The following is a 288,358-nucleotide window of genomic DNA, read 5'->3' on the forward strand; positions in this document are numbered from 1 at the left end:
TGTCCACCATTTGTTTGTACGGTATGAGTTTATCATCCTTGGTCTGATATTCATCTGTTGCTTATCGAATGACCAGTTGGAATTCGTGTTAGGTCTCGGAGACAAATGAGAGGGGGGGTGAATCAGTTGTCAACTAATTTCAAACCAAAAACAACTTAACCAATTTAATGCTTAATATCGGTAAACCAGTTAAGTATTCCAGTAGATAGTGTTAATAGTTAATAGCTATACCGATAAAGATTAATGTATAAAACATAAACATAAAGTCATCCACAACACATGACACCAATATTTGTACGTGGAAACCCTGTAAGGGGAAAAACCATGGTGGGAAACCTTACCCATAATCAGATGATACTACTGCAGATAGTAAGTGTACATAAATGGGGTCTGCACATGCAGAAAGGCCAACAGCCTAGAGCTCAATACTCAATCATAAAATGGGAGTCACACTGACTGCAGTTGGATGGTTAAATCCAATAAGAATGTACTGCACAAAATAGCATCTTCATATGCTAGATTCAGTACCGGTGTAATGATGATATGCTTTCACAAAAACCTAGCTTCACCTTCGTATGATGTCTTCGTGTATAGCTCTGCTTAATCTTGCATATACCTTCACACAATTCTTTTTCGCATTCCACATTCGATCTTACAAATAAGATCTTACATTTATACCATAACCTAAGACCAATTTTAGTAGGTCGGCTCTACAAGATATTACAATAAAAACATTTTAAAAACAATATAATATCCGATGCAATAACTGATTGAACATGTCGGCTTAATGCATTTACAACAATAATTAATCATTTCCTTAGCGTGCCATGCTGATCTGGAAAAGATAAACCTGTCGGTGTAACCCTAGGTAACCCTAGACCTATTTGCCGGTAAAAGCAAATATGCAAATATGAATATACCAATGAACAAAACTCTAGGACAAGATGTCCAAACGATGTCCTCGATATTACCAAGTGTCTTCCACATAATTTTGAGTGCTGGTGATCATTATATCCTGCTGGTGAACCATATACATGTAACTGTGCAATAGTTACTTGCTTGCCGGTGAATGCTGCTGGATCTCCAAAGTGCTAGTGTTTTAGTAGGTGTTGACATCAATGACAAAACCATACCAAAATACCAACAATCTCCCCCTTTGGTATTGATGGCAACACAAGATGGAAAAACCATCAAAGTGCCAAAACAGAAATGCCAAATACCAATAACCAACAATCTCCAAAAAGATTATAACCAAAAATTAGAGAGTAATAATCTCTCCTAAACAACAATCTCTCCCCTTGGGAGCAACATCTATTTTCCAAAGTTTCCATACGAATCTCTCTAAAGGATAATGTGTTTTTCCATAGATATCTCTCCCCCTTTGACATCAAATGCCAAAGTTACAATAATACCAAGTTCATATACAAAATACCAACTACTCCCCCTGAGAAGTAGCTTCCTCATCAAAGACCAGAGTAAAAGTTTTGTCTTTTAATTCTATCGGTTGATGACAATCATCAACTGTCTAAGTCTCTACCGGTGGTGGTATGAATCCAAGCTGATATTCAAAAGTCTCCTTAGGCAAAGGTTTTGTGAAAATATCTGCAAGCTGTTCTTTAGTGTTCACATAAACCAGTTTTATCTCCTTTTCTTCAACTTTTTCCCTTAGAAAATTCAGTTTGATAGAAACATGTTTTGTTTTAGAATGTAGTACTAGATTCTTAGATATATCAATTGTTGTAGTGTTATCACAATATATGGTAATAGGTTCCTTACATTTTACCTTTATGTCTTTCAACATTTTCTTAAGCCATAGTACCTGTGTACAGTTAGTTGCGGCTACAACATATTTTGATTCTGCTGTTGATAAAGATGTACAACTCTATTTCTTACTCAACCAAGAAACTAATCTCTTTCCAGGATTTTCTGTACTGGAAAATCCTTTTTACTGTTGATTCATGATTTTCTCTAGGATTACTTTGAAATATTGAAACAATACATACTGCATTCATAATATCAAGTTTGGTTTGTGTCAAATACAGTAAACCTCCTATCATAGATTTGTATCTAGTTGATTAACAGGTGTAGATTCATCCCTTTGAGATAATTTGTCATTTGTAGTCATAGGCGTGCTTACCGGTTTAGAGTTCTCCATCCCAAATTTCTTTAGTAACTCTTTTAAGTATTTGGATTGACTCAAGAATATACCTTTGTTAGTTTGTGAAATCTGTAATCCTAAAAAGAATTTTATTTCTCCAATCATAGACATTTCAAATTCTTGCTACATTTTAGTAGAAAATTCCTTACATAAACCATCTTCTCCTCCAAAGATTATATCATCAAAAAATACTTCTATAATCAAGATGTCATCATTAGTTATTTTGTAATATAAATTGTTGTCTACATTTCCTTTAGTAAAACCAATCTTTAAAAGATACTTTTCCAATCTTGCATACCAAGCTCTTGGGGCTTGTTTCAGTCCATACAGAGCTTTCCTTAACCTGCAAACCATATCATTGTCATCTGTCAAAGAAAATCCATCAGGTTGTTCAATGTATACTTCCTCTTCAAGATCTCCATTCAAAAATGCAAATTTAATATCCATTTGATAAACTTTGTAGTTCTTGTGTGCTGCAAAAGCCAAGAATAATCTGACTGCCTCAATTCTAGTTACCGGTGCAAAGGTTTCATTGCAATCAACTCCTTCTTTCTAAGAATATCCCTTACATAATAGTCTTGCTTTATTTCTAACAACTTTACCATCTTCATTAAGTTTATTTCTGAATACCCATTTGGTTCCAATTACATTTTTATCTTTAGGCTGGGGAACTAATGTCCAAGTGTTATTTTTCTCAATTTGTTCTAATTCTTCTTTCATAGCTTTAATCCAAGATTTATCTTCACATGCCTCATTAACAAATGATGGTTCTATTTGAGAAATAATACATACCTCTTCATTTGCTAATCTTCCTCTTGTCATAACTCCTTTAAATTTATTTCCAATAATCTGATCTTCAGAATGATTCAATCTTACATATCGGGGTGTCTTTGTTTGCCGTTGTTCTGCAGTTATTGTGGAATCCTTAGATGGTACCGGGGTAACTGGATCTTAATTCTATACCAGTGGATTTGGTGTAGGTTCATTTGTCACAATTTCTATTGCCGGTTTAGAGTTTATATACCTTGAAGTTCCTCTGAATTGTTCATCAATCTTTACATTTGTACTCTCAACAATTTTCTGCAATCTCTTGTTAAAACATCTATATGCCTTGCTCTTAGATGAATAACCAAGAAATATTCCTTCATCACTTCTAGGATCAAATTTGCCAATATACTCTTCTCTTCTAATATAACATTTACTTCCAAAAATTTTGAAATATTTAAGAGTAGGAGTATTACCAAACCATAGTTCATGAGGGGTCTTACTGGTTTCACCTTTGATGTGAACTTTGTTGAATGTATAGACCACTGTGCTGACTGCTTCTCTCCAGTACACATGGTAAATTTGCTTATGATAACATACTTCTTGCTGCATCCAAGATAGTTCTGTTTTTCCTTTCAAAAACTCCATTTTGCTGTGGTGTCCGAGGTGCTGATAGCTATCTTCTGATTCCATTCACTTCACAGAATGTATTAAAGTCCTCAGGTGTGAATTCTCCTCCTTGATCTGATCTTAAACATTTGATTTTCTTACCGGTTTCATTTTCAACCATTGCTTTGAATAGTTTGATCTTTCCAAGTGCTTTTGATTTTTCTCTGAGAAAAGTAACCCAACACATTCTAGAATAGTCATCAATGATTAGCATGAAATATCTATCACCTTGTAAGCTTTTAGTTCTAGCTAGACCACATAAATCAGTGTGAATCAAATCAAGAGCATTATTGGATTTTTCTGGAATACTTTTGAAACTAGCTCTAACTTGTTTTCCAAATTGACATTCCTTACATATTGTGTTCTGAGGTTTGAGAATTTTAGGTAGATCTCTAACTGCCTTAGAAATGCTGATCTTTACCATGCAATCAAAGTTTACATGACAGAGTCTCTTATGCCATAACCAACTTTCATCTATATGTGCAATCAAGCATGTCTTTTCACTATTATTCAAATGAAAGATATTACCTCTAGTCTGATTATCGGTTGCAATTTCCAAACTAGTTCTATGCATGATTTTGCATTTTCCATTTTTAAATTGTAACTGAAATCCTTTCTCAACTAGTTGACCAACACTTAAAAGATTATGCTTCAATCCTTCAACATAGTAGACATTGTCAGTGTTATGCTTACCATCAAGAGATATTGTACCCTTACCTTTGATTGAATAGGCTTTGTCATCTCCAAATCTTACTAAACCTCCATTGTATTCTTGAAAGTTCAAGAATTTACCTTTGTCTCCTGTCATATGATGTGAGCATCCCAAGCAATGATCCATTCATCCTTTACTTCAACTTTAGTTGCTAGGGTTTGTTCTACCAGTTGAACAGTAGGTGTCGGTTGATCTTCTGTTATAGCAAAAAAAAACCCATCCATTGTCTGTTGGATCCTCATCAGAATCATCAGTCACACCTTCATAAGCAATGTAACAAGATTTGTCTTTGTTCTTCTTGAATCTGTATCTCTGATATTTAGGATTAGGTAGGTATGTCCTTCTAGCTTCTTCTCTTAGTCTAGCATGTCTATCAGGGCATCTCGAAGCCATATGACCAATCTTATTGCAGTTAAAACATTTAAAGGGTGCTTTACCTTCATACTTACTTCCAATTGGACCTTTAGGCATTTTCCTTGCAAATAGTGCTTCAAGTTCTTCAAGTTCTTCAAGTTCTTCATTTTCTTTCCTGCTTTCTTCAAGTTCTCTTGCATAAAAGGCTTTCCAATCAGATTTGTCAAATGATGGAGCCGATGATGTTGATGCTTTAAAGGCTAAATCTATCTTTATAGTAGCAACAAGACCAAATTCTTGAATTTCAAAAGCTAAAAGTTTCCCAATGATGTATCCCTAGTTACTGATGTATTAGGCATTGTTCTTAACTCATTTATAGTAGTAACCTTCATTTTATATGCCGGTGGCAATCCTCTTAAGATTTTTGAAACAATTTCATCCTCACTTAAGGTTCCTCCACAACATTTAATACCCAAAACAATTTCATTTACTCTTTCCATAAAAGCAGAAATCCTTTCATCTTCTTCCATTTTCAGATGTTCATACCTGACCCAAAAGCTTTCAAGTTTTGCAATTTTGACTGTGGAATCTCCTTCATTCAGTGTTTCCAAATAATCCCAAATAGCTTTAGCAGTAGACCTATTTGATAATCCCATGATTTGTTGTTCTGATAATGCACTCAAAAGTGCTTCTCTTGCTTTGCAATCATTTTCCTCATCTTTAGCCAAGGTAGTTGGATTGGGCTGACCAAATACAACAGCAGTGTAACCTTTCTTTGTAACTTCCCAAATGTCTTTGCCAATGCAATTTAGATGTGTCTCTTCTGATCCTCCATATGCCATAGTTGGTTCCATCAAGTTTAGGACTATCCTTCCTGAAATAATTAGTAGACATTGGATCTCCTCAAGTTGTTAAACTTCTACAAAAGAGGACTAAGTTCTGATACCAATTGTTAGGTCTTGGAGACAACTGAGAGGGGGAGGGGTGAATCAGTTGTCAACTAATTTCAAACCAAAAACAACTTAACCAACTTAATGCTTAATACCGGTAAACCAGTTAGGTATGCCTGTAGATAATGTTAATAGTTAATAGCTATACTGGTAAAGATTAATGCATAAAACATAAACACAAAGTCATTCACAACATATGACACCAATATTTGTATATGAAAACCCTGTAAGGGGAAAAACCATGGTGGGAAACCTTACCCACAATCAGATGATACTATTGTAGATAGTAAGTGTACATAAATGGGTTCTGCACATGCAGAAAGGCCAACAGTCTAGAGCTCACTGCTCAATCACAAAATGAGAGTCACACTGACTATAGTTGGATGGTTAAATCCAATAAGAATGTACTGCACAAAATAGCATCTTCATATGCTGGATTCAGTACTGGTGTAATGCTGATATGCTTTCACAAAAACCTAGCTTCACCTTCAAATGATGTCTTCGTGTATAGCTCTGCTTAATCTTGCATATACCTTCACACAATTCTTTTTCGCACTTCACATTCGATCTTACAAATAAGATCTTACATTTATACCATAACCTAAGACCAATTTTAGTAGGTCGGCTCTACAAGATATTACAATAAAATCATTTTACACACAGTATAATATCCGATGCAATAACTGATTTAACATGTCATCTTAATGCATTTACAACAATAATTAATCATTTCCTTAGCATGCCATGCTGATTTGGAAAAGATAAACATGCCGGTTTAACCCTAGGTAACCCTAGACCTATTTGCCGGTAAAAGAAAATATGCAAATATGAATATACCAATGAACAAAACTCCAGGACAAGATGTCCAAATGATGTCTTTGACATTACCAAGTGTCTTCCACATAATTCCATGTGCCAGTGATCATTATATCTTGCCGGTGAACCATATACCAGTAACTGTGCAATAGTTGCTTGCTGATGAATGCTGTTGGATCTCCAAAGTGCTAGTGTTTTAGTAGGTGTTTACATCAATGACAAAACCATACCAAAATACCAAGAAGTCGCCATATACTTGTTCTTGTAACTTCCATTGTACAGCCAGTCAGAGTCCTATGATCAAGGCCTCATACTCAGCTATGTTGTTTGTGCATGAAAAAGTGAGCCTGTAAGACTTTGGGATGCTGTCACCTTGAGGTGTGATATACAGAATGCCTACCCTCGAGCCATGTCTAGTGTATGAACCATCAAAGTATAGTTTCCAAGGTTGTGCTGCTGTGATCATGAATATCTCTTCGTCTGGAAAATTTGAAATGAGAGGATGATCGCCTATGAGGGGAGCATCGACCAATTGATCTACAATAACTCGACCCTTGATAGCCTTACGGTCCACATACTCGATGTCAAATTCACTTATAATCATCACCCACTTGGCCAAGCGGCCTGTCAATGCTTCTTTGCTGAGTAAGTACTTTACTGGATCGATCTTTGCAATGAGTTGTACTTTATGTTTCAACAGATAGTGCCTTAGTTTAGTGGCTGCCAAGATTATTGCTAGGCAAGCTCACTCAATAGGTGTGTAACTGAGTTCATAGCCAACCAGTGTGCGAGAGATGTAGTAAACAACACATTCTTTCCCTTCTGCATTGTGTTGTGCCAATAGTACACCCAATGCTGTATTTGTTGCTGAAATATAGAGCAATAGAGGTCTACTCGGATATGGTGGGATCAAAAATGGTGTATTCATGAGATATTCTTTAAGCATCTGGCATCCCATTGAAAGCGGATGTTCTTGTGTAATAAGTGTGTAAATGAGTGACACTTATCTGCCAGTTGTGCAATGAATCTTCAGATGGATTGTAGCCGCCCTTGTAATGTCCTTAGCTAACTGATGTTCTTCAGAGGTGGCATGTCCATGATTGCTTTGACCTTGGCAGGGTCGAACTCAATACCTTTGCTTGAGACAATGTATCCTAGAAGCTTCCCGGAGGTTACTCCAAAGACACATTTCTTTGGGTTGAGTCGAACATGATACTGTTCAAGTCTGTTAAATATTTTCTCTAATATTTCCATATGACCTTCTCTTGTTAGTGATTTTGCCAGTAAGTCATCAACATAATCTTCTATTATAGTATGCATCATGTCATGAAAGATGGTGGTCATTACTCTTTGATAGGTCGCTCTTGCATTATTTAGACTGAAAGGCATTACATTCCAATAGTATGTTCCCCATGGACATGTGAAGGCCATCTTATGTTGATCCTCTGGTGCGATCTTTATCTAGTTGTCCCCTAAAAATCCATCCATGAGTGAAAGAATGGCATGTCCTGCTGTTAGGTCCACTATTATGTCGATGTTTGGTAGGGGGAAGTCATCTTTAGGACATGCTTTGTTTAGATCTTTGAAGTCAGTATAGATACAGATGCCCCCATTTGGTTTGCCAACAGGTACAATATTGGATATCCACTCTGCATATCAATTGGTCTAATAAAATCAACATCCAAGAGTTTCTTAAGTTTTGCTTTGATGAGTACTTCAATCTGAGGGTGCATCTTGCAAAGTTTCTGTTTGATAGGCTTGGCATGACTAAATCAGGATCAAGCCTAGGCATGTCTTCATATGACCATGTAAAGTTGATCTGGTGCTTCTGAAAGAATTTGACAAACTTAGGTTGTTCCTCTGGAGTTAAAAGAGATGCCAGATGTATGAGGTGAGGAGTTTCAGGAGTCCCCACGTTGTATTCTTTGGTTTCCTTGATGATAATCATTGATCATTCCCGCCATGTACTAGAGAGGAGAATTTCAACCCTTTCATCCTCTGGCACCTCAGAGAGGTTTTCACCATTGGATACACTCTTTCTTTTTACTTTTGTGGGATCAAATAGTGCCATAGTGTGGTTTTCACTGGAAGATGCATGTTTTATTGTTATATTTTTGTAGTTAAAAGGTTTGGCATCCACCTTGAAGTATGTTGCGCTATTAAGTTCAATGGCGAATCCAGCTTTGTGATCCCCACTTGGTATGTTATCCCGTAGTTCCAAAAAGTCAATGATCGCCTCATCATTTTGGAAGTGGTCAAGGCATGGGGGATTTAGTTGGTTCCATTCGATGAGTTCATGATGGATGATGGGCATTACCTCATTAATTAGGTTAAGTTCGTTAGATATGTCAGTGAGGGTTAAGACGTTGTGGTGAAGGTCATTGATGGTACTCTCCTTGTCAAAATCAGGCGTAGGATGTGACGTAGGATCTATGGAAGAAGTTTCTAGTTCAAGAATTCAAGAGGTCTTTATCTGTGCTTTTCTATAAATAGGAATGTCTTTGAGAGGTGGAGGTAATGATGTGTCTTCCTCCTCTGAAGTATTAAGCTGGACAAAATCAAATTCCCACTCATGTGAGTCAGTCTCTGAGTCACTTTCCAGTATCCGATTACTATACCATATTGGGATATCCTTTGAGTTAAACATTGTAGGTGTGATCGGTTGATGTACCATTGTAGATGAAACGATCAGTGCTGTAGGAAGAATTATGGGAATTAATGAATCCGATATAGGGAGTATTGGTAGTGTTAAATCTGCTGCTTCTGCTGGAATTGTTAGTGTTGTTGATAATGTTGGGGATTCTGATATTGCTAATGGTGTTGTTGATGCGATTGCTGTGGTTGATGGGTTTGTTGGTTTGATTGGTGAGATGATTGGTGTTGTGGATGGTTTTGTTGGGAGTTTTAGCCTCAATGGGGCAGTTGGTGTGGTTTTTGGTGATGCTGATATAATCAAAGGTGACCTCTTTGTAGTAGGTTGATATAGAGGTTTTCTAGGTTTTCCTTTGAATTTGAGTTTAGGAAGGATCTCCCTTTGAAATCCTAAGCCTGTGTTATCTTTGGGCTTTAACTCCAGATGCAACAACTCATGTCTTCCTTGCTTGCAAGGTCCCAAAGCACTCTGACCATCATAACCCATTCTTTGCATAATGAGAAGGCCTTTTCCATACTGATTAGTGGGAAGTTTAGCTTGTGGAATGTCCGTGGTGATGGGATTTTATAGATCCATTCTGCTAAGTCCTCATCTCTAGTTTCTTCTTCTTGACTCTTTCCAAGGATGAACAACGTCAAAGTACATGCTGGCTTGACCAATGGCATTTGAAGTAACTGTTGAGGTTTGCCATGTGCTCTAGGAGAAGTGGGCATTTGTCCAACACAAAAGAGTTGGTTGAGATTGTATTCCCTAGGACCTTCTTCTGCTATTCTCATCTTGATCTTCTCTTGCTTGGGTATACTGGAGTTTGAACTAGAAAGAGAGGCTGGACTTATGTATGATGTGGATGAGATGGCTTCTCTATTGTTGGGAACGATAATATCTGGTTGATGACTTATATTGTGATAATATGCAAAGGGGTTTGCATCTCCCAAGATTGTAATTTCTACACCTTTATGCAGGAACTTGATACACTGATGGTAGGTGGATGGAACGGCTTGCATGGAGTGTATCCAAGGTCTCCCTAACAATAAATTGTATGGTAGAGGAAGGTCCAGAACTTGATAGATGATGTGTTTCACCACTGGGCCTACTCGGATTGGTAGCACAACAACTCCTTTGGATAAATGCTCTGCATCATCATAGGCTTTGATTGTGATCTTCTTGCGGGGATCCACTGATTCAATTGCATATCCCAAAGTTGTGACTAATTGTAGTGTAGAGATATTCAAGCTTGCTCCATTATCAATCAAGACTCACTTGATCCTATGTTGGTTGATAAACCATTCAATATGGAGTGAGGCATTGTGAGGTTGCTGGAAGGATGAGTTGTCACGTTCAGAGAAAGTGAGACAAGGTGATGATCTTAGGTTTCCAACCATGACTTGGAACTGATCCGTATTTATGTTTGCAGGGACTAACGCCTCTTGGAGAGCTTGATCCAAGATTGTTTTATGAGATGGGGATAGGTGCAATAGCTCTAAGATAGATATCAGTGTGGGCATTTTGTCTAACTGTTCCACAAAGTTATATTGCTTTGGAATAGATGGGGTGTGTTGTGGAGTTGCTTTTATGGTAATCTTTCTGTGACGTGTAACAACATTGCGTATAATCAGTGATATATGTGTTTCTCCCTGAAGTGGAAGGACCCCTTTGATCTTGGGATAGAAGTGGATTTTTGAACATAAGATGATCATTGTTTGTTGTTTTTGGGTCATATCCTTCGATTTCAATTTCACCTTGGTCAAGAAGATCCTGAATAAGATCTTTCAATCTATGACAATTGCTTGTCTTATGCCCTTTCCCTTGATGGAAATCGCAATGTTCAGTATCCCTCCACCATGAAGGTTTGACTTGAGGTTCATAATTTGATGTTTTGGGTAAGGTCACCAGATTTTGAGAAACCAACTCACGTAACACTATTTTGATGGGTTCCCCTAAGGGAGTGTATGTTCATTTTGGTTTAAAATTTTGTTGATGTTGTCTGGGTTCCTCTTGAGAGACATTGCATCCTTGATTTGGAGGAGAAACTATGTTATTCTTGGGTGGGGGGTTCTATCCTGCAAATCGAACCATAGGTTGTGCACTTTTGATAGTTCTTGCATCCACAACCCCATCATTGATGACGTTTTTGTTTTTGTTCCAGAAGTTAGGCTTGTCACTATTGAAGCATGGGTGAGGGCCATCCTTTGGTTCATTATATATTTTGATAAGCCCTTTTTTGATGAGATCTCGTTCACATTTTAAACCTTTTATGATCATGTCATTAAAAGAGTCTGTGTCATTGACGTCTAGGTGAAATTCTATTTCATCATTTAAGTTAGAAATAAATATTTCCACTAGTTCTTGTTCAGGTAACTGAAGAGAACGTCTTCTAGACATTTGACATCATCATTGTAGAAAGATTGAAAATAGCTCACCTAGTTTTTGTTTAGTGTTACATAGATCAACCATTGTGATATCACGTTCAATGTTGTGTGAGTAACATGCCAGGAACTTCTGGATGAGTTCTTCAAATGTCCTAATGCCACCTGGTTGTCGAGAAAACCATGATGTGGTTGTTCCTCCCAAGCTTTGGGGAAAGAGTCGCATTAGGTAGGTGTCCTTGTATGCCACTTCGAGGCAAGATGAATGGAATTCTCTAACATGATCACGAGGATCTCCTTTTCCTCTATACTTTTCAAACTTGGGTGTTTCAAACCCTTGTGGAAAAGGTGGCATATGAAGATTCCTATCAAAGGGATAGGGACAAATTTCATTGAGTGAAAATTGATTAGTTTTCAAACCACTGTGAAGTTATTGGGCGAGATTTTTGACTTGTTGCCGCAACATGTCTATTTCATTTGGAGGAGGAGGAGGTGGGGGATTACCTTGATGAAGGTTATATCTGATGTGATCTCAACCTCTTTCATCCTCATTGTGACTTTGGAGTTCTGATTCTTGCCTTAGTTGTGCAACATCAAAGTCAGAGGGTAGTTTAGCCCCCTCTTGAGCAAGTCATAAAAGTGAGCATCGACATTGCTCCCGAGTATTTCATTGAAAAGTCTATTAAAGAGAGGGTTGTGTTGTGCCCTTTCTATTTTCCTCCTCTTCCTCTTCAATTTCTTGTTGTCTAGACTTGGACCTGGTATGAGCCATTTTTTTTATAAGTTTTTGTTGAAGTTTGATGAAAATGATGATGAGTTGGTGATGAAATGAAATATTGATGTTTGGCGATATGTTTTGCATATAGATCCCTAGCACTAAAGGTGGATGTTACCAAAATTCTTCCTTGAATTTTTTGTTGTGTTTGATTGACAATTTTTGACGTGATAAGGTTTAGAGAGATCTGAGATGTGTTACAGACCCCACTACCTAGTAATGAGAGGATGCGCTCATAGACTAGTTTTAACCTGCATAGAAATACCTCTTAGGATGAGTTTATCCTAGATGTAGAGACACTCTAAAAGTGATATATTCTGTTTGATTCAAGCAATATCAAAATAGAACTTAGGATAAAAACCTCTTGATGTTTTGAGAGTTGAAATGGATTTGATGATGTGTGAATGTGGAGATGGATGAGATGTGAACTTCAACAGAAACTTTGTGTTATAAAAGGAACAAACTCTTCCTCTTCTTGTTCAGGGGTTGGTGGTTCTACCCTAGCTGAGTTATATGTGACACAAATATTTGGAAAGAAGGTAGGATTGATCTTGCCTCCCTTATTTTGATGATAACTCAAAGCTCTATATTGAGTAAAAGCTCCGCGGTTTAATGATTCTTGATCAAACTTGTTTGATTTCCCTTGAAGGTATAGACACATGTGATGTAAAAAAGCTCTATGAGAGACAGAGATTTGTCTATTAAGATAGAAGAATTTCCTCCTTTTGATAAAATCCTTTGAGCTTAATGGTCTTTTCTTTGAGTTGATATGTTGCTGAAGATTCTTCTTTCTCAAGATGTGAAGAATGGTCATATAGTTTGATACTTTTTGTTGTTGCTCTTTGTCTTTGATCTTTTGTGTTTTTGAAAATGTTTGTGTTGGATGAATACTTGTTTTGATTTGGGTTTATGATGTTTATTTGACAAGAAAACAAAGTAAGCACACAAACACAAGAATGTTGCCTCAAAAGGCACAAGTAAGTATGGGTCTAGATCAACCTAATCTTTTGAACTTTTTATGACCCTTTTCTTCAAATGTATTTTAGGTGTTTTTCCAAATCCTGAAGTTGGCTCAATTTGCATTGGTCTTGACTCAAAAATGAAAACACTTCAAACACTCCTTATCCCTAAGGTCAAATGGTCAGTTGTGATAATTTCAGTCCACATCTTGATATTTCTTCTCCTTTGGTACTACATACGTTATGAATCCCGCTGTGGCAGGTAAGGATGTGATATACTAAGTCTTGCATGAGCATAACAAATAGATGATCCCTATGATGGGGGAGTCACCACTTTTATCGGGCTACAAGTAACCTTTCAAAAAGATATGTTTCTACTCAAGGAAATATGTATGGTGAGTATCTTGGGAGCAAAACCTTCTATGCTCTTGCACTAAATTTATCACAAATATCCTCAATCAATAGAATGGGTGGGCTACTACTTAAAAGTGTTTAGTAATTTTTGATGTTTTTGGCTACAAGTTCATTATGTAGTGACTCACTTAAGAGCCTTGTAACTTGTGGTGGGGCCCATTTGTCCTTTCGACAAGTTACACTTTAAGAAAAACTATACCCAAGGCTACAAGTTTTGCTCTCACCTGATTTCTATAGCGGCTCGAAGGATTTACCATGCGAGGTCATTCCCAAGAGTGATGTGTCTCTTGGCAGATCTCTCTTAAAAAGATAAAATTTGAGTGTTACTAACACTTTTCTCTTGCACCTAGGACCATGAAAGCCAAGGGAGAGGATAGTGTGTGTTAGAAGTAGGACCACTTGACAAACTCTTTTGCACAAGTGTACCAAACACAAAATACACTTGTTCTTTTTAACTTGTCATTGCAATGATGTTCTATCTAATTGGAGATGTTACTCCAATCAACCATGATGTTCTTTTTAACTTCAAAGGCAATATGTTTGAGTAAACTAGGAATTTGAAATGCTGGTCAACTGAAATTGAAACACATATGCATGAAGTAAATCATTTTACAAAATGAGACAAGTTGATTGTTCTTTTTACCTGGACAAAATTGAAGTGTTGATTGTGAATTTTTTTAAGTTTGATGCAAGAAATGAGATTTGTCTTGTCTTGTTTTAAGCACCAAAATAGAGTGTATCCTAACTTGCAAGAAATAAAGTTTGTTTGTAAGTTTTAGAGCACCAAAAAATGAAGTGAATCCTAACTTGCAAAGAAATGAAATTTGCTTGTAAGTTTTAGAGCACCAAAATGAAGTGTTTTGGATTTTAAGCAAAAAAAAAGGGGTAGTTTTAAAACCTGCACATGAAGCGAAAAGTTGGTAAAATTCGAACATATGGTGGGCTTCCACAAGCATAAGAAAAAATATTTTATCGGTTACATGGCCTTTTTTACAATGTTCTGTTACAATAGCGCTACTCTGTGTGAAAACAGAAGCACTACTTAACACAAACGCGCTAAAGCAAAAACAACAACGCTAAAAAAGAAAATTTATGCAACAATACACAAGTGCCAATTTTAAAACAAAAGTGCTAACTAATGAACAATAGTGCTAGAATATTAACAAAAGCGCTAATTTTTGGACAATAGCGCTATTGTAAAAATAAAAGCGCTAGAAGACCAAAAACAATAGCCCTAAAGCGCGAACAAAAGCGCCGAAGTGCGACCTATGTGTCAAGCTAAATGGTCAAAAAGTTAGTTTGTTTTAAAAAAATTGTTGTTGGATTCATGTCGGGTTCACCAAATGATGCTCTGCAAAAAGGAGATTGTAAGGATGAAAAAACACAAACAACAAGCATTAGTGTTAGCAAATCAGAATTTAAACAATAGCCTAATCAAGTATATCAAGAGAGATACTAAATAAGAAATGGAAAGCATGCAAAGACACAAGAAGTAAACTAAATTCCTCCAAATGCTGACCAAAATGTTCATAGTGGCTCCTCTCTTGTTCCTCTCCTCTCCAAGTTCCCAAATGAGTGTAGCTCTCAGTAGCTTTTTGCACTATTTTTGGATGTCTTATGGAGATTCAAGATTATGAAATAAAAAGCTCATGAAATGCAAACATGAAAAAACTAGAAATGAGATTATGGTCTAATCTAGTGTTGATTTTAGTCCAAAAGAGTAAATGTAAATGCTTATGCTAAATGCTCTCTAAAATTCACTATAGGTTAAATGCATACAAGTTTTCAGGATCTGGATATTGAAGAAATGAGCTCTATTTATAGGAAAAATGGAGCAATGGATGGTTGAGATTGAGTAATTTCAACAAGGGTCAAGATTGAATGATATTTAATCCATGTGAGGACTTTCAACCCAATCCTAGGATGACAAGTGTCAACATGAGAGGGGTTGAGAGGAGAGGGAAGAAGCATTAAATGCTTGACATGACCCGAGGGTTAACTTGGGAGTTAAGGTTAAGGCTAGGTTGAGTGAATAAATTCATTATCCAAAGAATAATGCTTTTATCCAATGGATAAACTCTTGTGCAAAGGTTAAAGGGATAACCATGGTCAAAGCAATAAATGCTTGAGGAGACACATGGGTCACATGAGGGTTGAGTTTAGGGGTCAAAGTCCCTAACCATGGGTGCAAGTGGATTTAACTATAAATGGTTATGTAAGAGCCATTAATGGTCATGCAAGAGCCATTAGTGGTTTGGAAGATTTTAGAGGTTGTCTTGTTGAACACACAAAGCATTTAATGCTTTTCAAAGACTTTGAAGTCTTTGAGAAGTGACTCCAAGTTGCTTAGGAATGTGACAATATTTAGGGGATGGATTAGGCTAATTAGAAAGGGGTTTAGAAGAATTTAGAAGGGGATTAGGATTACAAGTGGATTTGGTGGGTGAGGGAAAAATAGGATTTTTATTGAAATAAAATTCATTTATTTCAATAAATAGGTGCAAGTTGCATTTTTAGGAGAATGCAAGTGGGGGGATTTTAATGATTTAAATACATGTTTTATTTAATTTATTTGAAAGAGGAAAGGGGTATTAAATTAAATAAATAAGATTTATTCATTTAATTGATTTGTGAATTTGGTTTAATGAATTAATTAAAATAAATTGAATAATTTATTTAATTAATAGAAGGATATTTGAAGATGAATTAATTAAATGTTAATTTAATTAACTGATGGATAGTGGGTTTTTAATTAAATAAATAGCAAATATTCATTTAATTAAACTGGACAGATTTATATGACTACACTTCTAATTCACATTTCTTCATCATCTTACTAATTATTCCAATTTCAATTCTATCATCATTTAATCATTTAAACCATTTTCTAATGTTAATTAAATATTTGTTATTTCATTAATTGTGATTATTAATCCTTCAATTTAAATAATCTTTATTATTTTAAATAAATTCTATTTCTATTTCTTTATTCAATTAATCATTAATCCTTTTCTAAATATTAATTAAATATTTATTATTTAATTAATTGTTATTTTAATCCTTTAATTTAAATAATCTTTATTATTTAATTAAATTCAATTTCTAAATAATTAAATGATTTTTTAAAATAATTTAATTAACTAATTCATATTTCTTCCAATTTTATTTAATTCCATTAATTCTTCAAATTCAAATTCTTCTATATTCTTCAAATTTCAAATACATGTGCATAATTCAAAAATCAAATTGAAAATCAAAGTCAAGTTCTGAATATATTCAAATAACAAATTGAATTTAAAATAAATTCAATATTTGAAATAAATCTCATGCAAAGATTAAATTGAAAAGCAAAGTCAAAGTGCAAGCATATGCTAAATTAATTATCTTTCAAGTTCCTATTTTTATCTTTCACTTTGTTTTTTCCCAAAAAGCTCTCAATCAGCTTTCAATCAGTTAACTATTTCATCCTCTTTATTTCCTCCAATCCCCCTTTTTCATCTTTCAATCAACTTTTTTCTCAAGCAGTTAACTCATTTATCTATTCAATATCCAGTTCCACCTCCAAATTAGTAGTTCAACTATCAATCAGCATGTGAGCTCACCTAAGTTCCATCTCTTGATCATTATGTTCCACCTCTCAATAAATCTCACCCAATAATCTATAAATTGAGCATTCAATCTCCATTTTCAACAATCACGAACTTTGAATCTTTGTGTCATTTGTAGGTTGCCAGTGCGATATCTGAGAGCCATCATACCACAAAGAGGAGAAGAACAATGAAAGCTACATGTAGTCATAGAACATGGAGATTTTATTGAATATATTACATTCCTATTGTTTGATTGTATCATTTCATTGGTTTTGTTTAAAATTCTTTGATTAGATAGGGATTCGTGATTTCCCTTTGTTTCTAGTTGAATTAAATGATGAATTTTAGCATACTAATTTTGGTGAACCTGACGTGAATCAAGAGCTAATTAACCTTCTCTATTTTTTGTGTGATTGTTTTAGGTTGTACGGATTTTTCATTTTTTCACAGGTTTTGTATGGATTGCTAAGCAGATTCAATAATCACGCAATTACGTTTACAGAATCACACAAACACATAGACAAGATCATGCAATTGATAACACAGGGTCACACATTCATATGAAACCCATCACACAATCGTCTTTATCTTATCATGCAATCGACCAAGTATTGTTACGCATTAGACGCAAATATTTATGCGTCCTATTTGTCTTAGTTTTCTGATTTTCTGTCCTCTGTCTATCTTAATTTTGTATGAAATTTGTTAAATCTAATTATTGTTTACCCTTATTTCATGCTTTAATTATGACATCTTATGGCATGTAACGTACAATTTAAGATTTCGAGTGCAAGGAGGATAAAGGAACAAAGGAGGCAAGCTAGACGTTATTAACAAATCCTAAAGGCAGAAAAGAAGATACAAGATCTAGAGGACCAACCAGCCATTGATAGATACAACAACCTAGTTCTCTCATATAGAGTGAAATATTATTTGCTTAATATAGAATGGACGATGAGAGATCTTTCTAGGGCATTATAGTCTATTTTGCAGGTTCGAGATCAAATTTAGTCTTTTTATTTTTATTTTTTGATTGGTCTGTCTGTCATTTACGCATTTGCCTAGATATGTTCACGCAATCGCTTTGTCAGTATACCGCATGCACTTTATCAAAATTACACAATCATTTTTCCAGAATCACGCAATCGCCAACACAGAATCACACATTCGCTTAGGTATAATCACGCATTCTCTTAGGTAGAATCACGCATTCTGTGATTCTATGTTAGTGATTGCGTGATTTTGGAAAAGCGAATGTGTAATTATAGTCCTCATTTACATCCTCATTATCATCCTCATATACATCCTTAGAATAAGTCCTTGTATAATCTTCATTATCATCCTCATATACGTCCTTAGAATAAGTCCTTGCATAGTCCTCATTTACGTCCTCATTGTCATCATCATTTATGTCCTTATAATTTTTGCATAATTCCTTGCATTGTCTTCATAATTAGTCCTTATTAGACCTCATATACGTCTGTCTTAGTCCATCATCATTTGCATAATCATCCTAGAAAGTCATAGCATGTGTCCTAATGGGTCTCCCAGGTTATGGTTTGCTCCCCTTTGAGCAACCTAATCTAGTGCCAAACGACGGTCAACGAGAAATCATTGAAGGCTTTGATAGCTTGGCTTGGAAATTAAAGACAAGTGCACCTCAATACATAGGAGTCGAGTATGAGCTAGATAGAGACTATACAATTTCCCGTAGAATTGATAGAGAAATTGCTGCAGAACTTTTGAGAGAAGAACTTGAAAAACTTGTATTGCAAAAATCTCAAAGTACTCAACAAGTCCCGCATCCTAATCCCCAATAGAGAGTCTATTCTAGTGTTGCATATTCCACATTTGGGTATAGAGTCTTGCATTATCATCATCTTGCATTAGATTCTAAAGAATCCTCATCTAGAAGTCTTAAATGCTCATCACAAGGTCACAAAAGACAAAAAGTAAAATGGACCCAAACAACGACCCGTCAGTTAATCCAACTTGGAACATGGACATATCAAGTAGTTAATGGTCAAATCCTCATGCAATGCCTACAATACATGAGCTACAACAAAATTTAACACATGAAGAGATTAAGTCAGCTCAACAAGACCCACATGTCCTTATGATTCTAGATGCTCTTATACACAATGACAGGGACATATATCTCTTGTTGTTATTGCAAAATTGTGCCAAAATAACCTAAAGATTTTGATGTCACAACAATCTTACCACCAAGAACTACTTTAGGTCCAAATAGCAGTCAGATACCACATGTAACACAAACACAAGTGATGACATCAAGTTTCTCTCAGAATGCACCAATATCATCTATACAAACAAATGTCATTTCAAACATGAGTTCTCAAGCAAGTGCATCATCCTCAACAATAAACATTAGTGCACAAACGTAGGCTATCATAGCCTCTCAAACTACACCAGTAATGTCAAGTGTTTGGGCACCAATTCAAACACAAATTTCTCATATAACAAGTGCGACTCAACCTTTGGTTTCCTATTCCATAGGATCTACCTACAATCATCAAAATAGAAACCCAGGTTTCGCTAATACAATGAGTACAATCTAGTCAAAAAGGGTTTGCATTTTGCTTATTTCATAGTACCTAGCGGAACTCATAACACGAAGAATTATAATTATGGTACCTTTCAATGAACTCCTAGTTATATTACCAAGAATACTTTTGTGGGAAATATACATGCACAAAGTGTACCACTGACTCAAACAAGTATTTTGACCCAACAAGTACAAAATCTGCAACAACAGATGACAACTATGCAAACCCATAATGATAAAAAGAGCTATACAATGCAAGACTTACATCCTTATCCTTTTGATCACACATTACATATGCTGCCTTTCCCACAATATTTTGAAACACAAAAAATTGATAGATACCAAGGGAAAGGTGATCCTAGAGATCACACCAAAGAATTTTTTACTGCATGTATAGAGGTTGCAACTGAACACACTTATCTAATGAGATTGTTTCCAAAAAGTCTCAGAGGTTCAACTTTGGAGTGGTTTTCACATCTCCCACCAACAATCACATCATGGGGTGAATTAGCTGAACATTTCATTGCTAACTTCTTGCATAACATTGAAACCCTAGTTACATTAATGGACCTATGTACCGCAAAATAATATGAGAATGAAACATTTGCGTCTTTCATACAAATATGCACATCTCTCTATAGAAGGTGCAAGCCTATTATTCCTGAAATTGACCAAGTTGACATGTTTACAGAAAACTTAATCCCTAAAATTAAGTACCCAATACAAATGCAATGTTTGACCACATTTAAACAAATCACTGAAAAAGACTTAAAGTGCGAGAAAGGACTAGTAGAACAAGGTATCATAAAATATGGGAATAACTACAACAATGATAAATCTATGTTTTGGTTAAGAAAAAAGAATGTGACCAATGATGGTGTTGTAGATGCCTGTACAGTGAACAAAACTCAATTGAGTTTGTCTTTACAAGGCCCAAGTCAATCATTTAGTCCACATATAGAGAATAACACAATATCGACCAATGCAAATGTTGCACAAACTACCAACACAAAATTACCAAGGGTAAATGCTCCAAAAAAGAATTAAACACCTCTAGGGGAGCCTATTGAATCAGTGTTAAAAAAGTTAATACAGATAAATATGATCACTTTGACATAAGTTAGAGTATATGAACCAGGTCCTTTCAAACCTACATGGTGGAATGATAACGATTTCTGTGACTATCATCGTACAAAAGGTCACAAAATTGCAAGTTGCTATAAATTGAAAAACTTAATATAAGACATGATAGATCAAGGTGACATCATAATTGACACCAACAAAACTTCAACAAATGCGAATCACACCATATTTAAGGATCCATTTGTCAAACATGATAAAGGGAAGGCATCCACATCAGGAACACAAGACAACACAACAAACTACACAAAAGTCTCGTATGACTATACTATCCTTGCTATTAGCTTAGGAGATGTAGTAAAGGGTGATTTACAACAAGAACTTGATGATGATGAGCAACATCAAGTGACTTATGAATATGATAACCAAATTTGCATGATGTCAGAAGCACCAAAATATGATGAAGACAAGAATCTCTGTCTTATGGACTGGGGGCAAGAAGAACTGCTTTATTTAGGATGGTTTGAAGATGAACTTATAGCACAAATCATGGATATCAGATTTGCACATAATAACTATAGGATGGGATATGAAATGAACCTTGATAAGACAACATATGTTGCAAATAGGTCCCTCACAAGAGATAATAAAGTGGCTAAAATCACATAAATCCAAGAGACAGAGACTGTGCAATAGTTACTCGCAGATTAAAAGTAACTTTACAAGGAGTACCAACCAACCCACCACCAATAGTAGGGACCTATAATGTGGTTGAGAAAATCAAGAAACCCTCAACCCAGATATCACTCTTTGAACTATTACGTATATCACGAAATCACAAAGCGATCTTGGATAAAGCACTTCAAGATTTAGTAGTTGATAAAGATATAGATGAAAGTGCTTTCCAAACCATGGTGGGGAATTTAGCTAATGGTACCTGTATTTATTTCACAGAACAAGATGTTCCCAATGATAGACTTCTCCATAATGACCTGCTACATCTAGAAGCTTACATACATAAGAATAGGGTCAAGAGAGTACTTGTAGATGAAGGAGATGGTCTTAACACCTATACACTAAATCTGGTCAAGGCATTGGGCTATTATGAGATTTACATTGACCCTTCACAAAGAATAAACATCAAAGAATATGATGATGAAGAGTGCCCTTCAAAAGGTACAATTACACTACTAGTACAGATAGGACCTATCACAATAGAGGTTACTTTTCAAGTGTTGGATAGAGAACTAGGGTACAACATGTTATTGGGCTGCCCATAGATTCATGCCATGCAGGTCATGCCTTCAACATTCCACCAATGTGTTAAATTTACACACAATGGAATTGAAAGAACCATAAAGAGTGATCCAAATCCATTCCAACACTGTAATCACTTAAAGGCAAGTGTAGATAACCAGGTACCTATTAATCAAGCAAAATCCCTCACTACACAAATAGAGTCATTAACAATTCATAAATACAAAAGTATACACCTACAACATCTTCTTTACAGATTAAGGATGTTGGTTGTGGGGAATAGTCCATTTCAAGTGCCTTGAATGGAAAACAATTATCTCTTGCTCCTAGGTCTTTTGGGAAGCCTCATAACATAGTAATGAAACAAGATAAAGGAAAAGAAATAGTAAGATACTCAGATTCATGCTCTTTCATTAGGTGGTGAGACTTACAAGAAGAATCTCTGAATGAAGATGTCAATCACTGGATATACAGAGAAGAAGATGACATGACAATACCTAGGTTACCTTTAGAATAATATGGCAATGGTTTCAGGATTCTACAAAAACATGGGTATGATGGTACCACAAGCTTGGGACTACAGAAGCAAGGAAGATTAGATCCTATTTTACCGAATGCAAACCCAAAGAATCAAGGGTTAGGATATAAACATGTACCAAATATAAAAAAAGCAAGACAACATACACTATATATACTGAACAAACCAAGGCCATCATCAGAGTACATACCTCAAAGTTAGTTATCAACACGAGTATTTACCTCTTCATTTTAGAGAAGCAAGAAAGCACCAACATCTCCTAGTATGGAATCCGATGGTGAAGATATGAGACAATTTCTACAAGAACCTAGCATAGAGTCACCCAACAATACAATATCTGAAACATCCACACAAGCAAATATGGTAACAAACATAGGCTTAGCACCAACAAATGAGCCTAACCCTTGGTTGTTGTCAATACTTTTGCCAAGGGAAACAACTTAAGCTCCACCCAATGAGTCAGATGAAGAAAGACTACAATGACTTATACTAGGTTTAAGAAGGGTATCCACCACACAAAGGAGGTCCACAAATTTACAACAAACTCAGTTACAAGAGAAAGAGGAGATAAGTGATACAACCTCAGAAAGTGAAATGTACATAGAAAGTGTGACAAATTCTCACGACTATAAATTCCTATCTGATCATGATGTAAACCCACAAGAAATAGACACGACAGAGGACCATAAATCACCTATTGATGATGAAAATATATCAGGTCACCCAAATAACTAGGTATGCATGTTATCAAAATATTTTACAATAGAAGGAAGCAATGACTTACCCCTTATACACACATTTGATTGATTGGGGATGAGAAGTAAAACCAACTCTAGATTGGTTTGAGAATGATGAAGGTATTGTAGAATTCATTGGTGTTAGAGAAGGAATTCTACAAGGTGATCATAAGGTAGGATTTGTTGTAGACTTGGATAGAACAACATACTTTGGAGAGGCAAGTACCTCTGTGACAAAAGATACAGATGAAAGTGATCGCAATGGCAAGAGTGAGTTAGACAACCTCCTTATTGAAAAAGAGAATTCAACATTACTTATGGAAGAGATTGAAGAAATCAATATAGTAGAAGGAGAAGTTGTACATAACATTCACTTGGCAAAATCATTAAACCAGGAAGAAAAGGAAAAGTTCATACAATTTTTCAAACAATGTCCAATAAATTTTGCTTGGTCCTATATAGATATGTTAGGCCTAGATCCAGAATTGGTGTTACATCAGTTACCATTGGTACTAGGAATTAAACTGTACACACAAAAGCTAAGAAAGATGCATCCACACATTGCATTACTAGTTAAAATAGAACTCCAAAAGCTTCTGGATGTAGGCTTCATTAGACCTATTCACTATGCAGAGTTGATATCTAATTTGGTACCTATGAATAAGCCCATTGGGGGCATAAGAATCTGTATAGACTTTCAAGATCTAAACAAAGCATGTCCTAAGGATGATTTCCCATTACCTAACATAGACATGATAGATGACTTAACTACTAGGAATGGAATTCTTTCATTAATGGATGGTTTCTCAGGATATAACTAGATCAAGATTGCACTAGAAGATCAACACAAGATGACATTTACCTATCCATGGGGAACATACTACTAGAATATCATGCCATTTGGTCTTAACAATGCAGGAGCAACATATCAAAGGGCTATGAAAAAATTATCTCAAGACATGATCCAAAATATCATGGAAGACTATGTGGATAATCTACTAGATAAATCACAGATAAGAGAGGGTCACCTTGAAGTCCTTGCAAAGATATTTGATCAATTGGATCAATACAATGTCAGATCAAACCCCAAAAAGTGTGTGTTTGGTGTAACAACAGGCAAACTTTTAGGCTTTATCATTTCTAACAGAAGAATTGAGATAGATCCAACAAAGGTCAAAGCAATCATGGATATGCAACCTCCATCAACACTCAAGCAATTAAGAGGGTTACAAGGGAGATTATAGTCTATAAGAAAGTTCATAGCACATTTAGCAGATAAATGTCATCCATTTCAGTATTTACTCAGAAAAGGATTCACCTTCAGATGGACAGAATGGTGCCAAGAAGATTTTCAAGCTTTAAAGGATTATCTTTTGAATAATCTAGTATTAGTTCCACCTACTTAGGGAAAGCCCCTATTACTATATATATCAACAACAAACTCATCTTTGGGAGCCCTGTTGGCACAACATGATGATCAAGGAAAGGAAAGAGCAATCTACTATATAAGTAGAACCCTAATTGGATATGAGCTTAATTACACTCCTATAGAATGAGCATGTCTAACAGTGATCTTCGCATCTCAGAAACATAGACATTATATGCTGAGTCACAAAGTCAAACTCATAGTATGCTTTGATCCACTCAAATATTTGTTAAGCAGAGCAACATTAACTAGAATATTGGCCAAGTGGGCCATGATTTTAAGTGAGTTTGATATAGAGTATGTGGATAGAAAAGAAATCAAAGGGCAGATTATAGTAGATCAGTTAGTAGTGGCCCCCTTGCAAGACAATCACCCATGACTAATAGACTTTCCTAATGAATCGGTGTTTACATTGACAACATCCACCAGGTAGAAATTATACTTTGATGGATCCTATACAAATCATGGAGCTAGAGCTAGGATTCTTTTCATCACCCCTCAAGGTGATTCTATCTCTAAGTCATTCAAAATCAATTTTCCTTGTACAAACATTATAACTGAATATGAAGCTCTCATCATAGGACTTTGTACCGCTATACAATGGAGGATAAAAGAATTATAAGTCTATGGTGACTCACAAAAGATTGTAAATCAAGTGAATCATAACTATAACACAAAAGATGATAAACTGATTCCTTATAAACAAATGGTAGAAGATTACAAAGAACACTTTAGTAACATCACTTTTGAGCAGATTCCAAGGGCATAGAACAAGACAACTAATGCCATGGCTATAGTAGGGTCTCTACTAAATATGCCTAATAATGAAACTCAGTTTGAATTTATTGTCGAACAAATGATGGTACCAAAATATGAGATTCCTTCATTAGAATATGTTGGCATTTTTGATGATTATGTTGTGATTGTCATTGATGGACACACACTTGCTATGAGATCACTTTTTAAATGTATGAATTATGCTCAACCGGTATTTGTTCCAAACCAGTATTATGTTGTAGTCTTAAGACTATTGGTGTTTTGCAAAAAGTGTTTACCGATCTCAAGCGGTATGAAGATCTCAAGCGACATGATGACCTCAAGATGTTCAAGGATCTCAAGCAGAACGTAGAAAAGGAACTAAGAGAAGCAGTTATTATTTTCCTAGTCTTCATTTTTGTCAAACCAGTAATCTATTTAATAGTTAAACCAATATTACTTTGAGTTATCAACCGGTAATTGGTAAAGTTGTATAAACCGATAATACTCTGTGATGAGTTACCAACCGGTATATTTTTGTGATGAGTTACCATCCACCGACACTTTGATGGTGATTTTGTGTCATGTTACCAAATGTGTCTAGATACAATGAACCTAGGAACTTGCAATGTAATCCTATTGGACCGACATGAAATCAGATTCCTTTTAAGGACATCATGTCTAGGGTTTTAGTGTGTGTAGCTGTTAGGGTTTTTGGTGGTTGATGAGTTCTTGTGTGTGTGATCTTAACATAGAAGATCAAGGTCTATGTGCTGTAACAGAGTGTTGATTTACTGAAGACTGAAGTAATGCTGAAATGCATTAGCAATGAGCTACCATTGATCTAATCAAGTAGACTGTGCCATTTGCTAGATCATTCACTTGTTGATTACTCACATCTTTGACAAGTCAAAAACCCTTAACCGAGTAGGCCCAGAAAAGCCTTTGTAAATCCTCTAACAAGGTGATTCACATCTATGGATCTAAAATCCTCTCACAAGGTAGTCTTTAATCGGACTTATCTCCTGGCAGAGATTGAGATTCCTAACAGAATCTATTTTGGTAAAGAACATTGTATGACCTTAACTCGTCTGACCTTAACTGGTCTGGTTACTATTCTGCAGATAGTTACTTGTGAGTTTCATCTCACTGTGGTTTTTCCCATTTGGGTTTCCAAATCAAAATCTCTTGTGTTATGGTGATTGTACTTCTGTGGGTGAATTCCTTACTTGCTATTTGGTTTGCATTTGTATTAACCGGTTTGTTTGTTAAACTGTTATACCAGTTTACTGCTAGACTATTAAAGTGTTTGAGTTCAATATTTTTTGGTATACTAATTCACCCCCCCCCTCTTAGTATTCATCAATTGGTATCAGAGCCAACCTTTCTATAAGTCTAACCACTTGGAAAGAGATATGGGAGAATACACTGTGAGGGAACTTACTCATCGGCTCACTCAGACTGAGCAAGCCTATGATGAACTTGAAGTCAACTATAAGGCCTCTCAGGCAAAAAGAAGAGAGCATGCTGAAAAAATGATGGAGCTAACTGAAAACAGTTCTTCTGATGAAGCGGACATGGAAGCCCTAGTTCAAGAAATTGAAAAATTGAATGAGTCCAATGCCAACCTAAGAAGGTAACTTGAAGGACTAACTATCAGAATGTGTCAAGAGCTTGAGAACCGAAGGAAAGCTGAAGTTCTGGTAAAAGACAAAGATCATGAGATCTCTAAGCTGAAGCAAGAGATTAGTGCACTTACCTCTCATCTTCATGAAAATAAAATGGAAAAGGAAGAAATGCAAGGTGAACTACACATGGCTGTTTCTGAGAATGCAACCTTAAAGGAATCCAATGCTGCTATTACCAAAGAAATTACTGAGTCAAACGAAATACTTGCCAAATTCAATAAGAGCACTGTCAAGCCAGGGTAGAATCTTGAATCAACTAAACTAGTAAAGAATACCAATGGACTTGGTTTCTCTGATTATGAGGAAGGTGAGACCTCTGGAACAAAAGATGGAGCATCAAAGAAACAACCGACACCAAAGGATAAAGGTAAGAAAAAGTTCAAACCTGTTTTCTTTAATTATCTCAAGGAAGGACACACTACTAATGTATGTAGAAGTAAGACTTACAATAATTTCCTTATTTTCTAAATGATAAGCCTAGACCAAATAGATTCAATGGTAATTGTTATGCATGCAACAAGTTTGGGCATAGATCATTTGAATGCAAGTATGTCATGCACAACACTGGAAGGTATCCTCAAAGGAGTCAAAGAGTTTTTTTTGAACCCTTTGAGAATCGGAACCCAAACCGGTTTAATACCTACAATCATTAGTCTGGAAGCAATGGCTATCAAGTGGCAACTAGATGGAGAGCAACCTGTTTGATCTGTCATGGTAGTGGTCACACTGTTGCAACATGCAAAAGGAAGAATAGAAACATGAACAATGGACCTTGGAGAGCACCTAGAATGATTTGCTTATAGGAGTTGAGAAAATACAACACCATAGGAGCCCAAATGATCTCTGCAAGCTGAAAAACCTATTACAAGGAGAAGCAAGGAAGCAAATTCAGAAAAAAACAAATACATAGAGAATATGCTCAAAAAGAGAGAGCCCAACATTCATAAAAATATGTAATGTGATTCTTACAATGAAAAGAAAGAACTCAACCTTTAATATGTTAAGAAACCCTAAAAGGGATAACCTAGGTTTGCACATAATAATTAATTAAAATAATTAATTATATGCACCTAAAGTTAGCTTAAGTGTAAAAGAGATAAAGGGAACTTAAATAATTAAACAAATATTGTTTAATTAATTAAGTAAATACCTGAATACTCTAACACCCCCACTTAAGCTAGACTTAGGGAGAAGCTAAAACCTAGAATAGCTACTGAAAGCAATAAAGATGGGTCCCGACAACAAGGCCTAATCAGGTACCCAAATACAATGAAATCTCTATGAATAGGAGAAATAGAGAAAACCACATGGGAACAAAACTCTACTCCAAAAAGAGATGAAAAATAATACCACTGAAGCATGATGAACCTGCAAACTCTGTCGAAGAATAACTGCTGGTCTAGAGAACCTCCACTGAAATAGAACATGACCAGGTAGAGAAGACTGTAATCTGTATGAGTGCCCTCAAATGACACTACTCAAATCAGAAGGCAAACAAGGCAAACAACTAAAATCAAAGATACAGATGGCATGAAAACACCAAAGCTTGAAGAGCTGATCAATCAAACCACAAAAGCATTAGAACCAACAGGACAAACCTCCCCATAATGCTGAAGAGGGAGAGGGACAAGAACACTGAAAAGAACAACCAAAAAGAACTGCATGACGAAGAACCAGGAATATCAAAGGTGCTGACAAAAGTACATGGTGTCATGGAAGGAACACTCACTTGACACACATCATGAGGTGAATGTCATGGAAGGAACACTCACTAGATAAAGGAAGATGGCAAACAACAGGCAAACATCAACCTCCTCATGGCACTTTATAAGTAGTGCATGTACAACAAGACACACGATGTGCAAGATCCCAAGTAAACAATGCATGATGGCACTTTATCTTAGTGAGTTTGCATAAATACAATGCTACAATGATGATAAGTCTAGAAATAGAAACGAGAACTAAAATAGAGACATCCTACTCAGAGAAGAGATCCCAGGACCTAAAACAACCACGGTATCCACCAGAGTGCTGAAAAGAAAAAACTGAATAAAAGATGTATGGAGAATAATCTGGAAATAAAACTCATATATGTGGAAATTACACAACACATGCTTTCCAAAAATATAAACTTTTCAAAAAACGGAGGTCGGATGCTCATTCTATGGTTCCCGGAGTGCAAAAATAAAACCTCACTTTGACTAGAAAAAAACATAGTCAAATAGAAAAATTGGAAAAAATTACTAACACCATGAGGTCAGGCTCAGAACCAGCTTTCCGACGCCTATTTGTTTTCAAAAAAATGACTCCGTATACCCAAGATAGAGCCAAAAAACCAAACCCCCCCTGAAAGAGGCAAAAAAGAGAGTCTGGTGGCTGGGCGGTGCTCCGGTGGCTAGTGGGTGGCACTTTAGTGGCTAGTGGGTTGCGGCCTGCTGGTGGTTCGGTGGTTGGAAGGAGCTTTGGTGGCAGCGAGTCTGGGTTGGGCGGCGGCGGGCGGAGCCGCTAGGCGACCGGTGGTTGCAGGGAGGAGGCCGCATGTAGCGGAGCCATGGTTGGGCGTGGGCGGTGCAGGAAGTGGGGTCTAGGCCATGTGGTGTAGCTTTGGTGGCAGGGGCTGCAGGGAGGCGGGTCTGTCAAGAAGAAGTGGCCGTCGGGTGCAGGCGGCCGACAGGAGCAGTAGGGCCGTCGGAGGGGGCCAGAGGTAACTGTGGGCGGGGGCCGGGATGAGCTACCGGGGGTCGAAAGGAGATGGAGGCTGCCGAGGCTGGCAGGTGGCTGAATTGACAGGCCCGGTCACCATACGACGGCCGAATTGTCAGCTCGGTATCCTGCGGAAAGCACAATCCCCAAAATTTTCCAAAAAACAAATTTGTTTTAAAAAATCTTGCTTTTAGATTTTTTGGATTAAAAAATCTAAATCCGGCCTACATGCCGTAAAAAGGAAATTTTAAATTTTTTTTTTCTCGATTCACGTGCCAAGGCCATATGCCCTGGATCTGAGAAAAAATACTTCTAGAGGCTTAGGAACCAAAATAGGTCAAATTTTATATGACCATAGGGGTTTTCGAGCCTTCTGAGCATGATGGTGAGGTTTGTTTAGGCCCAAAGTGCTCAGAAAAAAGCCTATACCTAGGTGCATAAAAAACATTTTGAAACCCTAGATCTACTTCCAATGCAAAAATTCTCAAAACAAGAATAGGTAGCTGCAGATTTGAAGCTCTGATACCATATAGGAGTTGAGAAAATACAACACCACAGGAGCCCAAATGATCTCTGCAAGCTGAAAAACTTGTTACAAGGAGAAGCAAGGAAGCAAATGCAAAAAAAATAAATACACAGAGAATATGCTCAAAAAGAGAGCCCAATATTCATAAAAATATGTAATGTGATTCTTACAATGAAAAGAAAGAACTCAACCTTTAATAAGTCAAGAAACCCTAAAAGGGAAAACCTAGGTTTGCACATAATAATTAATTAAAATAATTAATTATATGCACCTAAAGTTAGTTTAAGTGTAAAAGAGATAAAGGGAACTTAAATAATTAAACAAATATTGTTTAATTAATCAAGTAAATACCCGAATACTCTAACATTGCTATCATTGCAACAAACCAGGTCATACAACAAGATTCTGTAGAACAAGAAAGAATATATCGGATGATATATCAGTCACCCTGGAAGGAAAGATTGATGTTGAAACTGTTCAAGCAGATATGAAGAAAACTTGGAAGAAGAAGCCAAAAGAAGTGATTCAAGAAGAACTGGTTTCTGCACCTAGTGAGGAAGTCATTGAACTAGAAAACTAAGCATCAGAAAAGCTTAGGGGGAGCAAACGGTGAAATGCTTCGAACCCCCGGTTTACACCGGTAAAAGACCTTAACTGGTATGTGATACCTGTCAACTGGCAGAAGATCAGAAACGGTGAAATGCTTCGAACCCCCGGTTTACACCGGTAAAAGACCTTAACCAGTATGTGATACCTGTCAACTGGCAGAAGATCGAAAATGGTAAAAGGCAAATTAGGGTTTACACCCTAATAGTGGAGCATTTATTATGGTAGGTGGAGAACTTGTTTAAAAGGATTTTTCAAGTCATTTTTCACTTATCAGTTCTCGAGCGAAGAATTTTTTAAGCACTGGGCGACAAAAAGCGATTTGGATTGCGATTCGAAGAATTTTCAAAACCTTGAAGAAGAATCAGAAGCTAATATCAATCGGTCTTGTGTAGAACTCAAAGTGGTATTTCAGCAACCAAAGGAGTGTGTGGTGAAGTATAATTTGCAAGCCCTAAATTTTGATTTACGAAGGTATATTTCAAATTTCTCTGTTTATCATGGCTTCCGCATCACACTCTAGCTCTAGTGCACCCATTGATTGAGTAGACTTCATTCAATGAAAGATAAAATATAATGCCCTATCTCAAATACCCATTGGTGTTATAGTGGAGGAAGGCATTTCCAATTACATTGACTATAATATTGAAGACTTAGGATCTCTTGTAATCCATTCCCAGTTGAGATTGTTCTGCAAGAAGGACAAGAAGATTAAACCAAAATTTAGTATCCTAGAAAAGAAGAAGCTTCACAATGCAATCTATTTCCTTGAAGAGTTTTCAGATGATCACATCCACATAATTCTGAGTAGAGTGCATGGTGATAAAATGTACTTAGAGTGGACACATGACATCACACCAGAAGTGATTCATGCCGTCACTGGTTTCTGTAACATCGGTGAAGTGCCAACCCTAAGGAAGATCAGCAAGATGGAAATGACCAAGCTCACCGGTTCTGTGAGTGACCATTTGGGGAATCACCATCAATCCCATCAAGGATGATCTAGTCAAATATGCCTGCATGGGAATAGGTTACCGAACATTTTATGCTAGCAGGATCAACTCTGTCTCTGCTACAGAGGTAAATGTTGCCTACAGGATGATCATGGAAGATGCATCATTTGATTTATGCACCTGTATGCAAAGGCAACTTCTAGTGAACCTGAAGTCGATTAAACGGAATAATACCTTGAGATTTAAGTTTGGACAACTATTGGTTGGGTTGTTCTTCTACTTCCAAGGTTGCTTCCCAGGAGTCGAAGATATTCAGTGGTCTATCGACCAATCGGTTACAAAGCAAATCAAGGAAAACCTTCAAGCGGTTGGAACCGGTTATCCAAAAATTCTGAACAAATACTTTGATGAATTCAGACACAAAAGCAGCCAAAGAGTGATAATATCAGGTGACATTGTCAAGAAATGTGAAGATGACATCTGCTTCACCATCAAAGTTGATGAGTGCATAATGGAGGCGGTTGAGCCTAGACAGGAAGAAGTGGAACTGATGGGATATGAGGTAATGTATGACATGCTAGATGGGTATACCTCTACCCTACTCACCTTGCCCCTTGATCCAAAGGCAAAGAGAACCAACACCTATTTGGAAAGGGTTACACCGGTTGAAGAATCGTTAGTAAAGAAGGGAAGGGTAGTGCCTTCAGTATTGGCACCGGTTATCGCCGCAAGTCCCAAAGTGACCAAGCGGTCACCAGCAAAGAAGAAACTGGAAGCTGCTCCTACCAAAGTCTTTGAGAGAAAGCAGAAGACAAAAGACAACACACCAGACTTCAGAGGACACTGTGTCTGAAGAACAGCCTAAGAAGACTAGGCAAATGAGGAAAAAGACAAAGAATGAATCGGCAACATCTGCACCAGTAAATATTGATATTTTCTCCTACAAACCTTTGACACATTGTCAAACAACTATTAAGAATATTAGAAGAAAAGTGCTTGGTGATTTGAAAGAGTACTTTGATGATTTTAATGATGATGAAAAGAAAGAAGTTGAATAGGAAGTCATTAATTATTTATGTATTAATGACCGGTGGCCATCAGAAATTAAATCTAAGACACTTGATTCTTTATATAATTCTTTAGATAACAAATGGCACATTGCCATAGAGAAGGAACAGGAAATAAGAGAGGAAGTATTTGCACAATACTTTCCTGATGTGCCTAAAACAAAACTTTATGAAGTGGTGGAAAGATATAAGGGCCTCTTCTTCATGAGAAGAAGGAGACTCCTGTTGCTAGAAGGAAAAGTCCTGGAAGTGGTAAAAGATACCCACTCCCTTGCTCAATCCACTCTAAAGTTGCACCAAGTGGCAGAAGCCAAAAGGAAAGCTGAGCAAGAATTGGAAATCAAGCAACCAGATGAAGTGTATGACAGTGAAGGAGTACGAGTCACTGATCAAGTGGAACCCATTGATGTTTATGTCTTGAACAGTGAAGATGTTACTCCAAGTACACCAACTGAAGCGTCAGGACAAGAAAAACAGGCAGAGGAAGAGAAGAAGCAACAGGAAGAAGGAAAGAAGAAACAAGTAGATGAAGAGACAAAGATAAAAGAAGAAGAAAAGAGGAAAAAGGAAGAGGATAGGAGGAAAGAAGAGGAAAATAAGAGACAAGAGAAGGAAGCGGAAAAGAAACAAAAGGAAGAAGAAAAGAGACAAGAGGAAGAGAAAAAGAAGAACGAAGCAGAGAAGGAAGAAGAAAAGAAATAGGTAGAGAAGAAGAGAAAGGAAGAGGAGAAGAGGAAGAAAGAAGAGAAGAAGAAGAAGAAGGATGAGGACGAAGTGAAGCGGAAAGAAGAAGAAGAGAAAAGAAAAATAGAGGAAGAGGAGAAAAATAAGGTAGAATAAGACAAGCTAAGAGTGAATGAGAAGGAGGAAGTGGTGTAGAGCACTCAAGTGGAGACTCCAAAGGCAACCAGTAGTCAAGCCAAACTGGCTAACATTACTAGTCCCATTGATCTCCAATCTGCAAATGAATCGGAGCTGCTACAAAGTATTAAGCTTGCTCAAGAATGCCTGGAGGTGATAAGGAGGAAGAAGGAGCAAGACGTGATCTAAGCTACGATGGACACTCTTACTAGTTTGATACCTGGTACCAACCTCCCTAGTACTGATTCCTCTCTGGCTTAGTTGAAACTCTTATGCATAGTTGTGGAGGACCAGATACAAAGCCTGGAAGAGGTTGCTGAAGCGAATGCCAAGAAGGAGCATCAAAAGGCTTTGAACACTGCCTTAGTGAAAAAGTTACATGAGCTCTGGTCCGATCTGCAGAAGGCACAAAAGGACATCAGAGATGTAATGGATGAGGGGAAATTATACTCAGTAAGATATGTCAACCCCATCTATTCTATGATGATGTGCTTTCCTAGAAAGACAAAGTGCAAACTGATTTGCAGACATTCATAAGCACCTTCAAGACACCATATGATTCCTTTACCACTTATGGGAAAACCGTTCACCGGTTTCAACTTCAGGCTGCAAGAATTGATTTGGAGATTAGCAACCAGACCAAGGATTTGTAGGAACTACAACTAGTTCTACTACCAAGACTGCAAATACTTCAGAAGTGCTATCTCAATCTGGATGCCTTGATGGTTACTCAAGAGATGAGTACCTTGGATGCCATGGAGGAACAAGTATCCCAGATGCAAACAGAGAGTGAGGTTTCTACCTCATTGCTTGAGTCATGGTCCTTATCCATGAAGCAATTTATGCAGGACTTTAAATCTATTTTTGACAAGTTTCACTCTTTATTGTCATAAACATTTATTTAGCTAATAGAAATAGGGGTTATTCAGTTGTATTTTGTCATCGTTGGTAAAGGGGGAGAAGTATTCTGGTATACTGGTATTTAAAATTTTGATGCATGCTATGTATACTCTCATGTTTATCTCTGTAAGTAAGTAGTATACATTGTATTTTCTACAAAGGGATAGTGTATATGCTTAGGAGGAGTATTTTTTATTATGGCATATTATTTTTGTAAAACACTTAGATGTCAAAATTTGTCCTAAGTGTTGCCATCAATGCCAAAGGGGGAGATTGTTGGCATTTTTTATGATTATGTTGTGATTGTCATTGATGGACACACACTTGCTATGAGATCACTTTTTAAATGTATGAATTATGCTCAACCAATATTTGTTCCAAACTGGTATTATGTTGTAGTCTTTAGACTATCGGTGTTTTGCAGAAAGTGTTTACCGATCTCAAGCGGCATGAAGATCTCAAGCAGCATGATGACCTCAAGCGGTTCGAGGATCTCAAGAGGAACGTAACAAAGGAACTAAGAGTGACAGTTATCATTTTCCCAGTCTTCATTTTTGTCAAACTGGTAATCTATTTAATAGTTAAACCGGTATTACTCTGATTTATCAACTGGTAATCGGTAAAGTTGTATAAAACGATAATACTCTGTGATGAGTTACCAACCGGTATATTTTTGTGATGAGTTACCATCCATTGACACTTTGACAGTGATTTTGTGTCATGCTACCAAATGTGTCTAGATATAATGAACCTAGGAACTTGCAATGTAATCCTATTGGATCAACATGAAATCAGATTCCTTTTAAGGACATCATGTCTAGGGTTTTAGTGTGTGTAGCTGTTAGGATTTTTGGTGGTTGATGAGTTCTTGTATGTGTGATCTTAACATAGAAGATCAAGGTCTGTGTGCTGTAACAAAGTGTGGATTTACTGAAGACTGAAGTAATGCTGAAATGCATTAGCAATGAGCTACCATGAATCTAATCAAGCAGACTATGGCATTTGCTAGATCATTCACTTGTTGATTACTCACATCTTTGACAAGTCAGAAACCCTTAACCGGGTACGCCCAGAAAAGCCTTTGTAAATCCTCTAACAAGGTGATTCACATCTGTGGATCTAAAATCCTCTCACAAGGTAGTCTTTAATCAGACTTATCTCCTAACAAAGATTGAGATTCCTAACAAGATCTGTTTTGGTAAAGAACATTGTATGACCTTAACCAGTCTGACCTTAACTGGTCTGGTTACTATTCTATAGATAGTTACTTGTGAGTTTCATCTCACTTTGGTTATTCCCATTTGGGTTTCCACATCAAAATCTCTTGTGTTATGGTGATTGTGCTTCTATGGGTGAATGTCTTTCTTGCTGTTTGGTTTGCATTTGTGTTAACTAGTTTGTTTGTTAAACTATTATACTGGTTTACCACTAGACTGTTAAAGTGTTTGAGTTTAGTATTTTTTGGTATACTAATTCAACCCCCCTCTTAGTATTCATCAGAATATGTATGTGTAATTGTGGGTCATGAGTCCCCATGGTATAATGAGATATATGCATACTTACATACTTAGTATATGTCTCTTGATTTGTCTAGAAATCAAAAGAAAAATCTCATTCATCAAGCATCCAGACACACTATTATTGCTGACACATTGTATAGAAAGGGCCTTGATGGAAGACTTCTCTGATGTTTTGATGTAGAAGAAGCAAAACATGCCCTAAAAGAGGTACATGATGGAATTTGTGGGGTACATCAAAGTGGCCTACCACTATCAAAGAAATTATTAAGAACTGGATACTATTGGCTAACTATGGAAAAGTATGCCAATAAATATGTACAAAAATGTATACAATGTTAAATACATGGAGACCTTATTCATGCACCAACACAATATCTACAACCTATCACATCACCTTGACCATTTTCACAATGGGGATTAGATCTTGTTGGTAAAGTTAATCCTTCTTCTTCCAACGAACACAAATTCATCTTAACGACTACTGAGTATTTTACTAAATGGGTAGAGGCAATCCCTCTTACATACACCACTGGTAAGAAAATAGTGAAATTCATGCTTAATTACATTATTTGTTGATATGGGATTCCAGTGTGCATAGTAACCGATAATGGACGTCCATTCAAGAATCAAGAAATGAGAGAATTGTATGAATGCTTTCAAATACAATAGATATCTGCAACACCATATTATCTGCAAAGCAATGGACAAGCAGAGGAAACAAACAAGACAATATTAAAGATCTTAAAAAAAGTTGTCACTGATGCAGGATGGGACTGACATCTCCAGTTAAATCCCGCTCTTTGGGCTAATAGAATGGGGGTACATACAGCTACAGGAGCAACATCATATTCATTGGGCTATGGTACAAAACCAATATTTCCTATTGAAATAGAATTAACATCTTTAAGAGTCTCCTTAAAATATATAATATTAGAGGAAGACTATCGGGTTGCAAGATTACAAGAGCTTGAAATGCTCGATGAAAAGAGACAAACTGCTTTAGATCATTTGCAAGGTTACCAAAATAAACTGAGAAGGAGTTACAATAAATGAGTATGCCCAAGGAATTTTAAAGTGGGAGATCTAGTTCTCAAGGAGAACCAAAGGAACCTACCAGAACATGAAAAGCTAGGGAAGTTTGAACCTAATTGGTTAGGTCCTTTTATCATAACAAGGGTTATAGGAAATGGAGTATACAATTTGGCGACCATGGAGGGAGATCCACTCCCTAGCCCTATGAACAAAATGCACCTTAAACGATATTATATCTAAGGGCTGGGTTAGTTTAGGTTTTACTTTCCGCATTGCATCTCATTTTATTCCAAGCATTGCATCACATATAGTTTCTTTTTCAAATGCACCGCATTCACAAAATTCCTACATTTGCATATAGCAACATCAATAAAACAAGACAACTGTCCAAGTTTTTCATTTGTTTGCATTCAAGAGAAACAAGGGTCATCTCCTTTCTTAGATATTCAAACATGAAGTCTTTGAGGTCCTAAGGTCATTCATTTTCAACATCACCCTGTGTCGACACTTTACTTATGGTTGGGTAGTGATTTCACTATTTGAGACTTGTTAACCCAAAATCTATCAATTGCTATATCTCAAACACATTAACCAAATCTCTAATTCATTCGAGACACCTAGTTGATCATATGACTAGTGAAAAATTTAGAGTTCTACTTTTGCATCGATGTAATTATCACACCCAAGTAGGTTTCATTACTTACAAGTCAAGGCAAGAAAATAAAAAAGAAAAAGTGTTATGCCAAATATTCATCTCAAGGCAAAAGAGCAATGATATATAACTGAAATATCACACATACAAGTGAAACAAAAGGATTGATTATGGGAACATGCGAGTAACTCCATCAGGGCTATGAACACCTGCTGACAATGGAGCAATATTTGAGAAATTACAGTCTATAACCTCGTCGGAGCTCTAAAAGCTTACTAACAATGAGGCTTTATTTGGGATACTTTTGAAGTTATAATAATCCATGTACCTAGTCATATAGGATGTTAAGAATCTTTAGTGAATACAAGAGCCAAAATTAACTCATTTGCACATACATGGGCAAAAGAAGATCAAAGTTTCAAGAACTAATAGGGAAGTTTTTCATGTCTCCATTTATAAATCCCAGTCAATAAGTGTGTTAATTTGGATGTTCCAAGGAACCTTAAGGATTTATTGACTTCTTATCTATTAAATGTTTTGTACCTCCAATTAAATTGGTGTATTACAAAATGCTAAATAAACACAACCGTCCTTGTTCGAATAGGAAATGCATCTTCATCATGCATATTGCATTAACATAGGTCATGTCAAAATTTCATTGTCTCCACATGCATTATGTAGATCACCATGTCATAAAAGGTCTGCATACTAGAAGCATAGCTGAAAAAATCACAAAAATCATATAAAGTCCTACAAAAATACCAAAATCATTGAAAAACATTCAAATATGATCCTAAAAAAATACCTAAAACATTCAAATATGATCCTGAAAAAAAAATCCTAAAAAATCAAATAAAGTCCTGAAAAATCAATAAAAAACATTCAAATATCAATCTACAAAATCCAAAAAACAATAAAAAATCAATAAAAAAACTTGCAATAAAATGTCTTACGAAAAAAAAACACCCTAGCAGATATCCAAAAAATACTTCGCACAAAGTTAACAAAGGATACAACTATCCAGTCAAACATCTACAATCAACTGATCAAACTGTCTTATCAATCATATCAATATCCATATCAAGTGATTATTATCTTGTCTTAAACAGAGATGGATACACTCGAAAATAAGATAGGTTAGTCTTAAACAAGGTCTAAAACTTTATGAGATCAGACATTATCAACTATCACATCAAGCAACTAAGAACGAAGACACAAGGTCAGTATAGCTGTTGAATTTTGTCTGGGTTAGTCTTTATCTTTTATCATTTGGCGACAGATTGTGTTCCTAAGCTACTCAAGGATGTCAACAAGTGACTAAAGGAGCCGTGATGGGCATTATCTTTTTCTTTGTTTTCTATTTGTGGTGTGAACCAATGAAGTTCTAGGGAAATTACTATAGTGGGTGTCTGTGATAGGAGCATTCAACTTGTGAATGCCACACATACATTGACCACTAGTGTATTTCCTAGAATGGAGGGTTTCACTCCTTGTCTGCTACGTGTTTGTTTTTTCAATGAGATATCTTTACATCTTGGTTCCTTATACCCTGATGTGCTAAGCTCCATTGTTCCATAATAAGGATCAGTGATGAATATATATTGCACAATAAATAATGACACAGGTTTGTGAATCAATCATTCTCATTTCATCTCATTTGATTATTGCTAGTTTGCTGATTATTTTCTCATCATCTCATTCTAAATCATTTTCTATCATCTAACATAATTCTTTCATCAACGTCTTCTTGCTTTTATCTTACTAATATTTCTTCAAGGAACATCTAAGTTAAAGGGGTAAAAATTGTTGGCATTGCACACTCCAATGAGATTTGAAGGTGATTGAAGGTGTTGTCATTGATGGCAACCTTGCAACATTGTGAAAACTGACAGGCACAACCATTGACAGGCACATGCACCAACACTGGCACCGACAGACACTTCATTGGCAATGACAACAATGTTCACTGACATCCTAGCTGACAGGAACAACTTTTTGTATTTAATTGTAATATCTTTTGTAAAGCCGACATGACATATTGTAATAGACTAATATAAGTATGAGATCTTGTAAATCATTTTGTGATTAGATAGATGGATGTAGAAGTGATAAGCAAATATTAAGGTAGATTTTGTATAAGGGTTTATGGTTATAGTATGAGATTAAACCGATACTAAACCTAGCATAGCAGATGCTGAATTATAGAAGTACATTATATTGGATTGTCATAATCCATTTTGTAACTCAGTGAGATTTACTTTTGTAATTGAGCAGTGAGCTCTAGGCAGTTGGCCTTCCTGCATGTGCAGGACCCTCTTGTAAGTAATCTCCATTCATTGGCCAGTGAGTTAATATTGTGGGTCACAAATCCTACCGAGGTTTTTCCCACACCAGGTTTCCTTGTTAAACATCTTGTGTTATGGTGTGATTTCTATGTTGTCTTTATTATTCCTATTTATTGCATTAATTCTTGTTTACCGGTACATTGTTTTGAAATGCAAATTACTTAATAAGGTCAAATATTCTGTTAACTGATTAGATATTGATTCACCCCCCTTCTCAGTATCTTTGGGACTATCATTAATCCTAACAATTGGTATCAGAGCCTGGTCCTCTATTTTCAAAAGTCTAACAACTTGAGGAAGATTCTGACACTAGTAAAGATGGAGAATTTAAGAAAGAAATTAGAAGGAGTTCTTGTGGACTATGATGTAGAAAAGTTGAATAATATCAAACTTGAAGATGATCTGAGGGCTGCACAGGAATTCATTCAAGGACTTCAAGATAATCTCACTATTGCTAGAAACAAGAGAAAAGAACTTCATGAGAGAATGCAAAGCAATGATGATGAAAAGGAAACTCTTAATGAGATTTTAAGCAAGATGAGACAAGAAAACATGACCTTGAGGAATGAAATGCAAGACATGACAATGAGATTTTATAAAGACATTGAAGATAGAAAGAAGAATGAAGATGACTTGACTAGGAGACTCAATGATGCTGGAAATGAAAATCCAAGACTCAGTCATGAAAATGATATGTTGAAGACATATCTAACTCACATGGAACATGATAAAACTGAACTTATGAGATAGAAGGGAATTTTGGAAAATGAGTTGGCTACTGAAAATCAACACAAAGAGAAATTCAAGAAAAGTTCAGAAGAACTTGATGGTATGCTGAAAAGTTAGAAACCTAATGGAGACACTAATGGACTTGGATTTGAAGTTGGTGAAAGTTTTGGTACTGCAAACAATCATGATCACAGTAAACCGGTAAGACAACATAATGCCTACAAATTTAATGGGAAATGCTTTAATTGTAACAAGTATGGTCATAGAGAAAATCAGTGTAGATCTAGAAACAATTAGAACACTAATGCACCCACTGGTCAATGTTCCAAATGCAACAAAATTAGTCATAATTCAGAAAACTGCAGAATGAATGCAAGATGTTATGTTTGTGGAAGATTTGGGCACTTATCTAATCAATGCAGAACACAAACCAACATAGGATATGGAAAGGCTATTCAGAAAAAAACAATGTGACTTGTTATGCTTGTAACAAGATTGGACATATTGCAAAATTTTGTAGAAGCAAGACTTCACTGACAAACAATAAAGGACCCAGTTTGAAAGGCAAACAGAAGGTTGATGAGGTAAAGCAAGAATTTTCAAGACAATGGATTAGAAAGACAAATCAGAATATTGATGAGACTATTCCTTCACCAGTAGAATAGAGTATTACTCCATCGGCAGGAGACTCTTCATCTAACTAAAAGATAACCCTTGGGGGGTACTGCAACAAGTTGAAAATCATGCAAGTTTACCCTCAGTTGATGGTGAGAAGATGGACTTCTTCTCTACCGGCAGATGTGTTAAGTTTCACTTAACTAATGAGCATTTATTGTGGTTGTTGGAAGAAAAGACATTATAAATCTTTGATTTTCCCTCTTTTTCAATTTACCAAGCATTCAAACTTTCAGAGAGCGCAAAAATCTAAGTGAAGGAATCCTTAGCAAGAAGTGAAGCAAGTTCTTTCAAGCATTCAAACCTATCAGGAAAATTAAGGTATTTATCAACGGCTTCCTCCTCTGCTCCAGAATTTATTACAAACCCTACTGTTGTGGAAGTAGTTAAATGCCCTAGGATCGTTTTCAAGATTATCCTCGAGATAGCGAAACAAGATGATACCCTAGGAGCTTTTTCAAAAATTCCAAAAGGTGTTGCATATGCAGAGGACCCTAGAATCTATATTCATTGCCATATTGAGGAATTAGGTTCAAAGGAAATATTGAAAATGTATAAAAATGTTATCTATGATGAAAGTGGAAATGTGAAATCCGAACATAAGGTTATTGAAACTTTAGGTTTTGTGGAAATCCTTGACATCCCGAATTTTCCTAAGGAGGTAGTAAGGATTGTGCTTAGCAGAGTTCATGGTGAATTCTTTTGGCTAGACTTTGTTTGTAAAATCACTAAGTAAGAAGTTAGGGTTGTGACTGGCTTACCCTCCACTGGTAGCAGGCTCCTAATAACACAGTAATGACACTAACATGAGCAACATATGACAACAGATCCCTGAGAGTGAATGATGTAAAAGATGTGAATGTTATATTCATAAGTATGATTTTAGGTTACAAAACCACACATGCAAACCAACTCAACTCTGTTTCCAGTCTTTGTATTAAAAGTGCATATGATATGGTCAACAATGATGCAAAGATAGATGTATGTGAGTGGTTGAAGGATGAGTTAATAGATAATCTGAAAAATATCAAAGGAGACAAGAAAGGTACTTTTCGTTCTGGCAATCTCTTGGTATTTTTGATGTTGTATCTCACAAAAGAGGTTCTCGGTATTGGTAAGAAAGACTTTGGTTATGATATATCGGTAGGCAAACAATAGTTATTAATCTTCATCAGTATGGGGACATATAAGGATAACAATATATATATATATATATATATATATATATATATATATATAAGGACATACAAGAGAGAGATTACCACAAAGTATTGTAGATAAATATGAGAAGGAAATATGTTTTGTAATCAAGAAGGATGAAATCTGGATGGAGGTAGTTCTTTCTAGAACTATATGGGCAATAGAAATGCGATATGAGGTAGATGTAAATATCATTAAAACTTATGCCAAATCCCTATTAGAAGCCCCTAGAGAACCGGAAGGAAAGGTTTTTGGAAATGCACAAAAAATAGAAAGTGATGTACAAACATTGAAACAAAGAAAGAGAAGAGAAAAATACATAAGAAGTGCATCTAAACAAGTTAAGGAAATAAAAGAAAATGTCATGAATATCACTGGTATAAAAGAAAGTGACTTAGAAGGATTACAACCAGAAGCTCATCTCTCACCGGCTGGTACATCATCAGATAGTGAATTCTTTGTGAATTCAAACGAGTAGATAGGAAGAGAAAACCCTCACCGATATCCTCTCCTCCTCCAGAGAAAACAAGAACACCAAGGCAGAAGCAACAAGCAGTGAGACCATCGGCAAAGAAGTTGACACCAAAGAAGAAAAAGCAGCAATAGGTTATACCACCATTGGACAACTTACTGAATGAAATAATTGATGATGACAACTTATCCAATGTGAGCAAATTATATGATACATTCTCTAACGAAGAGAAAGAAAGTATAGAGGATAGCATCATCCTACATCTTAACATATATAAGAAAGTGTTAATAGAAGTTGTAGATGATTTGTCTAGTGAATTGTATAGGAACTTAGATGCTAAGAGGTTAGCAATTATGGAGCTAGATAAGGAAATTAAAATTGAGAAACTTCTAAGTGTACATCCGGTCAAATCTGTTGAAGAAATTGATGAATTGATTAGTGAAGCAAATATAACAGTTTTTGCAAGTGGACACTGTCATGTGAGCCTAATGGCTAGCAGGGTTAATGAAATTTCAGAAGAAACAACTGACAAATGGGACATCTTCTTTATCGAGAAAGAAAAAAAAGAAGAACTAAAAAGATCTAAAACTTTCAAAGTCTATCATAAGGACAAAGACAAGGGGAAAGGCAAGGTAGGTGGACTACCAAACATTAAAGTTGTAGACGCATAAAAATGACCATATTCCTAAATGAATATTTTATGTTCATTTCCCTATTTAATTAAATCCAATTTAATTAAATTATTCACATTCTTCTATTTTATTAAGTAAATTGCTCGATTTATTTAAATAAAATTCACTATACCATTTAATGAATAAATCATTTTATTCAATTAAATCCCCCTAGCCACTTTTAATTAAATTCAAATTTAATTAAATAGTTATCCTAAATTGAATAAATCATATTTATTTAATTTCTCCAAATTGCAACCAAATTGAATGAAAATCAAATAATTCAATTAAATCCTATTATCCCCTCATCCACTTGCAAAATCCCAAACCCCTTCCTAACCCCTTCTAGAATCTTCTAATCGATTCTAATTAACCTAACCCTCCTCTAAACTTTGTCACATCCCTAAGCAAAGGGAGGTCACTTCTCAAATGGCCCAAAGTCTTGGATAACCATTGAAGGTTTTCAACCTTCAACCACCAAAAACCCTAAAGTCTTTGAAAACCATTGAAGGCTTCCAACCTTCAACCACTTAATCCACAAAGTCTCCAATAACCATTAATGGTTATTTCAAACCCTCCCACATGGTTAAAACATTTGTTTTGACTCAACCTCTATCCAACCCAAGGGTCTCATCAGGTCATTAATGCTTTGACCATGATTATCTCTTAATCATTTGCACAAAGGTTTATCCTTGGATTAGATCCTAATTCATTGGGTAAACCTAACTTAGACTTGACCCTTAGCCTTTAGATAACCATGAGGTCTCCTCAGGCCTTTAATGCCTCCAACCTCTTCTTTCAACCCAATCCTGTGTTGACACTTGTCATCATTTCATTGGTGCCAATTGTGCACATGGATCCCCAACTTTCAAACCTGGCCCTTGATTAAACCTTTCAATCTTGACCATCCATTGCCCTGTTTGTGATATAAATAGAGCTCTCATTCCTCCATTCTTAACAATCATCTTTCAAATTTGAAGCATCACACTTATGCTCAAATTGTTTCAAGCTTTCATTTTATATATGCTCTTCATTTAGCCTCTTTTAGATCAAAATTAATCATGAACATGCATGCTAAAGTAGTTTATTTATCATTTTAGCTCAATCATAGATTAAATATATCATGCTAGGATAATCTCCATACTAACTTCGTCATCTTATCATTTAGTTTGTTGCACTTCTAGCATCTCATCTAGCTTATAACACATCTCATACTAAGATCAGTTAAAATCTCTCTCGTTCTCATATTTGCCATCCCTAAACCATTTTGCTCAGTAATCTGAGAGCAAATCATTGGTTTGAGGGACATTGTGAGATAGAGAACCATGGGACCCTCCTTGGGAAGCTGAGTAACACTACGTTACTCCATAGCTTGCATCAAGAAGTCCTGTGTGTGTGTGTGTGGATTGATATTTATCATAATTTTTCACATATTTAGTTTTATTAATCCATTTTTCCCACATACATTTCTGGCGCCCACCGTGGGGCACGCACCCCAATAACCTATCGTTTATTGAATTTGAAGACATTTGCAGGTACGCGGGAAACTAGAATTGGCGCGTCTAAGAAACATTTTAGCGCATCCGCCTAACAGTTTAGCGCTTCTAGCCTACTGTTTAGCGCGTGGGCTTCCTGTCTTAGCGCGTTCAAACTGTTCCTTAGCGCATAACACTATTGATAAATTTTCCTGTAGGTGTCGACGCCGCCGAAACACAAATCAGCGCGTCCACCTGACAGATTAGTGCATGGACCCAAAGTTTTAGCGCTTCAACTCCATATTCTAGCGCGTGTAAACAGACAGTTAGCGCATTGATATTCAACATTTCCCGACAACAGACCGTGGAAAAACCAAACCACAGATCAGCGCGTCCACCTTAAAGATTAGCGCATCGACCCAAAGTTTTAGCACTTATACTCCATCTTCCAGCGCATCTCAACAGACAGTTAGCGCATTGAAATTCAAAATTTCCCGAATAACAGACCGCGGGAAAACCAAACCATAAATTAGCGCGTTTGAACCACAGAGTAGCGCGTATGGGAAACAGAATAGCGCACGGAAACGAAACAGTAGTGCATCCGAAGAGTATTGTAGCGCGTACAGTTTGTTTTGTAGCGCATCCCAAACAAAACCAACAAAAAGATTTTGTAACCGAATGAAAAAATTTTAGACTTGTGGAAGTCCCCCGAAACAAACTGTGTGGGAGAAAAAGTGACACTAAGCAAACATGCCCTAATCTCACCTTCAATCACACATTTGTGGAATACGAAAGAGCCTAGAGGTATCACACAATTGGCTACTTCTTCTTGTGGAAGAGAGAGCCACGGGCTACCTATTAGGATTTCTATTCCTTTGTTGTAATTGAAAGATGAAATGATGCAAGTTCAATCCCTAACCCCAAAGTGCAAGTATGAACTAATGACAAGATTGTAGAATTGAACTTTAATAATGGAAAGCTGTAAACACAAGGACAAAACAAGAATGTAAATGCGTACCTGGTGTTAAAATATGAGTGAAAATGTTTGGGACGGGGGCGTGGGCGCCACTGTCCTGATTCTGCTCCTGAAACTGCTGTTTTTGCAACCTGAAAAGCTGTCAGAAAGTTGTTGAAAGTTGTTGTCTGATAGAAGGACCAGGGTGCCCAGCGCCCCTATCCCAGGGACCAGGGCGCCCAACGCCCCTATCCTGGCAGGACCAGGGCGCCCCACGCCCCTGTCCTGGTCTTTTTCTTTGAGATTTGGTGTATTGTTTGGTCTCCGTCTGCTTCTTCCAGATCTGCAACCTGCGGTGTCGTCCGAGTCCCGAAACCTGCACTTATATCTGAAAAGGTGTTTGGGCGGCTATATAGGGTTTCGCCTTAGTCAAACCCCCGCTTCAGTGATTTCCACCTCCACGAAAAGCCAAGTTGTATTGTAAAATGTATTGTGTGTGCAGACCTAGTGTGTGTGCAAGGTCCTTAAATGCAAGAAAGCAAACTAGAGCAACCTAGAAAGTAAACCCTAATTGCTTGTAAATGATAATGTAAATGCTCTAAATCAAGATGCAAAGTGATCTAAAGAATGAATAAAGGATATATTGAAGCTTATGCAAAGACATGAAAACAACATGAAATCATACCCAACCCTCAAGGGAGGAGTACAAGCCAATCTTCAGTCGGTAATCTCCTATTGTTCTTCAATGTCTTCCAAGCCCTAAATGGATGAATGAAATTGATAAATGCTTGATAGAAGGGTGTTGAATGTTGTTGAAGTCTTCAAAGATCTGCTCTTTCGCTGCATAGAAGGTCCCTGAAAGCCAAAAATCGGATCCCTTCAAATGAGGAAAGAGAGCTTTTATGTATGAAACCCTAGGTCGTAAATTCGTATTTTGGCCGACCTAGAGATTGAATATCCCGCCAATTTCTTGGGGTTAAGCTTTATTTTATGATTGGATCGTGCTCCCAAAATTTCGGGAAAAATGTCCAGGACCATGTGCACCGGGCGCCACGGTCCCGACAACTTTTCACCAAATTTTCAGGGCCGTCGGATATGATGATTTTAGAGAGAATCCCGAAGTTACAGGTGATTTCGAGATGTTTTGACCCCCGAAATCAAGCCCCCAAGTTCAAAATAGGACCTAATCAGGGTTTTTGATTAAATGATGTATAGGAGGAATAAAATGAAAGGGGCACACTTTAATGAAAGGGCCCAACTTTATGATGTGGGAGATGATGAAATAGGACCTTAGACCTAATTAATTTAATTAATTAAGCGCTAAGGGGAAATGCAATGCAAAATGCAAAATGCGCCAAGGCAGGTGCTAAACTAGGTGTGAAATTGTACCACCCTAGCAAGTGCGTACAATTTACGACGCTACATTTAGCCCCCACTTTAGCAGTCATATGAACACTACGTGAATATGCAAGCTAAAGTACAGAAAAGTAAACATTATTTGAAAAAGGATATATCCATAAGTCTGTCGAACGAAGCCCCCAGCAGTATCTGCAGTACACAGTTAGGAACCACAACCTACAAAACCATATGTTAGATCACAAAATCACCTAATGCTTACTAAGGAAGGTGATGAAAATTCGAGGGTAGCTATATGCCCCCCCCTGTTTCGGCTTGCTAATTTTAGTGAGTTGAAACAGGGTATCATGTTTACCACTTCGAATTGTTAAAGAATATTGATGACAAATGCTCACAAGAAGATTGGATATGAGATCAAAAGCTAATGGAGAATCATTTGGTAAGAAAGAGGAATAAATCTCAATTCCAACACAACAAAGAGTGTGAGGATATCTTGTAGTATGTGTAAAGGAGATCCTTAGAGGAGAAGAGATATTTGTACAAAAGATGCCTATCCCCAAGAGGAATTGTCTTAGACAAATATAACATCTTCTAGAATAAGACAAAGAAGAGAATAAGAATGCAATACTTCCTTCTTTTGCGAGGTGAAAGTGATTCTTAATGAAGGATGACACTCTTTTTAACCCAATTGGGAGAGTGAATTCATTATGGATGTATTTTACCAAGTGCAAAAGAGGTTGTAGTCAAGGATTTACACCTCTTGTAAGAGAAAATCCTTGAACAAACAACAACAAATGCATACAAGGAATAACATCAAGTAATAAAGTTCACACCATCCACAAAATAGGAAAAAGTGGATCCTTAGATAAAAATAAGGAAAGATCATTGCCTCAATGAGAAGGACTTACACAATCTTCTAGGGAGAGATTTGGACATAAGCAAAAGAAGAGATGTATGAAATCACTCTTGTCCCCATAGGAACAAGAAAATTAGGCTATTATTTTGCTTCAAAAAAAAATATGATTGCACTTGAAATTGTACCATCATGAATGACAATGAGCCCCCAGTAAATGAGCTACCAATGTCACATAATGATGAGCAACATAATAGCCATTAATGTTATTTAAAGACATGATAGACTAAATGAGGTATTTGAATATGACATGCTAAATGCTCAACTATAAGTGAGATCAAAAACATGTATAAAGTGATAAAAATTGAAGAAGGACAGTTACGAGAAATCTTAGAAGAAAGATGAGAGTAATTTATTAGAGCCTTATCCCTGGAGGAAAGGACTTTGTGATGAATAGGAGATAAAGATTCATAAGTGGATTTAGAAATTTGAGGGGAGTCATAAAGAGATTTGTTCATTGCCAAGATTTCCTTATGAGGGGAATGAGAGTTGATAGAAGTAGAAGATGATTTAGTTGAAGTGAGATCACCATCACTACTAAATATAGCATTCACATTGGGAGATGGTCTTTTAGATGCTTTGGTACGTTTGCAGGGATTATAGCCGAGTCCAAAGGCATAATTCTGAAAATTAGTCTCTAGAGGAACTTTTATCCCTTGTTCATGAGCACCACAACCATTTCCATGATACCCATGCTTAGCAAAAATGCGAAAACCACGACCATAACGATCAGCCATTTCAGGAAGAGAGGGTGGTTTTTCATAAGACAAAGAATCAAACTCTTCATAATTAGAGGTGTGAGGAGAAGAAGTTTGAGAAGCGGCCACAAAATTATTGCTCATAGGTTCAAGTAAGACTGATTGATCTCTAGTTTCTTCCTTCTTTTTACCTTTAAGATCTCTAGGAGGAACCCTATACTCACCTAAAAAGGTGGGATTAAAGTCAAGGGATCCCCAATCATCTTCTGCGAGAACCTTCTCAAGATCAAAAGCCTTTTCATGTGTAAACTCAAGTCGAGAAGGATCTTCTTCAGGAGCTTTAGACTTATCCAAAGAATTTTGATTATTAGAGGGTGATGATTCATCCATAGGTATCTTGTTTAACGAGTCATTACTAGAAGAGGAAGGCTTAGAAGAACTCCCTTTGGAAGTAGATGTTTGCAAACAAGCTTGAAAATTAGTATCACCTATCAAGGTATATGTCTTATTGTTATAAATGAATTTAACTTGTCTATGCAATGTAGAGGGGACAGCTTGCATACCGTGAATCCAAGGTCTCCCTAATAACAAGTTGTATGTTAGATTTCCCGACATAACATGGATAGGAGTAGGCAAAGTAACAGGTCCCACTGTGATGGGTAAGGTGATAATACCTAATGAAGACTTAGCCACATTATCAAAGCCTCGAATGGGACGAGAGTCAGGCTCAATAAGGGATGTATCCACATTCATCTTATGCAATAGATTAATGCTACATACATTAAGGCTAGAGCCATTATCTACTAGTGTTCATCTTATAGCCGTGTCATTTATGATAACCACAATCATCAAGGGATCATATTGTTGTTGAATTTCACTAGTAGGCAACTCATCTTGGGTAAACACAATTTGAGCTTTAGGATTCATCACAGAGTTAACTAAAGATGCTATATTACTAGATGTATTCGGTGGAGAAACATTCAAATCTTTCAAGGCATCTTGTAACATTCCATGATGAGCGGAAGAAGCTTGGATCAAATCCCAAAGGGATATCTTGGCAGGAGTAGTTTTAAGTTGTTCTATGAGATCATATTCCTTACTAAGCATTTGTGAAATACGAGGAGCTTGCAGAAGAATTGGTTGAGAAGGAGGAAGTGAAGTTGGGCTAACTAGAGGAGGATTAGGTTGCCTATTATTTCTAGTGTTATAGGTATGAGCAACCGCATGATAACTCTCTCTAGTTAATTGCTTATCATACTCATAAGGGCTCTTAGAGGAATAACCTCCTTGCACAGTAATAATAGGTTTCTTAGGAGTGCAAAAAGAATCATTAGCATAACCACCTTGAACCACTAAGATAGGCTTATTTAAAGGTTGAGAATTTTGAGAAGGACAAGCACCTTGGACAGTGAAGAGAGGTTTGTTAGGTGTCTCATTCACATGTATCAAATTGATTGAGGATGGTTTAGAGGAATGAACAAAAGTGTTGGAAGAATGATTGATAGTCTTCTCTTGCACTAAAATCTCATCATGGATTAAATCAATTTTAGGAGAGAGACAAGGGGTAGGCATTGATGTTCTAGTAGGTAGAGTAATACTAGGAAAGGTCATATCATCCTCTATCATCAAATGACCTACATGGGGAATAAACTCTCTAGGAGAAGGATCAACATTACTCTCTAAAGTCTCACTTTTGAGAGGGAGATCTTTGAAAGAGATGTTAACCATCTTGCTTTGAACTAGGGTATCCTTATGAGTAGAACCAAGTTGAGGAGAGGGAGATGCTTTTTTAGAGGGAGAATAATTGATATTCAAGGAAGGTGAGAAACTATCAAGGGAGAGAGAATAATCTACACCTTCTTCTAATGGTTCATCCCAAATAGTGAAGTTGTTGAAAGGAATGTTTGAAGTATTGTCAATTTTGGGAGAGGAGATAACATTGTTTATTATTTCCTCATCCTTAGAAGGGAGAGCATCAATAGATGTGTTAAACTCATCCTCTTTCCTCAAAATATGATCTTTAGGGGAGAGAGAATTAAGGAAATTGCTTATTATTTCATCTTCTTTCTCTAAGGGATGCTTATGGGTAAGACAAACTTTAGGAGAAGGGTAAGCATTTATCATTAATTCATCATCTCTAGTGGGAATTTTGTTGGAAAAGGAAATGCCATCACTAGCAAATGTAGGGATAATGTCATCTTCTTGCACAAAAGGATCCTCATGAAGGGAGTGTTTTTTAGGAGGAACATGAACATATTTCTCCAAAGATTCATGCTTAGGAAGGAGATCTTTGAAAGAAGTGTTCATAACCTCTTGTTGCACTAACATGCCCCCATTGGAAGGACCAACTTTAGGAGAAAATAAGTCAATGTCCATCAATACCTTTTCACTTAGAGAGGCATCATGTAGGGAAGGTGAAGTAACATTAAGAAAGGTGTTTATGATATCATTCTCTTCCTCTAGGATAGCTAAATAGGAAGGGCACATTTTAGGAGAGTTGTTAAGATCACTCTTAAAGTCTTCATCTTTAAAGCATGGGAGAGTCTCAAAGGGATTGTTAGCAACTCTTTTAGGCACTAAAATGTTGTTATAGATGGAGGGAGGTTCTTTAGGAGAAGGAAAAATTGAAACAAGGGAAGCTAACCCATTATCACATCTATGAAATGAATGCATCATGACAACAATTTTCCTCTTTCAAATGATAACACATGCAAAATAGAAGGAAATGTTTAATTTTAACCAATGCAAGCACTTAGAATGTAGATTTAGAAAATGAAATTTATGATTCAAATGAGTTCCTAAATCAGATTTAAAATTATTGATCCAATTAAGCTATCCACAAGTTCAACTTTGAATTGAAAAATTAGGGTTTTAGCAAAAATTTCCTCTAGATTTTTGAATCTTGCAAGAAATTGAAACTTGTAAATACAAATTTGAATTTGAAAACACTCAAATTTGAAAACATAAATCAGAATTAGAGAAGATTGGAGTTTCACGTCGGGTTCACCAAAATGTGTGGGATAAAAAGTGACACTAAGCAAACATGCCCTAATCTCACCTTCAATCACACATTTGTGGAATACGAAAGAGCCTAGAGGTATCACACAATTGGCTACTTCTTCTTGTGGAAGAGAGAGCCACGGGATACCTATTAGGATTTCTATTCCTTTGTTGTAATTGAAAGATGAAATGATGCAAGTTCAATCCCTAACCCCAAAGTGCAAGTATGAACTAATGACAAGATTGTAGAATTGAACTTTAATAATGGAAAGCTGTAAACACAAGGACAAAACAAGAATGTAAATGCATACCTGGTGTTAAAATATGAGTGAAAATGTTTGGGACGGGGGCGTGGGCGCCACTGTCCTGATTCTGCTCCTGAAACTGCTGTTTTTGCAACCTGAAAAGCTGTCAGAAAGTTGCTGAAAGTTGCTGTCTGACAGAAGGACCAGGGTGCCCAGCGCCCCTGTCCTGGCAGGACCAGGGCGCCCCACGCCCCTGTCCTGATCTTTTGCTTTGAGATTTGGTGTATTGTTTGGTCTCCGTCTGCTTCTTCCGGATCTGCAACCTGCGGCGTCGTCCGAGTCCCGAAACCTGCACTTATATCTGAAAAGGTGTTTGGGCGGCTATATAGGGTTTTGCCTTAGTCAAACCCCCGCTTCGGTGATTTCCACCTCCACGAATAGCCAAGTTGTATTGTAAAATGTATTGTGTGTGCAGACCTAGTGTGTGTGCAAGGTCCTTAAATGCAAGAAAGCAAACTAGAGCAACCTAGAAAGTAAACCCTAATTGCTTGTAAATGATAATGTAAATGCTCTAAATCAAGATGCAAAGTGATCTAAAGCATGAATAAAGGATATATTGAAGCTTATGCAAAGACATGAAAACAACATGAAATCATACCCAACCCTCAAGGGAGGAGTACAAGCCAATCTTCAGTCGGTAATCTCCTATTGTTCTTCAATGTCTTCCAAGCCCTAAATGGATTAATGAAATTAATAAATGCTTGATAGAAGGATGTTGAATGTTGTTGAAGTCTTCAAAGATCTGCTCTTTCGCTGCATAGAAGGTCCCTGAAAGCCAAAAATCGGATCCCTTCAAATGAGGAAAGAGAGCTTTTATGTATGAAACCCTAGGTCGTAAATTCATATTTTGGCCGACCTAGAGATTGAATATCCCGCCAATTTCTTGGGGTTAAGCTTTATTTTATGATTGGATCGTGCTCCCAAAATTTCGAGAAAAATGTCCGGGACCATTTGCACTGGGCGCCACGATCCTGACAACTTTTCACCAAATTTTCAGGGCCGTCGGATATGATGATTTTAGAGAGAATCCCGAAGTTACAGGTGATTTCGAGATGTTTTGACCCCCGAAATCAAGCCCCCAAGTTCAAAATAGGACCTAATCAGGGTTTTTGATTAAATGATGTATAGGAGGAATAAAATGAAAGGGGCACACTTTAATGAAAGGGCCCAACTTTATGATGTGGGAGATGATGAAATAGGACCTTAGACCTAATTAATTTAATTAATTAAGCGCTAAGGGGAAATGCAATGCAAAATGCAAAATGCGCCAAGGCGGGTGCTAAACTAGGTGTGAAATTGTACCACCCTAGCAAGTGCGTACAATTTACGACGCTACACAAACTAACAAATTTCTTTCTATTTGCAGGATTTTTAACAAGTTTCTTGCAGGAAAAGCGAGGAGATTTGTTTTTACAAGCAAAACGTTTTTCCTTTTGTTGACCTCAAAAATCAAAATTTGCTTTGTTGACGATCTATTTTCCATAGATTAGATAATTATTGCTATAAAGGGTTAAAAAGAACACCATGCTTGTTGGAGCAACATCTTCAATTAGAAGTTAGCAAATTATTGTCTTGAGGGTTAAAACAAACAAACTTATTTGCTGTGTATCGAAAGTGGAAGGTATATGCTCTCCCCTTAACTGGGTGACCAAAAAGCCACACCACTCTTATGCTTTCAGTGTTTCAAGCAATAAATCCTTTAGCAGGCCTGCCTTCCCGAGGAGTTGCACTCAACTCTTAAAGCCGTTTATGGCCGGTGTGAAGGGAACGACCTAAGTGGGGAACGACTTTGACGCCAAGAATTCCAACCCACTATAATCAAATGTGGAAAGTGACGAAAGTCCTTTTCAACGGTTGCGCGCAGCGATTAGCCTTCCCCCAGTATCCTTGAGATACGTAAAGCCTTTGTTCTAAAGGTTGGGAAGCCTCCTGAGGGAGTTTATCACTGACGGCCGAACGGGAAGCCTGATTAAGAACCTTAGCATTAGAAACTTTGAGCTGAGTCAGTATCCAAACATTTGTAACATCATAGTGCAAGGGTGGGGAAGAATCCGCCCACAAGATTACTCACCATATATCTCCCAAGATAACTACTCAACTGTGAAGCAATTCACTTTGGGTTAACTTCTGGCAAAAGGCAAAAAAACGGGCGCCCTCTAGGGGGTGACACGGCTGTTTGAGCTGACGGAGTATCGAGACTAGTGAGCTATGATGTTGCTTATGACCCTTGAATAAAGAGTCTTTCTGAAGTGTTTATCTTGTATACAACCTGTTAAAACATTGGGGATTTGAACACATCCTCGACAGAACATACACTTTATGTTAGATTAAGTGAAATGATTGTATTTTGTGTGCCGTGCTTACATTTTGTATTTCAGAAAATCATCCATCCTACTTAAAAATTCTCTCAACAAAAATCAAAAACATCACAAAGACACCAAAAGGAAAAATCAGGGCAGTTTAGCGCGTAGGAACAACATATTAGCGCGTCAAACAGTTATTTTAGCGCATCTGCAGAACAAAATAGCGCGTACCACAAAAACAGTAGCGTTTCAACTGAAAAGCAAAACAGAAACCAATCTTTTAGCGCGTGAAAAACATATTCTAGCGCATGTTAGGAATCTTTTAGCGCATTAACAGAAACATATAGCGCGTGAAAGCCACAGTGTAGCGCGTGAAAGTCACAGTGTAGCGTGTGATTTTCCAGAAAAACTTCGCAGCAAATTTCAAAACAGCCTATTTTAGCGCGTAGAACAAATAGCTTAGCGCGTCGAATTCCTGTTTTAGCGCATTAGCCAAACCAGTCAGCACGTGGAAAATACAGTCTAGCGCGTGCATATTTCACAGTCAACAAAACAAAATTTTCCAGAATCAATGTTTTAGCACGTAACCAGGGGCAGAGTAGCGCGTGGGTAAATAGTTTTAGCGCATTGAGAAAATTTACTAGCGCATTGAACACTTGTTTTAGCGCGTGGGAAAAAGGAGAAAAACAGAGAGTTGAAAAACCAAAAATTTTGAAAATTTCGAAATATTTTAAAACACAGTTTTTCATCAAAACACGTCTTTTATCAAACCCGAGTGACAAAAACAAGCCATAAAACTATTTGTCAAGTCCAATTTGTGTCAAACAAGGTTGTCCAAATCCAAAAACGAATCGAGCAATATAGGACGTCTTTCCTATCATAATCCGGAAACTTTTCATCATCAGTATCAATTCAATCCGTTAAACATCTTACGGATTTTATCTCAAAAACACTTGTCTAGAAATTTTCCAAATTGTCAAATCCAGTTTCCAGAGTGGGAAACTCTTATCCATATCATTTGACACGCTTTATCGTGAAGGGGCAGCTAAACCTTCATCTTGATAAAGTAAGATTTGAAATTTTCAAAACAAGAATCAACTGAATCCAAAACAAATCAAAGGAAATCATTGATCACTCATGCATGACTAATCCCCTCATTCTGAAAAGAAAGAACCTCTATCGCAACATCACGTTGAAGAAACAGCAACCGAGCTTTTCCAAATTCATCAAGAGAAATAAATTTTTATACATCAATCGTCAACTCTTCAAATCCCATCGGGTATTTCTTCATCACGTCAAACGTTATATCCAAAACAAATCCAGCGAATTTGACAAAGAACCCCTGAAAACAAGAGCATACTATCAAAAGTCTGCTTTTAATCAAAAGATAAACCGCGGAGGAAAGATCAATCTAGCATTCCTACCTGACGAGTGCATCACATATAACACATCTAGACCAGAACCACCAACGCCAGAGCATAACATCAACGAGGACTTTGTTCCTTTCATCACTGAAAGTTTCTATTGAAATGCCTGTCACTCGCTCTCAACGAAACAAACAAAGCAAAACACCCGCGGAATCAAGTATGAATCGCAGATTATCAAATCCTTTTGAAGTTCCATCATCAGAAGATCCTGAAATTACTGACGCAATTCTTCAGGAATGCCAAGAAAATCCTTCATTCCAAAAACTCATCGAAAAACTCATGGAAAATGACAAAGAAAAATATCTACTTATGCTTACAAGCAAAGGTGTCAAACTTCCTGAAGATTTTGATGCAAACGTCTTTCAAACAGAATCTCAACAATACACATATCAAGAACAACAAAGGGAAGAAGAGACTCGCATACCTGAACAACATATTCCAGAACAACATATACCAGAAATGTGAGTACCTGTATTTGAAACCCCAGAGCAACGCATACCATTTACTGCACCTTTTCAGTTGAGAACAAATACGAGGGAAGAACTCTTCCCTCGGCAAGATAATGCGCCCTTGGTTGCTCTTACTCAACAAATGCAAATGTTGCAAAGACAAATACACGATATGCAACAAGGGACAACAGTGCGGTACTCTATAAACGAAATCTGTCCTTATCCATTTGACAGAAGCTTAAACATGATACCTTTTCCTCCAAACTCAGACATTCCCAAATTTGATAAATATGATGGGAAAGGTGATCCTCGAGATCATGTTCGAGAATTTTGCACTATGAGTCTTGAATTTGCTCATAATGACACTTATCTGATGCGGTTATTCCCAAGAAGCCTAGGAGGACAAACAATGGAATGGTTATCCAAGATTACACCACCTGTTAGATCATTTGACGAATTGGTTAACAAGTTCATCACCCATTATTCTTACAACATCCAACATGCCATAACCATGTTAGATATCTGCAACACCAAACAAAAGAACAATGAAACCTTCATGTTATTCCTTCAACGTTGGCGACGCATGGTATCAAGGTATCCTCGAGATATTCCTGAAAAAGAGAAAATGGACACTTCATTGATAATTTGAATGGTGAAATGAGTTACAGACTCAAACTTCAATGCATACCATCTTTTGACAAATTAATCAAAAATGGCATCCAAGTAGAGGAAGCTTGTGTCAAAAAGGGAACACTCAAGTTCTACAAAGAAGGAACAAACTCATCAAACTACAATAACCAAAACAATACCAATCTAGACAAAACTCGATTTTGGACTCGAAACAAAAATGAAGGCAACAATGAATCATATGATCCTAAATCTAAACAGCCAGTGCTTGCCTTATCAGGAAATACTCAAAATACAAAAAATCCTAAAAATACTATTCCCAGTACTAATACATATGCTCAAGGACAACTCAATACCAACAATGCCAACGATAATCAAAACAAAAACCTAAATCCAGGGCCTAACAAAAATTCACGCAACAACACCAACAATTTCCATAAGCGTATCTTCACACCATTGGGCTAATCATTAGAGTCCGCATTCAGAGAGCTGTTAGCAAACAAGGTTCTTTCTTTACCTCCAATCAACGATTATGAACCCCCAATCAAACCACCTTGGTGGAATGATTCACACTATTGTGATTTTCATCGAAACAAAGGTCATAGAACAAACGAATGCATGAGATTGAAACACATAATCCAAGACATGATTGATCGAGGTGACTTAACGGTGGATGGTCTCAAAACAAATAATGATCACGAAGCCTTCAAAGATCCTCTTCCAAATTATAACAAAGATGGAACATCCACTTCAAATGATACCCGCGGAGCTCGTATTAATCACATCTACAACAACACAATCAATCACATATCAGCCGATGACCATCAAGTCAATGTTATAACCATTCGAGATAAACGTGATCATGAATCTGTCAATGTAACAACCCGGACTCAGAAATATGTCTTGAAGGGACATACTGCACCTCCAACTACCACACCAAAGATCCAATACGACTTAGTTAATCAACTGCGTAAGACTCCGGCTCAGATATCTATCCTGGAATTGTTGAAACTATCTCCAAGACACAAAGACATATTGGAGCAAGCACTCTTAGAAACAAATGTACCTCAAAATCTGGACACAGACAGATTTCAAGCTATGGTGGCCCACATGACAGAGTCTCATAACCTCACCTTCTCAAAGCATGATAATACTTCATTGAGTCATCCGCATAATACTCCTCTACATATTGAAGTCATTGTTTGCAAACACTGTGTCAAAAGAGTCTTAATAGATGGAGGAGCCGGACTTAATATATGTACTTTAAAGCTTATCCGTGCACTAGGTTTCTCAGAAGAATCTATTGATCCTTGTAAAAAGATTACCATAAAAGCATATGATGATGAGGAAAGGTCCTCTAAAGGAACAGTGATATTGCCTATTCAGGTAGGACCAGTGCAAAAAGATACTATATGTCAAGTTTTAGATATTGATCTCACCTACAATATCTTATTAGGCCGACCCTAGATACATGAAATGCAAGCAGTACCTTCTACATACCACCAGTGTGTCAAGTTTCCTCATGATGGACAGGAAATCTCCATATCAGCTGATCACAATCCATTTCAACATTGCAATGCAATGGGGGCAGCCCAAGACAGTTTGGTTCCTTATAATAGAGAAAAGCAGCAGTCTCCAACATCTGATCCACCAACCGTAAAATCCAACTCCTTATGGGGAGATTTCAAACAGAAAATGCAAATCAAAGACCAAGGCATGGGCGAATACTCTATGGAGCCTTTGTGTTTGACCAGATTGCCAACATCACCTAGATCGCATGGTTTACCTACTCTATCAGCACATCTGGCAACTCAGCCCATAACTAAATTTGATGGTACCTTCATCCAATTGGGGACTCTAGCACATGAATCAGAAGATAAAGATGTTCTTAACTGGCTATACAAAGATGAAGAAGAAGCTAATAGAGTGGCCGCTCTAGACATTGTTCTACCAACACACCTGTATGTAAAAGGCTACTTGATCATGAAACAAATGGGATATGGCAGTAAAGGACCTATTGGGAAACGCCAAGAAGGAGTCACTGAACCTATAGATCTTCCTTCACAACCTAGTAGAAATAAAGCAGGATTAGGTTCTAAATTCACTTTCCTATTGAAAAGGCCGCCTCATACAAATGCAAAACCTCAATGGAAAGAAAAGAAGAAATACAAAGAAGAATCATGGCAAGAAGCCCTCTTTGAATCAGCAGAAACAATCCGTAAGGCAAGAGAACGTCAAGATCAGAGGATACATCAGGGAAAGCTTTTGAATCATAAGAAGGCCATATCTGTAGCAGTGGCTCATATTCACACACCAGTGGCTCAAGAACCAATCCTATCATCACAAGCACCCATCATTCCTCCTCGAGGAAGCACAATCTATGAACAAATCCAGAATGTAGAAGATGGATCAGATACAGAATCAACACAGAATGTCAAAATAGTATCTATCATCAAGGATTTATTTTCGCCATACAACATACCTGTCTACAACACAGATAGAATTTGGGATGATGACTATGAGACAGATTCAAATGAATATGAATGGGGTACCTGTTCAGATACTACTACAAATATCCCAGATGATACTGATTTCATATCCATTTCTCAAGAAGAACATAACGCAGAAGATAGACCTCTCGAATTTGGACCACAACATATCTATGATGTTCAGGAAAGCGAACAGAAATATTACGAACAAGTCTATGTAGAAGATGATACCATCGAAGACCTCGATAAAACCCTAAACTTCTTTAAAAACAAGACCCATCACGATGATAACTCTATTCTAACACTTACAGTAGCTGAACTTGACCCGCCCAATGATTCCTTACCACTTGTCTTCCCTGATCTCATCGACTGGACTGAACCTGAGACTCATGATATCCCAATTTTTCCAAATGATGAATCTATTATCCACTACCTATGTACCGTAAATCCCAAAACAGGCTCTGCTAGTGAACCACATAACGACGTTTGTTCTTCAGGGAGTGCCAAGTCTCTCAGTCGCAAAAATGAATTAAATAATGAATCTAATGCTGAAAACCAGTCAATGGCAGCAATGGATCCCAAAAAAGTAAAAATAAAGGACGTATCGGAAGGTGAAAACCTTTTTAAGGCACCTAACGATGGGAGACTTGACACTCTTCCTGAGCACTTTCATGAGCGATCGCCCATATTGATTGAGCCCACTCAATCAATCAACATTGGTACCACTGAAGCAGCCAGAAACATTCACCTTGCAGAATCTCTGACAGAGGAGGAAAGATCAGCATTCATCATCTTCTTTAAAGGACAGCAAATTAACTTTGCCTGGTCATATGCTGATATGCCTGGAGTGGATCCACACCTAATCATGCATCACTTGTCCATCTTTGTGGGGGTCAAGCCAGTCAAGCAGAAACTACGAAAGATGAATCCACAGATAGCACTCATGGTCAAAACGGAATTAAAGAAATTATTAGATGTCGGATTCATCCGACCTATTGACTATGCAGAATGGATTTCTAACATTGTTCCAGTCTCAAAACCAGATGGTAGTATCAGAATATGCACCGACTTCAGAGATGTCAATAAAGCTTGCCCAAAGGATGACTTTCCTCTGCCAAGTATCGATATAATTGTAGATCTCACAGCAGGCCATGCAATGCTCTCATTAATGGACGGTTTCTCAGGCTATAATCAAATCAAAATAGCTCCTAAAGATCAAGACAAAACAACATTCACCTGTCCTTGGGGAACTTACTGTTGGAATGTTATGCCTTTTGGCTTAAAGAATGCCGGAGCCACTTATCAAAGAGCAATGACAACAATATTCCATGATATGATGCACACATTTATGGAAGACTATGTGGACGATTTACTAGCAAAATCTTTCACCAGAGCTGAACATCTTGGCATCCTAACAAAGATCTTTTATCGATTGCAGAAATTCAAAGTCTGACTCAACCCTAAGAAGTGTGTCTTCGGGGTTACATTAGGCAAGTTACTAGGTTACATCGTCTCAGCTAAAGGTATTGAAGTTGATCCAGCAAAGGTACAAGCCATCATGGATATGCCACCACCAAAGAATATCAGTCAACTTCGATCTCTCCAAGGGCGACTTCAATCAATCAGGCGATTCATCGCTCAACTAGCAGACAAAAGTCTGCCATTTAACCACTTGCTACACAAAAATGTGCCATTCAAATGGGAGACCAAATGTGCCGAATCTTTTTACCAAATTAAACAGTACCTGATGAATCCACCAGTCCTAGTACCACCAATTGCAGGAAAGCCTCTTATATTGTATATATCAACGATAGATGTTTCACTGGGGGCATTATTGGCACAAGAAGATCAACAAGGAAAAGAACGCGCCATATATTACATCAGTAGAACATTGAATGGCTATGAGCTCAATTATACATTCATTGAAAAGGCTTGCCTAACAGTTGTTTTTGCATCTCAAAAATTCCGACATTATAGCTAGCACACACTATCAAGCTAGTAGCCAAAATTGATCCTCTCAAGTATCTACTCAGCAAGGCAGCTCTCACAGGCCGATTGGCTAAATGGGTTATGATTCTCAGTGAATTTGACATCCACTACACAGAAAGATGAGCCATCAAAGGACAAGCAATTGCAGATCAGTTGGCTGAAGCACCGCTACCAGGAAAACAAACCATGGACATTGACTTTCCAGACAGGGACGTTTTTGCTCTCTCCTCCAAACAATGGACCCTATACTTTGATGGATCCTATACACAACATGGTTCAGGGGCCAGCATTCTATTCATCACCCCTGAAGGACACACTATGCCGAGATCATACAGGCTTATGTTTCCCTGTACAAATAATATGGCTGAATATGAAGCATTGGTCATAGGCATCAAAATGGCTGTCGAATGGAAAATCACAGAATTAAGGGTCTATGGAGACTCACAATTAGTCATCAATCAGATCAACAACAACTATCAGACAAAAGATGATAAGTTACTACCCTACAAACGGATGGTGGATGACTTCAAGCGGTATTTTGTGCACATCACCTTTGCACAAATACCAAGGTTAAATAACAAAGCAGCCGATGCAATGGCTACGATCGCTTCATTACTACAAATTCCAGAACAACAGAGTCGTTATGAGTTCCTGGTAGAGCAACTGTTCTCCCCCGCCTATGACCACTCTGAATCCCATGTTATATATGCCTTAACCGGTTCAGATTCTCCGTTATATGGACCAATATACGACTACCTCAAGCATAATATCTTACCCATTGACCAATCCTGTAACCAAAAACATAACTTTATCCGATAAGCTGCCCGTTACACCCTTACCACTGATACCTTATATCGTCGAGGTCTAGATGGTACTCTTCTTCGTTGTCTTGATCGTAATGATTCTGATTCAGCTTTACACGAACTTCACGAAGGTATTTGTGGCACACATTCGAGTGGCACTACTCTTGCTAAAAAGCTTCTCCGCATGGGATACTACTGGCCTACAATGGAGAAAGATTCATATCACTTTGCCAAGAAATGTCCTAAATGCCAGATCCATGGCAATCTGATACATGCACCAGCACAGGAACTGCAGCCCTTTACAACATCATGGCCCTTTTGTCAGTGGGGATTGGATCTGGTAGGCAAAATACATCCTTCATCTTCAAATGGACACAAGTTCATTATAACTGCCACAGAATACTTTACCAAATGGATTGAAGCAGTTCCCATGACCACAGTGACTGGGAAACAAATTGCCTCGTTTATCCTAAATTATCTGATCTACAGATATGGTATTCCAAGTTCAATCGTCACAGATAATGGATGACCTTTCAAAAACCAAGATGTGCAGGAACTATGTGAAAAATTCAAAATTCAGCATAGGTTTTCTACACCATACTATCCACAAGGAAATGGTCAGGCAGAAGCATCTAACAAAACGATCCTAAAAATCCTCAAGAAAACGGTGAATGATGCAGGCAAAGATTGGCACGTACAACTCAATCTAGCACTTTGGGCCTACAGGACCAGCATTCGCACGCCTACAGGGGCAACACCATATTCCTTAGTATATGGATCAGAGGCTATTTTACCCTTGGAGGTAGAAATTCCATCTCTTAGAGTCTCTTTGAAAGGTTTGATTCCAGATGAAGAGTATCGAGTCAACCGACTGCAAGAATTGGAACTATTAGATGAAAGACGCCAACATGCTTATACTCATCTCAAAGCCTATCAGCAACGCATGTGCAGGAGCTACAATCATAAGGTCATTCCTCGTAACTTCAAGGTTGGTGATCTAGTCTTAAAAGAAAATCCAAGAAACCAGCAAGATAGAGAAAAGAAAGGGAAATTTGAACCTAACTGGTTGGGTCCCTATGTCATCATTTCAGTCTATGGATCAGGTGCCTATCAGCTAACAAATTCTGAAGGAGATGTGCTTGATGATCCAACTAACAACATTCATCTAAAGAAGTACTATACTTAAGGTAGCCTAGTGCGCGGAAAACGCCAAAAACAAAAAAAATAAAAAAATAACAAATCCAGAAAAAGTCAAAATACAAAGTACAATAAAAACAAATGGTGAAAACCTGGTAAACAGGCGCCCTTGTGAAAGGCCGGTTCCTTTATCTATATCCATGTCAGTTTATTCATCAAAACACTATCGGCCATTTCCCGACACTTATCATCTATCCATCCAGGACATACTTAGCGTAGTCACTATCCTGAGTTATCCATCTGTATCTATTCTCTTATCATATTTCACCATGGCTTGGAAATCACTATACATAATCATATCCAGACGAACACTCATCTAGGGGCATTAAACTGTTCAAAAACTTGCAAACATTCAAAGACATTCCAACTATTGTAAAACCTCCGACACAGGACATCCAACAAACACACTTCATCGCAAACAATCAAAACACGAACAATACACAAGAAACTTAAAGATGGATGATTTTCTGAAGTACTAAAATGTTGCATTATCGCATTAAAGTCTTGATTATTTTGCATGTTGAACTTTTTAAATAAATTGGAATCTTCTCCTTATCTCATCAAAAGCTTCAAAGCCAGAGATCATGAGGAACTTCCAACATTTTCTTAGTCTTCTGTCTAGGAGGCGATCACTTATACTGTGTGGATATTTGCCTCGAGACGTGATCCATATCACTGAAGGCTTGATTCCATTTCACGCATATAAATGATCTAATCTTGTATGTTTACGCAACACGCACTCAGGTCGTCCTGGTTTAATTATACCTTGACGCTTGTGCTATCTTGCAAAATTAAAAATCATGTAAATTTTACTCAGGTCATTATGGTTCAATTATACCATTATGCTTGTATAAATTTTCAACATATCCTAAACAAATCAATGCTCAATGATGATATTTACAAAGAAAGCAAATAAATGGTTCTATCGGATGGCAAATACAGAATGAGAGATGATCCAAAAACAATTAGTTGCATATCATTTTACAATTAGTTGCATAACATTTTACGATTAGTTGCATATCATTTTACAATTAGTCGCACATCATTTTACGCTATTATCCCATATCATTATTACATCATTATTACATCATTTCATATTACATCTCATAGCATATTAAACCACCATCTCATTTTCAAGATATATCTCATAGCATATAAAAACATACATCCTGCATAACACATTACATTATATATGTAAGCATTACATCATCATATGAAATGAAGTAGCACACATAAAATGCATCCATAAACACATCACATCGATCAAAAATGGTGCTCCGTATATAAATATCTCTCAAAAAATGATCAAAATCTACAAAATGTGTCTCAGCCATATGTCCAGTACAAAGAAAGCAAAAATCCAAAAATACAATGGAGACCATGTCTCTCAAGTGTGACTATCCCCTGATGGAGATGGTCTCGCTCCGGATGCACCTGCCCCTGGATCTCCAGGAGGATCCTGCCTAGCTCCAGATACACTCGCCCCCGAATCTGCAGGAGGGTCCTGTCTCGCTGGCCCTGTCACTCCTCGGCTCTCCGATCGTGTCCCGGCAGTTCGAGATCGACTCGATCTCGACTGTGCAAAACTCGCTACACATCGCTCTCTGAGTACTGCATCCTCATAATGCCACCGATAATACTCAACCTCCTGTACCCTCCAGGTCAGCTCTCTCAGGGTGTCTCTCAAGGGACCACCCACCGCTTCTCTCTGTACGGTCGCTAGGGCCTCCTCTGCTCGGCCCTGTCGCTCCATCTCGGTATCTCTCTCAGTGGTCAACTGAGATATCTGCCGCTGATACGTCAAAATCTGTGCCTGCAGCTGCTGCACAGTAATCTATAGGGTCCGGATCTGTGCATCCTCTACATGACCCGGCACTCGAACCCGCAGTGGTCCCTGTGCTGGAGGAACCCCTCCCACTCGGCCTGTCCTGGGTACAGGAGGTGGGAGTATATCTATCCTCCTCCTCTGTACTGGTCTCCCCACCTCCTCCTCTCCTCCCACTGCAGCCAGCACCTCCGTCACTCTACCCTCTCCCCCGGCCCCAATGGCCAATCCTCCTCTCCCCCTCTCAATCCTGCCCTGTCATACTGCCCTCTGCACACCTCTACCTCTCCTCCTCCCTCTATCTCCTCCATCTCCTCCATCATCCCCATCAACTCCCCCGTCTCCCTCCTCTCCCTCTGAATCGAATACCGGTCTCATCTCCTCTGGATCTGAGATCCTAGCCACGGCCCGAGCAGTAAACAAACGAGTGAACTCCTCTGTCATCCCGGCATCCTGTATCTCCGGGGCATAATCCCAGACCTGTCCAGCCAACCCGGTAAACTCCTCAATGGTCACAGCACTGTCAATGGTCGGCCCCCAATCGGCCACATCCTGCTACCGCCGTGCGTATAAGCACGCCCCCTGTGGAATCCCCTGCTGTCTCCCGAACTGCCTCAAAACTCGGGTAACCAAAAACCGCTCTATCATGAATGGAGTCCTCCCGATCAGATACCTCATCATAAAAACGAAAGGCATCTCCATCCCATCCTCTGCCCACACCTCACAGTCTGTATACGGTCTCGAGGTGACCGTATCTATATCGTCGAACACCCTCCTCCAGTGCTCTAGTTTGCCCAGCTTACGCTGGACAACTAGGCCTCTATAACCATAAGCATAAGCCGCCCCTACGGGCCTATCCCTGTCTGCCAGTGGCCTCGCTGCTGGAATGTGCTCCTAGCACCATACCTGTAAAAGGGTCACCCCTGCTGATAAACTCCCATATCCGAGGTATACCACCTCATGCAGGCTCCTGTAGAGGTGGGCCAGCATCGCTAACCCCCATGCAAATCTTCGGCCCTGTGTGACCATTTGCTCCAGAACCAGCCCCCATCCCACTGAAAATCCCTTTGACCTGCGATCAGGACAAAGGAATCCTCCAATAAATCCTGCCAATACAGATGGCAGCGGTGCATAATCCAGATCCAGGAACTCCTGCCACGGGATCTCATAACCACAGACACTCTCATCATGAAAAATCCAGCGCAGTGCCTCTGTGCCGCCCTCCTTGGTCTGCTCATAGGGCAATATGGCTCCTACCACAGGAATGCGCAGAATGCGATAGCAGTCCTCTGGCGTCACGGTCATCTCTCCCATAGCAAAATGGAAGGTGTTCGTATCACTGTGCCACCTCTCCGCCAAAGCTGTCAATAGTCCCCGGTTCACAGTGAACCGTGACATATCCAGAAGTGAGGTCAATCCGCATCGCTCAATAATGTCCAAGTCTGCCTGTGACAGACGCGGTATCAATGTCCATGGTCTCGGGAATCTCTCCCTCGACTGCACAATGCCCAATCGCTCTTGTCAACAAACAAAACATATCCAATATCAGATTCCACATCAACAAAAAGATATCAAAATAAAACTTACATAAAAAACATGCAACAAATTTGCTCATCTACATCAAGTTCAAAAACCTATCATTTCATATCAACTTGTAAAACAACTCAAGTTCTCAAAAACCATATCAAAACTTGTAAAACAACTCAAGTACCACAATCACAAACTTGTAAAACAACTCAAGTTTCCCACCCATATCAGCTTGTAAAACAACTCAAGTTTCCAACCCATATCGGCTTGTAAAACAACTCAGGCTTTCATACACATTTGAACTTAAAAACAGATAACACAAATAAATCATGTTCTGATCAACACAAACAGCTTGATATCTATACATAACTTGAAAACATTCACATCAAAACAAGTTATACAAATACTCATATTGGATACGTACATCAAAAATACGACAGGCACGCAAAAACACAACTTTTCCAATTCGGCCAAAACACAAATTTTTCATGCATGCGCTAAAACAGACCTTAAATGCGCTAAAACAAACCCATGCGCTAGGCTGCTTGTCCTACGCGCTAACCTATCTGCCTTATGTGCTAGATTCTATATATGCGCTACCCTTTTCTGCCCATGCGCTACCTAATTTGGCCTATGCACTAGACTTTGTCTACGCGCTAATATTTTCCTTTCATGCGCTACCCAAACTAACCTATGCTCTAGACTGACTCTACGCGCTAATCTATTCTCCCTAAGCGCTCCTCTTTTCATCCTATGCGCTAGGTTTACCCTACGCGCTAAACCCCTTTGCCTAAGCGCTACCCTTTCAGCCCTATGCGCTAGATTTACCCTACGCGCTAAACCCCTTTGCCTAAGCGCTACCCTTTCAGCCCTATGCGCTAGATTTACCCTACGCGCTAAACTCCCTGTTTCATGCGAACTTCTGTGACTCCTATGCGCTAGGTTAGTCCTACGCGCTACCCTGTTCCTCCAAAGCGCTACTAAATGCATTAGCTGCGCTATTCTACGTGGACGCGCTAACCCAGATCGCCTATGCGCTAACAAAATACTTTCGGATGCAACCTATCAATTGACTTCTATGCGCTACTGTTTACTTCGTATGCGCTATTTTACGTCCTAGATGCGCTAAAACGATTTGTCCGACTTTGAAAATTCAAAAAACACCTAAAAACGACAAAATAAAAAATCAAAAAGGGGTCAAAAACGTTGACTTACTGGTGGTCCATGCGCGGCTGGTCTCCGGTACCTCCGAACGCGCTCGAAACGGTGTCTGTGATACGGAATAGGCATTTTCTTTCCAGAGAAAATTCTCTTTTCTTCAAAGTCAACAAGCACAAATGAATTCAAATCAAGCCCTTTTCCCCTTTTATAGGAGGAAAATGAAATTAGGGTTAACTAACTGGGCCTGTAATACGGTCGCGGTCTCCCCTATACCAAAACATTTGTAATTTATTGGGAGATGAATCAATTTACACACTAACTACACACATGAAATCCTACACATCATACGAACGTCATCAATTTAAAACAGAAATTTTCCAAACAAAAAAATATTGATTCATCTCCCGAGGGGGCATCACATCAAACATCGAATCTGGGGCATCACATCAAATCTGGGGCACGACTGGCAAATCAAAAGAGCGACACAAAAATTGCATTTGATCATAAAAACACAAAAACACATCATTTTCTTTGAATTAACATGTGCACACACGTCACTTCAAAGAGGGGCAAAATGTAGACGCATAAAAATGACCATATTCCTAAATGAATATTTTATGTTCATTTCCCTATTTAATTAAATCCAATTTAATTAAATTATTCACATTCTTCTATTTTATTAAGTAAATTGCTCGATTTATTTAAATAAAATTCACTATACCATTTAATGAATAAATCATTTTATTCAATTAAATCCCCCTAGCCACTTTTAATTAAATTCAAATTTAATTAAATAGTTATCCTAAATTGAATAAATCATATTTATTTAATTTCTCCAAATTGCAACCAAATTGAATGAAAATCAAATAATTCAATTAAATCCTATTATCCCCTCATCCACTTGCAAAATCCCAAACCTCTTCCTAACCCCTTCTAGAATCTTCTAATTGATTCTAATTAACCTAACCCTCCTCTAAACTTTGTCACATCCCTAAGCAAAGGGAGGTCACTTCTCAAATGGCCCAAAGTCTTGGATAACCATTGAAGGTTTTCAACCTTCAACCACCAAAAACCCTAAAGTCTTTGAAAACCATTGAAGGCTTCCAACCTTCAACCACTTAATCCACAAAGTCTCCAATAACCATTAATGGTTATTTCAAACCCTCCCACATGGTTAAAACATTTGTTTTGACTCAACCTCTATCCAACCCAAGGGTCTCATCAGGTCATTAATGCTTTGACCATGATTATCTCTTAATCATTTGCACAAAGGTTTATCCTTGGATTAGATCCTAATTCATTGGGTAAACCTAACTTAGACTTGACCCTTAGCCTTTAGATAACCATGAGGTCTCCTCAGGCCTTTAATGCCTCCAACCTCTTCTTTCAACCCAATCCTGTGTTGACACTTGTCATCATTTCATTGGTGCCAATTGTGCACATGGATCCCCAACTTTCAAACCTGGCCCTTGATTAAACCTTTCAATCTTGACCATCCATTGCCCTGTTTGTGATATAAATAGAGCTCTCATTCCTCCATTCTTAACAATCATCTTTCAAATTTGAAGCATCACACTTATGCTCAAATTGTTTCAAGCTTTCATTTTATATATGCTCTTCATTTAGCCTCTTTTAGATCAAAATTAATCATGAACATGCATGCTAAAGTAGTTTATTTATCATTTTAGCTCAATCATAGATTAAATATATCATGCTAGGATAATCTCCATACTAACTTCGTCATCTTATCATTTAGTTTGTTGCACTTCTAGCATCTCATCTAGCTTATAACACATCTCATACTAAGATCAGTTAAAATCTCTCTCGTTCTCATATTTGCCATCCCTAAACCATTTTGCTCAGTAATCTGAGAGCAAATCATTGGTTTGAGGGACATTGTGAGATAGAGAACCATGGGACCCTCCTTGGGAAGTTGAGTAACACTACGTTACTCCATAGCTTGCATCAAGAAGTCCTGTGTGTGTGTGTGGATTGATATTTATCATAATTTTTCACATATTTAGTTTTATTAATCCATTTTTCCCACATACAAAAGTAACTGATAACCTACCACCACCTTTGGTTACTCCATCAGTACAGATTGATAGTACACCGGCTACTAAGAATGTGGATACACCACATGAGGATACAAACCCTGAGTCTAAAATTTTGTACACTATGAACATAGACACTCAGGAGGTTAACATTGTAGTTGATAAGGAAAGCTTAGAGAAAAAGAGAGATGTTGCTACTAAACAACCGATAGATAATATTGAGGTTGGAACACAGGCAAAACACATTGAGATTGGGATACAAACAGAGAAAATTGAGCATTCAGAGGAACCCTTGGTTAGTGAAATGGTTACTGACAATACATATGAAAGCATTAAGAAACCTACAGAGACAGTAACTCAGATGCCGACAACTAAGAATAAAGAAAAACCAATAGAGATACCGGTAGTAGAGAACATAGTGAAACAAGTAGAGAAACCGACAATTTTTAGGGACACATTGAGATAGTGAAACCGATAATCACAAAGAAACCAAAACCTTTGCTAGTGGAAATGCAAACACAGACTGACCCACCAGAGGTCGAGACAAGAAAAGCAGTTACTCCCACTAGAAGCACTGAGATTGTAAAGGTAGTTGGACAAACATCCAATACTTCATTGATAGAATTTGTTGGCATTTTTGATGTTTATGTTGTGATTGTCATTGATGGACATACACTTGCATTGAGATCTCCTTTATATGTATGAGTTAGAGCACAACCGATATTTGTTCCAACCGGTATATTGTATAATAGTCTTTAGACTATCAGTGTTTTGCAGAATGTGTTTTTTGGTCTGAAGCGGCATGTTGACCCCAAGCGGTTCGTGGATCCCAAGTGGTACGAGGGATTAAAGGGGCATAACACATTTTTACCACCCTTCATTTTTGTTAAACCGACAACCGACATTTTATATGAACTGGTAATACTCTATGATGAGTTACCAACCGGAATTTTGTGATGGGTTACCATCCATCGATTGTTTGATGGTGTCGACACCTAAATGATGCTTTTTGTGTCATGGTACCAAGTATGTCCAGGTTCATTGAACCTAGGAAATTGTTATGTAATCCTATTGGACTGACATGAAATCAGATTCCTTTATAAGGACATCATGTCTAGGGTTTTAGGTTGTTGATGTGGTTGTAGCAAAAGTTTATGTTGTTGCTAGGGTTTAAGGTGGTTGAGGAGTTGGAGAGAATATGAATGTGTATAAGACCGAAGTAATGCTGGAGTGAATTAGGAACGAGCTATCAAGGATCTAACCGAGCAGTCTGTGCTACTAGATAGATCAAACACTTGTTGATTACTCATATCTTTGACAAGTCTGTAGCCCTTAACCGGGTAGGCCCAAAAGCCTTTTGTAAATCCTCTAACAAGGTGGTTCACATCTATGGATCTAAAATCCTCTAGCAAGGTAGTCTTTAATCAGACTTATCTCTTAACATAGATTGAGATTCCTAATAGGATATGTTCTGGTAAAGAACATTGTAAGACCTTAACCGGTCTGGTTCCTATTCTGTAGATAGTTACTTGTGAGTTCCATCTCATCGTGGTTTTTCCCATTTGGGTTTCCACGTCAAAATATCTTGTGTTATGGTGTTTTTTCTTTTGTGGGTGAATGCATTATTAGCTATTTGGTTTGCACGTGTGTTAACCAGTTTGTCTGCTAAACTATTTTACTGGTTTACTATTAGTCTTGCAAAGTGTTTAAGTGCATAGATTTTTGGCATACTAATTCACCCCCCCTCTTAGTATTCATCAATTGGTATCATATCTTACCTTTCTATAAGTTTAACCACTTAGAAAGAGATATGGGGGAATACTCTATAAGGGAACTTACACATCGGCTCACACAGTCTGAGCAAGCCTATGATGATCTTATGGTCAAATAGCAGGCATCTCAAGCAAAAAGGAGAGAACATGCTGAAAAGTTGATGGAGCTATCTGAAAATAGTTCTTCAGATGAAGCAGACATGGAAGCCCTAATTGCAGAAGTAAATAAGTTAAATGAATCAAACTCCAACCTGAGAAAGGAGTTGGAAGGACTAACTATCCGGATGTGTCAAGAGCTTGAGAACCGGAGGAAAGCTGAAGATTTGGTGAAAGAAAGAGATCATGAGATCTCCAAGTTGAAACAAGAGATCAGTGCCCTAACTGCTCAACTCCATGCAAACAAAGTGGAAAAGGAAGTTATGCAGGGAGAACTAAACATTGCCATCTTTGAGAATGAAAATCTATTGGAAACAAATGCCGCTATTTCCAAAGAACTCTCTGAATCAAAGGAAATACTTGCTAAGTTCAACAAGAGTACTGTCAAGCTAGAGCAAAAGCTTGAATCTACCAAACCGGTCAAGAATACCAATGGAATTGGTTATTCCGGTCATGAGGAAGGTGAGACCTCTGGTACAAATGCTGGAACATCAAAGAAACAACCAACATCAAAGGATAAAGGTAAGCAAAATTTTAAACCTGTTTGCTTTAACTATCTTAAAGAAGGACAAACTGCAAATGTGTGTAGGAGTAAGGCTTACAACAATTTTCCTTATTTCCTAAATGATAAGGCTAGATCCTACAAATTAAATGGTAACTATTATGCATGCAACAAGTATAGGCATAGAGCATCTGAAACAGGTTAGTTATGAACAACATTGATAGATATCCTCAGAGGACCCAAGGAGATGGTCCTGAACCTTTTGTGAACTGGAATCACAACTGGTTTAATGCCTTCAATCATTAGCAAAGAAGCGGTGGCTATCAAGCGGCAACCGGATGGAGAGAAAACTGTATGGTCTATCATTTGTCATGATCACACTGCTGCAACATGCAAAAGGAAGAATGGAAACATGAACAATGGACCTTGGAGAGCACCTGGATTGGTCTGCTATCACTGCAACAAACTGGGTCACATTGCCAAATTCTGTAGATCAAGAAAGAACGTATCTGATGATATATCGGCCACTCCAGAAGGAAACATTGATGTTGACACTATTCAAGCGGACATGAACAAAACCTGGAAGAAGAAACCAATGGTGTTACAAGAGGAACCAGTTTCTGCACCTAGTGTGGAAATCATGGAACTAACAAACTAAGCTTCAAAAATTCTTAGGGGGAGAAAATGGTGAAATGTTTTGAACCCTGATTTACACCGGTAAAAGACCTTAACTGGTATGTGATACCTGTCATTTTGCAGAAGATCAAAAATGGTAAAAAGGCAAATTAGGGTTTACGGCCTAATGGAGGAGCATTAATGATGGTAGGTGAGGAATATGCTTAAAAGCATTTTTCACATCATTTCTCACTATCAGTTTTTGAGTGAAGAAAAGTTTTTCAAAGAGCAGAGCGACGAAAAGGCAATTTGAGCTGAGATTTTGAGAAATTAAGAAATCGCGAAGGAGATTCAAATTCAAACTGCAAACGGTCAAGTGGAGAACACAAAGTGGTTATTCAACAACTGATGGAGTGTGAAGTGAAGGAGAATCTGCAAGCCCTAAATTCACGTGTTTCAAAAGGTATTTCTTGAGTTCTTAAAATTTCTATCATGGCTTTCGCATCTCATACCAGTTCTAGTGCATCTGTCGAGTCTGCAAGTTTTATTCAATGAAAGTCTAAGTATAATGCCCTATCACAAGTTTTGGCTGGTGTGATAGTAGAAGAGGGAATTTCTGACTACATAGATTGTAAGATTGAAGACCTAGGGTCTCTAGCTATCCACTCCCAGTTAGGTTTATTTTGTGGAAAGGATAAGAAGATCAAATCGGAGTATAATATTTTGGAGAAGAAGAAGCTCCACAATGCTGTTTACTTCCTGGAGGATTTCAAAGAGGATCATATAAGGATCATTTTGAGTAGAGTCCATGGTGACAAGATGTACCTAGAGAGAACACATGATATCACACTACAGGCAATTCATGCAGTCACCAGTTTCTACAACACAGGGGGAAGTGCCAGCCCTAAGGACGGTAAGCAAAACTAAAATGTCCAAGCTCACCGGTTTAGTGAGCAACTCACGAGGCATGAGAGTCAATTCTATCAAGCTACCAGACATTCTTTGCCAGCAAAATTAACTTTGTATCTGCTCCAGCGATAAATGCCGCTTACTGGATGATAAAGGAGGATGCATCATTTGACCTATGCACTGGTATGTAGAGATAACTCCTGTTGAATCTGAAGTCAATCAAACAGGATAATGTACTAAGGTTCAAGTTTGGACAACTACTGGTTGGGTTGTTCTTCTATTTCCAAGGCTACTTTCCAAGAGTAGGAGATGTCTAGTGGTCTGCTGACCAACCGGTGACCAAGCAAATCAAGGAAATCATTCAAGCAATTGGAAACGATTACCCTGATGTTCTGAACAAGTATTTTGATGAGTTCAGATAGAAAATGAGCCAAAGAATGAGGATACCAGGTGACATCATCAAGAAATGTGAAGATGATATCTTTTTCACCATCCAAGTGGATAAATGCATAATGGAGGCTTTTGAGCCCAGACAGGAATAAGTGGAGCCAATGGGCTATGAGGTGATGTACGATATGCTGGAAGGGTATGCCTCTACCCTTATTGCCTTACCTCTTGATGAAAAGAGGACCAGAATCTATCTAGAAAGGGTTACACCAGTCGAGGAACCCTCTGCAAAGAAAGGAAAAGAACTTGCAGTGAAGAAGGCAAAGGCAGTGTCTGTAGCATCAACACCGGTTACAATAGCAAGTCCAAAAGTGACCAAACGGTCATCGACCAAGAAGAAACTGGAAGCAGCACCGACTAAAGTCTTCAAGAGGAAAAGGAAGACAAAAAGCAATACACCGGACTCAGAGGAAACTATGTCTGAGGAGCAGCCCAAGAAGGTGAGACAGACAAGAAAGAAGACAAAGAATGAACCGACATCATCTGCACCGGTAAATATTGACATCTCCTCCTATAAACCTTTGACACGTTGTCAAAGAACAATAAAGAATATTAGGAGAAAATTGCTACATGATTTAATTGAGTATTTTCATGACTTTAATGATGATGAAAAGGAAGCGGTCGAAAAGGAAATAATTCAGTATTTATGTGTTAATGACCAGTCGCCTTCAAAAATTAGATCTGAAACACCGAATTCTTTGTATAAGTCCTTAGACAATAAATGGCGCATTGCCATAGAGCAGGAACAACAAATGGGAGAAAAAGTTTTTGCTGAACATTTTCCTGATGTATCAAATTCAGAACTGTTCGATGTAATGAACAAATATAAAGGTCTTTTCTTCATGAGAAGAAGAAGACTCTTGTTACTGGAAGGGAAGGGTAAGGAAGTGCTCAAGGATACACACACTTGTTCTCTAGAAGCTCTGAAGATGCATTGAGTGGCTGAAGCAAACTGGCAAGCTGAGAAAGAACTAGTTATATCCAAACGGGATGAAGTACTTGATGATGAAGGAAATCCGGTTGATGAACCGGTTGACACTATTGATGTTGATGCCCTAGACGTAGAAGATGTTACTTAGGAAACACCATCTGAGGCAACAGGATAGGAGCAACAGGCTGAATAGGTTGATAAGCAAGTCGAGGACATACAAGAAGTGGCAAAGGAATAGGCTAAGCAGAGGAAAAAGGATGAAGAAGAGAAGAAGAAAAATGATGAAGAAGAGAAGAGGAAAAAGGATGAAGAATAGAAGAAGAAGAAATATGAAGAGGATAAGAAGAACGATGAAGAAGAGAAAAAGAAGCAAGAAGATGAAAAGAAAAAGAAAGAAGAAGAAGACAAGGAAGAGGAGAAGAGGAAGGAAGCAGAGATGAAGAAGAAGGAAGAGGAAGAAAAAGAAGAGGAGAAGAGGAGAGAAGCAGAGAAAAGGAAGAAGGAAGAGGAGGACAAAGAAGAGGAGAAAAGGAAGAAGGAAGAGGAGAAAAGGAAAGAAGCAGAGAAGAAAAAAGCAGAGGAGGATAAGGAAATGGAGAAGAGTAGAGAAGCAGAGAAGAAGAAAATGGAAGAGGACAAGGTAGGAGAAGCCGAGAAGAGCACCCAGATGGAGACTCCGAAGGCAACCAGGAGTCAAGCCGAACCAGCTGATCTCACCAGTCCTATCGATCTCCAATCTATAAGTGAAATGAAGCTAATGCAGAGCATCAAGGTTGCTCAAGAGTGCCTTGAAATTATTCGAAGGAAGAAGGAGCAGGATGTAATTCAAGTGGTTGTGGACACTCTTATTGGTTTGATACCTGGTACAAATCTTCACAACACCAATTCATCACTACCTAAACTTAAGCTCCTATGCATAGCAGTGGATGATCAAGTGCAGAGCCTAGAAGAGGCAGCAGAGGCAAATGTCAAGAAGGAGCATCAAAAAGCTCTTAATATAGCTTTGGTGAAGAAGTTGAATGAGCTCCGGTCTGAATTGCAAAAAGACCAAAAGGATATAAGGGACGCTCTAGATGAGGGGAATCTGCTACTCAGCAAGATCTTTCAACCCCATCTATTCTATGATGATGTGCTAGCTCAGAAGAAAAAGCTTCAAATAGACTTGCAGTCCTACATGAGCACATTCAAGCCACCTTATAATTCCTTTACAACTTATGGGCAAACTGTTCATTGGTTTCACATCCAGTCAGCAAAAATGGAGCAAGAGATCAGCACTCAGTCTAGAGATTTGTAAGAGCTACAACTGGTTCTACTCCCATGATTGCAAATTCTTCAAAAGTGCTATCTGAACCTGGATGCCTTAACAGTTACATAGGAGATGAGCACAATTGATGCAATGGAAGAACAGGTCTCCCAGATGCAGACAGACAAGGAAGTAGCCACCTCCCTACTTGAGTCCTAGTCTTTATCGATGAAACAATTCTTGCAGGACTTTAAATCTATTTTTGACAAGTATTATTCCTTATTGTCATAAACTTTTATTATTTTAATATCAAATGAAAACAGGGTTGTTCAGTTGTACTTTGTCATTGTTGGCAAAGGGGGAGAAGAATTCTATTTGGGAAAAGTATCTGGTAATCAAAATTTTGATATGTGCTCTGAATATCTCAATGTTTATGCTCTATATGCAAAAGTGTTATACATTGTATTGTTGAAGGGATAGTGTATATGCTTAGGGGGAGCAATTTTGCTAATGGCATGATTTTGTTGTAAAACACTTAGATGTCAAAATTTTATTTTCCTAAGTGTTGCCATCAATGCCAAAGGGGGAGATTGTTGGCATTTTTGATGTTTATGTTATGATTGTCATTGATGGACACACACTTGCATCAAGATCTCCTTTATATGTATGAGTTAGAGCACAACTGATATTTGTTCCAACCGGTATGTTGTATAATAGTCTTTAGACTATTGGTGTTTTGTAGAATGTGTTTCCCGATCTGAAGCGGCATGTTAACCCCAAGCGGTTCATGGATCCCAAGCAGTATGAGGGATTAAATGACATAACACATTTTTACCAGTCTTCATTTTTGTCAAACCGACAATCGGCATTTTATATGAACCGGTAATACTCTGTGATGACTTACCAACCGACATTTTGTGATGAGTTACCATCCACCGATTGTTTGACGATGCCGACACCTAAACGGTGCTTTTTGTGTTGTGGTACCAAGTATGTCCAGGTTCATTGAACCTAGGAAATTGTTATGTAATCCTATTAGACCGACATGAAATCAGATTCCTTTATAAGGACATCATGTCTAGGGTTTTAGGTTGTTGATGTTGTTGTAGCAAAAGTTTATGTTGTTGCTAGGGTTTAAGGTGGTTGAAGAGTTGGAGAGAATATGAATGTGTATAAGACTGAAGTAATGCTAGAGTGCATTAGGAACGAGCTATCAAGGATCTAACTAAGTAGTCTGTGCTACTAGCTAGATCAAACACTTGTTGATTACTCACATCTTTGACAAGTCTATAGCCCTTAACCGGGTAGGCCCAAAAGCCTTTTGTAAATCCTCTAACAAGGTGGTTCACATCTATGGATCTAAAATCCTCTAGCAAGGTAGTCTTTAATCGGACTTATCTCATAACAGAGATTGAGATTCCTAACAGGATCTGTTCTGGTAAAGAACATTGTAAGACCTTAACCAGTTTGGTTCATATTCTGTAGATAGTTACTTGTGAGTTCCATCTCATCGTGGTTTTTCCCATTTGGGTTTCCACATCAAAATCTCTTGTGTTATGGTGTTTTTGCTTCTGTGGATGAATGCATCATTATCTATTTGGTTTGCATGTGTGTTAACCGGTTTGTCTGCTAAACTATTTCACCAGTTTACTATTAGTCTTGCAAAGTGTTTAAGTGCAGATATTTTTGGCATACTAGTTCACCCCCCCTCTTAATATTCATCAGAATTTAGACCCATCAATTGACTGAAGTACTTTTGGATTCAATAAAGAAAATAACAGACTGTAATGCATTGGCCTATAAGGAAATTGATGACACAATTCCTATTTTAAAGTTGATTGCACCCAAATGCAATGTAGATAATAAGTATTCTTTGAGTCAGCTAGACACATTTTCTAAATATATTACTGGCAGTATACTGACTGTTGATCAAATAAATGAAGAAACATTGAAGGAGAAAATGGAAAAAGAAAAATAGAAATTCTTTGAGGAAATAATAAATAAGTGCATGGAACATATTGATACTCTTTTACCAGCACTGAGCACAACAATTATGGAGTTTAAAGAACTATACAGAGATACTTGCAAGACAAATCTGTTGACAGTGGATATTGACGAAGAAATCAACAAAGTTCAAAAGGAAATTAATGACATAGCTGATAATATCATTGATTCATCTAAACCTATATCAGTTATTGAACAGGAAATTGTTGGATTTGAAGAAAAATTGGAGAAGAAAGAGAAAGAGAAGGAAAGGATAAAGGCAAAAGCTAGAGAGCTAAACTGCAAACTCAGTCCTAAGTTGGATAATCTTATCTCTCTGTGGAAAAAAATCTCTGAGGCACTAATTCAAGGTCAAAAGACACTGGAGGAACATATGCATCATCTCATGGGTACAATTCAGAGAATTGAGGTAGCTATGAAGGATAGTAACAGGTTTATTTAGAGCTTGAATTTGGTCTTAGCAGATTTATTCTAGATTGTAACCAACTAGTTATAAATTTCAAGCTTAAAACTGTACTCATTTGAAAATTTTGACAACCTTTGTCATTGGTGTCAAAGGGGTAGTAGTAGGAAAAAGAAAAATGGTCATCAAAGGAGATCATCTGCTCAGGGGGAGCACACATTTTTGGTAAAATTTTGGACTTCATTTTTGGATACAGTTTTTGTATTTTTCTCATGAGTGTTTCCATCAATGCCAAAGGGGGAGATTGTTGGCATTGCACACTCCAATGAGAATTGAAGGTGATTGAAGGTGTTTTCATTGATGGAAACCTTGGAGGATTGTGGAAACTGATAGGCACAACCACCGATAGGCACAGGTACTGGCACCGACATCGGTAGACACTTCACTGATAATGACAATAATGTTCACCGACATCCCAACCGACAGGAACAAATTTTTGTATTTAATTGTAATATCTTTTGTAAAGCCGACATGGCAAATTGTAATAGACTCATATAAGTATGAGATCTTGTAAATCATTTTGTGATGAGATAGATGGATGTAGAAGTGATAAGCGAATATTAAGGCAAAATTTGTGTAAAGGTTTATGGTTATAGTGTGAGCTTAAACTGGTACTGAACCTGGCACAGAAGATGTTGAATTATAGAAGTACATTATATTGGATTCCCATAATCCATTTTGTAAGTCAGTGAGACTTCCTTTTGTAATTGAGCAGTGAGCTCTAGGTAGTTGGCCTTCTTGCATGTGCAGGCCCCTCTTGTAAGTAATATCCATTCATTGGCCAGTGAGTGAATATTGTGGGTTACAAATCTCATCGAGATTTTTCCCACACCAGGTTTCCTCATTAAACATCTTGTGTTATGGTGTGCTTTCTATGTTGTATTTACTGTTCTTATTTACTGCATTAATTCTTTTTTACCGGTACATTATTTTGGAATGCAAATTACATAATAAGGTCAAATATTCTGTTTACCAGTTAGATATTGATTCACCCTCCTCTCAGTATATTTGGGACTATCATTAATCATAACAAAAACAATATTATGACATTATCATACAAAACCAGGTTGCATCCATATAGTTTAAGTTACATTCATATAGTTTATTTGCCTTCATATAGTTTAACCTTGCATTAAACTAATCATCACATCACAAACCATATAGAAATCATTGCATTCATCAGAAATCATTCATAAATCATATAGACATGCATCACATAATGCATAGAATCATACATCATACATGAAACATAAAGCATAATAGATTGCCGCCAAAAAAATGCATATCATATATATAACTTAAAAATGGTAATGTGTCAATACAATAATCATAAAACAAGCCCAAAGGCTTAGATAACATGATCTCAAGATATCTACCCATACTGCCCCTATCTCCAAGTGGATCCTACCTACTAGATCCTGCCCCAGGATGTCAAGGTGGACCCATAACACCACCACTACTAGTCGTCTGTGTGGAAGTCCTACTAGAACTAGAATGAACTCTAACCTCACTAAAGATCAGATCTCTCTGCCCCTCGAGTACAACATCATGACAGAGATGTTGATAATAAAAATCCTCATGTGTAGCGTAGTAGAGTCTATCAGAATGCCTATGTGCATCTGTACTCGAAGAAAAATACTAGTCATAAGAGGCCTGAAGCATCTGCATTATCTCTCTCCCTCTGGAGACGATCCCTCTCTTCCTCCCATGCACCATAGTCTCGGTGGAATGAATCCCGCTCTGCACCTTGTTGCTGCCTAAATCTGACAACCTCATCCTCTAGGCTCTGAATCCGCTACGGATCATCATCATCTCTATGTCCACCCCCTTTGCTACAGGTGCATCCTCCAACTTTGACATATCATCGTCATCCCCATCCTCTTTTCTCAATGACTCTAAGGAATCATCATCATCTCCACTTCTCATAGACTCGGTGTCTCCACTGATGCCTACATCCTCCTCCCCCCCCATCAAATCCTCTACTCCCCTCTCCCCCTCCACCATCCTCTCCCCCATATCAATCCTCAATCGCTATCTCAATGGCATATCTACTGAGTTGTGATCGAAATAGTTAGACCAGTCAGTGGAATAGCCCTATGTCTGGCCCATCATGCATCATACTCAGGAGTAGTCCCTGGATCTGCTGTACTTGCACTCCAACCCCACTGTAATTCTTGAAGAGCATCAAACCCGGAAGCAACCACATGTGGCTGTATACATGCACCCCAATCAGAAACCTCATGAGAAACATGAGAAAAGTAAGCTGTAACAACATGTGTCACGTATATCTCCCCAAACTATCTGAGTACTCATCTTGGAAGGTACATCTCAATAATCCTCTGCGTCTCCACAGTCCTCCCAATGAGATATCTCTATTGTCTATAGAATAGAAAGTGTTAGAGTGTCATTTGCCCAACTGGGGCAATCCAAATAAGGTCTCCAAATCAAATGCTGCAAGATGTCAAGCTGATGTCTTCAGTACAAGGTGTTACCCAAACCGTTGTGTCTAATCCTAGGTGTATATCTGTACACATATGGCTCCTTAGGCTATAAGTCAACATGAATAACTTGCCTCGAGATAAAAATGTGCTCCCAAGCCTAGGTCTGGAGCAATGTCACACCATAGCTGATCGATTTGTATCCCAAGTAAACAATGATGTGCATCTGATAATAAACCATGGCTAAGAGACAAGGACCCCAAGAATATACTTGACGATGAACAATTATATCATGGAGCACTCTACCCCATCTAACTAGAAAGCCATGACCTCGTCTTTCAGGAATAAGCAAACCACCTATGATACTACACAATACTATAGCAAGATCATCATAGTCCAATTGAGCCCACGAGATATCATAATGACCACTCATCTGTAAGTTCTTCTCCTCACATTCAAAAAGGGCACATAGTCTAGTGACGCTATCATCGTGATCATATATAACTCTCACACCATGGATGGGAATATGTAGTATATGCCAAACATACTCTAAAGTAATGGATGCCTCACCAGTGGCAAGATGGAAAGTACATGTCTCAGAATGGCACCGCTCCACTAACATAGTGATCAAGGCCTTGTTGGCCATAATCTCTAGCAAATGTAACACATGATACAATCCTAGATGATGGATATGAGCAATTTCCTCATCAGGTAACTTGACTCGAAGATCAAGACCACCGAGTCTACTCTATCGGTATTATAACACTCCAATATTCTCCTACACAGAGATGATATTGAAAATGTCAGGTATCAAATGACACGATAAAAAATGATCATACACATGACAAAAAACTTCAATTTACAACAGATGTGTAATGTTTAACACTTGTGTGTTGCATTTAACACTAATGTGTTACATTTAATGCTTATGCATGGCATTTAACATGTATGTGTGAATATATGAGCTAATGTGTAAATAGATAAATGCATGCATGACAACTACAAACTATGCATAACACTTACACTCTTGCGGTACACTTATGACTAATGCGTAATAGTTAAGGCGTATGCATGAAAAATGACATGCGATTGCTCTATTTTCTGCCTATTTTTGCGATTGGAAAATTTGACAAAAATAGGCCAAAAATAGAGAAAAAGTACTTGTGTTGTCTGATAAGAACATACTCGCTCAGACAAGTGCAATCATGCCCTATAGCCAGCCATGATGATCAAATACTCGCAGGAAAGTAAAAGACTCACAATGATTTCCAAGAACTCAAGACAATGCAAATAAGCAAATGAAATGACAAAATCACTATTTATAGCTCACAATTAGGGTTTTTCTAACTTTGACGGTTGTAGACCCCGTGAACTTCAATGAACTTTTTTCAACTTCAATGATTACTCACTATAATGATATCAAAAATATGGTCTCAATTATCGAATTTTTTGACTACTTTTTCTGACCACTTTTTTTGAGGGGGCATATTTACACCCTAAGCGTCGTCGGGGCATTACTGGGGCATAATTTTTTTCATTTTCTTCGAAACAAAGTCATTCTGACATTGTCTCAAAGAGGGGTAAATGTAGACACCTAAAAATGTCTCATTGATCATGTATTAATTATTCGTCTAATTGATTAAATAATTCTTTAATTATTTAATTAAGTTAATTAATCTTATTCTTCTAATTCATATTTCTTCATCATCTTACTAATTATTCTAATTTCAGTTCTATCATCATTTAATCATTTAAACCATTTTCTAATGTTAATTAAATATTTGTTATTTAATTAACTGTGATTATTAATCCTTCAATTTAAATAATCTTTATTTTTAAATAAATTCTATTTTTATTTCTCTATTCAATTAATCATTAACCCTTTCCTAAATATTAATTATTTAATTAATTGTGATTTTAATCCTTTAATTTAAATAATCTTTATTATTTAATTAAATTCAATTTCTAAATAATTAAATAATTTGTTTAAATTATTTAATTAACTAATTCATATTTCTTCTAAATTTCATTTAATTCCAAATCCCCAAATTTCGATTTCATTTAATTTCATTAATTCTTCAAATTCAAATTCTTCTATATTCTTCCAATTTCAAATACATGTGCATGATTCAAAAATAAAATTGAAAATCAAAGTCAAGTTCTAAATATATTCAAATAAAAAATTGAATTTAAAATAAATTCAATATTGGAATTAAATCTCATGCAAAGATTAAATTGAAAAGCAAAGTTAAAGTGCAAGCATATGCTAAATTAATTATCTTTCCAATTACTATTTTTATCTTCCACTTTGCTTTTTTCCCAAAAGCTCTCAATCAACTTTCAATCAATTAACTATTTCATCCTCTTTATTTCCTCCGATCCCCGTTTTTCATCCTTCAATTATCTTTTTTCTGAATTAGTTAACTCATTTATCTATTCAATCTATTATGTTCCACCTCCAAATTAGCAGTTCAACTATCAATCAACATGTGAGCTCACCTGAGTTCCACCTCTTGATCATTCTGTTCCACCTCTCAATCAATCTCACCCAATAATCTATAAATTGAACATTCAATCTTCATTTTCAACAATCACAAACTTTGAATCTTTGTGTCATTTGCAGGTCACCAACGCGATATCTGAGAGCCATCATACCACAAAGAGGAGAAGAACAATGGAAGCTACATGCAGTCATGAAATAGGGAGATTTTATTGAATATTTTACATTCCTATTGTTTAATTGTATCATTTCATTGGTTTTTTTTAGAATTCTTTGATTAGATAGGGATTTTTGATTTTCCTTTGTTTCTAGTTGAATTAAATGATGATTTTAGCATACACATACAATACATGAATGTTTATAGAAAAATCTTGATAGAGCTATCCTCTATGATTCCGAAGGGATCATATGATATTTTGGATGCTAGGAGGCATATATCCAATTTGGAAGATGAAAGAATAAAGGAATATGTATTAGTGAATTTGAGTTCTGTAATTTCTAAAGCTGAAGTTAATAGATTGTTCAATATTGCTAAGGAAAGATTCAAAAGCAAGAAGAGAGTCAATAAAATCATACTCGGTAAAATAGATGAAGTGACCAAAGAGACCAAAGCAATTCTGAGACAATTTTTGATAGAGCACAGATATGATGTTAATCTGACACAAGATGACATCCAATGGGAATAGCAGTCACAAGATACATCCATTCTGGAAGTGCATACAAAGGTTCCCAATGTACATAAAGATCAATCTATTGAGAAAACCATTTCGACAGAACAAACCAATGTGCATGTAGCTGATGTTGATCAAAATGTTGATAACTCTGATGAGATGAACAAGGTCCTCTGGTTATAGAAGTTGATTCAGTGAAAGTAGACGAGGAGATTGAAAAAAGTAGATGAAGAAAAGGGTGAAGATGGTGTAGGAGATGCAAGTGCATAGGCGACAAAAAAGGAGAAAGGAGAAGAGAAGGGTGATTAGGCTTTGGTGATAGTGGCAAGAGACACTGTATCTAACAAAGGTAAACAAGTTGTCATGGACTTTGATGACTTTTGTCAAGGACCCATTGACCTTAGTTCACTATCTCCTATTCAAGAATTGAAGATAGCAACTCTTGTACAAGCTAAAGCCAGTGAGGAACTGCTCAAGTCCCACACTGCAGACAAAGAGTTGATAACATTGATGGGAATTGTATTTGAGAAATTTTTGCCATCCTTTAAATGAGACACAACTAATACTCCCTCTGATAAGCTTAGAAGTATGTTGAATGATGTAGATTCTCATTTTGTGTCTTTGGAGAATGCAACATATGCTAGAGTTTTGAATCAATTTAATGCTATTAGATTGAAAACATTTTTGAAGATGATTGAGGGAGATAGGGTAAGATTGATATCTGCTATGAAGAACATTCAAGATGCATTAGATGAAGGTGGTCAAATGTACAAATCATGTTTGATTTTGCCAAATTTTACTATGGACATTGACAAGAAAATAAGATAATGTGAAGGCTAGTTAGCTAGCATATCTTCCATATCCCATTACACCTTCTGCAAGATTCATTGATGAGTAGTATGCAAGATGCAAAGGATTCTCTGAATAAGAGTGTACTGACATATAGAAGAGGAGTTGAGATGCACGACTATCTATTCAGTGGTATGATCAGTATTTTGGAGAGTCTAAAGAAGGCTTGGGATAACCACTTGTTGTCCCTAAGGATAATTTTTGTAGATATTTTCAAGTTTTTGTAAGCAACTGCATATATTCATGTATATAGATTTTGGCGGATTCCTATCTTTGGCATCACTGTCAAAGGGAGAGAGAGAAAAGTGAAAAATGGTGCAAATCCTCAAGGGGAGCTTGTTGAGTTTGTAAAGTTTTGAATATTTTTAAAGTCTTGGAGTTTTTCTAGTCTTGAGTGTATAGTTCATTTTTTACAGTGTTTCCATCAATGCCAAAGGGGGAGATTGTTGGCAAGAGACATTGTTCTGGCGAAGATTAATGCTTAGGAGTTGTCATTGATGGTAACTCAGTTCAAAAATCATATCCGATGAACATGAAGATTTGATTTACCGGAAGTTGCATTGTTTATTAGGCATAAGTCTGGAAGGTGGAATATAGTAACCGGTAGAACATGAGCTCATTGTACATATCTTGATTTTGGTTGTAGTGATATTGGTAGATGATTCAAGGTTTGAGGAAGATTATTCTTTAATCTTGATATTTGGTGTTGATTCATGAGTGAGATTGAAGGTTCGGTATTTGGTAATTCAAGTAGAACAGAGCTATTTTGGTGTAACGCGTGCTACAGAATCTTTGGGTAGATTTTAGTGTTTAGTTTCATGTTAGAGAATATTTGGCCGACTTGTGTGAATCTTTTTATCATTTTGTTTAGGTCTACATATGGATTTGTGAACAGATTGAGCCGACTCATTGGTTACACATTTCATGTTGCGTGTTATGCAATTTTTGGAAGCCGACATAAGAATTGATTTGTTTTATTGATGCGGATATATATGTGTAGCATCCTAAAATTGCACCACTTGCAATTTTGACTGCATTTTGGGGCTTCAGCTTACTAGTCTCATCCCAATTCTTGATCAAGACTTGTTTATGGCCCTGTTATGCAACTAATCTTCATTTTTCACATTACATCTTGCATGACCACTTTGATCCTGCTCCAAAAAAGGGCAGGACCAGGGCATGGTGCCCTGTTCCCTACTAGGACTAGGGCATTGTGCCCTAGGATCCCCTAAAGGGGACCTATCTTGGCCCCTTTGCCTTGGACCTATCTCAAAAGTGAGCGGGAAATAATCCCCTATGTTGGCCTATGTCAAAAAATTAAAATATTTGATAATAGGCAAGTATATAAGGAGGTCTTCCCCTCTCATTTGTAATAACATAATAATAGATGATAAGGAGATGATCATGCATTAATGAAGGTGTAATTTGATCTGAAGCATTCAAGCATTCATCATCTAGCATTCCTCAAGGCTGCATACTCTTCATCTATCCATTGGAGTAACATTACATCATTCATTTGCAAGCATGTGTGTGTTAGGGTTTTATCATGTTCATTTCATTTCATACAACATATGTGATTACATATAGGAAGCAAAGAATCATTATCATCTATTGTAGATCTCAAAGATTTAATTTATCATGTGTGTTGTGTTATGGTGATGTTTTTGGGTAAATGCATTTCATAAGTAAATCACCTAAAAGATTTTGTAGATCCTAATCCTAGAGATGAAAATGAGAAACCTAATACTTGTACCTCTCCTAGGGTATCTAATATGAATGAATAAAGAGCTAATACTCCTATCAATGATATCTCTAATAGAGAGAAATCATTGAAGAGAAACATGACCCCATCTTCTTCTCATACACATACCCTTGCACAAGGGGGGAAAGGTCAAAATATTGGTGTTTCTATCTCCCTAGATCCTCCTCATTCTCCTAGAGCCTATCTTAAACATCAAAACATTTATAGAGAAGATTATGTCACACATTTAATTCATGATATCTCTCCCCATCTAACATTAATAAAATATGAGGCCTTAGATGATAAGGATCTTCCTTCCCAATCTACCAAAGAGGATATGCATTATGAAAGAAAGAAAAATCCTCCTCCACAGGATATTCCTTCTTCATCTACTAATCCTTTCATTCCTTCTAAACATCCTTACACTAAAAACTTAAAAGAAATTATTATATTGTTCCCCTACCTTCTCAATTAAAATATTTTTATAGGAGTGGCTTTAACATAATATTAAAACAAGATTTTAGAGGACAAGGACTTGGGAAGTTTGAACAAGGAATTCGAGTTCCTATAAACCCTCCTGCACAAATAACCACATAATTCCTAGGAAATGATAATAAATCTCTTATGGATGAACTCCTTAGGATTAAATACTTCAAAAATCATCTTGCAAGGAAACAAGTCATTAGTGCTTTCAAAAGAGAATCTTCTTCAAATACTCATTTTTGTTCATTTCACCAAAATCATGATCACCATGCTCATGATTGTCCTGATTTTCAAAATTCAATTAAAAAACTTATCAATAGCGGTAAAGTTAAAATAATGGATTAAAATAATTCTTCTTCTAATAACAACCATTGTCCTAAATCTCCAAAGAATGAACCTACATCTATTAACGATCAAGAAAGATTAGCAACTAGAATCTTTTGGAAATTGGAGTATGATAAGAATGTTGTCTTTCCTTTTGTGAAGCTTACTGATAAACATAAAGAAGGAAATGGATATTGTCTTTTTAATCATGGTGGTTCTCATTCTCTTGGAAAGTTTAAAGCATTTAAGGAATCTATTCAAGAACAATACAATCGTGCTTGTATATGTCTTTCAATAGATCTTTCTCTCTTTCTAGGTGAAAAGGTAGTTCCTTAGCACTCCTTCCACCCTCATGTTTCTCCTCACCCTATGACACAAGTGGTCAACTTATTTGGGGGTTATTTGTCATTAGAGGTGGTGTTTCTTCAATTTCAAATATATTGGGGTAGCAACATGATTTCCCCTCTTCTTCTTCTTTTTCTCCGGTTTCAGTATTTTCTTTGTGATTGCTTTATTCGTAAATTTATTTCCCTCCTTGCATGGAATTCTTCTTCGTGAGAGAACATGTTTGTTCCTTGGATGGAACCTGTTTCTTGCTTGAAATGGCACATCTATTATGAATAATATTTTCTTAGAAAACTTTTGTGATTCTTCTTCTTCCTCTTCATTTCCTATTGAAAATTACTCCTTCTTTTGTGTTGTGCTATTCATCACTTGATGTCATTTTCTTGCATAGAGTTATCCTTCATGCAAGAACAAGTTTATTCCTTGGTTAGGACCTATTATTTGTTTGAAATGATATGAATAACCTCTCTCTAGAAGATATGCAATTTTTCTCTTTGTCCTCTTGCTTGGGGGGAAAAGATAGCTTTTTCACTCTCTCCCTTTCTATCTAATATATCACTATTCCATTTAGGGGTTGCATTTTTCATGTGTTGATATCCTTTCTTGCAATGGTATGCCTCTTATGAATAATACCTCCCTAGGGGAATATGTGGTCTCTCTCTCTCTCTCTGTCTGTCTGTCTATCTGTCTGTCTCTCTATTTGAAGATTACCACTTCTTTTGAGATGCATTATATATAAACTAATGTATTTTTTTGGATTGGATATTCATTCATGTGAGTTTATTGTACATTTCCTTATGCTTAATATCTCCTTAGAATATTATGTAATTTTTCTCATTGTCCTTCCACTTGGGGGGAAATGGTTGATTTCTCCTCCTCTCTCTCTCCTCTCTAAGGATCTACTTTTCCTTAGTGGAGTGGTGTTTGTTCATGATTGGGTGTCATTGCTTGTGTGAAGTTATTGTTTTCTCAAGGATTCTCTCTTATACAAGAGGTGTATGTCCTTGGATACAACCTCTTCTCCACTTGGCAATGTATATCTATCATAAAATTACCCCTTACATTGGGTCACAAGTGTGTCATCCTTCATCAAGAATCCCTTTCACCTAGCAATAGGAAGAAGGTAGGAATTATTGTTCTCCTTCCCTTGTTTTGGTAGAAGATGTTATGTTTGTTAAAGATAGCCACTCTTGGGGGTAGATGTCTTTTGAGCAAATATCTATTCTTCTCCAAGGATCCCCTTTACACTTGTTGCAAGATATCTCTTTGCCAAATATCTTATCCTTGGTTGAATAGTATTCCCTCTCTAGCTTGGATTTATGACATTGTTGCCTAAAGGATATCTCCTTGGTGTTGAAGGTAAGGTATCCTTGTCTCTATCTTCCTTAAGATATCAACATAAAAATATGTTAATATCTCAAGGGGAGGGCACCCACATCGCTCCTTTGTACCATATTGTACTATGCTCTTGCATATCATTTTTGCATGTCTTAAATAGGGTGTCCATTCTTGAAACTAGAGTAAAACATCTTAGAGCAAGATGCTTCACACTCAAAATGACACAAAATTTGATATATATCTTAGATGAGGTTAACACATCACCGAAAACAACAAAGTCTTAAACAGGATGACCTCAAAACTAGGCATGTATCTTCGCCACTTGGCATTTACACATTTTCACACACACAATTGCCCCTTGGAATTTGCATACATTTACATTACATGTCTTAAATAGGTTGAAGCATACTCAAAGACAAAGACTCTTAAATGAGACACTATAAATTTCAAACCAGACATCACTTTCACACATGCATGAGGATGGGTGAAACTAGCTAAAAATAACTAGACTATTCTTACTCTCCTCCCCACATGGATCACCTAGATAAAAACATCTAGGGGTGAGTTGTCCTTGACCTTTCCCTACCATGGATCACCTAGATAAAAAACATATAAGGGAGAGTATTCCATGCTCTCTTTCATCATTCTTCTCTGTATCACTTGGATAAACACATCTAGAGTGTATTCATGCTCGCTTTTCTTCCTCTCATTAACTCATAGAATTGCTATTGATAGTTCATGGATGATGCTTCCTTTGCTCTATTATGTGATTATTTGTGTTCATGAGATGGTATTTTCAAGAATGATATTAGTTATTGAGACATTCTAATATCAAGGTCTCTTAGGCTAGTTGACTTGAGGTATTGTTTTTGGTATTTAGCTTTTGGGTCTTGTGTGCCTTTGTGTCTTTTCCCTTGTATGTCTTTATTTTCTTTTTGTTTTTGTCTTGTTTTGTGTGCCCTTTCATATATTTGAGTGATTTAAGATCCTAATATTAGGGGCTTAGTTCCTCAAAATTAGTGTTATCTTATACTCCTTGTGATTTGTCTCCACATTCCTCATCTTCATCTCTCTTCTTCTACTTTACAGTGAGTATTTTCATAAGCTCATAATCCTGATAAAGTGGGGGCTAAATGTAGCATCCTAAAATTGCACGCCTTGCAATTTTGACCATATTTTGGGCCCTCACCTTACCAGTCTCATCTCCATGCTTGATCAGGACCTATTTATGCCTTTGTTATGCAACTAAACCTGATTTTTTACCTTACATCTTGCATGGCCACCTTGAACCCACCCCAAAATAGGGCAAGACTAGGGCATGGCACCTTGGTCCCTACTAGGACCAGAACGTGGCACCCTAGGATCCCTTAAAGGGGACCTATCTTGGATCCTCTCCCTTGGACCTATCTCAAAAGTGAGCGAGAAATAATCCCCTATGTTGGCCTATGTTGGAAAATTAAACAATATTTGATAATAGGCAAGTATATAAGGTCTTCCCCTCCCATTTGGCATAACATAATAATAGATGATAAGGAGATGATCATACATTCATGAAGGCAGAATAAGATCTCAAGAATTCAAGCATTCATCATCTAGCATTCGTCAAGGCTACATACTCTTCATCTATCCATTGGAGAAACATTACATCATTCATTTGAAATAATGTGTGTGTGTTAGGGTTTTTTCATGTTTATGCCATTCCATACAACATATGTGATTACATCTAAGAAGCAAAGTATAATTATCATCTATTGCAGATTTGAAGGTATAGCTTTCCATCATTTATTTAAAGTATTTGTAGTATTTCATTCAAGGTTGATTCCAAGCCAAGGTTTAAATTAGGCAAAACCCTATTCCTAACCCCTTTCTTCTTCTTTTCATGTGTAGGAAGTAGGTGTGCAACTGTACTTATGGAATTAAGCTTTTTTCACAAAGAGGGAAAACCCTTTTTGATACATGGAAAGTTTAGAGGACCGATAGGAGGGCGCCCCTATCTGGACACACAGTGCCTGCAACTTTTACCGGATTTTGTAGAGTAGCTCCAAACCATCTCAAGCTTCTCAGATCCATGTGCACAATTGAATCCCGAATTTGTATCTCACTATTTTATCTATTTCATCTCCAATTCCATTGCTTTACCTATTCAACTTAAAAAAGAGGGTCAAACACATTCCAAACATCAATCAATCTACTTAGTATTCAATCCTTGCATCATTTAGGATTGGATATAGTGGATTGAACCCCTCTTTTGAATGTAAAGTTTCCCCAAGTGGAAATTGAGCAAGTAGTAAATCCTCCACCCCTCAAGTGGCAAATTGGCTAAAGCCTCCAACTTTCCAGTTTATAATAAGATCGATTTGGTTCAACATTTTGTTACATGTCATGAGTGTGTGAAGTCTGTATGAGCAAATGTGCAAATTTTGGTGATTGTGATTGAAGGTTTTAGTGCTCTGGTGTATGACATACCAGGTAAACAAGGCAAAGAGACATAACAGTTGTAGAAGTCAATATGAACGTAACCAAAACTATTTTTAGCATATGTAGATGATATAATTTAGTTCATTCATTATTGTAATCAATTATAATCATTTGTAAGACAGTGAGCCTTCCTCCGGGTTGTAGCCCTCTTTTGTATTTGAGCAGTAAGCTCTAGACAATGTGCCTGAATGCAAGTGTATTCCTCTTATGTAATATTATCATACTCCTAGCCATAGTATAATAATATTGTGGGTTCAAATCCCACTGTGGTTTTTCCCTTTCTGGGTTTCTATGTAAAAATTTTGGTGTTTTGGTGTTGTGGTTGATTAGTTTATGTTTATGCACTTTACTTTCATTCTTATGCATCCGGTGGTTTAAAAATCAGTTTAACAAGTTTTTAAATTGTAGAACATTGATTCACCTCCCCTCTCAGTGTTCATTGATTCCAACAATTGTATCCTTACTTCTCTTGAGTACCTACATTTGAGAAAAACAATATTGTTAGAGCAATGAAGGTCATCATTCATTATATGGACTTGCCCCTACAACATATAATCCATCCCTCATGTGCATCATAATAGTTAGTATGTCATATAGGTCCAGGAAACAAGTGCTAGATCAAATCATCAGGAAGAAATTAGATATGCATTGTTTTTATCTAACTTGTTTGCTTCATGTACAATTATAGGAAAAGTAATATTGGTGTTTATCAATTTTACATGAGTGGTAAAAAATGTGGCTCCCACAAGGGTTGAGCCCAACTCATTTACAATTTCATAGCAGCCTTCAAGGATAGAGATTTCATAGCAATGTTTTAGATTAGGAGTGTTTCAAAGAGGTGTCAAGATTTTATTTTGGCATAGATAGTTATCTAGAGAATTCATAATGCTCTCCTAACCATCATGTGCTAGAAAAAAACCTTGACACTACAATAAAAAGACTACTTTTCATTATACTTATATTGCAGTAGTTTAAAGTCAAAATGATAAAGGCAAAGCTTGCAATTATTGCACATGACAATATAATAACAGTGTTTTGATAGAGATCCCTATTAATTGAAAAAAGAAAAAGAATAGAAAATCTCAGTCATTTATAGTGCAATAGAATGTAGTAACTTCACATCATAGTACAACTCCAAAGACCTAAAAGTATAGTGGTAAAAAGAGAGGCATTGAAGTTACAAATCTGCATCATTAGCAACTAAGAGCAGTGATAGTAAAGGCTGTCAAATTTATAGATGCAACTTCATGGAAGTATAGGAAATCTCAACAATATTTAAAGCCAATCATAGTGAATAGTAGAAAGGACAGTTACTCACTCATAGGTTATTAATGAGGATACAGTCACTTGGGGCAACCATTTAGATCAAAAGAGCTCTCAAAAGATAGTGATCTATGACTAAAATCATTTGATATTTTTTGTTGTTCAAAGGCATCAAAACATTAATAGAAACATTAGATGGAAAGAATAACTCTCAAATTTTATATAGTAGGTTTCTAAAGGGAAAATACAATCCCTAGTGCAAAACCAATAAAGCCATCTACAATATACAACAATCTTAGATTTTTGAGAGGAAACAAGGTTTCAATCTAGAGAGAGGGTTTACAATCTACAAGAAAAATGATTAAATACAAATTTGAATGTATATGCCCAATAATTAAGTACTCAAACATATAGCCATGTGATAGAATAGTAGTGAGAGCATAAGGACTACTAATGTCAAAAGATCTTTTGTGTCCAAAGTCATGGTTATTCAGTGTCCACTATTATGAAGGGTTATAGAGCTATGCAAGGGATTGTCAAGGATTTAAATAGCTACATCATCTCCATTTTTTAGGTTGCAGTCCCAAAAAATCAATAATGAAAGTGATTACCCATTAGAGTGATAATAGAAAAATCCAGGCTCTTTGAACATTATGAGTTTAGAGAAAAGAAGAAATATTTGAGGACAGTCAAGGTATTATATAGCCAAAGCCAAAGATCCAAGGGATAATGGTGCCAAGAATAAAATTCATCAAATATAGTGAGAAAAAAGAGGCCTACAAAAGCATTAGGTCCAATGTAGTAGCAGTCCAAGTGCAAGGTTTTGACAGTCCTTAACAGAGATAAGGACTCACAAATCTTGGTACAGACACAACTCTAACAGTGAAATGCATTTCAATCATGTATAAAAGGGGCCTTGAAAGAAAATAAGGATGATGGAGGATCACTGTGCTTTCATTACCGGATATCAGTTTCATTATAAATACTCAAAGATGCAATCATATGACAAACATTCGAAGTGTAGAGAATACAAGGACTGCTATAATCATATTTGCAGTCATGAAGGTATTTTTGACAGTAAATAAGAATGAATGAGATTAGTCTTAGCCATTAAAAGTTGCGGTCATGATACCAATTAATGATAGAAAATGGTATATAGGATGAAAGGTCTGCACCACATGAGCAATGTCTTAGCCACACAAACAACAATGGAGATTATAGCATCAAACTATAACATGAATATGAACAATCAAAGGACACTCCCAATGAGTAGAGATAATAATAGCAAAGAATGCTATCACATTGGAGAAATTTATTGTTAGATACAATTGTCAAGGGTACAATCAAAATATATGTCACTGTTGTAAAGACAAATCATTGTCCACCAGAGGATCAGTCCTTATGGAAAGGAATGTTAAAATACAATCAATGGTTTAGAAGAGTTGTCCAAATATCATGGACATTTAATGACATAGTAAAATCATATGAAAGGGTCATAGAATAGAGATACAAACGGAAGGCAAGGTTCTGATGACAATATTAAGATAAACAATATCAAGTATAGTCTTCATAGTGCCATCATATGATAAAACTTCCATCTGAAATGACAAGTGTCAATGATCATGACTAGAGAATCACCTTGATCTTAGTCACACATAGCCAAGGACACGTAGCAGTTCTCACAAACAGTCAATAAAGTGATTTTAAGGTCAATAGAAGAAAGATTATCCAAAGGGGTTGATTATAGCATGAGGACATTATGATAGCCAAAAGGGTAAATTTGTCACAAGCCAATGAGTTGATTGAAGAAAGGTACATTGGTAGATAATCAGGTCCGTTATCTCAAAGAAATCTTAGATATCATCCATAAGAGCACTAATGATAGAGTTTTATGGATTAGGAAAACAACCATGATTTGCAGTCAAAAGAGCCCATGTTGCAAATTTGGAATAGTAGCAAGAATAGAAAAGATCACTATTATAGGTCTCATAAGAGCCATGGAAGGCTAGAGGAGACTTATAACAATGACACAGATTAGTCTCAGAGTTTCATAGAGATAAGAGGAAGGGTCAAAATACAAGTATATAGTATCTCCAAAGAAGTCTTAGACCTATGAAGAAGTTGCAGTGACTGAGATCATCCTTCAAGATCAATGTATATCTCAACATGCATAGTGGAAATCACATCCCATTTTGACAGTGAATCATAGTGGAAGCTTTCAACAGTCAAGATACATAAGATCAATGCAAACTTTCCTATAGCCCTTGACTGATCAAATCATAGGGACCTTCAAGAAGTCAGGAAAAATTGCAGTAGTATATAGCCATGTTTATCATCTCAAAGAACACTGTAATATCAACTCACAACTGAAACATAAGATAGTCATATGGTGAGGAAGACAAAATAGCAGCAAATGTCATCTTATGACAATCCTCTGCCTAAAAATAAGTAGCATTAAAAATAGTGAGTAATAAATGAAGGGTTTATGGTTCATTCTCAAAAGATAGTCTCCTAAAACAAATAATGAAGAGGCCATTCACTGTCATAGAGCCATAGAAGATACACAATATTGAGCATAGTAACAACTAAAAAGAATCAATATCAAACCCTTAAAGAAAAAATATATCACCCATAGATAACCATGGGAGAGAGCATAAATGTAGTAGATTTGAGACATGACAGACTTACCCTGCAATCCTCTGTAGAAGTCTTCATCAGATCAACAAGTATATAGAGATTCAGGCTCAAATAGAGTGCTTTCAATATCAAACCCTAGGGTTTTTCATCTCGGCCATAGTAGAAGTACAAACAAAAGGAAAATGAATTAGAAAATTACAGTGAGACCACAACCTGGGGTTCTAAAACACTGCAAAAAATAGTGTCAAAATACCAAGAAGTTAGAAACTTCTGACACAGAGATGATCTTACCTCACATTCCTTGTGAAATCTCTTGCAAATATTGAGATTAATAGAGATGTCAAGATCCAAAAATTCTTCAGGTTCAAACCTAAGTCCTAATGGTGGCTTTTCCTCAGGAAATTGCAAAGATGCAAAGTGAGATGATCGAATATCTTGATCATGTTTTCACTTTTCGCTTTAGGGTTTGAAAACCCTAATGTAGCCCATGAGAGGGAAAGATTTTGGTTTTTTTACAAAAAGCTTTATTTTTATATCATGCTGTGGTTTTTAGTATTACTTTAAGTATTTGATTAACACTTAAATAAATAGTAAATAAGCCTTTTAGGGTTACTCTTATAAACCTCTTTATTCTATTCATTTGACTTCAAAAATTGCAAATCTTTATTAAGGTGATGAGATAAATTACCCTAGTAAATGTTATTTCTTAATACAGAGGATGTAATACGATGCTTTTTGAAAAGAATGAGTCTCATAGGAGTTAAGTGAGATTTAAAAGTTCTATCTTGAGTCTAGGAGATAACTGAGTTGATTTGCAAACATGAGGAGTGAATTTAGGTGATTGGACACCTAATTGAGAGTTTGACTATAGTTAGAGAGTCCATGTAGATGAAGTATGGGTCAAAGAAGATTTTTAGGAGAATAACTCCTTGTTACTCTTAGTTATGCCCATTTTTTGAGGGGATTTTCAATTGCATTCAACCCCAAGGAGTTGTGCTCAAATTGACAACTCTTCATGTAGATTTAGAGCAGTTCTCTTTCAATTACATACCTAATTTTGAGGAGAAGTAACAACACATCATTCTTGGAGCCAAAATTCAAAATTTGAATTATTGGAGCCTTTTTTATGAGTCACTCTTCTTCACTCAAATTTATTTAGTTCCAAGTTTGTACCTATTCTGGCAGTAGATATTCATGCTTTGCAACTCATTTCTTATGAGTATTTTTCCAGATTTGTAATGCAAATATCTCCTAGTTTTCCATAAAGAAGTTGTTTTTCCTTCTCCATTATTCTTGTTTTCAAGTATTAATTGTGAGTTTTATGATAAGATATTGTGTTATTCTTTATTTTTATTAGATTCCTTCAATGTTGAATGAAAATAATATCATGTTATAGTGCAGGTTTGTGCAAGTGTTTTCATTCTTTTGGATCAAAATTGTGAGAACATCATTGTTCTCCTTTTTGTAAATATCAAAAAGTCAAAGCCTTTCACGAGAATCATTTTTGCAAGAATAAATAACATAGTTGTGATATTGCATAGTTTCATTTGTTGAATCATTTTGTGAGGTTTAAAGGTAGATTTGAGTAATTTTTAGTCATTGTTGTATCGCCTAACAACAATAGTTAAATTTTCAGTTTCTGCATATCTTTCTTTCTCCTTTTCCCAAGTCAAATTTTCAGTTAGTTTTAGGTGATCATAAATGAAACAGGTCTATGATCCAAAGGTCTACTCTCACAATAGGATACCCACAACCTGAGAGTATTCTCATGTTGCATGTGATTGCAAAATTTCATCTTTTGCATCGGGTGCAAATCCCCATGACAACAATGTCAACATATTCCTCTCTGTGTTCCAGTGTTGCTGTCAGATTAAGTGAGTTAGTTTGGCCAGTATTTTGTAGATGAGTTGATACAAATTAATGGGTTTTGAGATACTTATCTCTAGTTGATTCAACTAAATTTTTAGTGGTCTACATGGAAATTTGATTAGGTTATGAGATTCGGTATTGCGGTTGGTTTTTAGTTGTTCAATATTACCAGTGTTCGGTAAGTCAATGTGTATTGCTTCGGTATTGAAATATATTTATTTGTAGATGTGTGGGATGTGTTTGGGACATTGATGTGTGTCCTTAGTTCAAGTGGTTTATGATTTGGAGGTCTACAAGTGAATCTTTCAGTTTGACAGTCAGTTTTGTGAGTGTTCTTGAGCTCTAGTAGAGAGATGATGGTGATTATATTAATTTGAGTTGATGTCGTGTAATTTATGTTGCTTGTGGATGTTTCTAGATCATGTGTTATGCATTTTGGTTGTTCATATTGATCGGTGAGCGTGTTATGGATGATTTTATTGATCTAGTGGTTTTCTTCATGTTCTTGGTAAACATGATGATTGTGGAATGTTGTAGATAATTGAGGCATAATTATTTGATGTGTTTGGTATTCATGTTGGTTGTTTAGGTCCATACTATGTCTTAGCCAATATTTTTTTGGTCCACATGTAATATTGTAGCGTGTATGATCATGTTTTGTAATTTATGATATGTGTTGAGCTGACTTTGAAAGATAGGTTGATGATATGTATAAATAAGAATTGTAACCATGTGAGAGAGGTATTTGTGTGAGAGAATAATGTATTAATCATTTTGTAGTAGAGAAGAAGTGTGAAGAAGTGTAAAAAAGAAGAGTATGTGATTTGTGCTTAATTGAAACTATAATAAGGCATGAGGAGATTCTATTCCATCAGTTCACGATCTTTTGGATGTAATCCAAATATTTTTGTAAGATAGTGAGTCTTTCTATAAGGCAGTGAGACTTCCCAAGGGTTGTAGCCCTTCTTGTTTTAAGTAGTGAGCTCTAGGCAGTGTTCCTGAATGCATGTGCATTCTCCATTGTAATTTTTTACTTACTCCTAACAGGGTATTATCTCATCATGGGTAGGTTCCCACTGTGGTTTTTACCTTAACCGAGATTTCCACGTCAAAAATCTTGGTGTTATGTGTGTCATTGATGTTGTGTTAATTTATGCTTTCACTGTTAAGTATGAAATTTGAATTTGTAGTTAAGTTGAGTTAAGTTTTGTGAAAACTAATTCACCCCCCATCTTAGTTTTTTGCATTATTTCCAACATAAACCATCTCCCAAAATCAATGCCAATGAATTATATCATAATAATAACTCAAATGCACAAGGAGATAACCAATGCAATACAGCTCTCAAACTGAATCCTCCAGAACTAACCATCTATCCATAGCTCAAGATCCATATCTGTGAAAGATAAGCATAAACATAATATAATTGAAAGGAACAATGGACAATACCTCTCAAGTAGTAGACTGTTGTGTAGACCAAGAGTGGGGAATGAGAATTCTCATCCAAGACGTCCAAGTCATCATGACTCATCTAAGAATAATCTCCTCTCAAGTCCATACCAGGTGAATGCTGCCCAATCTTTCTACCAAAACCATCAATCATTTCAACACATATATCTAATCACAAGAGAATACCAACATCACCTATGTCTCCAAGTATCCATAAGTACCTATAACCAATCAATCTATGGTAAACTCCAAACACAACATAGAACCATCATGATGTAATCAAGAGAATGATCATGTACCAAGTACAAAGAGAACTACCAAGATCAATGTCAAAACTCCAACTACATAATCAAGAACATAAACACAACAACATGATATAGCCATCCCCTCCAAGGAGATAACATGCTCCATATGAACATATCAAATAACCATATCATGCCAAAAATCTAAGCATGCAATCATTAGTATACCATGACATAATATCAACCATCCTATCAAACAAGGATAACATCTCAAATGAAAGCATAAACCACACCTTAACCAAGAACTCTGTGAGTCCTCCAAGATGTCAACATCCTCAAATATCATGAAGATCACCATCTTCTACAAGTGTACCTGCGAATGTGAAAGACCCTTCTGTAGCAACAAGATCTACGGAATCCTCCAAACATCTGCAAACTAAGAAGATCATCTACCATCGAATGGTGAATACACATCATTTCTACAAGCTCCCACTAAACCATGATACCAATCTCTTCATAGAATAGTGATAATAATCTCCTAAATGAAGATTATTCTAGTCTACATACTTACAACTGAAATGTCAATAACATCAAGTAAACCATGAACTCCAAGCTAAGGAGATAGAAAACTACCAAAAAACAATTAGTAACCAATCCTACACCGCCACATCATCACTATCAAAAGCTCCCATAGAAAGTGTAACCAAGCTATCCATGACATCATTGTAAAACCACCCTCTAACATGAGAATCAACCAAAGCCATCTTACAATCAAAGAGCTCAACGTGCACATCATGATCTCCCAGAAGTCAAAGTAACCATGATCATCATGAAAGAAGATACAACGCCATAACCAATTAGGAATCCAATCAAATTATCATCAAACAAAGTACCCCAAAATCCAATCGTGTCATTCCAAAGTCCCTAAACACAAGGAACAACTATAGCATCATGATCACCTCCACAAAACAAGCATCTAACTCCCAATGTGTCCAACTTGTCAGCATCACATATTCAACACCATAGGTCCTCCACCGTGACTATACTTGGTAACAACATCTCTCCTCCTCAAAATGACAATAAAATCAAAAAACCATGTCATTAAATCAAGCCACCAATCTGAATATGCATCAACAATGAAAGGTCTATGGACATAGACAAACCATATCCAAGCCATAAATGCAATCTTGTAAGTATAGACCGCCTACAACACTACACAACTTGTAGACCTAACAATACAACATACATACTCAAACCAAAACTTATAACCATGTCAATCATGAGAGCAATTGAGATACATACTAAGTGTACAATGGCATCATATCCAAATTTCCAATATGTAACATCCATAAACTCATAATGTCAGCATAGTCAAAATAACCAATAAAAACTTAGATCAAATATCAGAAAAAATAATCTCAAACCTACTCCAAATCTAAACTAATGTGTAGTGCTCTCCAAGAGATTTTCATTGGCTATTTGAAGTCCAAAATTCGACTTCGTATGCTCAAGTTATGACCTCTCATAAAGGTAACTATCACTTCTAGCTGACATTTCACTACCCAAAACATAAATCTGGAAGAACTAATCATATCATAATGAGGTACATTGAACCACCTTTCCAATCACTATAAGAAGTTGAAAATCTGACATCATATGCCTAAGTTATGCTCGGTAGAAGAAAATTGCCAGTTAGACTACATTTGCAAGTAAACAGGATTCCAAAAAATACCAATATGCCCATACAAATCATTTTCCATTTTTTCACAATATGCCAAAAATAATTTTCCATTTTTTTTTACTTTTCAGGTCAGCCCTTGGCCGGACCCATCCATGACATATAACAATACATGGCATATAAATATTTTATTGGGAAGCATTAAAAACATTTCAAAATTTATTTTAAAACCTTTGTAAAAAAAAATTTCAAAATTTAATTTAAAAGTGGCGGATTAATTTAAATATTTAATTGTTTGTTATTTTTTATTTATTACCACCCACTAGTATGGTCCCCCTTGCTATCGGTGGCCCCATGGGCCTAACGGTATGGGCTGGGACCTTGTCCCCTTGGCACCATCGATATCGACCCGACACCATAGGCCAAAAGGGCTTGTGTAAGCAAGTACCTGGTCAGTACTTATGTACCACAGGGGTGGGGGTGGTCTGTGGTACTTTTCTAAGGACGACTTGTGGTACGGTCGTACAACTGTACCGCTTAATTTTTTTTGCTTCTCAGTTCAACATCATCAAAATAGGTCAAATTTTATATCAAAATTTATCTCTTGGCCTCCCTGATCACAACCATAGGGTCCATTTTGTCCCATGAGGCCCAATATAAAACTTCACCCCCAAAACCTCCAAAATGGAAATCTAGGGAAAACTCAATTTGAGACAAATTTCTATAAAACCAGATATGCAACAAATGCCCACAAATTTGTAACCCACAACCTACAACAAACCCTCATATGTTGCCTTGTATTACATTTGTTCATGCATTCATGGATTCAACAACTAGAGTTATAACACCACAAAACCATAGCTTTGATACCACTTGTAAGGAAACTTGTAGCCAACTTTATAACAATTTCCACATAACCCAATTTAGATTTCAACAAAATAAAACTCATAGAATCCACATGCAAAGAATAGACAACATACCCATCAAATATGACATAATATATACCTTGGGAAAATCCTCATGAGAGAAAAAACCAACCTCCAAAAGCATCCATCACCATGTATTATTCAACAATGTAACCATTACAACACAACTGTGAAAGCTTATGAAACCTATCCATCAACAAGAACTCCATGTGAACAAGCATGTAACCACACATCCCATTCCATGCTTCCAACCTCAACAAATGCTAAACCTAGCGAACTGGCTATCCTGGCTAACCCAAACAACTACCCTTGTGGTTGCTTTAATAGACACAAGCTCCCACAAAACCACTAAGTGGTATTACATCAAAACCGTGTGCTACAATGCCATGGGCTACCTACCCCCTTGACCCCACATCTAATATTGGGTACTTTATTAAATTACATTCCCATATATTAAGTAAATACAATATAATATATCCCAATGTTACAATACAACTCATCAAGTGGTCCCAAGAATATTCCCAAGAAATCTCTACATGTTACACATCCATGTGCAACATCAAATAAATAAATATTACATTACACATCCATGGGAAACTCACATAATAAATAAATATTACAATTACAAACATTATTATGCAAGGTGTACAACACCTATTTTACCAACAGTGACTCTAGTAGCTTACCTTTTGGGAGCTCTTTGTCATTAATGGTGCTACAATTTCACTTGCAATCATACTTGGTTAGCAACATAGTATTCATTTTTATTCATGTCTCCACGCTTGGGTGATAAGAATAATGTTTCAATTTTTTCTCTTTTCAAGAGTTTCCTTTTCCTTTATTGAGTTCCATCTTTTATAATTTTATTTCCTTTATTACATAGAATTAATCTCCATGTGAGTACATGTGTGTCCCTTGGTCAGGACTTATTCCTTGCTTAAAATGATATGTTTTTTAATGAATAATTTCTCCTTAGTGAAAGTGTGCAAATCCTTCACTAAGAATCCACTTTTTCTAGCAATTGGGAAGGTGTGTATTCTTAGTATCCTTCCTCTTTTCAAGATATCATCTTTATTAAAGACCTCTATTTCTAGGGGTAGATATTTCTAGGCAAATATCGCTTCCTCCTTTAATTATGCATCTCTCAAAAGGATCCCTTTACACTTGTTGCAAGCTACTTATTTTACAACTATCTCTTCTTTGCTTCAAAAGAGTTATGCCTCTTTAGCTTGGAGTTATGCATATTATTGCTTAGAGGATTTCTCCTTGGTGGTGAAGTCCTTTATCCTTGTTTCTTATTTCTACCTTAAGATGTCAACATAAGGCTATGTCGACATCTTGAGGTGGGGACATATATATGACCTCCTTTTTATTTTTAATTTATGTTGTAGATTTCCTTCCATACAATTCTTTTCTTGGTTATTCTTTTTAAATTTATGTTGTAGATTTAATTTAATACAATGCTTTTCTTGGTTATCCATTTTTAATTTATTTTTGTGAATTTCCTTGGATACTATGCTTTTCATGGTTACCTTTGTTCAATTATTGTTGTGAATTTTCTTACACATAATACTTTTCTTGGTTATACTTGTTCAATCTATGTTGAAGAATTACTTGCATACAATTATTTGCTTGGTTATCCTTGTTCAACTATTATGGATTTCCTTGCATACAATGATTTGTTTGGATATCTTTTTTCAATTCATGTTACAAATTTTCTTGCATACAATGCTTTGCTTGGTTATCCTTATTTGATTGTTGAAAATTTCATTGCATATAGTGATTTGCTCATTTATCCTTATATTTAGTATTTCCTTACATGCAATACTTTTTTTGTTTATTCTTGTTGTAGTTTCCCAGTAACACCTTTGTAGTTGCTTTCCTTGTGATAAGAAAGTTTTGCTTGTGAAAATATTTCCTTTCAATTTTCTTTGGTTGTTGCCTTGCAATAAGAAAACTTTTCTTGGAACCCACGTTGTAGGATGCGTGGAACTAGCATAACACATCTTGCTAGATTATTTTGACTCTTCGTTTCTCTATCACTAAGATCACACAACATAGTACATCTTGTCTCATGAGAATCCATGCTCCCATTGAACACCTAGCATGACAAAAATTGATAGCCTATGGAATCCATGTTTCCTTTATTCTTCCCCATGAATCCTTATCATAACATGCATTGCTATTTGTCAAATCATGATTCATCACTCCATGCACACTTTTTCTCTTTCCATGTGACCACTTGTGCTCTTGTAATAACATTCCAAGAATGATATTATAGGTGGAGAAATTTTTGATATCAAGGTCTCTTCAACTAGTTGACTTGAAACCTTTGTTTTTGAGCCTCAACTAGGGCATTGTCCTTCCTCACTACCCTTGTTCATTAGTGTGGACCCAAAGAGATATTGATTTTGGCAATCATGATCAGATCATCATTGTGACCATCTCTCAAACTTCAAATAGAATTGGGCAACAACTCCTATATTGATTCTATGGATCAACTCGAGAATGAAATGTTTTTTGTTTGATAGATTGGTCTCTCTACCCACCATTGAGTAGAAGGGTGGTAAAACCTTATCTCCCTAGTCCCCACCCAACCTGACCCCCTATTCTATCTTATTCACTTATTCTAGCAATTATCGAGTGGAGAGGGGGCTAGCTTAATTTAGTAGGAGGGGGGGCTAGCAAGCTCCTCACCCTACAATATGGTCGGGGCATTATCTCCTTACTAATCATAATGGTAGAATTTTTAATACTAACCACTATTGTGTGTCTTTTGTCTTTGTTTGTCTCTTTTAGGTACTTTTTTTTCTTTGTCTTGTTTCGTGTCTCCTTGTATGAGATTACATGAGTTAAGATCCTAAGCCTGGGGGTTTGTTCAATCATATTTAGTGATATCCTATTTCCTTGTAATCTTTCTCCCAATTTCTCTCTCTCTCACTCTCTCTTCTACTTTACCATGAGTATGATTATGGGTTCATACTCTCGCTAAAGTGGGGGCTAAATGTAGTGTCATAAATTGTAACCCTACACAATTTACACCATTTTTTGTTCATACCTTAGTGAAACCCATTTTATCTCCCATCCAAGCCTATTTTTGGCCTTTTACTTTAAAACTAATATCATCTATTTACATAGTGGTCTCAACCTTTGTCTCGAGTTATGTGCACCTTTTCCTCATCCTGTTCACCTTATTTTGGGTGGACAATGACACCTAGAGTGTCCTTGTCCTAGACGATGGTGCCTCAGGCCCCCTTCTCCCCCAAAACTGGGCCCAAATTTGAATATATCAGTGCACACTTCCTTCTTGTTGGATCTTGATCATGATGCCTCAATTGACTATTGGAGGTCAACCTAATTAAAGAAATACCTTGAGAATTCTCTATAAGAGTATTCTTCTAATTCATTTAAACATCCACATTAATCTACATTCAAGTATTGTAGATAATATCTATACTTTTGGGGGTTTATGGTCAAGGCATTGATGGAAACATATCAAAATCAGCCCGACAGAGATCGAGAGCGATTAGAGGTGAGAAAAACTGAAAATCCACAATTCTAGTATTTTGTCTATGCTTCAGTATTTTGCATTTTGAGAGGCCTTCGGAGAGAAATTTTGGGTCGAAACTATCCTAGTCCCTTAACTCGATAGCTGAAGGCATAGTGTTAAGGTATTGAAACTATATCTTTTGAAGACCTTACCAATGGTGTAAGCGGTTTCAGATTTTCGAGCATTGAGCGAAAAGTTATGATCCTACCAAGTCAATACAATGTTTTTTCTATTTGCATAGAGTAGGTACAAGCATGCCACATGTCATCATGACATGGTTTCTAGCAAGCTAATGATTTCTTAATCTCTTGAAGGTGCGCGGGGGTTCCACATGTAAGCATCGCAAGGTGTTCAACGATGAAGGAAAAAGAGGGATCCAAAAGCTCCACCCGCATACCACATGTTGACAAAGCACGAGCCCAGAGATGTTTTGAGCCCGAGGAGATTTCAAAAGTGCACCTTTTTTCCTTTCAAAGGAAGAAAGCTATAGGAGGAACAACGTGGCAAAACTAATAAGCATGAATGCAAGAAAAGCAGAAACTCATGTGGTTCTCAAAGTGATGCAGATGCATTTGTAGCAGCCCTGGCAGTGCCTACCTCAGATGACACCTAGTTAGTAGATTCTGACATATCTTTCCACATGACCTACCACAAGGAGTGGTTCTCGAAGTATGAACTGTATGCTGGTGGAAAGGTATACCTGGCTAGTGATTCTACATTGGAGATTGTAGGGAGAGGCAGAATCAAAATTCAATTTCCAGATGGTAGAGTGAAGGGGATAAATGGAGTCCTTCATATACCAGGTCTGGTAAGAAATATTCTCTCTATAAGTAAACTTAATGATGCTAGAGTACAAGTTACATTTGTATTTGGTGGTTGCAAGATGACTAGGGGTTTCATTGTATTGGAAAAGGGTGATCATTTTGGTACTTTATATAAGTTAAATGTTGAACCTATATGTTGTAATGTGACCTCTAAAAAGTCAGTTAAGACAACTGTAATGATGCATAATGCTAATTCATTGGAAGCTAAACTTCCTGCTGAGAAAAAAATGCTCTGGCATAATAGGTTAGGCCACATAGGTGAAAAAGGTTTAAAAGCCTTGAAGAAAAAGAATCTAGTTGAAGGTCTGGATGATTGTAGTTTTGAGTTCGATTTCTGCGAACATTGCATATATGGAAAACATAACCGAGTTCAGTTTTATTCCAGTTCTCATTAATCTTTTGATATTATAGATTATGTTCACTCTGATGTGTTTGGTCCAGTGGATGTACCTTCTCTGTCTAAGTCTAAATACTATGTATCCTTTGTAGAGTACTTTCTTAAAAGTAAATCATAAGTGTTCAATCGGTTTAAGGAGTTTAAGAACTTTGTTGAAAATCAAACTGGGAGAAAGATTAAATTTTTAAGAACAGACAATGCTGGTGAATTTTGTAGGGCATATTTTGACAAATGTTGTGTTGATCATGGAATTAAGAGACATAAGACAATACCTTACACTACACAATAGAATGGAGTTGCAGAAAGGTTGAGTCAGTCTCTAATAGAGAAAGAAAGAAGCATGTTGAGCGGAGCTGGGTTGGAAGAAAAATTCTGGGCTGAAGTAATTGCTACAACGTGTTACTTGCTGAATTGTTCTCTTACTTCAGCATTGGTTGACAAAACACCGATGGAAGCATGATCTAGCAAGAAACCTTCTTTAAGGAACCTTCGTGTTTTTGGTGCAGAGACATATGCTCATGTGCCTGATGTGAATAGATCTAAGTTGGATAACAAAGTGGTGAAATGTATCTTCATTGGCTATGGAGTTGGTGTGAAAGGATACAAACTTTGGAATCCAATGACTGGTAAGGTTGTATACAGCAGAAGTGTGATTTTTCATGAGTTGAAGCCTATGTCACTAGATCATAATATAGAAAAGAGAGGAGAAGCTAAGCTTGAAATTCCTCCAGCCAAAGAAGAATCTCCAGAGATACCTAAAGATGAGGAGAGTTCAAGCAGTTCAAGTAGTTCTGAAGAAGAACATGATGATGAGCCTCCTGTGGAACCTCAAGAAGCCTCAACACCAAAGTTGAGAAGATCTACTCGAGAGGGGTGACAACCTAATAATTACAGTCACTTTATGTTGAATGTTAATTATTCTTATGCTTTACTTGCAGATATTGATGAGTCTAGGACTGTCAAAGAAGCAATTAAAATGCCTGATTCAGATTCCTGGTTGGAAACCATGAATGATGAAATGTCATCATTGGATAAAAATGGAACTTGGGATTTGGTGTCATTGCCTAAAGGCAAAAAACCTGTAGGCTGCAAGTGGGTGTTTAAAAGGAAGTATGGTCCAGATGGCAACATTGACAAGTACAAAGCAAGACTGGTTGCAAAGGGGTATTCGCAAAAAGAAGGTATTGACTATGGGGAAATCTTCTCTCCTATATCTAAGCTGACATCTATCAAATTTTTCTTGTCACTTGCAGTAGCATATGATTGGGAGATTGAGCAAATGGATGTGAAGACAATATTTCTTTATGGTGATCTTGAAGAAGAAATTTATGTGTCCCAGCCTGAGCACTTTGTGGAAAAAGGTAAAGAACATTTGGTATGTAAACTCAAGAAGTCTCTATATGGTTTAAAAAAGTCCCAGAATATGGTATCAAAAGTATGATACATTTGTTTTGTCCTTGGGATTTGTGAGATCAAAGGCTGATCATTGTGTTTACTACAAAATTGATGGTGATAGGATCCTTATCATAGCTTTGTATGTAGATGATATGTTGTTCATAGGAAACACAAAAGGAATGATCTCAGTCTTAAAATCTCATCTTTTTATGAAATTTGAAATGAAGGACTTAGGACTAGAAAATTACATTCTGGGAATGGAGATAAAAAGGGATAGATCTAAGAGGAAACTTTGGCTCAGCTAGAGAAAGTATATAACCAATGTTCTTGACAGGTTTCATATGTCTGACTGTAAACCACAGGTAGTTCCCATCTTGTAGGGAACTAAGTTGTCTATGTTTGACAGTCTAAAATCTCCAAAGGAGATTGAAGACATGAAAAATGTACCTTATGCAAGTGCTATTGGTAGTCTGATGTATGCTATGGTCTGTACAAGACTAGACATTGCCCAACTAGTGGGAGTACTTAGCAGGTTTATGTCAAGTCCAGGGAAACCGCATTGGGATGCTATAAAGAGAGTGTTTAGATACCTGAAGGGTACTTCAGACTTTGCATTGTGTTATCATGGAAATCTGAAGGATTCAAAGAGAACTCTCAGCATTTGTGGTTATATGGATTTTGATTGGGCAGGGGATATTGACAACAAGAGATCCACTAGTGGATATGTTTTTGTTGTTAATGGTGGAGAAATTAGTTGGATGAGCAAGTGACAAGCTGTAGTCACGTTGTCTACTACATAGACAGAATGCATGGCAGCCACACATGCTTGTAAATAAGTAGTTTGGCTTAGGCGTTTGACTTCAGATATTGGTTTTGATGCAGGGCAGGTTGAAATCTAGAGTGACAGTCAGATTGCCATATGTTTGGCAAAGAATCCTACTCTTCATGCTAGATTGAAGCATGTTAATGTTTAGTATCACTTTGTTTGTGACATGGTGGAAGATATAAAAGTTTATCTGAACAAGGTAGACACTCTGGAAAATGTTGCAGATGCCTTGACGAAACCGGTGAGCATGCACAAGTTTAGGTGGTGTTCAAATTCTATGGGTCTTGATACCCATGTTCCTCAGTAATGTCTAAAATGGTAATCGGTCCAGTAAATTCCTCGTCAAGTGGGAGTTTGTTGGAAATGTGCCTCTAATTCACTTGACATATTCTAATTGATCGGGGTAGCCTACATTGATGGAATAGAAGATTGAAAGACTTCATCGGAGTTGTGCCGAGGACTCATTGAACCTACCTTAGGCACTCCAGGTTGATATCGGCAATCAGATCAATGCGATGAAGGCTATGCCGAAGTCCCGATGAGTTTTCTTTATTTGGCCTCAGAGTGCTTCACTTATCGGGATAGTAGTTTTGGGCATGAGCCGATGACCCAATGAGGCCACCTTAGGTTATCAGGGTAACAATGCATATTGGGGTAACATCGCAGTGTTGGTTCCGATGGGCCGATAAGGTTGCCTACCAGTTATTGGAGATCAACGTAACGGTTCATCTGTCTGGCCGATGACCCAATGAAGTCACCTTCGACGATCGGGTATCATCGGGAGGTTAGGTCTACCGGTTGCAGGCTATCCCGATGGCTTGATGGAGCCGACTAGTTTTGGAGCTTCTTTGGTGGAGTTGTCTATCGGTTCATTGGGAGATCGGAGTAACATGTTTGTGGTCTATTCGATGGCCGATGGAGGCAAAGCCTGACTGCATGTGTGAGATTGAACCAAGATCCAAAAAGGTGAACACTTGGACACTAAGGATGAAACTCTGGATGTATATGAATACAAACCGACCCAACTTCCTATTGCATGTGGGATAATTGGTTTTCCATGAATGCAGACCGATGCATGCAGATGGTTAGACTTCAATTTGTTATTGTAGTTTCTCGGATGAATGGTCAACTAGTTTGGTATTAGAAGCCAAATGTGAATTGAATGTAAGGTGATGAGTTACGATAGCTATTGAGTGTCCTGTAATTGTTATCCAAGTGTTGTATGTTTCATCTGGAACGATTGTTTGACAAAGTGAAAGGAAGTGTGCAGATTGAGCTTTATTGTATTTGACATACTGATAATAAAGTTATTTTCTATTGGTGGTGGGTTTTTCTCTCGAAAGGGTTTTCCTACGTTAAATCTGTGTATTCTATCTCTGTGTTGTTTAATTGTGTATGCTCATGCTTGTGCCATATTCTTGAAAAGTTGTAAATTTGTAAACACTAGTCTATTTTCCCCTGCAAATTGACATTAGGGAAGAAAATTTCAGCACTTGCTTTCCTTACACTCAACAAGGCATGCCCAAAGGATGAATTTCCATTACCAAGCATTGAAATCATTGTATATCTATCAACAAGACATGAAATGTTCTCTTTAATGGATGATTTCTCAAGGTATAACCAAATCAAGATAACTATCAAAGATCAAGAGAAAACAACTTTCATGTGCCCTTGGGGTACTTTCTATTGGAACATTATGTCATTTGGGCTCAAGAATGTAGGAGCTACTTATCAACGAGCTATGACAATAATTTTTCATGATATGATGCATACTTTCATGGAGGATTATGTGGATGATATATTGGTAAAATCAAATACAAGAGAAGAGAACTTGGAAATCTTAGATAAGATCTTTGATATATTAGAGCAATAAAATTGAGGTTTAATACAAAGATGTGTGCTTTTGGGGTTACATCAGGTAAACTCCTAGGTTATATCATATCAGCTCATGGAATAGTGGATCCTACGAAAGTAAAAGCTATCATGGAGATGGAATCCCCAAAGAATATTAGCCAATTGCATTCTCTAGAAGGGAGATTGCAATCAATTAGGAGGTTCATAGCCTAGTTAGTTGACAAATGCCACCCTTTTACTCACTTTTTACATAAGAATGTTCCATTTAGATGGGATGATAAATGTGAGGAAGCATTCATGCAAATCAAACAATATCTGGTAAATCCACCAGTGCTAGAAATACCAATCAAGGGAAAACCATTGTTTCTATATATCTCGGCAACAAATGTATCATTAGGGGCTCTTCTAGCATAGTATGATACAAAAGGAAAGGAAATAGAAATATATTATATTAGAAGAAATTTGGGTGGTTATAAGTCAAACTACACAATAGGAAAAGACATGTTTAGCAGTCGTATTTGCAACTCAAAAATTGTGACATTATATGCTTACCCACTTTGTAAAGCTTGTAATGGAGGGAATTCACCACCTCAACATGTGCCCTTGAGGAAAAATTGTCCTTCCGATTACCTCTATGAACTAGCGCTATGATGAGCCAGGGGATAAAATAATAAACCAAGACAATTTCCAATGATCTTGGACTCACAGACGGCTTTGTCAAGCCTCTGTCTCGAGGATGAGCACGCGGAGCTAGGACACCAACACGGCCTATTGTCATCCTGTACAAATGAAGTACAAAGCATGTACAAAATGTTCTTAATACATGGACAATATAATGAAACACAGATAATGAATGAAGGAAGCTAAAATTTGCGAGATGCAAAATGCCTAAAATAAAACAAAAGGAAAGGAGAAGGATGAAAACAATCACAATTGGTCCACGATTCAAGCCTCTCGCTAAATGATTATCCTCTCACTTTTGTGAACCTACACACTATTGGCATATGGACACTCCAATGAGACATTGTGTGTGATTGAAGGTTTTGTCATTGATGGCAACCTTGCAATCCTATGGCACCGACAAAGACATTATACCGACAAAGCATTACACAGGCAACCTTGCAATCCTATGGCATCGACAAAGACATTATATCAGCAAAGCATTACATAGGCAACCTTGCAATCTTATGGCACCAACAAAGACATTATACCAGGAAAGCATTACTCAAATAGAACAGTGCACTGGCATCAACAAAATCAATGTATACCGGCACCGGTACAGAAGATGTACACCGACACAGAAGGAAATATGTATACCGGCATAGAGGCCGATAGGATTTTTGATATGTAATATTTTGTTTATCATTGTAAGCCAACTTGGCAAATTGTAAAATGACTCTTGTATATAAAAGAGATCATTGTAGGCATTTGTATGATATGAAGAGAATGTAATAAATAAATTATAAGGCAGACCTAATGTGCGAATTGTAGGTCAAGGGTATATGTAAAGAACAGAGCAGGAATCGGTACTAAATCTAGCATTGAAGATGCTATTGTAAAGCAGTACAGAATATTGGATTTGTGTAAATCCTCTTTGTAAGTCAGTGTGACTTCTTGTTGAGCAGTGAGCTCTAGGCAATTGGCCTTCCTGCATGTGCAGGCCCATATTGTAAGTAATATTCTCTTATTGGCCAGTAAGTGAATATTGTGGGTCACAAATCCCACCAAGGTTTTTCCCACACCAGGTTTCCTCATTAAACATCTTGTGTTATGGTGTTCTTTTCATGTGGATGCTTTTGATTTTGTTATTTGCATTAATTCTTGCATACCGGTATACTGTTACTTTATATTCTGCATATTTAGTTTTAAGAAAATCTCATAACCGGTCAGATACTGATTCACCCCCCCTCTCAGTATCTGTGGGAACCCTAACACACACAAGCAAGAAGGGAAAATATTGGGGTTGTGTTTTGGAGCCTACCTAAGTCAGACCCCCATTTTGGTGTTTCCACCTCCTCGAACAACCCAAGAAAGCCACATGAAAGATAGATGATAAAGAGAATAACAATGTAACATGAAATTGGAAATAAAGTTGATAAATATGCAAGAAATAGGATTAAGATAACTCCCCTATCATGAATGAAGATTGGAATGCTTGGATGTTCTTGGAGTAGTGTACTTGGAATGCTTGGTAGTGCTACAACAATGGTGGAATGGATTCAAGTTTTCTCCAAAATCTCAAGCTGCAAGAAACAATTAACCAAATTGCCAAAAAGATCCTGCCAAATGCTTCCCAAGGTGATAGGTAGGCAGAGTTGGTAATACTTTAGCTAGAGCTGATATGGATGGTTTGAATGGACAAAAGGACATGATGGTGGATGCTAACCTCTGATGACATGGAGGAAAAGCACCATTTGTAACATTAATTACAAGGGATAATATTTTTGATATTATATTTTTCCCCCACTTTAGCAAGCATGCCTTTACTAAGGTATGTGAAGTTAAAGTAGAGGAAGATATAGAGAAAGAATAGTTGTGATAGGGAGGCATATTTTTGTTGATCAGACAAGGTTGCCCCTAATGAGATGATGTTGAGATTTAGTATAGATGTTGCTATTTGGTACATCTTAAACACACTAGCTACAGACTAGCGTGATGGATGGTAAGATAAAGAAATGGATAAGATAGAGTAACATAAATAAACCTCACTCTGGAGGAAAGCCCCTAGCTACAGAAAGATACAAGATGAATGACCACCATTGGTATAAAATATGCCGATATGGATAGCAAGATGCATTATGCTAGATGGGTTACGACAAGGCATGATATGTCGGTATGGATAACCATACGATAGGGTAGATAAAGGTAAATTTTTCTGGTATGGGTAGTGACATGCTAGATAGCCACGCGATAGGGTAGATACAGATAGATTTTCTGGCATGGGTAGCAACATGCTAGATAGCCATGCAATAGGGAAGATAAATTTGGTAAGTAGTAGATTGGCCCCTACCAAGGAAAACAAGAGAGATATAGAGCAAGAATGTTTTGGCCCCCATGTAGGAAATATTTGGAAAAGATCAAGTGGCTTTACCCCCCACCTAGGAGACCTTGGCAAAGAAAAAGATCAAGTGGTTTGGACCCCACCTAGACAAACATGAAAAAGCAACTTGGCAAATAAAACTAATGCAAGAGCTAAAAGATAAAATGTAGATATGATGCCCCCCCCTTAGAATGATATGCATGGAAGCCATGTCATTCTAAGGAGAAGAAGAGTTGTGGCATGTCAACATAATGAGATGTTTCCATGGAATGCCACCAAGAGATAGTGACACATAAATGTCTACAACATCAAAATATGCAATGCAAGAGGATAGGGGGATCTGATAGCTTGGCATCAGAACCCATAGCAGTGTCAAGAAGACATATAATATCACTACGAGATGGGTGTATTGTCATAGTGCCAAATTTATTGGATCTAAAGAAGAGCATAGGAAGACAAAGATACAATAAATATTTGGGTCAACATGGAAGAAAGCAAAGAATGCCCCCAATACTTTGCATTATCCCTGAATGTCAAAAATAAAGATATGACACATAGAAGGATGTAAACAAATAGAGGAATGTGTACGATAGAAAATCCCATGTATTCGAGCACCTACGGAGTAACTTTGGTCCTTCAGGAGAGCACAACAGATAAAAACAGTCAACCTCCCATATCCAAGTACCTACGGAGTGACCTGGGTCCTCCAGGAGGGAACAAATAGATAAAGAAAGCATGGGGGAACACAATCACACACACATGCAAGTAAATGTAGATGAAAAATAAAAGTCCTAATGATCATCCCTTAGGAGGGAATCGTACTATAGGAGATCATCATCCTCAAGAAGAGCCTCATCCTCCCAATCGAGGTCATAGGGAGAGGGGGGCAAGCTCAAAGAGGGACTATCACAAGGGCCACATTGGGTGCCTCACTAGAAGCGAGAGAAAGAGACGAAGCAACAACGACGTCTTCCTATATAGGCTCAGAGGAGGCAAGGGTCAACGATCATGTGAAGATCATAGACAAGGCCAGGATGTCCTCCAGGGAGCCGAACATGCAGGCCTCCATGGGGGAAGTAGGTGACTTACTCAGAGAAGATGTAATAAGAACAAGACTGTCGACCTTTGGAAGAGGGACAGTGACAAACTTAAGAGAAGATGGGGCCTTCTTGATCATGCAAATAGAAATAGGCAAACCAAGAGGCACTGAGATAGGCAAATGAAGGGGTGAGGAAAATACTTGTGAAGACTTGCACCATCAAAAATCCAAAATAGGGCCTTTCTCAAACTTGCATTTACATGGGATAGGAGTATTAGGCCTCCTATCAATTGTAGCAAACTAAAGGACCCTAGGAAAACTTAGATGTTAGAGTCCTGGCGAAGCATGCGAGGTAGACAAAGTTTCACTAGGAACCACTTGCATATGTGACATGTCAAGGAGTTGGGACAAGGGAGGCATGTCTAACAAAGAAGTGATAAGAGGTAGCTTCAAAGAAGGAGCAAGGAAAGCCTGCACTCATTTAGAGGGAGGTTGATCAAAAACCTCTGAAGCAACAAGGAGCGAGATCAAAATAGGTGTAGAGATGGGAGGAACCAAGGGAGTACGCTCTAAAACAATAGTGTTGGGTTCTAGAGCCACACTAGCAGACAGTAAGGTAGCATCATTCTCTTGAGCTCAGGCTCATCGAAAAATTTTACGCTCATGCACTTGTTGATTCTGACATAGGTGAGGACCACCAACCAGAGTAGGAGAGGATTTAGGAACATTGTGATAGGAGAGGCCTCTAGAATTGTGTCAAGGACAAAAAAAGGCCTAATCAATGAAACAAGAGGTGCATCCTGGAGAGGTACCATGTCCACAGCAATGGGCGCCCAACCTCATTTTTCTCAAGGAGCAACTAGAAGAATAGAGGGCACTGACACAGCCTGTGATGAAGGAACACGAGAAGAGCACTTTCCTTTCTCATAATGAGAGGTCTGAGGAATATCAGCCATGACTGGGAGCTCGAAGGGAGGGTGGGCCGTGGACTTTTACATCATGGGTGCCTTTCCCTTGGCTACATTGGCCATAGTCACAGGAACAACAGACACTATTGGATCTTGTGCGGTCCTAGGAAAATGTGAAGGTCTACTTGAGGGAGCAGGCTTAGATTCGGCCCCAATGATGAGGAGACATGAGGCACTACCTGCTCCAAGACCAAAATCTATGGAGGAGGGTTCATTGCAGGAGGTGGCAATAAAACACTAGGCTACATAGATTTAGGGTTTGACTACCCCATTTTATACTAATAATAAGCATGGTACATTAAATCACCATGGGGAAGAATGGGCCCCACAAGAGAAAGCCAAAAGTGATCCATCAAAATATCCCCATGGGTGATCAGGTGTTGGTATCTAGTGTCCTGGATGACATGCATCGTTCCCTCATGGGGAAACTTGAGACATTTATGTATAATTGAGGGGACTTCTTCCATAGAAATAGCCAATAAATGTCGAGCTTAAGTCGAAAGAGGTCCAATTTGGGAATGATGACAAACACATAGGACACCTCCTTAGGCCCTATCAAGAAAATCAAGGTGATACTATCCAAGGGAAGGATAGAGAATCCATCATGCATCCTCAAAGTTGTGCGACATTCATCATACGTCAATCTATGCCAACCATTCATAAAGAGAGTCTCCTCTATGATAACATCAAATCTGCTAGATGGGTCAACCATCACACCTATAATAGTTTGATCGCTCAACTTGGTAGGGACATAAAGAGGAGTAGGCTCTCCGCAATACGGTGCATCCAGAGGGGTAAATGACAAGACATATCAGATACCTTCCCCTTCTGGGCTAGAGGTGAGTTAATGGGGGTGATGGTGACCATGTTTTCATATGGACCATCATTCAAAAAAGGATCTGACGCAAAAAAAAAGTTTGCATAATATGGAGGGAAAGGATCGGTATAAATTTGCAAGTCATTGTTGGTTTTATCAACATACTTGTTTGATTTGTTCTTCCATGCATCCAGCTTGATTGCACCACTATCGATATGGTCTTGAACAACATGTCAAAGATGATAAAACCACTTAGTGTCATGACCAGGTGCATGATGACAATGACAAAACTTTGAACCATCATACCAATGTGGATAAGGTCGACTATCGGACAACAGTTTTATTTTCAGAAGGGTAATAAAGTTGTCTTTCAACAACCGTTGCATTATGCTCAAGTAGGAGTCATTCAGTTTAGTGAAGACTCTACTTTGTTGCGGGGCTTGCACAACAACCATTGAAGGAATAGCCACAACATTAGTGACAACCTTATTCTTCTAGGACCCATCCATAGTCATGCCTACAAAGGACCCACCATAAGGGTTCGAAGAAGTATCTTCAAACTACAATACAATGTGGTTGTAATCGGTGAGAGCAGAACACATGTTAGCGAGGTTCTGATATCAGTTAAGAGATAGTTTCTCCCTCAATATTGATTATATATTGTTGATAAACATCCTCTACAGATCACTATCTGGCAGGGAAAAGAGCATCTTGGTTGAGATAGCTTGATAGATCGAAATAAAATCAGTGATCTTTTTGTTGGGCTTTTGTTTACAATGAATAAGGTCAACAATAGTGACTCTGCTACCAATGTTAACTTGAAACAATTTAAGGAAAAGATCCATAAGCTGATCAAAGTTACAAATAGAGTGGTTAGGTAAGGAGCTATACCATTCTAATGCTGCCTCTTTGAGGGAATGCGATAATAGTTTCAGCAACACGAAATATAGCCTATGGTAGTCACTACACATAGTCATGAAGGAATCTATATGCATGTTCGAGTCCCCATAACCATTGAACCTACCAAACTTCAAGGACTCATCAATAATTGGAAGGATAGTATTCAGGATGGTAATGTGAACAGGAATTTTCTTGTAATACACATGCACATATGATTGACCAGTGGTAGAGGCTAAATTTGTCAGCTGCAACTGCAACTACCCCATGCTTTGTAAGATTGTATTCAGGACATTATTAGAAGGTGAAGTAGGTGGAGGTGGGCCAGATCTACCGCCACCTCCAGAAGAACTAGTTCTACCGACAGATGTAGTGATAGCACTGATTACTAAAACTTGAGTAGCGACGAAGGTCAAACTACTAGCCATGCTTGTGTAGCCCAAGGGAGTGAGTGAAGCATTAACACTAGGTATGGTGGAGTCCACAATGTGTATGCCCAGGCTTGGAATCCTAACACTAACCTAGGAACTAAAAGGATCATATTGATTGTCCACAAGGGGTGCATCCTCTAGGGGTACATGACTTTTAACAATATTGCATGGACAAAGCCCTGAACATCTCTAGGCCTCTCTTGTCAGAGATTAACATATCTCTCAAGGTACTTACGACATTCCTAGCCTAGGGGAGGACATTTTATCTATTCAAGAAATCCTCAAAGTCTCTCAGATTATACTCCAACATATTGATCTTCTCAAATTCTATAGTGACCACAGAATCATGATCGACCAAAGGAGGGGAAGACAAGGTAGACCTCCTAGGAGAGTTAGGTTGTGAATTAGAAGGAGAAGGCCCCTAGTTAGAATAGATTTTAGACTATGAAAGGTCAAGAAATCATTGGCATTGGATGATTTCTCACCCTACACGGTGTCGAGTAGAGGAGGACTGTAACGATCAAAGGGAAAACTCCACCTAAAAGACCTCTTGACTACAACCCCTATTGCAGTATGAGTCGTAAATCTCATAAACAAGCCACACAATGTTTAGGACCACACTACAGGGACACCGAATGATAAATTTTATTTTAAATGATAAACAAAAGATGCAAAAATTCAAACTAAATGCGAATGAAAGTTTTTTTGTTTTTTATTTTCCTCTTATTTTTTTTTTTTAGATTGTTTTCAGATTTTTAAACCTTTGAAAATTCAAAAGACTAAATGCACTTAGATGAAGTAGAAAGAAAGTAATGCAAAGATAATCTTGTTTCACGTCAGGTTCACCAAAATGTAATGGAGGGAATTTAACACCTCAAGGATGATGTGCCCTTGAGGAAAAATTGTCCTTCCGATTACCTCCGCGAACTGGCGCTAAGATGAGCTAGGGGATAAAATAATAAACCAAGACAATATCCCATGATCCAAGACTCACAAATGACTCTGTCAAACCTTTGTCCCAAGGACGAGCGTGCGAAGCTAGGACACTAGCGCAACACGCTGTTGTCCTGTACAGGCAAAGTATAGATCGCATACGAAAAGTTTCAAATACATGGACAATATAATGAAACACAAAAAATGAATAAACGGAGCTGAAAGTTGTTAGATGTGAAATGACTGAAATAAAACAAAATGAAAGGAGAAGCATGAAAACACTTGCAATTAGTCCACAATTGAAGCCTCCTACTAAATGATGATCCTCTCACTTCTGTGAACCTACATACAAGCAAGAAGAGAAAATGTTGGGGTTGTGTTTTGGAGTCTTCCTAAGTGAGACCCCCATTTTGGTGTTTCCACCTCCATAGACAACCCAAGAAAGCCACGAGAAAGATATATGATAAAGGGAATAACAATATAACATGAAATTGGAAATAAAGTTGACAAATATGCAAGAAAGAGGATTAATATAACTCCCCTATCATGAATATAGATTGTAATGCTTGTAAGTTCTTGGAGTGGTGTAATTGGAATGCTTGTTAGTGCCACAACAATGCTAGAATGGCTTCAAGTTTTCTCCAAAAGCTCAACTTGCAAGAAATAATTAACCAAATTGCCAAAAAGTTCCTCCCAAATGCTTCCCAAGTGAGAGATATAGAGCTAGGAAGGAATTTAGATGTAGGTGGGGGCATGCTGAGGTGTTATGATTCATTTTAGGTGCAAGCATAATGCTGAAACAACCACCCATAGATTGTCAGATTTGTGGGATGCTAGCGCACCGCACAAACGTCTCTGCACCGCGCCTGTGTCCCTAAAGGTGATAGGTTGGCGGAGTTGGTAATGCTTTGGCTAGAGATAACATGGATGGTCTGAGTGGACAAAAGGACATGATGGTAGATCCTGACCTTCGATGACATGGAGGATAAGCGCCATTTGTCACATTAATTACAAGAGATAATATTTTTTATATTACAAAGCTAATTGCAAAGATTGATCCATTGAAGTATTTACTTAGAAAGGAAACATTAACTAGTTGGTTGGCTAAATGGATCATGGTATTAAGTGAGTTTGACATTGAATATGTTGATCACAAAGCCATAAAAGGACAAGTAATTGCAGATCAACTAGCTGAAGTGCCCTTGCATGATAATGCACCTTTACACATTGAGTTTCCCGATGCAGATATTATTACAATTAGCACAAAGTTTTAGGAGTTTTATTTTGATGGCTCCTACACACAACATGGATCAGGTTTAGGAATCTTGTTCATAATGCCTCATGATCACACCATTCCAAAATCATATAGACTATGGTTTTTATTTACAAATAATACTGCAAAATATGAGGTGCTACTCATTGGGATTAAGATGGCTATTGAAAGGAACGCCAAGGAGTTAGATGTATATGGCGATTGATAGCTAATAAAAAAATAGATCAATGATGAGTATCAAACCAAGGATGACAAACTGATGCCCTACATGTTACTACTTATTAAGTTGCCATTAGTTTTATGAACAAAGTCATTCTATATACTTTAGTTGGTTACTACTACCAAAATATTCAATTGGTAAGCACAGAGCAGTCGGTTGTAGAAGAAAGTAGTCACAGAGCCCAGTATTCAATGAGCTATCTACCAAGTAATACTATATGTCTACCGAGCAACAATAATGATACACCAAGTTGATATACACCTAGTGAAACGTGTTACCAGATTCATTGAACCTAGACACACGTGGAAACGTGTTACAAGATCGAGGAACAAAGAACTGTTATCACATTGGAAATTGCACTTAAAGATTTTGTATGATTTTGAGGTCATCTATCCAATGAAATATTTTGTATAGTTATTCATTTGATAAATCATGTTTGTAAGATCAAAGCAATGAACCAGATCACCGACATAAGAGATCTATTTATACAGCATGGATTGGGATCAGATAGAGATATAGAGGTATGTGTGTATGAGTATGAAGACAAAAATATGTGAAAAGCAAAATCATGGGAAAGCACTGAGTATTGTGACTATCAAAGACACAGAGGTCACCGAGAAGGATTTTAGAGAACAGTCAAGGAACAGAGTAAACAGAAGGGTTTACCAAGTTATCTTATGGGTTACTGAGGTATGCTATAAGCAAGGTAATCTCACTTTGAGCACATAGAATCTACTATAACATTCCAGATGTAAAGTTGCAGATATTTCTAAATATTTTATTGTAATATTTTGATTTGTAAGAGAAACCTTTAACAGGGGAAAAGACTCTAACAAAGTCTATAAATTGTAAAGCCTTTAACCAGGTGCATCATTTAGAATAAGTGTTGTAAAATCCTTTAGCAAGGTAGATCTAATGATCTTGATACTCCTATAGGGTAAGCTATCAGAAATAGCTAAACATGTAGCTCTAACCGAGCACTCTTTATTATTGTAGTAGTGAAGTTGTGGGCGCCATCCCCACCGCAGTTTTTCTCTCTAACCAAGAGTTTCTGTTAGGTCCCAGAGACAACTGAGAGGTGGGGGGGGTCAATCAGTTGTCTAATAAATTTAAACCAAAAACCAATTAACCAAATAGATGCTTAATACCGGTAAACCAATTAAGTATGCCGGTAGACAGTGTTAATAGTAAATTGCTATACCGGTAAAGATTAATGCATGAAACATAAACATAAAGTCATCCACAACACATAACACCAATATTTGTACGTGGAAACCCTATAATGGGAAAAACCATGGTGGGAAACCTTACCCATAATCAGATGATACTACTGCAGATAGAAAGTGTACGTAAATGGGGTCTGCACATTTAGAAAGGCCAACAGCCTAGAACTCACTGCTCAATCACAAAATGGGAGTCACACTGACTACAGTTTGATGGTTAAATCCAATAAGAATGTACTGCACAAAATAGCATCTTCATATGCTAGATTCAATACCGGTGTAATACTGATATGCTTATACAAAAACCTAGCTTCACCTTCAAATGATGTCTTCATGTATACCTCTGCTTAATCTCACATATACCTTCACTCAATTCTTTTTCGCATTCCACACTTGATCTTACAAATAATATCTTACATTTATATCATAACCTAAGACCAATTTTAGTAGGTCAGCTCTACAAGATATTACAATAAACATTTTATATACAATATAATATCCGATGCAATAACCAATTAAACATGTCGGATTAATGCATTTACATCAATAATAAATCATCTCCATAGTGTGCCATGCTGATTTGGAAAAGATAAACCTATCGGTGTAACCCTAGATAACCCTGGACCTATTTGCCAGTAAAAACAAATATGCAAATATGAATATACCAATGATCAATTCTTCAAATCAAAGTGTCCACATGATGTCTTCAACATTATCAAGTGTCTTCCATATCATTCCAAGTACTAGTGAACATTATATCTTGCCGGTGAACCATATACCAGTAACTGTACAATAGTTGCTTACCGGTGAATGTTGCTGGATCTCCAAGGTGCTTGTTTTTAGTAGGTGTTGACATCAATGACAAAACCATACCAAAATGCCAACAATCTCCCTTTTGGCATTGATGGCAACACAAGATGGAAAAACCATCAAAGTGCCAAAACAGAAATGCCAAATACCAAAAACCAACAATCTTAATTTCTCCTTAAAAGATAATGTGTTTTTCCATAGATGTATCTCCCCCTTTGACATCAAATGCCAACGTTACAAAAATCAAGTTCATAGAAAATACCAACTACTCCCCTTGAGAAGTAGCTTCCTCATCAAAGACCGGAATAAAAGATTTGTCTTTTAATTATATCAGTTGAATATACCAGTAACTGTGCAATAGTTGCTTGCCGGTGAATGTTGCTGGATCTCCAAGGTGCTTGTTTTTAGTAGGTGTTGACATCAATGACAAAACCATACCAAAATACCAACAATCTCCCTTTTTGGCATTGATGGCAACACAAGATGGAAAAACCATCAAAGTGCCAAAATAGAAATGCCAAATACCAAAAACCAACAATCTTAATTTCTCCTTAAAAGATAATGTGTTTTTCCATAGATGTCTCTCCCCCTTTGACATCAAATGCCAAAGTTACAAAAATCAAGTTCATACAAAATACCAACTACTCCCCTTGAGAAGTAGCTTCCTCATCAAAGACCAGAATAAAAGATTTGTCTTTTAATTCTACCAGTTGATGACAATCATCAACTGTCTAAGCCTCTACCGGTGGTGGTATGACTCCAAGCTGATCTCTGAGATATTCAAAAGTCTCCTTAGGCAAAGGTTTTGTGAAAATGTCTGCAAGCTGTTCTTTAGTATTCACATAAACTAGTTTTATCTCTTTTTCTTCAACTTTTTCCCTTAGAAAATTCAGTTTGATAGAAACATGTTTTGTTTTAGAATGTAATACCAGATTCTTAGATATATCAATTGCTGCAGTGTTATCATAATATATAGTAATGGGTTCCTTGCATTTTACCTTTATGTCTTTCAACATTTGTTTAAGCCATAGTACCTATGTACAGTTAGTTGCTGTTGCAACATATTCTGATTCTACTATTGATAGAGATGTACAACTCAGTTTCTTACTCAACCAAGAAACTAATCTCTTTCCAAGAAAGAATGCTCCTCTAGTGGTGCTTTTTCTATCATCCACATCTCCTGCCCAATTTGCATCTGTGTATGCACATAGCTCAAAATTTTCATCTCTAGGATACCATAATCTAAGATTTGTTGTGCCTTGTAAGTACCAGAAAATCCTTTTTACTGCCGATTCATGATTTTCCCTAGGATTGCTTTGAAATCTAGAAACAATACATACTACATTCATAATATCAGGTCTAGTTTGTGTTAAATACAGTAAACCTCCTATCATAGATTTGTATCTAGTTGGATTAACAGGTGTAGATTCATCCCTTTGAGATAATTTGTCATTTGTAGTCATAGGTGTGCTTACCGGTTTAGAGTTCTCCATCCCAAATTTCTTTAGTAATTCTTTCAAGTACTTGGATTGACTCAAAAATATACCTTTATCAATCTGTGAAATCTGCAATCCTAAAAAGAATTTTATTTCTCCAATCATAAACATTTCAAATTCTTACTGCATTTTAATAGAAAATTCCTTACATAATCCATCTTCTCCTCCAAAAATTATATCATCAACAAAGACTTCAATAATCAAGATGTCATCATTAGTTATTTTGTAATATAAATTACTATCTGCATTTCCTTAAGTAAGACCAATCTTTAAAAGATACTTATCCAACCTTGCATACCAAGCTCTTGGGGCTTATTTTAATCCATACAGAGATTTTCTTAACCTGCAAACCATATCATTGTCATCTTTCAATGAAAATCCATCAAGTTGTTCAATACATACTTCCTCTTCAAGATCTCCATTCAAAAATGCACATTTAATATCCATTTGATAAACTTTGTAGTCCTTGTGAGCTGCAAAAGCCAAGAATAATCTGGCTACCTCAATTCTGGCTACCGGTGCAAAGGTTTCATTGTAATCAACTCCTTCGTTCTGAGAATATCCCTTACACACTAGTCTTGCTTTATTTCTGACAACTTTACCATCTTCATTAAGTTTGTTTCTAAATACCCATTTGGTTCCAATTACATTTTTATCTTTAGGCGAGGGAAGTAATGTCCAAGTATTGTTTTTCTCAATTTGTCCTAATTCTTCTTCCATAGCTTTAATCCAAAATTTATCTTCACATGCCTCATTGATAGATGATGGTTCAATTTGAGAAATAAGATATACCTCTTCATTTTCCAATCTTCCTCTTGTCATAACTCCTTTAAATTTGTTTCCAATTATCTGATCTTCAGAATGATTCAATCTTACATACCGGGGTGTCTTAGTTTGATGTTGTTCTTTATTACTATGGAATCCTCTGATGATACCGGGGTAACTGGATCTTCATTCTGTACTGGTGGATTCAGTGTAGCTTCATTTGTTATAATTTCTGTTGCCGGTTTAGAGTCTATATACCTTGAAGTTCCACTGAATTGTTCATCAATCTTTACATTTGTACTCTCAACAATTTTCTACAATCTCTTATTAAAACATCTATATGCCATGCTCTTAGATGAATAACTAAGAAATATTCCTTCATCACTTCTAGGATCAAATTTGCCAATATACTCATCTCTTCTAATATAACATTTACTTCAAAAAATTCTGAAATACTTAAGAGTAGGAATATTAACAAACCATAGTTCATGAGGGGTCTTACCGGTTTCACCTTTGATGTGAACTTTGTTGAATGTATAGACAGCAGTGCTAACTGCCTCTGTCCAATACACATGTGGTAGAGTTGCTTTTGATAACATACTTCTTGCTACATCCAAGATAGTTCTATTTTTCCTTTCAACAACTCCATTCTGTTGTGGTGTCTGAGGTGCTGATAACTGTCTTCTTATTCCATTCACTTCACAAAATGTATTAAAGTCCTTAGATGTGAATTCTCCTCCTTGATCTGATCTTAAACATTTGATTTTCTTACCGGTTTCATTCTCAACCATTGCTTTGATCAGTTTGAACTTACCAAGTGCTTTTGATTTTTCTCTAAGAAAAGTAACCCAAACACATTCTAGAATAATCATTAATAATTAGCATGAAATATCTATCACCTTGTAAGCTTTTACTTCTAGCTGGACCACATAAATCAATGTGAATTAAATCAAGAGCATTATTGGATTTGTCTGGAATAATTTTGAAACTAGCTCTAACTTGTTTTCCAAATTGACATTCCTTACAAATTGTATTATGAGGTTTCACAATTTTAGGTAGATCTCTAATTGCCTTAAAAGTACTGATCTTTACCATGCAATCAAATTTTACATGACATGGTCTCTTATGCCATAACCAACTTTCATCTATATGTGCAATTAAGCATGCCTTTTCACTATTATTCAAATGAAAGATATTACCTCTAGTCCGATTACTGGTTGCAATTTCCAAACCAGTTCTATTCATGATTTTGCATTTTCCATTTTTAAATTGTAACTGAAATCCTTTCTCAACTAATTGATCAACGCTTAAAAGATTATGCTTTAATCCTTCAACATAGTAGACATTGTCAGTGTTATGCTTACCATCAAGAGATATTGAACCCTTACCTTTGATTGAACAGGCTTTGTCATCTCCAAATCTTACTAAACCTTCATTGTATTCTTGAAAGTTCAAGAATTTACCTTTGTCCCCAGTCATGTGATGTGAGCATCTTGAATCAATGATCCATTCATCCTTTGCTTCAACTTTAGTTGCTAGGGCTTGTTCTATCAGTTGAGCAGTAGGTGCTGGTTGATCCTCTATTATAGCAACAAAAATCCATCCATTGTTTTTTGGATCCTCATCAGAATCATCAGTCACACCTTCATCAGCAATGTAACAGGATTTGTCTTTGTTCTTCTTAAATTTGTATCTCTGATATTCAGGATTAGGCTTGTATGTTCTTCTATCTTCTTCTCTTAGTCTAGCATGTCTATCAGGGCATCTTGAAGCCATATGACCAATCTTATTGTAGTTAAAACATTTAAAGGGTGCTTTACCTTCATACTTACTTCCAACTGGACCTTTTGGCATTTTTGTTGCAAATAGTGCTTCAAGTTCTTCAAGCTCTTCATTTTCCTTCCTGGTTTCTTCAAGTTCTCTTGCATAAAAGGCTCTCTAGTCTGATTTTTCAAATGATGGAGCAGATGATGTTGATGCTTTAAAGGCCAAATCAATTTTTATAGTAGCTACAGGACCAAATTCCTCAATTTCCAATCAATGTATCCCTAGTTACTGATGTATTAGGCTGAAAGTTTTCCAATCAATGTATCCCTAGTTACTAATGTATTAGGCATTGTTCTTAACTCATTTATAGCAGTAACCTTCATTTTATATGCCGGTGGAAATCCTCTTAAGATTTTTGAAACAATTTCATCCTCACTCAAGGTTCCTCCACAACATTTAATACCCAAAACAATTTCATTTACTCTTTCCACAAAAGCATAAATCCTCTCATCTTCTTCCATTTTCAGATGTTCATACCTGACTCGGAAGATTTCAAGTTTTTCAATCTTGACTATGGAATCTCCTTCATTTAGTGTTTCCAAATGATCCCAAATAGCTTTAGCAGTAGACCTATCTGATAATCCCATGATTTGTTGATCTGATAATGCGCTCAAAAGTGCTTCTCTTGCTTTGCAATCATTCTCTTCATCTTTAGCTAAGGTAGTTGGAGTAGACTGACCAGCTACAACAACAGTATAACCATTCTTTGTAACTTCCCAGATGTCTTTACCAATGCAATTCATATGTGTCTCCATCCTGATGTTCCATATCCCATAGTTGGTTCCATCAAGTTTAGGACTGTCCTTCCTGAAATAATTAGTAGACATTGGATCTCCTCAAGTTGTTAAAATTCTGCAAAAGAGGACTAAGCTCTGATACCAATTGTTAGGTCCCAGAGACAACTAAGAGGGGGGGGGGGTGAATCAGTTGTCTAATAAATTCAAACCAAAAACCAATTAACCAACTAGATGCTTAATACCGGTAAAGCAGTTAAGTATGCCGGTAGATAGTGTTAACAGTAAATTGCTATACTGATAAAGATTAATGCATGAAACATAAACATAAAGTCATCCACAACACATAACACCAATATTTGTACGTGGAAACCCTGTAAGGGGAAAAACCACAGTGGGAAACCTTACCCACAATCAGATGATACTACTGTAGATAATAAGTGTACATAAATGGGGTCTGCACATGCAGAAAGGCCAATAGCCTAGAGCTCACTGCTCAATCACAAAATGGGAGTCACACTGACTACAGTTGGATGGTTAAATCCAATAAGAATGTACTGCACAAAATAGCATCTTCATATGCTGGATTCAGTACTGGTGTAATGCTGATATGCTTATACAAAAACCTAGCTTCACCTTCAAATGATGTCTTTGTGTATACCTCTGCTTAATCTTGCATATACCTTCACTCAATTCTTTTTCACATTCCACACTTGATCTTACAAATAATATCTTACATTTATATCATAACCTAAGACCAATTTTAGTAGGTCGTCTCTACAAGATATTACAATAAACATTTTACTTATAATATAATATCCGATGCAATAACTGATTAAACATGTCGGATTAATGCATTTACATCAATAATAAATCATCTCCATAGTGTGCCATGCTGATCTAGAAAAGATAAACCTGTTGGTGTAACCCTAGATAATCCTTTACCTATTTGCCGGTAAAGAAAATGTGCAAATATGAATATACCAATGATCAATTCTTCAAATCAAAGTGTCCACACAATGTCTTCGAAATTATCAAGTGTCTTCCATATCATTCTAGGTACCGGTGAACATTTTATCCTATCGGTGAACCATATACCAGTAACTGTGCAATAGTTGCTTGCCGGTGAATGTTGCTGGATCTCCAAAGTGCTTGTTTTCAGTAGGTATTGACATCAATGACAAAACCATACCAAAATACCACATAGATGTAAAGTTGTAGATATTTGTGAAGATTTTATTGTAATATTTTGATTTGTAAGAGAAACCTTTAACAGGGGAAAAGACTCTAACAAAGTCTATAAATTGTAAAGCTTTTAACCAGGTGTAGCATTTAGAATAAGTGTTGTAAAATCCTTTAGCAAGGTAGATCTAATGATCTTGATACTCCTATAGGGTAAGCTATCAGAAATAGCTAAACATGTAGCTCTAACCAAGCACTCTTTATTATTGCAGTAGTGAAGTTGTGGGTGCCATCCCCACTATAGTTTTTCTCTCTAACCAAGAGTTTCTGTGTAACCAAAATATGTGTTATGGAGTGAATCATGTATGATTGTTATTCATTTGTTTTAGCTTTATGTTATGTTACAATAGTTTTTGGTTTATGCATAACAGTAAAGTTATTGTTGAATAAAGGAATTAAAGTACTGATTCACCCCTCCCCTCTCAGTACATTAGCTTTCCATATTGGGCCTAACAATTGGTATCAGAGCTTGAATCTAGGAAAAGGGTTTAATAGCCTAAAGAAAAAGATCTTATCAATGGAAGGCTATAAACAATCTTGGAGAATTGTGTATTTGCAAGAAGAGCTGGATCATGCTAATCAAGTGATTGCATACATGCAAAGACAAATGCAAAAATCATTGAAAGTTAGAAGAAGATTGTCTGATGATTTGCAGGACTCTCAACAACTGGTGGAATAGATTGAGACATCATCTAAGAATAGTATATCTGAAGAGATTGAGGAGATGATTGGAGAATTGAAAGAAAAGAACAAAGCATTGACTGATCAACTAAAAGCAATGAATAGAGGACATGAACATTTCAGCACAAAGATGACTGAAAATCTGGATGCATTGAGGACAACCGAGGATAAAGTAAGAAATATAGAAAGAGAAAAACAACAGCTTGAAGCATTAGTATCTGAAAAGAATGATGAAATCACTAGGATGACTGGAATACAAAGTAATCTGTCAGATCAATTGGGTTATGCACATCATGAAGAAAATTTGAAGGATAATGAGAATAAAGCATTGAAACTTGAATTATCAAGGTTGACCGATGAACTTGAGACAGAGAAGAAATCCAAAGAAACACTGAAAAAGAGTTATGAAGCATCAAAGATGTTGGATAAGCAACTGAATACAAGAAGACCCAACAAAGTTGTAGGACTTGGTTACAAAGGAAAAGACTCTACCAAGAAGGAAATCGACACTACCGAGAGAGGAGAATCACCAAAGCAAGCTGGAAACAAGAAGAACATCAAAGGAAAGAAACCTATTTGTAGCTACTATGGAAATCAAGGTCATACTGCCAACTTGTGCGAAATAAGAAAAGGTAAGCAACCGAATGTCATTAGGTCTAATTGTTATTGTTACAATTGCAATAAATATGGTCACACATCTAATCAATGTAGGACAAAGTCTGTTAACAACTATCAGAAGGCAAAATTCAAAGGGTTTTGTAAAAACTACAATAGATATGGACATAGTACCAAGAAGTGTTGGATTAAGAAAAAGAACTATATGTGGTCTGCACACCGAGAAAATGCTAGAGGTTACCAAACTCACATAGATCCTTACCGACAGTATTCTGCAGTACCATGGGATTACAATACAAGGATATGGTGTGAATGTTGTGGAAGATATGGACATATAAGTGCCAACTTCTTTATAATGTTTGGAATGAACAACTAAAGATCATGGAGAAATCCTGGTATGGCATGTTTTCATTGTCACAAAGTTGGACACTTAGCTAGAGATTGCAGAGATCAACCTAGAGCAGACACTGAAGAAATAAAAGGCAAATTATAGATGATTTGGAAAAAGAAGGAAATTATGTCAAATGAAGAAAACACCTTATCTACCGAGTTAGGTGCACCTATTCCAAATAAATTGGTAAAGGTATGAAGGGACTGCATTCTTTCAAAGGTTAAATCTTAACAGTTCCTATTTTATCATGTACTTAATTCAAAATCTACATAGCTAAAGATGCATTAGGAAATTTTAAATTTTATCAAGTCTTTTGGAAGCCTGTCTAGTCGATAAATATATGAAGACTGGCTACTCGGTAAAAGAATAAAAAGGGAAGTGATATCGAGTGCATTTAATGTCTTTTGACCTAACTGCATGAAGCACGATAAGGTATATTGCGTACTTAAAGCCTTTTTGCGTAGTCATTTTTCACTTACCAAGTTTTTAGAAAGCATAGAAAAGCGATTCAAAGGCAATCAAACCACCTCCCGAGTGAATTTCAAGGTATTTACACATCGATCTCAAGCATTTCTTAGAGATAGCTACCGGGAAATATCAGTTGTGATTATCTATTTTATATATATTTGCCATTTGAAAGTCTTCAAACCCTAAGAATCTTTTGTTAAGAGATTATCTGAAATTTGCAATAGAACCTAAGATCCAGAAGCCCGTTGTTGTTGAGAACATTGAAAAGCCCTCACTGAAATACTCTCTAACTCCCAAAGTAGTATCTGAACCGGATGACAAAACTGCATTTTCACTCATTCTGAATAAGGTTTTATTAGTTGAGGATGTCAGATTCTTCACTAAGTGTCATGTTGAGGAACTAGGTCATGTTGAAATCAAGGACACATATGATGAATTGTGTATCGATGGGAAATTGGATAGCAAGTATGAACACATCAAAATCAAGGGATTGACTAAAGCCCTAACCTATCTCTGTGTCTTCAAACCCCAATGGGTCAAGTTTTTTCTGAGCAGAGTTCATGATGATTTCATGTGGTTAGAGGAGCAACCATTTAAAATCACCAAGGAAATCATTCATTTGATCACCGGTTACCCTATTTTTGATCATGCCCGAGCTCAGAAAATGATATCATAGAAGGAATTGATCACTCTAACTAGAGTTGAATCAGATTGCAGAGGACTGAAATTGAACAGTGTGATAGATGCAGAGCTGAAGTTTTCTATTAGAGTAATAGGTTATTGTTTCTTCCAATCAACAAGGAAAAATAGTGTACCCCATGTAGCAGTCGATTTAGCTTATAAAATTGTAAAGAAAGGAATGAAAATTGATCTTTGTGAAGTATTTTTGAAAAACATGTTTGAGAATCTAAACACCATAAGGAAGCCAAAGAAGAACAACTTGGCTAACACACTGAAGTTTAGATCACTTTTGGTATGCATTTTTTTCTATTTTGAGGAATTCTTTCCATCAGTCGGTAATATAGTTTGGGAGCTACACCGACCAATCACCCATCAAATCAATGACTTCATCAACAAGCTAGGTGATAACTTTAATGATATTATGGATGATTATTTCAGCAAGTTTAAAGAAAAGATGCATAACAGATATAGAATTCCACCCAAGTTAGTAGAGAAATACAAAGATGATATATGTTTTGAAGTGGACATCGATTACTGCTATGTTAATGATGTGGAACCGAGAACTTAATATTTTCCACCTATGGGTTATGAGATTGATTTTGACATCACACAATAGCAGATAGATGTTTTTCTTACATTACCAAGGCATGCTATCGAGCTAAGATACGGTACATTTGAAGAAGTTAAAGAGAAAGTTAAGATGAGCATTGTAGTACCCAAGGCTACAAGGAAAGCAACAAAAATGATTAAGGCATTAACAGAGAAATTTGGAGAAGGTTCTTCCTCCACACCAGTCAAAGGAATTCTAGTCATTATCGAGGAGGAATCTGAATCCCAAGAGGCAGCTATTACACTAAGCACCAAGTTTCCTAAAGGAAAAGTTTTGAAAAGAAAGAAATAGGATACATCATCACCGACTTCTTTAGTAAAGCGCCCAAACACTAGATCATCTGCAGTGTCACCAAGTAAGAAACCAAAGAATGTTGCCACACCAAAGGTAACAAAAACATATAAGAAATCTACTCGGAGACTCATTTTGACTAAAGAGTCTAGTGACACTGAATCTGAAGATGCAAGCAAATTTCATATTGTCAAGAGTAAAAAGGTAAATGTACATAGTGTTGATAATTTTTGTACTAATCTGAAGCAATATGGTGGATTTGGAGCATTTAGATATGTTAAGTATGAATCCAGATCCGATGATGAAAAGAGACAAATTGAAGAAGCTGTCATCTGCACACTTCTGAAATTCTGATTGGTCCCATTGGAAGTATCTAAATCTCTTCCAAAAGAATTGTATTTGCATAATTATAACAGGTGGAAATAAGCCATGGACTCAGAAAAGAAGATGAGAGAAAGAAGTCTGGTACATCTCTTTCTAGACATGTCAGTAGATGAAATAAGTGAACATCTAAAAAACTACCACTCAAACTTCCTAGTCAAGCAAAGAGCCTTAAAATTGATGAATGGCCTTTATTTGGATGTAGAGAATGAGACCAAGGAAAAATGGCAGGAAATCTTTCGAATTAAGAATGCTGGTGAGCAAGTTGAAGTTGAAATAGTTGATGTCACCGAGCAAGATCCTGATATCACCAAGCAAGACCCTGCTGACACTATACAATTTGATGAGGATATCATGGACACTGAGGCACCAAAACAGGAAATGATAGAAGGGAATGCTTATGCTCAACTGGTTTCAAGTGAATCAGTTTTGGAACAAGTTCAGCCCTATCTTCTGGTCACTCATCCTATTTCAACCGAGGCCCCTCAAAATATTGAACAAGGAATAGAAGATCACAAGTCTACAGAAGGAGAAACTACTTCTCAGGCCATAGGAGAACAGACCTCTCAAGCTCCTGCTAGCACTGAAAATGTTACAACCGAGACCCCAAGCACAGAAGCACCGAAGGACACTATAGAGACTAAAGAAATCGACCAAAGTGTTGCCTCTACCGAGAAACCTACCGAGGGTCAACAAGCCTCACAAGCCATTGTATTAGTTCAACGAGTGAAAGGTAAAGAAAAGAAGATGAAAAAGCATAGTTCCAAATTAGATTTGTCAAAACCAATAGTGTTGTTGAATGTTGATATTTCTAAATTAATAGGGCAAGCACTCATTGAATTTGGTGAACTATGTAAAGCTAAAGTAGAACAGGAGAAGCAATAGCTATTCAAAAGAAAAACAAAGTACTTCAGAGGGTGAAAGCACTATTAACAGATATGCTACCTGAAGCTACAGTGACAAAAGATGCAACCATCCATATTCAACTAGATGAACTCCTAACTATAATAGAGACATCTGGAGTAGACACATCTAAATATTTGAGCAAGTTAAAGGACAAATAGCTCACTGTAAAAATGATTGAAGAGGTACAGAAAGCTATTGCTATTGGAAAAATAAAACTTGACAAATTTGTTGCTGAGTTGTCCTCACAACTCAAGCACATTCTTTATTTATTTCAGAAACTCTGTACATTTTATTTATTCATTAAAGATATTAAAAATAAAACTAAAGTGATTGAGAAAGAGATCACCGATCTCTCAAATAAGTTGACCACTGAGTCAAATTCTATTCAAAATTTCTATACCAAGCTACAAAAGCTCATGGCTCAACAATTGGAACTAAGGAATGAAGAGCACCAAATAAGGATGGAAATAATGACTCTTCAGACACTATTCATTCCTCATCTTTCATCCATCCAAGAACAGATCAACAAGGCCACATCCTTATCCACTCAGCAAGAGGGAAGCACCTTAGATGGACTAATTTCACTATTAGCTGACATTATAGCTCAGAATTCACTCATGGATAGTGTTAAAGATGCCCTCTCTACCACTCTCATGGATGCATAGACAAAGTATAAATCCATTTTTGACCAGTTGCCACCATCGAATGGTAACTAAATTTTGATGTTTGTCAAAAAGGGGGAGTATAGCATCAAAGTATCAAAGGGGAGTCAAATTATCAAAGGGGGAGTGTAGTATACAGGGGGAGTATACCGAGCAGGAAAGAGTATCTAGATGCATAGCACCGACCAGTGATCACCGAGCAGTGAACCAAGTAGTAAACACAAAACATTGATCACCGAGCATGCATAATCAAAGTTATGTATAGTATATTGATAAGGGGAGTATATCTAAATATACTATTTTATTGACTAATGTATATATTGTCTGTTTAGTCAAATTTTGTAAGTATATAGATTTTTGAGTTATGACTTTGAAAGTAGTTTTGAAACACATCTCAACTATTGTCAAAAGGGGAGATTGTTACTACTTATTAAGTTGCCATTAGTTTTATGAACAAAGTCATTCTATATACTTTAGTCGGTTACTACTACCGAAATATTCAGTCGGTAAGCACAGAGCAGTCGGTTATAGAAGAAAGTAGTCACAGAGCCCAGTATTCACCGAGTTGTCTATCGAGTAACACTATATGTCTAATAAGCAGAAATAATGATACACCGAGTTGATATACACCAAGTGAAACGTGTTACCGGATTCATTGAACCTAGACACACATGTGGAAATGTGTTACAAGATTGAGGAACAAAGAACCGTTATCACATTGGAAATTGCACTTAAAGATTTTGTATGATTTTGAGGTCATCTATCCAATGAAATATTTTGTATAGTTATTCATTCGATAAATCATGTTTGTAAAATCAAAGCAATGAACCAGATCACTGACATAAGAGATCTATTTATACAGCATGGATTGGGATCAGATAGAGATATAGAGGTATGTGTGTATGAGTATGAAGACAAAAATATGTGAAAAGCAAAATCATGGGAAAGCACTAAGTATTGTGACTATCAAAGACATAGAGGTCACCGAGAAGAATTTTAGAGAACAGTCAAGGAACAGAGTAAACAAAAGGGTTTACCGAGTTATCTTATGGGTTACCGAGGTATGCTAGAAGTAAGGTAATCTCACTTTGAGCACATAGAATCTTCTATAACATTCTAGATGTAAAGTTGCAGATATTTGTAAATATTTTATTGTAATATTTTGAGTTGTAAGAGAAACCTTTAACAGGGGAAAAGACTCTAACAAAGTCTATAAATTGTAAAGCCTTTAACTAGGTGCAACATTTAGAATAAGTGATGTAAAATCCTTTAGCAAGGTAGATCTAATGATCTTGATAATCCTAACAGGGTAAGCTATCAGAAATAGCTAAACATGTATCTCTAACCAAGCACTCTTTATTATTGCAGTAGTGAAGTTGTGGGTGCCATCCCCACCGTAGTTTTTCTCTCTAACCAAGAGTTTTTGCGTAACCAAAAATTATGTGTTATGGAGTGAACCATGTATGATTGTTATTCATTTGTGTTTAGCTTTATGTTATGTTACAATAGTTTTTGGTTTATACATAATAGTAAAGTTATTGTTGAAGAAAGGATTTGAAGTACTGATTCACCCCTCCCCTCTTAGTACATTAGCTTTCCATATTGGGCCTAACACTACAAGAAGTTGGTTGAAGATTTCAAAGAACACTTAATTGAAATCATTTTTACTCAGATCCAAAGGAATGAGAATAAAGCTACGGATGCCATGAAAATGATAGAATCTCTCTTAAAAACTCAAGAAAATCAATAGCATTACGAATTCCTGGTGGAAGAAATCTTATGTCCTACTATTGATTCACAAAATGCCCAAATCATTTGAAACATATTTGGAACTGATGCCTCCCTATATGACCAAACCTATATGTACCTAAAAGACAATATCCTTCCCCAAAATTAGAAGTGAAACTTTATCTAATAGTCAGCCCGTTATACCATTATTGCTAATATCCTATATAGACAAGGTTTGGATAGCACTCTCCTAAGTTGTCTCAAATGTGAGGAATTTGAAAAAGTTCTAAATGAATTCCATGAAGGTATTTGTGGCATACACTCGAGTGGTCTTACGCTGGCCAAGAAACTCATTCGATTGGGGTATTATTGGCCCACTATGGAAAGAGATTCCTTCACATATGCTAAGAAGTGTAAACAATGTCAGATTCATGGGAATCTTATTTATGCACCAGTGCAAGAACTACATCCTTTGGCAGGATCATGGTCATTTTCTCAATGGGGACTAGATCTAGTGGGAAAGATAAATCATTCATCTTCAAATGGATACAAATTCATTTTGACTACAACTGAGTACTTTACTAAATGGATTGAAGTAGTGCCATTGATAATAGTGATAGGAAAATAGATCTCATCATTTATCCTGAACTACATAATCTATCACTATGGTGTTCCTATGACCATTATCACTCACAATGGACAACCTTTCAAAAATCAAGATGTGAAAGAACTATGTGAGCGATTCTAGATCCAACATAGGTTCTCAAAACCATATTATCCATAAGGAAATGGTCAAGTTGAGGCATCAAATAAAAAAATTCTCAATATTCTAAAGAAGACAGTCAATGAGGCTAGTAGGGACTGGCACATTCAGTTGAATCCTGTTCTATGGGCATAATGCAGTAGCATTCATACACCATTGTGGGAAACTCTGTATTGCCTTATGTATGGATCAAAAGAAATCTTACCAGTTGAAGTAGAGATACCTTCTCTATGTGTGTCATTGAAGGGACTTATCCCAGAAGAAGAACAAAGAGTGTCTAGGCTACAAGAATTAGAACTCATACAAGAACGTCACCAAAATGTTTTAGATCACTTAAACCCATATCAACAGAGAATGGCAAGAAGATATAATCACAAAGTGATGCCAAGAGTATTTCAGATAGGAGATCTTTTTTTGAGAGAAAATCCATGCAACCAACTAGACAAAGAGAAAAAGGGAAAATTTAAGCCAAACTGGTTGGGACCTTTTGTCGTGGTAGCAACATATGGATCAGGAGCATACAAATTGTCTACACTAGAGGGTGAATGGTTCAATGAACCTATCAACACCATGCATCTCAAGAAGTTCTATGCCTGAAATATCAGTAAAATACCATAAAAGGTATAAAAGCAACAAAATTCAAAAATCAGTACAAAAGAGAAAATCCCTAAAAAACATAAAAGAGGAAAATACAAAAATAGTGAAAATAGCGAAAATAGTGAAAAAAATCAAATATATGAAAAAATGCAATAAATTTAGATGGTGAAAACCTAACAACAGGTGCTATCTAATAGTTGGCTCTTCTATCTATGAGTTCGCCTTTTTCTTTCGCATTCATTTGACCTAAGCCATCAAAAGGAATCAACATCTCACAAAGCTTATCAAACATAGACATACTTAGCATAGTCATTGTCCTTGCTTATCTGAATAGTTATCTACATCATATCCCATCATGGTTTGGATTATCATTTTACATCCATAATAAAGTTTGTTTCTAACTAGGGGAAAAATCTTGAACTTAGTTGGGGGCAACATTGAAATCTAGAAAATCCAAAAACATCGAAAACTTAGAAAAACCAAAAACAATAGAATTTTGAAATAGACGACAAGTCATAAGGCAATAAGACTTAAACAAAATCAAGACATATCAAACAAATCGAATTGTGAAACTTATAATTTGGAGATTCAACAAGCAAGTGACAACACATGTTAACAATCATTAATCAAGATGATTATATCTGTTTTGACTAAGGGAACATACATATGACATACATGAATCAGTGTTTGTATCTTGATTTTCATTATTCATGTACCCTATGAAACTCGAGGATGTCCATGACTAGATGATGGGGCATGATTATTTTTCTTTGTCTATTTCTTATGGTTTATCTCTTAGTAATGTATGTACTTGTGTAGGGACATGATCGATAAAAGATCATTGAGGACGTGCTGAGTCAGTCTGTTATGCAAGAAGTACTCAAGTCATCTTGGCTCATTGTACCTAGATTCTTGAATCAACTTTCTATATTAAAATCCATGTAAGAAGTACTCATGTCATATTGAATCCTTATATCAATATGCTTTTATTTTCTTACAACAATTTAAAAGCTCAATGATGAATTTAAGCATTATTTCAAAATTGCTGAAAAAGACAGCAATATCATTTAGGTCTTTGCATTTTCATTTGCATTATAAGAATTCATCAACATTCAGGATCAACGGTTGAAAAAATGATTGAGTATACTTGGAAAAACAAAAACATTTGCATTTGCATTTAATCATATTAGGATAATTTGCATTCATTCATTTAGATTTATTTGCATTTGATTAAATCATCAACCATTTTAAATTGCATTAGGTGCATTAATCCATTAGGTTCATTTTATTCATCATTTAGGTTCATTTGCATGTAAAGCAATCTGCATTTGTAACATTTCATCATATCATCATTATAAGCATTTATTATCATTTTCATTATTTTATAAATATCACTTTCATTTAAATCAAAACCATCATTTATAAGCATCATATCATCTATACACATCATCTATATCATCATATACATATACATCATCAATAGGCATCACATGTATATTACAAAGCATCTCATCATATCATCATTATAAGCATCTCATAAATCAAATCATATCATAAAAACATGTCATCATCATCAATGCATATATCAGAAATATATATATATGTAAAATCATCATCATATAGTGCATGGTATATAGAAACATCATCATATAGATTATGTGTAGTCATCATATATAAAATCAAGTATAAAATCATCACAACATCATCATCACATCATCATGCATGAATAACAAAGTAACCATCATAGAGTAGCATCATATAGAGTCCATGTCTACATATCATCATAAATCATAAAAATGTCCAAGTGTACAATGATATCAACTAAAAATAATCAATAATATACACAATCCCATAATACAAAAACAAAGAAAATCAAGTCTCAAGGTAAATCATGTAGCACTGCCACCAGAATCAGTAGTGTTGGCATGACTATCATAACTGATGTAGACGAGGTGATGTAGTTAAAGACTGGTGACTAAACCAATAGAGGATAGAAGACTATTTGTGATGAAGAGATTGAGATTTTGTGATTAGATGACTTGATCAGTTGTTTGTGTTGTTATTGATGAAAACTAATGTTAAATGATGTTAACTGATGTTTCTTTATGTTTGCTTTGTCATCTAAGTGATTTAGCCTACCAGAGATAGGGTTTACTGGCAATATATAGAAGACAGTGAAATAGGACTTTAACCGGTATATGCAGAGATGTTTTACTTGAAGTGGATGATTGGTGATTTGTGGTTTGAAATATAAGCTTTTATCATGGTAATGAGTATTTGACTGGAACGGCATATTGTGATGACTATCGGAAGGCATGTTTCTAATTTTTAATGAAGTTTTGCCAGGGTTTAAGAAGGGTTTTAGAACCAATGAAGAAATCATAAAACCGCTAATATTTTTTGGTATGGCGATGATCAACATCAATCTACATGTTGATGATAATGCGAGACAAACCGCAGGAAATGTTTGAAAGATGTTTTGGCACATTTGGAGAGCGAATTTCTTGGGAATGTGCAAAGTTCTTAGTGGAGTGAGCTAAGGGTTTGACTTTGTACCAGATCAACTTGCCGTGACAACTTATGATCATTCAACGACTGATATTGATTTGTAATTAATTGTAATGATCCATATGATGATCTGTAATGAGTTGTAAATATTTGTAATGATAAATGATGTAATTTAGGATTTAGTTGTCGGCATAGTGGAGCGTATTATTTATGTTGGCTTAGTTGATGTTTTGAAGTGTTGGTGGTCTTAGAGAAGAGTGTGAAGTCATACCAAAGAAGAGTTAGATCTGCCCGAGAGTTGTAGATAGTGGAGTATAACTGGATCTGATTTAGCAAGCTGAGAAGTGCAAGTAACATATCACTTTTTCACTGTTGTTCTCTAACAATTACAATAGATTAAATCCCTTAATCAGGTAGGTCCTGACATGCCTTAATCTTGTAAATCCCCTAACAGGGTAGCTCTCAAAAAGAGTGGTAAATCCTCTCACGAGGTTGATCCTAATAGGTCATTAAGCTCCTAACCGAGTTGCACATCCAAATCCCTTAACTAGTGACTCCTAATAGGGTTTTCTCCTAACATGACATATTGTAAGCTCCTAACAAGGCGTACTTCAAAAGAGTACAAATCTTTGTGAGTACTAACTCCCGCCATGATCATTTCCCTATCTGGGTCTCCACGTCAAAATAATGGTGTTCATGTGTGGAATGATTTTAATGTGATGTTATTGATTATCTTTAGTTTATTCATTATTTCTAAATACACCGGTTATAGCAATTTATCAGAGATTTATCAGTGATTATTGGTACTATTTAATAAATTTACATATGTGGTAAATGAAGTTAGATTTGTTGTAAGTTTGAAATTGTTCTTAATACTAATTCACCCCGAACTCTTAGTATTAAGCAGATCCTCATAGAATTAATAAGTATGTCTCTATCGAGAAGGATGTGCCCCACCTGATGATCCTACCCCAGGATCTAAATCTTTGTCTTAGTGAGGTGGTCCCAAGACACCACCACTCTCTGTCTAGACTTGCCTACCCAATTTCTATGTGGAGACATAACTACCTACTCTTTGTCTAGGAGGAACCACCCTCTCATATAACCCATGCCAGTGTGAAATATCCTTCCCAATGTGAATCAAGTATCTAACTGTATCACCTAAGAGTGCACCTGAGCCAAACTGTTGAATCTGCTCTAGCATACCCTTCACTCGACCATATCTCTCAATGGAAGTATCCCTATCGAGAGTGAGAGCATGAACCTGTGCATGTAGCTATACAATTTGCGCTCTCAATATTTTAGTTTCATTTGGGATCCTAGGAGCATCATCATGCATCTGTATATCATCATAACCTGCATGTACCTCTGGTATAGATCCTCCCACCTCATCCTGTGTCATAGCTCCTACATGTCCCTCTATTGGGGAATCCACTTGGGGAATCTGAGTAACTCCCCATCTAATAAATAGCACATCATCCTCTAAGCTCTCCTTGTCACCTCCCCCATGAGTAACCAATACACTAGGATTAGGATGAACCTGCCCAAAATCAATACCTCCTCTTCACCTACTCTCCCTACCTCCACCCCGTACTCTAACTCTCCTAGCTAGTATGCATCCATCTCTCCCACCCAATTGGCCTCTATTGCCACCTCCTTGGCCTCTTCCACTCTCTCCCCAACCTCAATCCCTGCCGCCAACCCTGCCAACCAAAGGTAGTGGTCCACCTCTGCCCTGAATACCAAATGGTCCTGCTCATACTCGTGGATGACCACCTCTCCTCCCACCCCTCTTGCCTCCTCTACCATCATCCCCCTCCTCCCCATCCCCTCCTCTACCACCTCATCATCATAATCATCTCCTCCTCCATCGGGGACCATCCTCATCATCATCCTCATCTCTAAAGCTAGGTGGAGGATCTACTAGATCTGTGATCCTAGGGAAATGATGTGCTGCTAGAAATTGAGCATACTCCTCAGTGATACCCACATCCAAAACATGTGGCAGTAGATCAAATGGAACCATGAGTAATGAAATAAACTCTTTGTAAGCTACATAAAAGGAAAGAGAAGGAACCCAATCTCGCTTGTCCTTGTATGTCTGAGCATACAAGACAACACCATGTGGCATCTCTTGTGGTCTACCAAACTGTCTCAAGACTAAAAAAATCAGTTGTCTCTCAATAACAAAAGGAATCCTGCCAATCAAGTATCTAGTTTGCATGATGAAAGGTAAAGATCTAGCATCATCATACCAAGGCTCACACCCTCCAAATCACTAAGTCCATAGTGTCAAGAACCCATTGCCAATACTCAAGCTTACCCAGATTATGCTTGGTAAGTGTGCCACTATACAAATAAATATATGGATACTCATACCCTATCATAAACAGGCCATTTGATAGCTATATGCTCCCAACACCACACCTGTAAGCGAGTCACTATTGTGGAATGACTGGTTGCTCCATCTGTGTAGGGGGGAAAGTAAGAATAGGCAAGAAAACCTTAATCCCACTCTTACATACACACTCATGAAATACAAAAGAGCCTAGGGAGGTAACACACTTCAACTATTTCTTGTGAGGAAGAGAGATCCAATGATTACCTCTAAGGGTTTCTATTTCGTTGCTACAAATGAGAGACATGAAAGATGCAAATATATACGAATAACCCTAATTTGAAAATGAAGGACTAAGAATAATTGATATGCTACTAAAAAGTACAGATTGAGAGGAAAATTCATAGGTGCACCTTTGTCAAAAATTTGAGCTAAAATATTCGGGACCAGGGTGTTGTGCCACTGTCCTAATTTTGCAGACTTGAAGTTGTACCTGTAAAATTGGAATCTAAGACCTGAAACCTGTTGCTCTACCAAATCTTGCTGAAAATAAGGAGGACCATGGTGCCTCGCCCCTATCCTAGGAAGGACCAGGGTGCCACGCCCTTGTCCCAGGGGTTTCTGATGAATTTTACCCTCCAGAACAATCTTTGTGGACTTTGTCGGTCCTGAAACTTGCAACGACGCTCGGATCTGAATCTACACCTGTAGCTAAAAAATAGGGTTTCATGTAGCTATGTAGGGTTTTGCCTTAGTCAAACGCCCTTTTTGGTAAACTCCACCTCAACAAATAGCCGATTTGTAAAGTAAAACAGTGTGTGCAAGAACCTTGTGTGTGTACAAGATCCTAGGATGAGAAAAAACAATCTAGAGCAACCCTAAAGAGTAAACCCTATTTAATTGTAATTGATGATATGAATGCCCTAAATTAATGAAAATTGATCTAAAGCATAAATATAAATAAAATTTATGTAATGAATCTCATACAAAGACATGGAAACAACATGAAACCATACCAAATTCCAAGGGAGAGGTACAAGCCAATCTTTAGTCAGTGATCTCCTATTGCTTTCCTGCATCTTCAAAAGCTCCCAAATGATGAAAGAATACTTGATGAACTCTTGATAAGTGTTTTTGAATTTTAAAGACTTAAAAATATCTTCTCTTTCCTATATAGAAGGCTCCTTGTGTTCGCTTTGCTGAAAACTCCTCTAGATAAGATTCCTCCAACCTTCAAATGAAGAAAGATATCTCTTATGTATGAAACCCTAGATCTTAATTGCATATTTAGGCTGACCTAGGATTTGAATTTCCTGCCAAACTTTTGAGGTTAAGCATTATAATATCATAGCATTATGCTTCCAAAATTTTAGGAAAAATGTCGGGGACTGTGTGCAAAGTGCACATGGTTTGACCAACTTTTCACCAAATTTTCAGGACCGTTAGATATGATGATATTAGAGTGTGTAGCATCCTAAAATTGTGACACTTGCAATTTTGACTACATTTGGGTCTTCACGATGGCGACGCAACACTGAACCTGAATGGAGACCCCAAAACCTGTTTATGACATCAAAAATTGCATTTTTCAGCACCCTGGCCTGATCCTCCTTGCACCCTGCTGTCCCTGGAGGTGGGACCATGGCGCCCAGCGCCCTGGTCCCCCAGGACCATGGCGCCCAGCGCCCTGGTCCCCCAGGACCATGGCGCCCAGCACCTTGGTCCCTAGCCCTATTTTTGGGCCCGGTCTCTTTTGGGTCTCGGGTCTTTAAGTTTGCAAATTGGAAAATAATCTTCCCAGGTCAGCCTAAGGTCGGAAAAATCAGTATTTCAACCCTAATTGACAAGTATATAAACTACATTTCCTCTCCCATTTTGGGAGAAGAGAAAAAAAAAAAAAGGCAGAAACGATATTCAAGCATTCAAGCATTCAAGCATTCAAGCATTCCTTCAAGCAATTGATCATTCTAAGTCTCCATTCAAGGCTAAGTGTTGCATTCAAGACAAGGATTCAACCATTGAAGAGGAGATCACATACCACATACAACATACAACATACAACAACATTTACACCTTCGCATGTAAGAATACAAACATTCTTACAACAAGGTATCAGTACTTGTTTACATTACAAACATTTACATTTACAGCATTCTCATTTCTTGGTTAATTCCAAAACTGGGGTTTGACCTAAGGGCAAACCCCTAATCCCTAACCCCCCAATCGTCCTCTCTTTTCTGTGTGTAGGTTGTAGGTACGCAGCTGTAATTGAAGATCTGGAATCCTTGTGCAGAGACGAACAAATCCCCCTTCGTTTCGCGGATTTTTCGGAGGACCGTGTGCACGCCGGGCGCCATCGTCCTGTCAACTTTCGCCCGAATTTGCAGAACAGCATCATCTCGACATTTTACTGCTAATTCCAGGTCCACAGCTTCATCCTATATTCCTATCTCCGTTTATAAGCAATCTTTCTTGCTTCTACATACATTCCTAGTTCAATCTTCTATCTACAATCTTTACAAAAGAGGGTATCCTTGATGTCTCAACCCTTGAAACCCATTTAGAATCCAATCTTGCATTGTGTGGGATTGGATCTTGTGGGCTTCAACCCCTCTTTTGAATGTAAAGTCCCTCCTAAGTGAAAACCGTCAATCCTAGTGACCCCCTTTCTCCTTGGAGTGGGGGAGAACACCTAGGGTTCTATTTTCCGCTTTACATTTTGGTGAACCCGACGTGAACATCCTTTCTGATTATTCATGGCTAGATCTGAAAATTGGATGCCTTGATTACATTTCCATGTTTGATATTTTGCAAATTTTAGAGGTTGATTGCATAAAAACCCTAAGTTTTTTATAGTAATTGAGCTTGCGAAATGTTTAATGGTTAATGCTTGTTTCAGATCTACCCTTCTATTACAAATTGTCAATTCACATTTGTGCTTTAATTCTAAAAATTAAGTGGTTAAATGTCAAAACCCTAATTTTTAAAACCCTCTTGATTCAACCTTTGACTGATAATTTCACTGATCAAAACATTTCCAAATTAGCTGTAACTTTGGATTCCGCAATAAAATCATAATATCTTTCATCCCTGAAAATTTGGAAAAAAGTTGCGAGGACCGTGTGCACCCCGAGCGCCATTGTCCCCGACATTTTTTCCAAAATTTCGGGAACTAGATCTTACTGTATTTTTCTGCTAAAATCCAGAATCTTGGCTGATTTTAACAATTACAACACTTTCAAAATTAAAGTCAAAGTTGGTCTAGTGATTGCTTGGATTGAGGCTTCTAATCATTCAAAAATTGTTGAAATTGAAATTCATGTCAAAATTGTGTTTCTTATTATCCTAAATCTGAAAAGTGTGTTGGCGTTCATTCGAAATTTCAGTGCTTTATTCAAATTTTTGCAATTTGTGACTTTTGAAATTAGATGTTTAATTACAACAACCTTGATTTCCACTTTCAAAATTGAATTTTGTGTGAAATTGAGTCAATTTGTAAATTTCAAAACCTGCATTGCTTTTAGTATTCCCTCTAAAATCATAAAATTCAAAATTTCAGTTTCCCTCTCTTTTTCAAAATTCAAAATTTTGCATTTTTCGACAATCTTGGTAGGGTTCAATTTTGAGATTGCAACTTTAATTTGGCCTATCTACAGATCATAAAATCACTCAATTTTTTCAGGTTAGCTTTAAAATCATCATAACTTTCATCCTTGCAAATTTTGAAAAAATTTGCGAGGACCGTGTGCACTCTGTTCGCCACGGTCCCGGACATTTTTTTCGAAATTTCGGGAGATTTTCCTGATTGTATTTAACAGCTTAAATCTAGGAGATTGGCTGATTTTACTGAAATTTGCTACCTCTAAAATTCAAAATCTTCTCTCTCTCTTTAGTGCATGAGTTTTACAACAATAAGCCCTACTTACACTATTCCCGTTAGACGAAGCCTTAGAATTAAGTCTTTCCAAGGTTTAATTACTGAGGAGATGGAACCTAATTTGAATGGCCTTTTTAACAAGGACACGGGAAATTCCTCTAATCCTCCTAATGATGAAGAAGCTCTCCATGAGGTTTCTGAAGAACAACTTTTGAAATTGGATAATCAATTTGACAATTTTCGACAATGGATGTCTCAAGAATACCCTGATAGTCAAGCTCTTCCTTTAATTGAGGGTCTAAAATGTATGCTTCAAAGTGATAAGAATGGAATAGATATTTTGCGTGGTATTGCACACATTGTGGATTCAAATGTGATGCCTATGAAGAGTTGTGCTGAAACTTTGCGTTATACACAACCTCCTACTCAAGACAATCATTCTATCCCTTTGACAACTTCTATTGCTAGTATACCTACTTTTACATCTAACATAATGACTACTTCAATACAAGACATTCCACCTATGATCACTAGTCATGGGGGCAATCCTTCTTCTTCAATTAACCCTCTTCCTTCATTTAATCCTTCTTCTTCATTCATTCCTTCAATGAGTGTTCCTATTACATCTCCACAAATGAACCTGGCGCAAGGGGGCAATTCATTTAACCATTCCATTCCTCCTTGTAGTGTTCCTCCTTTCCAATCATCTCCTATGACTAACTATCATAGTGTCCCACCACCTTACTCTCTACCTTCTTTCAATAACATAACACCTCCATCACAATCTAACTCTTCGACTGAAGCGACCATTAACAATCTTGCACAAACTGTCTCTTCCTTACAGCAACAAATTGCCTCTATGAATCAATCTAAGTTTAGTGTGCCCACATTTGATGTTGCGAGCCCACTTTCTCTTGACATTGTTCAAGCTATTCCCCCTAAGCATGTTGAACTCCCACAATTGGAGCTTTATAATGGTAAAGGTGATCCTCTAACACATGTTAAGACTTTTCAAACAATATGTACTGATTTTGCTTATGACCAAAGGTTGCTTGCAAAACTGTTTACTAGAACATTAAGAGACAAAGCCCTACAATGGTATTGCTCGTTGCCCTCTTATTCTATTACTTCTTTCGAACAACTAGCAAATGCTTTCATTCAACAATTTCAAAACAATATAAGTCCTAAAGTTACTTTGATTGATTTAATGCATTGTAAACAAGGTGTTAAAGAAAAAGTGACTGATTTCATTGGTAGATATAAGCATTTGTATGCTCAAATTTCTTTTCCAGTGCCTGACAATGATATTCAAAGAATCTTTATTTCTAATTTACAAAAAGACATTAGAGAAAAACTCCTGTTTTCTGAGTTTACTTCTTTCCAACAGTTGTGTGCAACTCTTCACAATTATCAACTAACTGTGAGTCAAATGGAACAAGCAAATCCTATGGCTCTGAGTGATAAGGGTGATAGTAGTCAACAACCATTTGGGAAGTTTAAACCGAACAGAGAGTCCATTAAATTCAATGAAAACATCATCAACAATGTGAATGCAGCATCAGGTGTGCCTCCTATTTCTAATTTTTTCAAGAAAGAAAGAAAGTTTACTCCTTTGAATGAATCATTGCATAGTATTATGAATAAGTTATTGGAACAACATGTTCTTACTCTTCCTCCTATAAGGCAAATAGATCCTACAAAGATTAATTCACCCTATTTTGATAACAAATCTTTTTGTCAATTTCATCGTCAACCTGGGCATGATACTGAAAAATGTTTTGCTTTAAAGGGTAAAATTCAAGATTTAATTGATAATAATACTATCTTTGTTTCTGGTGTGAATGATAAAGGCAATACATCTGTAGCTCCTCCTAACCAAAATCTTAAGATTTCTATTGATCCGTTACCTTCTCATACCTCTAATGCGATCGATACTAATGATTTCTCTGTCTCACCTGATGAACTTGTGTCTATGACTCCGAATGTGATTAACTTTGTAGAGAAACAGAAAATCCCTAAAGAACCTTCCATCACATTTGATTCTAGTGAAACTATCAGGGCACCTGATGGTCCTTTATATATAGTTGCAAAAGTCAAGAATACACCTTGCCGTGGAGTGCTTATTGATCCTTCTTGTATGATTAATGTCATTACTATAGAATTTCTTTTTACTTTGCAATTGAATCAAGTGATCTATGACGAAACAAATGTGGTTGTGAAATTATTTGATGCATTTTCTTCTCCTGCAATTGGTTCTATTACATTACCTATTGAAGTCCATAACAAATCCCTTGATGTGAGCTTTGCTATTATTCCATCGTCTGAACAATTTCGTGTGAAGCTAGGATATCCTTGGCTATCTTCCATGAAAGCTATTGCTTCTCCTATTCACAAGTGTTTGAAATTTCCTCATAATGGTGAAGTTGTTACTGTCAATCATAGTCTCTTTAAACCGGCTGAAAGAACTTCTAGCATTCCTATTGATTATTTTTGGCCTAAACAATTCCAATCTCTTCCTCCGCAAAGTGATCATCTTTTCAAATCTTATCAAAAGTGGAAAAAAGATATGATCCTATCTCTAAGTGAACCTAGAACACCCAAACTTGATATTCCTATCATTCTTGAGAAGGAAGTTCTTCCTTTGAAAGATAAAACTAATGTCTTTCCTCAAGAAGATTCCCAACCCATCCCTATGGATGTGACTATGTCTATGCCTAATAAACTTTCTAAAAGTAGACCTATACCTCCTCGTCATGATGGACTTGGTCTCCTTCCTAAACCAAATACTCTTCCTTTATATGGAGCAGTTCCTCCTTTTTATAGAGAGAAGAGACCTTCTACTTCTCCTATTATCCAACCTAAGAGACCACAACCTAAACACCCAAGTGATAAGGATGAGAACATTCCTCCTCCTCAATCTTCTCAACTTCCTACTAAGACTAGACGAAATCGTTCTGCGTGTGAACGCCGATGAAAGCGTCGTCTTAGAGCTCAGGCAGTTGCTTCTCAAACTTGGCAATCCCCAAAAACACCTTCAGCTAGCATTATTCCATTTTCTCCTCAACCAGAAATTGAGCCAAAATCTCCTAAACATAAGATGCATGATGGTCTTGATCCTGTGCGAGTTAAAGATCCTATTTTTATAAATCTTGATGATGATATAGATGAAAATGTTATTCATGATGAAAATGTTACTTCTTTTCATTCTGATAGTGAATATGAATCTGTTGATGTTGATAACCATTTATCTAACGAATTTTCTAAAGCACTTATCCTAGCTCCTAGACAAGAACAACGTGGCTTGGAACATGAACATAGCCCTTGTTTGGATCTTGTGATAGCTCCATCTGCTATGTTGGATGTTCCTCCTCTAGCGTGTTCCCTGCCTTCCCGAAACATTGATCAGCAAGATTGGGGGGTAGATGACGTGCTAGACTAGTTTCATTAGTATAGCAGACTCTTTCCTCCTCTCTTTTGTTACTTCTTCTATGTGTTATTCTCATTCTTCTATTTGTTGTCCTTAGTGTTGTCTACTTGAGGACGATGCAAAACATTGAGATCTCTTTTGGTCTCTCTCATGTTGACTCAAAAGACACATGTGTTCCCTTCTTCTAGGTGACCTTCCTTGATTGGGGAATGAACAATTATGCATACATACATATGATATACATGAATTATCATACAGCATACTGACCCCAAGGAAAGCGAAGTCACCTTGTGCTTTGTGTTTTGTGTCTATTATCCTTGGGCTTATCTCACACTTGGGGGCTAAATCCTTGTGATAACGTGCTCCTTTCTTTTCTCATTTCCTATATGTATCACTACCTTAAAGAAATCGCCCCCGATGAGGCGTGTGCGATCGCTTTAACGTAGGGGGGCATACACCCTGTTCATATCTCTTCAAGATACTTGAAAATTTCTTGACAAATTTAGCTTTGCCTTGAAAATTTTTGATATCTTTCTTGCATGACTCATAGTGAGGGAACCTTACTACTGATAGTCATGGTTCTCCCTCGTGATCTTCCCTTTTACTTTGTCAATCGAAGTCATAAGATCCTTAGTCCACTGGGGGCTTGGTGTATCTTGCCTTCTTGACGTGGTGAAAGTTTTTCAATGATTGTTTCCTTGTACTTTACCAGAAGTATTGGCGTACGCTTATACTCCCGCTAAAGTGGGGGCTAAATGTAGCATCCTAAAATTGTGACACTTGCAATTTTGACTGCATTTGGGTCTTCACGATGGCGACGCAACACTGAACCTGAATGGAGACCCCGAAACCTGTTTATGACATCAAAAACTGCATTTTTCAGCACCCTGGCCTGATCCTCCTTGTACCCTGTTGTCCCTGGAGGTGGGACCATGGTGCCAAGCGCCCTGGTCCTTCAGGACTAGGGTGCCCAGTGCCCTGGTCCCCCAGGACCATGGCGCCCAGCACCCTGGTCCCTGGCCCTATTTTTGGGCCCGGTCTCTTTTGGGTCTCGGGTCTTTAAGTTTGCAAATTGGAAAATAATCTTCCCAGGTCGGCCTAAGGTCGAAAAAATCAGTATTTCAACCCTAATTGACAAGTATATAAACTACATTTTCTCTCCCATTTTGGGAGAAGAGAAAAAAAAAAAAGAGGCAGAAATGATATTCAAGCATTCAAGCATTCCTTCAAGCAATTGATCATTCTAAGTCTCCATTCAAGGCTAAGTGTTGCATTGAAGACAAGGATTCAACCATTGAAGAGGAGATCACATACCACATACAACATACAACATACAACAACATTTGCACCTTCGCATGTAAGAATACAAACATTCTTACAACAAGGTATCAGTACTTGTTTACATTACAAACATTTACATTTACAGCATTCTCATTTCTTGGTTAATTCCAAAACCGGGGTTTGACCTAAGGGCAAGCCCCTAATCCCTAACCCCCCAATCGTCCTCGCTTTTCTGTGTGTAGGTTGCAGGTACACAGCTGTAATTGAAGATCTGGAATCCTTGTGCAGAGACGAACAGATCCCCCTTCGTTTCGCAGATTTTTCGGAGGACCGTGTGCACGTCGGGCGCCATCATCCCGTCAACTTTCGCCCGAATTTGTAGAACAGCATCATCTCGACATTTTACTGCTAATTCCAGGTCCACAGCTTCATCCTATATTCCTATCTCCGTTTATAAGCAAATCTTTCTTGCTTCTACATACATTCCTAGTTCAATCTTCTATCTACAATCTTTACAAAAGAGGGTATCCTTGATGTCTCAACCCTTGAAACCCATTTAGAATCCAATCTTGCATTGTGTGGGATTGGATCTTGTGGGCTTCAACCCCTCTTTTGAATGTAAAGTCCCTCCTAAGTGAAAACCGTCAATCCTAGTGACCCCCTTTCTCCTTGGAGTGGGGGAGAACACCTAGGGTTCGATTTTCCGCTTTACAGAGTGAATCCCTAAGTTATAGTTGATTTTAATATGTTTTGATATTCACAATCGGGCTTTAAAGGTTGAAATGGGACATAATTAGGGTTTATGATTTAATGATTAATTGGAGGAATAAAATGAAAAGGAGCACACTTAGGGTAAAGGGCCCAAATTTATAACATGTGAAGAGGTGAAATATGAATTTATATTTAATTAAATTAATTAATTAAATACTTAAAGGAGATTAGAAATGTAAGATGCAAAACACACTAAGGCGGGTGCTAAAACAAGCGTGGAATTGTACCACCCTAGAAAGGGTGTACAATTTATGATGCTACATTTAGCCCCCACTTGAGCGGTCATATGACACTACGTGTATATGAAAGATAAAGTACAAAAAAAGTAAACATCATTTGAAAAAGGATATATCCATAAGTTGTCAGACGAAGCCCCCAACGGTATTTGTAGTACACAGTTAGGAACCGCATCCTACAAAACCATATGTTAGATCAAAAAATAACCTAATTCTTACTAAGGAAAGTGATGAAACTCGTGGGTAGCTATATGCCCCCCCTTGTTTTGGCTTGCTTATTAGTGAGGTGAAATAGGGTATCATGTTTACCACAACGAATTGTAATGAAGACCTTGATGAAACACTTTCCCATTAAGGCTTGATTGTAAATCCAATAACTTTATGGAATGAATGCAGAGAAAAGGGGAAAAATCATGATTCCAATGCCATTGACTACGTGAAAATCGGAGCTATCTATCTCAAGTTATGTTAGATTGAGTGAAAGATGCAAAATTAGGGTTTTAACTTAAAATCCTAAAAATGAAAAAGTACATAATACATAAATATGAAAGTGACACTTTCATTTGTCACTTTTTGACTTTTAGAACTATTCACTGCAAAGGATCCCACACATCAGTCATCATGCCTCGACATTGAATTGAGCGACCCATGCAGATGGAGATCCTGTACCAAGCCGTTTTGACCAACGGACCACTCGACGAGGTGAGTTGACCTTTCATTAACTCTTCTTTGACTTTTTTGTTTACACTAATTTTAAAGATTAATGATGTCACTACCTAAATCATGCATGCACCCCCTGTTCGGGCCCTAAGGCGCCACACTCCAAAAGCTGCCCAATATATTATTCAAAAATCAATAACATATTACAATATACTTGTAGAGAAATATCTTCATAGGAGTACCACCAATCATAGATTCAAAGGTGAGTCAATAGCTATCAGACTCTCACACAAAACCTCTATCTCACGTACCTCATATATAGGTGATACAATACAAGAAACTGTCAAATAGTATTACAAAACCATGGGCTAAAACCACCCCATAAAGTAGATCCAACCTTATCTCCAATATAGATGCCCTATGATGTGTCAAAACACACATAAACATGTGTACCTCTCTTTTACAACTCATTTATGTATTTGATGAATTTTTATATTTCCTATTTCAGGAGTCCAAACTTTCGGAGGCCATAGCTTGTGAACCGAGTATCTGATTGATGAATCATTTGAAGCGTCAAAATGTTCACGAAGTGATCTATGGCCATGCAACCTGCTACGCTAGTTATGCCCACATTTTATGGTATTTCAGAGGGTCTAAATTCCTTGAAATTAAATTTAAACCTTTCACCGCACCTTCCATAATAGAAACTTTAATATATTCAAAACTAGCTCTGATCTTGCGACGAAAATTTACTGACATGCTTATCTAGCCAATCCAAAGCTTTTGGGAAAATTTCACACTATTTTGTACTCAAATAAAAACTTACTATAAATAGGAACCTCATGTGAATGCAAGACTGAGACACCATTTTCCCAACATTCTCCCACTTGTCGAACACATTGCAAGAGCAAAGGGAGTATATACACAATACATTAATTGCTAGGGGCCATGAGGCCTATAGACTCCAAACACCATCTGAACTTCTCTACATGCTCGTAGCCTTAGTTAAAGAATCTGCAACATTCATCAAAGTCTCTACCTTAACTAGCTTCACCCTTCCATATTTGACCATATCTCTGACAAAATGATATTGAACATCAATGTGTTTGGTCTCGGCATGAAATGCTAGGTTCTTAGCTAGGTAGATCACACTCTGACCGCCACAATATAAACTATCCCTGCACCTTATTTTATTCTAATATCCGAACATAGTCTTTCAAGCCAAATGGCTTCTTTACAAGAATGAGTAGCTTTCATATTCTTTTCTTCCATAGTGGACAAAGCAACCACAACTTGTTTCTTACTTATCCAACTAATTGTACCACCAAATAAAGTAAATGCATAAGCACTGGTGGATATTTTGCTATCAATATCACCTGTCGAGTTTGAATCCACATAACCATGGATATCAAGGGAAATATGTCTCCTACCAAATTACCATGATAACACAAAGAATACTTTGAGGTACCTTCAAATATCTAAAGACTCTTTTGACTATATTCCAATGAACTCTACTAGGATTAGACATATATCTGGAAAGAACTCCCAATTCTTGGGCAATGTATGGTCTAGTACAGACCATAGTATACATCAAACTTCCAACTACACTTTGGTAAGGTACTTTTCTCATGTTGTCCATCTCTGATGGAGATGTAGGATAATCTGAAATAGATAGTTTTGTTCCAACTATAAAAGAACACATAATGGTCTGCAATCCTACATGTTGAACCTTTGTAAAAATGAATTCACATACTTACTCTGGCCTAACCATAGCTTTTTGTTCATTCTATCTCTTCTAATTTAAATCCCAAGAATGTGTTTCATTGCACCAAGATCATTCATTTCAAATTTAGCAGCAAGTTGAGACTTTGGTTTTGAAATCATACATTTCCCTTTACTTATGAATAACATATCACCAACATATAATGCAATGTATCAGTAATAATCACCATTAGATTTATAACAAACACAATGATCTGATCGAGAACATTCAAATCCCAAACTCAAGACATATTTATCAAATTTTTGGTACCACATCGTAGGACTTTGTTTGAGGCCATACGAAGATTTCTTTAATTTACAGACCAAATTACTTTTACCTTTCACCACATAGTGCTCTAGTTGTGTCATCTAAATATCTTCCTCCAAATCACCATGAAGGAAAATTGTTTTCACATCCATTTTCTCAACCTCTAAATCATAAGCAATAGCAATAGAAAGCAAAAATCTAATGGATGTCATTTTTGCAACAGGAGAAAATGTCTCACCATAATCAACACCCTCAACCTAAGAGTAGCCTTTTGCAACTAGCCTTGGTTTATACTTCTTAATGCCTCCATTTGAACCAATATTTTTCTTGAACATTCATTTACAACTAATAGGTTACAACCCTTTAGAAAATGGTACAAGATCCCATGTATCATTAATTTTTAAAGCTATCATTTCTTCTTCCATAACAATCTTCCAGAATTCTGCATCATTCATACCCAATTCCTCTTCTATAGATCTAGGTTTATCCATATTAGTATTCAAAGAAAAAATACATCTTCAATCATCAAGTGAATACCTTTCAGGTGGTTGTCTATGTCTTGTAGACCTTTGAACAAGCTGAGTTGGAGGTTCTTCCTCCTCTTCTGAAAATTCAGAGCTAGATGAGCTCTCCTCAACTTCTTGTCTATCAAGTCCAGTCTCAATTCAACTCTTTTAGGCGTAGAAGAGAATTGAACCAAATATTCATGTTTAGTATGTTCTGGCTATGAATATTTGTTAAATAAAGGAACGAGGATGATGAACGGCGGTTTTGGGATTGGCGAGGAGTGCTAAGGGAAACCCTAGCCACCATTTTTCTTGTGCTCTGTACTTCCTTTGTCTATTTTGGGGGGTCGTTTCTATTGGTTTTGGGGGATCATTTATTGTTGTGGGGTTTGGCTTGGATTTTGGTGGGTGTTTCCTACCTTTCCCCTATTCCCTCTGCTCGTGGGTGTCGCTTCCTTGTCTGGTTTCGTAGTGTCTTCAATTTTTCTTCCTTTGTTTGAGCTTGGGCTTGCCTGGTGCTGAGGTGGGTGTGTGGTTGGCCTCCCTTCTTGGTTGGGAAGGGCATGGGTTTCTCTAGTAGGGCTCTTTCTCTTTTGGTTGTTGTTGGCCTTGAATCATGCTTTTCCCTATTCTTAATGGAGGAAAGGGGCGTTGCTTCAAAATTGATGGGTTTTGAAGCTATGGAGATCTTGGATCTGATTTCTTCTTTGCATGAAAATTCCAAGGAGCCTTCAAACATGAATTAATTAGGTGAAGTGTCTTCATCCTTGAAAGGGGAGCCTATAATAAAAAAGGTGTGTTAGAGTAATCTTTTATTAGCTAATAATTATTTATTTAATTATTAGTCTATTATACTCTATGCTCAAGCTAAACTTAGGAATCTTATAATTCTTTAGGGTTTTGAGTATCCTTTTATAAGGATTCTCTCTTTGTATTTTCAGAACAACTGTAATTATTAAATTGCATTCTTGTTGCACAATCAATATGACTCCTCTTTTTTGGATCTCTGAATTCTGGCCTCCATAGCTTTTTTGCTTCTCTCCTTCTGTGATAGGTTTTCATGCAAGTGATCTTTGGGAGTTGTAGAGTTTATTTTTCCTCAACTCCAATATGGTATCAGATCTCCAAATCTGCATGACCCCGTTCTCTTCATGAGAGATTTTGGGTCTTGTTCTTCAAATCTATGTATTCAAGGGTTTGTGCAGTTGCTTTTTTCCATTTCTGGGGGTACCTAATTTTTTGGTACATTTTGGTGTCAAAAGGACCTCGTGGTTGGATTCAGAAGGTTGATTCCATGAATTTTGATATATAATTCGACCTATTTCGGTGACAAGGGCATATGGGGCATATTTTTTATTGACACGTTTTTTGAGGCACAAAAATCCATATGACTGTACCTACAAATGCGTCAGAAAAAAATTGACCTTCTTTATGCCCTACATGAGGGTTTTTTTTCTTTTGGCTATAACTTGGTCATATGGAGGTGCTTTTTCAGAAACCTTATATCATCAGAAATCTCTTTCTGAACTTAATCCATATCTGGAGGTTTGAACTTTTGATTTTGCTTTTTTGATGGTGTTTTATGATGTCAAAGCTAGAGGTTCCCTTTTTGCACTCTAGGAGACATCACTTGAGCATCTGAACTCCATTTTTTGAACACTATATTGTTGGAAAGCTTGTTCTATGTAATTTCTAGTCATATGAGTGTTCTTTCCAGATTCTTCTCCAGGTATATTTATTCAATTTTTTTCTTTTCAGCACTCTAGTGAATATCTGGGATGTTTCAGGTCCTGGGATCTCTTTCTTTGAGTAGGATGTCTCATTTTTTTTTTCTTTCTGTTTCCAGTTTTCTATCTCTTCTTATCATTGTAGCATTTTATTTATGCAAACACACTGAGATAAAGTGTCACCATGTATTGTATATTTGGGATCTTGCACATCTTGTGCCTTATTGTACATGCACTACTTATAAAGTACCATGAGGGGGTTGATGTTTGCCTTTTATTTTCCATCTACTTTTGTCAAGTGAGTGTTCCTTCCATGACATTAGCCTCATGATGTGTGTTAAGTGAGTGTTCCTTCCACAATACTATGTACTTTCTCTGCACCTTCGATGCTCCTGGCTCTTTGCCTAGTCTTCCTTGGGCACCCTAGTCCCAAGGGGGCGCTGTGGTCCTCCCAAGGCACCCTAGTCCCAAGGGGGCTCCTTGGTCCCAATTCAGAGAGGCCAAGGGTTTCATAGGATTAGGCATAAGATAGATAAGATATATTGATGATGCTTTTTATTAGATTATTATGATCGATTGAGCGATTATTGATGATTTGATGTTTTCGATTTTGCAGATTCTTCCCTATATTCATGAGCATACTATCGGTCACACCTTCCAAAGCCTATGGATTCAGATTTTGTGGCTCTCACCTAAGGATAGAGAGTTTCTCCATGTTTTAGGGTTGTAGTACATGATGACCATGCCAACCATCAAGTTCCATCTGACGATGTTGATGGCACTAATGGAGAGGGGACATGGATACCTCCAGTTTTATTCTACCTATGGGGGAGATGACAGTCACACTCAAGGATTTATACTGCATACTTCACCTTCCCATTAGAGGAGAGATAGTGAGATACCAACCAGATCACACTGCTACTAATTACATGAGGGAGCAGGTCTACTGCATTGGGAGAGAGATGCTCGATGAGATGAAGGGGAGCATCATGATCAGTTGGATCTTGCATCCCCCTGATGAGGTTCTGCTTGTGAGATGGTTGATGATTGCTACCATTGCATTAGCCATGTTTCCTAATGGGCACATCATGCACATGCATGGAGGTCTCTTATGCGATTATAGACATGGAGAGACATTGAAGGGTATTCTCCTACAGGTGGAGCATGTTATCCCACTTATACTGCAACCTAGGAGAGTACATGTTTGGATAGGGATGCAACCTGATGACCTGTACACTACTACAGATATGGATATTTGAGAACATTACATGCACTAAACCCACTGGGGTACCCATTGACTTGGTTTCGGAGTAGCCTAGAGTGTTTGCATATCCACCTACCCATGAGTGGTGGTTTGGGGATCTCCTACATTAGAGAGTGAGTTTTGATAGATTGATAATGAAGGTCACCAGATGGAGACCCTACCTTACGATGTACATGTGGGTAGGGATACATAGGCAATTGTTCTGAATGCAACGGAACCGTCTACTAGAGGGATGATACAACAACATCGTGGTCCCATTCTACTTTGACCGATTTTGGTGGGAGTTTGGGTTTGAGCAGTGTGTTCCTATAGATGTGCCTATCTATATCCGATACTCACGTGTGACTCCTAGGTTGGGATCCATTCTGAGGCCTACTAGTGATGAGATTGACATCACAGATTCAGATGGGTCAGATCGGGACATCATGACCAATTATAAAGATGATGTGGGCACACACCAACGGTACATCACATGGTGGGGTAGGATATACCCTCGAGCGATCTTTCCAATAGACTATCCTAGAGGGAAACCCGAGCCATGGAGACACATAGGTGACAAGGAGGAGCCTGACACATCCAAGGAACCTGGTGAGGATGACATAGATGATCAGGATGATGATGCAGGGCAACAAGAGTATGGTAGTGTAGGAGAGGGAGATCAAGATGATGATGATGAGGAGGATGGAGAGGAGGAGAATAGAAACGAGGACGAGGAAGGATAGGATGAGGAGGATGAGGAGGGCAAGGAGGGAAAGGAGGGCAAGAAGGATGACAAGGAGGAGGGTGAGGAGGTCGAGGAGGATGAGTTAGATGTAGTTCCTCATCACTTAGGTGATAACACCATAACCCTAAATCCATCAAGCATTCCATCGTGAGTGGAGAAGGACCCTATAAGGGGTCTTGATTCTATTCCCCACTGTCCTATGCCCACTGTGCAGAGACACTATAAGCATAAAGAACCTAGTGGGTCCCAATAATAAGAGGTCCCTTTCCATGACACCTATTGGCAAGAGGGAGATCCAGGTAAAGTGTTTTGTGATTATTTAATTTATGCATCTTAATATTTTTAGATTTGATGATATGGAATGTTACTGATGAAAATCTCTCTCTGTCTTTGCAGTTGGTGTCCAGAAGTGGCGCTCCTTGATCCAAAACATAGTGACAAATCTCATCACCACCACACACATTCCTAGCTTCTCACAGATAGTGCATAGAACACAAGGGAGTGTAGGGCAGCACAAGGACCTATTCACTATTCGATTCAAGATGGAGGTCTGGAGAGAGATGGAGAGATCTTTGCTAGAGAGACTACAACAGACAGTGTGATCTACCAGCATCTCGAGCAGAGGTAGTCACATACCGAGGGATCATGATGGAGAGGGATCATAGGAGCTCCTTGCGGAGTCACTCATGCTCCACATCATGATATACACCCATGGGCCTATCTCCATGGTTAGGTCAGGAGGGGACATCTAGTCACCATCTTCTAGCTACTAGTCCTAGGGATAGGAGATGATCATGATATGATATTTTTAATGTATGGTGATATATATGTTATTTCATTTATCGATATATATCTATTTATGCTTATATTTTGTCTCAAACATGTTATTTTTATTCATGAAACAATGTATGCATTGCTTTGATTAAAAGTAACATATTTGATAATGAACATGTATGTCTAATTTAATTTCCATGTGATTGATTTCTCAATGCTTCATGATTAAATTAATATATGTATGATTTAATTAAATAACTAAGTATTTAATAAAATGCTACTTTGCTGATGTCGGAGGAAAATGTGTTAAGCTTAAGAACTATATGAAAAATGTGATTTAATTAATTTTATTAAACACAACATGATATAACCCTACTTAACACATAAGGAATTGTATAACATGCTAGCACATATAAATTGTAAATCTATTACAATTTACATAAATGAATCCAAGACAAACAATAAAGTGAAGAAACATGATTGTCAATAATGAAGTGATGTAAACTAAAATATACAATATCATTTAATACCACATACTTTAATGAAGATATACTAAAATATTATTCAATTTTGAAGAAAGAAAAGACACAAGAAGAGAGAGAGAATAAACTTAGAAGGAGAGAGATATAGGGAGAAAATAGGAATAGTATCTACAAAGGTGCATAGCATTTATGGGTTCCTTGAGAGGCATACCTTCCACATCTTCTATCTTGTAAGCACCTAATCCATAGACTTCGACAACAATGTATGGTCCAAGCCAATTAGGGCTGAATTTTCCTTTCTCCTCGGCTAAGGCATTCACGTTGCACTGATTCTCATAAAGTACCAATCACCTATTGAGAAGGAACATTGAATGACTAAAGTATCATTGTAGCTTTGTTGTAGAGTTTTATGATAGGCTTGAATATGCTCAAGAGCATTTATGCAATGCTCATCGATCATCTCAAGTTGTTGAAGGCTTTGTTCTCTATAGGAATCATCATCCATTATACCCTTAAGGGAAACTATTAAAGATGGAATTTCCAACTCTAGAGGCATAATGGCATCGACACCATAAACAAGATTATAAGGAGTACAACCCATACAAATGTGTACACCCATTTGGTAAGCCCAAAGAGAATAGATTAACTGAGTATGCCAATCCTTACCATGTTTGTTTACAGTCTTATGAAGAATTTGCTCAAATATTTGAAGACTTGGCTTGACCATTTGACTGACGATAATATGGTGTAGAAAATTAATGTTAAATATGATATTTCTCGAGAAAATTCTTCACATCTTTGTTTTTAAATGACATTACATTATCTGAAACCAAAGCAGAAGGTATTCCAAATTGGGAAATGATATTTTCTAAGCTAAATTGACAAATTACTTTAGTGGTAGTGGATTGAAGAGGAACTGCTTCTACCCACTTCGTAAAGTAATCAGTTGTGGTGATGATGAAAGTATGTCCTTAAGATGAAGGAGGAGATATTTTACAATGAGATCCAAACCCCATGTAGAAAAGGGCCAAGATGATACTTGAGATTGAAGTTCTTCGATGGGAGCATGGATCAAATTGTTATGTTGTTGACACTAATGACATTCCTTAACAAATGCAAAGGAATCATTTTCCATGGTCTACCAATAATATCCCATTTAGATCAATCTTTGAACTAAAGATCTACCTCCAAAATGCCCCCCACAAGCACCTAAATATGCTTCCTCAAGAGCAATAGGGACTTCAGCTTTGTTAAGACATCAAAGGAGAAGACCATTATAACCACTCCTATAAAGAACATTAGAAAGGATAATGTATCTATCAGACAACTTGTGAATCCTAGACCTAGTATTCTTTTCGTAGAGTTGGGAAAGGTACCATCATTCAAATATCTTATGATATGCAAGTACCACTCATCAAAATCTATAATGCAATAATATGCCACATCACTAGGATTATCAGCAATAGCCGGTGTAGTGAGGTTGTGAATGGTGAATTTGAGATCTACCAAGGGGTCCTCTAAAGACAGAAGAGAGGCTACACATTCCATTGTAGCATCATGTCAATTATATTTTCAAGGAACAGGCTCTATGGTATAAGAATCACACTTTTACAACAAGGATATAGCTAAATCTCTATATTGTGATAATTTATCTTTCTTATCTTGATAAATTATTGTCACTTGTCTTATGATTAATTGAGAATCTCCATAGATATGTAGATGTTTCACATTTAGTGCTAAGGCTGCTTTAATTCCAGCTATAAGAGCCTCATATTTAGAAATTTTATTAGTACACAAGAAATTGAGATGATGTGATAAAGGGAAAGGTTTCTTTTTAGGAGAGATTAGGACCACCCATGCCCCCGATCTTGTATGACACCTAGAGCCATCAAAATATAATTCCCAAACCTCATCAATCTCAATAGAGAAAATGCCTTCATCAGGGAAAGACTCTGGGTTAGGTAGGGAGAAGGGTGAAGGAGCCTCAACTAAGTGACCAGTCAATGCTTGAAACTTTATTGCCTTCTGTGAGATGAACTTAAGGTCAAACTTAATCAACATCGTAACCCACTTGGCTAAGCGTCCTGAAAGATTAGTTTTAGAGAAAATATGTTTGAAAGGGTCAAATTTAATGACAACATGGACTTCATCTTTCAAAAGGTAATGCCTTAATTTTTGTGTTGCAAAGACTAAAACAAGGCACTGCCTTTCTATCGCAGAATATCAAACTTCACAATCGAGTAGAGTGCGACTTATATAATAAACCATACATTCTCTACCATCCTTATCACGTTGTGCTAATAAGGCTACAATAGCATGAAGAGAAGTAGTTGTATATAGCAAAAAGAGTTTAGAAGGGTCAACGGATTGAAGAATAGGAGGATTGGCCAAATAGGTTTTTAAGTTTTCAAATGCTTGACGACAATCCTCATTCTATTGAAAGTTGATATTATTTTAAAGTAATTGAGTAAAAGGAAAGATACTATCTGCAAGTTGAGAAACAAACCTACGGATAGATTAGATCTTCCCTTGTAAACATTTTAATTGGGAAACATTTTTAAGAGGTGGCATATTAAAAATGGCATCTATATTTTTCGTATCCACCTCAATTCCATGATGTGAAAATATGAATCCTAATAGTTTACCATTATCCACACCAAAAAACACACTTTTGGGGATTCAAGTGCATGTTGTACTTACGAATTATTTCAAAGAATTGATGAAGGATCTTAACATGATCTACACAAAAAATGGATTTATCTAAGATGTCATCAATGTAATCTTCTAAGATTTTATGCATGTAATCATGGAAGATAAGGGTCATAGCACATTGATAGGTAGCACCTGTATTTTTCAATCCGAAAGGCATCATAACCCAACAAAACATGCCCCAAGGGGTGGTGAAAGAGGCTTTAAATTGATCTTAAAGATTAATAAAGATTTGATTATACCCTGAGAAACCATCCATGAAGGATAATAAAGCATGACCTGTTATAGAATCCACTATCATATCGATATTCGGGAGAGGGAAATTATCCTTTAGAGAGGATTTATTAAGATCTCAGAAATCTGTACACATCCTAATCTTGTTATCAAGTTTAACTACTGCCACAATGTTTGTAATCCATGGGGAATAATTGATAGGATGAACAAATCCGGCATCCAATAATTTTCCAATCTTAGCCCTAACAAGTAATGCTACTTTAGGGTTCATCTTTCAAATGTTTTGCTTCACAGGTTTAGCATCAGGAACTACGACAATGTTATGAGTGACAATATTAGGATCAATACTAGGCATATCAGAGTATATCCAAGCAAAGATTTCAGGGAATTCATGTAACAATTTAGAGTATTATTTTTGTTCTTCTTCATCAAGGCATTTCCCTATCTTAATGACATTGTCTTCAACATGTGGATCCATCCCACCATCAATAGTGTCACTTATGAGAAGATTATTTTGTTGGGGAGTATCTTTCAACTGAGGAAATTATTTTATTATCTCATCGTTATTTCTTTCTTTCCCAAAGTATGCTTCTGTATTTAAACAATAGGGGAAATCACGATTATGGTGATAATGAGGAAGGTTGTAAAAAACTCCTAGGAACTTAGCTAAGGAATCATCAATGGGAAAAACATCTAAAGAAAAGAAATTAGAAGAGTCATATTCAATATACTTAGGATATTTTATTGAGAGAGAAGTATAGATGACATTAACACTAATAGATGGTCTCTTGGAATCTTTAGTACACTCAAAAACGATCATAGCCAAGTCCAAATGTCATATCACGAAAATTTGTTTTCGAAGAGAACCTTTATCCCTTGCTCTTGAGCACCACATCCATTACCATTATATCCACACCTATCTAAGATGTCAAAATCAGGACCATAGAGGTTAGCCATTTCTGAAAGAGGAGGATTTTCATAAAGTGAAAAATCCTCTAGATCAGAAGTCAACGGAGACGAAGTATGAGAAGTCGCCACAAAGTTACTACTTAATGGCCTAGATAAAGTGGATTGCTTTTTAGGTTCTTCTTCTTCTTTCTTATTTTTGACTTTGGGCTCTCTAGGGGGAATTTTATATTCTCCAATAAAAGTAGGAGTAAAGTCAAGGGATCCCCAATCATCTTCTGCAAGAATCTTTTCTGGAGAGAAGACATCCTTAGCAATAGAATCGGGTTGGGAAGGATCTTCTTCAAGAAACTTAGGTTCACTTGAGGAATTATTGGTAGGAGATGAATTTGAAGAAACATACATGCTAGTGGGAGTAGAGGCTTTATAAGAATCATCTAAGATTGTTGGGGAAGAACCGGTTGAAGAGAATTTAGATGTTGATGTTTGCAAACAAGCTTGGAGATTTGTGTCACCTACCAAGGTATATGTTTTATTGTTGTAAATGAATTTAACTTGCCTATGCAATGTGGAGCGGACAACCTGCATGCTATGAGTCTAAGGTCTCCCTAATAACAAATTATATGTCAAATCTCCAAACATGACATGGATAGGTGTGGGTAAAGTAACATGACCTACCATAATAGGCAAGGTGATGATACCTAATGAAGATTTAGCAACATTATCAAAGCCCCAAATAATAAGAGAATTGGGCTTAATAAGAGATGTATCGAGATTGATTTTATGCAACAAGTTAATGCTACAAACATTAAGGCCAAAACCATTGTCCACTAGTGTCCTTCTTATTGCACTATCATTTATGATAATCACAATCATTAAAGGATCATATTGATGTTGGATCTCGCTAGTAGGCAACTCATCTTGTGAAAACAATATTTGATCTTTAGGAGATGTGATAGATTCAATTAAGGAAACCATGTTATTATATGTCACTGTGCATGGGACATTCAAAGTTTTCAAGGCATCTTGTAACATTCCATGATGGGTTCAGGAAGTTTGAATCAATCCCAAAGGGATATCTTGACATGAGTATCTTTAAGTTGTTCAATGAGATCATATTCCTTGCCAAGAGTTTGTGAGATATGGGGTGCTTGAGGAAGAATAGGTTGAGGATCAGGAAGAGAAGTTGGGATAACCAGAGGATGATTAGGTTGCCTATTATTTGTTGTGTTGTAGGTATGTGTAGCTGCATGATGACTTTCCTTAGTTAATTGTTTAGCATAACTATAAGGACTCTTAGTAGGATTTCAGATTCCTTGCATAGTAATGATAAGTTTGTTAGGAGTACTAAAGGAGTCATGACTATATCCACCTTTAACAGTGAAAAGAGGTTGATTAGAGAGAGGTAAATTTAAGGATAAGCACCTTGGACCACAAAAAGAGGCTTGCTATGTTCATTCACATTTATCATGTTAATTAGCCTTTTAGATGTATTATTTTTGTTTGAAGATTTAGGTAAAGACATAAAGTCATCAAGGGCATCATCCAACAAAGCATGGTAATATCGGTTAAAAGATTTATCTTTTGATTCAAAAGGAGAAATATCCTTATAAAGAGAATTGTTGTAAACAACCATGTCACTAGATCTAGTGGAGGATTTTATAGGATTGTACCCATGAGAGTAAATTAAATGTGTCTTTCTCATCACCATGAAATGGCATAGTAAGAAGGTTGATTAGTTTTTGGTAAAATGTGGGTTTAGAAGGCTTAGGGTTCAAAAAATATTCTAGAGCTTCATCTAATTCATCCTTACTAAACTCATAATAAACATAATTGCATGCATCATCAAAATCATAAACATCTTGCAAATAAAGATCTGATATTTTGAGATGAAAATTGAATGAAATTTAAACACACAATGCAAGTAAAAGGAAAGCTCTCTTTTTTTTTCCTTTTCTTGAATTTTTTCACTTTTTGGGGGAATTTTATGTTTATAAAGCAAAATGAAAAGATACTAAATCTATATCTAACAATGAAATGCAATGAAAATGAAATTGGATTCATGTCGGGCTCACCAAAGATGTGTAGGGGAAAAAGTAAGACTAGGCAAGCAAACCCTAATCCAACTCTTAGATACACACTAATGGAATAAAAAAGAGCCTAGGGAGGTAACACACTTTAACTACTTATTGTGAGGAAGAGAGAGTCAAGGATTACCTCTTAGGGTTTCTATTCCCTTGCTGTAAATGAGAGATAGGAAAGATGCAAATATATACAAATAACCCTAATATGAAAATGCAAGATTGAGAATAACTCATATGTTGCTGAAAAGTATAACTTAAGAGGAAAATTCAGAGATGCAGTTGTGTCAAAAATCTGAGCTAAAATGTCCAAGGCCAAGGTGTTGCGTCACTGTCCTAATTTTGTAGACCTGAAGCTGTACCTTTAAAACTAGAATTTGAGACTTGAAACTTGCTTCTCTACTAAATCTTGTTGAAAACAAGGAGGAATAGGGTTCCACACCCCTATCCTAGGGAGGAACAAGGTGCCACACCCCTTTCCTAGGAGTTTCTGATGAAGTCTTCCCTCTGAAATAGTCTATGTACACTCTGTTGGTCCTGAAATTCTAGTGACACTCGGATCCGAATATGCATCTGTAGCTGAAAAATAGGGTTTCGGGTGGCTATGTAGGGTTTTGCCTTAGTCAAACCCCCATTTTTGTGATTTCTACCTCAACAAATAGTCGATTTGTAAATTAAAATAGTGTGTGCAAGATCCTAGGATGAGATAAAACAATCTAGAGCAACCCTAAAGAGTAAACCCTTATTGCTTGTAATTAACAATAGGAATGCCCTAAATCAATGATGAAAAGTGATCCAAAGCATGAATATAAATAAAATTGATGTAATTAAGCTCATACAAAGACATGGAAACAACATGAAACCATACCAAACCCCAAGGGAGAGGTACAAGCCAATCTTCAGTCGGTGATCTCCTATTTCTTTCCTACATCTTCAAAAGCCCCCAAATGATGAAAGAATGCTTGATGAACGCTTGATAAGTGTTTTTGAATATTGTTGAAGACCTTAAAAGATCTATTCTTTTGCTACATAGAAGGCTCCTTGTGTTCTCTTTGTTGAAAACTCCTCTAGATTAGATTCCTCCAGCCTTCAAATGAAGAAAGAGATCTCTTATATATGAAACCCTAGATCTGAATTCTATCTTTAGGTCGACTTAGGATTTGAATTTCATGCCAATATCTTGGGGTTAAGCATTATAATATCATAGCATTATTCTCCCAAAATTTTGGGAAAAATAACGAGGACCGCGTGCAAAGTGCACATTGGTCCGACCAACTTTTCACCAACTTTTCAGGGTCGTTAGATATGATGATATTAGAGTGAATCCCAAAGTTAAAACTGATTTAAAGATGTTTTGATATGTGAAATTGGGCCTTAAAGGTTGAAATAGGACATAATTAGGGTTTATGATTTAATTATTAATTGGAGGAATAAAATGAAAAGGGGCACACTTAGGGTAAAGGGCCCAACTTTATAACATGTGAAGAGGTGAAATATGAATTTAGATTTAATTAAATTAATTAATTAAATGCTTAAAGGAGATTAGAAATTCAAGATGAAAAACACACAAAGGCAGGTGCTAAACCAAGTGTGGAATTGTACCACCCTAGAAAGGGTGTACAATTTACAATGTTACACCATCGTATACAACCTGATGTAAATCGTGATATAAATGAGCTAACACACAAACACCCTATGCATATCTCATCTTGTGTTGCATCATGCTCAACAAAATCCTGCCTCATCCAACTAACAATCCTTGGTATCTCCTGTCTGGGCAAATGAAACCTCCAACTAATCTGGCCATAATAGAAGGAAGAGTGTCATAGTACATCAACATATCCTCCCATTTGATCTTTGAGCCATCAAATGACTCATCTCCAAAAATGGTCCTCAATGCTGCTAGTCCTCCCATGTCTCGATAATCATACTATACAAGCTCTCTGATAATGGGAATAGGAAGAATCCTATATACATCCTCTAGAGACACACTGATCTCACCAGTGGGTAGGTGAAATGAGTTATGGTCACTGTTGACAATTGTTTTTGACACACCCACCAACAGTCAGGTAGCCAATGTGAACACTCACCACCTCTCCTGAAAATCAACGAGTTTAGGAAACCTCACTACTCCAAGGTATCTATAGTCGGGTCACGATGGTGATGGGTAGCCCAATGGTTGATGTGGTTTTACCTATTAAGGGGCCTGCTGGTTGAAACTAAATCCCGTTGATCCTTGATGGCTTAACTTCCTCTTTTTTTGTATTTTTATGATTTAAGATTCTTTGGAAAATAAACTGCAAAGAGTGAAGGGAACAAGAAAAAAACAATGAAACCAATCCAATAACAAATTAACAAACTACTCAGTTAGCTCCCTACAATCCAAGAAATTATCAAATATTATTCAGATTAGCATTCAACAATGAACCTCCAGTAAACCTGCAAAATCATCAATTTCACAGACTTATGGAAATAAAATCATCAACAAAATTGCCTACCACAATAATTCTCATACACCACTCACATGCGCAATATGATTCATAAAGCAATAAACAAAAGATCAAACCATGTTACTAATTCCAAATAAAAAATATTACTATATTATACAAAACAATTTCGTAGAATATAGAAGTAGACCAGGCAATCTTCAAGTTGCTTCTTGTATTAATTTCAAAGAATGTGTAACAAAAATGACTCAAATTCTTAACAATCTGCAAAATAATCTAATAATCTCTAAGTGGGCCACAAATCATCTATTTAGGGACCCTTACAAATGAATCCAAATTCTCAATTTATAGAAATTTTTTGCCCTACTATCTAGGAAATAAATCTAACCTAAATTAAGAACTCAAAACTAGGAGTCAGAGTTAACTTGGAAGTTTTTGCCTTCATACTCCAGTTAACTACTATGAAATGGAGGTTGCATGAGCACTACAAAGACCATGTTGTGTGAGCCAACCTTTTGTAGTCATGCAAAATTTTTCTCAAAACTGGAACGTGAGTTGGAACTGCAGCTAAAAATATAAAATTGGGAGTCATGCAAAAGGCTTGCTATCTTTAGTAGCTATGTGTTCATCTTTCACTTTTATCTATAATTATCGATAATGCATGCAACAAATTGAATAGGAGGATCAGCTACATGTTTAATTCTAAATTTGTATTTCTTCAAAACTTCCTTTGTGTGCTTCTTTCCTTTCTCTAAGTCCCCTATTGTCTTTGTCACCTCTTGACATTGGGTAATTAGGTACATATATTTGTCCATGAGAATGACATCAAACTGAGTTGGAGGTCCCAAATGTTGGGCCTCATATGCATCCCACTGATTCAAAACTTGCTCTTCCTTCATTATTCAGGTGTTGGTTAATCCTAACCCAAAAGCTCCAAGCATATGCTTTACAAAATTCTCATATTTCAAAATTTCTCTAAGGAGAGGGACTCGAATCTCTCCCATATCCTTCACATACTACTGAAGTATTTTGATCTTCAGTTCCAAAATGTATGCGTAAGATTGAAAATTCTTACTGCTATCTCCTCCCAAGAGATCCTCCTCCATTATTACCTCTTCTCCTAATTGCGAAACTTTATTCAAAATTTGAAATTGCTTATTAAAAATGCTTAGTTTTTGTTCTCATTGCATAGAACAAGAAGCTAATGTTTTGCCTACTTGTACCGCCTCACGGTACATCCTCATGCTATCCTGAAAAAATAATCTAATTTTAGCTGCATTTATTTGGTCCCATGATTTAGCTGCACCAGCCACCCGTCTCACCTCCAATAATGCCTTCACTTCTCCCTTTGGCAGTGATGCGATTCATGGTAGGTTTGTTGGCATTACAATAGAAAGGAGATTGCTAGCATTTCAATAAGGATATTGAGAAGGTTGTTGGAGATTGTTGATATAACTGAAGAAGGATGATTACTGTCTTAATAATATTATTTTGTCATTGATGTCAAGAAATTGATTTTTTGATTTAGTATGATGTTGCCATATCTTGAGAAGTATGTTTTGATGAGTATTAAGAGGTCGGTAAGTGACACAGAAAGAATGTGATAATGAAGGGGAGAAATAAGTTATTCAATGGGAAACTATTACCGAGTTAAACAATGATAAGATCATGTTGTTTTGATTATTTTGATATCCTACATATGTTATTGATTATAAGCTTAATACTGTATTATGTCATCGAGCAAAAAACCTAGTCGGTAAACCCTAAGGTTATCAATATCGATTAAAGAAAGCAGAATGTCTACCGAGTGAAGTTCAGTATTAACCAAGTAACAACCAAGTTTTAATAGATCACATTGGATAAATAAAAGCATTATTTAATGAAGGATGTTGATGAGCTAGAGTTGATCAAATGATTGGTATGTCATGCAAGAAGTTTGTTGAGGATCGACGACATGGAAAATAAAGGAGGAAGATCTACAACACAGATTGAACCGCAATAACCTAGCACAATTTCCAAGGAAGGAATGCAAGTTCAAAGGTGAGGTAAAACATTTTCAGATCAAAGGATACATTGAACCTAGTCAAGTTTGATGATCTGATGGCTAAGATTGATCGTGGGAAATGTGATCAAGGAGATTAAGCAGTCAGAAATTGCTTATAAATAAGGAATTGTTGATAAACAATGCATGTGGGTAAATGTATGCACAGTGATGCTACAGTAATGTTTACCGAGCACAAAAGCTTGAAGATCTGATTGAAGAACATATTGAGAAACCTAGCAAGCCCAACAAGGGACAAGATAAGTCTTATGACAAGATTGTTTTGAGCACATAGAATCTACTTTAGCATTTTAGATGTGAAGTTGCAGATATATTTTATTTTTGTTATTTATTTTGTAAGTGACAGGAAATCTCTTAATTGAATGGACTTAACAGTCTTATTTGTAAACCCTCTAGCAAGGTAACATTCTAAATGAGTGTTTGAAATCCTTTGACAAGGTCACTTCTAACAAAGTGCAAGACTCTAACAAGTTTGAGGGAAATCCCTTAACTGGGTCACATCTAGCAATGTGTTTGTAATCTTTAACAAGATTAACTTTTAACTGAGCATACTCTAGAAGGATATTTTTCTTAGTGGGTCCAAATTCCCATAGTGGTTTTTCCCTATTTGGGTTTCCACATTAAATCTGGTGTTATATGTGTTGTGATGTTATTTGTTCATGAGTTTGAATGTTTTACAATTTTGGTTATGTATTTTGAAGTATAAGCTACCAAGGTTGAATCTGTTGAATATATTGAAGATTAAGTTTGTATGATTCACCCCTCCCCCCACTCTCATCTTATTAACTATTGGCATCAGAGCTTTACAATTGGTATCAGAGCATTGGACTTCAGAAGAAATGTTTAAATGTACTTGAGGCAAAGATCCGAAGATGTATAAAAGGGATGCACCAAAGCTGAACAAGTCAAGTTTCTCCACATGGCAGAAAAGGATGAAGTTGCATTTACCAGGAATTGGAGAATATGCAACATATTATCTAGAGAATGATTACATAGCACCTAGCACCAACCCGATGACAATGGAAGAGATAAAGGCAAAGAAAGAACATATTCAAGCTATGATTGAAATAAAATCTGCATTAACCGACTCAGAGTTTAATCATCTAGAAGGCTGCAATGATGCAAAGGCGATGTGGACCAAGCCTATATCTATGTATGGTGGTGATTAACATGTTCAAAGAGAAAAATTAGATAGTCTAAGAGGTCAACTTGAATCCATGAGAATGAATGAAGGTGAGAACATAACCCAATACAATGCAAGGTTAAAAGAAATTGTCAATCAAATCAAAGGAGCAGGAGGAACTATTGAAGAAAAGGGTGTAACAAGTAAGTTGCTTAGAACACTTCTACCTGCTTATGCCATTTGAGTCTCTGCAATCAATGAATTAAGGTTTGTGCCAAACATGCCAGTCTCTTTGGATGCTACTATTGGTAAGCAACATGCATTTGATTTAAGTAGTTTTGATAATAGTGGGTCCTCGGTAAATAAAGTTGAATCTGCATTTAGTTCTTTCCATCTTGGTGAATCTGATGACTATAATAATAGAATGAATAAGTATTCTGAAGGAAATCACAGTGGAGCAAGTGAAAGATTTTGCAAAAACATGGAAGAAGTACACAAACTATATGAAGAAATAAAAAGGAAAGAAGAGTTTGAAGCATTATTAGCCAGAAGGTTACCGAGAGGCAAAGGTAAGTATAAAAGAAAGTTACCTTTAAAATGTTTTAATTGTGATAGAATAGGACATATGGCCTCTAACTTTCCTGACAAAGAATCTAGTGAAAAGAGAGAATACGGAGAAGACAAACAAAAAGACAATCACTACAGAGGATACCAAGACTTCAGAAGGAGAGATAGAAAGACATGCCTAGTAGTTGATGAGGAATCCAACGATGATAAATCTGATGAAACTGATACAGAGGAATTTGTTTATGTGGCTATCAAAGATGGATCAGATGAAGAAAGGTATGAAGAAAAATCCCTAATATCTCACATAAATAAAAATGATTCTTGGATCATAGATAGTGGATGCTTGCATCACATGACAGGTGATAAACACAAGTTTGTTAAATTAGAAGACTCTGATAGGGGATATGTAAGATTTGGTAATAATGCACCATGTCCGGTGAAAGGTAAAGGATCTATAAAACTTCTTGACAATGCTAAATATGATGATGTAAAGTGGGTTGAAGGTTTGAAATACAATTTGTTGAGTGTAGCACAACTAAACAATATAGGATACCAAATAGAATTTTAGAAGGGATGTGTCAAAGTTCATGACAAACATGGAAAGCTGGCTGCTACCAGGACACAAAGAAAAGGTAATACATTTCATCTTGACTCAACTCAGAACAAATGTCTATATGCAAAAATAGAAGATACCTGGTTATGGCATAAAAGGTTTTGTCATGTAAATTTTGATAATCTGTTCAAAATAAGTAAGAAGCATCGAGTAAGAGGTCTACCGAGCCTGGAAAAACCAGAGAATGCAATATGTCAAGGATGCCAGATGGGTAAGATGACAAGATCAAGCTTTACAAGTAAGTCCTACACTTCTAAAGGAATTTTAGATCTAGTACACACTGATCTTTGTGGTCCTATGAAAGTTCAAATTTATTATGGTGATAAATACTTCATATTATTTGTGGATGATTACTCAAGAATGATGTCAGTTATGTTTTTAAAAGAAAAATCAAAAGCTTTTCAAATGTTTAAATGGTACAAGGCAAGAGTTGAAAATGAAACAGGAAGATAGCTGAAATATCTTAGATCTGATAGAGGAGGAGAGTTCACTTCTGATGAATTTAACCTATTTTGCAATGATCATGGTATAAAGAGGCAAGTGTCTGCACCCAAAACACCTCAACAAAATGGGATAGCTGAAAGAAGAAATAGATCAATTGTAGACTATGCCCAAACCCTGATGATAGAAAAGAGGATACCTCAAACATTTTGGAGAGAAGAAATCAGCACTGCAGTTTACACCCTGAACAGAGTATAACTGAAGAAAGGAACTATGAAGACTCCATAGGAAATCTAGTATGACAAGAAACCTAATATAAGTTATTTTAAAATCTTTGGAAGTAGATGTTATGTTCACAAAGATGACAAAAATGGAAAGTTTGATCAGAAAAGTGAGGAAGGAACATTTCTTGGTTATTCTTCTAGAAGTAAAGCATTTAAATGTCTGATCAAATCATCTAACAAAATAGTAGAAAGTGCAAATGTGAAAATTGATGAATTTGTAGAAAGAAATGATGAAGTAAATTCCAAAGAACCAGAAAATTGTGAAGAATTTGTCTATGTTCAACTGAGAAGTCCTACCGAGAAAGTTACTGAAGAAAATGAAGATAATATCTAGTTACCAAGTGATGAGGAAGATCATATAGAGCCTACCGAGCCTATATTAGCCAAATATGTCAGAAGAAATCCTACATCAAGTCAGATTATAGGAGATAAGGATGATCCAGTGATGACAAGGAATAAACTAAGATAGAATACATGTCTGATATCTAAATTTCAACCGAGAATAGTAAAAGAGGCATTTAACAATGAAGATTGAGTAAATGCTATGACAGAAGAGATTGATCAAATCAAGAAGAATGAAACATGGACATTGGTCCCAAGACCGAAGGACAAAAATGTAATTGGTACAAAGTGGATTTTCAGAAACAAGCTAAATGAAAAAGGTGAGGTCATTCGGAACAAAGCAAGACTAGTTTGCAAAGGTTATGCTCAAGAAGAAGGAATAGATTATGGTGTGAATTTTGTACCTGTGGCTAGACTTGAGGGAGTGAGAACATTGTTGGCATATGTTGCTTTCAAAAATTTCAAGGTATATCAAATGGATGTTAAATCTATATTTTTGAATGGTATACTAGAAGAAGAAGTTTATATTGAACAACCTGAAGGATTTGTTGAAGACAAGAATAAAGATCAGGTATGTAAATTGAACAAAGATTTATATGGTTTAAAGCAAGCACCTAGAGCATGGTATGAAAGACTACACTCTTATTTGATCAAGATTGGTTTTATAAGAACAAGTGAAAACAACAATATGTACATGAAGAATGATGAAAACAATGGTATACTACTTTCAGCCATATTTGTTGATGATATTATTTTTTGTGGTAATGACTCCTTATGCAAGAACTTTGGAAATGTACAAATAATTTGAGATGTCATTAATCAGTGAGATAAAGTATTTTATAGGTTTACAAATACTGCAAATGAAAGATGAGATTTTCATTACTCAATCCAAGTACATAAAGGAAATTTTGAAGAAATTTGGAATGGAGGATTCTAAACCTGTAAGTACTCCTATGACTACTAACTATAAACTATCGAAGAATGATGAATCTGCATCTGTTGATGAGACACTTTACCGATCTATGATTGGAAAGTTGCAATATGTTTTTCACAATAGGCTGGATATAGCACATGCAGTAGGAATAGTTGCAATATTTTCTGCAGATCCCAAAGAAACCCATATGATAGCAATCAAGAGAATCTTTAGATACCTAAGAGGCACTAAAAATTATGGCTTAGTATATGAAAAGAGGAATGATTTTGATTTAAAATTTTATACTGATGCTGATTGGGCAGGAAACATTGATGACAGGAAAAGCACAAGTGGTGGAGGTTTATTTTTGAGAGATAGACTAGTAAGTTGGCTTAGCAAGAAACAAGGATGCATTTCACAGTCAACAATTGAAACTGAATACGTCGCTGCAGCATTGAATTGTACCAATATAGCATGAATCAAACAACTATTGGAAGGTATGAATGAGAAAGTTACCAAGCCAGTCACTATATTCTGTGATAATACTAGTGCCATCAACATTTCAAAGAATCTGGTAATGCACTCTAAGATAAAGCATATCTCTATAAAGTATCATTATCTTAGAGAAGAAGTTCAAGAGAAGAAAGTTGTGCTGGAATATATCAGTTCAAAGGAACAAATAGCAAATATTTTTACAAAGCCACTGCCAAGGGACACTTTTGAGTATCTCAGAAGCAAGTTAGGGGTCCTACCCCTATCTTCTACTCACTAACAGAGTTTGGTGAAAGCACCAATTCGATGACTCTATAGAATATTATTTGTGGATTGATGTTGATTTACGCACTTCAAGAGGTTTTCTAAAGGTGTGCAGGGAATAGTGATTGAAGACAAAGATGCTCTGACCGTGAATGAAAATGCAAAGAAATTACTTCACAAAGGAAGAAATCATGAATTAGTTTTTTTTATTTTTGGCATTGTTGTCAAAGGGGGAGAAGACTAATTTGTAAGGATCTAAAAGAAGAAGCTGGGTGAAGACTAATGTCAGGGGGAGAAGACTTCAGGAGAAGGTTTAAAAAGCTCAAGGATAACAGGAGAAGTCTAAACAACATTCTGAATCTGAATCAGTTGGAATAAATCAAGTTGGTTTTGCCATCAATGCCAAAGGGGGAGATTGTTGGAATTACAATAGAAAGGAGATTGTTGGCATTTCAATAAGGATATTGAGAAGGTTGTTGGAGATTGTTGATATAACTGAAGAAGGATGATTACTGTCTTAATAATATTATTTTGTCATTGATGTAAAGAAATTGATTTTTTGATTCAGTATGATGTTTCCATATCTTGAGAAGTATGTTTTGATGAGTATTAAGAGGTCGGTAAGTGACACAAAAAGAATGTGATAATGAAGGGGAGAAATAAGTTATTCAATGGGAAACTATTACCGAGTTAGACAATGATGAGATCATGTTGTTTTGATTGTTTTGATATCCTACATATGTTATTTATTATAAGCTTAATATTGTATTATGTCATCGAGCAAAGAACCTAGTCGATAAACCCTAAGGTTATCGATATCGGTTAAAGAAGGCAGAATGTCTATCGAGTGAAGTTCAGTATTAACCAAGTAACAACCGAGTTTTAATAAATCATATTGGATGAAAAAAAGCATTATTTAATGAAGGATACTAATGAGATGGAGTTGATCAGATGATTGGTATGTTGTGCAAGAAGTTTGTTGAGGATTGATGACATGGAAAATACAGGAGGAAGATCTACAACATAGATTGAACCACAATAACCTAGCACAAGTTCCAAGGAAGGAATGCAAGTTCCATGGTGAGGTAAAACATTTTTAGATCAAAGGATACATTGAACCTATTCAAGTTTAATGATTTGATGGCTAAGATTGATCATGGGAAATGTGATCAAGGAGATTGAGCAGTCAGAAATTGTTTATAAATAAGGAATTGTTGATAAACAATGCATGTAGGCAAATGTATGCACAATGATGCTACAGTAATGTTTGTTGAGCACAGAAGCTTGAAGATCTAATTGAAGAACAGATTGAGAAGCCCAGCAAGCCCAACAAGGGAAAAGATAAGTCTTATGACAAGATTGTTTTGAGCACATAGAATCTACTTTAGCATTTCAGATGTGAAGTTGCAGATATATTTTATTACTGTTATTTATTTTGTAAGTGACAGGAAATCTCTTAACCAAGTGGACTTAACAGTCTTATTTGTAAACCTCTAGCAAGGTAACATTCTAAATGAGTGTTTGAAATCCTTCACAAGGTCACTTCTAACAAAGTGCAAGACTCGAACAAGTCTGAGGGAAATCCCTTAACCGGGTCACATCTAGCAATGTGTTTGTAATCTTTAACAAGATTAGCTTTTAACCGAGCATACTCTACAAGGGTATTTTTCTTAGTGGGTCTGAAATCCCATAGTGGTTTTTCCCTATTTGGGTTTCCACGTTAAATTTGGTGTTATATGTGTTGTGATGTTATTTGTTCATGATTTTGAATGTTTTATAGTTTTGGTTATGTATTTTGAAGTATAAGCTACTGAGGTTGAATCTATTGAATATATTGAAGATTAAGTTTGTAGGATTCACCCCCCCCTCTCATCTTATTAACTATTGGCATCAAAGCTTTACAAGGTTGTCAGCCCTACAAGAGTCTAGAGGTTTGCTCATTTCTAATAACAACTTCTTGCATTGACCCAGTTGTGCTTTAAGATCCATGTTGGAGGTATGCACCTTCTCCACGCACCCCCTGACAACACTAATGGCTAGTTCTAGAGTGTCCAGCTCTCCCCACTTTGTTTGTTTACCCAAATTTACTTGGGATACTCTATATTTTGGAGAAGCTTGACCTTCAGCCTAGAGTGGAGCTACCACATCTGCAACCACTTCATCAGAACCTGTTCTTGATAGGTGATGTAAATTTTTTTGCTTCTTAACCTTTGGGGTCTCCTCCATGATTACCTCTTGCAATGTCACCTTAGGGAGCTCTTCCTTTCTCTTCTTCTTCTCAAAAGTAAATTAGAGCCACTGTGGTATGTATTTATCTTTGTCACCTTGATGTGACACTATGTCAGTAGTTACAATATACACCTCTACTTGTTCCTTTGCTTCATCCCTCTCTTCTACATCTGTTTGTTTAAGATCATGAGGTGAAGCGACTTGATGGGCTAGATTCATTTGGAGAGCAATATTAGTATTCAGTTGTTATTGCTTGTGAAACTCTCCTAACATATCATTGACTACTTCATTGAATGTTATCTCGTGATATGCTTCTGCCTCTGTTCCACCTTTCTCGATAGCTATGTCTTTAAAGAGGTGTTCTTGGTATTAAGGAGTTAAGACTAATCTCTCATTTAGAAGATCTTCTACTTCATCTCATTCTTTCTCCTCTCCAAGTGATTGATGTTGCTTAGGCTGATACTCTTCCTGATCTAAATTTGATTCTACATTTCTAATAGTCACCTCTTCAGTGCTAGACCTAAATCCTTGTATCCCCGGTTGTCCTATGGTTACATTAATTGATGGTAGAACAAGGGCGTTGGTAACTGGAACATCCACCATAACTATTGGAGGAGGTTGAGTGGGCACACCTTCATTTATTTATATTCCTTCCTATTTCTCATGAGCGCCCTCTCCTAAAGCCTGCCCTATAGCTATCCTTGGTGGAAGGACTTTGGCCAGTGGTACAGCTCCTAATCCATTTGTCACTCCAAGGTCTTCCGCCTTCTTTAACAACTCAGACTCCCTCATCTTCTCCTTAATATTACTCATTAGATCCTCATTGCTATCTTGGGGCCTCATTTCTTCATCGGGGTCAGTAGATGTATTCTTTCTTGAGTTTGATCTTGTCTTCCGAGCATACTCCTTATAACCCCTTGACTTAGGTACCCCTGAGGTAGACTCCTTTTGTTTTCCCTTTGAGGCACTTGACCTAACCCTTTGACTTAGCCATTGTTTGGTTCTATTGATAACCACTTGGAAAATATTTTCTATATTCATGTCCTCATTCATGTACCACCTTATTGAGAAGAGGGTCTTTTTTATCAATTTCTTTCCCTTTGTAAGCCACATCAAGCAGGTCTCCATCATCCCTCAGGTCTTTAGGGAGATTGGTCTCAATTTCAAAATCTCTTATTTGTGGCACTGATAACCTGTTATAATTTTTCTCTCTTACTTCAAAATTGTTCTAGAGGTTGGCCCAAAAATCCTCCAGTCTAGGCTTATATCCCTCATATGCCTTAGGCATAGCTTGCTTGAGCTTCCTATAGGGATCATAGAATTACCTAGCATAGTTAAATTCTTTTAGGTTCAAATCCTAAAGCTCTGGCTTTGCAAAATTCACCACCTATATCTTGGAGCACGAGAAGTATCCAATAGATATTGAAAAATCAATGCCTGTTTCACGCTTAGATGATAGGAGAGACTGGAGGCCTAGTAGTTGCCTGACATATTCTAACAAAATTATCCTGTCATTACAGTACCTAGGGAGCATCATTAGGTTTTTTGTAAATCCACTGACCCTAATGTAAGTGGAGCATGGGTTTTTGATAAACCAACACACCCACTCTTAAACAATAGCCATAGCCTTCGACCTAATCCGATATCCTGTATCTCCCACTAGTTTAATTATTACAGGAAAAATAAAGGCATCATTGATCCTTTTGAAATGAGCCTTTGTATTGACTAGGGGGAGTTGGGAATATTATTCCCATACCTTCTTTTGTCCTTCTTTGTCCCCTAATTGACCCTCCACCTATAAGTCTGAGAATTTGCCAACTCTTGCGGCCATCTAGATAATATCAGATGTGAAGAAGAATTTCTTGGTCTGGTGGACCTCCTTCATTTGCTTGCAGATGTTGTTTGAGAGGATACGAGGCCAATCAAAATATTGCTTTCCCACCAAGATGGTAGTCATGAACTAAAACATCCATAGATGAAAGTGTTTACAATCGAGCTTGCCAAAGGCCCTGCTTAGCATTATAATCAAGTCTCTTTGAGGCTCCGTAAAGTTTGCTCTCAGGATTTATGTTGACTTCAATCGAATTTTCCTTTCTTCCTCCAACCAGTTCTCATTCATATGCCTTTTGTTTACAGTGACTTTGTCATTCCATACCTTTAAGGATTCCTCTTTGGTGGAGAGGAATATCTCATCTCTGGTTGGGATACTGAACATGAATCCTAGCATGTCAAGGGACAAATCTATGATTGTTTTTCCCTGTGCGTCGATGCACTTTCTGGTGTCAAGGTCATAAAATTAGGCAATTATCATTATGAACTCATGTGCCTGCATCGATTTTGGAAAGATGGTCACCTCTACTAAGCCTAACCTTTTAATTCTCCTCCGTGGGGCCTCCAATATTGGCTTATTGAGTTGGTTTCTGATATCCTGAATTTTGACATGGCCAATTTCAATGTTAGTGACCCATTTGACTTGATCATCCAACTTTGAGGCATAGACCTATCCTTGATAGTAGTATTTCATGGTTGCTGGAAGTCAATCAATATCCTTGCCTCTCTTGTTGGAAGATGAGTCCATCTAACTACTTGAATCCATAAGAAGAAAAACAAGTTTTAGTTCCTTATCCAAAACATTAAAAGTTCATTCACCCCGAGACTTTGAGGTTCTGGAGTTCTGAGGTAGGAAATTTTCTCTTTTGTAATAGGGATCTCGGAACTCTGGAGTTCCAAGGTACTGGGATAGAAAATTTTAAAACAAGATTCAGAACTCTAGGGTTCCGGAGTTCCGGGATGGGTATGCATGATGAAGTCTGGAACTTTGGGGTTCTGAGGTTCCGGGATTGATAGATAACAAATTGTCTGGAACTCCGGGGTTCTGGGGTAGGAAGTTTAGGCTCATCTCGGGACTCCGGGGTCCTGAGCCAAATAAAAGATACCTAATAGGACTCAAAAAAAGAAGGGCTTGTAAGGATGGACCTCAGAACTCTGGGATTTTGGGGTTTCGGGCTAAGTGGTAGCACTTTCTCATAAAAAAAAATATTCTGAAACTCTGGGGTTCCATGGTTCCGGACTCATCAAAGGTAGGCTTAGAAAAAACCCTGAAACTCTGGGGTTCCAGAGTTCCGGGTAGGGAAAAGCAATCAACCCAGAACTCTGGGGGTTCGGGGTTCCTGGGTTGGAACTAGGGCATGCAGGAACATGCAAGAAAATGAAAAATAAGAAAAGAAGAAAACAAACAAAACCTGCAGAAAAAAAAAATATCTAACCTACAAACAACAAAGACGGCAAGAAGAATCACTAACCTGGTGAAATGAAATGCCCAAGAACGCAAAGGAAGCTCGAAAGCACGAGGTCGGGGGGCAAGGAAGAAAGAGCTTTGAAGGTTGAATGCACAAATGAGCTTTAGAAAAGTTAACTATTCATATTTATACCCCCCCCCCACACTCATTCGTACGAACGCCTTAAAATGGACCTCAGGACTCCGAGGTCTTGGGGTTTTGGGCTCGACAATGAAAGCAAAGAACAAAACATCCCACCTCGGGACTCCAGGGTTTCAGGGTTCTGAGGTAGGAAAGAAAGCAAGCACACAAGGATCTTTGATTAACCCAATGCCTAAGGCTATTATCATTCAAAAGGGTGTATAAGAGAAAAAGATGAGTGAACCAATGAACAAACAATCAAGTCTAGAACTGAACGTGATTAACTCTTAAGTGTATGCGTATGATTTATTACTCCATCATTTTCAATAATGCAGATAATTAGAGAAAACTGGGTGCAAGCTATATAGGTGAAGCCAACCAATGTGTTTCATGCAAGGTTATCCTAGGCATAGCTCTGCTACCAATCAGACATCTATAGCCCCGACAGAGATACCTATGGTTCCCGTCAAGCTGTGCTCCACTGCCAGCTAGGCATCCATAGCCCCGGTGGAGGTTACTTGAAACACCCATTTTAGTTGCTTTAAGAGGATCAATTATTTTCTTTTTTTTTTTTGAAAACATTATAGAACATAGAATGACTTATTTCTTTAATAATTCTCATGCCCAAACTTTTGGGCAAAAAACACAACATTTTTATTTTATTTTTTTTACACTTAATTACTTGTGACCTACGTTTAATAAAAAGTGACAACTTAACAATTTGTTCCAAACTAAATTCTTAATTGATATTTTAAATGGGTTTCAAAAGTGAGCGATGAATTAGAATTTAACTAGAAGTCTTTGGTTTCGATTTAACTCCTAGGTGATAGAATTAGATTTTTCACTTACGTAACCATTATGATAACTCCTATTATCAAATAGAATAAATTGATTTTATAAGAACAATATCCTTTTTTATATTAAATAAATTCACTCAAATGTCCCTTCAATTTTAGTTACATTTAATAATATTTAAATGGCCCAAATTTTACTAAATTGGCATTAATACAATTTCTTGAATCAATACCAATTATTTATCTAATATCAAGTTTCCCAAATCATTGATGTTATAATCTCTTCATTTATAACTTAATTAATTCTTAAATCTATTAATTCAATATTAACAGGATTTCGATGTGTTAATATTAATTAATTGAGCAAATAAAATTTAAGTGCCAAACGTTATTATAATAATTAAATTATTTAATAAAAGGTTTCACTTGGGTTAAATAAGTTCGTAAGATTAAGTCCATTAACTTATTTTAGGAAAGCATATTATTCTACTACAATACCCTCTTACAAATCAATAATAATCATTCGATATGCTTCATTAAATTATTCCAACTAATGTATACCATTAGAATTTCCAAAATGTGTTTATATAACTTAAATAAGCCTAGAATCCATTAAATCAATACTATTTCAAGCTCAGTGTATTAACATTAATTAATAGAGCGAATGAAAATAAAGCTTTTAAATGACTAATAAAGTTATCCCAAACAAATATAATATTTGTCTAATAAACTCATTTCACATAAAAGTCAAATTTAATCCCCTATGATTATTAAATACCAATTATTTAATCTTCGACCAATATTTACCCTATGGTCTAAACATTTTACTTTTAATAGTTTCCAATACTAAAATTTACAAAGAGAAATCTAACTTAAAAACATCTACATATTTATATATGTTATTTAGCTTATATATATAAACTTATATTTAATTGCCCAAAATATAAGATTACATATAAAGCAAAATTACCCCTATATCAATAATAGAAATAACTGTTAGGATTCTCACAGATACTGAGAGGGGGGGGTGAATCAGTATCTAACCGGTAATAAGATTTTTTTAAATTAAAACATGTAGAGCATATTAATACTGTGTACTGGTAAACATAAAGTAATGTAATAAATAGAGATAAAAACAACCACATAAAAACACACCATAACACAAGATTTTAACAAGGAAACATGGTGTGGGAAAAACCTCGGTGGGATTTGTGACCCACAATATTCACTTACTAACCAATAAGAGAATATTACTGCTACAAGAGGGGCCTGCACATGTAGGAAGTGTTAGGCCCAATATGGAAAGCTAATGTACTGAGAGGGGAGGGGTGAATCAGTACTTCAAAAATTTTCTCCAATAATATCTTTACTATTATGTATAAACCACAAATTGTTGTAGCATAACATAAAGCTAAAACAAATAGATAACAAGCATACATGATTCACTCCATAACACATATATTTTGGTTACGCAGAAACTCTTGGTTAGAGAGAAAAAATGTGGTGGGGATGGCACCCACAACTTCACTACTGCAATAATAAAGAGTGCTCGGTTAGAGCTACATGTTCAGCTATTTCTGATAGTTTACCCTGTTAGGAGTATCAAGATCGTTAGATGTACCTTGCTAAAGGATTTTACAACACTTATTCTAAATGTTGCACTTGGTTAAAGGCTTTACAATTTAAAGACTTTGTTAGAGTCTTTTACCTTGTTAAAGGTTTCTCTTACAACTTCAAAATATTACAATAAAATCTTTACAAATATCTGCAACTTTACATCTAAAATGTTATAGCAGATTCTATGTGCTCAAAAAGAGATTACCTTGCTTGTAGCATACCTCGGTAACCCATAAAGTAACTCGGTAAACCCTTCTATTTACTCTTTTCTTTGACTGTTCTCTAAAATCCTTCTCGGTGACCTCTGTGTCTCTGATAGTCTCAATACTCGATGCTTCCTTATCTATCACATGTGTCTTTCTTCACACACATACTTCTCTACACTATGATCCTCAATTCATGCTATATAAATAGATCTCTTATGTCGGTGATCTAGTTCATTGCTTCGATCTTACAAACATGATTTATCGAATGAATAACCATACAAAATATTTCATTGGTTAGATGACCTTAAAATCATACACAATCCTTAGGTGCAATTTCCAATGTGATAATGGTTCTTTTTCTCCTCGATCTTGTAACATGTTTCCACACAAGTGTCTAGGTTCAATGAATCTGGTAAAATGTTTCACTTGGTGTATATCAACTCAGTGTATCATTATTGCTGCTCAGTAGACATACAATATTACTCGGTAGACAGCTCAGTGTATACTAGGCTCTGTGACTACTTTCTTCTATAACCGACTGCTCTGTGCATACCGACTGAATATTTCGGTAGTAGTAACCAACTAGATTATATAGAATGACTTTGGATATAAAACTAATGGCAACTATAATAAGTAGTAACAATCTCGCCTTTTGACATTAGTTGAGACGTTTGACAAAGCTACTTTCAAAGTCATAACTCTAAAATCTATATACTTACAAAATTTGACTAAATAGATAGTATATACATTAGTCAACAAAATGGTATGTTTTAAATATACTCCCCTTATCAATATACTGTAAAAAACTCTGATTTTGCATGCTCGGTGATCAATGTTCTATGATAACTGCTCGGTTCACTGGTCGGTGTTGTCAAAATTTTTGTTTGGATACTCTGTTCTGGTTGGTATACTCCCCCTATATACAATACTTCCTCTTTGATACTTTGATGCTATACTCACTCCCCCTTTTTGACAAACATAAAAAATTAGTTACCATTCGGTGGTGGCAACTGGTCAAAAATGGATTTATACTTTGTCTTTGCTTCAGTAAGGGCGGTGGAGAGGGCATCCTTGACACTGTCCATGAGTGAATTCTGAGCTGTAATGTCAGCTAACAGTGAAATTAGGCCATCTAAGGTGCTTCCCTCTTGCTGAGTGGATAGGGAGGTAGCTTTGTTGATCTATTCTTGGATGGATGAAAGATGAGGAATGAATAATGTCTGAAGAGTCATTATGTCCATCCTTATCTTGTGCTCTTCATTCCTGAGTTCCAATTGTTGAGCCATGAGCTTTTGTAACTTGGTATAAAAATGTTGAATAGAATGTGGCTCAGTGGTCAACTCATTTGAGAGATCGGTGATCTCTTTCTCAATCACTTTAGTTTTATTTTTGATATCTTTAATAAATAAAGAAAATGTATAGAGTTTCTGAAATAAATAAAGAATGTGCTTGAGTTGAGGGGACAACTCAGCAATAAATTTGACAAGTTTTATTTTGCCAATAGCAATAGCCTTCTGTACCTCTTCAATCATTTTAGCAATGAGCTCTTTGTCCTTTAACTTGATCAATTATTCGGATGTGTCTACTCTAGATGTCTAGATTTTAGTTAGGAGTTCATCCAGTTGAATGTGGATGGCTGCATCTTTTGTCACTATAGCTTCAGGTAGCATATCTGATAATAGTGCTTTCACCTTCTGAAGTACTTTGTTCTTCTTTTGAATAGCCATTTGCTTCTCCTGTTCTACTTTGGCTTTGCATAGTTCACCGAATTCAATGAGTGCTTGCCCTTTTAATTTGGAAATGTCTACATTCGGCAACACTATTGGTTTTGACAAATCTAATTTGAAACTATGCTTTTTCATTTTCTTTTCTTTACCTTTCACTGGTTGAACTAAAACAATGGCATGTGAGGCTTGGTGACCCTCGGTAGGTTGCTCAGTAGAGGCAACACTTTTATCAATTTCTTGAACCTCTGATGTAGCCTTTGTGGTGTCCTTTGATGCTTCTATGCTTGGGGTCTCAAATGTAACATTTTCAGTGCTAGAAGGAGCTTGAGAAGACTGTTCTGCAATGGCATGAGAAGTAGTTTCTCCTTCTATAGACTTGTGACCCTCTGTTACTTGCTCAGTATCTTGAGGGGCCTCGGTTGAAGTAGGTTGAGTGACCGGAGGATAGGGCTGAACTTGTTCCAAAACTGATTCACTAGATACCAATTTGGCATATGCATTCCCTTCTATCATTTCCTGTTCAGGTGCCTCGGTGTCCATGATATCCTCATCAACTTGTATAGTGTCAGCAGGGTCTTGCTCGGTGATATCAGGATCTTGCTCAGTGACATCAACTATTTCAACTTCAGCTTGTTCACCAGCATTCTTGATTCAAAATTATTTCCTGCCATTTTTCTTTGGTCTCATTCTCTACATCCGAGTAAAGGCCATTCATCAATTTCAAGGCTCTTTTCTTGACTAGGAATTTTGTGTGGCAGTTTTTCAGATGTTCGATGATCTAATCTACCGACATGTCTGGATAAAGATGTATCAGACTTATTTCTCTCATCTATTTCTCTAAGTCCATGGCATACTTCCACCTGTTGTCAATATGCAAATATAATTCATTTGGAAGAGATTTCAATACTTCCAATTGATAGTTCTAATACTTAATATAAGTACAGATCTAATAGCGAACAAGATGAGAGGGGGGGGGTGAATCATACAAACTTAATCATCCATAAAACATCAGATTCAACCTCGGTAACATATATCAGTCATATAACCAGAAACTATCAAACATACAAACTCAAAAGCATATGAACAATATAAACCTCATAACACCAGATTTAATGTGGAAACCCAAATAGGGAAAAACCACTGTGGGATTTCGGACCCACTAAGAAATATAATCTTCTAGAGTATGCTCGGTTAAAAGAAAATCATGTTAAAGATTACAAAACACATTGCTAGATGTGACCCGGTTAAGGGATTTCCCTCAGATTTGTTAGGATCTTCACTTTGTTAGAAGTGACCTTGTCAAAGGATTTCAAGCACTCAATCAGAATGTCACCTTGTTAGAGGATTTACATATAAGACTGTTAAGTCCACTCGGTTAAGAGATTTCCTATCACTTTCACAAAATAACAGTAATACAATCTATCTGCAACTTCACATCTAAAATGCTTAAAGCAGATTCCTATTTGTTCAATACAATCTAGACATAGAACTAATCTTGTCTATCTGCTGGGCATCAATACTTTATTATTCTAACAGGTCTTCAAGCTTCTGTGCTCGGTAATCACTATGTAGCATCCCTGTGCATACACTTGCATGCATACATTGTTTATCAATAATTCCTTATTTATAAACAATCTTCTAACCGCTTAATCTCCTTGATCACATTTCCCATGATCAATCATAGCCATCAGATCTTCAATCTTGTCCAGGTTCATTGTATCTTTCGATCTAAAAATGTTTTACCCCGCCTCGAAACTTGCACATTCACCTTGGAACTTGTGTTAGGGTAATGCGGTTTAATCTGAGTTGTAGATCTTCTTGCCGACTTTCCATTGCCTTAGATTCGTTAACAAACTTCTTCTATGGCTTGCCAATCATTGATCCGCTCCAACTCATCAGCATCTTTCATTAAATATCACATGTAAACATTTAATGCATTCTGTTATAGCTCAGTTACAACTCGGTGAATACTAAACTTTACTCGATAGACATTTTGTCTTCATTAACCGATTGTGTTAACCTTAGGGTTTACCGACTAGGTTCCTTAGGGTTTACCGACTAGGTTCTTTGCTTGATAACATAGTATAGTATTAACCTTTACATTTTACAACATATGTATGATGTTAAAACAATCTAAAACATCAAGATCTCATCATTGTCTGACTCGGTAGAGTTGCCCATTGAATAACTTATCCCCTTATTCATCATATTCTTTCTTGTGTCTTTACCGACTTCTTTATAATCTTCATATCATATTTCTTAAGATGTGGCAACATCATACTGAATTAGAAAATCAATTTCTTGACATCAATGACAAAATAATAATATCAAGACAGTAAAACATCTTTAATCAGTTATGTCCATAATCATTAACAACCTTCTCAATATCCTTGTAATATTGCCAACACCAATGGGACCAATTGGAATTTCAGTAGTGTGCAGATGACAGCTTCTTCTATTTGTCTCTTTTCATCATTAGATTTGGATTCATACTTGTAATCACATAAATCTGTCCACTTAATTAAATGAATATTTAATATTTATTTGATTATTTAACCATCAATTAATAATTAATTAATTTAATATATTTAATTAATTCATCTTAACCCTCTTCTCCTATTAATTAAATAAATTATTCAATTTATTTGATTTAATTCACTTAACCAAATTCAGACTATTAATTAAATAAATAAATCATATTTGTTTAATTAAATCTTCTCTCACATTTAAATAAATTAATATTTATTTAAAATCCCCCAAAATCTCACCTCTCACATTTAAATAAATTAACATTTATTTAAATCACCTTTATCCTTCACCCACTTGTATTTTCCTACAAATGCAAGTTGCACAACTATTTTAAATAAAACATTTATTTAAATCACCTTTATCCTTCACCCACTTGTATTTTCCTACAAATGCAAGTTGCACAACTATTTTAAATAAATTATTTATTTAAATCACCTTTATCCTCCACCCACTTGCATTTTCCTACAAATGCAAGTTGCACAACTATTTTAAATAAATTATTTATTTAAAATCCTATTTATCCTCACCCACTTGAAACCTTTAATGGTTTCCCTTAAAGTCTTCAAACTTAATGGCTTCCTTCTAGAGTCTTCTCAAACCTTTAATGGTTTCCCTTAAAGTCTTCAAAACTTAATGGCTTTAAAGTCTTCAAACTTGATGGCTTCCTTCTATAGTCTTCTTAAGCCTTTAATGGTTTCCCTTAGGTTTCCCTCAAAGTCTTCAAGCATTTTAATGCTTTATCTTCCTTTTACTCATTTAAATAAATTAATATTTATTTGAATATTTATCCAAATACAAATTACACCATTTAATTGAAATAAATGATTTTATTTTAATTGAAAATACCAAAATTCCTCCCACTTGCATTTTCCTACAAAATCCACTTGCATGCCTAAACCCCTTCTAGATTCTTCTAAACCTTTCCTAATTAACCTAATCCATCCCCTAAATATTGTCACATTCCTAAGCAAATTGGAGTCACTTCTCAAAGACTCCAAAGTCTTTGAAAAACAATTAATGATTTGTGTGTTCAACAAATTAACCTCTAAAGTCTTCCAAACCACTTATGGCTCTTACATGACCATTAATGGTTAATTCCACTTGCATCCATGGTTAAGGACTTTGACCCCTAACTTAACCCTCATGTAACCCATGTGTCTCTTCAAAGCATTTATTTCTTTAACTAGGGTAACCATCATGTCCCCTCAAGCATTTAATGCTCCTTATCTCTCCTCTCAAGCCTCCTCATGGTGACACTTGTCAACATGGGATTGGGTTGAAAGTCTCACATGGATTGAATATCTTTCAATCCTAATCCTTGTTAATATTACTCAATCTTAACCCTTCATTTCCCCATTTCTTCTATAAATAGAACCCTTCTCCTCAAGCAAAAAAGGAAGCATTAGAGTATTGTTATTATACTGGCATTAGCATAGAGCTTTCTCACCATCGCACTTACCCAAGGTGCCATCGGAGTAATATATACAAATGAGATGGAATGATGATCCATGGTGCTTTATTTTTCATCATTGAGCTTTAAAATGTTGTAGGAAAATACAAGCAACTTGACATAAAGATTCAAGATGACCAGAGTATTTCTTACATGGATTTTGATATAGCAAGTTAATACAAGCAACTTGATATAATGGATCAAGTTGACCTGAGTATTGCTTGGGAACAGATAAGGATTATCTCCTTTCATGCATGACTTGGAACGTCCTCCTTGATCTTAGGTTGATCATATCCTGAGACAAGTGCATACCATAATAAGAGATAAAACCTTTATCCAGTTTGGATGAGGTAGGAGGAACCAAAGAAAGAGCATTGTACCTGCAAACAAACAGTATATACATAAAGAATAAAGAATATGGATCCTTGGTAATAGTTCATGCTCATATGGTCGAGGTGCCCCAGAACTTCATCAGAATAATGCGTCCAAGATACACAAACAATGCTGTAGGAACCTGATATAAATTAATAGACCATAAATCAACCAAGTATTTGATAGCGTAAACAGAATTTTCTTGTCAAAGAAAATGTCATCTTGTCTTTGTTTTGGTAAGGAAGGATGCATCCTTGTTGAAGATAGTTTTGAGTGTTGATGTTGATTGTGTGGTCGATTTGAGAAGTGATCATTGTGTGAGGATTTTTTTCAATGCTTGTTTGGTATCTGCGCGGACGAGTATGTACAATGTGTTGCCATGTTTTTGTGTGATTTTCGATGTTTTCTGATGTTTTTGGATTTTGAATTGTTTTGAATGTTTTTGGATTTTGAAGTGTTTTGGATGTTTTTGGATTTTGTGAGATAGTTTTAAATGAAGAACTTTAATGAATCACAAGACAATGTAGAATCCACTTCCATCAATAGTTTAAGGGAATTGCCCCCAGTTTAGACATGACTATAAAAAAGCGGGATGCGGGATGCATGTAGTACTTTCTTGGATTTGTAGATTTATAACAAGCCATGGTTTGGATGGATGGATGTGTGTATGTATAAATGTGATCGCAACGAGCCTGAAAGATACTGGAGCCATTGTTTTTACGAGTGGCTCCTATTTGCCAGGTTTTCACCATCGCACTTACCCAAGGTGCCACCGAAGTGGTTGTTCACCGTTTGGATACATGATTTTTTTTTGTATTTCTTCAAGACATTTTTCTGAATGTTTTTGGTATTTTCTGGTATGCAGGGGAGCCTGATGCTTTGTACAGCTTAGGTATAAAACCGTTTGAGGTGCATGCTATTGATTGGATCTGTGAGCGGTTCTCCTTCTGAAGTAGCCAACTGATATGCCCCAGACCCAAATACAGTAGTGACAACATATGGGCCTAGCCAGTTTGATTCAAACTTGCCCTGATGTTCTCTGTTTGGTTGGTTGCAAGGATTCTCTCAGAGAACAATATCACCTACCTCAAATGTACGAGATCTAACTCGGTGATTGTAGCTTCTACTCATGCGCTGCTAATAGGCTTTGAGATGGTTGTATGTAGCTTGTCGCTTCTCATCAAGTAACTCTAAGTCCTGCAGACAGGATACTCTATAGGCTTCGTCATCAATGAGATTATGCAAGGAAACCCATAGTGATGGTATCTCGACCTCAATAGGCAAGATAGCTTCTGCACCATAGACCAATGAATAAGGAGTTGCACCTGTAGGGGTTCGAATGCTAGTTCGATATGCCCATAGTGCTGGATTTAGTTGAACATGCCAATCACGATCGACATCATTGACTGTCTTCTTTAGAATTCTTAATATGTTTTTATTGGATGCTTCGGCCTGACCATTTCCTTGTGGGTAATAAGGAGTGGAAAAGTGGTGTTGGATATGAAATTTCTCACAGAGTTCACGGACATCTTGATTTTTGAAAGGAAGACCGTTATCTGTGATGATGGACATGGGTACAACATACTGGCAGCTGATGTAGTTGAGGATGAATGAGGCGATCTGCTTGCCGGTGACTTGGGTAAGTGGAACAGCTTCGATCCACTTTGTGAAATATTCGGTGGCGGTAATAATGAATTTATGGTCATTGGATGAAGATGGATGAATCTTACCCACAAGGTCAAGGCCCCATTGACAGAAAGGCCATGGTGTGGTGATTGGTTGCAGTTCCTGGGCTGGTGCATGTATCAGGTTGCCATGAACTTGACATTTCTTGCATTTTCTGACAAAGTAGTAGGAATCCTTTTCCATAGATGGCCAATAATATCCAGCTCGCATGAGTTTCTTGGCTAGTGACGGACCGCTTGAGTGAGTCCCACAAATTCCTTCATGTACCTCTTCCAAAGCCTTTGTTATCTCATCTTGTTCCAGACATCGAAGGAGAGTACCATCAAGACCGCGTCGGTATAGGGTTTCGGCAATAATGGTATATCGAGCAGTTTGGCGAATGAAGGTTTTATGTTGGTTATTTGATTGGTTGGGAGGAAGGGTGTGATCACGGAGATAGGTGTAGAACTCACCGTACCATGGGGATTCAGAACCGACAAGGTGACATATCATCTCGGATTCAGGGATATCATAAGCGGGGATCCAAAGCTATTCTACCAAGAACTCATAGCGTGTTGAATTTTGTGGAAGATCTAGGAGAGATGCGATGGTAGCCATAGAATCAGCAGCTCGATTCTGATCTCTTGGTATCTGCTCAAAAGTGATAGTAGTAAATGATGTCTTTAGAGTGTCCACCATTTGCTTATATGGCATGAGTTTATCATCTTTGGTCTGATATTCATCTGTTGCTTGTCGAATGACTAGTTGGGAATCGCCATATACTTGCAGTTCTTGTAATTTCCATTGTACGGCTAACCTGAGTCCTGTGATCAAGGCCTCATACTCTGCTATGTTGTTTGTGCATGGAAATGTGAGCCTGTAAGACTTCGGGATGCTATCACCCTGAGGTGTGATAAACAGAATGTCTGCCCCCGAGCCGTGCCTAGTGTATGAACCATCAAAATATAGTTTCCATGGTTGTGTTGTTGTGATCATGAATATCTCTTCATCTAGAAAATTGGAAATGAGAGGATGATCACCTATGAGTGGTGCATCGGCCAACTGATCTGCAATAACTTGACCTTTGATAGCTTTATGGTCCACGTACTCAATGTCAAATTCACTTAGAATCATCACCCATTTGGCCAAGTGGCCTGTCAATGCTGCTTTGTTAAGTAAATACTTGAGTGGATCAATCTTTGCAATGAGTTGTACTTTGTGTGTTAACAGATAGTGCCTCAGTTTAGTGGTTGCTAAGATTACTGCTAGGCAAGCTCGCTCAATAGGTGTATAATTGAGTTCATAGCCCACCAATGTGTGAGAGATGTAGTAAATAGCATACTCTTTTCCTTCTACATTATGTTGTGCCAGTAGGACACCCAATGCTGTACTTGTTGTTGAGATATAGAGTAACAATGGTCTACTTGGATCTGGTGGGATCAGCAATGGTGGATTCATGAGATAGTCTTTAAGTGTCTGAAATGCTTGTTGGCATTGGGCATCCCACTGAAAGCGGATGTTCTTGTGTAGAAGGTGTGTGAATGGGTGACACTTATTAGCCAGTTGTGCGATGAATCTGTGGATAGATTGGAGCCGTCCTTGTAGTGTCCTTAGCTGGCTGATATTCTTTGGAGGTGGCATGTCCATGATTGCCTTAACCTTTGCTGGATCGACTTCAATGCCTTTGCTTGAGACAATGTATCCTAGAAGTTTCCCAGAGGTTACTCCAAAGACACATTTCTTTGGGTTGAGTCGAACATGATATTGTTCCAGTCTATCAAAGATTCTCTCTAATATGTCCAAATGACCTTCTCTAGTGAGTGATTTTGCTAGTAAGTCATCCACATAATCTTCCATCATAGTATGCATCATATCATGAAAGATAGTAGTCATTGCTCGTTGATAGGTTGCTCCTACATTCTTTAGACCAAAAGGCATTACATTCCAGCAGTATGTGCCCCATGGACATGTGAAGGTTGTCTTATGTTGATCTTTTGGTGCGATCTTTATCTGATTGTATCCCGAAAAGCCATCCATGAGTGAAAGCATGGCATGTCCTGCTGTCAGGTCTAGTATGATGTCGATATTTGGTAGGGGGAAGTCATCCTTAGGACATGCCTTATTCAGATCTCTAAAGTCAGTCCAAATGTGGATGCCCCCTTTTGGTTTGCCAACAGGAACAATGTTGGATATCCATTCTGCATAATCAATTGGTCTAATTAAACCAACATCTAGGAGTTTCTTGAGTTCTGTTTTGACTAGCACTGCAATTTGAGGATGCATCTTACGAAGCTTCTGCTTGACAGGTTTGGCTCCTTCTGCTATGGTGAGGTGATGCATGACTAAATCAGGATCAAGCCCAGGCATGTCTGCATATGACCATGCAAAGTTGATCTGACGCTGTTGAAATAACTCTATAAAATTAGGTTGTTCCTCTGGAGTGAGAAGAGATGCCAGATGTATGAGATGAGGATTTTCAAGAGTCCCCACATTGTATTCTTTGGTTTCCTCGATGAGAATCATTGATCGTTCCTATTGTGTACTAGCAGGGAGGATGTCAAACCCTTCATCCTCAGGTGCCTCAGAGACATTTTCACCATTGGATACGCTCTTTCTTTTTACTTTTGTCGGATCAAACAGTGCCACAGTGTGGTTTTCATTGGAAGATCCATGTTTTATTGTTATATTTTTGCAGCTGAAAGGTTTGGCATCCACCCCAAAGTATGTTGCATTATTAAGTTCGATGGCGAATCTAGCTTTGTGATCCCCGCTTGGTAGGCTATCCCTTAATTCCAAAAAGTCAATGATGGCCTCATCGTTTTGGAAGAAGTCAAGGCATGGGGAATTTGGTTGGTTCCATTTGATGAGTTCAGGGTGGATAATGGGCATTACTTCATCGATTAGGTTAAGTGCATTAGATGTATCAGTGAGGGTTAAGACATTATGGTGAAGGTCATTAATGGTACTCTCCCTATCAGAATTAGGCGTAGGATGAGACATAGGGTCTGTGGAAGATGTTTCCAGTTCGGGAACCCAAGTGGTCTTTATCTGTGCTTCTCCATAAACAGGGATATCTTTGCATGGCAGAGGTAGTGATGCATCTTCCTCATCTGAAGTGTTAAGCTGTACAGAATCAAATTCCCACTCATGTGAGTCGGTCTCTGAGTCACTTTCCAACATCTGATTACTATACCATACTGGGATGTCTTTTGAGTTAAATACTACAGGTGTGATTGGTTGATGTACCTTTGTAGTGATTGGTGCTGCAGGAAGGTTGATGGGGATCAAGGAATCTGGTACAGGGAGTATCGGTAATATTGACTCAGTGGCTTCTGCTGGAACTGCTGGTGCCATAGATGCTACTGTGGGTTCTGATACAGTTGTTGCTACTAATGGTGCTACTAATGGGATTATTGGTTTGATTGGTGGGATGATTGGCATTGGTGATAGTTGTGTTGGGGTTTTGAGCCTCGATGGGGTAGTTGGGATGGTGCTTGAGGCTACTTTGATAATGAAAGGTGTCCTTTTTGCAGTAGGCTGAATAATGGTTTGCTGGGTTTTCCTTTGAATTTGAGCTTAGGAAAGATCTCTTTTTCAAAGCCTAGGCCTATATTACCTTTGGGCTTTAATTTCGGCAGTAGAGGTTCATGTCGTCCTTGTTTGCAACATCCCAAAGCACTTTGACCATCATACCCCATTCTTTGCATAATGAGGAGACCTTTGCTATACTGATCTGTAGGAAGTTTAACTTGCGGTATATCAGTGGTGATGGGATCTTTATAGATCCAATCCGCTAAGTCCTCATCTTGGGTTTCTTCTTCTTGACTCTTTCCAAGGATGAAAGGCGTCAAAGCACATGCTGGCATGATTAGTGGTTGTTGGAGTAACTGTTGTGGTTTACCATGTGTTCTAGGAGAAGTGGGCATTTGTCCCACACAAAAGAGTTGACTCAAGTTGTATTCCCCAGGACCTTCCTCTGCTATCTTCATCTTAAGCTTTTCTTGCTTGGGTATAGTGGTGTTTGAACTGGCAAGAGAGGCGGGACTTATATATGATGTGGAGGAAATGGCTTCTCTATTATTAGGAACAGTAATCTCTGGTTGATGGCTGATATTATGACAGTACGCAAAGGGATTTGCATCGCCCAGGATTGTGATCTCTACACCGTTATGTGGGAACTTGATACATTGATGGTAGGTAGATGGAACGGCTTGCATGGCATGTATCCAAGGTCTTCCTAACAATAGATTATATGGCAGAGGAAGGTCCATAACCTGACAGATGATGTGCTTTACCACGGGGCCCACTCGGATTGGTAGTACCACAGCTCCTTTGGATGAACGCTCTGCATCATCATAGGCTTTGATTGTGATCTTCTTGCGAGGATCCACTGATTCTATGGCATATCCCAATGCTGTGACCAACTCTAGTGTACAAATATTCAGGCCTGCTCCATTATCGATCAAGACTCGCTTGATCCTATGAGAGTTAAGAAAGCCTTCAATGTGTAGCGAAGCGTTATGAGGTTGTTGGAAGGAAGAGTTGTCACTTTCGGAAAAAGTGAGACAAGGTGATGACTTGAGACTTCCAACCATGGCTTGAAATTGGTTTGTATTCAGATTTACAGGGATTGACGCCTCTTGGAGTGCTTGATCCAAGATAGTTTTATGGGATGGCGATAGGCGCAATAGCTCTAAAATGGATATAAGCGTAGGTGTTTTGTCTAATTGTTCCACAAGATTGTACTGCTTTGGGATGGAGGTGGTGCCTTGTGGAGCTGCCTTTATGGTGACCTTGCCACGACATGTAACAACATTACAATTTGAGTTGGGATTTTTGAAGGTTATAGTTGCAACTTTTTCACTGGCATCATACAAGTGATTTACAATATAATTATACGCAGCCTGTGTATAATCAGTGGTATCAGTGCCTCTCCTGGAAGTGGAAGGACCCCTTTGATCTTGTGATGGAAGTGGATTTTTGAACATCAGATGATCATTATTTGTTGTCTTTGGGTCATGTCCTTCTATTTCAATTTCTCCTCGGTCAATAAGATCCTGAATAAGATCTTTCAATCGATGACAATTACTTGTCTTATGTCCTCTCCCTTGGTGGAAATCGCAGTGTTCAGTATCTCGCCACCATGCGGGTTTGACCTGAGGTTCATAGTTTGATGTTTTAGGGAGAGTGACCAAATTTTGAGAAATGAGTTGTTGCAATACTGTTTCAATGGGTTCCCCTAAGGGAGTGTATGTGCGTTTCTATTTTTGCTGACGAGGTCTTGGTTAATTGTGAGATGTGATGCAACTTTGATTTGAAGGAACATTTGTGTTATTCTAAGGTGGAGGATTATGTCCTGCAAATCGAACCACAGGTTGTGCATTTTGGATAGTCTGGGCATCCACAACCCCATCATTGACGATATTCTTGTTTTTGTTCTAGAAGCTTGGTTTATCACTATTGAAGCATGGGCGAGGACCATCCTTTGGTTCATTATAGATTTTGATGAGTCCTTTCTTGATGAGGGCCCACTCACATTTTAAACCCTTGGTGATCATATCATTAAAAGAGTCTATGTCTTTGACATCCAGGTGAAATTCCATTTCTTCGTTTAAGTTGGAAATGAATATTTCCACTAGTTCTCATTCAGGTAACTGAAGAGAACGTCTACTAGACATTTGATGCCATCGTTGCAGGAATACTGAGAATAGTTCACCTAGTTTTTGTTTAGTGTTTCACAGATTAGCCATGGTGATGTCGCGTTCAATGTTATGAGAGTAATGAGCTAGGAATTTCTGGATGAGTTCCTCAAATGTTCTAATGCCACCTGGTAGTCGGGAAAACCATGATGTGGTTGTTCCTCCTAAGCTTTGGGGAAAAATGCGTATTAGGTATGTGTCTTCATATGCTACTTCGAGGCAAGCGGAATGAAATTCTCTGACATGATCGTGAGGATCTCCCTTTCCTCTATATTTTTTGAATTTGGGTGTTTCGAATCCTCATGGAAAGGGTGGCATATAAAGATTCCTATCAAAAGGATAGGGACAGATGTCATTGAGTGAGAATTGGTTAGTTTTGACACCACTATGAAGTTTTTGGGCAAGATTCTCGACTTGTTGCCACAACATCTCCATTTCAGTTGGAGGAGGAGGTGGTGGGTTACCTCGAGGAATGTTATATCTGATGGGATCTCTACCTCTTTCCTCTTCATGGTGACTTTGTCTTTCTGATGCTTGTCTTAATTGGGCAAGATCAAAGTCAGAGGGGAGTTTTTCTCCTTCTTGAGCGAGCTTTAAAAAGTGAGCATCCGCATTGCTCCTGAGTATTTCATCAAACAGTCTATTAAAGAGAGGGTTATGTTGAGCCCTTTCTATTGTTGCAAGAGTAGGAGTACTTGGGTTTTCGTCATTCGCATTTCCTCCAAGTGCTTCTTGAAATTCATTGAGATTTTCCTCTTCTTCTTCTTCCATTTCTATTTCTCATTGCCTTGACTGTGATCGGGTTTGGGGCCATTTTGCTTGCAAGCTTTTGTTGAAGTTGTGTGAAAATGATGATGAGTTTTTGAAGAAATGAGAGATTGATGGTTGGTGAATTGTGTTGCATGTAGATCTCTAGCACTTTTAAGGTAGATGTAACCAAAATTCCTTCTTTGAATTGCTTGTTTGTTTTAATAAGATTTGATGTGATAAGGTGTAGAGAAATCTGAGATGTGTTACAGATTGAACTACCTAGTAATGAGAGGATTCACTCATGAACTAGTTTTAACCTGCGTAGATATGTCTCTTAGGATGAGCTTATCCTAGATGTAGAAACAATCTAAAAAGTGATGTGATGTGTTTGATTTCAAGCAATATCTAAAAGAGAACTTGAGACAAGAACCTCTTAATGTTTTGAGAGTTGGAACGGATTGATGATGAAGTGATGATGTATGAGTAAGATAATGGATGAAATGTTTTCAACTTCAATAAAAATTTTGTGTCACAAATGGGACAAACTCTATCTCTTCCCTTTCAGGTGTTGGTGGTACTTCTCGAGCTGTGTTGTATGTGATACAGATGTTTGGGAAAAAGTTGGGATTGATCTTACCTCCTTGGTTTTTGTGATAACTCAGAGCTCTATATTGCATACAATCTCTGCGGTTCAATGTCTCTGAATCAAATTCGTTTGTTTTGCCTAGAAGGTAGAGACGCATGTGACGCAGAAAAATTCTATGTGAGACAAAGATTTGTCTATTTATATAGAAGAATTTCCTCCTTTTGATCAAACCCTTTAAGCTTAATTGTCTTCTTTTCAAGTTGATATTCTGATGATTCTTCTTCTTTCGCAAGATGTGAAGAATGGTCATAAATTTTTGATACTTTTGTTGTTTGCACTTTGTTTTTGATGTGTTTGGTTGTTTTGAGAAATGTTTGGTTGGATGAATACTTTGTTTTTGGAAGTGATCTTCTTTTGATGTTTCTTTGACAAGAAAACAAAGCAAGCACACAAACACAAGAATGTAGCCTCAAAGGCACAAATGAGTATGGGTCTAGATCAACCCAATCCTTGGACTTGTATATGACCCTTCCTTTAGATATATTGTAAGATGTATTTCCAAAGCCTGAAGTCGGCTCAATTTGCACTTGGTCTTTAAAACGAACACACTTCAAACACTTTTTATCCTTAAGGTCAAATGGCCAGTTGTGATAAATTTAGCCCACATCTTGATATTTCTTCGACTTTGGTACTACATACCTTATGAATCCCGCCTTGGCAGGTAAGGATGTGATATACTAAGTCTTGCACGAGCATAACAAATAGATGATCCCTATGATGGGGGAGTCACCACTTTTATCAAGCCACAAGTGACTTTTCAAAAAGCTATGTTTCTACTCAAGGAAATATGTATGGTGAGTATCTTGGGAGCAAAACCATCTATGCTCTTGCACTAAATTATATCGCAAATATCCTCAATCAATAGAACGGGTGGGCTACTACTTAAAGGTGTTTAGTCATGTTCGATGTTTTTGGACATAAGTTCATTCTGCAGTGACTCACTTAAGAGCCTTGTAACTAGTGGTGGGGCCCATTTGTCCTTTCGGCCAGTTACACTGTAGGAACAGCTATACCCAAGGCTATAGCTTTCGCTCTCACTTGATTTCTATAGCGGCTCGAAGGATTTACCGCATGAGGTCGTTCCCAAGAGTGATGTGTCTCTTGGTAGGCCTCTCTTAAAAGGATAAAATTTTTGAGTGTTACTAACACTTTTCTTTTGCACCTAGGACCACGAGAGCCAAGGGAGAGGATAGTGTGTGTTAGAAGTAGGACCACTCGACCAACTCTTTTGCACAAGTGTGCCAAACACAAAATTCACTTGTTCCTTTTAACTTGTCATCGCAATGATTTTCTATCTATTTGGAGATGTTGCTCCAGCAATCATGGTGTTCTTTTTAATTTTCAAAGGCAATTGTTTGAGTAAACTAGAATTTGAAAATCCTGGTCAACTTAATGAAAAACACGTTTGCATGAAGTAAAATTGCTTTAAAAATGAGACAAGTTGATTGTGAATTTTATTTGCACCAAAAATGGAAGTGTGGATTGTGAGTTTTATCTTGATGCAAGAAATAAAATTTGCCTTGTTGATTTTAAGCACCAAAAGAATTTGTTCCTAACTTTGCAAAAAAAAAAAATTGCATGTTTGTTTTTGTGATTCTTTTTAACTTTGAACAAGTGTGATTCTTTTTAGAGCTCTAAGTGAAAGATGTGGTTCTTTTTAAAACTCCTAATGAATGTGTAGTTGATTTTAACCCAAAAGGAAAATGAATTTATTTTATCCTAACTTGAAAGACGAAGTTAGAAATATGAACAAATTTATTTCCTAATCTAAATTTGCTAAAAAATCCTATTGTAGGGGTTAGTTAAAACCTACACAAAAGATAATTAGTTAGAAAAATCTGCATGTTTTGGTGGGCTTCTACAAGCCTAAAATTTTTGGTTTTCAGTTACAAGGAATTTTCTTACAACTCTCTGTTACAATAGCTCTACTCTGTGTGAAAATAGAAGTGCTATTTAACATGAAAGAGCAACAATATAGACAATAGCGCTAAAGTATCAATTTGTGAAGGTGCTAAATTGAGAACAAAAATGCAAGAGAATGACCTGTGTGTCAATTAAAACATTCAAAAGTTAGTAGTCTTCAAAATGATTTCTCTTTGATTCATGTCTTGGTTCACCAAATGATGCTCTGCAAAAAGGATTAGAAAATTTGTTTGATGGAAACACACACAAGAGCACAAGAAACAAATGTTAGTGTTAGTAACAACAGATTATCCTAAACAGGCATATCAAGAGAGATATTAAGCATGAAATAGAAAGCATATAAACATAGAATAAAATAGCTAATCAAGATGCTCATAGTTGCTCCTCCCTTGTTCCTCTCCTCTACAAGTCCCAAATGAGTGTAGCTCTCAGCTTTTAGCACTAGCCATGGATGCCATATGGAGATTCAAGATAGTTGAATATGATAAGCAAATGCTATGCAAGTGTAGATAGTGATGCTATGAGAAAGCTCTATGCTAATGCCAGTATAACAACAATACTCTAATGCTTCCTTTTTTGCTTGAGGAGAAGGGTTCTATTTATAGAAGAAATGGGGAAATGAAGGGTTAAGATTGAGTAATCTTAACAAGGGTTAGGATTGAAAGATATTCAATCCATGTGAGACTTTCAACTCAATCCCATGTTGACAAGTGTCACCATGAGGAGGCTTGAGAGGAGAGATAAGGAGCATTAAATGCTTGAGGGGACATGATGGTTACCCTAGTCAAAGAAATAAATGCTTTGAAGAGACACATGGGTTACATGAGGGTTAAGTTAGGGGTCAAAGTCCTTAACCATGGATGCAAGTGGAATTAACCATTAATGGTCATGTAAGAGCCATAAGTGGTTTGGAAGACTTTAGAGGTTAATTTGTTGAACACACAAATCATTAATTGTTTTTCAAAGACTTTGGAGTCTTTGAGAAGTGACTCCAATTTGTTTAGGAATGTGACAATATTTAGGGGATGGATTAGGTTGATTAGGAAAGGTTTAGAAGAATCTAGAAGGGGTTTAGGCATGCAAGTGGATTTTGTAGGAAAATGCAAGTGGGAGGAATTTTGGTATTTTCAATTAAAATAAAATCATTTATTTCAATTAAATGGTGTAATTTGCATTTGGATAAATATTCAAATAAATATTAATTTATTTAAATGAGTAAAAGGAAGATAAAGCATTAAAATGCTTGAAGACTTTGAGGGAAACCATTAAAGGCTTGAAGACTTTAAGGGAAGCAATTAAAGTCTTAAGAAGACTTTAAGGGAAGCCACTAAGTTTGAAGACTTTAAGGGAAACCATTCAAGGCTTAAGAAGACTATAGAAGGAAGCCATTAAGTTTAAAGACTTTAAGGGAAACCATTAAAGGTTTCAAGTGGGTGAGGATAAATAGGATTTTAAATAAATAATTTATTTAAAATAGTTGTGCAACTTGCATTTGTAGGAAAATGCAAGTGGGTGGAGGATAAAGGTGATTTAAATAAATAATTTATTTAAAATAGTTGTGTAACTTGCATTTGTAGGAAAATACAAGTGGGTGAAGGATAAAGGTGATTTAAATAAATGTTTTATTTAAAATAGTTGTGCAACTTGCATTTGTAGGAAAATACAAGTGGGTGAAGGATAAAGGTGATTTAAATAAATGTTAATTTATTTAAATGTGAGAGGTGGGATTTTGGGGGATTTTAAATAAATATTAATTTATTTAAATGTGAGAGAAGATTTAATTAAACAAATATGATTTATTTATTTAATTAATAGTCTGAATTTGGTTAAGTGAATTAAATCAAATAAATTGAATAATTTATTTAATTAATAGGAGAAGAGGGTTAAGATGAATTAATTAAATATATTAATTTAATTAATTATTAATTGATGGTTAAATAATCAAATAAATATTAAATATTCATTTAATTAAGTGGACATATTTATGTGATTACAATACTTAACATATCTGAATGTTCCAAATCCACCAAATTGCTTCAGATTAGTACAAAAATTGTCAACACTATGTACATTTACCTTTTAACTCTTGACAATCTGAAATTTGCTTGCATCTTTAGATTCAGTGTCATTGGACTCTTTGGTCAAAATGAGTCTCCGAGTAGATTTCTTGTAAGTTTTTGTTACCTTGGGTGTGACAACATTCTTTGATTTCTTACTCGGTGATGCTGCAGATGATCTTGTGTTTGGGTGCTTTAATGAAGAAGTCGGTGATACCTTTGATATATCTTGTTTCTTTCTTTTCAAAACTTTTCCTTTAGGCAACTCGGTGCTCAGTGTTATAGCTACCTCTTGGGATTCAGATTCCTCCTCAGTGATTACTATAGTGCCCTTGACAGGTGTGGAGGAAGAACCTTCTCCAAATTTCTCCATTAATGCTTTGATCATTTTTGTTGCCTTCCTTGTAGCCTTGGGTACTATAATGCTCATCTTTACTTTTTCCTTCACTTCTTCATATGTTCCATACCTCAGCTTGGTAGCATGCCTTGGTAATGTAAGAAAAGCATCTATCTATTGTTGTGTGATGTCAAGATCAATCTCATAACTCATAGGTGGTAAAGATTGAGTTCTTGGTTCCACAACATTAACATAGCAGTAGTCAGTGTCAGCTTCAAAGCATATGTCATCCTTGTATTTCTCTACTAACTGGGGTGGAATTCTATACCTGTTATGCATCTTTTCTTGAAACTTGCTGAAATAATCATCCATAATATCATTAGAGTTATCACCTAGTATTTTGATAAAGTCATTAATTTGATGGGTGATTGGTCGGTGTAGTTCCCAAACTACATTACCGACTGATGGAAAGAATTTCTCAAAATAGAAAAACATGCATACCAGAAGTGATCCAAACTTCAGTGTATTAGCCGAGTTATTCTTCTTCAGCTTCCTTATGGTGTTTAGATTCTCAAATAGGTTTTTCAGCAATACTTCACAAAGATCAATTTTCATTCCTTTCTTCACAATTTTATATGCTAAGTCAACTGCTGCACAAGGTACATTGTTTTCCCTTGCTGATTGGAAGAAACAATAACGTATTACTCTAATGGCAAACTTCAGCTCTGCATCTGTTACATTGTTCAATTTCAGTCCTCTGCAGTCTGATTCAACTCTGGTTAGAGTGATCAATTTCTTCTAAGATATCATTTTCTGAGCTTGGGCATGATCACAAATAGGGTAACCAGTGATCAAATGAATGATTTCCTTGGTGATTTTGAATGGTTGCTTTCCTAACCACATGAAATCATCATGAACTCTACTTAGAACAAACTTGACCCATTGGGGTTTGAAGACATGGGGATAGGTTAGGGCTTCAGTCAATCCCTTGATTTTGATGTGTTCATACTTGCTATCCAATTTCCCATCGTTACACAATTCATCATATGTGTCCTTGATTTCAACATGACCTAGTTCCTCAACATGACATTTAGTGAAGAATCTGACATCCTCAACTAGTAAATCCCTATCCGGAATGAGTGAAAATGCAATTTTATCATCCGGTTCAGATGCTACTTTGGGAGTTAGAGAATATTTCAGTGAGGGCTTTTCAATGTTCTCAACAACAACAGGCTTTTGGATCTTAGGTGCCATTGAAAATTTTGGATAATCTCTTAACAAAAGATTTTTAGGGTTTGAAGTCTTTCAAACAGCAAAAAAATATAAAGTAGATAATCACAACTGATATTTCCTGGTAGCTGGCTCTAAGAAATGCTTGAGATTGATGTGTAAATGCCTTGAAATATGCTTGGGAGGTGGTTTTATCGCCTTTGAATCACTTTGCTCTGCTTTCTTGAAAACTTGGTAAGTGTGAAATGACTGCATAAAAGCTTTTAAGTACATAATATACCTTATCGGGCTTGGTGCAGTTAGGTCAAAAGATATTAAATGCACTCGGTACCACTTCCTTTCTATGCTTTTACCAAGTAGCCAATCTTCCTGTATTCACCGACTAGACAGGCTTCCAAAAGACTTGATAAAATTTCAAATTTCCTAATACATCTTTAGCTATGTAGAATTTTTGAATTAAGTACATGATAGAATAGGAACTGTTAAGATTTAACCTTTGAAAGAATGCAGTCCCTTCATACCTTTACTGATTAATTTGGAATAGGTGCACCTAACTCGGTAGGTAAGGTGCTTTCTTCATTTGACACAATTTCCTTCTTTCTCCAAATCATCTATAATTTGTCTTTTATTTCCTTAGTGACTCCTCTAGGTTGGTCTCTGTAATCTCTAGCCAAGTGTCCAACTTTGTGACAATGAAAACATGCCATACCAGGGTTTCTCCATGATCTTTGGTTGTTCATTCCAAACCTTATAAAGCAGTTGGCACTTATATGTCCATATCTTCCATAGCATTCACACCATATCCTTGTATTGTAATCCCATGGTACTGCAGAATATTATCAGTAAGGATCTGTGTGAGTTTGGTAGCCTCTAGTATTTGCTCGGTGTGCACACCACATATAGTTCTGCTTAAACCAACATTTCTCGGTACTATGTCCATATCTATTGCAGTTTTTACAAAATCCTTTGAATTTCTCCTTCTGATAATTGCTAACAGACCTTGTCCTACATTGGTTAGATGTGTGACCATACTTATTGCAATTGTTACAATAATCATTAGACTTAGTGACATTCGGTTGCTTACCTTTACTTATTTGGCACATATTAGCAGTATGTCCTTATTTTCCATAGTAGTTGCGAATAGGCTTCTTTCCTTTGATGTTCTTCTTATTTCTAGCTTGCTTTGATGATTCTCCTCTCTTGGTAGTGTGGATTCCCTTCTCGGTAGAGTCTTTTCCTTTGTAACCGAGTCCTGCTTCTTTGTTGGGTCTTCTTGTATTCAGTTGCTCATCCAACATCTTTGATGCTTCATAACTCTTCTTCAGTGTTTCTTTGGATTTCTTCTCTGTTTCAAGTACATCGATCAATCTTGATACTTCAAGTTTCAATGTTTGATTCTCATTATCCTTCATATTTGCTTCATGATGTGCATAACCCAATTCATCTGACAGATTAGTTTGAATTCTAGTTAACCTTGTGATTTCATCATTCATTTTAGATACTAATGCTTCAAGCTATTATTTTTCTCTTTCTAGATCTCTTACTTTTTCCTCGGCTATCCTTAATGCATCAAGATTCTCAATCATCTGTGTGCTAAAATGTTCATGTCCTCTTTTCATTGCTTTTAGCTGATTAGTCAGTGCTTTGTTCTTTTCTTTGAGTTCTCCAATCATCTTTTCAGTCTCTTCAAATATACTGTTCTAAGATGATGTTTCAATTTGTTCCACTAGCTCTTGAGAGTCCTGTAAATCATCATATAATCTTCTTCTAACTTTCAATGATTTTTTCATTTGTCTTTGCATGTCTACAATCACTTGATTAGCATGATCCAACTCTTCTTGCAAATACACAATTCTCCAAGATTGTTTATAGCCTTCCATTGATAAGATCTTTTTCTTTAGGCTATTAAACCCTTTTCCAAGATTGAAGCTCTGATACCAATTGATAGGCCCAATATGGAAAGCTAATGTACTGAGAGGGGAGGGTTGAATCAGTACTTTAAAACTTTTCTCCAATAATATCTTTACTATTATGCATAAACCACAAACTACTGTAACATAACATAAAGCTAAAACAAATAGATAACAATCATACATGATTCACTCCATAACACATATATTTTGGTTACGCAGAAACTCTTGGTTAGAGAGAAAAACTACGGTGGGGATGGCACCCACAACTTCACTACTGCAATAATAAAGAGTGCTTGGTTAGAGCTACATGTTCAGCTATTTCTGATAGCTTACCCTGTTAGGAGTATCAAGATCGTTAGATCTACCTTGCTAAAGGATTTTACAACACTTATTCTAAATGTTGCACCTAGTTAAAGGCTTTACAATTTATAGACTTTGTTAGAGTCTTTTACCCTGTTAAAGGTTTCTCTTACAACTTCAAAATATTACAATAAAATCTTTACAAATATCTACAACTTTACATCTGGAATGTTATAGCAGATTCTATGTGCTCAAAATGAGATTACCTTGCTTGTAGCATAACTCGGTAACCCATAAAGTAACTCGGTAAACCCTTCTATTTACTTTGTTCTTTGACTGTTCTCTGAAATCCTTCTCAGTGACCTTTGTGTCTCTAACAGTCTCAATACTCAATGCTTCCTTATCTATCACATGTGTCTTGCTTCACACAGATACTTCTCTACACTCTGATCCTTAATTCATGTTGTATAAATAGATCTCTTATGTCGGTGATCTGGTCCATTGCTTCAATCTTACAAACATGATTTATCAAATGAATAACCATACAAAATATTTCATTAGTTAGATGACCTCAAAATCATACACAATCCTTAGGTGCAATTTCCAATGTGGTAACGGTTCTTTTGCTCCTCGATCTTGTAACATGTTTCCACACAAGTGTCTAGGTTCAATGAATCTGGTAAAATGTTTCACTCGGTGTATATCAAATCAGTGTATCATTATTGCTGCTCGGTAGACATAAAGTGTTACTCGGTAGACAGCTCAGTGTATACTAGGCTCTGTTACTCGGTATATAGAATGACTTTGGATATAAAACTAATGGCAACTATAATAATTAGTAACAGGAAGGCCAAGTGCCTAGAGCTCACTGCTCAATTACAAAATGGGAAGTCTCAGTGACTTACAAAATGGATTATATAAATCCAATGTCTTGTACTGCTTCAAAATAGCATCTACTATGCTAGATCCAATACCGGTTTATAGCTCTGCTTCTTACATAAACCCTTAACCTATAATTCGCATAATAGGTCTACTTTATTTCACCTATATATTTTCTTTCATCTATTATTAAATGTTCTACAATGATCTCTCTTATATAAGAGTCATTTTACAACTTGCCAAGTCGGCTTACAATGATTTTACAATAATAAACAAAATATATTAACAACAAAATTTATGTCAGCTTCTGTGCCGGTATGCTTCCTTTCACTGCTGGTGCTGGTGGTCTATGTGCTGGTGTAGAATATAACTTTGTTGGTGTTGGTGGATTGCCTTGCCGGTGACATAGGATTGTAATTTTTCCATCAATGACAAAACCTTCAATCACCTACAATGTCTCATTGGAGTGTGCATTTGCCAACAATCTCCCCCTTTGGCATTGATGGCAACACTCATGAGAAAAATTCAGAAGTGTATCCAAAAATTGAAGTCCAAAAATTGTTACCAAAAATGTGTGCTCCCCCTGAGCAGATGATTCCAGAGTTAATGGATTTTTCTCATAGCACTACTCCCCCTTTGGCATCAATGACAAAGGTTGTCAAGGTGTCAATAGAGTGTAGTTTCCTGTCTCAACCTTGTAACCGGTTTTTTACAATCTGAAAAAGATCTGCCAAAACCAGATTCAAATTCTCAATGAACTTTTTACTATCTTTTATTGCGGCCTCTGTTCTTTGAACTGTATCGGTGAGGTGTTGCATTTTCTCTGCCGGTGTTTTTTGTCCTTGTACCAATGCATTAGATATTTCTTTCCTTAAGGATGCTAGGTAGTCTAGTTTTGGACTGTCTTTATTTCATATCCTTAGTCTTACTTTTTATTCTCTCCATTTCTCTTTCTAACTTTAGTAATTCTTCCTCAAAACTTGTTATCTTTTGCTCAAAAACTGATAATGAATCAGATGAATTAATAAAATTGTCAGCTAGTTGATTTATTTCCTCCTATATCTTGCTGATCTTCTTGTCTATATCAACTGTCAAAAAGTTAGTCTTACAAGTATCTCTGTACAAAGTTTTGAATTCCTTTAATGTGCTACATAATTCTAGTAGAAGTGTGTCAAACTGCCTTGTACACTTCTTTATTTGTTCCTCAAAGAATTTATGTTTTTCCTTTTCTAACCTCTCTTTGAATGCGTCCTCCTTTATTTGTTTAACTATCACTATGTTGTTAGTAATATACTTAGACAAAGTGTCAAGTTGACTTAAAGAATCCTTATTATCCACATTACATTTTGGAGCTATCATCTTCAAAATTGGAATTTTGTCATCTATAGCCTTATATGCCTGTGAACTACAATCTGTTATTTTCTTTATATAGTTTAAAAGAACTTCAGTTACATTTGTTGTTTTGAATCCTGCAGTTGAAGAGCCAACACTCTAAATTCCGCCAGTGGGAGCAATATCCTTTCTTGCAGTGACCTCTGGAAGGTCAGTCTGTGTTTCCATTTCCTTAAGCAATGGTTTGTTTTTCTCAGTAGTTGTCGGTGGCACTGATTCTGTATTAACCTGTTCCTGTGTTGGAGCCTGTGGATTTCCTTCTCAGTGACATAGGATTGTAAGGTTGCCATCAATGACAAAACCTTCAATCACCTACAATGTCTCATTGGAGTGTGCATTTGCCAACAATAACTTGCTAACCATTACTAAATGGGATTCTCCCATTTCAAAATTTGAAATGGCATTCCCTCTCTTTATTATTTATTTTAATAATATTGTCTTTTTACAACCCTAATTAGGGTTTGTTTTATTCTATAACTAAAAATTGTTTGTTTTTATCCATATCTAACCTTAACCCGAAATTGGGTTAGGGTTTCTTGCCTTAACATATCTTTTTTTGTTTGTAATGTGTGTGTGTGCAGGTGTGGCAGCCATGGCGGAGGAGGCCAAGCATGGAAAAGGGCCAACGAGGGTTGAAGTGTTTATTGATGGAGGCTGCAGAGGTTTGGAGTGGGCGGCCCTTGTGGTACCCCACAGGGAGCGGTCGTCGTCCATTGTGGGTTACCACAGTGGCGGTCATCACCACTGGGGGTCGCTCGGAGTGGCGGGTCTTGTTCCACTCACTGTGGATGGCCCACAACGAGTGGTGGATCGCCCACTGTGGCACCCGCAGGGGAACGAATCTCCCCTTCCCCGACGGTGGGTAAGGGTTTCATGGCCCTCCCACCGTCGACTTCTCAGTTTTGATTTATTTATTTTTTTGTATATATATATTTTTTATAATAAAGAATATACAAAGTAATATATGTGTGTGTGTGTGTGTGTGTGTGTATTTTAAAATTCATATTCTTATTCCCACATGTTTAATCTGATTTAAACGCTAATCTATTTAATCAGATTAAATAGATAATACAAAATATATGCACGGGCTTAATCATCTATTTTTTTTAAAAACAACAGCATACATGTTCTTTTATTTTTCTTAAATGAATACATCAGCTTAGTTTAGAACTAGAACATTAGATATTAATTTATATAATATATATACTTAAAATCCGCATTTTCCATTAACTTACAACAAGTTATTTTCAATAAAACAGAATAGATTAAATTTTATTTCCTTTCAATACATATAGTTTTCTTTCGATTTGAATTAACAATATCTAGAATAGACTATTTTCCTCTACACATGTTTTTTTTCAAAATAGTGTAATATAGCAGTAATAAATTAATTTACAGCTGCAACTTACTTTTTTTTTAAATCCATTTAATCAACAACAACAAGATGTAGTGCAAGATTAAAACCAATTCTTTAAATGTCTATTAATTTTTGAGTTTAAACTATAGACATAAAGAGATATTTCATTCCTTTTACTAATAACTGCACTACTAACATTTAACTATTTTCATTTCTTTTCAATAGCTTAATAAGATAGAAATAAATTTCATTCCTAATCTATTTCAAGTAACAAATATCAATAGGGAAAATAACTCAAATTTTATTCTTTTCTTTGCAAGAATATACTCAAATAAAATACATCTTTATTCCTAGAAATGAAACTATTCAAGCAAATGTGCTTATTACATCATGGTTGCCTTTATACAATTAGGTAGATAACAAAATCTAGCTTCTCATTCCTACAAAATGAGGGCTTGCCAAATACATTAATTTTGTTGCAACTACATACAATAAACAATAGGATCGTGCCATAGCTTCCCTCCCAATCTTTATTTTTCCAAGCAAACCTGCAGTAAAAGTTTGTAGGTTGTGACCATGGAGGCTCACCTCCCAACCTAGGCTCACATGAAGCCACCCTCGAGCTAGGAGAACCAAGGTTAAACGTGATACAACCATTGCAACCAAAAACAAAAAAATTTCACAACCATAGAACTCCCATCCCAAGGATAAACAAAGTCACCAAGTGACTATTTCTTGCGGGGCGAAGGTGGACCAAGTACCTAGAGGAGATTATGCAAATAGGAGAACATATTGCCTTTGCAAGGATACCAAGTAGAATAACCACAAGTTCCAAACTTGTCCCAACAAATCCTTATGTCCCCCAAGGCATACAAGCCAAATCTCCCCTTATGACCCCCATATAAACAACAAGCAGCAAGGGGCCCATAACCCTTGTGTATCGCTCTCTTCCCATAAGAGAGTCTCTACACTCTTAGCCTGTCAAGCAGCCCTTCACCCCAAGGCCACTCTGATGAATAATAATGAACAATAGATACCCCAACCGGTACTGAGAGGGGGGGTGAATCAGTACAGATAAAAACTCTCTTAACAACTTATCTTGCTAAAGCAAAACTAACTGGTTATCACCATTACCGAACTTAACCATGGCAATACCAGTTAAAAATAGTAAGACACCAGACACCATAAACATATGCATATGGTATACTAAAAATACCATAACCTATTAACCCTACATGCATAATCCTTCAACCATATACTTCATAAACATCACATGAAAAATGCCTAACACAACACACAAATTTTTCATGTGGAAACCCAAATGGGAAAAACCACAGTGGGGATGAATACCCACAAGCTTGTTTTGAACTCTTTCAAAGCTCACCCTGTTAGGAGCCTAATTTGGTTAAAGACTTTACAATAAGGTTCTGCTAGGAACCGATCTTGTTAGAGATCACCCGGTTAAGGGATGGCTATATACCCTGTTAAAGGTTGAAACCCTATTAAAAGTTATCTCGCTAGAGGATTTAAAGAACTCAATGATCTTGAATCACCTGGTTACAGGTTTTACAATAAGCATGTTAAAGCTACCCGGTAAAGGGATTTTCTATTTCTTGAAATGATTAGAAGACAACAGGAAAAACTACGATCTGATAATAGCACTACATGCCAAGGCAGATCCTTTTCATATCCTCTACTCTGCAATCACACTCTGTAGTTTACCTCTTACTGGTCTGGCAAGTATCAAGTATCTCTTCACTCGGATACATACACACAACATTTTCCAACAACTTTACAAAAAAAAACATCATTGACCTTATAGACAACAGATAGGTCGGTAACATAAACCCTAAACACCAAGTATCTTAGGTTTACAACACAGGCGGTCCAATCCTGACCATCCAAACATATTGCATAGAGCATTACAATTTCAAACAGATCACAAGATAATATGCATCATTCATTCATCACCGTTCATGGGAATCAGTAACCCATCATGCTTTCTTCTTATACCACTAACAAGAATGATCATTCCTGAGGTAGACTACAAACGCGGTCGATCTTCTTATGCCTCAATCCTTCATGCGCACAAAGCTAACGTGGCACCTCGATCACATCTCTTAGCTAATTCATCATAGAGTATCATCGGTTCATTACACAAGTTAGATCACCAAACCGATAACCATAGAGCTAAGACTACCAACCAGTAATCACACTTAGTGAAACCCCGACACCGGTTCACTGAATCTCCTCATGCCTCTTCATATCAGTTCACCAACTTCTTCAATCTGCATACTGGCTCACTTACACTTATTGACATCAATGACAACATATATTATCGTCATATCAACATACCGGTTCATCATATGCCAATGATATCCAACACACTCTACCCTCCCAAGGGTGAGTTTGGCCTTGAAAACTCCCAAAACAATAACATGAAACAACAAAATAAAACCACAAGAAGAACACATCTTTTCCAAAACAACAAGAAAAACAACCAAAAGCACAACTCATTTATTCATTCATACACAAAGCAAAACATAAAATGAAGTAAACAACCAACATTAAATCCTACAAATGGATGAATAAAAGTTGTACAAGAGCTGCCCAAATCCACTATCTTTTCCTTCACAAGACTTGGCCAAAACTTCCAAATCCAAAAACCAATTTTTTTAAGAAAATCTATGTCTCGAAAAATGGAGTGGGTGATCAAACTTCTCCCTCCCAAACCATTCCCTAAGATGACACTCCTCACTCTTTCCAATCCTATTGGGAAGGGTGAAGGATGTTCATAGGTTGGTCTTCCCAATACCTTACAAACTCTCTAGCCAAGGCACCTCAAAAAAGTAAAAGAGAATGGGGAAGAGCAATGTCACTCATGAGGAAGGTTTTCTAACCTAGGTAAGATCCTCAAAAGTTGAAATTCGGCCATCTTGAAAAACTCAACTTTTGGGGTGACTAAACAGTCCCTAGGGAGTGGACACATGGCTAAAATTGGCCTTCATCCATAGGTACATCATATGACCCATTAAAAATTCCCCTAACTTGACCTTAGGAGTTAGTATAACCCTCTAGAAACTCACCCAATTTTACCTACGGTTCAACCTTGAGTTGACTTTCCTAATGGCTCCCTATCCAAGACTTTCTTGGGACCACACTAGGATATTTGAAAAATGCATTGGTAAAACAAATTCCTTCCAAGGGACATGTCACTGTCAACTCTCTTTACAACACGTGTCAAGTGACACCATAAAATTATACATCACTTAAATACACATGGCAATGTCCCCTTTTTTGGAATTAGTAATTTAAATAATTTTCAAATTAAACACACATCCAAGCATAAACATTTACAAATTAAAACGCATTTACACACGAGTTATTGTCTCTCCAAATAGACAACCCTTGGCTTCACAAACGCACATAGGTTTAGGCTTGGATCTTTGAATAGTTTCCATGGTCACATGGATTAGTTTTCCTGTACATCTCACTTTACACATTAGTAACCCCAAATAATCACATTTAATATCTACATATGAAAAGAGTACAATTCAAACACTTTGCATACAATTTCAATCATAACAATCAATTTATCATTTATCCAATAAAATCCACATAAAGCAATTTACTCAAAAGGCGTCATCATAATCCTCATGAAACTCAATCATTAATACAACATGCATCCATGTTTTCTAATATCATAATGAAGTACTGCAAATTTTGAGATAGATGACATACGTCATATCAAGATTATCAAATCGGTGGATCCTATAGGATCTAAATCCATAACACATCAAAATATGCACCACAAGGTAAAATGATTCCATAACCTGGTTCAATTATTTTTCCCACTAATCTATCCATCTAACATAGCCCATCCTGTTGAATTATAGTATTTATTAATACGGTCAACCATGGTCAACTAAGTTAACTAGAGCTTGATCAGGGAGGGGCTCTACAATAACCTTTTAAGAAATTTTTCAAACATTGAAGTCTGATTACTGGGATGGGAACCACGGTGGATAACGTGAAACATCCTGACTTCGGATTTTTCACTTGAAAACCAGTTTATCCGATATCTTACAAAACTTTTTGATGTATCTTAATGTGACAGTAGTGCTGAGTTTATCAACCTAGCCTTTTCCAATTGAAGGTCAAAAAATCAAATCATATTTAAACCATTATATACCACCTTGGACGAGTGTAGACAAAGGTTTCAAAATTAACCAAATGACAATGAAGTCGTAAATAGCAAAGAGTTGAAGTCTCTCAAAATTTGGTAATATGTTATGCAAAGGACACCTATATTTTAGAATCTTAGAATCTTTGAGAGAAAATATGTATATCCCAACGCAATGAAAAGAAAATGAGCAAAACAAAACAAACAAACAAAACAAAAAGGGAAACAAGCATGCAGCAAAGCAAAAACACAACAAACATGCAAAAAACCAAACAAGCAACAAAGCAAAAGAAACAAAAACAACAAAAATAACAAAAATAACTAATCTACTATATACAACAGATCAAGCTTCACTGGGGGTTAATCGAAGTAATGTTTGAGGAACTGACCATTGACGGGAAATGGTACAAGTTCTCCAGTCAAAGAGCTTAACCTAAAGGTGTTCTCCCCTAAAATTTCTACTATTTGGTAAGGACCTAACCACAACCTTTCAAACTTGTGGTGATCACCTTTCTTCTCCTTGGCCTTATCATCCAAAAAGATTTCACCTTAGCCCTTTTGTCAATCCATCGCTTAACAATGACTTGGTGCTTGGCAAAGTGTTGTAGAGTATTAATCCTTTTTTCTTCAAGTTTTAATAAATTTAAGAGGCGAACTTCTACCTGATCCTTAATTTCAAGTTCTTTCATTAATTGGAGGACCGGTATTTGTAAGCTAATTGGGAAGATAGGGGTTTGACCATAAACAAGGTAATATAAAGAAGTTCCCAGGGCATCTTTTACTCTGGTTCGATAAGCCCATAAGGCATATCTCAATTGATTATGCCAATCCCTGGGATTTTTCTCAAGTAGCTTTTTAATGACATTTAGGATGTTCTTGCTCATAGATTTGGCCACTCTGTTACCTTGTGGATAGTAGTTGGATGAAAATTTTAATATCACCTTATATTTGTATGACCATTGCATCAACTATACAAAAGTAAAAGCAGGTCCATTGTCACATACCAAACCTGGTGACGATGTGCTCTTCAATAAATTTCAAGACTACCTCAGTAGTAGTATTTCAACATGCAATGGCTTCCGTCCACTAGGTGCAGTAATCCATCACAGTAAGAATGAACTTATGTCTTGCGGACGAGTTAGGATTAATGACACCTATGAAATATAGTGCCCATTGGGCGAAAGGTCTTACCTCAAACACTGATTGGAGAGGCATGGTAGGATTCCTCTCTCTAGAAGTTGCAGTTTGGCACGTATGATAGTGACAAACATGCTCATGAGTATCCTTAAATATACTATGCCAATAATATCCATCCTTCAAGATTTTATATGCAGTGGCATCCACCAACCCATGAATTGTACCATATTTCCCATGAAATTCATCAAACATGTTACGAGCTTCTTGATGATCAAGACATCGAAGGTAAATACCTTCATAGTTCTTTTTATAAAGTATTGAATCCTTGATCATATAATTGGCACTTTTGAGCCTTAATTCTCATCTTTGTGTGGTTGTCAACCCCTCAGGACACCTATTATTCAACAATATAAAAACCAAATCCTTGTACCATGGGTCCTGAGTGAATGACTCCAACGTATACTGTTGGCACAAGATGTGAGGGATGTCAGTCGCCATGGTTTGAGACAATCCTTGGCCTTGAACCAACTTCATTAGATGCATCTCTAGATCAAATTCTTGTAATATTGCCATCCATTTCCCTCGCTATTCTCCTAACTCAGACTGCATGAGTAGTGACTTCACCACTTGTTCAGGGACAATCACTTAGATTTTACTCCTCGGGATATAATGCTTGAATTTCTTGACTGCTCTCACTAATGAAAAAGCCTATTTTTCAAGAGTGGGGTATCTAACCTCATCACTTTTGAAAGGAGAGCTCATAAATGCAATGGGTTTCTTCTCCCCCGCTTGCCTCTGCATCAAAATAGTTGCTCCCGAGTGTAACGAAGTAAAAGAATATATGTAAAACTATAGAGAGTAGTCAGGGCTAGTTAACATGGGAGCTTTAGTGATGGATTTCTTGATCTGGGTGAAAACCTCTTTTTCTTCAGTTGTTCATTCAACCTTAGTATCCTTCTTCATCATTTCATTTAACGACTTGACTATCTCTGCAAACCCAATGATAAACTTTCTAACAAAATTGATCTTCCCAAAGAAAAATCTCATCTTTTTTTTACTCTCGGGCATTTGTAACTTCAACAACGCTTCTACCCAATCTGGGTCTATAGATATCCCCCTCTTAGAGATTACATGGCCGAGTAGCTTTCCTTTAGCCACTCCAAATATACATTTCTTGGGGTTAAGGGAAATCCCATATCTTCAACATCTTTCTAGTACTTTTTGGAGGTGGTCTGGGTGATCTTCTCTGACCTTGGAAAATATAGTCAGGTCGTCCATGTATATAATAATACACTTGCTAATTAGATCATTGAAGACCGTATCCATTTCTCTTTCGAAGGTCATCCTAGCATTAATTAACCCAACTAGCATCCTTCTGTACATATATGTTCTTGACTTCATCATAAATGCTATTTCCATGCAGTCCTCATAGTTCACCAAAAGTTGGTTATAGCCAGAATAACCATCTAAAAATGACATCCTTTGTGAACCATTTACTATTTGTAGTACCTCATCCAAAGAAGGAAGCAGGTAATTATCTTTCTCAGACATCTTGTTGAGATTGCAAAAATCCACACAAAGTCGTATTTCTCCATTCTTTTTCCTTATTGGTACCAAATTGGCAACCCAAGTAGAATGTTGTACCAGAAAAATAATCTTGGCAGAGAGAAACTTTTGTACTTCCTTGAAAATCAAGGGTTCTATTAGTGAATTAACCTGTCGTTGCTTCTACCTGAATGACTTTATGTTAGATTTTAGGGGGATAACATGGGTGATGATCGATGTATCAAATGTTTTTAAATCTTCGTACCCCCATGCTATTACATCAATAAACTCTTTCAAGATTTGTAAAAAAAATTCTCTTTCATTTTGAGTGCAAATCTTCCCAATATAGACAATCTTCTCTTGGCCTTCTGGACCAATATTATGTGGCTCATACTTCTCAACATCTGAATTCGCTGTTAATCTCTCTTTTAATTTGGGATCAGAGTCAAAAAGTCTCTCTAAGGTGACCATACCTTTAGGAATAATATTAGTTGGTAAATCCATAATATCAGCATCATTCTCGACATCAAGATCATTCGATTTATCTTTCTCATCAATGATCTATTCTTCAAAATCCCATGAATTGGCAAGAAAGGCTAGAATGTGGGCATCATCTTGGAAAACTTGAAAGTGTTTGATATTATCAGGCACAGTAGGTGTGGAGATTAAATCTACAAAAAACTTCTTCAAAGGGGATTGGCTCACTGGTTCTGATGTACTGGCGCCTACGGCCAATGCATCTGGTATTCCATTTACTTTCTTGGGTACTAGCTAAATATTGAAAGCATCAAAATCCTCAATCAAATCCCATACTTTATTCCTATATGTTGCTAACCTTTTATCGTGACATGCATATTGGCTTCACACTTGTTTGACCACCAGCTCATAATCCCCTTGCACTTTCAAGCATTTAGCTTCCTTCTTATGAGCAAAGAGTAATCCTCTAACTAGGGCCTCATACTCCATCATATTATTAGTACAAGGGAATTGGAGTTGGTAAGAGGCTAAAAGGGTTTTCCCTTATGGGTTTGTTAACTCTACACCTTCTCCACTGCCTTGCTTGGATCTTGACCCATCAAACTTAAAAAACCTTATTTAATCTTTCGGTCTCTTTACATTTTTCACCTTAGGGTCAGTGAGTAGGTTAGCTTCCGGAGGGGATTGTTGTCTCTCAGGTTCAAGGTCTTGCAATACCTGAGGTTGTTTGATTACTGGTTGCAAGAACACTTCAGGGGTATTATGAGTGGTTTGTTCCACTTGAGGTTGTGCTTGAGATTGTGTTTCTTCATTCTTATGCTCAGGTGGGATATCCTCCTTCTCTTATTTGACAATCTGAACTGCAAAGATCTCCTTGTTGCATTCTCTTGGTTGGGAAGTTTTACTCATAAGATCCATTATCTAGGGCACTACTCCCTCCCAGCTTGGAATTTGAATTTCTTCCATGTTGATGGTATGAATAACATATTCGCATGGGACCTGGCTCATCAACTTTTTAATCTCATTCTGACATGGGATACATGACATCTCTGAGTGCTCCTCATGATGTATCTGACACCATTTTAGAAGAAACAAATCTTGTATTTTTATAGTATCTCCCAACAAACACATCCCTTTTTTTACCATTGTACTGAAGCCTTTGACCCACCCTCTATATGCATTCATGTCCGCTTGAAATAAATGGAGAGAAGTCGGTGCAGAGAAAGTGAGGATTTCATTGACTCTATAGACTCCTAGACTTACTTTAGCATATGCCATCTCATTGGGAGCGCCATAATCTATCACTAACTTCTTCAACCTAGGTTCACTATCGATTCGATCTGGTTTCTCACCCCCTTCCATGGAAGCAATAAGTATGTAAAACAGGTTGAGAAATATCCTCCCAAAGTTTTTGACCAATCCCTACTAAGAAGCATCCCATATCCCTCTGGAATATCCACCACTTGAATATTGATGTAACGGGATATGCAGGGATCAACACCCAATTGGATGTATACATCTTTTAATTCTCCGATTACATTAACCTCGGTCTTATCTAGTTGTACCACCTTACCATTTTTACTGAGTATGAGGATATGTGCCAATTTTTGTTGACGACTATTTTTGACACACCCGCCAATAGTCATGTAGCCAATTTGAACACTCACCACCTCTCCTGAAAATAACGAGTTTAGGAAAACTCACTACTCCAAGGTTTCTTAGGTTCAAGGTCTTGCAATACCTGAGGTTGTTCGATTATTGTTTGCAAGAACACTTCAGGGGTATTAGGATTGGTTTGTTCCACTTGAGACTGCACTGGAGATTGTGTTTCTTCATTCTTATGCTCAAGTGAAATATCCTCCTTCTCTTGTTTGACAATATCAATCGTGAAGATCTTCTTGTTGCATTCTCTTGGTTGGGAAGTTTTACTCATAAGATCCATTATCTGGGGCACTACCCCCTCACAACTTGGAATTTGGATTTCTTCCATGTTAATGGTATGATTAACATCTTTGCATGGGACTGGGTTCATCAACTTTGTAATCTCATTTTGACATGAGATGCACGACATCTTTGAGTGCTCCTCATGATGTATCCAACACCATTTCGGAAGCAAAAAATCTTGTATTTTCATAGTATCTCCCAACAAACAGATCCCTTATTTTACCATTGTAGCAAAGCCTTTGACCCACCCTCTATATGCAATCATGTTCACTTGAAATAACTAGAGAGGAGTCGGTGCAGAGAAAGTGAGGGTTTCATTGACTCTATAGAATCCTGGACTTACTTCAGCATATGCCACCTCATTGGGAGTGCCATAATCTATCACTAACTTCTTCAACTTAAGTTCACTATCGATTCGGATCTAGTTGCTCACCCCTTTCCATGGAATCTATAAGTATGTAAAACAGGTTGAGAAATATCCTCCCAAAGTTTTTGACCAATCCCTACTAAGGAGCATCCCATATACCTCTGGAGTATCCACCACTTGAATTTCGATGTAACGAGATATGCGGGGATCAACACCCAATTGGATGTATATATCTTTTAATTCTTTGATTATATTAACCTCAGTCTTGTCTAGATGTAATACTTTACTATTTGCATGTACTGGGTTGAGACCGAGCTTCTGACATATAGAGTAGGGAATTAAATTTCCTGAAGCACCTGAATCTACCAAATAGTTGTATAGACTCTTTGTACATATCTTCAAACTCATTAAAAATGGTAGGTTCTCAATTGCATCACTACTGACATTGGTGTTGACTTCATTAAGGTCATCCATCTTAACCTCATTGCTCTATGACTCTAACAGTTCCAACTTCCTAGGGAGATCCCTCTTTTGTTCAAGGAAATATCTCAGTTCTTCCATTAGGGACATAGTGGTGGCAGTCCTCTCCATCTCCTTGGTAACATCAAATGATCCTTTCAGAACATATTCTTTCCCTTGAGCTTGTCTAGTGCGTGCTCCTTGAAAATCTTGAGGAGGGTGAGGATTGTTGCTTGCATTTGCATTAGAAGGTACAAATCCACCCTTAAGGGGATGTGGCTTTGTTAATGGAGCCTTGCCTTGACTCCTAAGATTGTAGTTGTTTTTGGTCTGAAATGCCTGAGCATCATAGACACATGGTTCACCTTCAGCTTTAGCTTGAAATTCTTTGCACAAGAACGTGTCAACCAACATTGTGGTATTAACTTTATTGGGTTCATCATTAGAGAAATCTTTTGGTTGAGAATTAGCTTGAGCAATCCTTATGATCTTCTCGAATTGAGCACAATTAACCTTAGAATGCACAACTATATCATGCAACCTACACCAATTAGTTAGCAAATTCATATCAGCAAGGTTAACACTTTCTGTGTTGTTTGGGTTATCTCGTGCATCAAGGTGATCATGGTTCACCTCACTGTTGTTTGGACCCATGTTCCACTGCCTATTGTAAGGTTTGTTGTTATACCTTTGATTTTGGTTCTGGTTGTTGTAGTTTCACTGATTATTATATGGTAAGGATTGGTTATATCCTCCCGGAGGATTCATCTTTAGCTAGCTCAAGTCTGAAGTAACTTGTGAGATTATTTTCTTAATGCTTCTAATTCAACGGATATATGAGATCCTTGATTCTCAGGGGTCGTAGTTGAGGGTTGATTTGCTGTGTGAGTATTACCAAACTGTTGATTTCCCCTTGCACTTGACCAGCATATTGTGTTTGAGTGGGGGAAGTATTGGTATTATTCTTCCAAGTCAAAGCTTGGGCAACAAACTGTTGATTCACCTGAGGTTGGGGTGCATAGATTGGCACCGGATTCATTGTTGGGGATCCTATAGGTAGAGACGAGGGTATGCCATGGACTTGGTTGTAGTTCCCTTGATTCAACTCTATGGGTAAATTATATCCGATCCCTCCTGGTGTTTGGTTCAACTCATGATTCATGCTAATTTCTAATGCGAAGACTTTTGCCAAAGTGTCTCTTTGATCTTGGGGAGCACTCTTCTTGATAAACATAGTGATCCAAGGGTCGATAGCTCTTAGATATGAGTTGATTGCTACATTAGGTGCTACCTGGTAAGGAGCTTGTAGCCTCTTGAATTCCCTTTGAAAGCTAGTATTAAAAGTTGTTAAAGGCTCATTCAGTGACTTCTTAAGAGAGGTGAACTTATGGTATAGTGTTTCAGGATCTACGTACACTCAAAATTAATCGATAAAAGCTTTCTCCAAGACATCCCAGCCAATGATAGAATTTGCAGGTAGGGTTAAATACCAATTGTATTCATTCTCCCCAAGTGAATATGAGAAGAGTCTACATACTAAATCTTGGTGTTCAATGTTGTTACGAACGACTGCATCTTTGAATGCTTCAATATGCTCATCAATCGTCTATCCCTCCAAATAATAGAATTTGCTGCAAAAAATATCCAAGTTTCTAGGTAGGTCATGTATACCCCTGGTATGGTTCCTATTGGTGTGTGGTTTTGGTTAAAGTATGCCAATGAAGGTGGTGATGGTGGATGTTGAGTCACAAAAGGTGTAGCGATAGGTTGAGGACTAGGAATCAGTTGATCTTCTACGTTGAGTATGGATGACTGCATTGGTGAGGCTGTTGAGGTTTGTTTCTTAGGTTTGTTCCTCTTTCTCCTAGTGGCAAATCCTAACTCTACTAAGTTGGATGGTGAAGAACTACTCCTAAGGACTCTATGGAATTGAGAGAGAGAGAAAGATGATATACGATCCAACTTAGTGCCTCAATTCTCTGGTTGAGGAGGTGGTTGTGGATTTTCTTGTGGATTCTCCTGAGGATTAATTTTTCTTTGTGCCTCTGCTTCTATACATATAGCCTTTTGTCTTTCATTGTCCAAGACTTTTTGTGCTCATAACCATTCATTATAATCTCTTGTATTGTCCCAAGAAAAATCGTATAGTTGGGTAAGAATTTCGTCTTGCTCGTAGTTGAGGTTAGCTTGGGTAAAGGGTAAAAATTCATCTCTTGGAAGTACCATATGTGGTTAACCAGTGAGGGGACTAGTATAGGCCCTCCTTCTAGGGCCAGTTTCTATTGATGACTATTTTTGACACGCCCACCAATAGTTAGGTAGCTAATGTGAACACTCACCACCTCTCTTGAAAATCAATGAGTTTAGGAAAACTCACTACTCCAAGGTCTCTATGTTGGTATTTTTTATGTTTATGTTGTGATTGTCATTGATGGACACACACTTGCATTGAGATCTCCTTTATATGTATGAGTTAGAGCACAACCGGTATTTGTTCCAACCGGTATGTTGTATTATAGTCTTTAGACTATTGGTGTTTTGCAGAATGTGTTTCCCGGTCTTAAGCGACATGTTGACCCCAAGCGGTTCATGGATCCCAAGTGATACGAGGAACTAAAGCGGCATAACACATTTTTACCAGTCTTCATTTTTGACAAACCGACAACCGGTATATTGTATGAACCAGTAATACTCTGTGATGAGTTACCAACTGACATTTTGTGATGAGTTACCATCCACCGATTGTTTGATGGTGCCGACACTTTAACGGTGCTTTTTGTGTCATGTTACCAAGTATGTCTAGGTTCATTGAACCTAGGAAATTGTAATGTAATCCTATTGGACCGACATGAAACCAGATTCTTTTATAAGGACATCATCTCTAGGGTTTTAGGTTGTTGATGTGGTTGTAGCAAAAGTTTGTGTTGTTGCTAAGGTTTAAGGTGGTTGAGGAGTTGGAGAGAATATGAATGTGTAGAAGACTGAAGTAATGCTGGAATGCATTAGGAATGAGCTATGAAGGATCTAACCGAGTAGTCTGTGCTATTAGCTAGATCAAACACTTGTTGATTACTCACATCTTTGACAAGTCTGTAGCCCTTAACTAGGTAGGCCCAAAAGCCTTTTGTAAATCCTCTAACAAGGCGGTTCACATCTGTGGATCTAAAATCCTCTAGCAAGGTAGTCTTTAATCATACTTATCTCCTAATAGAGATTGAGATTCCTAACAGGATTTGTTCTGGTAAAGAACATTGTAAGACCTTAACTGGTCTGGTTCCTATTCTGCAGATAGTTACTTGTGAGTTCCATCTCACTGTGGTTTTTCCCATTTAGGTTTCCACGTCAAAATCTCTTGTGTTATGGTGTTTTTGCTTCTATGGGTGAATGCATTATTATCTATTTGGTTTGCATGTGTGTTAACCGGTTTGTCTGCTAAACTGTTTTACCGGTTTACTATTAGTCTTGCAAAGTGTTTAAGTGCATAGATTTTTGGCATACTAATTCACCCCCCTCTTAGTATTCATCAATTGTTATCAGAGCCTACCTTTCTATAAGTTTAACCACATGGAAAGAGATATGGGGGAATACTCTATAAGGGAACTTAGTCATTGGCTCACTCAGTCTGAGAAAGCCTATGATGATCTTATGGTCAAATACAAGGCATCTCAAGCAAAAAGGAGAGAACATGCTGAAAAGCTAATGGAGCTATCTGAAAATAGTTCTTTAGATGAAGTAGACATGGAAGCCCTAATTGCAGAAGTAAGTAAGTTGAATGAATCAAACTCCAACCTGAGAAAGGAGTTGGAAGGACTGACTATCCGGATGTGTCAAGAGCTTGAGAACCGGAGGAAAGTTGAAGATCTAGTGAAAGAAAGAGATCATGAGATCTCCAAGATGAAACAAGAGATCAGTGCCCTAACTACTCAACTCCATGCAAGAAAAGTGGAAAAGGAAGACATGCAAGGAGAACTGAACATTTCCATCTTTGAGAATGAAAACCTATTCGAAACAAATGCTGCTATTTCCAAAGAACTCTCTGAGTCAAAGGAAATACTTGCTAAGTTCAACAAGAGTATTGTCAAGCTAGAGAAAAAGCTTGAATCTGCCAAACCGGTCAAGAATACCAATGGACTTGGTTATTCCGATCATGAGGAAGGTGAGACCTCTGGTACAAATTCTGGAACATCAAAGAAACAACCGGCATCAAAGGATAAAGGTAAGAAAAAGTTTAAACCTGTTTGCTTCAACTGTCTTAAAGAAGGACATACTGCAAATGTGTGTAGGAGTAAGGCTTACAACAATTTTCCTTATTTCCTAAATTATAAGCCTAGATCCTATAGATTCAATGGTAACTATTATGCATGCAACAAGTATGGGCATAAAGCATCTGAATGCAGGTCAGTTATGAACAAAATTGGTAGATATCCTCAGAGGACCTAAGGAGCTGGTCCTGAACCTTTTGTGAATCAGAATCACAACCGGTTTAATGCCTTCAATCATCAGCAAAGAAGCGGTGGCTATCAAATGGCAACTCGATGGAGAGAAAACTGTATGATCTATCATGGTCATGGTCACACTGCTACAACATGTAGAAGGAAGAATGGAAACATGAACAATGGATCTTGGAGAGCACCCGGATTGGTCTGCTATCACTGCAACAAACCGGGTCACATTGTCAGATTCTATAGATCAAGAAAGAACATATCTAATGATATACCGGTCACTCCGGAAGAAAACATTGATGTTGACACTGTTCAAGCGGACATGAACAAAACCTAGAAGAAGAAACCAGTGGTGTTACAAGAGGAACTGGTTTCTGCAGCAAGTGTGGAAATCACGGAACCGGCAAACTAAGCTTCAGAAAAGCTTAGGGGGAGCAAATGGTGAAATGTTTCGAACCCCCGGTTTACACCGGTAAAAGACCTTAATCGACATATGATACCTGTTAGTTGGCAGAAGACTAGAAATGGTGAAAGGCAAATTAGGGTTTACGCTCTAATGGAGGAGCATTAATTGCGGTAGGTGAGGAATATACTTAAAAGGATTTTTCAAATCATTTCTCACTATCAATTTTTGAAGCGAAGGAGGTTTTTGAGTGCAGAGCAATGACAAAGCGATTTGTGCTGAGATTTTGAGAAATTGAGAAACCGCGAAGGAGATTCAAATTCAAATTGTAAGCGGCCAAGTGAAGAATGCAAAGTGGTGATTCTGCAACCGACAGAGTGTGAAGTGAAGGAGAATCTGAAAGCCCTAAATTCACGTGTTTCAAAAGGTATTTCTCAAGTTTTAAAGTTTCTATCATGGCTTTCGCATCTCATACCAATTCTAGTGCATCTATCGAGTTTGCAAGTTTTATTCAATGCAAGTCTAAGTATAATGCCCTATCTTAAGTACCGGCTGGTGTTATAGTAGAAGAGGTAATCTCAGATTATATTGATTGTAAAATCGAAGACCTAGGGTCTCTTGCTATCCACTCCCAGCTAGGTTTGTTCTGTGGACAGGATAAAAAGATTAAACCGGAGTATAGTATATTGGAGAAGAAGAAGCTCCACAATGCTGCTTATTTCCTAGAGGATTTCATAGATGATCATATTAGGATCATTCTGAGCAGAGTTCATGGTGACAAGATGTACTTGGAAAGAACGCATGATATAACACCACAAGCAATTCATGTCGTCATTGGTTTCTGCAATACAGGGGATGTGCCAGCCCTAAGGATGGTAAGCAAAACTGAAATGTCCAAGCTCACCGGTTCAGTGAGCGACTCATGAGATATGACCGTCAATTCTATCAAGGACAATCTAGTGAAGTATGCATGTATGGTCATTAGATACCAGACATTCTCAGCCAGCAGAATTAACTCTATATTTGTTGTAGTGGTAAATGTCGCTTACCGGATGATCAAGGAGGATGCATCATTTGACCTATGCACCAGTATGCAAAGGCAAATTGATCAAATAGGATAATGCACTAAGGTTAAAGTTTGGACAACTATTGGTTGGGTTGTTCTTTTACTTTCAAGGATACTTCCCAAGAGTGGGAGACATTCAGTGGTCGGTGGACCAACCGGTTACCAAACAAATAAAGGAAAGTTTGCAAGCAATGGGAACCGGTTACCCTAAAGTTCTGAACAAGTATTTTGATGAGTTCAGATGGAAAATGAGCCAAAGAATGAGAATATCAGGTGACATCATCAAGAAATATGAAGATGATATATGTTTCACCATCAAGATGGATCAATGCATAATGGAGGCTGTTGAGCCTAGAGTGGAAGAAGTGGAGCCAATGGGCTATGAAGTGATGTATGATATGCTGGAAGGGTATGCCTTTACCATTATTGCCTCACCGCTTGATCCTAAGACAAAGAGAATCAGCACCTACCTAGAGAGGATAACACCAGTTGAGGAACCACCAGCAAAGAAAGGAAAAGAGCCTTCAGTGAAGAAGGGAAAATAAGTGCCATTCGCATCTGCACCGATTACAATAGCAAGTCCAAAAGTGACCAAACAGTCATCGGCCAAGAAGAAACCGGAAGTAGCACTAGCTAAAGTCTTCGAGAGGAAAAGGAAGACAAAAAGCAATACACCAGACTCAGAGGAAACTATGTCTGAGGAGTAGCCCAAGAAGGCGAGATAGACAAGAAAGAAGACAAAAAATGAACCGGCATCATCTGCACCGGTAAATATAGTTATCTCTTCCTATAAACCTTTGACACATTGTCAAAGAACAATAAAGAATATTAGGAGAAAATTGCTACATGATTTAATTGAGTAATTTGATGACTTTAATGATGATGAAAAGGAAGCGGTTGAAAAGGAAATAATTCAGTATTTATGTGTTAATGACCGGTCGCCTTCAAAAATTAGATCTGAAACACCAGATTCTTTGTATAAGTCCTTAGACAATAAATGGTGCATTGCCATAGAGTAGGAACAGGAAATGAGAGAAAAAGTTTTTGCTAAACATTTTCCTGATGTATCAAATTCGGAACTGTTCGATGTAATGAACAAATACAAAGGTCTTTTCTTCATGAGAAGAAGAAGACTCTTGTTATTGGAAGGGAAGGGCAAGGATACACACTCATGCTCTAGAATCTCTGAAGATGCAACGAGTGGCTTAAGCCAACTGGCAAGCTAAGAAAGAACTGGTTATATCCAAACTGGACGAAGTACTTGGTGATGAAGGAAGTCCGATTGATGAACCAGTCGACACTATTGATGTCGATGCCCTGGACGTAGAAGATGTTACTCAAGAAACACCATCTGAGGCAACAGGATAGGAGCAACAAGCTAAATAGGTTGATAAGCAAGCCGAGGACAGACAGGAAGTGGCAAAGGAACAGGCTGAGCAGAGGAAAAAGGATGAAGAAGAGAAGAGGAAAAAGGATGAAGAAGAGAAGAAGAAAAAGGATGAAGAAGAGAAGAAGAAAAAGGATGAAGAAGAGAAGAAGAAGAAAGATGAAGAGGAGAAGAAGAAGAAAGTAGAGAGGAAGAAGATGGAAGAGGAAGATAAGGAACAGGAGAAGAATAAGGAAGCAGAAAAGAAAAAGGTTGAGGAAGACAAAGAACAGGAAAAGAGGAGAGAAGCAGAGAAAAAGAAGAAGGAAGAGAAAGAGAAAGAAGAGGAGAAGCGGAAGGAAGTAGAAAAGAAAAAGGTTGAGGAAGACAAAGCAGAGGAGAAGAGGAGAGAAGCGGAGAAGAAAAAAGTAGAAGAGGATAAGGAGAGAGAAGCAGCAAAGAGAACCTAGATGGAGACTCCAAAGGCAACCGGTAGTCAAGACAAACCGGATGACCTCACCAATCCTATCGACCTCCAGTTTGCAAGTGAAATGGAGCTAATGCATAGCATCAAAGTTGCCCAAGAACGGCTTGAAAACATATGGAGGAAGAAGGAGCAAGATGTAATTCAAGCGGCTGTGGACACTCTTACCAGTTTGATACTCAGTACTAACCTTCCCAACACTGAATCATCACTGGCCAAACTAAAGCTCCTATGCACAATAGTGGATGATTACGTGCAGAGCCTAGAAGAGGCAACAGGGGCAAATGTCAAGAAGGAGCATCAAAAAGCTCTTAATATAGCTCTGGTGAAGAATTTGAATGAGCTCCGATCTGAATTGAAAAAAGAACAAAAGGATATAAGGGACGCTTTGGATGAGGGGAATCTGCTACTCAGCAAGATCTGCCAACCCTATCTATTCTATGATGATGTGCTAGCTCAGAAGCAAAAGCTTCAAAGAGACTTGCAGTCCTACATGAGCACATTTAAGCCACCTTATTATTCCTTTACAACTTATGGGCAAACCGTTCATCGATTTCACATCCAATCAACAAAAATGGAGCAAGAGATCAGCACCCGGTCTAGAGATTTGTAGGAGCTACAAATGGTTCTACTCCCATGATTGCAAATTCTTCAGAAGTGCTATCTAAACCTGGATGCCTTAACAGTTACATAGGAGATGAGCACAATTGATGCCATGGAAGAACAGGTCTCCCAAATGCAGACAGAGAAAGATGTAGCCACCTCCCTACTTGAGTCCTGGTCTTTATCGATGAAACAATTCTTGCAGGACTTTAAATCTATTTTTGACAAGTATTATTCCTTATTGTCATAAACTTTTATTATTTTAATATAAAATGAAAATAGGGTTGTTCAGCTGTACTTTGTCATTGTTGGCAAAGGGGGAGAAGAATTCTATTTGGGAGAAGTATCTGGTAATCAAAATTTTGATATATGCTTTAAATATCTCAATGTTTATGCTCTATATGCAAAGTGTTATACATTTTATTGTTAAAGGGATAGTGTATATGCTTAGGGGGAGCAATTTTACTAATGGCATGATTTTGTTGTAAAACACTTAGATGTCAAAATTTTATTTTCCTAAGTGTTGCCATCAATGCCAAAGGGGGAGATTGTTGGCATTTTTGATGTTTATGTTGTGATTGTCATTGATGGACACACACTTTCATTGAGATCTCTTTTATATGTATGAGTTAGAGCACAACCGGTATTTGTTCCAACCGGTATGTTGTGTTATAGTCTTTAGACTATTGGTGTTTTGCAGAATGTGTTTCCCGGTCTTAAGCAGCATGTTGACCCCAAGCAGTTTGTGGATCCCAAGTGATACAAGGAATTAAAGTGGCATAACACATTTTTACTAGTCTTCATTTTTGACAAACCGACAACCAGTATATTGTATGAACCGGTAATACTCTGGGATGAGTTACCAACCAGCATTTTGTGATGAGTTACCATCCACCGATTGTTTGACGGTGCCGACACTTTAACGATGCTTTTTGTGTCATGTTACCAAGTATGTCCAGGTTCATTGAACCTAGGAAATTGTAATGTAATCCTATTGGACCGACATGAAACCAGATTCCTTTATAAGGACATCATGTCTAGGGTTTTAGGTTGTTGATGTGGTTGTAGCAAAAGTTTATGTTGTTGCTAAGGTTTAAGGTGGTTGAGGAGTTAGAGAGAATATGAATGTGTAGAAGACTGAAGTAATGTTGGAATGCATTAGGAATGAGCTATCAAGGATCTAACCGAGTAGTCTGTGCTATTAGCTAGGTCAAACACTTGTTGATTACTCACATCTTTGACATGTCTGTAGCCCTTAACCGAGTAGGCCCAAAATCCTTTTGTAAATCCTCTAACAAGGTGGTTCACATCTGTGGATATAAAATCCTCTAGCAAGGTAGTCTTTAATCAGACTTATCTCCTAATAGAGATTGAGATTCCTAACAAGATCTGTTCTGGTAAATAACATTGTAAGACCTTAACCGGTCTAGTTCCTATTTTGCAAATAGTTACTTGTGAGTTCCATCTCATCGTGGGTTTTCCCAATTGGGTTTCCATGTCAAAATCTCTTATGTTATGGTGTTTTTGCTTCTATGGCTGAATGCATTATTATCTATTTGGTTTGCATGTGTGTTAATCGGTTTGTCTGCTAAATTGTTTTACCGGTTTACTATTAGTCTTGCAAAGTGTTTAAGTGCATAGATTTTTGGCATACTAATTCACCCCCCCCCCTCTTAGTATTCATCACTCTATAGTTGGGTCACGATGGTGATGGAAATCCCGATGGTTGATGTGGTTATACCCATTAAGGGGCCTGTTGGTTGAAACTAAATCCCACCGATCGTTGATGGCTTACCTTCCTCTTTTTTTGTATTTTTTATGATTTAAGATTCTCTGGAAAATAAACTGTGAAGAGTAAAGAAAACAAAAAAACAACAATGAAACCAATTCAATAACAACTTAACAAACTATTCAGTTAGCTCCCTAAAATCCAAGAAATTATCAAATATTAATCAGATTAGCATTCAACAATGGACCTATAGTAAACCTACAAAATCATAAATTTCATAGACTTATGGAAATAAAATCATCAACAATATCGCCTACCACAATAATTCTCATACACCACTCACGTGCACAATATGATTCATAGAGCAATAAATAGAAGATCAAACCATGTTGCTAATTCCAAATAGCAGACATTACTAGATTACACAGAACAATTTCGTAGAATATAGACCTAGATCAGGCAATCTACAAGTTGCTTCTTGTATTAATTTCAAAGAATGTGTAACAAAAATGACTTGAATTCTTAACAATCTACAAAATAATTTGAAAATCTCTAAGTGGGCCACAAATCATCAATTTGGGGAACCTTACAAATGAATCCAAATTCTCAATTTATAGAAGTTTTATGCCCTACTATCTAGGAAATAAATCTAACCTAAATTAAGAACTCAAAACTAGGAGTCATAGTTAACTTGCAATTTTCTGCCTTGATACTCCAACTAACTACTACAAAATGGAGGTTGCATGAGCACAACGAAGACCATGCTATGTGAGCCAAGCTTTTGTAGTCATGCAGAATTTTGCTCAAAACTGGAATGTGAGTTGGAGCTGCAGCTGAAAATATAAAATTGGGAGTCATGCAAAAGGCTTTCTATCTTTAGCAGCTATGTGTTCATCTTTCACTTTTTAATAAAAGATCTATAATTATCGATAATGCATGAAACAACTTGAACATGAGGATCAACTACATGTTTAATTCTTAAATTTGTATTTCTTCAAAACTTCCTCTGCATGCTTCTTTCCTTTCTCTAACTCCCCTATTGTATCTGCCACCTCTTGATATTGGGTAATCAAGTATGTATATTTTTCCATGAGAGTGACATCAAACTGAGCCAGAGGTCCCAAATGCTAGGCATCCCACTGATTCAAAACTTTCTCTTCCTCCATTATCCAAGTGTTGGTTAATCCTAACCCAAAAGCTCCGAGCATATGCTTTACAAAATTCTCATATTTCAAAAATTCTCTAAGGAGAGGGACTCGGATCTCTGTCATATCCTTCACATACTATTGAAGAATTGATCTACAGTTTTGAAATTTATGTGTAAGATTACAAATTCTTACAACTATCTCCTACCAAGAGATCCTCCTCCATTATTACCTCTTCTCCTAAATGCAAAACATTATTCAAAATTCAAAATTGCTTATTAAAAATGCTTAGTTTCTATTCCCATTGCGTAGAACAAGAAGCTAATGGTCCACCTACCTATACCACTTCACGATATAACCTCATGATATCCTGCAAAATAATCTAATTTTAGCTGCATTTATTTGGGCCCATGATTTAGTTGTAGTGGCCACCCATCTCACTTCCACTAATGCCTTCACTTCTCCCTCTGGTAGTGATGAGGTTGATGGTAGGTTGTCAACCCTACAAGAGTCTATAGGTTTGCTCATTTATAATAACAACTGCTTGTATTGCCTAAGATGTGCTTTAGGCTTCATGTTGGAGGTATTCTCCTTCTCCATGCGCCCCATGACAACACTAGTGGCTAGTTATAGAGTGTCCAACTCTCCCCACTTTGTTTGTTTACCCAAATTCACTTGGGATACTTGATATTTAGGAGAATCTTGACCTTTAACTTGGAGTGGAACTACCATATCTACAACCACTTCACCAAAACCTGTTCTTGATAAGTGATGTACAATTTCTAGCTTCTTAATCTTTAGGGGCTCCTCTGTGATTACCTACTACAATGTCACCTTAGGGAGCTCTACATTTCTCTTCTTCTTCTCAAAAATAAATTCAAGCCACTATGGTGTGTCTTCATCTTTGTCACCTTGATGTGACACTATGTCAGGAGTTACAATATGCACCTCTGCTTGTTCCTCTGCTTCATCCCTCTCTTTTGAATCTATTTGTTTAAGATCATGAGGTGAAGTGAGTTGATGGGCCAGATTCGATTGGAGAGCAATATTAGTATTCAGCTCTTTCTTCTTGTGAAACTATCCTAACTTATCATTGACTGCTTCATTGAATGTTATCTCCTCATCTGCTTCCGCCTCTGTTCCACCTTGCTTGGTAGCTATGTCTTTAAAGAGGTCTTCTTGGTCTCGAGGAGTTAAGACTAATCTCTTGTTTAGCAAATCTTCTACTTCATCTTGTTCTTTCTCCTCTCCAAGTGGTCGATGTTTCTCAGGCTGATCCTCTTCCTCATCTAAATATGATTCTACATTTTTAATAGTCACCTCTTCAATGCAAGACCTGAATCCTTGTATCCCCGGTTGTCATATGGTTACATTAACCGATGGTGGTACAGGGGCGCTGGTAACTAGAACATCCACCATAACTATTGGATGAGGTTGAGCGGGCACATCTTCATTTATTTTTATTCTTTCATCTTGCTCTTGAACACCCTCTCCTAAAGCCTTCCCTACAGTTGTCCTTGGTGGAATGACTTTGGTCAGTGGTATTGCTCCTAATCCATATGTGACTCCAAGGTCTGCCACCTTCTTTAACAACTCAGACTCCTTCATCTTCTCCTTAAGCTTTCTCATTAGATCCTCATTGCTATCTTGGGGCCCCACTTCTTCATCGGGGTCAGTAGATGTATTCTTTCTTGAGTTTGATCTTTTATTTCGAGCATACTCCTTATAACCTCTTGACTGAGGTACCCCTAAGGTAGAATCCTTTTGTTTTCCCTTTGAGGCACTCGGCCTGACCCTTTGACTTAGCCATTGTTTTGTCCTATTGATGACCAATTGGGAAATCTTTTCTATATTCACGTCCTCATTCATGGACCACCTTATTGGGGAGAGGGCTTTTTTATCAATTTCTTGCCCTTTGTAAGCCACATCAAGTAGGTCTCCATCGTCCCTGAGGTCTTTAGGGAGATTGGTCTCAATTTCAAAATCTCTTATTTGTAGTAGTGATAACCTATTATAATTTTTCTCTCTTGCTTCAAAACTATCCTGGAGGTTGGCCCAAAAATCCTCTAGTCTAGGCTTATGTCCCTCATATGCCTTAGGCATAGCTTTCTTAAGCTTCCCGTAGGGATCATAGAATTCCCTAGCATAGTCAAATTCTTTAAGGTTCAAATCCTGAAGCTCTAGCTTCGCCAACTTCGCCACCTATATCTTGGAGCACGATAAGTATCTAATAGATATTATAAAATCAATGCTTGTTTTGTGCTTAGATGACAGGAGGAACTGGATGCCTAGTAGTTGCCTAACATATTTTTGTATGTGGGAAAAGCGGGTGAGTAGAATTCAATATATGAAAATATTCCAAAAAAACTTGTCCACACACACACACAGGACTTCTTGGTGCAAGCTATGGAGTAATGAAGTATCACTCAGCTTCCCAAGGTTGGTCCCATGGTTCTCTATCTTACAATGTCCCTCAAACCAATGTTTTTGCTCTCAGATCACTGAGCAAAATGGTGTAGGGATGGCAAATGCAAGAACGAGGGATGCTTTTGATAGATTTTAGAATGAAATGCATCCTAAGCTATGCATAATCCTAAAATGCAATAAACTAGATTATAAGATGACAATGGTGACAAGTGTCAACATAGGGTTGGGTTGAGAGAATGGGTTGGAGACATTAAATGCCTGAGAAGACCTCATGGTTATCTAGAGGGTAAGGGTTAAGTCTAAGTTAAGATTACCCATTGGATTAAGAGTTAATCCAAGGATAAAGCCTTGTGTAAATGATTAAGAGATAATCATGGTCAAAGCATTAAAGGCTTGATGAGACCCTTGGGTTGGATGAAGGTTAAGTTAGGCAAAAAGTCTCTAACCATGTAAGAGGGTTGAATTAACCATTAATGGTTTGGGAGACTTTGGGAAATTAAGTGGTTGAAGACTTGAAGCCTTTAATGGTTATCAAAGACTTTAAGGGTTTGAGAAGTGACCTCCCCTTGCTTAGGGATGTGACAAAGTTTAGGAGATGGGTTAGGCTAATTAGAAGCGATTAGAAGAGTCTAGAAGGGATTAGAAATAGGTTTTAGAATGCAAGTGGGAGATGTAGGAAAATGCAAGTGGATGGAGGGATAATAGGATTTAATTGAAATAAAGTTAATTTAATTCAATTTGGTTGCAATTTGGGGAAATTAAATAAATTAGATTTATTCAATTTAGGATAACTATTTAATTAAATTTGAATTTAATTAAAAGTGGATAGGGGGGATTTAATTGAATAAAATGATTTATTCATTAAATGGTATAGTGAATTTAATTTAAATAAATTGAGCAATTTATTTAATTAAATAGAGGAATATGGGTAATTTAATTAAATTGGATTTAATTAAATAGAGAAATGAGCATAAAATATTCATTTAGAAATATGGTCATTTTTATACGTCTAGAATTCTAACAAAATTATCATGTCATTATAGTACCTGGGGAGAAGCATTGGGTTTCTTGTAAATCCACTGACCCTAATGTAAGTGGAGTATGATTTTTGGATAAACCAACATGCCCACTCTCGGATAATAGCCATAGCCTCCGGGCTAATCTAATATCCTATATCTCCCATTAGTTTAATTATTACAAGAAAAATGAAGGCATCATTGATCCTTTTGAAATGAGCATTTGTATTGACTAGGGGGAGTTGGGAATAATATTCCTATACCTTCTTTTGTCGTTCTTTGTCCCCTAATTGACCCTCCACCTGTAAGCCTGGGAATTTGCTAGATCTCGTGGCCACCGAGATCACATAAGATGTGAAGAAGAATTTCTTGGTCAAGTGGACCTCCTTCATTTGCTTGCAGATGTTGTCTAAGAGGATCTGAGGCCAATCAAAATATTTCTTTCCCACCAAGATGGTAGTCATGAACTGAAACATCCATGGATGAAAGTGTTTACAATCGGGCTTGCCAAAGGCCCTTCTTAGCATGATAATCAGGTCTCTTTGGGGCTCCTTAAAGTCTTCTCTCAGGATTTTTGTTGCCTTCAACCTAGTTTTTCTTTCTTCCTCCAACCAGTTCTCATTCATATGCATTTTGTTTACAGTGACTTTGTCATTCCATACCTTTAAGGATTCCTCTTTGGTGGAGAGGAATATCTCATCTTTGGTTGGGATACCGAACACGAATCCTAGCATATCAGGGGACAAATCTATGATTATTTTTCCCTGTGCGTCGGTGCACTTTTTGGTGTCAAGGTCATAAAATTGGGCAATTGACATTATGAACTCAGGTGCCTACACTGATTGTGGCAAGATGGTCACCTCTACTAGCCCTGACCTTTTAATTATCCTCTGTGGGGCCTCCAATCTTGGCTTATCTAGCTAGGTTCTGATATCCTCAATTTTGAGATGGCCAATTTCAGTGTCAGTGACCCATTTGACTTGATTGTCCAAGTTTGAGGCGTAGACCTATCCTTGATAGTAGTATTTCATGGTTGCTGGAAGTCGATCAATATCCTTGCCTCTCTTGTTGGAAGATGAGTCCATCTAACTGCTTGAATCTGCAAGAAGAAAAACAAGTTACTGTTCCTTATCCAAAACATTAAAAGTTCATTCACCCTGGGACTTCGAGGTTCCATAGTTCCAAGGTAGGAAATTTTCTCTTCTATAACTTGGATCTCAGAACTCCAAAGTTTCGTAGTACTGGGATAGACAACTTTAAAATAAGATTTAGAACTCTAGGGTTCTAGGCTGGGTATGCATGATGAAGTCCAAAACTTTTGGGTTTCGAGGTTTTGAGCTCGATAGATAACAAATGACCTGAAACTCCAGGGTTCTGGGGTTTCGGGGTAGGAAGTTTAGGCTCATCTTGGGACTTCGGGGTCCCGAGCCAAATAAAAGATACCCAATAGGATTTAGAAAAATAAGGGCTTGTAAGGATGGACCTCAAAACTTTGGGATTCTGGGTTCTAGGCTAAGTGGTAGCACTTCCTCGTAAAAAGGGGTAATCTGGAACTCTAGAACCATGCGGTTCTGGGGTTCTAGACTCATCAAAGGTAGGTTCAGCAAAAACCTCGGAACTCCGAGGTTCTGGTGTTTTGGGTAGGGAAACTAAATCAACCCGGAACTCCGGGGGTTCGGTGTTTCGGGGTCACGTGGGAACACGCAAGAAAACGAAAAAATAAGAAAAGAAGAAAACAAACAAAACCCACAGGAAAAAAAAAAAGATCCAACCTACAAACAACAAAGAGGGTAAGAAATATCACTGACCTGGTGAAATAAAACACCCAAGAATGTGAAGGAAACTTCAAAGTTTAGAAGCATGCATTGGGGGGCAAGGAAGCAAGGGCTTTGAAGGTTGAATGCACAAATGAGCTTTTAAAAAGTTCACTATTCATATTTATACCCCCCCCCCCAAACTCATCTGTACGAACGCCTTAAAACGGACCTTGGGACTCCAGGGTCCCGAGGTTTCGGGCTTGACAATAAAAACAAAGAATAAAACATCCCACCTCAGAACTCCGGGGTTCCGAGGTAGGAAAGAAAGAAAGCACACAAGGATTCACCTCAGGATGTCAAGGTTCTAGGGTTGACAAAACACAACGCACCTCGGGACTTTGGGACTCCGAAGTTCTGAGGTAAAGAACTCAAAAACACAAGACAAAGAGACCAACCTCAGGACTCTGGAGATCCAGGGTTCTGAGGTGGACAAAGTAAAGAAACAAGGAAAGAGACCTCGGGACTCCGGGGTTTTGAGGTGAAAGAAAAAAAAAAGAATAAAGCAAGACAAGGCAAAAATAGTGGACCCATATTTCAACACAAGGAAACTAATGGGGGATAGATATGCAAGGCATAACAGTCACTATGCCACCTCTTCGTAAGAGTTATCAACAATCCCCAGTTTATTCTGATAGCAGGCATATACAGGAGATATCTCAATCCGCATGCATCAATATGTCTAATAGTTGCAGCATCTAGCTCGAGAGTTAAGTGTCTCATCGATAGAAACCGCTCATGACACTGTAGAACATCTAATCTCTCTTGTTTTCGCAACCAAGTGTGTTTAAGTCAATCACATTATCTATCCTATCAATCAAATACTTTCACTCTCTAAAATCCAAATGTTCAAATGATGTGAAAATGGGCCCATCCAAGGATTATATAATTACCTTTTTGACCTAATGAAGGGTAATTGATTTTTTTATTTTTTTTAAAACGAGAGGGGCAATTTTTTTTTTTCAAAATAATTGTCTAGCAAAGGGATTTTAATCAAATTTTTTCATCATTTTATCATGAGATTAATTGCTCAATCAATTTTTTAAAAATTTTCACGATCAATCTCCCGAGGGGGCATGCTATCGGCATTTATCGAACGTCAGGGGCAATCAAAATCGAGACTTGTTTTTTCTTTGAAACAATGTTGTTCCAACAATATTTCAAAGAGGGGCAACATGTATACACTTAAAATTGGCTATGAATAATTAAATAAATATTTATTATTTATTTAATGTATATTCTTCTATTAAATAATTAATTTGAAAATATTAATTTATTTAATTCACGTTGATGCTTATTCTTCTATTGATTAATTTTATTAATTAATTCATTACCCTTTCTTCTAAACCAATTCAATTAAATATATAATATTAATTATCCCCTATCCAATTCTTCTATAGTCTTATCAATTAAATAATTTCGTAATTATTTAATCTCCAAATCCAACTCATCTCGTCTCCACATCACTTCCTCTTTTGCCAACTCATCAATTATTTGGCTAAAGATATTAATATTTTTTTAAATATTAATAGATCACGTATCTTCAACTTCCAATTCATAAATAAAAGAATGTGTACGTACACACATTTCTCAACCAATCATATATTTTCTCCAACCTTCCTACATCTTTGGAGGGAGTTGAGTCTACTTGTCCTCATATCCCTAAATCTTCTCCAACCATCCTATATTCCTTCAAGTCTTCAGCTCTAGTTAAGGTGAGCCTTTTGACACTTGGATTCTCCTTCAACCTTTTCCTCCATTTTGTAGGTGTAGGAGGAACATCTTCCACTCTACATGATTCAATCTCAACCGTTGATCTCTTCCACATGGGATTTTGCACACCAAAAATCTATAAAAAAAAGAGTTTCTCTAGTATTTTGAGACTAATAGTCATCTAATAGATATCTTCCATCCATGAGTTTTAACATTTTGCATATCTGAGCATCTTAGAAGTCTTTTAGCATTATCATGTTATTATCTTGCATCATACCTTAAATCATTTTAGCATAATCATATCTAACTACCAGTTATCTATCCATTCCACACTTGCCATCTTGGAAGGAACACAGTGCATGTCTAAGAGAAATTATTTGTAACCAAGAACAATGGGGATAGGACACAATGAGACAGGAGGGTAAAGGTATAATTTCATGTTTTCATGTTTTGTTCTTTTATTGTGTTTCATTGGTTGATATTTGGAATTTTCCTATAGCTTCCAATATAAATATTTGTTGAAAACTAACAAGTTGTAGGCTTATTCTGAAGTGAAAATTCCAAGTTGACACATTTTGGCACCCACCGTGGGGCCCGAGCCTCACTTTCTATTTTTTGTCTTTCATTCTCACAGGTTTAGTAGAGTCACTTTTTTATTCATTTTGTTAATGTGTTTGTAAGCCTTTTAGCACATTTGTGATTTTCTATAGCGCATTTTCTCTATCAGGTAGCACATTTGTCATGTAGGTTTAGTGTATCTATTAATTTTAGCAGTACATTTATCATGTTTTAGCACATTTAACATGCAGTTTAGCGCATTTGTTAGGCAAGGTAGCTCATTTGTTGTTAGTTTTAGCGCATTCATGATAAGTCAAACATGTGCAAAGTAGTGATAAATAATTTAAAGAATAAGAGATGTTATGTTTGTGGAATGTTTGGACACATTTCTAACAAATCCGGTCACATTGTAAAATATTGCAGAAGCAAGAATGTGAGCAAGAATACTCTGATAGACAAGAACACATTAGATGAAAAGGGAAAAGAAAAGGTTAAAGAGGTCAGAGAGAAGCATAAGAAGATGTGGGTTAACAAGGAAGATTCAAATGCATAGAATGTCTCCACACCCGATTCCGGTGTTGGAACCTCATCCGGTAACTAAGGCATTTGGGCCTTGGGGGGGGGGTTTCCTTCAGATCTTTAAAACCCCCTTTTAGAGACCTATAACCAGCTAAAGGTTGTAGATGATTGAGATTAGTTGTCTAGTTGATATCTGGAATATTACATGCCTATCTAAGAATCCGGTGATGAATTCTTGGAAAATAGGTATTCAGAAAGTCTTTAGGGTTGTGCATTTATTCAGCTTAAAGTTAGGTCTTCAAAGGATAAAAAGGCATTTTGTCATTCACTATTCACATTGCAATCGAAGAGAAAGAATAGAAGAGAAAAGTGAAAGAGATTAAGTAGCGAAAACTAAGCTTGAAGCGATTCGACAGTGATTCCTAGAATCCAGTTTAAATAGAAAAGGTATTTTTTCATGTTCGGACTATTTTTCATACCCTATCTTTGAAATGACATCATCATCTGGTATAGAAACTTCATTGGTAGTAGAAATCACTGATAGGGAAAGGCCATTATTCAAATTACATTCATTCAAATCGGTAGAAGATGATATGAATGGAGCGTTTTCCTCTGTACCATATGGAGTGTTGCATAATGAGGATATTAGGGCATACATTCACTGCAATATCGAGGAGCTTGGGAATGCAAATATGCTATCATTATACACTAAGAATATGATGGATGAGATGGGGAACTTGAAGCCCGAATTTAAATCATTGCAAGTCAAGGGTTTTATCCATTTTTTTCACTTTTTGGTTTTCGATGAACCCGAATCGATCAGGTATGTCTTGAGCCAAATTCATGATGAGTTTATATGGCTAGGTAGACATCATAAGATCACATTGTAGGCCATTCAAGTGGTAACCTATTTAAATGTAACTGGTGAGATCCTCAGTCTGAGACATGTCAAGAACACCACAGTTACAGAGGTAATGAGATCCTAGTGTGATAACCGGTCAATAACAAAATTCAGTATCTGATACTGCAATATATGTAGCCTATCAGATACTCAAGGAGGACAAGAAATGTGATCTATGTGGAGTTATTCTCAGTGTGCTTATGAGCAACCTTAAGAATATTAAACAAGATAAGAAGCATGTTTTCAAATTTTGTTCTTTGATTGTCTGTTTGGCATTTTACTTTTTGAATGAAATCCTTGATGTAGGAAAAGTACAGTGGGCTTATGATAAACAGGTGGAGTAGAGAAGAGAAATAATGAAAAGCCTAAAAGTGTATATGTTGTAGCTATTGTTGAAGATGTAGAGAGAGTTTGATGAAGCAGTAAGAGAGGTCATGAAGAAGACAACTACCTATGCTAGGGTGGTGAAGAAGCCTCAATATGGTGAAGCCCAATCGAGCAAGAAATAAAGAACTGAAGTTCAACCATCTGGAAGAGATAAATCAAGTAGGAAGACAAAGTTTGAGCTAGATGAATCTCTGAAGTCTGGCAAGATAGAAGGTACTTATGATGTTGTGCCCCCAATCAAATTAAGTGAAATAATTGATGAAGTGCTAAAGGAGGGAAATTTGAAGAATGTATCTATATATTATGAGAACTGTAATGATAATGATCAAAGAGCTATAGAGGAAGTTGTTGTATAGTATATGAATGTTTATAGAAAAACCTTGATAGAGATGTCATCTATGATTCTGAAGGGATGTATCATATTTTGGATGCCAAGAGGCATACATGTAGCTTAGAGGATGAGAGAATAAAATAATGTGTTAGTTAATTTGTGTTCTATTATTTCTAAGGCTGAAGTTGATAGATTACTAAAGATTGCAAAAGATAGATTCGAAAGCAAAAAGAGAGTGAACAAGATTATGCTCAGGAAGATAGATGAAGTTGTTAAAGAGACCGAAGAAATTTTAAAATAATTCTTGCAAGAGAACAAATATGAACTAAATACGACAAAAGATGACACCCAACTAGAAGAGCAGGTACATGATACCTCCATTCCGAAAGTGCATGTACATGATGATACCTCCACTCCAGATGTGCAAATAAATGAACAAGACATAGTTGGAGATGATATTGATACTGCTAAGGTTCATGACTCTAGTGAAGCTGATAAGAATCCTCTGGTGATAAATGTTGACTTTGAAAAGGTAGTTGAGGAGATTGGAAAAGTTGATGAAGGAAAGGGAGAGGTTGATGTTGAGAAGGAAGAAGATGTTGTGAAAGATACAGATGTTGAGGTGGCAGAGAATGAGAAAGGAGAAGAAAAGGATGATTGGGATCATGTGACAGTGGCAAGAGACACTGTAGCAGACAAAGTAAAAAATATTGTCACTAACTCGGATGACTTTGGTCAAGGGCCTATAAATCTGAGCTCACAATCTCCTATTAAAGCACTAAATCTAGCAACTCTTTCTCAAGCAAAAGCAAGTGAGAACTTACTCAAGTCTCACACCGCAAATAAAGAGTTGATAACCTTAGCCATGAATGTATCGGAAAAAAAATTGCCATCATTCAAACACGATACAACTGATACTCCCTCTAGTAAGCTTAGAAACATGCTCAATGTAGTAGACTCTCATTTGTGTCTTTGGAGAAAGAAACATATGCTAAAGTTTTGACTTAGTTTAATGCTATGAGATTGAGAATAATTTTGAAGATGATTGAAAAAGGTAGAGTGAGTTTGATAACTTCTATGAAGAACATACAAGATGCATTAGATGAAGGTGGTCAAATATATAAGTCATGTCTAATTTTTCCTGTTTACTATTGATATTGACAAGAAAATAGAAGAGTGAAGGGAATTTATCTAGCATATCTCAATCCTATGCACCTTAATCAGTCCCTACTAGCAATTTTGAAGCTCAAGTTATGGGTATACTTGATAAGATAAAGAGCTTAAATCAGGAAAAGGATAGAATTTTGGGCAGAGTGGGAGAAGTAAGAAGTCTTATCACTCCCCGAATGGATACATTGATCAGTAGCAAGCATTATGCAATGATTGCTCTGAACAAGAGTTTTCCTTATAGATCGTAGAGGAGCAAAGATGCATGCCTATATTCTTAGTGGTTAGATCAATATTTTGGAGAATTTGAAGAAGGGATGGGATGATCACTTGTTGTCCCTAAAAATATTTTTTGCAAATATTTTCAAATTTATGTAATTGTATATACTCCTGTATATAAATTTTGGCAGATTCCTATCTTAGGCATTTTTGTCAAAGGGGGAGAGAGAGTAGTGAAAAATGGTGTATATTCTTAGGGTAGTCTTATTTTTTATTAAAGGAAAGTCAAGTTTTGAAGAGACTTGAAACCCTTTACAAATAGATATTGAATGGATCTAGAACCCAAAAACAAGAATTTGTCAAAAGATAGAAAAATGAAGTCACTAGACATCCATGGGTTTCAAAGGCTCCCATAACCATAAACATGGGTTTTGAAAGAGGGCTCCCACAACCTAAAACAAAAGTTGTAAAAAAGATAACCAAAAAAGCTAGAAACCAACAAATCATTTAATGGGGGCCCTTCCTTTCGAATGAGAATGTAGAGTCATGTCAAAGCCTCCCTCCTTCCTTGTCTTTTTAGCTTTTTTACCCTTCACAGTTTTCCAACCATCTCCTAGCCTTTCAACTTTCTTTTGCCACCCCTGCATCTCCTCAAAAGAGAAACAAGACTTGCTATCAAGGTTCAGTCGTTGATCCCCTAAGGGAGCAACATAATTTCCATGTCCACCACTAACTATGGCAACATTCTTAGTCATATTCACCATTTTGGAACTCTCAACCTGACTATTTTTCAACAAATCCCTAGAGTTGTCCTCAGCTGACTTTGGAAGCTCGGTCCTAGAATCATGCTGACAAATCTTAGCTTCTAGGCTTGCACCTTTCGTCAAGCCTCTAGAGGCTTGGGGAGGAAGAGTAGGAACCGAGGAAGAAGGAACCTCTTTAGAAGCCACCTTAGACACTTTATCCATCTCTTTCCCCATAGAATTAGAAGATATCAATTAATCTTTCCACCATTCGCCTGTCTAAATCTCTTCTTCTTTGGGCAACTCTCAGCCATGTGCCTAGTCTGAAAACACAACCTACATATGAAGGGAATACCTTCATAATCCACTTCTTGGGTCCATTCTACATTGTCCAATATCAAAGAAAAATCAGCAGGAAAATCTTTTGTATCATCCATCTCAACCAAGATATGAGCATAGGTTGAGTGTATAAGGCTCTGAGAATCCTCATCCACACCCATAAAATTGCCTAAGGAATTACCAATAGCTTTCAAACGAGATTTAACCCAAAACTAAAGCGGGAGGTAGGGAAATTTTACCCAAATTAGAATCTTATAGAAAGATTAGGTAGCAGGACTAAAGGTTGGAGACCAAGGCTTCAACAAAAGCAAACATTTGTCCTCCCAACTCCAAACATAGTCATATTAAATTGTCTTCCTATCAGCTTCACTATCAAAAGTAACAACAAAAAAACCCTAGGCACAAGGAAAGATCTGAACAACACCATTAAAAATGGGCTCCCAGTTAACTGAGATCCATTTGACCATCTCCCCAAGGGAACGCCAAAATCCCCAAAATATTCTAGTAAGCCCATTTTCCATAAAGAGCCCAGCAAAATCTTTAACCTCTGCTTCAACCTCCTTGTAACTCAACTTGACAGAGATCCTTTCTAGTAGCGGATCCAAACATTTAGGGGAAGAACCCTTCCCCTTAGCCACCTCTGCAAAACTAGCACCAATCTTCCTAGTATTATTTGTAGCAAAGATGACACCAAGAGGATGCAAAATAGAGTCATCCCCATCACCAAATTCCACACCACAACCAAAACTCTGATTAGCCAAAGAGGGTCAAACAAATTTCTCATTGTCAAGTATACTACAACTGTTAGACGCTTGAGAAATCCCCCCAGAGCCAGTCTGAGGTGAAACCCTATCCACCAGTGAGATCGGGAGGAGTCGGAAAACCATTTCAATTTTTTTTTACTTCAGGGTGAGTCTTGTTAAGTCTTGGAGATTTTTGAGTTCTGGAATTTTGCAGTCTTGCGTGTACAGTGTCATTTTTTACAGTGTTGTCATAAATGCCAAAGGCGGATCTTGTTGTCAAGAGACATTGTTCCGGTGTAGATTGATGCATGAGAAATCCTTAGGAGTTGTCATTGATGGAAACTCATTTCAAAAATCATATCTGGTGTGCATAGATTTGATTTAACAGAAGTTGTATTACCATTAGGCATAAGTCTGGAAGGTGGAATACAGTATCCGGTAGAGTTTGAGTATTGTGTGTAGATCTTGATTTTGGTTGCATAAATTTGGTTGTGGTAATAGAGGCATATGATTCGAGGTTTGAGGAAGCTTATTTTGTAATCATAGTATTCGGTGTTGATTCATGAGCGAGATTGAAGGTTCAGTAACCGGTAATTCAAGTAGAACAGAGCTATTTTGGTGTAACGTGTGATGTAGAATCTTTGGGATGATTTTGGTGGTTGTTTTTTAGTCCAAGGATATTGTGCCACATGTGAAGCTTGTTATCAATCTATTTTGGTATGTGTATGGATTTGTCGATGAATTGAGCCGACATGTTGGTTACACGTTTCATGTTGCATGTTATCTGGTTTTTAGAAGCCCGACATGGGAATTGATTTATTTTGTTGGTGCGGATTTATAAGACCGATTCATTTCAAGATTTTGGAGGATGATATGAGTGTTACAAGATTGTATGAGAGAATGTGTGAAGTTTTGTGAATGTGATAGGAGGTTTTAGTGCTTCAATATATGACAGAGCAACATAACAGGGCAAAGAGACATAATAGTTGTAGAAGACAAATTGAGCTTATCTAGAACTTCTATCTAGCATTAGTAGATGTTATTAGTTCAGGCACTATTGCAATCATTTGTAGGACAGTGAGTCCTCCAGGGTTGTTTCCCTCTTTTTTATTTAGGTAGTGAGCTCTAAGAAGTGTGCCTGGATGCAAGTGCATTCCCCTTTTTGTAATATTATCATACTCTTGATCAAAGTATAATAATATTGTGGGTTCAAATCCCATCATGGTTTTTTCCTTTCTTGGTTTCCACGTAAAAATTCTAGTGTTATGGTTGATTGGCTTATGTTTATGTACTTTCTTTTCACTCTTATGCATCAGATGGTTTAAGAATTAGTTTTAAAAAAATTGTGAATTGCAAAACATTGATTCACCTTCCCCCCTCTCTATGTTCATTAATTCCAACAAGATCATGAGCATCATTCTAGTTGTGGAAAAGCTTCTTTCATCTGCAGTTGACATTATGAGGATAGGGTCACCTGAAGCAAGATTGTCCCATATTTTTAGGTTTAGATTCTAGTGGAAGGTTTTGACACATCTTCCTCATTACACATCTATGTCTATGTCTACATATCAAATTTCAAACTAATGGTTCATGTTAATTTATGTCAACTTTATAACCTTTTCTCTAGGAAATCAAATTTGTAATTCTAGTTCATGTTAAATTATGTCAACTTTCTAAACTTAGTCGTAGATCTAGACTACAATTTACACCTTTGCATCCATTTGCACTCAAACAAAGAGTGTTGAACACAATGAACCACTGAGAGGGGGGGGTGAATCAGTGGTTCCTAAATTATTTTCTTTTTAAACAACCTTGGAATACCAGTTATCACCCTAAGAACTAAACAAACAAATCGGTAAGATAAATGTGGACATCAAAAGAGGCAAACACACAAATGCAACCCACAACACTAGATGTGTGAGAAAAACCCAATATGGGAAAAACCTCAGTGAGAAATGTTGCTAGAGTTTACTACTCCAATCCAGCCTCACAATGAAACAATGGATTACAATGATTTAGGGAGCCAACCCAAGGAGCACCAACCCCTACTGATTCAGGGAACCAACCCAAAGAGCACCAACCCCTGCACCAAGCTCCAACTCGGTGTTTTATAATGAAATAAAATTTTGATACAGTTATAGCACCTGGTTGCAAATGAATTTTGCAACACCTGATCAATGGATTTCTGTTGATTAATAACCTCCTTTCCTTCATTGGTTCTCACATTGCCAGTTATCAGATTACTCTCTCTGATCACTCATGAGATACTCCTAGCCTCTCTTCTTTCTCCCTCAGCCTCACACCACACTGTGTCACCCTTGGATTCTTTCTTGACCAATCACACCTCACCAGTTTGGTTGACTATTAGAACTACAACAGTTTGTCGGTTACTCTGTCTCTACCAGTTAGACCCTCTCACCGGTACGCTGATAACCTTGCTCATGCTCTCTTATCTTTCACACTTCGCATCAAGCATCAACTAATTTCAGTCTTGAGCTCACATACTTATCTTCTAGGGTTCCCACCAAAACATTATTCATACAGTGTCGTGTTAGGTTTTGCCTTCACCAACTCGATCTATTTTGGATTTGATCCTATCTACTTTTCTGGAGAGATGATATGCATGTCATCGATTAGCATTGCCAACACCTAGCATTCCAATGTGTTTTTTTTATATTTAGATGTATGCACTATTATTTTCTGCATTTCTTTGTCATATGTCATTAATAGCTCAGTTGTTTCCTTCATCAAATGGGTACGAAGATCAGATATTCTTGCAAGATTAGTTCAATCACTTGCTAGCTTGTCTTCCTCGAGCCATAATATTTTGTCATCCTCCCATTACTTGTAGGTTTTTTATAAAATCTGACCTACTTGATGACTGTTACGTCGATGCACACTTCACCAACCTATGCATGATCACCACCTGGCTTCTAGCTATTATCTTTGTCAGCGTCCACCTCTTCTTGGTTTGCTATGGGAATTCTTCATTGACCAAGATTGACTACTGGTTCAACTCACCATATCGGTAAAACCTAACTCCACCGGTGGGCCTTCATACCTGCAGACCTCTTCTTTGTTGGTGGATCAACTTGGCCTTCCATCAAACATGTTGGTTTTACTACTAAGTCCATTTACCCACATCATTGATCTTCTCTGAGTATACCAGTTTTCATCCTTTAGTTCTTCTCTTGCTTGCTTGCCTTATCGATGGTCCTTCTTTACCAGTAGATGATGCATTTCATGCGTAGTGGTAGCCTTCCCTCTATATGCATACACACATATGGATTGACATCATCATGTCTTACTTCTCCTATATTGATTACCATTTCTTACTCACTAGTGACCATGCCATACTAGTTGACATCAATGAAAACCTAATGCTAATAATGCCAACAATCTCCCCCTTTGGCATTGATGTCAAGTCACTGCAAGACTTCAAACTAGTAGATTTATCCCCATTTGACACAATGACAAAGGGTCAGGGTACTTTATTCTTCCCCCTTAGTAAAATCTTCTCTTAGTATTATAGCCAGTACTAAGACATAAAACCCTGAACTTTCCCTATGATCAACATTTGGTTCAAGAGATATAGATACTACTATGAACTCCCCCTAAACCATATAACTCCTTACAAACTTAAGTGCATAAGATAGGTGACCCAACTCTCAACTTGTGTCTTAAGTACTCAAAAGTGTTTACCGGCAATGGTTTGGTGAATATGTCTACCACTTGTTCTCCTGTAGGGACATAGTCCATATTTACTTCATGTCCTTCAACCTTCTCTTTGAGAAAATGATACTTGATGGCTATATGCTTTGTCCTTAAACACATCACTGGGTTCTTTGATATGTTGATGGCACTTTAATTATCACACCGGGTGGAAATGGGATCAAAGATGCCCACCTGTATGTCCTTCAGGGTTTTCTTCATCCAAAGCACCTAAGAGTAGCATGTAGTAGCATTAATGTATTTTTCTTCATCAGTTGATAGGGAGGCTGAATCCTACTTCTTTCTATGCCATGAGACCAACCGATCACTTAGGAAGAATACACCACCACTTGTGCTCTTCTAATCATCAATGCAACCTACCCAATCAGCATTAGTATATGCTTCCAAGATGAATTCCCCTTTTTTATGGTACCACAATCCATAATTGAGTGTTCCTTGCAAGTACCTAAAAATTTTGCTTACGACATTCATATGTGACTACTTAGGTGCAACTTGAAATCTACCCACCATGCACACTTCCTGCACTATATCTGGTCTAGAAGCAGTAAGATACAATAAGTTTCCTATCATGGATCTATACAATGTCTGATCCACCACTGATGATTTATCATTCTTTCTTAATTTTCTTCTAGTCACTGTGGGGGTACTCACTAGTTTGCAGTCCTCCATTTGAAATTTCTTCAACATATCCTTTGCATACTTGGTTTGTGAGATAAAGATTCCCTTATCTTGTTGTGATATCTACAAACCAAGGAAGTATGTCGATTATCCAAGCATTGACTTCTCAAATTTTGACTGCATCTGATCAGCAAATTCTTTGCAAAGGGTGTCCTTGTTGCCTCCAAAAATAATGTCATCTACATACACAACCATAATGATTGATGCCCTCCTAAATGGCACAATTGTTATTAGTTTAAGATCAAACAACATAAAACACACAAGATGTTAGAGTTAATCAATCTAAAAACCAAACACAATGAAGGCATTCCAAAGGAGACACTAAAAACATGCTAAATATATCTAACTAAATAAGTAAAAACAAATGAGATATCTCCAACTATCTCTTAGCATGAGATTAGCTCCTTCTCCCTTGTTCCTCTCCTCTCCAAGTTCCAAAATAGTGTAGCTCTCAGCAGCTTTTTGCACTATGGATGCTTATGGAGGATTGAGATTTATAAAATAGCTCTAAACATGAAATGAAAAGCTATTTTTATGCTAAAATGATGTATTTTAACCAAAAGAAAAGATTTAGTTATGCTATGCTAAAATGCTCTCTAGAATGGCTATAGTCTAAATGCTTACAAGTTTTCCGGATCTGGATTATGAAGGAATGGGCTCTATTTATAGGAAAAATGGAGCAATGGATGGCCAGGATTGAAAGATTTAATCAAGGGTCAAGCTTGAAAGTTGGGGATCCATGTGCACAATTTGCACCAATAAAATAGTGACAAGTGTCAACACAGGATTGGGTTGAGAGAAGAGGTTGGAGGCATTAAAGGCCTGAGAAGACCTCATGGTTATCTAAAGGCTAAGAGTCAAGCCTAAATTAGGATTACCCACTGAATTAGGAGTTAATCCCAGGATAAACCTTTGTGCAAATGATTAAGAGATAATCATGGTCAAAGTATTAAATGCTTGATGAGACCTTTGTGGTTGGGTAGAGGTTGAGTCAAACAAATGTTTTAACCATGTGGGAGGGTTGAATTAACCATTAATGGTTATTGGAGACTTTGGGGAATTAAGTGGTTGAAAGTTGGAAGCCTTTAATGGTTTTCAAAGACTTTGGGGTTTTTGGTGGTTGAAGGTTGAAAACCTTCAATGGTTATCCAAGACTTTGGGCCATTTGAGAAGTGACTCCATTTTGCTTAGGAATGTGACAATATTTAGGAAATGGTTTAGGTTAATTAGGAAGGGTTTAGAAGAATCTAGAAGGGGATTAGATTTTGCAAGTGGATTTGGTGGGTGAGGGAAAATAGGATTTTATTAAAATAAAAATTCATTTATTTCAATAAATGTGTGCAAGTTGCATTTGTAGGAAAATGCAAGTGGGGTGGGGATAATGATTTAAATAAATGTTTTATTTAATTTATTTAAAAGAGGAATAGGGGGATTTAATTAAATAAATTGATTTTATTTATTTAATTGATTTGTATTTGGTTTTAATGAATTAATTAAAATAAATTGAATAATTTATTTAATTAATAGAAGAATGTTTGGGGATAAATTAATTAAATATTAATTTAATTAATTGGTGGCTAGTGGATTTTTAATCAAATAAATACGAAATATTCATTTAATTAAAATGGACAGATTTATGTGACTACATTTGCCCCTCTTTGAGACGGTGCGGTTTATCGCATTGTTTCAAAGAAAGAAAAACTGGTGTGAAGAAATGCCTCATAAAATGTAAATTTAATGGGTGGTATGCCCCCTCGAGAGATGGGCCGAAATTTTTTGAAAAATCGGGCAATCTCTCGAAAAAGAATGAAAAGTGGAGGGGAGGTAGAATAGAAGAAATTAGAACTAATGATGAAAGAATGGGAGAAAATGGAGTGAATATGAAGAAACAACAAGCCAGTGAGTACCCTGAAGTCATGCAAGAGATACATAGTAGATGTAGTGTGGGGTTTGGATTGATGCTATACAATTGATCAAAATTGGTTGGACAATCTGGTGCAATCGGTTTAATTGCCCCGGTCAAGTCAAAGCGTGACAGTTGATGTCAGTTGGTCGCTTGGACATGATAAAGTCTGAGTAAGTGAATCAAAGTGACCTGATGTGACTTAGACAATTGATGTAATTGTCCGATGAAGTCAAGGTATATGAAGCAAAATACTCGTTGAGACTTAGACAATTGATGTAATTGTCCGATGGATTGTGTTTGATTGGTTGATCAATTGATAGTGTGTGCGTGTGATGGATGGTTGTGGGGAATCATGGCAGCCCCGTTGAGACTAGGTCATTATGATAAATGCCTGATGTAGTCTAGGATTACCATAATCGATTACCTGTTGAGACCCGAAGATACTTGATCAGAGTATCTGTTGATAGTCTAGGTGTGTGTGAGTCAATGTACCTGTGCAGACAGAGTAACTTGCTTGGCTGATTGGATGACTGAGGATGGGAAACACAATCCCTCCTATTTAGAGATGGATGGTGATGAGCGTGGCTTGATTGTGTTGATTGAGAAATGATGTAGGGTAAGTGATATTGATTATCGAGATGGGGAGGGTTGGGGGGGTTCGATGTTAGATAGAAGAAATGGAGAACCTATGACTCATTCCTATGGAAGAAGAGGAAAATAGAGTATGCATTATTATGACTATGTATGCATGATATGCAACTATTATGAATGTATTGATGGGTGGAATGCAACGAAATGCAATATATACAGATGAGATGGAATGACGATCCATAGTGCTCTATTTTCATCATTGAGCTTTAAAATGTTGGAAGACAATACAAGCATCTTGACACAATGATTCAAGATGACCTGAGTATTCCTTTCATGGATTTTATATAGCAAGTTAATACAAGCAACTTGATATAATGGATCAAGTTGACCAGAGTATTGCTTGCGGAACAGACAAGGATTATCTCCTTTCGTGCATGACTTGGATCGTCCTCCTTGACCTTAGGCTGATCAGATCCTGAGACAAGTGCATACCGTACTAAGAAAATAAAAACCTTTATCCAATTTGGAGGAAGAGGAATCAAAGGATGAGCATTGTACCTGCAACCAAACAGTATATATACATAAAGAATAAAGAATATGGATCCTTGGTAATGGTTCATGCCCATATGGTCGAGGTATATGCTGTAGTCAGCAAGCCGTAGTGATCTATGACTGCATTTTGCATAAGATCACGTAGCTTGGTGAACTTCCCACGTAGACACCATTAGTATATGCCCCAGAACTTCATCGGAAATAATGCACAAACGATACAAAACAATGTTGAAAAGATCCCGATACAGATAAACAAACAATTGTACTCACAAATCAACCAAGTATTTGATAGCTTAACATAATTTTCTTTGTCAAAGAAAACGTCATCTTGTCTTTGTTTTGGTAAGGAAGGATGCATCCTTGTTTGAAAAGACAGGTTTGGATTGTTGATGTCGATTGTTTTGGTTTGATTGGTAAATGGTCATTGTGTGAGTAGTTTGTCAATGTTTGTTTTGCATCTGATTGGATGAATATGTACAAGGTGTTGCCATGTTTTTGTTTTGATTTTCGATGGTTTTTCGATGTTTTTGGATTTTGTGTGATAGTTTTTTGAATGTTTTTGGTATGTTGAGAGTCATTTTTGAATGTTTTTGGTATTTTTAGAGTCATTTTTGAATGTTTTTTGGATTTTCTGATGATTGCCTGAATGAAGAGCGTAATGATATATAAGACAATGTAGAATCCACTTCCATCACGAGGGTAAGGGTATTGCCCCCAGTTTGTAGACCTGACTATGAAAAGGTGGGACGCGAGACGCATGGAATACTTTCTTAATTGTAGATCAAATAACGAGCCATGGTTGGGATGGATGGATGTGTGTGTGCATGAATGTGATCGCAACGATTCTGAAAGATACTGGAGCCATTGTTTTTACGAGTGGCGCCTGTTTGCCAGGTTTTCACCACCGTACTTACCCAAGGTGCCACCGGAGTGTTTGTTCACCGTTTGGATGCATGATTTTTCTTTACTTTTTGGAATGTTTTTGTATTTTCTTTAGGACATTTTCTGAATGTTTTTGGTATTTTTCTGATATGTAGGGGAGCCTGATGCTTTGTACACCTTAGGTATAAAACCGTTTGAGGTGCATGCTATTGATTGGATCTGCAAGCGGTGCTCCGTCTGATGTAGCCAACTGATATGCCCCAGACCCGAATACAGCAGTGACAACATATGGGCCCAACCAGTTTGATTCAAACTTACCCTGATGTTCTCTGTTTGGTTGGTTGCGAGGATTCTCTCGTAGAACAAGATCGCCTACCTCAAATGTACGAGGTCTAACTCGGTGATTGTAGCTTCTGCTCATGCGTTGCTGATAGGCTTTGAGGTGATTGTATGCAGCTTGTCGCTTCTCATCTAGTAACTCTAAGTCCTGAAGACGGGATACTTTGTATGCTTCATCATCGATGAGATTATGCAAGGAAACTCGTAATGATGGTATCTCAACCTCAATAGGTAAGATAGCTTCTGCACCATAGACCAATGAATAAGGAGTTGCACCTGTAGGGGTTCGAATGCTAGTGCGATATGCCCATAATGCTGGATTCAATTGAACATGCCAATCACGACCGGCATCATTGACTGTCTTCTTTAGGATCCTCAATATGTTTTTATTGGATGCTTCGGCCTGACCATTGCCTTGTGGGTAATAGGGAGTGGAAAAGCGGTGTTGGATATGAAATTTCTCACAAAGCTCACGGACATCCTGATTTTTGAAAGGAAGACCGTTATCTGTGACAATGGACATGGGCACACCATATCGGCAGATGATGTAATTGAGGATGAATGAGGCAATCTGCTTGCCGGTGACTTGGGTAAGTGGAACAGCTTCGATCCACTTGGTGAAATATTCGGTGGCGGTAATAATGAATTTATGGCCGTTGGATGAAGATGGATGAATCTTACCCACAAGGTCAAGGCCCCATTGACAAAAAGGCCATGGTGTCGTGATTGGTTGCAGTTCTTGGGCCGGTGCATGTATCAGGTCACCGTGAACTTGACATTTCTTGCACTTCCTGACAAAGTAGTAGGAATCCTTTTCCATAGAGGGCCAATAGTATCCAGCTCGCATGATCTTCTTGGCGAGTGATGGACCACTTGAATGAGTCCCGCAAATTCCTTCATGTACCTCTTCCAAAGCCTTTGTTATCTCACCTTGTTCCAGACATCGAAGGAGAGTATCATCAAGACTACGTTGGTATAGGGTTTCAGCAATAATGGTATATCGAGCAGTTTGGCGAATGAAGGTTTTACGTTGGTTATTTGATTGGTTGGGAGGAAGGGTGTGATCGCGAAGATAGGTGTAGAAATCACCGTACCATGGGGATTCAGAACCAACAAGGCGACATATCATTTCAGATTTAGGGATATCATAAGCGGGAATCCAAAGCTGTTCTACCAAGAACTCGTAGCGTGTTGAATTCTGTGGAAGATCTAGGAGAGATGCGATAGTAGCCATAGCGTCAGCAGCTCGATTCTGATCTCTTGGTATCTGCTCAAAAGTGATAGTAGTAAATGATGTCTTTAGAGTGTCCACCATTTGCTTGTATGGCATGAGTTTATCATCTTTGGTCTGATATTCATCAGTTGCTTGTCGAATGACCAGTTGTGAGTCGCCATATACTTGAAGTTCTTTTAATTTCCATTGTATGGCTAATCTGAGTCCCGTGATCAAGGCCTCATACTCTGCTATGTTGTTTGTGCATGGAAATGTGAGCCTGTAAGACTTCGGGATGCTATCACCTTGAGGTGTGATAAATAGAATGCCTGCCCCCGAGCCGTGCCTAGTGTATGAACCATCAAAGTATAATTTCCATGACTGTGCTTCTGTAATCATGAATATCTCTTCATCTGGAAAATTGGAAATGAGAGGATGATCACCTATGAGAGGTGCATCGGCTAACTGATCTGCAATAACCTGACCTTTGATAGCTTTACGGTCCACATACTCGATGTCAAATTCACTTAGAATCATTACCCATTTGGCCAAGCGACCTGTCAATGCTGCTTTGCTGAGTAAATACTTGAGTGGATCAATCTTTGCGATGAGTTGTACCTTGTGTGTCAATAGATAGTGCCTCAGTTTAGTGGCTGCTAAGATTACTGCTAGGCAAGCTCGCTCAATAGGCATGTAATTGAGTTCATAGCCAACCAGTGTGCGAGAGATGTAGTAAACAGCACACTCTTTACCTTCTTCATTATGTTGTGCCAGTAGCACACCCAGTGCGGTACTTGTTGCTGAGATATAGAGTAACAATGGTCTACTTGGATCTGGTGGCATCAGCAATGGTGGATTCATGAGATAGTCTTTGAGTGACTGAAATGCTTGCTGGCATTTGGCATCCCACTGAAAGCGGATGTTCTTGTGTAGCAGGTGTGTGAAGGGGTGACACTTATCAGCCAATTGTGCAATGAATCTTCGGATGGATTGAAGCCGTCCTTGTAATGTCCTTAGCTGACTGATATTCTTTGTTGGTGGCATGTCCATGATTGCCTTAACCTTTGCTGGATCGACCTCAATACCTTTGCTTGAGACAATGTATCCTAGAAGCTTCCCGGAGGTCACTCCAAAGACACATTTCTTTGGGTTAAGTCGAACATGATATTGTTCCAATCTATCAAAGATTTGATCTAAGATGTGGAGATGCCCATCTCTAGTGAGTGATTTTGCTAGTAAGTCATCCACATAATCTTCCATCATAGTATGCATCATGTCATGGAAGATGGTGGTCATTGCTCTTTGATAGGTCGCTCCTGCATTCTTTAGACCGAAGGGCATTACATTCCAGCAATATGTGCCCCATGGACATGTGAAGGCTGTCTTATGTTGATCCTCTGGTGCGATCTTTATTTGATTGTATCCCGAAAAGCCATCCATGAGTGAAAGCATGGCATGTCCTGCTGTCAAATCTACTATGATGTCGATATTTGGTAGAGGGAAGTCATCCTTAGGACATGCCTTATTCAGATCTCTGAAGTCTGTACAAATGCGGATGCCCCCTTTTGGTTTGCCAACTGGTACAATGTTGGAGATCCATTCTGCATAATCAATTGGTCTAATGAAACCAACATCCAGGAGTTTCTTGAGTTCTGTTTTGACTAGCACGGCAATCTGAGGATGCATCTTACGAAGCTTCTGCTTGACAGGTTTGGCTCCTTTTGCTACTGTGAGATGATGCATGACTAAATCAAGATCAAGCCCAGGCATGTCTGCATATGACCATGCAAAGTTGATCTGACGCTGTTGGAAAAACTCTATAAATTGAGGTTGTTCCTCTGGAGTGAGAAGAGATGCCAGATGTATGATATGAGGGTTTTCAGGAGTCCCCACATTGTATTCTTTGGTCTCCTCAATGAGGATCGTTGATCGTTCCTGTTGTGTATTAGCAGGGAGAATGTCAAACCCTTCATCCTCAGGCGCCTCAGAGAGGTTTTCACCGTTGGATACGCTCTTTCTTTTTACTTTTGTTGGATCAAACAGTGCCACAGTGTGGTTTTCACTAGAAGATCCATGTTTTATTGTTATATTTTTGCAGCTGAAGGGTTTGGCATCTGCCCCGAAGTATGCTGCGCTATTAAGTTGAATGGCGAATCCAGCTTTGTGATCCCCGCTTGGTAGATTATCCCTTAATTCCAAAAAGTCAATGATAGCCTCATCGTTTTGGAAGAGGTCAAGACATGGGGGATTTGGTTGGTTCCATTCGATAAGTTCAGGGTGGATAAGGGGCATTACGTCATCGATTAGGTTAAGTGCGGGAGATGTATCAGTGAGGGTTAAGACGCTATGGTGAAGGTTGTTGATGGTACTCTCCCTGTCAGAATCAGGCGTAGGATGAGACGTAGGGTCTGTGGAAGATGTTTCCAGCTCAGGTACCCAAGTGGTTTTTATCTGTGCCTCTCCGTAAACAGGGATGTCTTTGCGTGGCGGAGGTGGTGATGTGTCTTCCTCATCTGAAGTGTTAAGTTGCACTGAATCAAATTCCCATTCATGTGAGTCGGTCTCTGAATCACTTTCCAGCATCCGATTGCTATACCATACTGGGATGTCTTTGGAGTTGAACACGGCAGGTGTGATTGGTTTATGTACTTTTGTGGTGATCGATGCTGCAGGAACCGTGATGGGGTTTAAAGGATTTGTTATTGGAAGTATCGGCAATGGTGACTCAGTGGTTTCTGCAGGAACTGCTGGTGCCATAGATGTCGTGGCGGGTTTTGATGCAGTTGCTACTGCTGGTGGTATTACTGGTTCATTTGGTGGGATGATTGGTATTGTAGATGGTTGTGGTGGAGTTGTGAGCCTCGATGGGGCCGTGGGGATAGTTCTTGATGGTGCTTTGATTATGAAAGGTGTCCTCTTTGCAGTAGGCGGGCAAAATGGTTTGCTAGGTTTTCCTTTGAATCTGAGTTTAGGAAGGATCTCTTTTTCAAAACCTAGGCCTGTATTACCTTTGGGCTTGAACTCTGGCAGCAGCGGTTCATGTCGTCCTTGTTTGCAGGATCCCAAAGCACTCTGACCATCATATCCCATTCTTTGCATAATGAGGAGGCCTTTGCCATATTGTTCCGTAGGAAGTGTAACTTGCGGTTTGTCAGTGGTGATGGGATCTTTATAGATCCAGTCTGCTAGGTCCTCATCTTGTGTTTCTTCCTCTTGACTCTTTCCAAGGATGAAAGGCGTTAAGGCACATGCTGGCGTGATTAGTGGTTGCTGGAGCAACTGTTGTGGTTTACCATGTGTTCTAGGAGAAGTGGGCATTTGTCCCACACAAAAGAGCTGACTCAAGTTGTATTCTCCAGGACCTTCCTCTGCGACTTTCATCTTAAGCTTTTCTTGCTTGGGTATAGGAGTGTTTGAACTGGCAAGAGAGGCGGGATTTACATATGATGTGGAGGAAATGGCTTCCCTATTATTATGAACAGTAATTTCTGGTTGATGGCTGATATTATGGCAAAATGCAAAGGGATTTGCATCACCCAGGATTGTGATCTCTACACCGTTATGTGGGAACTTGATACATTGATGGTAGGTAGATGGAACGGCTTGCATGGCATGTATCCAAGGTCTCCCTAATAATAGATTATATGGCAGAGGAAGGTCCAGAACCTGACAAATGATGTGTTTTACCACAGGGCCAACCCGGATTGGTAGTACCACAGCTCCTTTGGATGAACGCTCTGCATCATCATAGGCTTTGATGGTGATCTTCTTGCGAGGATCCACTGATTCTACTGCATATCCCAATGTTGTGACCAACTGTAGTGTACAAATGTTTAGGCCTGCTCCATTATCAATCAAGACTCGCTTGATCCTGTGTTGGTTGACAAAGCCTTCAATGTGGAGTGAGGCGTTATGAGGTTGCTGGAAGGAAGAGTTATCACTTTCGGAAAAAGTGAGACAAGGTGATGACTTTAGACTTCCAACCATGGCTTGAAATTGGTCCGTGTTCAGGTTTGCAGGGACTGACGCCTCTTGGAGTGCTTGATCCAAGATTGTTTTATGAGAGGGTGACAGACGCAAAAGCTCCAAGATGGATATAAGCGCAGGGGTTTTGTCTAATTGTTCCACAAGATTGTACTGCTTTGGGATGGAGGTGGTGCCTTGTGGAGCTGCCTTGATGGTAACTTTGCCACGACGCGTAACAACATTGCAATTTGAGGTGGGATTTTTGAAGGTGATAGTTGCAATTTGTTCGCTGGCATCATACAGGTGATTGACAGTGTAATTATACGCAGCTTGTGTATAATCAGTGGTATCAGGACCTCGTCTGGAAGTGGAAGGACCCCTTTGATCTTGCGATGGAAGTGGATTCTTGAACATCTGATGATCATTATTGGTTGTTTTTGGGTCATGCCCTTCAATTCCAATTTCTCGTTGCCTTGACCGTGATCGAGTTTGAGCCATTTTGTTTGCAAGTTTGTGTTGAAGTTGATTGAAGATGATGATGAGTTTTTTTGATGAAGGATTGATGGTTGGTGATTTGTGTTGTATGTAGATCTCTAGCACTCTAAGGTAGATGTAACCGAAATTCTTTTTTTTTGAATTGCTTGTTTGTTTGATAAGTTTGGATGTGATAAGGTGTAGAGAAATCTGAGATGTGTTACAGATTTTGACTACCTAGTAATGAGAGGATTCACTCATGAACTAGTTTTAACCTGCGTAGATGTGTCTCTTAGGATGAGCTTATCCTAGATGTAGAAACAATCTAAAAAGTGATGTGATGTGTTTGATTTCAAGCAATATCTAAAAAGGAATCTTGGGACAAGAACCTCTTAATGTTTTGAGAGTTTTGGGATGGATTGATGATGGAATGATAATGTATGAGTGAGATGATGGATGCTTTTGTTTTCAACTTCAATAAAAACTTTGTGTTACAAATGGAACAAACTCTACCTCTTCCCTTTCAGGTGTTGGTGGCATTTCTCGAGCTGTGTTGTAGGTGATACAGATGTTTGGGAAGAAATTGGGATTAATCTTTCCTCCTTGATTTTTGTGATAACTCAGAGCTCTATATTGCATAAAAGCTCTGCGGTTCAATGATTCGGAATCAAACTCGTTTGTTTTACCTTGAAGGTATAGACGCATGCGATGTAGAAAGACTCTGTGTGAGACAAAGATTTGTCTATTGAGATAGAAGAATTTCCTCCTTTTGATTAAAGCTTTTGAGCTTAATGGTCTCTTTTTCAAGGTGATACTCTGATGACACTTCTTCTTTCGCAAGATGTGAAGAATGGTCATAAATTTTTGACTCTTTGTTTGTTTGCACTTTGTTTTTGGTATTTTTGGTTGTGTTGACAGATGTTGGATGAGTACTTTGTTTTTGGGATTGATTTTCTGATTTTTCTTTGACAAGAAAACAAAGCAAGCACACAAACACAAAATTGTAGCCTCAAAGGCACAAATGAGTATGGGTCTAGATCAACCCAATTCTTGGACTTGTTTTTGACCTTTCCTTTAGATTTATTTTAAGGTGTAATTCCAAAGCCTGAAGTTGGCTCAATTTGCACTAGGTCTGTAAAACGAACACACTTCAAACATTCTTTATCCCTATGGTCAAATGGCCAGTTGTGATAAATTTAGCCCACATCTTGATATTTCTTCGACTTTGGTACTACATACCTTATGAATCCCGCCGTGGCAGGTAAGGATGTGATATACTAAGTCTTGCGCGAGCATAACAAATAGATGATCCCTATGATGGGGGAGTCACCACTTTTATCAAGCCACAAGTGACCTTTCAAAAAGCTATGTTTCTACTCAAGGAAATATGTATGGTGAGTATCTTGGGAGCAAAACCATCTATGCTCTTGCACTAAATTATACCTCAAATATCCTCAATCAATAGAACAGGTGGGCTACTACTTAAAGGTGTTTAGTCATGTTCGATGGCTTTGGACATAAGTTCATTCTGCAGTGACTCACTTAAGAGCCTTGTAACTGGTGGTGGGGCCCATTTGTCCTTTCGGCCAGTTACACTGTAGGAACAGCTATACCCAAGGCTACAGCTTTCGCTCTCACCTGATTTCTATAGCGGCTCGAAGGATTTACCGCTCGAGGTCATTCCCAAGAGTATCGATCCCTTGGCAGGCCTCTCTTAAAAAGATAAAATTTTGAGCGTTACTAACACTTTTCTCTTGCACCTAGGACCACGAGAGCCAAGGGAGAGGATAGTGTGTGTTAGAAGTAGGACCACTCGACTGACTTTTTGTGCACAAGCGTGCCAAACACGTAAAACACTTGTTCCTTTTTAATCCAGCATTTGCAAATGTGATCTAACTATTTGGAGATGTTGCTCCAACAGTCATGGTGTTCTTTTTAACTTCAAAGCAATATGTTTTGTAATCTAGAAGTTGAAAGTCCTGGTCAACTTAAAAAACACGATTTGCTTGAAGGAAATTTTGTTTGCAAAAATCAATCAAAAACAAGTGGTTTGTCAGTTTTATTTGCACCAAATTTTTGAAATGTGGATTGTGCTTTTTAAGTCCCAATTGATGTAATGAAATCAAATTTTGTGTTTGTTAATTTTAAGCACCAAAGAAAATGTATCCCTAACTAGGAAACAATGAAAAACTGTTTTTTTTTTTTTTGTGTTTTTAAGTTCTTTTTAAGCACTAAATGAAATTTTTTTTTTGTGATTTTTGTTGTGTTGTTAACCTGCACAAAGAAAAGAAACAAGTTAATAAAATCAATGCTCAAAGGGGGGCTTCCACAAGCCTAATTTTTGATTTTTCGGTTACAAATTTTACAAATCCTGATCCTGAAATGCCCTGAAATTTGACTAAGTCTGAAATTTGGAGGATCTTCCAAAAACTAGATTTTGCATTTCAACTCCTAGAGGTCTGAAACCCCTCTCAAACATCCTGAAAGTATATATGGAATATAACTTAAAGTATAAGAAAGAGAAAAGATAAGAGGAAATGTCACTTATACAACATAAAACACAATTGTTATTAGTTTAAGATCAAACAACATAAAACACACAAGATGTTAGAGTTAATCAATCTAAAAACCAAACACAATGAAGGCATTCCAAAGGAGACACTAAAAACATGCTAAATATATCTAACTAAATAAGTAAAAACAAATGAGATATCTCCAACTATCTCTTAGCATGAGATTAGCTCCTTCTCCCTTGTTCCTCTCCTCTCCAAGTTCCAAAATAGTGTAGCTCTCAGTAGCTTTTTGCACTATGGATGCTTATGGAGGATTGAGATTTATAAAATAGCTCTAAACATGAAATGAAAAGCTATTTTTATGCTAAAATGATGTATTTTAACCAAAAGAAAAGATTTAGTTATGCTATGCTAAAATGCTCTCTAGAATGGCTATAGTCTAAATGCTTACAAGTTTTCCGGATCTGGATTATGAAGGAATGGGCTCTATTTATAGGAAAAATGGAGCAATGGATGGCCAGGATTGAAAGATTTAATCAAGGGTCAAGCTTGAAAGTTGGGGATCCATGTGCACAATTTGCACCAATAAAATAGTGACAAGTGTCAACACAGGATTGGGTTGAGAGAAGAGGTTGGAGGCATTAAAGGCCTGAGAAGACCTCATGGTTATCTAAAGGCTAAGAGTCAAGCCTAAATTAGGATTACCCACTGAATTAGGAGTTAATCCCAGGATAAACCTTTGTGCAAATGATTAAGAGATAATCATGGTCAAAGTATTAAATGCTTGATGAGACCTTTGTGGTTGGGTAGAGGTTGAGTCAAACAAATGTTTTAACCATGTGGGAGGGTTGAATTAACCATTAATGGTTATTGGAGACTTTGGGGAATTAAGTGGTTGAAAGTTGGAAGCCTTTAATGGTTTTCAAAGACTTTGGGGTTTTTGGTGGTTGAAGGTTGAAAACCTTCAATGGTTATCCAAGACTTTGGGCCATTTGAGAAGTGACTCCATTTTGCTTAGGAATGTGACAATATTTAGGAAATGGTTTAGGTTAATTAGGAAGGGTTTAGAAGAATCTAGAAGGGGATTAGATTTTGCAAGTGGATTTGGTGGGTGAGGGAAAATAGGATTTTATTAAAATAAAAATTCATTTATTTCAATAAATGTGTGCAAGTTGCATTTGTAGGAAAATGCAAGTGGGGTGGGGATAATGATTTAAATAAATGTTTTATTTAATTTATTTAAAAGAGGAATAGGGGGATTTAATTAAATAAATTGATTTTATTTATTTAATTGATTTGTATTTGGTTTTAATGAATTAATTAAAATAAATTGAATAATTTATTTAATTAATAGAAGAATGTTTGGGGATAAATTAATTAAATATTAATTTAATTAATTGGTGGCTAGTGGATTTTTAATCAAATAAATACGAAATATTCATTTAATTAAAATGGACAGATTTATGTGACTACAATGATAATGTGGTTTCCATCTTTCTTGATGTATAAATTATTTTCAGCACTCCCCTTTTTGAATCCTTGCTCCTTCAGGTACTTATCTAGCCTTGAATACCATGCTCTAGGATTTTTATTTAAACCATACAAGGCTTTCTTCAACTAACACACAAAGGTTTCATCATCATGTAATAGAAACCCTTCTGGTTGCTCCATGTACACTTCTTCCAAATTTCCATTGAGGAAGGTATATTTTACATCCATTTGATATACTTTATAACCCTTATAGGAAGAAAAGGATAGAAACATTCTCATTGGTTCTAATCTAGATACAGGTGCAAATGTTTCTTCAAAATCAATGCCCTCTACTTGAGAGTAACCCTTGAGCACAAGTCTAGCTTTATGCCTAAAATAATTACCTTCTTCATTCATCTTATTCTAGTAGACCCATTTGGTGCCAATGATGTTCTTGTCTTCGGGTCTAGGGACTAATTGCCAAGTCTTGTTCTTCTCAATCTACTTCAACTCTTCTTCCATGGCATCCATCCATTTCTAACTTTGGTTGGCCTCATTGAATGTTTTAGGTTCTACTTCATTCATGAGGCAGAAGTTGACTTGTTCATCATTCTAGGAAAGTCTTCTCCTACTCTGCACACCATCACTCTTATTACCTAAAATTTGATCTTCCAATTGGTTCATCTGCACATACCGATTAGGGGCCTTTTTGGATGCTTCTTCTGGTTCATTGTCTGACTAAGCTCCCTCACCTTCATCACCAGAATCATCATACCTGTTTGCCTGTGATTGTCTACCTTTATACATAGGCCTTGTTGTTGGTTGAGTAGCCAAGGAAGATTCCTTCATCACTCCTGGAATCAAAACTACCTAGACCATCCATATATCTCTCTATAAAACACTTGCTTCCAAATACCTTGATGTATTTGACTAGTGGTTTCCAGTCATACCACAACTCATAAGATATCATTCTATTGTTTATTCTTAGTTGAGCCTAGTTCAAGGTATATGCAGTAGTATGAACCACTTCCTTCCAATATATGTCTAGCAAACTGACCTCATTTAACATGGTTTTGGATATCTCCTTGATTGTCTTGTTATTCCTTTCTATTACACCATTTTGTTGTGGTGTCCTAGGGGCTGAGTATTGCCTTCTGATTCCTTGTCTTTCATGGTAATCTTAAAACTCATTTGATATGAACTACCCACCTTGGTTTGATCTTAGACATTTCAGCTTGCACCTACTTTCTTTCTCCACCATATTCCTAAAGATCTTGAATCTGTCAAATTATTGTGATTTATCTTGTAGGAAAGTGACCCATGTCATTCTCGAATAGTCATCAATGAAGAGCATAAAATATCTTTCACCAACAAGAGCTCTTATCCTAGTTGGACCACACATGTCTGTATATATAATTTCAAGTGGTCTTGAGGTGTTATGTTCTTTTTTTTTAAGCTCACCTTAGTTTGCTTCCCTTTCACACATTCATCACAAAATGTGCTTATCTATTTGATGATGGGTGGAATATTTCTTACACACCCCTTTTTGCTTACTACAACTAAGTTATCAAAATTTATGTGGCCTGATCTTCTCTGCCACAACTAGTTTTCATCCACTTGTCCCAACATACATTGGGATTCAAAACATTCTTTCAAATTACATACATTACCATTTGACCTCTTTCCTTTGGCTACAGGTTGACCAGTACTCTCTTTCTTTATCTGATAGTCGGTAGAATCAAAGGTGAATTTATAACTTTTGTCACACATCTTACTCACCCTCAGCAAGTTGTCCTTTCGACATTCCACATAATACACATAATGTGCTTCCAGGTTTCCATCAATGTTTAGAGTACCTTTTCCCTTTATTTTGATGGATGAGTTGTCTCTGAATCTCACTGAACCACCATTCCAACCTTCAAGCTTGATAAATTTATTTTTATCACCGGTCATGTAGTTGGATCAGCCATTGTCTACAACCCATAAATTTTTCATTTAAGCATGTAGGGCAGTCTGCACTATTAGACTTGATTCTGCCTTGTCCTTTTCTTTCTCAACCCATACCGGTTTATTTTCCTTCTTTGTGTTAGTTCCAATTTTTTGATCCATTTTAGCTACCAGTTCTTGATTAGGATCTATCCTCTTCTACTTGATTTTCCAGTTCTTACAAAACTTTGCTATATGTCCAGACTATTGACAGTTATATCATTTCACATTTTCATTTAAGGATGGATTTTTGAAATAATTGTAGGACACTGGTTTACTCTTCATACATTCAAAACTCCTATGACCAAATCCATTGCACTGATAACAAACAACATTCATATCCTAGAGTGCATTAAATGGATTTCTACTTTCATAACTCATAGTGGTCTTATTGGTTAATCTACAGTCAGCTTGTTAGGATAACCAGTGAACAAATGAGAGGGGGGGTGAATCAGCTGTTAACAGATTATATCATTTAATCCACTTAATAACCTTTAACCAGATTACTGGTAAAGCAGATACAAATATTGGTAAACAATACAACTTAACAATTAAACAGATAATCATGCAAAGATACCATACCGCATAACACCATGATTTGTACGTGGAAAACCCGGGAAGGGAAAAACCATGGTGGGAAGCCTGCCCCAGATGATACTTCTACATAAATTATGTGATATAATGAGGGGCCTACACATATAGGAAGGCACACTACCTAGAGCATACTACTCATTACAAAAGAGTCTCATTAACTACAGAGAGGTTATAACCACCTCAAGATAAATGGACAATAATCTAGAGTAATGAACTGCTAGAGATAGCATCTACCATGCCTGATTACAGTCTCGGTTAAGCTCAATACTGAAGGCCTTTGACCTCTTCCTTAATCCCAAACCGATCACCTATGATCAACCAAATTTCCTTTGCATATGATATTGCATATTCAGCCCATGAACATCTTTACATTCCCATCCTATGATCTACAATGAGATCTTACATCATTTTATACCAACCCTAAGGCCTTAACCAATTAGGTTGGCCACCTAAAAGATATTACAATAATATCATTACATAAATCCATATTACAATGATATGCCATGTCAGCTTAAGACCAAAACAACAACAATCAATCTATAGAACATCTCAAAACATCCTGGTAACATATAGAGAACACGTTATCATGATACCAGTCCATAACCTAGATAGGTACCAGACCTATTTTGCGTCCATCACACCAAAGAAATGTCTTCAAGCATTTGAAGCATAGGAAAAGAACATCTTTAGCATCCTAAAATCCATATAGAAGCCGTACCAACACCACTTATGCATCCTATCAAGATTCCTCTGTAAAAGATATGCCGATAAAACCTTAAACCAATGCTGGTAAGGGTTTACAAGAGTGTATGATAGCATCCAATTACCAAGTCAATACCAACTGACCAAAACATGCTCAAGGAATAGGTAACACATAAAATCAAACATACTCTATTGATCCAAACATGTCGGAAGTATCCAACAGATAGTCTCTTGTGTCGATAACACTAGATCTTCTACCAGTAACCAAAACTTGTCTGTCGATAACCAGCCATAACAGCTAGTATTGACATCAATGACAAAACATCAATGCAACACATAATCAATTCACCCATAATGCCAACAATCTTCCCCTTTGGCATTGATGGCAACACTAGATGTGAAAAACATCTAAATACCAAGAATTGCCAAACAAGTCTCCCCCTGTGGAAGACAACCAACAATCTCCTGAATATCATTAACTCTCCCCCTATGAATGATATCTCTATAAAGTTCTGCATTTATTTTTTATATCACTATCTCTCCCCCTTTAACATCAATGCTAGAAATCTGACAAAAATATCAAAGCAAGAATATAAACCTCTGAATCTCAAAGTTGACTACTCCCCCTGAGTAGTAGCACCACTCATCAGTGTCAAAATGAATAATATTTTTGATAATGCATGTCAGACTGATGAAAAACTATATCAATCAAGTCTCTGTCGGAAGGGCAGAAACCCCTAACTTGACTCTCAAATACTCAAATGATTCCTTAGATAGCAGTTTAGTGAATATATCTACAATTTGTTCTTTAGTGTTCACATAAACCAATTTGACTTCCTTTGCTTCTACCTTGTCCTTTACAAAGTTATACTTTATTGATATATGCTTAGTCTTAGAGTGAAATACCAAATTCTTAGACATGTCAATAGCTGCAGAGTTATCACAGTAGATAACTACAAGTTCACTACAATTTACCTTGATATCCTTCAACATTTGTTTTATCCACAAGACATGAGTGCAATTAGTTGTTGCTGCAACATACTTAGCTTCTACAGTAGATAAAGAAATGCATTACTATTTTTTGTTGATCAATGAAACCAGTTTCTTTCCAAGAAATAAATCTCCACCAGAAGTGCTCTTCATGTCATCAGTATCTCCTACCCAATTTGAGTCAGTATATGCACATAAAGTGAAATCATCATTTTTAGAATACTATAAGCCATATTTTGTTGTTCCTAAATACTAGAATATCATCTTTACTGCACATTCATGATTTTCTTTAGGATTACTTTGATATCTAGAAACAATAATTACTGCATTCATAATATCTGGTCTAGTCTAAGTTAAATATAACAGACTACCAATCATAGACGTATACCTTGTCAGATTTACTAGTGTAGAAGTATCCTTCATAGATAATTTCTCACTTGCCACCATAGGAGTACTTATCCATTTGGAATTATCCATACCAAACTTCTTCAACAATTCTCTCAGATACTTAGTTTGACAGATAAAAATACCTTTGTCAGTTTGAGTAATCTGCAAACCTAAGAAAAATCTCATTTCACCAATCATGGACATTTCAAATTCATTCTTCATATTGTTAGCAAATTCCATGCACAATTTATCTTCTCTTGCAAAAATGATATCATCAACAAATACTTCAGTAATTAGAATGTCATCATCAGTGATCTTATAATATAAATTACTATCAACACTGCCTTTAGTAAAACCAAGATTCAAAAGATATTTATCCAACCTTGCATACCAAGATCTAGGAGCTTGTTTCAATCCATATAAAGTTTTCTTCAATATGCAAACCATATCTTTATCATTTGTCAGTTAAAATCCATCAGGTTTCTCATTGTATACTTCTTCCTCAAGTTCACCATTCAAAAAAATGCACATTTAACATCCATTTGATAAACCTTATAGTTCTTATAAGCTACATAGGCAAGAAATAGTCTAACAGCTTCAATTCTAGCTATAGGTGCAAATGTCTCACCATAATCAATTCCTTCCATTTGAGAATATCCTTTACAAACCAATCTAGCCTTATTTCTTACAACTTGACCATCCTCAATCATTTTATTCCTAAAAGCCCATTTAGTTCCAATAACATTCTTATTTTTAGGTTGGGGAACTAAAGACCAAGTCTCATTCTTCTCTATCTGATCTAATTCATCTTACATAGTCTTTAACCAATGTTTATCTTTACAAGCTTCAATAATAGATGCTGGTTCAAATTAAGAAATAATACATACCTCTTCATTTTCCAATCTTCTTCTTATCATAACTCCCTTATTCCTATCTCCAATGATTTGATCTTCAGAATGATTTAATCTTACATATCTTGGTGTCTTCTGAACTTCTAGTTCACTGCTCTGATCATTAGTCACAATTGAATTTTTTGATTGTGCCAGTATATCTGTCTCAGTTTCCTATATCAGTTGAGGCATTGTTGGTTCAGTTATGATCATTTCCACTACCGGTTCCCTGTCATATGATATAGATTGATTTATGTACTACTCATCCACTTTCACATTAGCGCTCTCCACAATTTTCTACAATATTTTATTATAATATCTATATGCTTTGCTTTGAATTGAATAACCAAGAAATATTCCTTCATCACATCTAGGATCAAACTTTCCAATGGAATCATCTCTTTTGATATAGCATTTACTTCCAAAAATTATGAAATATTTAACAGTAGGTGTATGTCCAAACCATAATTCATAAGGGGTCTTACCAGTTTCACCTTTGATGTGAACTCTGTTGAATGTGTAGACTGTTGTACTCACTGCTTCTGTCCAATAGATGTAAGGCACTTTGGCTTCCATCATCATAGATCTTGTTGCATCCAAATGGTTTTATTCTTTCTTTCCACTACTCCATTCTGCTGAGGAGTCCGAGGTGCAGATAACTATCTCCTTATTCTATTTGTCTCACAGTAATTGTTAAATTCATGAGAAGTGAACTCACTGCCTTGATCTGATCTTAGACATTTGATTTTCAATCTAGTTTATGTTTCAACCTTTTCTTTAAAGATCTTGAATTTCTCAAAGGCTTCATAATTCTCCCTAAGAAAAGTCACCCACATCATCCTAGAATAGTCATCAATAATCAACATGAAATACCTATCACCTTGAAAGCTTCTAGTCCTTGATGGACCACATAAGTCAGTGTGAATCTGTTGGTGTAAATAATTATTCATCTTGGATATTATTACACTTACTTAAGTTAACTTAGGAAATGCATCTCATAGTAGTTTGGGTATGAGACACTTGGGTGTTTGTGCCACATTGGGATAGTGTGTGTAGGAGAAATTCCACCTTTTATGGTGTTGATCTTGTTGTTACACTCCACATTTAGTGGGTGATCCACCTCATGTGGACTATTATATTATTTCTCCTACCTACCCACACCTATTTCCTACCTACCCTTGTTTCTTATTGAGCCACATGTCATGTTTGTGTGCTCACATATCCCTAGCCTTGCCTATATAAGCAGGCTCATCTACATTGTATGTAATTTAGTTCTTATTGATCATTTTCTATTGATGAGAATACAGTTTATTCTTGTCCTATATTGTGTCTCTATTTTGTACATTTCATTGAGCTCTTGATCTTGGCAAAATCTCATAGAATCAAATCAATTACATCATTAGATTTATCATGCATGCTCTTAAAATTAGTTCTAACTTACTTTCCCAATTGAAATTCCTTACATACCGGATTATGAGGCTTCATAATCTTAGGTATATCTCTAACTGCCTTAGTTGAGCTGATCTTAACAATACAATCAAAATTAACATGACACAACCTCTTATGCCATAACCAACTCTCATCAATATGAGCAATTAAACATGTCTTATTACTAGTGTTCAAGTGAAATATATTACCTCTAGTCTGAGTACCGGTTGCAATCTCCAAACCAATCTTGTTAATGATTTTGCATTTTCTATCTTTAAACTGAAGTAGGAAACCATTGTCCACCAATTGACCAGCACTCAAAAGATTATGTTTTAAACCTTCTACATAATAGACATTATAAGTATTGTGCTTACCATCCAGATAAATAGTACCTCTACCTTTGATCATACATGCTTTGTCATCTCCAAATTTGACTTGACCGCCATTGTATTCTTGCAAGGACATATATTTTCTCTTATCACCAGTCATATGATGTGAGCATCCACTATCAATTGCCCATTCATCCTTATCTTCAACTTTTGCTGCCAGGGCCTTTTCTTCATTTATGATAGCCGATTCTGGTTCATCTTCCTTTAAATCATAGAACACCCATTCCTTTCCATTACCGGATCCACTAGCAGAGTCTTTTGTCGGTTCATCTCCAGAGCCATCACTTACTCCTTCCTCATCTACTATGTAGCATTATTTACTTTTCTTGAATCTATATCTGTTTTAGTTAGGCTTAAATGATTTCTTAACTCTTTCCTCAAACCTTGCATTCCTTTCAGGACATCTAGATGAAAAATGACCAATCTTATTACAAGAAAAATATTTAAAAGGTTCTTTTCCTTCATACTTACTTCATGTCGGTCCTTTAGGTACTCTTCTATGAAATAAGGCTTCAAGTTGCTCAAATTCTTCTTCTTCTTTCCTCATGTCTTCCAATTCTTTTGCATATAGGATTTTCCAATCACTTTTGCTGGTGGATGATGATGATGATGCATGAAAAGCAAGTTCAGACTTTACAGCTCTAGAAGATCCAAATTCTTCAATCTCAGAAGCAGATCATTTCCCAATCAGAATGACTCTATTAACTGAAGAGTTATCCATTGTTCTCAACTCATTAATTATAGTTGCCTTCATCTTGTAAGCTAGTGGAAGGGCTCTCAAGACTTTGGAAACTATTTCATCTTCACTCATAAATCCTCCACAACATTGAATTCCCATAATAATCTCATTTACTCTTTCCATAAACATAATAATTCTTTCATTATCTTCCATCTTCAAGTTTTCATATCTTACCCGATAACCATCAATTTTAGCAATTTTGATAGTAGGATAACCTTCATTTAGAGTTTGCAATTTATCCCACATAACCTTAGCCGATGATTTATCAGTTAATCCCATGATATGTTGATCAATAAGTGCACACAAGAGGGATTCTCTAGCTCTGCAATCATTTTCAATATTCTTGTCCAAGTCTGCAGGAGCAGGATTTCCAGATGTCAAATCATAAGGTGTGTATCATTTCTCAGTGATCTTCCAAATATCCTTGCCAAGACATCTAAAATGAGTCTCCATTCGAATTTTCCGTATCCCATAATTTGTTCCATTAAGCTTAGGGATTTCTCTTCTGAAAATAGTTGTCGGTGGATTTGAAGTGTTATCTACCATAGGATATACCTCAAGTGGTTAAGATTCTACAAAAGAGGACCAAAGCTCTGATACCAACTATTAGGATAACCGTTGAACAATTGAGAGGGGTGGGTGAATCGGTTGTTAACAAATTATATCATTTAATCCACTTAATAACCTTTAACCAGATTAAGTACTAGTAAACAATACAACTTAACATTTAAATAGATATTCAATGCAAACCAACCATACCACATAACACCATGATTTATACGTGGAAAACCTAGAAAGGGAAAAACCACAATGGGAAGCCTACCCACAATCAAATGATTCTTCTGTAGAAAGTATGTGATACAATGAGGGACCTACACATGCAGGAAGACATGCTTCCTAGAGCATACTGCTCATTACAAAAGAGTCTCACTTACTATAAAGAGGTTATAACCACCTCAATATAAATGGACAACAATCCAAAGTAATGAACTGCCAGAGATAGCAATCTACCATGCCTAATTACAGTCTCGGTTAAGCTCAATACCAAAGGCCTTTGACTTCTTCCTTAATCCCAAATCGATCACCTATGATCGACCAAATATCCTTTGCATATGATATTGCATTTTAAGACCATGAACATCTTTATATTCCCATCCTATGATCTATAATGAGATCTTACATCATTTTATACCAACCCTAAGGCCTTAACCAATTAGGTTGGCCACCTAAAAGATATTACAATAAGATCATTACATAAATCCATATTATAATGATATGTCATTTTAGCTTAAGACCAAAAAAATAAACAATCAATCCATAGAACATCCCAAAACATCCCGGTAACGTGTAGAGAACATGTTATCATGATACCGGTCCATAACCTAGATAGGTATTGGACCTATTCTGGGTCCACCACGCCAAATAAATGTCTTCAAGCAGTTGAAGCATGATCAAAGAACATCTTGAACATCCATAAATCCATGTAGAAGCCGCATCAACACCACTTATGAATTTTGTCAAGATTCCTCAATAAAAGCTCTGCTAGTAAAACCTTAAACCAATGTCGGTAAGGGTTTACAAGAGTGCATGATAGCATCTGATTACCAAGTCAATACCAATTGACCAAAACATGCTCAAGGAACATATAACACATAAAATCAAACATACTCCATTGATCCAAACATGTCAGAAGTGTCCAACAGATAGTCTATTCTGTCGGTAACCAGTCATAACAGCTAGTGTTGACATCAATGATATAACATCAATGCAATACATAATCAATTCATCCATAATGCCAACGCAGCTAACCTATGTCTAAATTTGTTACATGGGTAATAATAACTATGAAATTTTGGAACATACTAGTTAGGTTGCCTTAGTCCCGCAAACATTTTCCTCACTAGGGGTCTTCCTTTCATGTTGTTGACTCTGGTAAATCCTTCATGATCAACTCTTGCATTTCTCCTAGGATTTTCATGTCGATACATTGAGTGTTGCCTCTGGTTCATTGGTTGTGTATACCAGTTTGTGTGGCGGTTTCTAACAGCTTTCGCATAAGTCTTCTTACTGGTATCCTTGCTTACAGTGAATGTATTCTTCTCTTCACCTTCACTTGAAGAAGTGAACTATATCTCCTTGCCAGATATGCCTTTGCTGTTAGAACTTTGTCCTTCTTCAAATCCTAAGCCACTGATATCTTTAGATGGATTCTGTTTTCTCAAAACCTTGTCTAAGGCTTCGATGTTGCCTTCATATTTGCTTCTCACTTTCATTTCTTCCTTACTCTTTTCAATCTCCTTTTTGAGCTTCACTATTTTTGTTTCCAAATCTTGATGCTCCTTTTCTTTCTTCATCAGATCAAAAGATGTAACTTTACATATCCTCTTGGCTTCTTCCAGCTGGAGTTTCAAGTCAAATATAACTTGATTGGACTCATCCAGGGATTGCTTGAAGAGACCTTGTTCATCTACTACAAAAACCTTGAACCTCTTGAGTTCTCTTCTTGTTTTACTTAGCTCATCAAGAGCACTTATGAGCTCACCTTTTAGATCCACTTCAGCCTCAATGTCTTCTTCTTCCTCATCTTCACCAACTAGTTCATCAAGTGCTATAAAGAGATTAACTTCTCTTTCATTCTCATGGTAGTCATCTTTTGATGCATTTTCTTCATCTATGGCATCATCATCAATAGTATAAAGGTTGTTCTGCTTCTGGTAGCCTCTTCTTCCTTGCCGATGGACATTTCTTTCTTTGTCTTTACTAGCAGATCTGCTAAAAAATATTTGCTCATCTCCATCGATTTTATTATAAGGACATTTTGCAGCAAAGTGTCCAACTTTACCATAGTTGAAACATTTGAGTGGTAACTTTCCTTTATACTTGCCATATCCTCTCTTGAGCTTTTGAATAAATTTTTCTACCTCTGCATCTAAGTCTTCACTGGATCCTTTATGAGCAACCTCTTCCTTGCCCTTTTTGGTGGAGTTGAATGTTACCTCTTTCCTTGAGGATGCTTCACCGATTGTTCTCATTTCATAGGTTGTTAGAGAGCCAAATAGATCATCCATTGTGAAATTCTTCAGATTGTTGGCTTCCTCTAAGGAAGAAACCTTAGTATCATACTTAGATGTGAGAGATCTAAGTACCTTCTTGACAATAATATCATCTGCAATTTCTTCTCCAAGTCCTCTTATGGTGTTCATAGTTTCACCTATTTTGTGCAGGTAGTCTGCAATCTTTTCTTCATCCTTCATCTTGATTCCTTCAAGTTGACCCCTTAGTGATTGCAGCTTGGCCTCTTTGACTTTGGCATCTCCTTCAAATAACCTCTACATTTTATCCCAAGTTGCCTTGGTGGATGCATAGTGCATGACCTTGACAAACTCATTATCAGACAACCCGCTTAAGATAGCATGTTTGGCCTTTGCATTATTCTCATACTCCTTCTTAGCATTCAGATTAGTGGGAGGAACACTAGGGATAATATACCCATTCTTGACAGACATCTACACATCAAAACCAAGGGAGTAAATATAGGTCTCCATTCCTTTGCTCCAGAATGCATAGTTAGATCCATCAATTATGGAGCTTTTGAGGAGGCAGACTCATTTCTTGCCATTGTGTTCTAAGACCAAAATTTACCCAAGCTTTAATCAACCGGGAACCTAAGCTCTGATACCAATTATTGAACACAATGTACCACTAAGAGGGGGGTGAATCAGTGGTTCCTCAATTCTTTTCTTTTTAAACAACCTTGGAATACTGGTTATCACCCTAAGCAATAAAAAAACAAATCGATAAGATAAATATGGATATCAAAAGAGGCAAACACACAAATGCAACCCACAACACCAGATGTATGAGGAAAACCCAATATGGGAAAACCCTCCGTGAGAAATGTTGTTGGAGTCTACTGCTCCAATCTAGCCTCACAATGAAACAATGGATTACAATGGTTTAGGACACCAACCCAAGGAGCACCAACCCCTACTTATTTAGGGCACCAACCCAAGGAGCACCAAGCTCCAACTTGGTGTTGTATAATGAAATACAATTTTGATAAAGTTATAGCACATGGTTGCAAATGAGTTCTATAACACCTAATCAATGGATTTTTGTCAGTTAATAACCTCCTTTCCTTCACTGGTTCTCACACTTCCAGTTATCAGATTACTCTCTCTAATCACTCACCCATTACTCCTAGCCTCTCTTCTTTCTCCCTTAGCCTCACACCACATTGTGTCACCCTTGGATACTTTCTTGAGCAATCACACCTCATCGGTTTGGTTGACTATTAGAACTACAATAGTTTGTCCATTACTCTATCTCTACTGGTTAGACCCTCTCACTGCTACGCCTGCTAACTCACACTACAACTTCTTCAAAATAAACTCTAAGGCTGATAACCTTGCTCATGCTCTCTTCTCTCTCACACTTTGCATCAAGCATCAACTAATTTCAGTCTTGAGCTTGCATACTTATCTTCTAGGGTTCTCGCCAAAACAATATTTAAATAGTGTCATGTTAGGTTTTTCCTTCACCAACTCGATTCGGGATTTGATCTGATCTTATTTTTTGGAGAGGTTATATGTATGTCATCAATCAACACCACCAACACCTCGCATTCCAATGTACATTTTTTATATTTAGATGTTTGCATTGTGCTTTTTTGTGTTTCTCTATCACATGCCATTAATGTCTCGACTGTTTCCTTCAGCAAATGAGTATGAAGATCAGATCTTCTTGCAAGATTAGTTTAATCGCTTTCCAGCTTGTCTTCCTCGGGCCGCAATCTTCTGCCATCCTCCCATGACTTGTGGGTTCTTCATAAAAGCTAACCTGCTTGCTGACTATTATGTCGATGCACACTTCACCAACTTGTGCATGATCACCACCTGGCTTCCAGCTATCATCTTTGTTGACATCCACCTCTGCTTGGTTTGCTATGGACATTCTTTATTGACCAAGATTGACTCTCGGTTCAACTCACCATACCGGTAAAACCTAACTCCATCAGTGGGCCTTCATACCTTGCAGACCTCTTCTATGTCAGTGGATCAATTTGGTCTTTCATCAAACATGTTGGTCCTACTACTCAGTCCATTTATTGGCATCATTGGTCTTCTTTGAGTATACTGGTTTACATCCTTCAGTTCTTATCTTTCTTGATTGCTTGCCTTACTGATGGTCCTACTTTACCTGTAGATGATGCATTTCATGTGTACCAATAACATTCCTTCTATCTGCATACACACATATGGATTGACATCATCATGTCTTACTTCTCCTATACCATTCACCACTTCTTACTCACCGGTGACCATGCCAAACCAGTTGACATCAATGACAACCTAATGCCAATAATGCCAACAAAGAGACCACCTAAAATCAATTAACATTTATCCCTTAGAAATGAATCTATTGATTTTATTCTATTGACAAGTTTTTTAGGACAACTTCTAACACAGAATAAAGTTCCCAACGGTCACTTCACTCTCTCTTGATCAAAGTTTAATCGAATGCTAAGATTGTGACAAGTTCAAATGGCTAACTCCTAGGTTCTTTTGTGCAATAGACGTGACTCAATTGGACGATGTGTTATACTGGTAATCTAAGGGGTCTTAAACACCGAAGAAGGTTAAACAAGTTTTTTAACTTTCAAGGAAATTGCTTGTGAATGATTTAACAATAAAAGGCTCATTTTTTAGGATTTTTGGGCTTGAAATATGCAAAAAGTAAATAGGAAAGGGTTGAGAGAGCTATGCTAAGTCTAATCTAATTCTATGAATAAAGAGACAAGGAGGCAGTTAGAGATATACCTAAGATTATGAAGCACTATAATCCGGTATGTAAAGAATGTCAAATGGGAAAATAGGTTAGAACCTATTTTAAGAGTATACAAGACAAATCTAATGATGTTTTTGATCTTATTCATACTGATTTGTGTGGCCCTGCTAGAGTTAAAAGTTTTCAAGGTGATAGATATTTTATGCTAATCATTGATGATTATTCTAGAATGATGTGGGTTACTTTTCTAAACGAAAAATCAGAGGCTTTTGAAAAATTTAAAATATTTAAGACTAAAGTTGAGACTGAGATAGGATTGAAGATTAAATGTTTAAGGTCGGATCATGGTGGAGAATTCACATCCGGTGAGTTTCATAACTTTTGTTAGAAGCATGGTATAAGGAGACAATTTTCTACTCCCCAGACACCTCAACAGAATGGAGTTGTGGAAAGGAAGAACAAAACTATTTTGGATGTTGCTAGAACAATGATGATGGAAGCTAGTCTACCTCATATCCACTGGAGAGAAGCAGTGAGCAAAATGGTTTATGCATTCAACATAGCACATATCAAAGGAGAAAATGGTAAGACACCTTATGAATTATGGTTTGGAAATACACCTACAGTTAAGTATTTTAGAATCTTTGGTAGTAAATATTATATCAGGAGAGATGATATCATTGGCAAATTTGATCCTAGATGTGATGAAGGAATATTTCTTGGTTATTCTAATGAAAGAAATGCATATATATGTTATAACAAGAGATTGCAGAGAATTGTGGAGAGCGCTAATGCCAAGGTGGATGAGTTGAATAGAAGTCAAATCAGAGTTTATGAGCAAGAACCGGTAGTGGAAATGATCATAACTAAACTGGTAACACCTTTACCGAAACAAAATGTTCAACCAATTACTCCGACAGTATCAAAAAATTCAACAGTAACTGAAGAACTGGGAAGAGGAACAGAGAGTCAGAAGACTCCTAGGTATGTAAGGATGAATCATTCAGAAGATCAAATCATTGGGGATAAGAACAATGAAGTGATGACAAGAAGGAGATTGACATCTAATGAGGTATCTTTAATTTCTCAAGTTGAACTGGTATCAGTAATTGAAGCATGTAAAGATGAATGTTGGATGAAAGATATGGAAGAAGAATTAGATCAAATAGAGAAGAATAACACATGGACTTTAGTTCCTCTACCTAAAAATAAGAATGCTATTGGAACTAAATGGGTTTTTTAGGAATAAGCTAAATGAAGATGGAAAATTTGTAAGGAATAAAGCTAGATTGGTTTGTAAAGGATATTTCAGAAAAAAGGAATTGATTATGGTGAAACTTTTGCACCTATAGCTAGGATTGAAGCTATACGATTATTTCTTTCCTATGCTACACATAAGAACTACAAGGTTTATTAGATGGATGTCAAGTGTGCATTTTTTAATGGGGATCTTGATGAGGAAGTTTATATTGAGAAACCTGATGGTTTTTCACTTTCAGATGATAAAAAACATGGTTTGCGGGTTAAGGAAAGCTTTTTATGGATTGAAATAGGCACCTAGAGCTTGGTATGCAAGGTTAGATAAATATCTTTTGAAGCTTGGTTTCACTAAAGGTAATGCTGACAGTAATCTATATTATAAAGTTGTTGATGATGATATACTGATTATTGAATTTTTTGTTGATGACATCATTTTTGGAGGTGAAAATAAGTTGCGCGTGGAATTTTATAAAAATATGGAGAAATTTTTTGAAATGTCTATGATTGGGGAAATGAAATTTTTCTTAGATTTGTGGATTACTCAGAGTGATAAAGGTATTTCATCTATCAAACTAAGTATGTTAGGGAATTGCTGAAGAAATTTGGTATGGTAGATTCTAAACCGATAAGTACTCCTATGGTCACAAGTGAGAAATTGACAAGGAAAGATGAATATGCACTGGTAAATCCTACAAGATACAAGTCTATGATTGGAGGTCTGCTATATTTGACTTAGACTAGGCCTGACATAATGATTGTTGTTTATGTTGCATCAAGATTTTAGAGTGATCTAAGAGAAAATCATGAGAGTGCAGCGAAAAGAATTTTTAGATACTTGCAAGGTACATCTCAATATGGTTTGTGTTACCCTAAGGATGATGACTTTACTTTATGTCCATGCATAGATGCAGATTGGGTTGGTGATGTTGATGACTGGAAAAGTACTTACGGTGGAGTTTTCTTTCTTGGAAATAAGTTGGTTTAATGGATCAGCAAGAAACAATCATGTACTTCTTTATCTACTACTGAAGTTGAGTATGTTGTTGCTGCTACTAATTGTATACAAGTTCTATGGATGAAGCAAATGTTAAAGGATATCAAAATGTAGTGCATTGGAATGGTAGTTATTCATTGTGATAACTCTACTGCTATAGACATATCAAAGAATCCATTATTTCACTCTAAGACAAAGCACATATCTATCAAGTATAGCTTTTTGAAGGAGAAGGTGGAATAAAATGAAGTTAGATTGGTTTATGTGAACACTAAAGAGAAGATTGCAGACATTTTCACTAAACCTTTGCTTAAAGAATCATTTGATTACCTGAGAGATAGGTTAGGGGTTTGTACCCTTCTGACAAAGAATTGATTGATGTTATTTGGCACCAGTCTGGTATGCATTATCAGAGATATTATTCATTTAGGGATTAATGTGGGGATGCTACTGCTCAGGGCGAGTAGTTAGCCTTATGATTCAGTGGTTTTTGTTTTTGCTTTGATATTTTTGTCAGATTTCTAGCATTGATGTCAAAGGGGGAGAGATATATGTGAAAAAGAGAGCTTTACAGAGATATCATTCACAGGGGGAGTTTGGTCTTTTTTTCATAACTTCATTGCTATATCTTTGTATGGGAGATTGTTGGTTGTCTTCCATTGGGGGAGACTTGTTTGGCGTTTCTTGGCACTTGGATGTTTTTCACATCTAGCGTTGGCATCAATGCCAAAGGGGGAGATTGTTGGCCATTTGGAGGAATTTATTATGTGTTGCATTGATGTTTTGTCGTTGATGTCAATACTAGTTGTTTTGGCTTATTTACTAGTATCCTTCTGGTCCCGATAGGTTGTTTGGTTTCTGTTTGGATTGGATCATTATCATCTGGTATGCTCCACTATGTTTGGGTTATGGAATTGGCTTATTTATGCTACTCAGATTCATGTTCAATCAGTTGGTTTTGATCTAGTGATCTAATGCTATCATGTATGCTAGAAAGCTTGGTTTGTTGTTTCGGCAAGGGTTTCACCGATAGAGCTTTGATGAAGATCTTTGATGATATGCATAAGTGGTGTTGTTGTGGCTTCTAGTGGAGATTCAGGATGTTGGTGGTGATCAAGTTTGAGACTTAGTTGATAGTGATCATTGCTTTGCCGTGTATGGACCTAAATTGGGTCCCGGTATTATCTAGGTTATGGACCGACTTAATGTAACATGTGGATTGGACCTCTCAATGTGTTTTCAGGATGTCTTATGGGTTGGATATTATTTGTTTGGTCTCTGGCCAACATGTTTTGTAATTATGTAATTATTTTATTGTTTGGTGGTTAGCCTTATTGTTTGTGGTCGAGGGTTTGTATATATATGATGTAAGATCTCATTGTAGATTATGGGAAAATATGGGAAGGAATATATGAGGATGTGTATGTGCGAATAATGTAATAATCATTCAGGCAGAGGATTTGGTCGATCATTGGTGATTGAGTTGGGTTTATGTAAGAGGATTTAGTCCTCCGGTATTGAGCTTAACCAGAATTGCATTCAAGCATAGGAGATGTTATCTTTGCAGTTCATTCCTTCTTCCGAATTGTAGTCTAGATTTCTATGTAGTCAGTGAGACTCCTTTTGTGATGAGTAGTGTGCTCTAGGTTGTTGGCCTTCCCACCGTGGTTTTTCCATTTACCGGGTTTTCCACATATAATCCTCGGTGTCGTGTGGATGGTATATATTGTTGACATTCTACACTCAATGAGAATGGTTGAGGTTATCATTGATGGCAACCAACCAATAACATGTTGTATAGGTTCACCGACAACACAAACATCATACACTGACAGGCACATTCACCGGCATCTAGTTTACATCGGCAATGAAGTATATCGGCACTTAGGTCGACATGAGACAAAGTTTTACTTATATAAATTATATTGTAAATGTAATTAATTATTTGTAAGCTGACATGATGCATTGTAAAGACTCATATATGTATGAGATCTTATAGGTCATTTTTGATATAGAATGGAGAGGAAATTATGTAATGGTATTATGTAGAAAACAAAAAGATTTTTTAATAAGGCAGATAGGTTATGTGAGTGAATATCATTCACCGACAGGTTTTTGGTTAAGGTTTCTGATAGATCTTAAACTGGTGCTGAATCAAGCATTGAAGATGCTATTTTGAGCAGTACATTGTATTGGATTTAATTATCCATTTTGTAGTCAGTGAGAATCTTCTATTAAGCAATGAGCTCTAGATTGTTGGCCTTCCTGCATGTGTAGGCCCCTATTGTAAGTAATATTTATTCATATTGGCCATTGAGTAAATATTGTGGGTCACAAATCTCACCGAGGTTTTAATGTGATTATGACTATCACATTAAAGCTATATTTTTTTGTGAAACAAATTTTTTAAGATGCATTTAAATCTAAGTTTTGATATTCCTAATTGCTTAACTCTACCAAATTCATTCATAAATAAGAATAATTATATAGGATCATAACTATATCATTTCTTGAAATGCACGCATTTCCTCTCTATCACATTATCCTGCCATCATCTATGAGTAAATATACATCCTTTCATTATAGAAACTTTTAAACTGCAACTTAAATTTGAAATAACTATCTCATTTATCATTTAAATCTATCATGGCAATCCATATATTTTCATTTTAATTTCATAACATTTGATAGATAGGAATCCAACTACCTTACACAAGCTTACATAAAGAAAATTCTTCTATCACATATACCTATCCTTACCATAGCCTTGTAGGTCAATGATTTGACCAAGATGATAGAAATCCTCAATAATGATCTTGGCATTGTCCTTATAACTATGTACACTTGCACTAGTTTTAGTTGCTTCATAATGATTAGCACTTCATAGAATCGATTCAATATCTAATGTTCTAATGCAAAGGCCACCATATAAAGATTGTAATTTTTCAACTAAAAATAACATCTGAGCTAAATGATGTCATTATATATATATATATATATATATATATATATAATAATGAATAATTTTACATATGAGGTATATTAGGTGTGTTCAAGGATCATCCATGCATACTCACAAATCACCTAAAAGGTTAGCGAATCCCTAGATAATTGTGTGGCCTATGAAGTATGCCCATCCAATTAAAACATGCCAATAGCACAGTCTACATTATTGTCATTTTATTTGTGCAAATCACTCAAATGTAATTCCAGAAAACCAATATATAAAATTTAAAATATAAACAAACTTCATTTAGTTTTCTAAAACAAAGGCAATCACACTAGCTTACTTTTAAAAGATTATTTCATGCAATGCATCTCACAATGTCAAATATTCTCAGTAACATGCATGCTAATCAACATCAAACATTTCACAAGAATAAATATTTTGTTTAATGATGATATCAATTCAAGTATAGGAATGGTACATTCTCCACCATCTACTCCTTCATTTGTTTTGTTAGTGTTGATCATGAACATGATAGAGAAAAGCAATATCACATCGAGATTAGCGACATAAATCACATAGTCTAGCCACTACAAGAATAAAAAGAAAAATCTAAAATAGAAAATCATAAATTTTTAACTCGAAGTAGCAAAATGTGTGAAAGATCATTTATAAGTAAAATATGCTCAAGAAATTTGTGTGCATATTCAACAATATATAATGTGCAACCAATAGTCACAAAATAGATGGATAGAAAAGCTCGATGACTAGATGACATAAGAAAAATATAGAAAATTCAATACTATCCCTTACAATAATTTGAAATTTATCAATAATAAAAGCAAATTCTCAAATTTAAAAACATCTTCACATAAATTGACTAACACTAGTCACTTTGAGGGAGTAAAGGGATGCATGACACCTTGGGGGTACCATGTCTTGGATGCATCAAAGAACATGCCCAAGAACACCAAAATCATAAGTCAAACATCAATAATTCTTATTCATGAATCAAAATTAAGTTTCAGCTTACTCATTCACTTATGCAAGTAACAACCATCAACTTTGATTTAGACAAACAATCTTCATTTTTAGGCACTTACGACTTCAATCAACTTATTATGCAAGATGAATCATACAAGACTCTTACATATCTAATGAATTTTCATGTCATACTTCACATTCATAGTAGAGTTAGTATCATTACACTTTATTTACTTTCTACAATATTCACTTATGCAAGGTACAACATTCATTCAATCATGCAAGGATAAAACAAGAAATATGCATTTTCATGAAACACTATTTTATGTTTGACATGGTAACATCCTTATGTTCATTAACATGTGACATGGTTAGGAAAATAGACCATATTTACATAGTAATTTATCATCACTTATTTCCAAAAATATTAATATGCATGTACTATGCAAAATTTGGGTCAACTTATTATCATAATCAATTATGTAAGTAATTGTAATGCATTTTCTTTGTCAACAATATTGACTTGTGCAGTTTTCAATAAAATAAGAAACATAATCTCACATTATATAACAATGCTACATATTAAGCATAGTGATAAAGTAAGGAATTATTCAACTAAGATGATAATCCACACTTACACATTTTTGTTATCAACCATGAATTTATTTAACAATCAGGTATCCACACTAAGCATGAATTAGGTCAATACATTACCAGGGTCAACAAATGTATATAAATTAATGCTTTTTCTATTTCACTAACTTTGATAATGATCACAAATGCATCTAGCCTATTAAGAATCATTTACATAACCCCCTTTTAAACATTAAATGCATCTAAAAAGTCACTCAAATTTTCCTGAAGGGTCCTAGGAAATAATTGTATAAATGAAATTAACATTTCTTTCATGCTTTTACAAGTCTTTTTTGTGCATGTAAAATGCTTTCATACAAGGATCAAACACACACATCCTTTTTCTACATAACATGCTTATAAAGGTGTTCATCATTTTACCTAAATTGCATCATTCACATAATATAGTTTATAATATTCAATCATAAGATATGGACATGCAAATTCAAGAAAAAGATTCCACATTCACACTAATCAAATAGAATGCACAAGCATATCTAGGCATATTAAAGGGTCACCACACTTAACAAGATATGAAACATCAAAAGTTAATTTGAATACAAAACTCTTCAAGGGTATAACTAACTCTAGTAACCCAATTATCACACATATCAAGCATGGGATGATTAAGGAATCATTCCACATGCATATACAAATAAACTCTCAATAAGAACTTATATGTGCAAGAGACATTTCCTGGAGAGTGAAAATAGACTCTTAACCAAATGGATATCTTCCATTTGTTGTTAGGTGTGACAATATCTAGGAGGCTCTATACCTCACTACTTAATTTGATGTTAGGATCCAAGAACACTGAGAGGGGGGGGTGAATCAGTGTTTTGCCAGTAAGATAAGATTTTATCATTTTATACCATACACATAAACCGGTTTACAAATAAACATATAACTTGAAGCAAATAAACCATCCACATATATGAACACCATAACACACAGATTTTATACATGGAAAACCTCAAAGAGGAAAAACCATGGTGGGATTTGTGACCCACAATATCAGTTCACAAGCCATATGAAAGGATATTATATATAATGGGGGCCTACACATGTAGGAAGGCACACTGCCTAGAGCATACTACTCATCACTAAAGAGTCTCACTGACTACAAGATTTTGTTGAAGTAAAACAGTGAAAATGAACTCACAAAATGCATCTACTATGCCAAATAGAGTTCCAGTTCTAGCTCTGCTCTGTACCGGTTCATAAACCCTGAACACTACTACCAGTACATCTTCTCCTCCAAGAATGCTTTCCAAACTATCTATAGATCATTGCATGATATAATATTTGCATACAAATGATCTACATATACTTCACATTATACAGTTCTTCTATAATGTTCTATGTCACACACTTTCACACACTACAAAATGACCTAGCAGACTAACTTATATACCCATTACAAACAATATGCCTTATGTCGGCTTACAATGCATTACAAAATATATTCAGTGTCGTCCTTGACAATAATTACAAAATGATTTTCTAAATAAAATTTCCTTGATGTCGGCTTCCTTGAAGTACTTCATGTCAGTGTCGATGTCAGTATATGCCTCCTAATGTCGGTATATGACTTCCATCTGATCTTGTTTCCATCAATGACAACAAAATGAATCCGATGAGTGTCAATTGCCAACAACCTCCCCCTTCAACATTGATGGCAACACTCATGTGAAAAATGGATTCCCTATCAGTTAAACTAAAATATGCTCCCCCTAAGCAATTGATGTAGAGATTCTTGGAGCCTTGATTGTTTCACCTTCTTGAGTGACTTGTCCTACTCAACCCTACAACTACTCAAGTCCTTCCTATGGCACTTGGTAAGGGTTATGATAATGAGACCTCCACGGTCTAAAACTTCTTGACTTGATTCCAAGGTATATCCAATGGTTTTTGGACAATCAACTCCTCCACTTGAGGTTTTCACCTCAATTACTCACACTCACCTCTCCTAGGCTTCAACCACTCCTGCTAGGATCTTAACACACAAACTCATCTTATGGTTTCCCAATGCATTAATAAGGTATCTTTAATGTGTTTTTAGTTTTAGGACTCAACAAATCTATCGCCATGGTTTTTCAAGCCTTTTAGGTCTCTACCGGAACCTAAATAGGCCTAATTGCATTAGCCCTCCTTAAGCGATTTTTGGGGTTTAATTTTCAAAAGTCCTAAACAAGCCTAGGAATAAATCATGGATTAGGATGCCCTTTTGGAAGTTATATACAATACTAGAAAAGTGCATCTGGGTTATCCGTACAGGTGTGGTTTCCAATGTTGCACTATTTTGTGGGGTTTTAGGCTTAACTGGTGGATTGACAAAATTGGTCTAGAAACCTTCACTAGTCAAATATCCTGCTCTAAAAAACTTGGGAACATTCAAGGGAACTCTGAGGGCTTTCCATAAATATTCCACTTGGGCCTGCATCAATCTCCATGCGCTCACAATCGCACTTTGCTCACTATCCTAACTCACCTACTCCCAACGGTGAGCCTAGGCCTTCATTGTTTCTCCTCCTCCTGGACCTGCAACATCACACACCCTAATCCAAAAATATATACAGACCCTAACCTAGTATTCTTAATGATTTCAACAAGTTCCATCAAAGAATGCCTAGGCTAGAGCCATTTTTTGCTCTTAAACCCTACTTGCATGGGTTTTGCTCCTAGTTGCAAAGATTGAGAGAAATATCTACAATCTGGAACAATCAAACATGAAAATCAACCTTATTTAAAGAAAATACAATGAACATAAAAATATGGCAATGATTTTTACACCATCAAATCCGTATTGGACCGTACAAGCAATGAAAACAAGACAAAACTGTCAAAAACCGGTGGAAACAAGATTGCTTCACAAACCAAAAACTTGCTCTTGCATTTCCAATACTCCAACCCATACAATGAAGTGAAATTTGTCTTATATCCACCAGTTTTAGTTGGTTCAACCAACTTCCTAACGCCCATAACCAAAAATGCAACTTTTACAAGAAATTACAAAATGTTGCTCAGCAACTTTTGACAACTTTTTCTCCAGGATGCAATTTTGCATTCTATTGCATGCTAAGACTCTTGAACTCCCTCAAACACCCTAGAAGACCTAAACACAACTCAATTGACTCCTAAATCATGAACACATTCAACTGGATTATTTTGTCTGTGAACTACCTAAGCATCTCACTTCTCAGGCTAACAACATCCTGAGCACAATTGACTCAAACCAAAATTTGGACAACTCAACCATGGCTCTATTGAGTCCTCAATGGTTGGTCCATTATTACATCACACATTAACTCACAAACTAAAAGAAATCAAAGCTTACATTCTTGGAGTGCTAGGTGCCCTACACCAGCAATACACTTCTTTCAATATTATGATGTCCTTCCCATATGTTCTTCTCTGATATTTTTCACATACATATATACTCCCCCTTTGGCATCAATGCCAAAGACTGGTGAAAGAATTCAAAGAATTCAAAACAAAAGAATGAATAAATACTGTTTGTTTTATCGGAGCTTGACTAACTTCAAAATTTCTAGGTAAGCCTTATCTAGCAACTGTAGGTATGTGTCCTAGCCAGTTTTGAAAGTATCTAATATCGATGCTAGTCCACTTAGTAAGTATGCCAACGTTTCCTTCTCTTTAACTTCTATCAGTGTGGGTTTAGCAATCATGTCCATACACTCTCTTCTATGTACACCTAGTGAATCCAATCTGGGACTCACCAATCCTCTAAGACTCCTTTCTCTCCGAATGATTTTATCTCTTTCCTTCTCAAAAGAAAAAAATTGGTTCTCTAAGGATAAAATTCGTCCATCAACAAATGTTGTCAGTGCGATTAATCCATCAAAAGAATTTAAAATATTTGCAACCTTAACATGTAATTCCTTTAATCTGCTATCTACATTTATTGTAATAATTTCTATGTTACAACAAACCCTATAGATATTTGTACATTGTTTCAAATAGTTCTCAATAAGAATGAGTTTAGCTTCAATTTTCTTTTTCTCTGTTTCAATGATCTTGTCAAAGGCAACTTTTTTAGCCATAGTAAATCTTTCTAATGTATGTCAGTTTGATATCTACTGTAGTGATTGAAATTTTTTAGATATGTATTCAGTTAATGCCTTAAGGTTGTTAGAGGGGCTTGCTTCATTCTCAATTTGACAATCAAGGATTAATTTATGCAACACTGTAACTGATTGATCTATTATT

General features: G+C 36.9%; 1 protein-coding gene across 1 annotated transcript; it reads left to right on the top strand.

The window, feature by feature from the left end:
- The first annotated feature begins 9,132 nt into the window (after positions 1–9,132).
- LOC131857830 (uncharacterized) lies at positions 9,133–159,648 on the top strand. The gene is made up of 3 exons (XM_059210570.1): positions 9,133–9,272; positions 33,510–33,606; positions 159,226–159,648. Exons 1-3 carry the CDS (start codon positions 9,133–9,135, stop codon positions 159,646–159,648), a joined length of 660 nt encoding a protein of 219 aa, XP_059066553.1.
- The last annotated feature ends 128,710 nt before the right edge of the window (positions 159,649–288,358 follow it).

The sequence above is a fragment of the Cryptomeria japonica genome, chromosome 8 (assembly GCF_030272615.1).
Source record: "Cryptomeria japonica chromosome 8, Sugi_1.0, whole genome shotgun sequence".
Lineage (NCBI taxonomy): Eukaryota > Viridiplantae > Streptophyta > Pinopsida > Cupressales > Cupressaceae > Cryptomeria > Cryptomeria japonica.

Coding starts and splice junctions, on each gene's coding strand:
- LOC131857830 (XM_059210570.1), top strand. CDS start 9,133: ATGGGAATTAATGAATCCGATATAGGGAGTATTGGTAGTGTTAAATCT. Junction 9,273..33,509: donor GCGATTGCTGTGGTTGATGG/GTTTGTTGGTTT, acceptor TGTCTTGAACAG/TGAAGATGTTACTCCAAGTA. Junction 33,607..159,225: donor AAGAAGGAAAGAAGAAACAA/GTAGATGAAGAG, acceptor GGGTTTGAGCAG/TGTGTTCCTATAGATGTGCC.